A 288,358-nucleotide genomic window follows, 5' to 3' on the forward strand; every position below is an offset into this window, starting at 1 on the left:
CACCAACCTGTCAGCAGTCCTGCCAGCACAAAGGTTTAACCCATCGCACCATTGGGGGGGGGGGGGTTCCACTGACATGGTACCCTTCAGCTTCTACTGATCATACCTGGTTATAATGCACTGAAAAAATATTTTGTTGCACAGAATTGATGAAATTATTCAAAATGGAACTTCAAAATCAATATTTTGGTCATTATAATAGCAATAAAATTAATGGTTTAGAGTAATTGCCAATTTTTTTATTACAGAGTATTATTATTTTAGAGGGAACAGCCTCCGGGGTGCATGTCTTGTAATTTTAATGCATGTTTCTTTAAAATGCACAATAAATAACAATTTTGCTTTTTAGAAAGCAAATAATGTGAATGAATGATCTTAATAATTAACTCCAACTGTGATGTATTAGTTTTATTGACAAAATCATACAAGCAGAACTTATTGCAAACATTTCCAGTTAAAGCCAAAATTACCTGTTCCTTTTATTAGTTTGATAGAAAACTTTATCAATTTCTGGCCAATTTATTAGGGGGGACTTTTGACCCTTGGAGTTTCTGAGGCTATAGAACACCGTTTGCCTACTCCAACTCTAAATTAAATACTCTAAAATGTACTGCCTTTCCGGAAATGGAAAGTTATTAGACAATGCATGTAGAACATATAGAAATGGTTTTACATTTTATGGCTGTGTTTATGTCATTGGCATTTTATTCTGATTTATTGCATACCCTCCACATTTCACAGACAAAAACCAGGCGCATGTGTGACCAATAATAATAATAACAACAACACTTTATTTATATTCCGCCCTTCTCACCCCGAAGGGGACTCAGGGTGGATCGCAGTACCCATACATGGCAACCATTCAATGCTGCTTTGTATAGACAATACACAGACAGGAAGGAAGCCTGCCGAGGAAGCCTGCCATAGGAAGCCTGCCATAGATGCAGGAAGGAAGCCTGCCATAGATGCAGGCGAAACGTCAGGAGAAATGCCTCTAGAACATGGCCATATAGCCCGAAAAAACCCACAAGAACTGAATACACAGACAAACAGAACAAAAAGGAGGAATATTGTTTTGACTGAGTGTCCAGCTGTTTTTGTGCCATGGAAGGTTGGACTCGAGTCCAGTCACAGGGGGTGATGTCACTCCATCCTCTATGACAAAGAGCCATCAGGACTTCCTCCTTCCTTTTGGTCACCCAGCATTTTGTGATCTTCTTTCTTTATGGCGTCGTAAAATACCTCCCCCGCTTTTAGCAATATCTAATTTCTTTAATTACAGCTAAAGCTGTTTTTGACTGCTTAGGTAAATAGTGAGTAGGGCTGACAGTCAGCAGCTCATGCTGAACCAGGGCTTAAAACTTGCAACCTTTTGGTTGACAGATCTTATAGTTGCCGGTGTTTTACCAGCTGTGCTAAACCTCCAGCCAAATAGTGTTAGACTGTGGGTAAAATACCAGAAGCAATTACGGAGGGAAAACACACAAACTAGGAGAGCCATCAGCAGTTTCCTTTTGCCTGAGTTTACTGGGAAGGGTGGATTCTGCCCTCTCCTCTTTCTCCTGTTGGGTTAATAGATTGTTTGCATTTCATACTTAATTTGCAGTAATTGAAGTGATCTGACAAACTAGGAAAGTTGGGAAATGAGAGGAAAAACTGGGGCAGTTTAAAAACAAATGAAAGATGGGATGGCAGAATATCAATCAAGATTGTTCCCGCAAATTGAGACAATTGGAGGATATGGTAGAGCAAGGTACAGTTGGGTTGAGTTGGGTTTTTTTTTATTGTTTGCTATAACTAATAGAAATATATATTTTGAATTTCATTGCTAGGAGCTGCTTTTGTTTGATTATCCCTTTTATGTCATTTCTGTACCTTTTTCTAAGTAACTAACGTAGCTGTGTATGGTGGCAACATATCACCTGTCTTATAAAGAAGAGATTAGCTGAGGTCACATTGTTTGCAATTAAACTACAAGAGATGATTGCATGCTAAAGATAAAGCTGAACCAGATAGTAAGCAGAGGACAAATATGAATATTAAAATACACCATAGTTTCTGTGATATGTTGTCAGCAATTGCGTGCTGTTGATGGCTGGATAAACAGAAGCAGTGTCTGTGATAATGTCTATGGGAACTAGATGAGGACAGCTGGATGTTTTGACTATATGAAAAGCTGAGAAATATGAAGCTGGAGGCTATACGTTAGTTGGATAAGTTTAAAATATGTCTCACTAAATCTGTCATGGTGCTTTGAAAACCCAAGTGTTGACCTCTGAGTGAATCGGAAGGCTGTAACACAGAAATTTAGCCATACCAAACAGGATTACGGGAAGGCTAAATTAATTTATGTACTAAAATTGCTTGGAGTTCACAGAACTGGAAGGAGATTTCTTACCCACAAATATAAAACTGTGTTGAATTGGCAATGGTTTCTATACTGGAGGGGAAAATGAGGCATGGATTTTAAAAAATCTCCCTGAACAAATTTCAATGTAGTCTGAAAGGCTTGAACTCCAGTTTGGGTCAGACTGAACCCACTTTCTTTTGATTGGTTTCCAAAAGATTAGTTCCAATCATGTTTGCATGTTATGTGTATGGAATAGCAAGACCAACAACAACATAAGAGAATATGATAATAATATAAAATGCACATGGTGTATGTCAGAGTTTTAAAGCAGTTTGAGTATTGGACTAGAACTTTGGGAAAGCAGGGGTTCAATCCCTTTTTTTCCCCATGGTTACTCACTTTGTAATCTTGAGCAACTCATTCTCTTAGCTGCAGACAATGGCAAACTTACTTTGAATAAATCTTGCCAAGAAATTCCTATGATAGGATCTTAATAAATCAGAAGTGACTTGAAGGCCCTGTTCCTGTACTTTGAATCCATTGCTCTAAGATTTGTTCCCTTCTCAATACAGAATCCTTTCAAAGTTGAAGAGTTGTGGTCCAAAAAGTAATTTCTGTAATATTTACCAAAAGTGACTAGTGGTTCTGATATCAGTTTGAGCAACCAATCTGTTCTAGGTATTGTCGAAAGTTTTCATGGCCGGAATCACTAGGTTGTTGTGACTTTTCCCAGGCTGTATGACCATGTTCCAGAGGTTGTGAGGTCTGTTGGAAACTAGGAAAATGGGGTTATATATCTGTGGAATGTCCAGGATGGGAGAAAAAAACTCTTACCTGTCTAGTATTTCAATTGGCCACCTTGATTAGCATTTAATGGCCTAGCAGTTTCAAGGTGTGGCTTCTTACTGCCTGGGGGAATCCTTTGTTGGGAAGTGATTAACTGGCCCTGAGTGTTTCTTGCCTGGAATTCCCCTGCTTTCGAGTGTTGTTCTTTATTTACTGTTATGATTTTAGCAGGGCCAATTCCAGAGCTGAAGGTAAGCACTTCTGGGATAGAAATGGGCCTCTTTGGTAAGCAATCATAGTCCAAATGACATTGAAGCCATTACTATCTGGTAGATGTACAACAAAATTCATAGCAATCTGCTACCAGGGTTGGTGTGGCTCTGCCACTGGTTGCAACATTCCCATGGATTTCCCCACCTTATGGTTGGCCTCAGCACAAGTGGTGAATTCTTGAACACAACTTTTAATATCCTTCCAGATCCCAGGCCACCAAAATTGCCTGCTCACCAGTTTTAAGGTTTTTGTAAATCCAAAGTGGTTTGATATCTTGTGGTTGTGGGACTGGCCAACATCTTCCCCCTCAACAAACTGGAGACCTAGAATTTATCTCCATAAAACCAGAATCCATTTTTCTCACACTTCCCAGATCATTTACATTCCAGCATACTTGGTCTTTCATTCCCATAACAACCAGAACCCAGATGACCCTCTTTTACCATTTACAGCTCTAGTTTGTAGTATTTGTACCAGTAGCCAGATTTTGTTCATTTTCATGGTTTCTTCCTTTTTTAATACCAGTAGCCAGATTTTTAATACCAGTAGCCAGATTTTGTTCATTTTCATGGTTTCTTCCTTTCTGTTGAAATTGTCCTCTTACCTTTGGAGGAGTCTACCGTATACCATGCAGCTGAGGACATGTCTACATAGGGACCACCAAAGGCAGTGTCCAAACAGGAATCAAAGAACATGAAAGGCACTGCAGACTACTTCAACCAGAGAAATCAGCCATAGGAGAGCACCTGATGAACCAACCTGGACACAGCATATTATATGAGGGTGCCTGCCATAGATGCTGGTGAAACGATGGGAGGGAATGCTCCTTGAACATGGCCATACAGTCCAGAAAACTCACAACAATCCAATGTATTCTAGATTTTAGCTTTCGCCATGAAATAGAAATCTTAAATAGAGACATTAAGCTCTATGTGCAGAACCTTACCTAGCTATTTTTAGGTCTGGACTGGTAGATCCATCATTGCATTGATATGGGAACTGTTACTGGTTCTTACCTCAAAAACTGTCTAACATATATATGGCTTATGAGGCTCCTTCCAATCTTTTGGCTCTATGACTTTAGATGAGAAGGACCTTGGATCCAATTAATTATTCTCTCTGTATCTATTCCAATCTTCTATTACTGCTGCCAATCTTTCTGATTTAGATTTCACTTTAAAAACATTTAAAAGCCTTATTTAATTTTCTTTCATTAAGGAACTCCATGGATATCCTTTAATTAAGGCATATGCCTAGCATTAATGATTAGGAAATATTTGTATGTGAGGTCTGGCAACAAAAAAGTGCATTTCAAAATATGAGTTTAAAGAGGATAGTTTTAAAGGAAGTTTAAAGACCTTAAGATAAATATTTCAGACTCTTTCCAGATATTCAGTGGAACACTCTGATCTGTGTGATCAAAGATAAAATACCAAGCAAGCAGTCAGAACAACTGCCTCTTTGGTTTTGCTTCTTTGCCAAGGCTTTGTGCTCTGCTCTTTGTAAAGGAGCATTTACACAGTCAAAGGCCAAATTTCATGGCCCTGAACTCAGATTCCAATGATTCTGAAGACAGCAACAGTTGGCTAGGAACTACCAGATACTCTTATCTTACAGAAGTGAGAAGCCTTAAGCAGCTACTTCCAGTTAGGGATAATTTATTATTTTGCTCATTTTTAGTAAGGATTTATCACTATATCTAAACATCTTCATATTCGGAATGGAAAGACTGTGACATCAAAAAAAGTAGGAGAGACCAGATTGATTTATTCATCCAGTGAATCCAAGTGGTTAAAGTACTTAACTCTTGAAAATCTGAATTTGATCCCCTATGCAGGCATGTAGCCGGGGGGGGGGGGGGGGGGGGCTCGGGAGGCTTCAGCCCCCCCCCCCCCGAAATTCTCATGGTAGTTTGCGAAAAGGCCTTAGTGGTGCATTACTTAAACTGTTATGTTTATTCATATCATGATCTGATCACCATACTCAATATATCCCATATGCATGGGGGTATTGGATTAATGATACAAAAGGTTTGCTAGGGTAGACCCTCTTTCACTCAGACTCACCCCCCCGAAACCCCCCCTGAAAAAAATTCAGCCCCCCTCCCCCCAAAATGAAATCCTGGCTACAGACCTGCCCCTATGTATTCTAGCGAATTTGTGTGGCTAAATTAAGACTTCTGATTCTTTTTTCTTCCCTTCCCTGATGGACTCCTCATCTCTAAGAGTCATGCAATGGGCATGTCTTTGCTTTGTAGGGCTGTAATTCTGTTTGCTGAGCAAGCAGTACAATACTGACACCTGATGACAGAAAGCAATATTAACAACACAGGCAATCAAAAGGAAATGGAAGCATCTATATGTCCAGAGATGCTAAAGCTTAAAACTTAATTCAGGAAGTAAGCTAGAAAGTAAAATGATAAATGTCCATGCAAATTAACCTTGAATGGAAGGACCATTTTCAGTGAAAAAGAGAATGTTAGCAGCCTTCAGAATGAGGATTGAGATTTACTAATAGTTTTTTTAACCTCCAGCAAAGTTAACACAATACAAGTTTGGTTACCATTAGCAGGTTTTACCTCTTACACCACCTGAAATCTTTTTCCAGATGTAACAGTGCAAAGGGATCCTGAGAGTGTTATTTTTATGTGTCTTCAAGTCAACTTTAATTTATGATGACCCATGAATGGGAGACCTCCAAGTTACCCTACCATCAGCAGCTCTCCTCAGGCCTTGCAAACTCAGAGCTGTAGACAGAGCCTATCACTCTGGAATGAAGTCTTCATTTTTTTCTGATTTTTTCTACCATGCAGTTGTCTTTTTCTAATGAGTCATCTCTTCTCATTATATGGCCAAATTATGATAGACTTGATGCTTTATAGCTATAAATTGCCTTGCAATTTTATACAGGTTTCAGAAGGAGTTACTATGGGCCCATCCAGACAGCCCCTTTATTGCGGAAACTTCCACAATAAAAAGGGGCTGTTCAGATGACATTCTGGACAGTCCTGCATTAATTTGCTACAAACCAGGAAAACCCTGGCTACAAACCCTGGTTTGTAGCGAAATAATATGTTAATACATTTGGAAGGCGCAGGATAAATGCACTACTTCTGGGTCTGCACTGAAGAATACTGCAGTCCAGACACCATTCCTGTTGTGGCTCAGGAGGAGCCTCAGGAAGAGCTGGAAGAGGGTGATGGGTTTCAGATTCCCGAACATGTTGATACAGACTATGTTGATACAGACTATGTTGATGCTGATGCTGATGCTGAAGACAAGGAGTTCCAGTTTCCCATGGGAAGGGATGTTGTTTTAGAAGATGTTTCTGATCTTAGTGAAACTTCACAGGTGCAGGCAGAAGAGGTGAGTCAGCCTGGCAACTCTCTGTCTACCAATTCCACTGATTCCCAGCTCCAGGATGAGTTATTTGACCTTGAAGGCTCTCCACAGTTCGATAGGGAGAATCACTTGCAACTCAGGGTTCGCCGTAGTACAAGGCTTGCAAACAAGAGAGAGGTTAGAGGTCAGAGGAATGCTTTCATGCTGGGAAGTTATATTTAGTGAGCTGATTGAAGGCAACCCTTTGTCAGTGCAACTTCAGCAAACACCCTGATAACTTCTTGGGATTGCCTGGGTTTTTGCCTCTCCCCAAGCTCCCAGGCCCTTTAGAAAAGTTTAAAAAACTTACCAGCCTGCAACATTACCTCTGAGTAGTTCTCCTGCTGCATACAAATGACATGCCGGGGGGTGGGGGGGGGGTGAGCAATTTTCCCGGCATGTCATCTGTACGCACCAGGAGAACTATTCGGAGGTAATGTTGCAGGCTGGTAAGTTTTTAAAACTTTTCTAAAGGATCTGGGGCTTGGGGGGAGGGCCTCCACAGGTTCTCTCAGGCTGAGAGAACGTGTGGACAACACACCCCAGAAAGTGAGTGCTTTCTGAGGTGGGTATAGACAGTCCTCCGAAAACTTCAATTTTTTGATTGCAACATTCCTATGGATTTCCCTACCTTATGTTTGGCCACAACACAAGTGGTGTATTCTTGAATGCAAATCTTAATATCCTTCCGGAACCCAGGCCACCAAAATTGCCTGCTCTCCAGTTTTAAGGTTTTTGTAAATCCAAAGTGGCTCGATATCTTGTGGTTGTGGGACTGGCCAACATCTTCCCCTTCAACAAACTGGAGACCTAGAATTTATCCCCATAAAACTGGAGTCCATTTTTCTCACACTTCCCAGATCATTTACATTCCAGCATACTTATTCTTTCATTCCCATAACAACCAGAACCCAGATGACCCTCTTTTACCGTTTGGAGTATTTGTAATGATATACGCCAACTCATATTACCTTTTGTGTCACATTATTGTTCTGGATAAGTCAATGTGTCTTATGCTTTCTGTAAAGAGTCCACGACAAAAATTTCCAAGGGTCATGCTTAACATGTTCCATACAGAGAAAGGTATGTGTGCTTCAAGCTGTGAATTCTGTTTCCAGCTGTGGATTAAGCTTGAACTTTCAAGTGAAAGCCAAGCAAAGGAAATAAATAAAATGTGGGTTCCATTTTTACTGCAGCTCTGATCAGCTGATGTTTAAAAGTCCCTTCCCATCTCCTGCAGTGATCAGTATGAGGGCTATGGCTTGTTCATCCCAGTTCTAACCTCTTTAAGATCGGTGAGATGTAATACAGCTTCAACATTATTCGCACTCAGAAAAAATATAGACTCAGTTATTCTACCTATGGCTTTAAATGTATACAAAATGACACAAAAATATTTTTTTTCCTTTTCTTAAAGTCACAATTGTGGCTTTTTTCAATAATCAGTAAAGCAATATATTCTTTTAAAGACAAGGAAAGTTTCATTTTCATTTACAAAGCAAGAAAGAATGAAGAATAAATTAAATCTGAAAAACCATTTTTCCAAGCTTCGAGTTTCTGCTCTTCCTGGCAATCTGACAGCTGTGCCCTCTTCCCATATACTCCATTTCCCTCTCCATCTCGACTTCAATACTTCCCCCCCCCCCAACTCTCTGTGCATTTTCCTCATCTGTTGAGCATGCTAGGAACTAACTGGGTTAGCATTTCTTCCCTTCCTTTTATGCACAGATAGTTTTAGTTTGACCATATAAGAATCTTGACTAGAAAATATATTTGATATGAAGGTAAGACAAGGGAAAGAAACCTGGGTCAAACTGGTTCTGGCAAAGCAAATGAAGTCTTTCCCAGAGGTTGACCTGGGAGGACATGGAGTCAGATTCCAGCTCCCATTTAGCCAGGCCCCCCAAGTAGGTTTAGGGGCTAAATGGGGGGACTCAGAGGTGAGGATGGGGGTGCCTTTCCACTTCTTCAGGCTCTTAGAGCCCAAAGAATCGGGATCATTGTGGGCATTGACCACAATCAATCCCCACAGGGCCCACACCTGGAAAGATCCAGACCTTACATTAAGGTCTGGATCTTAACAAATGTTTAATGAATTTGGAGTTAACTGGGAAATTCAGTTTACTCTGGATTAATTCAGGTTTACCTGAGGCATCATTTGGATGCCTCAGGTAAACCTGAGACCGGCCATGGGATATTGGAAGGACACTAAGCCTCAGATGAAGACAAAAGCAAACCGTCCTGAACAAGACTTGCCAAGAAAAACTCATGATAATTTTATCTTAGGGAAGCCATAAATTGAAAATTGAGGGCATAACGCTAGCATTAGGGCATGCTGGCATACAGTTTCCAAAGTGATGACATAGACCACATTCACTAACTCACTCACAATCATGTAGACCTGAACACATACACACTAGGCCTGGGTAATAATGGAAAAATTTGTTTCTAAAATCGATTCGTTTTTGGGGGGTTTTTGCGTTTCGTTATTTAAAATAATTACAAAATTTTCCTTTTAAAAAGTTCGATATTTACGAAATTTCGTAAATGGTAAAAAATTAACAAATGGATTTCCGAAACAATAACGAATCGATTCGTTAATGGCGGATGCGACCGCGAAATACGCTAAAAAACCTCCAAAAACTTCTGAAGCTTCCCTCTCCCTCTGTTGTTGACTGTTGGTGTGATATTATAATTTTTTTTTCACTAATTAAACCATAAAACTGGCCCAGACATGCGGAAATAATAACGAAACGACCTCAAAACAATAACGAAACGAATATAATAACGAAATACGAAGCATTTACAAAACGTATTTAAAAATTCGTGTTTTTTAATAATTGCTCTAGAATGGTTCGTTATCGTTTTGTAATTGAAAAAATTAACGAATTATTAACGAATTACGAATTAACGAAACGAAACCGCCCAGCCCTAATACACACATATATAGACACTGCTTATACCCCATTTGAATCAGACTTTGAAAAAAACCTTCATTAGTGACAACTGGTGATTTTAGACATTCTCCTTACAGTTGGAAAGTGGTGATATGTCAAGTGGAAAATGCTTAGTGTTGAGTGTTGTCAGTCTTTCCTTCCCCCGCAGATACTCCCTCCCATAGAATAAGGAATTTTAAATGCATAAACTGTATTTTACAGTATTTTACAATTCTGTAGTGTCTAAATACTCTAAAGGTGAACAGATCCCATCTGATCTTGAAAGCTAAGCAGAGTCATCCTTGATTTGTACTTGGATGGGAGATTTTTAACAGATATCAGGTATTGTAGGTTGTATTTCAGAAGAAAGAACGGGCAAAACCTTCAAATATTCCTTACATAGAAACCTTTGAGAATTCATGGGATTGCCATACATCGACCAGCAATCTGAAGGCATATGCACACACGTTTCACAATTAATGATGAATAAATAAAGATGCTACAACCACCTCTACAGGATTCTGATTTACAGAATGATGTTTCGTTAGTCTTAGCTATCTCTGTGCCTTCAAAAGAGCACTCAGTACTTTTCAGTGTAATGTAATACAATTTACAATTAAAGCATCCCATACAGAACATTGTCTAGCCAGCAGCTGTCTAGGCAGCATTTTCCCCACAGTCTCTAGGTTGAGCCAATTACGTAGTGTGGAGGTGGGGGAGACTGCATACTCTGGTGACGTCTGATACTCCGAAAGCTGAACACTAAACATGAAGAAGTCCATGTTGTACGTAGGCCTTTGTGTGAGAAAAATGTAAAGAGAATTCATCACAGTTCCATATTTTTTAGCAAGCCCGTGTCAAAGGTTATGGCTGCTTCTTTACCAAGAGGCATATGTAGAAAAAGAAAATGAATTCTGGCCTTCAGCATATTTTATGAAACCTAGTTTTAATCAGAACATTCTGAAAATATTGTTGGCTCATCTGTTCTTCCAAGGTATTCAGGGGTGATTTGGGGGGAATCAAGAAATAGAGGGCCTTTCCACACAGCTGTATAAAATCCACATTGAACAGGATTATATGGCAGTGTGGACTATGGGCACTTCCACACAGCCAAATAACCCAGAATATCAAAGCAAATAATCTACAATATCTGTTTTGAACTGGATTATCTGGGTCCACAATGCCACATAATCCAGGCCACTGCTGTATAAAAACCACACTGAACTGGATTATATGGCAGCATAAATTCAGATAACCCAGTGGTGAAGACACTCATACTTGAACAATGGTAGGAGGGTGCTGTAGATTCCAGTTCTAGGCCCCCTTCCACACAGCTGTATAAAATAACCATATTATCTGCTTTGAACTGGCAGTATGGACTCAGATAACCCAGTTCAAAGCAGATATTGTGAATTATCTGCCTTGATATTCTGGGTTATATGGCTGTGTGGAAGGGCCCCTATAAATAGGTGGAGATGGTCATGGTGACGACTGATACTCTGCTGCTTCCTCCTCTGCTACTTCATACGTTACTCACTCTTACTCTGAAACAAACAGCAAGAAGAGCATCCTTCCCTACCTAAAAGAGCAAAGAAGAAGAGCTGCTTTTAGAAGTAAGGGTGTTTTTAAAAATAGCACTAAGAAATACAGCATCCTGAAGCCTGTCAGTATGGTCCATAGAATTCAAACGCAGAGATGTCTAAGTCTGGGATATCAGTATGCAAATAGATCTTTGTGATTTTAGAGACTAAATGAATGAAGTTGGTATTGTAAGCTTTTGTCAATGTCAGCTACTGCATATACTCATGTATAAGTCTAGGAATTTTAGTCAAAAACTCAACTTCCAAAACCTTATTCACGGGTCAGTGTGGGTACTGTACCTTAACTCTTATCAAAAAAGGACCTTTCTTAGTAGAACTGTGAAATCTGAGAACCTGGTATAGTCTGAGGGAACCTAAAAGAAGCATGCCCCCCCCCCCCCCAGAGGTATCAACTGTGGTGCTGCTTCTGGGTGTTTTGAAAGGCTGGGTAGAAAAATGATGGTACTTGCACATGTGATTTTCATATCATTCTTCCCTAGTACCTTTACCTATGTAAACTAGGAATGGCAGGAACATGATCCTCAGAGCTGCCTTACTTGCTTCATAGCATTTTCCTTCCAAACATCAGCATGTACACAGTCATGCTGGCATAAGTATCCCAACAAATTCTCTACCGTAAGATGTGTGGGAGTGCTCTGAATTGGATTTAAGCCCCAAACCAAGTAGGGAAGTCTGAGAGCCCTTCCACACAGCCATATAACCTAAATATCAAGGCAGATAGTTCACAATATCTGCTTTAACTGGGTTATCTTGTGTCCGCCCTGCCATATAATCCAGTTTAAAGCAGATAATGTGGGATTTTATACAGCTATGTGGAAGGGGCCTCAGACAAATTCCTCCAAAGTGGACTGAACAGAATCTGACTACTCCTCAAGGCAATGCTTTTAGTTCATCCATGTCAAGGTACATTCTATGTAAAGTCCAAAGCAGCCAAGATTTTTTGGCACATGAGGCAGAAGACCTCACAAACACCTCCTTCTCCACCTCGGCAGGTTTAAAAGTAACTGCAAAATCTGCAGCTTGCAGTAGTTGACTATCTCTGACTAATTGTGAGCCCTGGCAAAGAGAGGCTGAATGTGATACTTGCCAGACCTTCTTGTAATCTTTTTAGGCAAATCACTGCCCAAAATACCTTTCACTTTAGACTGAAATAGTGGAAGATAAGAAATTATGTGCATAGAAGAGAACAAACAGATGAGCAAACTGAAAGAACTGACCTCTAGCCCCTTCTACACGGCCATATAAAATCCACATCATCTACTTTGAACTGCATTATATGGCAGTGTAGATTAACAACCTTGTCACACGTTCTCCAAAATCCCCTTATGTCATTGGTGGGCATATGGAACTGGGTGCCCCACATTGCTCAGCTCCAGATATAGATGATCCCATGGGAGGAAGCATGGACCATGCAGCTTCCCCTCATTGCTTCTAATGGCAACACAGGAAGACTTGCTTGTTGCTGCCGTGGTGGTGCACGCCAGTTCTACCCTACATCATGTGTGGATCTGTGCTGGCATTGTTTGATGGGAGCCAGTGGGCTCCATAGGTGATATAGGGTGGAGCTGGCATATGCTGCTGAAATCTGCCCTTTGTGATGTGGTCATAAAATAATCCAGTTCAAAGCAGATAATGTAGATTTTCTGCTTTGATAAACTAAATTATCTGACAGTGTAGAAGGGGCCACATATATCTTTTGGCTTTGGACTCACAACAAATATGGTCAATCCAATCATTTTGCTGTTTTTGACAGGTGGGTACAATGTGTTACTCTTCATGCTGGAAAGAAATATATGTTTTGACTTTAGTCAAAGCAGATGGGTGACAATTCTGTTTGATCCTTTAAAAAAACAAAACCACAAGCTTACTATTTTTTCTATAAACAGGACAAAAAGATTTTGAGATTTTTATCTGTCGATTGTGAGGGAAAGCTCAATTGACTGATTAATCCACACCCATGGATCTCTTTCCTCAAACAAATTACTGCTGATCCGTGCTTCCCAACAGCTGTCACTTAAGATGGCCATTTCACTTTACCTAATAGTAGTGCCAGCTTTTGAGTCCAAGGACAAGATCAGATTAAAGACAGTTAGTATGTTCACCATGCAGTTGACTCTGCAAGTGTTTGCACAGAATGGAGGACAAACTGTTATCACTTATTGGGGAGGGGGAATAATAAAAGCAAAATGCCAAGCCAAATATGGAGATTTTGTCAAGAGCTTCATTCAGAGAATTGGCTTTCTTTCCAATTTTCCCTAGTGAATGTTTGATGTGTGGAGATTATTGCTATGTAGTCATGTAGTTGCAGATGGTGTCTCTTTGCTTCACTGCTTTCTCATTCCACCTTACATTCAGCAGCTCTTTGGTCCAGAATCAGGGAGGGATTAGTGGCTGTCTGCAAAATTATTTATTTATTATGTTTATTTATATCCCACTTTTTCTCTCTGTATGAAGACTCAAAGCAGCTAACAACTAAAAACATTTCAATATAACTTAACATATATAAATATACAAACAGTATTAAACAGCATTAAAACCATAAAATCACATCACAAAATCACAGCAGCCCTTGATGGTCTTAAAAAGCCTTCATAATGATGAATTTTCCATCCCATGGCCAGGGAGTTTATGGATTTGTCCAACTGAAAATTGCTTTTGTTCCTCTGATGGTCTCAGTCTTTATGTTGTCAATCCTCTCTCTCTCCCTCCGTCACCTCTATTTTGTAAGTAGAGGAACAAGTTAGACAACAAAATAAGTGACAAACAGCTGTACCAGCCAACAGGTGTTTCAAGTATACTTTGAAGGATATCAACTATCAAGTAGTGGTTCCCATGTCAACGGGTCCGCTGATGTAGGAGCCATCAATTGTCAGGGATGTGCATATGCAAATAGCACAGCTAAGGAACATTTTTTGAAACAATTCTCCTACAATCTACAAAAGTTGTGATCATCAGCACAGGGAGTAAAATAAGGATGTTGCACTCAATAAGAATTCTGTCTGCCCCTCCCTTTCAAAATGTTCCATGAATTCTCAAATTTCTAGCATTGCAGAAAGTGAGAAATTGAAAATACCTAGAACTCTCATACTTGCTGTGCTTGCATTTCCTTAGCAAATTTGCCCACCTCTTTTGGTTTGAATGCATAAACTATATTTCAAAATGCTCAATCAAAGTTTATTGTAACTGCAGTACAAAAGGATTGAGAACTGATGGCAAGTTATATTTTGAGGTGGCAGAATTCTTATTTGGGGGGCAGCACCTTCATCCCATCTCCCATCTAGAGACAAATTCCTGAATAACTCTTGCTGAAAGAAGGATTTACTAAGTTGTAGTCTAGAATGTATTAGTCAGAACTCCACTGGAAACTTACATCACTGTAAGTGGACTACATTTGTGGAAATTAAAATTACACAGGTGCCTAATGTCCATATGCAGTAGAGGGCTTCTCTTACTTACTACATAGCACAGCCAGCAAAGTACTCAATGCACAAAATTGTGCCCAATGAGCAGCAGGTACATCAGTCCTGATTTTTATTGGCATCAATGGACATTAGGGACTCTTGGTGGTGTGTCATTGTACATTATCTTTGAATTTCATAAAGGGATTTCTTAGCCTCTCTGCTACATGGTTAGCTATATGTAATGTTTCATAACTTAACAGGTCATAAAAGATTCTAGCTATCATGTCCAAGATCCAGATAGTGTTTGTGTGTGTGTGTGTGTGTGTGTGTGAGAGAGAGAGAGAGAGAGAGAGAGATGACTAGCTGACTGACTGACTACACCAGCCTGAATATTCTCTGGTGTGAATGTCTGACTGCATTTCCTGTTTTGGACAGATGGAAGAGTTTTTTAAAAAAAACAAAGATCATGAAATCCCATGGAAATGTGCATTTTCGCACAACGTCACATTGCTTTATATGTGATGTTGAAACAAAGGATATATATGTGTGTGTGTGTGTGTGTGTGTGTGTGTGTGTTTATACGACTGTATTTCAAAAGTTCCCATATACAGGATTGCTTTTTTGTATTGTCTGTACCCCCAAGATGCTAAACTGAACAAACAAATGGTATATTAATAATTTAAAATCTACTTTAAAAATTGAGATATGTGTGGTAAATATTTGAATTTTTAAGGAGAAAGGCAAAAAAAAGTGAGGCAACAACATAGAAAGGCACCTCTCAAAGAGTACATGCCACAATTCATCAAAAGATGGATGTGACATCAGAGGAAGATTTGATAGATTCAGATATAGAGATGAACAGAGGATGTGGCTCTCTGTTCTGGAGAGAGACTTGCAACAAGTGCAGATTGGAAATCATGCAGGGGTGAAAAAGAAGGAGACGCATCCTTTTAAATCTGGTATTTTAAATCTGGTGATCTAGAAGAGCTATTAAAGCTATTCCCCAGAGAGAGATAACAGTCAGACCACAGCACAATGAGAATTCAACACAACTTAGTCATGAAGTTCTACTTAAAAATGAAGAATGAATAAAACAAGGAGATGGATGGAACAGAGTATTCTGGAAGAAGAGTAACCAGCCCAACTGTTTATATGACCACCCAGCATTCCCTGAACTCAAGAAGCCTGGAGACATAAAATGGCACTTACTGTTCCATTCCTGCTTTTTGGCAGGGGGTTGGACTAGATGGACTATGAGTTCTCTTCCAACTCAAGGATTATATGATTCTATGATTCTTGTTCACATAGCAGTGATCTCCAGGTGCAAAATGGCTGGTGGCAGTTGCTCATCACTTGCAGTGATAAAGTGCCCATGCAGAACTGCCCTCTGTTTCTTGGAACTCTTTTCTCTAGGCCACTGCTAAAGTGCAAGTGATTTTTTACTACTTAACCAAGTTTGATTTTTTTTCTTTTTATTCTTGTTTTGATTACAGGAATATTCTCCCACGTCTGTTTTTTAAGGGGGGGGGGGGATTATGCAACCTATCATATACTAAGCCTTCTCATTCTGAATTTATTGAGGTACTGCAAGTTGTCCTGTTTTAAATATACATGGCTCACAGACCTGCAATTAACTACTGGTAGCAAGCTCCATCAAAATGACTTCCAGCATGTTTCAGATCATCTCTCCATAATTCAAGGGAGGGGCATTTTTGGTTCAAAGATGGGTCACACAATTAGGAGTGGTGTTAGTGCAACTTTTTTTTACTCCAACCCTTTTTTCATGGGGGAAGCTTATATTGCTGTAAATATAAACAAGTACTAGCTACAGTAGTGATATGGCCATGCTGCTACAGTTTTCACACTGTTGCCAATGCATAGTGCAAAGTCCGTGCTTCTAGATTTCACCAATGTATACCTTTCTGTAGCCCTTTACAGTCTTTTGCTGCCTTCTAGGCTACTGTTCTGTCATCATGTTGAGAAACATCCTTTCCTTAGGAAAGCCAATCTGGAATCACTTAGTAACAAACTCAGTTTGGACTAAGCTCCCCTCTTTTCATGGAGTGCTGGAGGAAATTTCTACATATATCATTATGCTTGTGCAAATTGGCCAAAAAGCATGCAGTTTTAGGGGTCCATTTTCGGCTAACCCCTCATTCTGTTTACTGGGAAGTTTCTCTAATTGGGAGGAGTGTTGCTGTTTCCATTCAGCAAAGATTCAGCCCATTGGCTATAATGGGAAACTTTAAAGGCTCAATCCTGCTTTTTATTGGCTGAGAAACAGAAAGAGAGAGAAACTTCAACTCCCATCATACTTGGAGAGGAACTCAGAGACTTTTCAATGTCTGCCCCATGCAAGTGCTGCTGGGAAAGTGAGTTCCCAGCAGAGCCTTCTCTGGAGGAGGAGCCTAAGAAACTTTTCCAAAGGAAATTGACACTTCACTACCAGGGAGGGAGAAAAGACGCTGTAGATAATCCCATCTTCTCCAGGAGCACCAAGGCAGAGCCCTGCCTCAGGTATATTGCAGACTTTGCTCCACCCTCTCCAGTAGCTGATAAATCTGGTTCTCTTGATCCATTTTGTCCAGCTTTTCGGTTCCCTCTTCCCCATTTTGTTTACATGAAACAGACCACCAAATATTACAAATCACGTTTGGTCAAACTAGTTCTGATCCAAGCCTAACTATCATAGATCTTCAAAAAAGCAATAAATAAATAAATAAATAAATGGTTGAGATAGCAAATCAAACATGAACTAGAAGCAAAGATAACTAAGCATAGGCTATCATTCTTTAAGCATATTATGAGATGATGTGACTCTCTGGAAAATCATAGTGAAGTGGAAGGCAGTAGGATTAAATCAAGGGAGCAAAGGCCTGAGTCTGCAAGCATGATCAGGGCCATTAGTAACTAGGGTTCTTGGAGGTCTCTTATTCATAAGACCACCGTACATTTGAGTCAGGTTGATGGCAATAGCCTTAGATAGGTCCTCTAAGACTTATGCTGCAACCTGGAGCAGATTCACTATTTTACTGCCTTGGAAACCAACAGCTACTACAGCCTTCTCCCACAGATTTTTTTCACCTACTTTACTCACCTCACCCATTCATATTAACTTGGCAGATGATTTAGTGAATCTTACTCCCAAGCAGTCATCATGTTATGCATATTATACACTGCACAATCATGCAACCTAAGTATAACTAATCTGTGCACTAATTATAAAGCAGTCATTATGTTATGCATATCATACACTGCACAATCACGCACCCTAAGTATAACTACTCTGTGCACTAATTATAAAGCACCATTACACCAAAATAACTGTCCGCTGGCTACAAAACAGTGGTTGCAAAAGCATATAGAAGCATGAAATCTGCTCAATTATCTTCAGTGAAACATTCAAGTTTAATTGCTGTGGCTGATTATTGTGTTTTAATATTTTCATTAGAGTTTTCTTAAAACCATTGCAATTTACTGCCTAATGAGCTTATTACACTTCTTTGAGATTATACTCCAGATAATGCAGTGCCACAAAGTTCCTTTTTCTTTTGTCTGTGTCATTCTACATCCTCCATGTCATCATGCCTTTTTGTTGCCTTTGTGATCATATGCAATTATTAAGATCTAAAAGAATAGCCCATGATAAAATGATTTATTTCATAAATTCAGCCAAGCTAAACATCTTTATAGACTCTGGACAGAATCCAATGGAAACATTGATGTGTTTGCCATTCCTTTGATGTTGTATTACCACAGTTTTGCTCCTCTGCCATTAGATCAAGGGGCTATATAGGGGGAAAGTTAGCATCAGGTTGTATGGCCAATTAGAGAACAGCTTCATGCCTGTACAGGATGAAGATGTTGCTTCATCCAATTATTCTGAGCCAGTTGATCAACATCCTGCCAACTCCTTCCAATCCAAAGATGGGACTGGCCAGTTGCCATTAACTGTGGGGTCCAATGCGACTACTACTATATGTATTTACAGTATGTTCAAAGCATAGAAATCTTGGCATTAGTTAGGTGTTCATTATACAGTTTATGATAAAGTACATCACCAATCTGTGTGAGGAGAGGTTTCAGAAGCTGTAGCCGTTATTTTAACCTCTGCAAATCACTCACTTCCCCCACCAAAAAATTTGTAGGGAGGGGCATGAGAGCATTTTATGTACATGTATTTGCCCTCCCGCAAGGCATTTTAGGCCAAAGAGAGGCTTAAAAATCACTTACATTCACTAATTTTCTAGAAAGATCTCTCCTGGCTCATAGTGACGGCTGCCCACTAAATGGATATGGGGCAGGGGATCCAAGCATTGCAGAGGATCAAACGGGATCACCCTTGTAGGTTCGTCCAGTTGAATGATTCTATGCAGTCTCAAGATCATGGATTCATGAAAAGTTACCAGGGATGTTGGATATTGCAGTTCTTAGTCTTAATAAGTGACCAGTGTTGCTTCTTCCTGGCCAAACATGGCATCCATAATAAAGTATTGATTCTGTCCAGAATGTGAGCATATGATGCAAACTCTATCCATAATAAACCATCCTACAGAGATGATGATGGAGACAAGTTTACTTGGAAAGACAAGTTTACCTGTATTCTGTCGATGGTTGAATTCACCAGAGTACATCTACTGCTGACAGACAAGATTTTTGCAAAATAAAGTTGCTTCTTCCATTTAAGGTATCTTGCATTTTGTACGTTTTTTTACAACCTTTTTTAAAAAATACTGTATGGGTCTCAAGAATGTTTGCATCTCTAAAGTAAATGGTTGTATATGTTGGAACAGTTGCAGAGAAAAGCAAAATAAAACAGTGTATCCTGACAGTTTTAAGAAAAAGGTTAGGGCGAGTGCCAAGGACTGTTCTTGTTTATAGAGCATAAAGTCTCTTTATAGATTGGACTGATTTATATGGAATACAGTCCCCTCAGTTTTGTTTTTAAAAAAACTTGCCTTAGAACCGAAATCCTTTTTTGTTATTCAGATCACCATATATGTTTCTTTACATTCAAGAAGTACAGGGATATAGTTTGTGTATTGGAGTTCCTTTTATTTATGGTATTTGTATAGTTGACAATTCACTCTTAAAAATTTATCAGCTGCGTGTGCTTTTCTTTCAAAGATCCCATCAGCTTTCGTATCTGATCCTGTCTGTACTGAGTTGTGAGCTTTTTAACTTCTGTACATGTTTGTGTAATTTATATGCATTTTCCAGATTTATTCCCATGAGATAATGCTCACATTTTAATTCATATGTATACATAGCTTATCTACATTTTTTTTCAAGTGTATCCTGAGATATATGTCCATTTTTCTTTGCTGAAATTCCAGGAAAATATGCAAAACCTTAGGTCTTGATTTCATTGCCAATCACAGGTGGTCTGAGAGGGATACTTTCATAAAGGAATGCAAATCCAACCATTTTTTCTCCATACCTACTTCTTTATCTTTCTTTTTCTGCAGCAATAATTTCTAACTAGATGAAAAAAACCAAGTCATCATCTCTCACCCATACTTCCTCTCCTTTCAAACCTCGATTAGCTATCACCTTTCATAAATGTTTCTCCCACAGGATAATGGTTTTCTGGTCTGCTCCTAATAAGGGCTCTCTTACAAGCAAATAGTGGCTTACATATACTGCTGTCACAGCAGAACTTGAGAAGAACAACAAAATCAAGGAAAGCGGTGACACAGCAAGTTATTATAAGCTATTGAAAATGTTTTGGATTGACATATGATGGCTAAGCACCAGAAGTATCTAAAAAGAGATATGAAGAACTGTGGGGATCAGATGGCAATTTCCTGCCCCAGGACCTGCTGTAGGCCACACCAACATCCTCCACAGAGAAGTCGTGAAGTGGCATCAATAGGTGCAAATCACATCAGGTGTCTATGATACCAAAAGAACTATCACACATGTTTGTGCACGGTTCCAGCAGAAATTTTTATTCAAAAAATAATTGAAGTTAGCTATAGCCATAAACACACATATGAAAGCCCAGTTTACATGTACTATACCCACAGGACTAAAACTCTAAGCTAATTTGCCTTTTGTATCTTCTAATGTGCATGTGTTCTGGTGAGAGCTGTAATTACTGTCCCAATGATGCTTCAAATCATGTGGTTTCATTTGTAAGTATGCTAATAGTTTCATTGCTGATGTTGTTTTGCTTTTTTTGAAGTCACTGATTTTATCAAATGTTCAGGCATTTTAGCTACAGTATTGTCATGAGAGGTTACTGTACTGGGTGACACCAACCCTAATTATAGTACTGAAATATCCTTCTAATTTCAAAATAAAATAGGACTTTATTAGAAGCTTGTAATATGGGGCAGATGTCTATGACCTGTGAAAACAAGATAATTATCACTTGATGTTTTAAGAAGTAGCATTCTTTCCTCCCCCACAGAAAAAAAAATATTGTGGAGGAGTTGCCCAAGGCAGTAAATCATCTTGCACAATGTTTGCTGCTTTTTTCCCACCATTGTTCCAGAACAGCGCTTGTTAAACTTTTTTCACTCACTGCACCTTTTAACTCAATAAATTTTTAGGCAGCCCCATAGCCATCGAGCAAAATCAGCATTTTCAGGGCTTGATAAACAAGGCAGGCTGATTTTCCTTTTTAAATGAAGTACAGCTGAACCATTTGCTGCATTTGGTTGCTAACAGATTCATGTACATGTCTAAAACAGCCACTAGGTGGCAATGTAAACAAAATTTCCCTAACCCCCACATTCAGTTAGGGGAACCACAAATGGAGTTGTGACTCACAGTTTAAGAAGTTTGCACTAGAAGAGCAATGGTGGAAAAAGACATTGCCATTATTTTCACCATTGCTCCAGAAGATATTGATTGGGACAACAAAATGTATTCCATAATAGGCCTGAAGGATTATTGGTTATGTATATTTTTTAAGAAACAACAACAACAACACAAGACCAGCAACCATAAGCCAGAATGACTATATTGAAAGTATGAGACACAAGGGGACAGGAGTCAAATGGGCACATGGGAACAGGAGTGGCACTGGATGTTTTTCTACAAAGCCAAGAGGAAATGAATTACATCTCAACCTAATATAACTGCTTACATTTCCACTGCATCGTCTTCTCATATTGATGTCCTTTCCCCCATATACCTTGTTCCCAGGACTCCGTTGTGATTCCTTGCTCCAGCCAGGTTGTGGAAGCTGGAAGTAGAGGACCTACCAACAGCAAAGGCATCCTTGATATACCATCCTTCCCAGTCACATAATTTTACAAAGCTGGAGGATCTTCAACACCATCTAGTTCAATCCTTTGCTAGTCTGAAAGACACACTATTAAAGCACTCATATGCAATAGTAATCAGATCTCTGTTTAGGAAGCAACAGAGAATAAGAGTTCACCACTTTCTGAGGCAGCGTATTATGTTCTCTAACAACTCTTACAGACACAAAGAACTTCTGTATGTTTTGGCTTTATGTCGTTTCCTGAAAAATCTAGCCAGCAATTCAGACCACTTACAAACTTCACTTTGGAATTGACTGTATTGCTCAGATTTCCACAATCCAAGAAAAAGTCACTAATGGTGTTCTTGCCCCTAAACCCCTACTTTTCTTACTATTATCTCTACCCCCAGCCCCAGTCCCTTATCACAATTTTCCCATGAGAAAAAGTTTGTTCATCCAGCTGCACTCAGGCTGGCCTCAAGATGTCACTGAGAAGATTTATGATGCACTTTTGAAAGAGCAGAAATCAGGTCCTGACAGTCATGTCCAGAACAATATTCCAGGCAATTTCTAGCCAAAGTATAATGAGATTGGAATTGTTACTTTTTACAGTTTTGGCATTATACTCCTGATGATACAACCTAGAATTTCATTGTGGTTTTTTCTGGATGCTACATCACACTTTTGTTCATTTTACCTTGCAGTCTGTTAAATTCCCCAGATTCTTTTCATGCGTACCACCACTATTAGTCATGTATCTTCCAATCCATATATGTGCATTTCATTCTTCCTGCCTGGATGTAGTACTTTATATTTGTCCTAGCTGAAGTTCATTTTGTTACTACTGGACAGAGGCGGCCCTAGGTAATTTTCAAGGGTAAGCAAACAGTATTTTGCCCCCCCCCCCGCCCCTCAACCAATCACTGATATATATTTTCTGTTCGTCGTGGGAGTTCTGTGTGCCATATTTGGTTCAATTCCATCATTGGTGGAGTTCAGAATGTTCTTTGATTGTAGGTGAACTATACATCCCAGTAACTACAACTCACATATGTCAAGGTCTATTTCCCCCAAAGAGCACCTTCAGAGTGCTCCTGGACAAAATCAACTATGCTGCAAATGCTTACTTTGCGTAATGGGTTGAGCCGTCCCTGGTACTGGACCACCTATCCAATTTGTTAAGGAAATTTTCTGATCCTGTCCTCTGGCATATTAGCTAACCACCTGAATTTGATTTTTAGGCATGCATTGTGTAAATCTGCACTAACATAGTGCCGCAGTACTCTTTTGATGAATTGCAAAATTGTACAACCAATTGTGTACCTGCCAAAGAGTCTGCTTATGTCTCATTGACCAGTGGCTGTTTCTGCAATTTTGGGGAATGAATAGTTACATTGAAAGTACTGAATAATAATAATAATAATAATAATAATAATAATAATAGTAATAACTTTATTTGTACCCCGCTACCATCTCCCCAAGGGAGGTCAAGCCCGCAGAACATGAGGCCAAGCCTGCAGAACATCAATAAAATGAAGGCAAGAACAAAATAATCAATACAAAACAGTAAAATACATCTCAAAACAAAAATAAACAATAAACAATAACAATAACATACAAGCATTTAAAAACGTATGGCCGGGCCAAATGTAATAATTTAAAATTTAAAAAATAATGCTGGGCATGAACAAGGTAGGGTATAACTAGGATAGGGTTTTCAAAGAAAGGTGAGGGCGCACAGGCAATCCTAAATCAATGTTAAAGTGCATTTGAGGACATATTGCTAAGAGTTATCCTTATTCTGGGAAGGCACACTGGAACAACCACATTTTCAGGCTCTTCCTAAAGACTACCAGCAGTGGGGCATGTCGAATATCCTTGGGAAGTGAGTTCCAGAGTCAGGGGGCCACCACTGAAAAGGCCCTCTCCCTCGTCCCCACCAATCGTGCCTGCAAAGGAGGTGGGAGCGCGAGCAGGGTCTCTCCAGATGATTGAAGAGATCGTGTGGGTTCGTACACAGAAATGCGGTCATGTAGGTAGGCGTCCCATTCCATCCAACAACATGCAACCGTGTGGCTAGATTTCTGTGAATTTCAAATAAATTAGGTCCATTCATCCAGCTGGTGAATGCTGAATCAACCTTCAAGAGTATTTATTTTCCCCTTCATTAGACTCTGCTTCTTAAGGGCTAGTTGGATCCCATGACCACATTCAAGCACTAAAGTTACCTTGGGGTTTTGGAAAAAAATAGAAAAGCAATATCCAAAAATTGACATAAAGAACAGGAATTTAGAGGGTGTGATTACTCTACTATCAACTGTAGTATAGTACAGTAACATGCTGTGAAGTGCAAAAAGAGTCCAATTTATGATGGGGAAAAGGCTGGAAATGTTTCTGGTGGGAAAGAATTATAAGCAATAAGTACTTTTATTTCCTCTGTCTGAGTTCTAAAGAAGGAAGTGAATAATAACACAAATCTATCAATGCAGATTTAAGATGGTTCATCTTGGAGGTTGCCAAATCGCTGGGTCTGACCCTGACTGTGGGTTGAGCTGTCTTTCCAGTCTCAGAGAAAGTCATAGGAATCTCAAGGCAGCAGCAACTGTCTTGAAAAGTGTGTGTGTTTGCGTTACTACAGTTGTGCTGAGTGTGTCATTCAAATAATTACAAAGAATTGATTCAGCATTGCCCCTGGGGCATGTCTGGGGTCCTTCCAGAGTTTGGTCAAGAGGGCAAATGTTATTACTCAGGAAATACAGATATCTAGGAGAGGTTGCAACTGTTTGTGTTTGGCTACTGCTGTTTCTCTCTCCTCTGGGATAACAGAGGGCAACAACATGAGCACTTTGAATTCAGTTTGCCACGTTTCAAGTAAAGCAAGGCTAAAGGGGGGACATGGAAGGAGGAGAGGGAAATTGGATCTTTTAAAAGCAGCTGAATAAATGGGGTGATAAAGTGAGGTGACAATGGACCTATCCAGACAGTACCTTTATCTCAGGTGCTTCCACAGCAAACAGGAGGGTGGCCAGATGCCATTCCCTGCAAACGTGGAAGCAATCTCTACAAAAGGCAAAAAAGTGAGGTTTCCAGGTGCAGGAATATCATGGTTTTGAGCTGAATACACATATTTTCGCATGTCTATATGTCCCTGCAATCAGAAATCATGGGAATTTTTTTATCTGGGCTTGATCCCAGGTTTTAGATGTTTGCTCCTGATTGGTCGATTCCTAAAAAGAAGGTGATACTTGAGTAGAAGGCAAAAAAAAAAATGTGTTCCAGAAACTTCATGAAACGTGTAGAGAGTGCATTTTCTTTGGCCAAGACAAAGTTGTGGCCCTTTGGTCAATGTTGTACATCTTTCCACAGTAGGAGCAATCAGGAACAGACATGTATAACCTGGGAACAGCACCCTGTTATTTGATGCTACAAGTACATAACCAAATTGTTTTGGACAGATGGCCAGGCGGATAGGCTTTAGAAAGTGTCAAAAATGACAAAGTTCTTTTCTTAGCTTGAAAGTGTGTGTTTCTGTTTGGTTGTGCAATGCTGACTTGGGCAGAAGCGGTCCTATCCCCTAAACTTTACTTGTGTGGCAGATACTTCATGAAACATCTGGAGAGCACAGTTTCTCTAGCCAGGACAAAGATCAGAACTTTTGTAGTGAGTTGCTCTAATGATTCTCCTCATATCCACATCTTGAGGGTTTTTGAAAAATGCCGAAGTTTCCAATGGAAGTCCCATGGTGGTCATCTTGGGAGCCTCTAAATCCCACAATGAAGCATCAAGTCTGGAAAACTGAGGCAGAAATCCCAGGACCAACAGATTTGTATGTGGACCTCTTCTGAAGTCCTGGGATTTTTTTGCCCCTGTTTAAAACCCTTGATTTAGTGCTGTCTGGAAGAGCCCTAAATCTGAAAATTTGGGAGAATTGGTGGGTATACTCTGAGCCTGTGAGCCATTGACAGTTGCCCATCCATGCCAATGCTCATCTTGCTTATCTGTTGTCCTTAAACTCACTTCCTATATTTGTGCCTTATTAAATCTGAATGGAACTGACCAGTATGGTGGTTTAGTGACCAGAAAAAATGTCCTGGCTCCTGTTTTTTTAAAAATGTTTCAAAGAGCAGTTCAGTGTAAAGAGCTCAGCAGGTGAAGCTTTTCACAGCAAGAGGATAAGTATTCTCACTCACTAATGGTTGAGCATTGAGTTGCTCTTAACAGCACACCTGGGGTGGCCTGGAAAAAGTTGGCAACCAAAGTCAATTTGTGTGCATTTCAAACCAGTTGTTGAATCTGCTTGGGAAGATGCCCAATTGTGTGCACAACCCTATCTACCTTGTTAGCCTTTCTTGCATGAATTGGACCCAGGTGAGCTGATCTCTCTCAGCCATTCTGGGCATGACATTTCTTTTGAGATCACCTTTGAACAGCAACCTGCTTCATGATGCAAGCTGTCAAAAAATCAGATACCATCAACGTTTGCACTAATAAAAAAGTCTTTGTCTCAGAACACACAATCCATGAAGAATTCATGTTGGCTGGTTTGAAAAGCCTAATTCATCAATGACTTATTTACAAGAGGGACTTCACATTTTGAAGTACAAACAGAGTCATCCCTCTGTCTAAAACCTTTTAATGTTGTAAGTACATAGTGTGCAAGTCTGCTTTGAATGCAGACAAACAAGTCACAAAAGCTGTTATCTTTTACAGTGCCACAAGGCATATTTATTATTTATGGTGCTTTTGTACACCGCTTTATTTTTCAAGTTGGATTAAGGATATAGTCAGTTGTAGTGATGCCGAATATCTTGATATTCCTTGATTCATTGCACTATATGCTTTCACTTTCATATAGGAAGTAGAGGAAAATTATCAATAATCTCCCATGTTATTGGATTTGTCTTTAAAAAAAGAGGTTATGAGAATAATTTTTACATATGAACCCCTTTGCAATTTCTGAGCATCTTTGCAAATGGGAACAGGAATAAAATTAGTCGAATAGGAGTGACCCTCTAATACAGGGGTCCTCCAACTAAGGCCCAGGGGCCAAATGCGGCCCTCCAAGGTCATTTACCTGGCCCTCGCTCAGAGTCAACCTAAGTCTTTAATGACTCAAAAGCACACAACAACAACAACAACAATCCTATCTCATCAGCAAATAGCAACCCCACACTTCCCATTGAAATACTAATAACTTTATATTTGTTAAAATTGTTCTTCATTTTAATTATTGTATTGTTTTAAAGTTGGTTTTTTTGCACTACACATAAGATATGTGCAATGTGCATAGGAATTCATTCATGTTTTTTTTTCAAATTATAATCTGGCCCTCCAATAGTTTGAGGGACTGTGACCTGGCCCTCTGTTTAAAAAGTTTGAGGACCCCTGCTCTAATATGTTCTGGCCTTAAATGTTACTGTAATACACAATTTTGTAATTTGATAACCATCTCTTTTGTTCCTTTTATATATATATATAAAAACTTCTCTCTTTTTTGCACAACTGGGAAATACTAAAGTTTTGTTCAGTGAAGTGATTCATGGGACTAGTTACAATTGTAATTTTGTAGGAAAGTCAGCAATAGGTATTACTGGGGCAAAGGAAATATACCAAAGGGAATATTTATGAACCTTGGATCATGAAATTGCAGAAGAGAAGGCAGTGCAGGTCAAAATAAGGTAGAGATAATTTGTAGCTGGCTCATTCTCCTTTTCCCAGGCACGTCTTCTTTTTCAGAGCTTAAATTTAAATCCAGGCAGATTTATAAAATGTCTGGGGTTATTTTCTCAAGGTACAGATTGAGGGAAGCAAGCAATCAGATAGCAGAGCTCTGAAGAAAAGAAAGAGAGACAAGTCAGGCTAAAGAAAGGCGAGGGAAGCTCCCAAAGCAGCAAGTCTCAAAACCATGGTTTACTGCCCAATTTACTTGCCTCCAGATGAGGCAACCTCTGGAAGGGGTGAGGAAGAGTAAAGGAAAGGCTCCATGAGGAACTTTTCATAGAATCATAGAATCTAAGAGTTGGAAGAGACCTCATGGGCCATCCAGTCCAACCCCATTCTGCCAAGAAGCAGGAACATCGCATTCAAATAACCCCTGACAGATGGCCATCCAGCCTCTGTTTAAAAGCTTCCAAAGAAGGAGCCTCCACCACACTCTGGGGCAGAGAGTTCCACTGCTGAACGGCTCTCACAGTCAGGAAGTTCTTCCTCATGTTCAGATGGAATCTCCTCTCTTGTAGTTTGAAGCCATTGCTCCATTGCGTCCTCGTCTCCAGGGAAGCAGAAAACAAGCTTGCTCCCTCCTCCCTGTGGCTTCCTCTCACATATTTATACATGGCTATCATATCCCCTCTCAGCCTTCTCTTCTTCAGGCTAAACATGCCCAGCTCCTTAAGCCGTTCCTCATAGGGCTTGTTCTCCAGACCTTTTATCATTTTAGTTGCTCTCCTCTGGACACATTCCAGCTTGTCAATATCTCTCTTCAATTGTGGGGCCCAGAATTGGACACAATATTCCAGGTGTGGTCTAACCAAAGCGGAATAGAGGGGTAGCATTACTTCCTTAGATCTAGACACTATGCTCCTATTGATGCAGGCCAAAATCCCATTGGCTTTTTTTGCTGCCACATCACATTGTTGGCTCACGTTTAACTTGTTGTCCACAAGGACTCCAAGATCTTTTTCACACGTACTGCTCTCGAGCCAGGCATTGTCCCCCATTCTGTATCTTTGCATTTCGTTTTTCCTGCCAAAGTGGAGTATCTTGCATTTGTCACTGTTGAACTTCATTTTGTTAGTGTTGGCCCATCTCTATAATCAAGGGGCCTTGAACAAGGTTAGAGGTTTTACTTCCTAATTCTTCCCCACCCCCTATATTTGCCTGTTCTCATGTCTCAGGAGATAAAACAGTGGACCTGAAAGATGTGCTGTGTTTCCCCTTGCTTAGGATCCAAGACTGCTCAAAAAAGAATAGGGGTGTGCACAATTCTTTTTAGCAATTAGCGAATCAGGGAAATTTGGTGGGCAAAGAAAAAACAATCCAAATAAGAACAAGTAATAATATAATAATAATAAACCTTTATTTGTAGCCTGCTACCATCTCCCGAAGGACTCGGTGCGGCTTACAAGAGGCCAAGCCCAAATACAACAGTAAAAACAACAACAATACAGCAAAATAACAAAAAAAAAACAAGGCAATAAATTTAACAACACACAATGACACAATTAAAATCTGTGGCAGGGCCAAATGTAATAATTAAAATTAAAAAGTGCTGGGCATGACCAGGTGAGGTGTTTGGAGGGGGATGGGTATGCAGATATCCTGGATCTCTGATAAAGTGCCTTGGGGACATAATGCTTGGAGTTTCCTTATTCTGGGAAGGCACATTGGAACAACCATGGTAGGGTTGTTGTGAGTTTTCCGGGCTGCATGGTCATGTTCCAGGAGCATTCTCTCCTGACATTACACTTACATCTGAAGCGGTCATCCTCAGAGGTTGTGAAGTCTGTTGAAAACTAGGAAGATGGGGTTTATATATCTGTGGAATGCCAAGGGTGCGAGAAAGAACTCTTGTCTGTTCAAGGTAGGTGTAAATGTTTCAGTTGGCCACCTTGATTAGCATTTAATGGCCCAGCAGTTTTAAGGTCTGGCTTCTTACTGCCAGAACGAGTAGTTTGTTTGCAAGTGGATGGGAGGTTGTAGGCATACTGAGATTGAGATAATTGTAAACTAAAGATTATGCATCTTTGTAAACCAAAGATTCTGTATCACTGCCTAATGTATAGGAAATGAAGGGGAGACTGATGAGACTCATTTTCAAAAAAAAGAAAAAAAAACCTCACTGTGTCAATGGGGGATTTTGTTTGCTGAAAGTTGTATGATGAGTTCCAGAAATCATCTACTTTTCCTTTAAAATATATTGTGTCCCCATTTGTGGCCTTTCCAGCAACTTGTTAACTTTGAAATAATTGAGCTTCTCTGAGATTGGCCGGGGATCAGTGATTTCTAAAAGAAGAAAGAAAATTCAGGGGGAGAGCAAGAGCAAAGACTACATCCTCAGGCTGTATTGCTCTGAGAGACATTACCATTTTATTCAATGTATTGCTTTATTAATAGAGTGTTCTTAACAAAGGTGTCAGCAAGATACTGATTTCAAAACAGGTTGCTGTGGAAACCAATGGTTAATTACCTGTCCCTATTCCCATTACCTTTTCCCCCACCCTTTAAAAAAATAGGTTGAAGTGTGGTTGTCAACATAGATATGGGCTGAGTGTTATCTTTAGTCAATTGTTCATGGTATTCTAGATCATGCTGGAATTAGGGTGTTATGCTTTTTTAAAATAAAATGAATGGTGAATGGGCAACTTGCTAGAAGTTTTGTCTTTTTCCTCTATCCACTTGTAAGAAGAAAAGGCAATGACAAAATGAGGTTTGTCAAGACAATGTACTTATGCTTTGTTTGCTAGTACTGGGCCCAAGTATTTGACCTCTCCAAATACCTGTGGGGGGGGGGGAGGGCAGGGAGGGAGGATTGTGTTCAACTTTGGAGAAGGTAAATTTGAAAGATTCTCCAGGATATGGTCTGACTATTAGAGATAAAGCAGCTGTAATAGTATAAAGCAGTGGTTCTCAACCTGGGGTCCCCAGATGTTTTTAGCCTTCAACTCCCAGAAATCCTAACAGCTGGTAAACTGGCTGGGATTTCTGGGAAATGTAGGCTAAAAACATCTGGGGACCCCAGGTTGAGAACCACTGGCATAAAGCATCACTTGGACTCTATGATATTCCTCCTTTACAATAACTGAAAGCTACATGAGTCTAACCATAAATGTAATCAAATAAAGTTACATACATTGAAAAATTTAACTGCACTTCTTTTTCATGGATATAAGAATTCATGTACTTACAAATAACTCGTTATTTATAATTAGTTATTTTTACCAACAATGAAGGCATAAGCACAATACACTGAATTCTCATATCCATGAAGGAGACAGTGTGTGATGTAATTGACAATGGCAGATGTATGTGGTTTTTTCCTCGTCATCCAATCAGAAGAAGAGCCAAGAAGAAATCTAATCACAAGACTTTCTGCAAAGCTGGTGGTCTCCTATGTGTTTCAAATTCTTTGTGGAGTAGGAAGATGTATGCTACTTGTTCTGTGTGTTTGGTAAAACTGAAAGATAGCTTTTTGATAATTTGATTAGTTTCTGTTATTTCTTCTTAAGTTTATAACTTTCCTCTGTTGAAATTATATCCAGCCCTAAACTGCAGCCCTATTCTTCTGGCATGATCAGAATTCTTGGAAATGCAGTTTGGGAAGGCGAGAACCTCTGTAGCAGAGTATTATAAAAGTCCCAGAATTCTGCTCATGCCAGAAGAATGGTGCTGCTCACGTTAAAGCCCCAGTGTGATAATGAGGTTAGGTTAATCACGTGTTTAAATTGGATAGACTGATTGTTTCAAAACTTGGCAGACTTGCTGCCTTGCCCATGTTGTCTCACTGTGCCACAATTTAAGGGGATACCGCTTGTAGTTTTAAAAAATATTTTTAATTGAAAAAACCTTTTAAATCTGAAAAATCAGTACAATATTTCTGAAACTTTGCAGGATTGAAACCTTGCTTATGTTGCCTCATTGTGCAGAAATTCAAGGGGATGCCTCTTGTAGTTTATTTTAAAAAATATTTGTAAAAACTTTTAAAATTTCCTAAAAATTAGTGGATGACTGAAATGTTCTGAAACTTAGTAGACTTAAAATTGTAAATGTTGCCTACACATGTGCCAAGTTTCATCCCAATAGCCATAAAAACAAGCCTCTAAATTTTCCCCATTGCCACTAATGGAACAAACCTTAATGAAACAATTACAAAGCTTTAGAGATTCAGATTACTAATTGGAATGGGACCCCTCCAAATCTTTACAAATTAAAGCAGGGGCAATCTGAACCTCAAAACAAATTACTAATTGCATCCCAGTCTCTTTGCACACCTCCAATTTTCAGTAAAACCACCTTTTCTTGAGGTAGGACATCTTGCATACATCCCAGCCCAATGGATCCCTCTTCAGCAGCCTTCAAAAGAGGCCAAGGAATCTCTCAAAGCAGTTTACACCCTCCAGTAATGTCCCTAAAGATTTGACTCCTAAAATAAACCAAATAATGGATTCAAAGACCAATTTCTCTAGCATTACAGCGAGCTGTTGAAATACATGTCATTAAAGCAGTTCATGCCAGCTGTCAGGAGGACATGTTCCTCTGCTTCTATACCCTTCTGGGCTGTTTGGGAGCATTAGCAGCTTGTACATGAAGATGGTCTTGGTTTTTATAGCACATAAGAGAGTCTGAGTGAGATTAGGCTGGGAATATTTCATGAATTATATAGCCATAAGCTATAATAAAAAATAATAATGATCCACATTTGCACAATGTGTTTCATCCTTGGATTTCTTGTCAAGGCACAGTGCAAACATTAATTAAGTCCCTGTCATTGCTGCAAACAAGACAAGCATGTTTGTATCCAGGCTTTAAGGAGAACAAAGAAGTTAAGTGACTCCTGCAAAGTCACAAGCTGAGTAAGTGTTAGGGTGACATGATGGCAGAGAAATCAATGAGCTATATCCAACTAAAGTAGACCAATGAAAAATAAGTGAATTACCTCTGAGGTTTTTGTCTAAATTCTGAAGGATTCTAAGATACTGAACACTTTGAAAGAGCTATCCAAGATACTGAACACTTTGCTACTGCATCAATAGAAGTCTGTTAAATCAACACTTAAGTAAGTTTCTCTGATACAATGGGTCTATTTTAGTTGGAATGATTGACTGATTGATTGGTTGATTGGTTTCAAGACCTGAAAGCAAAATTAAAATGCATCTACCATGCTCTTTATAACAGTATCTCAGGATGCCATTAAACATTTTAAGATTAAAATCATAAGTAATTTGAGTAATATAAAAACATATTAAATGCAACAACAATTTAAACCGCTTTAAAAGCAACAGTTAAAACCACATTTAAAACTATGTACATGCATGTTGAAATATATAAGTTTCTAAAAGAATGAAGGAAAAAGACAGGTCTTAGCTTGGTACCAAAAATAAATGAATTTTGATACAAGTTGAACTTCCAAGGTTCAATCATTCCACAGCTGAAGTGCCACAACCAGTAATTCCTTATCTCATGTCCTCCTATTTCATACTGCTCTTACTCATGGGACATGGAGGAAGAACCATCCTGCAGACCTCAATTCTCAGGCAAGTACATATAGAGAGAGGTCCTTTATCAAGGTCTCAAATGATTATGTTAAGACCTTAAAGTATATTTTGAAAGTATTAATCTCTGTCAGCTTGCAAGAAGGACACTGAGAGCAAACAAACTAATTAAAAATTTGGCATGCAAAAGCAGCAACAAAAGACAGGAAGCTTGGGTGATCTATTTAATTGATGTATCAGTCATGCAACTACCTCTAGGAAAATTTATTAGCTGCAGGAAGCTGGGCAGCTGAAGCACAGCCAATTTGGGTTTCATATAGTTCACAACTAGCCCTTCAGTGAGTAAACTTTCTCCAATGAGTAGAGTGTTCCTATTATATTTAATGGTACTTTAGTCTTGGCAGAGGTTCTCCTTGGTTTCAAGACCTGAAAGCAAAATTAAGGCCAGTTCCTTCTGTAAACATATTTTGATCTAAGCAAAGCACCTGAACATGCTGAGCAATCATTTGAAAGGCCATTTGAGGCTGAAGATATTGGATGTGAAAAGCAACTATTGTGTGTGTGCACGGGGGGAGATTTTCCTGCAAATTTAACACCACTATCTTCTTTATGGCAGGAACATGACATAAAAACCATTTTAAAAACTCCCCTGTCTTCTCCATGGTGTATCATTGGAACTTCCAGCTGAGCAGGTATAATCTGTTTCCTAACATTTAAGTCTTTATTCTGGGACTGTTCCTCGCTTGATTTTTTCTTTTGATTTCCTGGAAATGCAATATGTTTCTGAAGCAGTGAGCCTGATGTTCTCTTGAGGTTTGACTTTGAAATGGGCATGCAGCCAACAAATAATAGCAAGGGATTCAAAAGGCAATCGCTGGCAACACAGCGTCAGTCACAATACCAGCTGTAAACAGGAGACATGCTCTGATCTCCGGCTTTTTTCTTTTTAGTGCCATACAAATTCTGTCCTGGTGAGCAAGAGCATTCAGTCATTTTGCATGTTATATTGTTTATTTTCTACAGCACTGCCACTTTTTCAGCATGCAGAGATACAGACCATAACCTGGATTGGTGACTTTTTCCTTGCTCTTCATAAGACCAAAAATTAATGGGAGTTTATAAAGAAATCAAACAAAACGTTGTCTCCTATCTTAAGAGTTGAATGTAATGTAAACTAGCATAAGACCTGACCTTAGAGAAACTACATTTTCGCTTTTAGGTGGGGACTATGACTTCAAGAACCTCCTAGCTAGTATGGGCAGTAGCTAACAATGAACATTATCATGTTCATTGGTTATATTTTCTCAAAGAGCCTGACCATCTCCATGGAAATTTTGTTTTGGGACAACAAATGTATGTGGTGTTTTGGAACCCATTTTCTCTAATATTCAGGTTATAAAAATAGCTGAATGTGAAGGAACATACTTTGGTAAATTCTGAAATGAACTGAAATAGAAGTGTCCTTTATTACTCCAAATGTAATGGGTACAATTATCCCCTGCATGAATGGAACCATGTTCAACTTACCATACAGATGTTAAAGATGAAGAACCTGTCAGAATGGAAGTAGTAGTAATTGATAAGTTAGCTATGTTACTGAGGGACAACAATTAAGGATTTCATACAAGTCTGGAAACACTTCGTTAAATTTCCAGATTATAATGGAAATTAGTTAGAAGGTTAATAAATTATCAGATAACAATGTGAGTTCATGTGAAGGTTAGATTAAAAATGTGAATTTTATGTTATAAAATACTTCCAGAAAATAATTGGGACATCATCTTTTAGCTATTTTTTTTTCTTTTTAATAATTTGTTATTCTATCTTATTCAATTTGTCATCAATCCACTCCTTCGGGCTTCATGCAAATCTACCACTTGTCAATATATATAATCCTGTGCTTTTATTTTCCATTTCTGGCAAAATAGCTTAACCATTGGTTTGTCCCATTAAGCATGTGGTCTACCCAAGGGCTGCTTGTGGTCTCTTGGTATTTAATTCATTAGTCGATAGGTCCATTGGTTGTCTTTTGTTTGTGCTATATGTCCTGCCCATCTTTTTGCCTCATAGATTTCATTGACCATTTCATGTACCCCGGTTCTTTGACGCAGCTCTTTATTGCTGATTTTACCTCTTATTGTCATGTCACACATCCTTCTTTCCATTGCTCTCTGAGTCACCGTCAGTTTTTCCTCTTCTAACTTTGCTGTTGCTTATGTTTCAAATGCACATAAATTTGGTGGTAAAACTGTAGTGTTGAAGATATCTCTTCTGACCTTCATTGGCAGCTTATAATCTGTTAGCACTGTCCGCTTTATCTCTTCTTGGCCATTTGTCATTTACCAAATTATTCAACTGTACTTATTGTCCAAGATATACATATTCAGTCAGTTCCTCAATTTGATCTCCATTTATAAAGATGCGACCCTGGACACACTGTTCATTTTTCATCCATTTTGTTTTCTTCCAGTTCATTTCCAGTCCTACGGATTTTGAGAGTTGAGCTAGTTGTTGGAGATCATGTAAATCCTTTGGCGAAAAGGACGCAATTGTCTGCGAAGAGATGAGAAAGTTGTTCACGGTCAATTGAAATCCTTCCTTTAAATTAAATTTTTCAGAAAAGGCTTATCAAAGCCATCACAAATGGTTTCGGCGATATACACTGTTGTTTATTCTGATATGACACACTTCTGACACCAGTTTTATATACAGTGTTCATGCTTGGTGTAAATATGCTGGATTGGTGCAGAGCATTAAGGATAGCATTTATCTCAACTGAGTCGAAGGCCTTTTGGTAATCAACTAAAGCAAGACAAACTAGACCTCGATATTCTCTGTTTTTCTTCTGTAGCTGTTTGACTGTGTAGATATGATCCAAGGTGGAGTAGCTGTATCTGAAGTCCGCTTGTTCTTTGTTAATTTGTTAATTCAATGTGATACCTATTCTGTTAGTTAAATGTATATATAGATACATTTAACTAACAGAATAGTTAGTTAATATAGAGATAGTTAAATGTATATATAGATACATTCATTTGTCCTTGTAAGTCGTATTAAATTTGTTAAATTCATACTTATGAGGCAATATCCAATAAGTGGGTGTGACCCGTGCCAAAAATATAAGAATCAAAACTTACCCCATACTTTTTTGTTTTAGTTTTGTAAATCTTGAAAGGCTCCCAAAGTCAGTATCATATTGAGTGCAAGGAAGCGAAGCTGCAAGCAAAGCCAAAAAGGCTGCCTTCGTGTCTTGTCTTTCTGCTGTAAATGAACGGCCTCTCACCATTAAAAGAGGCTAGAAAAGGAGGGAGAAAGCAGAGTTTTCTGGGAAAAGCACTGAACTCTGGAAAATGTAGGTTGGGAAGGTGAGGAGCCCTATGCCAGAGAATTCAAAAGGCCCTGCCCTCAACTGCATTTCCCAGAATACAGTGCCCAGCATCAGAGAGATTTGCCCCTCCCCTCCATAGCCAGCCAGAGTTTCAATAAATTCAATATTCTACACTATGATTTTTGTTCTTAAGTTATAAATGTCATTCCCTTATTGGTTCTATCATAAAAGCATGGCAAAAGTTTATAAACAGCAAAAACAGCACTGCACTTTCATCCATGCCCTTGTTCCTTAGTTACAATTTGCACTATCCCATTCCCTTGTCTTGTTTACAGTTTGGCCATGTCTTATGGCAGTTGTCACCATAGCTTATTGGACATTGTTCTAAATTTTAAATAGTTGTTTTCATATGCTATTTGTTTTACTTTTTGTTTTGTACTGTTTCTTTTATGTCTTGCTTTTAAGCACTTTGTGTCATATGTAAGCTGTCCTGAATCCCTTCAAGGAGATGAAGGCAGGATATAAAAATAAAGTTGTTGTTGTTGTTGTTGTTGTTGTTTGCATGAGGGGCATCATGTTATAGTACATGTTGCTGTAGTATCCAGTCCACCAATTTAACCTCATCCCTACCCATTTAACAAAGTTTTTGGTGCAAAACAAAGTTCGTGGGGTAGACCTACTACTTTCAAAGTAATGACTACACAATTAAACAGGAAATAACACTTTCAAGATAGGAACAAATTTCCTTTATTATTTCCCAAATATCTGTGGATAAGTGAAACATTCTGAAATTTGGTGGGCTAAAAGTGGTAAATGTGTTCTACCATTCTAGTGAGTTTCACCCAATAGCTGTAAAAATGAGGGAGAATGGAGCCCCTGAGATTTCCCCAATTATAGTAATGATGTGCAATTACTATAATGAAATGGTAACAAATTTTATTACTCTCATTATAGTTATGCATTTTTCACTAACTATACTTTAGAAATACTTTAGAAATGAAAGGCCAATGCCCCCCCCCCCAGTTTTGTAATGACTTTTGAACAATTTTTTAATGGATCGCACAATAATAAAGTTTTTATTTAGAACCAGACATAATGGTGGCATATAGGAACTGAGCCAACTTAGGGGAAATAATTTTGTCGTATGAAATGTATGGTGAAGTCTCAGTAGTGTTCTGCATGCAATGGATCAGTGACAGATGCTAGCACCCCTTGATGCTTCCATCATAAAGTTACAATGCTGTATTTGCCATCTATCATCAGCAAATAAATGCATTTGGAATAAACATACTCTGAAGTTGAAATGGAATCCTACCATTCCAACCTCATACTAATCTTTGAGGCACATCTTTATTTCTGTGTTTAGAAAGCAGTTAGAACTCATCAAGGTTTAATCTTGATATTGGCAAAATGGTGGTAGACATTTCATGAAGCAAGAAAGATTAAATATTTTGGTTAAATATAGAGTGCCTTCCGATGTCTGAATTAATTAGGCACTGGAAGGTTTTTGTGAGCCATTTGATGCTGCAAGAAGAGAAGTGAGACAGCGTGTCTAAATGAAATGAAAACTCTCATGGGTTTTCAAATGTTTTGATCATACATATGGTATCTTGGCAGACAGTGACATTCACTGACTAGCATATATTTATATGCACGAGTAAGCAATTTTAAGAGGAAACTTTAGGACAGGTACACTTATGCATGCCTCTTGCATTACTTTGATTCTGAAATTCTGAGTGCACTGAATATAAGTGGTAATAGGTTTCCTTTTTATAATGGATCTATCAGTTTCTGTACATAAGTGAAGACTTGCATCTTTAGTGACAATAATGCATTTTATTAGCTGTATTGTATCCGGAACTGTAGAAATCTTAGAATTAATAATATAGGCCTTTCCTGTTTTCCTGCTCTTTTACCTGCCTTTGAACTTAACAGCAATTGCTTAAAGTCATAAGAGTCTTCATCTGTTTCATAGCATTTTCAAGCATTATTTCCTGATTAGTTATGGTGTACTGAATTCATCTGTTTTGCCTCCAGAAACCATCTATTCCAACTTATTTGTAAAGTCAACTTTTTGACTTAAAACTGGCCACTGCAAAATGGATGTCAATCAAATTTTTAAAATATGATGTTCTGATTATTTGTTTCTAGCTCCCTTTTCCCCTTATGGGAAACTCTTAGCGTTGGAATTTCAACTTGAGGATGATTCATAATCATAAACACTGTGTCAAATTTTGAAGCAGTCTCAGACCGCTGCTGCTGCTCCTGCCACAGGGGTCCTGAATCCTTCCATCCAGCTTGGCTGCCCTGGGCTACTTGTGAGTAGGAGAAGCCCCAGGCCCTTTCCAACTGGGTGCGACTCAGCAATCCTCCAAGGAGGGAGTGACTATAAAGCTGTGTTGCACCTGCCTTGGCCTAGTCTCAGACTGCTGCTGCTGCTCCTGTCACAGGGGTCCTGAATCCTTCCATCCAGCTTGGCTGCCCTGGGCTACTTGTGAGTAGGAGAAGCCCCAGGCCCTTTCCAACTGGGTGCGACTCAGCAATTCTCCAAGGAGGGAGTGACTATAAAGCTGTGTTGCACCTGCCTTGGCCTAGTCTCAGACTACTGCTGCTGCTCCTGCCACAGGGGTCCTGAATCCTTCCATCCAGCTTGGCTGCCCTGGGCTACTTGTGAGTAGGAGAAGCCCCAGGCCCTTTCCAACTGGGTGCGACTCAGCAATCCTCCAAGGGGGGAGTGACTATAAAGCTGCTCCTAAAGCAGTGGTTAACCGCCGCCATTCCATGAGTTTTCCATCATCTCATCTGCTATCCATCAAATCCGGAAATTGTGTTGACCATCTCTTCGGCCCGATTAGTGTGGCATCTCGTTGTCTTCCAATTTTGGATAGAATTTTAGATAGATTGTGCTGACCATCATTTAATTCGTCTATGCTGACTTCCTTGATTGTGTGGACCATCTTTTTGATTGTGTTAACCATCCTTGTCTGTGCTGACCTCTTTTGATTCTGTTAACTATCGCTGATTGTGCTGACCATTTTTAGCGTGTCTGGTGCGGAGCACTAATTATTGTTCTGTTAATAAGTGATGTGTATAATTATCCGGGGTGTTTTAGCACTTTACCCGACCAGCACTTTAAATCTACTACCTTTGTGACAACTGGATCATTAATTCATTGAGCCTCAGCACTTTAATTGTTTCAACCAACCATCTTGCATTGAGTTCTAAGTCCTCCATGACGCACTTTACTTTAGCACTTTAGAGCTGATTGATAAAGCCATTGTACTTTAAAGCCGATTTAACAGCTACCACCCATGTCGTTACCCATTCCCTGGCATTTGTTATTCTTGCTGCTAATTGTTTATGATAGAGAGAAAGAGTGGAGTAGTTCTGAAAGACCTGTTTATAACACATTAGGATTGGGAAATAAACTATGGGTTAATGTTATGGCCACCGTACGCGTCATGGAGGAGGGAGAGGGTTCCGTTAACCGAGGAGCCCCCATAGAAGTCGTGGTGGGGAGGGGGAGATACGGGAAAGGGAGACCTTTAATTCGGCCTAGGGAATGTGGAACAACATTAGTAATCCCAAATCGGTCTCCTGATATGATAAGTCGGTGTAACCAGGCTGGCGGTCCCTCCGAATTGAAAGTTGTGCTGTTGAACGCCAGATCTGTCAATGGTAAAACAACTTTCATCCAGGATTTAATCCTGGATGAACAGGCAGATCTGGCGTGCATCACAGAGACCTGGTTGGACGAAGCGGGAGGCGTGAATTTGACCCAGCTTTGCCCGCCAGGTTTCTCTGTGCAGCACCAACCGAGATCCGGAGGGCGGGGAGGCGGAGTTGCAGTGGTCTATAGAGATTCCATTCTTCTGACCAGGGCCCCCATCCCGCAGTCTACAAATTTTGAATGCGTCCACCTGAGGGTGGGTGACCGGGACAGATTAGGGATTCTGTTAGTGTACCGTCCACCTCGCTGCACTACAGTCTCCCTACCTGAGCTTGCGGGGTTGGTCTCGGACCTGGCATTGGAGTCCCAACGGCTGCTTGTGCTGGGGGACCTCAATGTCCATGCCGAGGCTGCCTTATCGGGAGCGGCTCAGGACTTCATGTCTACCATGGCAACCATGGGGCTGTCCCAACAGGTATCTGGCCCCACCCACAGTGCTGGACATACATTGGACTTGGTTTTCTGCCAGGGATGGGAGGAAGGTGGCGGTGTTGAGGAGTTATCCATCTCTCCGTTGCCATGGACCGACCACCACCTGGTCAGCTTTAGACTCACTGCACCCCCCAACCTCCGCAGAGGTGGAGGACCCATTAAACTGGTCCGCCCCAGGAGGCTTATGGATCCAGATGGATTCCTGATGGCTCTTGGAGAATTTCCCGCCACCTCGGTTGGTGATCCTGTTGATGCCCTGGTCGCTCTCTGGAATGGGGAGATGACTAGGGCAATAGACACGATCGCTCCAGAACGTCCCCTCTCAAGTAGCCGAGCTAAACCAGCCCCTTGGTTCACCGAGGAGCTGGCAGCGTTGAAGCGAAAGAAGAGGGAACTAGAGAGCGTGTGGCGTTCGGATCCGAGCGAGCCAAATCGAACACGGTTTGTGTCCTTTTTAAGGGCATATGCCGCGGCAATAAGAGCCGCAAAGAAGACCTTCTTCGCGGCCACTATTGCGTCTGCAAAGAACCGTCCGGCTGAACTGTTCCGAGTTGTCAGAGGCCTATTAAAACCCACCACCCAGGATGGGTGCCCTGATGACTCGGCAGCTCGCTGTGAAGCTTTTGCTCAGTTCTTCGCAGACAAAGTCGCTTTGATCCGCTCTGGACTGGATACCATATTAACGGCAGTATCTGAGGATGTAACACGAGCATCTGCTTGTCCGATTTTGATGGATTCATTTCAATTGGTTCAATCCGAGGATGTGGACAAGGTGCTTGGATGAATGAGAGCTACCACATGCATCCTAGACCCCTGCCCATCCTGGCTTCTGAAGGAGGCCAGAGGGGGATTGGCCGAGTGGGTGAAGGTGGTGGTTAATGCCTCCCTCCGGGAGGGCAAAATTCCAGCCAGCTTAAAACAAGCTGTGATAAAACCGCTGTTGAAGAAACCATCACTGGATCCCACTCAATTCGTCAACTATCGGCCTGTTTCCAATCTCCCCTTTTTGGGCAAAGTCATGGAACGTGTGGTGGCCTCACAACTCCAGGCATTCTTGGTAGACACGGATTTTCTGGATCCGGCACAGTCTGGCTTCAGGCCGGGGCATGGTACCGAGACAGCCTTGGTCGCCTTAGTGGATGATCTGCGTCGGGAGCTCGACAGGGGGAGTGTGTCCCTGTTGGTGCTGCTCGACCTCTCAGCGGCCTTCGATACCGTCGACCATGGTATCCTTCTGGGACGCCTCACGGGGATGGGTCTTGGAGGCACTGTCCTGCAGTGGCTCCAGTCATTCCTCGAGGGTCGGTCTCAGATGGTGTTACTGGGAGACTCCTGCTCAACTCCACAACCTTTGTCTTGTGGGGTTCCTCAGGGTTCAATACTATCTCCCATGCTGTTTAACATCTACATGAAGCCGCTGGGTGAGATCATCCGGAGTTTCGGAGTGCGATGCCATCTGTACGCAGATGATGTCCAACTCTGTCACTCCTTTCCACCTGCTACTAAGGAGGCTGTCGAGGTCCTGAACCGGTGCTTGGCCGCTGTGACGATCTGGATGGGGGCGAACAAATTGAAATTGAATCCAGACAAGACAGAGGTACTCCTGGTTAGTCGTAAGGCCGAACAGGGTATAGGGTTACAACCTGTGTTGGACGGGGTCGCACTCCCCCTGAAGACGCAGGTTCGCAGTTTGGGTGTGATCCTGGACTCATCGCTGAGCCTGGAACCCCAGGTTTCGGCGGTGACCAGGGGAGCATTCGCACAGTTAAAACTTGTGCGCCAACTGCGACCGTACCTTGGGAAGTCTGACTTAGCCACGGTAGTCCACGCTCTGGTTACATCCCGCCTTGATTACTGCAACGCTCTCTACGTGGGGTTGCCTTTGAAGATGGTCCGGAAGCTCCAATTAGTCCAACGGGCGGCAGCCATGATACTAACAGGAGCGGGGCACAGGGAGCACACAACTCCTCTGCTGTACCAGCTCCACTGGCTGCCGATCTGCTACCGGGCTCAATTCAAAGTGCTGGCGTTGGCCTTTAAAGCCCTAAACGGTTCTGGCCCAACTTATCTATCCGAACGTATCTCAGCCTATCAGCCTGCCAGGACCCTAAGATCTTCTGGGGAGGCCCTGCTCTCTATCCCGCCGGCTTCACAGGTGCGGCTGGCGGGAACGAGAGACAGAGCCTTTTCTGTGGTGGCCCCTCGGCTTTGGAACACCCTCCCTATAGAGATAAGGTCAGCCCCCTCGCTGATGGCGTTTCGGAAAAAACTAAAGACATGGATGTTTGAACAAGCATTCGGATAATCCGACGAAACGAATTTGACGATTAAGGATTGGTAATTACAGACGACGAATTTGGATTGTGATTCCAGTTACGAGATGCATTTGGATTGTTATTGGTGGCCCAATAATTCTGTATTTTATATGTGTTTTTATGTTTTTAAATTGAATGTTGTTGTTTTAGATGTTGTAAACCGCAATGAGTCGCCGACTTAGGCTGAGATATTAGTGGTATACAAGTGTAATAATAAATAAATAAATAAATAAGCATCTCCTGGGCTTTCCCCAAGTTTCAATGCCTTCTTTCAAATGAAAGAATCATACCACATCATCAAATTGTGAGGGGAAAGGGTTAGGGTTAGGGTTGCCATCCCTTCAAGGACATCGTCACACTGCCAGCGGTGGCACTCCTCTTCAGGGCAAGCCAGCAGGGCATTCACATGGAGGGAAACGAGGAGTGCGTGTAGTGTGCATGGCTTCCTCCCATGGAGCTGGCATGGAGCTGGCAACAATTGAAACCTCTCATGTTGCCAGCTCCATGGGGGGAAGCTGCACACATTATGCACGCTCCTCGCTTCCCTCCATGTGATTGCCCGGCCAGCTGACAAGACAAGGTGAGAGCCCCATGCTTCGCCCTGAAAAGGAGTATTGCCACCAGCTGGTGGTGACTATGTGATGGGGTCCTAAGAGTAGAGAACTGCCCCTCTTATATCATCAGCAGTCCCATTTTACATCATGAAACACATAGGTGGAAACCTAAGAGCTGGGAATACATTAATCTTACATTCATCACACAGTCAGTATTACTTTTTTGTTTTTAATCAGGAGAAACAGCAATATCCAAACACCAAGAGATCCCTTGTCCCAAGGTCCATACATTAAAGGAGACTGACATCAGTTTAAAATCACTTCTTTCCATGGGATCCTATTGTTCTACCCCAGACCTCAAATGATACAAGAGACAGTGCTCCAGGTTAAAATCATTGCTTTCCATGGGATCCTATGGTTCTGCATCGAAGTGCATAAGATACAAGATACAGTGCTCCAAGTTAAAATAATTTCTTTCAATAGGATCCTGTGACTCTGAATCAAACCCCATAAGATACAACAAACAGCAGTGGTTGGTTTGGCAATGAAACATGACAGAAAACTTTTGATGGTTCCCATCACACCTTTTTTTCAGTTGTAACCATCATCGGAGTAACATGCTCAAAGCCAACCTTAAAAACTCTGGCATAGACACTGAGAACTGGGAAGCCCTGGCCCTTCACCGCTCCAGCTGGAGGTCAGCTGTGACCAGCAGTGCTGCAGAATTTGAGGAGGCATGAATGGAGGGCGAAAGGGAGAAGTGTGCCAAGAGGAAGGCGCATCAAGCCAACCCCGACCGAGACCGCCTTCCACCTGGAAACCAATGCCCTCACTGCGGAAGAAGATACAGAGCAAGAATAGGGCTCCACAGCCACATATGGACCCACAAGAATATTGGAAGACAATCATCCTCGGAAAGCGAGGGATCGCCTAAGAAGAAGAAGTAAGAACATGCAATAAGAGATAGGAGCTCTGAACATGACTGCTGGCCTATGTTCAGAGTTCCCTCCTTTCAGGACATTTTTGCCTCTTTTCATCCCTGGAACATGTGATGAACTCCATGTCTCTCCATGCTTGAAAAGAGGCTGAAGTGTCCTACGAGGAGGAAATTTCTCAATGTGATAAGTGTTGAAAGGGGTCTCATGGGCCATCAAGTCTAATCCACTGCTCAAAAACAAAGTTCAGAAGATTCATAAAGTAAAAAGCTGCTTCCTTTTTACATTTTGGGAATATCCTACCTCACTCTTTGAAATCATTTCTTTTACTTGAAACTTTGCACTGGAATTTGGCTAAAAAAACCAAACACTATCAGTTTTTAAAGTGTCCTCCAGTTTTCATTCTCCTTTCTTGTTTCTAGGAAGCCCCATCCCCACTGGAATTTCATCTTAAACTGTGTCCTGCAATTTTGACAACAACAAACACAGACAGGTTTTGAAATCTCTAGCATGATGGAAGATCTATAGGTCTTTTATATTATCATTATAGGTTTGTGGCATAAGGTGGTGATGTCTCCAAAGTTCTGTTCAGTAATATATGTAGCTGTCAATATTTATCCACATTCAGACTTCCTTAAATCTTACATTCCTTTCATTAAATTTAGGAAGAAAGCCATACTTTTTATTCATTCTAATTGAAAAGGCACTGAGCAACCATCTGCATTGGCCCCATTCAATATATATAATGATTCACAGAATGGAGAGGATCATGTATCTGTGTGCATATAGATTATACAATGAAGGAGACTCAAGATGGGGAAATGTGGCATCCCTAAGTCAGCCTCTTAAAAGCATGGTTGAAACACAGTGATCCAAAGTGATGCTTTTAAGAGCCATATACAGTTGGCATTCTTTGGTAGGGAAGGTTAAAGATCTTGTTAAACTACAAGTTTTAGCATTGAGCCATGGCAGTTAAATTGGTGTTAACCTGCATTCATTTTGTAATGTAAATTCACTCTTAGTAAGTTTAAAGACATATTTTAGTTACTTTCCAAATGGGGAAATAGTAGTTCTTAAACATTATAGGAAGACATCACCATGGAGCAATGGAGTGATGCGGAGTGTTGGCAGGTCTCTTACACTTTACACAACTAAGCCCCCCCCCCCCCCCAAGGGCGTGCCACATCGTCTTCTGCCATGGAGTCCAAGACACACAGTTTTGGGCCAGCTGGTACGGGGTTCAAGTAACCAACTCCAGTAACTCAATTGGCCCCAAAGTGGCCAGGTGAGGTTCTACTGCAATGCAAATATTTGTGATTTCTTATATGGGTATCTATAATGGTAGCTAGCTACCCATTTTGCTAAGCTGTGGAGTAAATAATTAAAAAAAACATATCATTGCAAGTTCTAGAAAAAGTAGGATATAGGATTAATTAAATATAGAATGGGGATATCCACAAACGGTTATGGGAAAAATCAAAGAAATTGGGTGAGTGGAAAATTAAAAGGGACAATAATCAAGTAATTAGATTGGCATGTTGTTAAAAGAGCCCATTTTTTTAAAAAATGATTGATGAATGTCATGAATTTTATGCATGGTTCAGCCTCTGATCAGACAATAACTCATTTGAAATATTCTGTAGCCTTCCTGAAAAAAATATTTTTGATTGCCAATAGGGTTCATTTATGCAGAAGCCTGTTTCGTTTCTGTCATCAAGCCTCCGCATCTTATGACATTTGTGGATGTCTTGTAGAAGTCCTTCTCTGCTGGCAGAATGTTATCTTAAATGGTTTATTAGATTACAGTATTATTTTTCATCTAGCTCAAATCTCTCAGATGGAGAGATGCTATCTTTAGGCTGTTTAAATAGTTGAAGAAATGCACTACTGCACTGTGGAAAAGATACATGTTGATTTTCTCATCCAACTACAGCCTCAAAAGACTTGCAAACTTCCAAATAAGCTGTGAGAACTCAATTGTGGTTTAAAGTATTAGGGGAGGATGAGATTAAAGGGTAATTATCATTCAGATAGATTGGTGGTATAATATTCCTTTTGGTATTCTGATTGTTGCCTGAAGGCAAACTAAAGCATAAATATGTGGATCTCTTTAGAAGAAGCCTAGATTCTATGCCTTTTCCAGCCATTTTGTAATACCACAACACTGCATAAACTGGAAGAGCCTGATCATACGCCATGGTAGTTGGTGCTGATGGAAACTGAAGGTCAATACTATTTAGAGAACAAACATTTCCCTATTATTGAAACAAATAAAATTAAAAAAACCTTGGCTTCTTCAGAAGACTATAACCTGGCTATCACTAGCTTCCTTAGCACTTTGTGTTATCAGCTATTGTTTGGTGCTCTTTCAACCACTCTGGCTGAAATGTGGCTTGCAATAAACATGCTAAAAATTAAATAGAACCTGGAGAATAAAGAATATTGGAAGAACACCAAAGCTCGCTCACAGCAATTGTTCCTAGAAATATACACATACATGCAGAGAGACAGAAAGACTAAGAGAGAGCTATTATGAAAACTGTTGGAAAGCTAAGAAAAAAATAGGGGACGGTGGCAGGTAACCTCATTATCTTCAATTAGTAAGTTGTTGTTAGACTTCAGTTTTGAAAAACCCTTGCCATAGGCATAGATTTTGGGAAGATTTTTGGTGACCATTAACTGATGACCATTAGAAAATTGAGAGCTAACTATAGTTTATAAATATACAACTTCTACAGTAACTGAGGTTGCTCATGTTGTTGTTGTTGATGATGATGATGTTGTATTGTCAAAGGCTTTCATTGCTGCAATCACTGGGAATCTGTGAAATGTCACAGATGCAATGAAAATGTCAGGAGAAAATGCTGCTAGAACATGGCCATACGGCCCAGAAACCACACAACACCCTATTATTAGTAGTATTAGTATTAGTATTAGTATTACTCTTACTATTATTAGTATTACAAAGGCTGAATGGCCATCTGTTGGGGTTGTTTTGATTATGCTTTTACTGCATGGTAGAAGGGGGTTGGACTGGATGGCCCCTGGGGTGGCTTCATTTATTATTATTATCATTACAAAGGTTGGGTGGTCATCTGTTGGGGGTGCTTTGATTGTGCTTTTAGTGCATGACAGAAGGTGGTGGGACTGGATGGTCACTAGGATCTTCCACTTAAATACTGTTACATTTATATTGGTTAAAATGGTTCTTCATTTTAAATATTGTATTGCTCTTTCTTTCCTTCTGCGCAGTGTGCATAGGAATTTGTTCATTTTTTCAATTAATTCACACAAACACTCTCTATTTATCTGTCACTGGCCCAGACCCTCTGTCAAATTTTTAAAATGGAATGTGGCCCCTGTGTTCAAAACTTTGCCCATGACTTATATATATGCATTATATATAATATAATATAATATAATATAATATAATATAATATAATATACGGTAATATATAAACATTTCTTGGGCTCCATGATAAACCTTTGCTTCTAAAAGGGCTCTGTGGCTGAAAAAGTTTGATAACCCCTGTTTTAGAGGATCCTCTCTATAATATTTTCTAAAGATCAGTTTTAGTATGAATTGTCCATCAGTGTTTCATATATGATTTGCATGAGTGAAATTTTCAGTCTCTAGTGCCTCCATATAGGATAGGCCCTCTGTGAAATGCTGGGAAACTGCTGCCTCTCAGACTATAAGAAGGTACACAATGGCCCCATTGACACTGCCACATTTGAAACTACATTATATGATCAATGTAGAGTCATATAATGCAGTTTAACTGCAGAGTATAAGTCTACTGTAATGAATCCCTTACCTTAGCTAGCTGGCAAAAGCCTAAGGAAGTAGGTCTGGCTAAGCCACGGTATCCATTTTAGGAAAGTGAGAAAGGGAGAAACCATCTTAGGTTAGGTTTGCCTTAAGGGATGTGTTCAAGTCTAGGAGGGGAAATCAGAAGGCTAGGATTGGTTAGAAAGATGGGGGTGGAGCCTAAGTGATCTAAAGGAAAATAGTGGCTTTTAAACTGAGGTTTGAAGTCCCAGTTTGCGAGTTGGTTTTTGGAACGGATTGAGAGAAGAAGTGTGGGTGTTAGTGAGAGCAGTTTGGGTTTTGAAGAAGAAGTTTGGGTCAGTCTTTTGTGTAGTATTCAGAATAGCTATTGAGAATATAGCTAGAATACTGAGTGGAACAGCACCCCGTTAGTGGTCTGTTCATTTCCTAATGAAGTCTAGTTCAGGTTTTTTGGCTAGATTCCTAAGGGGCATTTTTGGGAGTTACTTTCAGAGATTCATTTCCTGAAGTAATTTTCTGTGTTGGAACTTTTAAGACTCGTAACCCAGAAGTTTTTAAGATCTTTACTCAAACGCAACCACAAGCTTTTTATGCCAGTATTTTACTGAAACCATTAGGCATTTGTGCCTGAATATTTCAAGCCTGTTCAATAAACATTCTTGTTATTTTTGTCAACTAATACCAGCCTCAGTGTGAATACCTTTGTGGTCAAAGTATTATTCAAGTCAGCTTTAACAACCTTTTAAGAAACTATAGTGGCACAGTGTGGGTCACAATACCATCTCTCAACATTAACTCAGCCCGATTGTTGTTTATTATTAATATGGTGGCAGTGGAAATCTTTCGAAGAGTCATTTTACGTCTCTCAGTGCCAGTGGTTCACAGTTCCTAATTTTTAAAAATACAGTTGTTACAGCAACCATACTCCTTCTACCTCTAGTGAGCTTCATAATTTTGGGAGATATGTGTTTGGGAATTATTTTATATATATTTCCCCATCTCCTCATACATTAATTTAAAATCTTCTCTTCTCTTCTACACCCTCGCTGCGGTTATTGTTGTTATATATTTTGGTGAGTTAGTGTGTGGTGGTGTTATCGTTATAATTTGGCTGAGCAGCGTTGGGATTATTTGTCTATATTTCCTCATCTGATAAATCAATTTAAAATCTTACTACTACTCATTATATCTACATTGACCATAGAAAGAAGTTTCAACCTATATTATATGGCAGTGTAGATGGGGGGAATATGCCGATAGATGGAACAATAGTCTGACTTAGTATAAGCAAGCTCTCTTATGTTTCATAACACCAGGGAAATAAACCTGTTCAGAATTGGGCTTTGTGGCTCAATTTTACTGTATATTTAGTAATAACGTCTTGCAATAGGTTCACCAGAGTAAGATATGAAAATATTGACAGCATTTCCTGTTCTTGGTGAGACAGGACGTCTCTACACATTCTGACACTGCGTCACTAAATCAATGACTACCATGAAATTTCTTGCCCTCCTGCACATGAGTGAAGCAATGAGCTCCTTTGTGATGTTATGCCAAATGTCTCTGCTTAAAACTAGTTCCATTGTGAAGCCAAATACACACAGAGAATCTTAGAATCATGGAGTTGAAAAGCATCTCAAAGGCCATCTTGTCCAGTTTCTGTGATATACAAGGACCAACAACAGTGATGAGTACCCATTTTACTGCAAGCACTATACATAGGCATATCTTGTTGTGCCCCTCTCCAGTTTCAGAGATCTTTACACTCTTTGACACTTATGTGAGTTGTTCATCATTTACTGTGCTATTGTATAGAATCAGTTTTAAGTGTCTATGGATTTTAGTATCTTTGGGGGGGGGGGGTTGTCCTTGAACAAAATCCTGGGGCATACTGAGAGCTCACTGTACATAACAATACTGTATGACAAATACAGCTATTCTGCTTTAACAGGCAGCAGCTAAAATGGAAGAAGTAGTTGTGTTCAGCTGCCAATCAGGATACAAGTAAGTTGATGTTTCTGGTCCCCTCCAACCAAGAAATGAAGCTACGACAATCAGAAGCAAAACCCCATAAAGATTCCTTTCCATATCCTCACTGTGGGAGAGGAGTGGAAATGTTAAGAAGAACCACTCCATTTGACATAAATGTATTATCTAGAGTTAACTTAATTTTATAATATGTCATATTTGCATCTTGATTATTCTACTGAATGAGAATCACCATCACAATCATATGAAGTCACATAAGCATAGAGAAGATCAGTAGCTCAAGATGGTAAACTGAATGTAACATGTGACAATTCCAGCCTAGATCTCTTTGTACTATGTCTGACACTATTATAAGTATGTTCTCACACAGAGATTCTGTAGAAAGCTGATAGAATATAAAGTTCCATCAAGGTGTTTGCTGACTGATCATGAAATAACAAGACCAGGACAACTTTATTTAATATATAAACTATGTTGAACTAGTAATGTGCAATCTAATGCGAGGATCAGCTGAGGCCAGACACTATTCCATGACTTTGTCCTCAGCTTTCCCCTGGATGAAGCAGATGAGCCCTGTTTGGTCATCTACTGGAAGGCAGACCCAAGGAATCCACTCCCAAGTTGCAGAACATGTGAGGATAAATACCTCAAGCCAATCCCAAATGTAGTTTCTCCCAGGTCACAGAAACCTAAGAGGGCCATTCCAGGGGCCTCTTCACTAGACAGATCCTGTGGTACTATTCACTGTAACTCTTATATGCTCCTTTCACTACCTGCCAATGTTACACAAAATGAACCTGCTAATAAAACCCCCAGCAGTGTTCTATTTATGCTAATATAAAGCCTCAACAGTGTTCCTGCCTTTGTTTTTAATTACTAAATCCCTGTCAGTCACGAACTCCTGAAATGAGAGAAGATAGTATAAACTCAAATAAGGGGATTATATTGCTCTATGCCATAGAGACATTATAATGAAAAGTACATTAACAAAATTATAAAGCCTTGTAAAGCAACTTCTACAGTTGTCCAACCAAAAGAGATGAAAGGCTTTAAAATGCTTTGATAACCATCTGGGATTGGAGACAGACATCCAGCCTGACATCAAATCCATTTTGCAGCTGTGCTATAGAGCTGGATGGAGATTCGGTTGGTTTGTATTTTAATGCAAACTTATTTAGTTTTGTACTTTCAAAGTAATGCACAAACTGAAACTCAGTTATCCCGAGTTCAGAAAATGCTCATCTTTTAGAAACCTTTATTATTGATTTCCAATTTAAAAAACATACAAAAATACTTATATTTTTGCCAAGGATACTCAAAAATGCATTTCAGTCGGTCCTCTATATTTTCAAGAGGCTAGATGGCCATCTGTCAGGGGTACTTTGAATGCAATATTCCTTCTTCTTAGGTCACAAAATTCAACAAGACAGTTTACAAGGGAGTTTTCTATTTTTTTTTGTTTCAAAAACAAGCGGATACATACAAACAATATTCAAAAGTTCATTCTATTATAAATATTACTTCAAAATGTGTAAATGGGGCACATATAAGACACATGTATTGTGAAGTTATGCACAGAATATTGTATGGATTTTCAAGAGAACATTAAGACAAATGGATTGCAGGCTGAAACCAATTTAAAACTGAAAAGGTGAGAAAGAGAGCAAAACAAAAGTTGATAGGTTTGTCAATCCCTAACCACAGATTCAATTCAATAGTCTATCCTGGCCAGATAATCAATTTGCTATGGCCAAAATAATGCACCCTTTTCTATCATGTGTCTCTTTCATGTCCCTGCATAGAGTCAATGGTATTCCAGGGTCAGTGAAGGTTTTTGACATTTTAATGTTTATTTCAAAAAGACCGATTTTAAAAAAGCACTTTATTTTGTTTGAATTTATTGGTATAGGCATGTGGGGCCAAGGAAAAGGGAGAGGTTTAGGGGTTCAACCAGCTGCAAGAACATGCTGTGAGAAAAAACAAACATCATTTCACTCTTGTAAGAAACCGAAAAAATATAAGATGGAGTATCATCTTAAATAGTTTAGGGCACATTAGAGATGCAGAAAGTTTAAGGGGCTTTTCTTTTCTTTTATGTGGTTTAGTTTAGTAATACCTCCTATAAAGCCTTCCTTTTGATGGTAGGATTAGTTGTCACTTCCCTCTAAGCCAATGGTTCCTGTGCTCTGCAGAGCCCAAAGGGCTCCGTGTGCACTTTCCAGGGGCTCCATGCAGGGCTGTAGCCAGAAAAGTTTTTTGGGGAGGGTTGAAAATTTGGGGTGGGGGTGTTGAAAATTTCAGTGGGGGGGGGGGGGGGTTGAAACCTGCCTCCTAGCTCACACTGAAGCAAAGAGCACAGCAGGGGTCAGAGCAGTTTTCAATAGCCTGCAGCTCCGCCCCCATCAACCACCTCCACCAAGCCTGGCCTCCTTAATGAGAGCATTCAACACTCCCCTCCTCCCAAACTTGGTTGCTTTGCTACATTGGCTATTGCTCCAAGTAATGACAATGTGAATAAATTGTCAATATTTGCTTGAGATAGTGCTTGCAGTTCTTGAGGGACTCTTAATTTTTTGTGTGTCATAGACTTAGCATGGGGATTTGGTTAACCAGTTAAAATTCATGAGCAAACCAGTTTTTTTTAACCTGAAAAAATTCGGGGGGGGGGGGGGGGTTGAACCCCTAACCCCCCACCCCTCACCCTGGCTGCAGGCCTGGCTCTGTGGCCACTCCAAAAAAAATGAATAAAAGTATTCATTAAAAATAAATGAATAAAAGTATTCATTAGAAAAATGAATGAAATTAATCTCTCACTGCTGGGCAAGACTGTCACAGTTTTTGATGCAAATGCCAAAGTGTCTTCTTTTAACAGGAAATATACATATTAGTTGGAGTGTGTGAAAAGGGAAGATATCGATTGCTTTCCTCTTACAAAAAGCTTTTTGAATGAAAATAACATCAAGATTAAAAAATATATAGAAAAATATTTTGACACATCTTGTAGTTTTGAAAAGTCATTGAACATTGCTTGAACATTGTTTTCTGATATCTCAAGAGAAGGTGTTTGATGACTTTAAAATAATGGATACTAAATGTATTCAGTGTTTAAAAAAGATCATCCAGTTTAAACTCAGCTGAACCTGAGATATTCATAGATTTGACATCACACAGTGAACTAAAAATCACATTTTAAAACCAAAATCTACTGGAGTTTTAGTTGCATTTACAGGATGAATTCAAAACCTTGTCTGGAACAGCAAAATTATTATTTCTGCCTTTCTTGAGTACATATCTCTGGGAAGCAGATACAAGTACCAAAACAAAATGCAGAAGCTGCTTAAATGCAGAACCAGACATTCGCATGTAATTATCATCAATTGAACCTAAAATAAGAAAATTGCAAAAAAAAATGCAACCACATGTGTCTCATTAAACATTTATAGGTTATTTTATGATTTGTCTTAATTTAGGTTTACATTTGCACTACAGTGCATTCTAATTCTGTTGTAACACAAATGGTTGATTTATTTCATTTTGGAAGAATTGTTATGTATGTCCAGGTTTTGACCACATCATGTGTATTTGTGGTAATTGAGAATAAATTGAGATATTATGGTAAATTTCAAAGTTTTAAAACTACAATTTCCGTGCATGGACATTGTGCATTGCTTAGATATCACTTTACTTTACATTCCCTTACTATCTATCCCTTCTTGCTCCCCCGATTACACCACTACTAAATACCACCTAATTTGTAAGACATAGGGTATGCCTAAGGGGTTCCATCATAAAAATTGATTATAAAAAGGTCTCCATGAGTCAAAAAGGTCGGGAACTACTGATCTAGGTTATTCATATTACCCGAATTAATTTTCATAATGATAAACAACCCTATTCAAGTACTATATTTATTTATCATGTCAGAAGTGAGATAAAGTGCATTTAAAAACACAAACAAGGTTTTAAAAAGAACTTGGAATTATGCTAAAAGTTCTTTGACCAGAAACTAGCCACTTGCAGCCTGCAACCAAGCATCTATAGAGAACATGAGAGTGGCATAGTCCCACTCCTATCTATCTGGAGAATGAGGGGAGAAGTCAATGTTAGTCAAGGAGACACCACTCTGGCACTAGCAGCAAACACTGGGTGCAGCATGTCTCCGTGCCTGACTGCAGTGTAGACTTTCTGGGTAGATTGCCCAGAGGCTATGAGGGTAAGAATAGGGATTGGGGAGGACTGAAAGAAAGAGGACAGGATAGTGAGGTGCACATAGACAAAATGGAAGTGGTCAAGTTGGTGTGAGAAAATGTGGTGCATCATCCAGGCACAAATATAGATAGGCAAGGGTATGGTGGTCATACATCAGGGCAGAGGTAGTCCCAAAAATGAGCACAATAAGACTGACTGTAGGTTCATCAAAAATAAGTCACCACCTCTCAGCCTCGAAATGCCAGCCAATATTTACATGGCTGAATAGGAATTTGACCCAGAGTCAGTGCAATATGCAAACTTCTCTATCTATCACCTGTCTGTCTGTTCTATCTATCTTCTTTCTACTATCTTAGCATTTTCCTTTTACAAGCTCCAAAACAGCTTACAAGCAATTAAAACTTGTGGAATATCCTGAAGGCACCAAATCCTATCTGATCTCTAAAGCTAGACAGGGTCAGTCCTGGTTATTACTTGAATGAGAAAGTGCCAACAAATGGCAGGTGCTATGAGCTACATTTCAGAGGAAAGACATAGAAAAAAATGCCTTTGAGTATTCCTTGCTTAAGAAAACCATATAAAATTCATGGCTTTACTATAAATCAACAGGCAACTTGAAGGCACAGAGCTGTTCTCTCTCCTTCCCCATGTTACGTCATGCTAAACCTCTGAAGTCGAGAGCGAAGAGCACCAAGGTTAAGATACACATCTTCTGGGCAGACTTCAGAATTGACATGACTATTTTTTTAAAGTCCTAAGCACTGTGCAAAAAAATAAACCCCAACACCTTTTTGATCAAAATGAATGAAAGAAGTGGTATGCCAAGAGATTATTACTTCTTGAAAGTTACAAACATTTCCAAAATGAGGGTTCATAATGAAAGTGCACTGTCTCTTCATCCATAACTGGAGCACTGAGACAGCAATACAGTACCAGTGGGAAATAAACACACATCAGTAAATCTTATTATTTCTATAACCATGTTCCAGCATGAGCAATTTTAATGAGAATAACAACAAGGTCTAGCCTGATATTTTATGTTCCAGGCATATTCTCTGGTGTAGTTTAGCAGGGCAGAGGAGGAGATTCTAATGTTTTGCTAACTCCATGGCTGGGATGGAGAACATGCCTTAAAAATACTGACCTTGCCACTTCTTTGTGATTTAGAAACTTGGCATCTCCTCCTTTATATAAAAGACACCATAATAACTGCATAAAAGTTTAGAATATTCTTATGCACATCTACTGAAACATTTGTAGGACTAGATCTTTAACTGATGTGATTTGGGCATAATTGGATTAACAGTGATGCAACCCTGGTATTTATCAACTGGGCATGAATTCTGGAAAGTGTATAAATGGCTATTCACTTCAACATAGTCTAGACGATGGAGTCCTGAATGTACTATGATTTGATCTCTATGACTACATTTCCAGGACGACAGTGATTCCAGTAACATCATTTAGCTTTAATATTTGGATGATGCGGCAAGTGGTGACTTTATAAATCTTGACTATGAGTGCAGCTATATTGTAGGATTAATTCAATTTGACATTGCTTTAATTGTCTTGGGTCAATGATATGGAGCCATAGGAGCTGTAGTTTCATAAGGTCTTTAGCCTTCCCTGCAAAAGAGTGCTGATGCCTCACCACACTACAAATATAGGATTGCACAGCCTTGAGCCACGGCAAGTAAAGTAGTGTCAAATACCATTAATTGACAATTGTGCATTGCAGATGACCCCATGTCAATAAGATCAAACACATATGGTATTAATATAAGGCAAATATACTTTCAGAGCCCCATGTTACACAGGAGCAAGAATACATTGTTACTGTTGGTCTTTGGAAGATTTAGGGACCTCTTCATATGGGGCTAAATAGCCCTGTTTTGTCGCTTTTGCCTGGGGCTTGCCGAGCACCATCACAAGACACTCATCAAACCCCACCAAAATTCCTCCCAAAGTGGAGGGGAAGTATCAGAAGGCACTTCCTCCTCCACCATGGGGAGGAAAGCATTTTTCCGGTAGCTCAGATGGAGCTACCTTCACTTTCCTTCTCTTTTCGTCATATGATGGGGAAAAGGGCAGTGGGGCAGTGCACATTGCTGCACATTGCCGCCCATTCTCCCATCTAATGGGGAGAGGGACAGGGCGGCAGTATGCCCTGTCCCATCCTGACCATGTGTTGGGGAAGGAGGGAGGGTGCACAGGGTGCATGCCTTCCCTTTCACCTGCAACTGCTGACAAAATGACACGGCCTCCAGGTGCTATGTGGAAAGGTCTTAAGAGTAGAGATAAAGTGCATAAGCTTCTCTTTTTCATGTTTTTAAAATCCAAACATTATTCAGTCTAGAATGATTAAAAACTGCATTTTGATAAAACTTTCAAAGACAATTGAAATAAAAGTATCTCCCATTAAGAATGAAATTCAATAGATACAACTGTTCCCAGCTTATTGAATTTGCCCATCATATATGAGCCATTCATGCATTAAGATCTGCAGAGAAGGACTTTTCTCAGCCCCATCACTTACACAGACATATTTCATGAGAATTTGGGAGAGAGCAGCTCTCCCAAGCTGTACACTATGTGCCATGGCTCAATACTATGGAATCCTGGGATTTGTGGGCTGGGAAGAATCATAGAATCATAGAATCATAGAATCAAAGAGTTGGAAGAGACCTCATGGGCCATCCAGTCCAACCCCCTGCCAAGAAGCAGGAATATTGCATTCAAATCACCCCTGACAAATGGCCATCCAGCCTCTGCTTAAAAGCTTCCAAAGAAGGAGCCTCCACCACACTCCGGGGCAGAGAGTTCCACTGCTGAACGGCTCTCACAGTCAGGAAGTTCTTCCTAATGTTCAGATGGAATCTCCTCTCTTGTAGTTTGAAGCCATTGTTCCGCGTCCTAGTCTCCAAGGAAGCAGAAAACAAGCTTGCTCCCTCCTCCCTGTGGCTTCCTCTCACATATTTATACATGGCTATCATATCTCCTCTCAGCCTTCTCTTCTTCAGGCTAAACATGCCCAGTTCCCTAAGCCGCTCCTCATAGGGCTTGTTCTCCAGACCCTTGATCATTTTAGTCGCCCTCCTCTGGACACATTCCAGCTTGTCAATATCTCTCTTGAATTGTGGTGCCCAGAATTGGACACAATATTCCAGATGTGGTCTAACCAAAGCAGAATAGAGGGGTAGCATTACTTCCTTAGATCTAGACACTATGCTCCTATTGATGCAGGCCAAAATCCCATTGGCTTTTTTTGCCGCCACATCACATTGTTGGCTCATGTTTAACTTGTTGTCCACGAGGACTCCAAGATCTTTTTCACACGTACTGCTCTCGAGCCAGGCGTCCCCCATTCTGTATCTTTGCATTTCATTTTTTCTGCCAAAGTGGAGTATCTTGCATTTGTCCCTGCTGAACTTCATTTTGTTAGTTTTGGCCCATCTCTCTAATCTGTCAAGATCGTTTTGAATTCTGCTCCTGTCCTCTGGACTATTGGCTATCCCTCCCAATTTGGTGTCGTCTGCAAACTTGATGATCATGCCTTCTAGCCCTTCATCTAAGTCATTAATAAAGATGTTGAACAGGACCGGGCCCAGGACGGAACCCTGCGGCACTCCGCTCGTCACTTCTTTCCAAGATGAAGAGGAAGCGTTAGTGAGCACTCTCTGTGTTCGTCCACTTAACCAATTACAGATCCACCTCACCGTAGTTTTGCCTAGCCCACATTGGACTAGTTTCCTTGCCAGAAGGTCATGGGGGACCTTGTCGAAGGCCTTACTGAAATCCAGGTACGCTACATCCACGGCATTCCCCGCATCTACCCAGCTTGTAGCTCTATCGAAGAAAGAGATCAGATTAGTCTGGCATGACTTGTTTTTGATAAATCCATGTTGACTATTAGCGATGACTGCATTTGTTTCTAAGTGTTTGCACACCGCTTCCTTAACAATCTTTTCCAGAATCTTGCCCGGTATCGACGTGAGGCTGACCGGACGGTAGTTGTTTGGGTCGTCCTTTTTTCCCTTCTTGAAGATTGGGACCACATTGGCCCTCCTCCAATCTGCTGGAACTTCTCCCGTTCTCCAAGAACTCTCAAAGATGGTTGCCAATGGTTCCGAAATGACTTCTGCTAGTTCCTTCAATACTCTTGGGTGTAGTTGATCTGGCCCTGGGGACTTGAACTCATTAAGAGCGGCCAGGTATTCCTGGACGACTTCTTTCCCAATTTGGGGTTGGATGTCCTCCAATCCCTCATCCACTCCATCTTGCTGAGGTTGAAGACTCTCTTTTTGTGAGAAGACCGAGGCAAAGAAGGCATTAAGTAGTTCTGCCTTTTCCCTATCCCCTGTCAGCATTGCCCCATCTTCTCCTCGAAGAGGTCCTATCGCCTCCTTGTTTTTCCTTTTTCTACTGACATAAGAATAGAAGCCCTTTTTATTGTTTTTAATGTCCCTGGCAAGTCTGAGCTCGTTTTTTGCTTTAGCTTTGCGGACCTTTTCCCTACAGGTGTTGGCTATTTGTTTGAATTCTTCTTTGGTGATTTCTCCCTTTTTCCACTTCTTGTGCATGTCTCTTTTGTGTCTTAGCACAGTTAGAAGTTCTTTGGACATCCATTCTGGCTTCTTTGCACTTGTCCTATTTTTTCTCTTTGTTGGCACGGTTTGCAATTGCGCCTTGAGTATTTCACTCTTGAGAAATTCCCATCCATCCGTAACTCCCTTGTCTTTTAGTATCTGTGTCCACGGAATGCTGCTCAGCGTTTCCTTCATTTTTTGGAAATCAGCTCTCCTAAAGTCCAAAATGCGGGTTTGACTTGTCTTAGTTTTGGCCTTCCTTTGTACCTCAAATTGCAGGAGCACATGGTCACTTGCCCCTAAGGATCCTACCACTTCGACCGCATCGATCAGGTCCTCCGCATTTGTTAGGATGAGATCAAGAGTAGCCAATCCCCTTGTTGCCTCTTCTACCTTCTGGACCATGAAATTGTCTGCAAGGCAAGCGAGGAATTTGTTGGACCTTGTACTCTTGGCCGAGTTTGTTTTCCAGCAAATATCGGGATAGTTGAAATCGCCCATGACTACTACATCTCTTTTCTGTGCCTGTTTGGTCAACTGTTGGCAGAAGACTTCATCAAGATCTTTCTCCTGGCTTGGGGGTCTGTAGTAGACGCCTACAACGACATCTTTTTGAGTCCCAGTTCCCTTGATTCTTATCCAGATGATTTCAAGCTGGTTTCCCAGATTGCTGTCTTGAATTTCTTCTGCAGCATAAGAGTTTTTGACATATAAGGCTACTCCGCCTCCTCTCCCCTTTGTTCGGTTTCTGTGAAAGAGGTTATACCCCTCGATATCTACATTCCAGCGATAGGAGTCATCCCACCAGGTTTCAGTGATGCGTATGATATCATATTTGTGGTGTTGTGCTAGAAGTTGGAGTTCGTCTTGTTTATTTCCCATGCTCTGTGCATTAGTGTAAAGACATGTGAGCCCCTGGGATCTTCCCTTGAGCTGTTTAATTGGGATTATTGTGCTTTTGGTACTTGGTCCTTGTTGTGTTTGTGCAGCCCTCCGTTTAGCCTTCTGGCGATTCCCAGACATTATGGGTAAAGTAGTGTTCGCAAGGCTGTTGTCCCCCTCCCCCGGTGGACCTAGTTTAAAGTGCGTCTAATGAGGTTTGCGAGTCTGTGAGCAAAAAGGTGTTTTCCTACTTGTGTGAGATGCACCCCATCCCTTGCCAGTAGGCCATCCTCCTGGAAAAGCAGGCCATGGTCGAGGAAGCCAAAGTGTTCCTCCTGACACCATTTTCTAAGCCAGTCATTGACCTGTACTATTTTTCTGGCTCTTGTGGGTCCGTGTCTTACAACAGGGAGGAGGGATGAAAAGACCACCTGTACATTATATTCTTTTAGCATTGCTCCTAGAGCTCGAAAATCATTTGTGATCTTTTGAAACGTATGCCTTGCAGTATCATTGGTTCCTACATGAATCAACATGAGAGAACGCCAAAGGCCTTGTAAAACGCCAACCCATATGATTCCATTGTATTGAGCCTGGGCAGTTCAAGTATGGCGTCAAACTTTATCAATTTTGCAGCATAGATGCACCATTTCTTCAAACAGCCACATATCTTTTTATTTATGTAGACTTTTGGTTTTTATTTTGTTGTAGCAGATGGAACTTTAAATGGGAGGTATTGTGTTTTTATTGTACTATGCTTTAAATTTGTTTTTTCAAACTGTTTTAACTTGTCCATTTAACTTATGTGCTATAAACAGAACTATTGATTTAATTCTCTTTAAATTTCTGCATTAATAGAGTCTTTTTTCATTGTACTTTGTTTTAAATAGTTGTGGGCTGCCATGAATGCTGTGCTGGAAGAAGGATGGCACTTAAGTTTTTTAAAAAACAAAAATATTACAGATAATGGGCCTCTCAATCAAAAAAAAAAAAAAAAAAAAAGGAAAAGGCAACCCCCATTCAGTATTAAGATATTCAAAATCTGAGGATTATCCCAGAGATCCCAGTGACTATGGTTAGTGGGAAAGGTTTCTAGGAGCTGAAGTTAATAATGAATGAAGAATCAAAGATTGAGAAACACTGGTCTCAATCAGGAATGGCAAATTGTTGGAGGCCATATTGCACCCCTACTAATCTTGGAGGATTGCTTCTCCATTGTGCCTACCACAGAAATGACTCCAAATGCTCCTAACAGATAATTTGGTCCTCTTTTAGACCCAGAAGATGACTTCTTTTCAACAAGAGGTGGCCCAGAATTCCACTAAAATGTTTCACAGGCCAGAAACTTGACCCTGTAATTGCAATCTACAAAGATGGCCTTCAAGGTTGATGGAAACCAAGTTGGCTACTTACTGTCCATTGCATCAATTATATGGAACTCAGCAAGAAGATAGGGTGGAAGCATCAGGTGGAGCTGTCAAATGCTGTCTGCAAAAAAGTAGAATGCAGACGAGGAGATGAAACGAAGAGAGAATAATGGCTGGAGTAAGAGAAGAGACACTAGAAACATAGTTAACAAAGAGAAGGGAGTGCTTCTTCGCAGTAGAATTAATGCAGTTCGACACTATGCTAACTGCCATGGCTTAATGCTATGGAATCACAGGAGTTACAGTTTTACAAGGTCTCTTAAAAAGAGTGCTGGTGTCTCATTGAACTACAAATCCCAGGATTCCATAGCATTGAGCCATGGCAGCCAAACTGGTTTCAAACTGCATTAATTCTACAATGTAGATGCCCCTGGAGAGAATCTGAAACCCAGCTGTAACTGATTACTGGGGTAAGTATCTTTCCACAAGTATTCAGAGGCAGCTGCTTGGTCCCATGTCAGTGAAGGATCTGTCCAATGTGATGAACTTATTTGGGGATAGAATATGGCTCAGCACTTTGGATAACTTGTCTAAAGTCTCATCAAAACCTGGAGTGGATATATTCCCCTGCTACAAGGTAGACAGTACACTACACTGGCTGCATATTAAGAAGAATGGGGGCAAGATTGCATAATGATACTCACAGTTGTAAACATCCTGTGTTGCTAATGTGCAACACAGATAATTGTGCAAACCTAGGAGAATTGCCCCGTAGTTGGGCTCACTAGTGTGCCATGAAAGGGAGCACAGCTAGTCTGCCTGTTGCTTGCAGAATGGCACATTCCAACATAGGAGCATAGCACTGCTTGCATAATTTGAGGTGATTCAACTGGTGAATGCAAACTCAGAGAGAGAGAAGTTTCAATGCCTGAAAAAGAGGTGAACAGATGGCAACAGAGAAAGAGAACATCAACAGATCAAAGATGAATCAAATTAACACAGAGCTGTGGTTGTAGTTTGTTCTCCCCAATATGCCTGCACCTAATAATACCAATGCTGGAAGTATTACAGAAAAAATATTTTCTCTCTGATAGCTACTAGAGTATACACTGGTGGGAAACAACAATAGAGAGAAAGAGCTAGCAGCACATCACTGTTTTTTGTTCTTAACTTTGAAGAAAGCCCACCGCCTGGTCAAAACAAATATGTTTCTTGTTGGGTGTGGGCCAGAACACCCATGAGAAAGATCAGTTAAGCCCCCAGGAAGTCTAGCTTATATCCAGCAAAACCAACAGATCTTGCAGTTATTCTAACTGCCAGAAAGACTTCGAAAAAGAAAGTTAAAAATGATGGAGGGAAGATCATTTGCCAACTTTGTAAGTAACCTGAGCCAAACACTCTTTCCCCCAAATTTATACACACAGACACCACTTCTTCAATTGCTTTGTCTTTTCACACTTCCAACTCTCTTCTATCTGTGGAAGTGGCTGAAAAAGCTTAGGTCATCACTAGTGCAACTGAATCTAATGAATCTTCTCCAAAAGACCTCAAGGGCATCTTCCAGACTGGCCAATTAGTGGAGCAAGAGAGCATTTCAGAATATGTTCTAACTGGCTAGTCCAAGAAAAAAAATCCTAAGAATTTCTATCTGTTTCCTGCCAGAATTAGCACCCCAATATTACCTTAAATCAGGTGAAGTGCCCCAGAGGCAATTTTTCAATCATGAGATCCACTGCAAGCCAGTTCTGCTTTCAGTTCCAACCCTTATTTGTATGGTTTTCTTCCTTAAAGATGTGATTCTTGGAAGAACAATATTTCACCTTAGTTGATGGCAAAGGAGGAGGAAATGGTAATGATTTAGCATCCGGGGGCATAAGAAGAGTGGAATGGTGGCTCTCACAGTAATGTGGGCCAACACCATGTGGACCCTAAGAGAGCAGAAAAAGATTATTGCTTACAGTTTTGGACATCCATTTCATCTGAATCTGTCAGTTTGTGAAAAGCTGTCCTAAAGCATGAAGTCTCATCCTTTGACTTGTTTCTCACTGATCAGGTCCTCTTTCTGTCCCTATCAGGATATACACTCCTCACTCACAAATGAGCATACTAGAAATAGATGGAGCAATTCCACACACACCGATACCTGAACATATGTCTCTCTGGATTCTGAGGAGCTCATGTCTAAATAGACACTAGGGAAAGTTGAGGTTTTTTAAAAACTTTGATTCTAGACAAATAGCTCCAATCTTACTAAAAATCCCAAAGAGTGTGACCTACTGAAATATAGGATAGGTAGAAAGAAAAATGAGAAGGAAGTGAAAAAGAAACGGAGAAGAAGAGAGGATACTAGATGGGAGAGGCCAGGACCGTAGCCAGAAAATTTTTTTGGAGAGGGTTGAAAATTTCGGGGGGGGGGGGGAGTTTTGAAAATTTCGGGGGGGGGGGTTGAAAATTTTGGGGGGGGGGAGTTGAAACCTGCCTCTTACCTCACACTGAAGCAAAGAGCACAACAGGGGGCAGAACAGCCTTCAATAGCCCGAAGCTCTGCCCCTATCAACCACCTCCACCAAGTCTGGCCTCCTTAATGAGAGCATTCAACACTCCTCCCCCCCCCAAGTTGGTTGCTTCACTACATCGGCTATTGCTGCAAGTAATGACAGTGTGAATAAATTGTCAATATTTGCTTGAGATAGTGCTTGCAGTTCTGGAGGGACTCTTAATTTTTTGCATCTCATAGGCTTAGCATGGGGGTTTGGTTAACCAGTTAAAATTCATGAGTAAACCAGGTTTATTTTTTTTAACCTGAAATATTTGGGGGGAGGGGGAGTTTGAACCCCTAACCCCCCCCCCCCCCTCGCTACAGGCCTGGGAGAGAGCTTTTTTAAAAAATAAAAAAACTTTAATCATAATGTGGCCATCACTATGTAAATAAAAAATGAAATAGTTTTATTGTAGATCTTCCCAAATATTAAACAAAACCAGCAATAAAATCAAGACAAATTAGAGAATGGCATTTTCTATCTAGAAATGCCACCACAAAATTTATACAATATGTGGTCACTATATGAAGAAGAAAAATACCAGTCCTCAGTCCTAAAAGGCCTGGCATTTTGAAAGAACTTTGCTTGCTTTGAAGACCCTTGGTACGCAAACAAATCACTTCTCCAACCCAAACACACATATTCCACTCCTCCATTCCAGGAAAGTCAGGGTACTATGATTTTCCTGATTGTAGCCACAGGTGGATTAGATCAATAAACCAGCCTTTAATTTCCTGCAATCCTAACCATTCTTCTCCTGCAGCCCTCCTGTTTTCAGTAGTTTGACAGAGAGGGAACTAATTCAACTTGTAGTTCATTCATATGATCTACAAGTAATGAATTTGTGAGCTTGTAGACAACACTCCAGCATTAATCTGTAAACATAAATTTGGGCACATTGAGGTGGGATGTGCAAACAGAGTTAGTAAATAATTTGATAAATCAGTAAATGAGTTCTTGGCAGGATCTAAAGAAAATCAAAACCATGAATAAATTGATATTAGAAATATATCAATGAATGTATATCCTAAATGGATGGATACATAAATAAATGCAGAAAAAATGGAAAACTAAATTGTATGTGATCCTTACCAACAACTTGAAGTAATGTAGTCTAGAAAGGCAAAAAGAAAATAAGAAAGAAAACTGCTTTTCCTTACACAAGGTTGCCCTTGATAGAGTGGTAAGTAGTAACTACCTTGGAGAGCAAACTTAAAGAAAAATCAATGTCACTTCAATTTAAGTGCAGTGCTGAAAGAACATTTCTCCCTAATTTCTTTGGAGAGGAATAATCCATCCTTCCTTCAGCCACAGGGTTGTTGATGATAAGGAAAAACTGCCTGCAATAGAATACAAAGATATATCCATTAGTAGGTTTTCAGTACTGTAAAAAAAAAATAGTGATGGGGAGTCGTTTGGTAAATTTACCCATCACATCTGCAATGCAAAGTCAAGAGCTTAGCTGAATACCATTTTGACTATATTAACTGGATAAAAGCTGTGGGGTGGGAATCTTGGCCATATATTGAATAGATAAGTGAAATACTGAACATTGATGTAAAACCTTTTTATTGCCAATGTAATTGTTAGTAATAATTATTCCACAATTAATATAGCCTAGAATTCTGTATCACAGTTATAAATAAAGGACTTAGGACTTTTACATTTCATGGTCCTTATGGGCTCTTGTGTATTCATGGTTCCTACAAAGGGGCTATATAGGATTCATGAAATCCTCCAAATTTCTATTTTCCAGGCAGCAGCCACTGTGATTGACAGAGGTCTATTCCCCTGTCACTCAAAAATAGTTTGCTGCTGTTAACACCCACCTTCTCATGTGATTGATCTCTGGCATGAGGTACAGGAATTCTGTTTCTGCCTGTTGCAATGAAGATCATTCATAGGAAGGGTGGAAACAGTAACCAGTTGCTTCCCAAGTGACAGGGGAGCAGACCTTTGTCAATCACAGTGGCTGCTGCCTGGAAAGCAGAAATCGGGGCTTGCACAAGGATTCACCACATACATCACTACCTCTACAATGTTTACATATATGTAATTACCATAAAGATTCTGGCCCTGATTTCTCTGATGCTCAGTTTATACCTACACACAAATATGCAGTTACAGATTAGTAGAAACTGAATCACCTCATCTGTAGTTAAATGAAAACTCAAGTAACACAGATGCCTTTTGGAAACCTGCTTTCTTTTCAGAATATGTTTCCAGACTTGGATAAAATTGGTCATAAAAGCCTTATTCTAGCATTTGGTTGAATGTTAAGGGCTCATGTGTAGAGGCTGTTGCTGCCACACACACAATACACATGCACCCCAGCAGTTTTCTTGTGTTCATTTTCATGACAGCAGAACAGCTCCTCGAGCTTTACTATGCAATGAATCACGGGATGAGTTGTATCATCACCCTACACATTTTGATCCTACAGAGCCTAAATACATCAGATCCCATCTGATCTTGGAAGATAGTACTGGTTAGTACTCGGATGGGAGACTGGCAATGAATCCCTGGTGTTATAGGTTATAATTCAGAGGTAAGAACTGGCAGGGCAACCTCTAAACATTCCTTGCCTAAGAAAACCCAATGAAATTCATGGGGTAACAGAAGCTTACAGGTGACTTGAAGGTATATGCATGCAAATACACCTATGGTTTATATTCTGTGGGGAGAGAAACTCACCAGTTTCTGCAGTAGGTTGAGGTGCACCTGTCTCCACCCAGAACACAGGACTCCAATGGACAAATGCCTCAACTGAGCTACAGAAAATAATGGAAGACATGGCCAGGACATGCCATCACAGTAACAGAAAAGCTCTTTTTAATTAGTGTTGGTGACCTAGCCTGATATGATCTTGCCCTCCTAAATCTATTTCTGTTACCTGCCCTTGAGGCAAACAGGATAGGAGATTCTCCTCTTTGCAAATTTCCAGTTCAAACAGAATTCCAGATCAAAAAACCCCAACTATCAAATTCTTGGTAGTAGTGACTTTAAAAAGTTCACAGCCACTGCCTAAAACTTGCTGGGCCTTTACTTGTTTCTACCTCAATCTATGAAGAACCTTTTGATGCATCTTTCATCTTGTAATACTAGAAATTGGGTACTGCTTTTGGTTATATTTGCACAGACCATTGAAGCTCAATATATGAAAGTCACTAATGGGAAGTAATTCTTTGTGGTGAAATGTTGTTGAAAATGGTTGTAAGATATTTCTAATATATTTGTGTCATTTTTTTTTAAAAAAGAAAAACTAGATAAAGTGTTTATCAAGTGTCAAAAGCTCAAAGCAATTAATGGTGAAAAGGTAAATTTTGGTAAATATTATTAGAGGCCTTAGACCTGAAATATGTGGAGATTAAATACAATGGGAAATGTATTGCTACTACATTTAACCAGAAATATAAATCTTTGCTTATTTTGTTCAATTGAAAAATGAATAATTCTATATATATTTTCCAATATATAAGCTTTCTAGAAGTTTTAAAAATGTTTTTGATTTTTTTTTTGGCACTTTGAGTGTTTCTTGTGACAGGTTTGTGATTTTCTTTTTCACAAAAAAGCATTTGCTGAGAAGACAATATCTCAGGTGCAACACTGTCTGTATTGTCTGTGAAAAAATTACATGTTTGGTGTAAACCCAATTTTATCCATTTTTTCAAATATTCAAAGAAATTTCTGGATATGATGGCACACCCTTATTGAGGATAAAAACCCTGCAAAATTGAAAATCCCCCTTATATATATGGAGGTATTGGGACAGAGATCTTTCCTATGACTAGAGATAAATAGCAGGAAGGTGGTGGAGGGTGTGGGAGAAATGAATCTGCTGTATCTTGATCCAAAGAAGAACTGACAACTGTCCACACAGCAACTACTGCCCACTAAGTCAGATGATCCTAGTTACAGTGCAGCCAGACTGATTTGTTTGTTGTTCTTTCGTTCAGTCCTTTCCGACTCTTCGTGACTTCATGGACCAGTCCACGCCCGAGCTCCCTGTCAGCCGTCACCACCCCCAGCTCCTTCAAGGTCAATCCAGTCACTTCAAGGACCATCCATCCATCTTGCCCTTGGTCGGCCCCTCTTCCTTTTTCCTTCCATTTCCCCAGCATAGTTGTCTTCTCCAAGCTTTCCTTTCTTCTCATGATGTGGCCAAAGTACTTCATTTTGGCCTCTACTATTCTTCCCTCCAATGAGCAGTCAGGCTTTATTTCTTGAAGTATGGACAGGTTGGATCTTTTTGCTGTCCAAGGCACTCTCAGAACTTTCCTCCAGCACCACAGTTCAAAAGCATCTATCTTCCTTCGCTCAGCCTTCCCTATGGTCCAGCTCTCACATCCGTAGGTGACTACAAACTGATTTAAACAACCAGAAAAGCCCATATTTTGTTCCTGTTCTTTCCAATTTCATTTTGGAGATCCCTGCCTGTGTGCTTTGGTGCTTTCCACATTGTTGCATTCTTCATGTGGAGAGTGATAATCTGAAGATAATCCCATCTTCTATACATATAAGCCTTTAGATTTCATTGGAAACTCTGATTTTTCAGGGTTCTGGATACTGATTGCCATTTTCTTTTCTTTTGAACCTCCCCCACCCCAATCATCTGGAGACTATCCTTATGTAGCTCACCCATTCAGACTTTTTGTTCTCCATTTGAGGACAGCAATAGAATCAGAGATAGAGAGGCATGGGACTCATATATTCCTCTCTGAGCTTGGAGAACAGCTAGAAATTATGTCATCCAGTCACATCTGATTGTCTTACGTGAATGGCCTACTGCACATTTAATGCCAGAAGGGAACTGTTCATATCACTGCAAGCATAATGCTTTTTGATGGTGTCAGCTCAAATATTCCGCTGTCAGACATCACTTGATTCCTATATACTTGTGCACTTCATGACTGAATATGATAGCCGAATGCATGAATTGGCTCTCCTGAAACTCAGTAGGTTTGAGAAGATATGGCAATGAAGATGGTTTAGCAAGGACTTCTAAATGACTGAAGGCAAACTGAAGCTTAGGCAGGAGAAGGAGACAAGGAGAAAAAAGAAGAGGTGAAAGAAGAGAGTGGGAGGAAGAATTCTACACAACCATGAACATTGGGAGAACACGCAAGGAGATCTAGTGTTGCAGTGCTCAAGGAGTGGATCTTGTTTCACCATTATATAAAAGGGCTGGAAGTTAGAAAGACCTTTCTATGTAGTTTCTAGGTTACACCACTCTTTATTTATACTCATGCCTATTAGATCTACACTTTGGGGGATCTCGGAGGTAGAACTGCTGCAAAACATAGAACTGCTAATATACTGGTTAATGGCTTCAAAATGCACATAATCAATTAACCCTTTCACATTTTTCATATTCTATTTGCTTCTACTAGTATGGAAATGGTAGGTATATAAACAATTGACTATGTAATAGTCCTTCCCTGGATGGCCTAGTAATAATATGATACATATGATGCCTTAGAAGACTGTTCAGAACCTTCATCTAATCCAATGGGCAGCAGCCAGGCTACTAACTGGAGCGACATACAGGGAGCACACCACCCCCTGTTGTGCCAGCTAAACTGGCTGCCAGTACACTTCTGAACACAATTCAAAGTGCTGGTCTCTGCCTATAAAGCCCTATATGGTTCTGGCCCAACTTATCTGTCCAAACGTATCTCCCTCTACATCCTGCCTTGTAGCTTAAGGTCGCCTGGGGAGGCCCTGCTCTCAGACCCGCCAGCCTCACAAATGCACTTGGCGGGGATGAGGGATAGGGCCATCTTGGTGGTGGCCCCACACCTGTGGACCTCGCTCCCCAGTGAGATCAGGTCGGCTTCTTTCCTCCTTTCTTTTAGGAAGAAGCTTAAATCATGGCTCTGGGACCAGGCCTTTGGACAGCAAGCATGACAGCACCTTGAATGTTGAACCGGACTGAAATTGGCTATATGGTTGATGACAATGTTTTTAATGTATTTTTAACTTAATGTTTTATTTACAGTTTTAAACTGTTGCTATTTGTGTTTATATTTGTATTATATTGAGGCTTCAAATTGTGGCCGGTCTGTAAGCCGCCCTCAGGGATTGAGAAGAGCGGGATAGAAATATTGGAAATAAATAAATACATACATATGGAGCTAACTGTTAAATATTGTATCAGCTTATGTTTCATGGTATATTGAAATCCACAACATTGAAATTTGATTAGCGGCACTGAAAAGCAAAATTAACTTCAAGCTTCTATTCCAGAGTAAGCAGTTTGAAGAATGCCGCTTGCCCTTCCTTTTGGCTGCCATGCTAAACTGTGCACGCTGTTGACATTTAACAGAAATAACAACAAAGAAGGCTAAGAAAGAATAAAATGGAGAAGAATGAGTGGGAAAGAACACAGCTTGATTTGATGATCCCAGGGTGAATATCTGATGCTGAAACAGAGGAGGGAAAAATATCTGTAATCTTTTGCTCTCTTGTAAAGGCATTTGTTCTGACAGTCATAGAGAGACAATAAACATGATGCCCTGTGAAGCCAGATTCAATTTTCGGGGAAGGGCTACCCTTTCAGCCAATTAAATTAAGACAGAAAAAGTGATATACATATCAAAAGAAAATGGCAAACTTGAAATTACTCCTTCCCCTCTCTTTCTCTCTGGGGAACCTTTGCAGCTCTGTTGAAATAAGGATCCTGGATTTTCTGTAAGTGAATTTCCCCCCATCTCCATTAATTATATATAATAATAACTTGGTTGAACTCCAAGGACCCTAAAGAGGAGTGCGGCAGTTTCCATTGAGAATATTCATCTCACTCTTGCAGACCTATCAACAGCTGCCGGAATATCATCAGCAGCTCAGAGATCAAGCTGACTATCTTTTGTAGGACTTATTTTTATCACTTATGTGTGTAGTAACACTGAAGCTTTATTCTTATTAACATATTAGCATATTATGGTGATTAATGCCACTTGATGCTTCATCTTGAGTATCCTGCTTTAAGATGCTGATCCTGGAGCTTCCATACTAAGAACTTCTTCAGATCCATTGCTATTCAAAGCAGGACTGCAACATTTGTGCTTTTTACACCCCAAGACAAAAAGAAGCTTTATTCTGATCCACCAGCACGTATTGAAGTAGTGATCCTGAGAATGTCAAATGGAGATTCAGGGCCCGTCCAGACAGCCCCTTTAACACAGGAGTTCCTGCAATTAAAAGGGGGCTGTCCAGATTATATCAATGAGAAAAAAATGAATTAATTTGACACAAACCAGGAAAACCCTGGTTTGTGGTGAATTAATTTATTAGTGGGTTTATTCTATGCCTTCTTGGAAGGTGCAGATAAACCCATTACTTCTGCTATCTGGACTTTTGAGGAGGCAGTCCAGACAGTAGTCCCATGGTTTTCTGGGCTAAATTAACACCAACCCCCCTCCTCAAAAGCCCTTTAAAAAACAAAAGAACTTACCTAGCGCCTCCATTAGAGTGGTTCCGGAGCTCTCCTGGTACATAGAAATGACACGCCAGGAGAAAGCAGGGAAGAGGAGGAAAATCACTCCTACCCCTCTCTTTCTTCTGGCATGGCATTTCTACATGCCAGGAAAGCTCTGACAGGGAGCTCTGGTGTGGGCTGGTCCATGAGGTCACAAAGAGTCGGAAATGACTGAACGAATGAACAACAAACAGTTACCTATAGTCTGTGTTTTTCCTCTCCTCCATTCCTTCTTATACCCTTACCAGACCGACTTGGTTCAATTGCTTTGTTGGATGTTCAGTTGCTTCATCAGGTCTTGAAATTAATTTGTAATCCTCTGAGTTGTGCATTGTTCTTGCATACAGCATTCCTTCTGTTATGTTGGATGTAAACTTCAAACTCACCATTTTCAGTCACCATTAAGGAAGAATGCTGTCTTTTGCAGCATTCATTCATTGTGAACTCTGAGCACCTGAGGAGAGAGTGTTCACTGCCTCCATCTCACAAATTTCTAATGTCTTCTTCTCATTGAGTGACTTTGAGAAGAAGGAAGCAGTGAGAAGACAGTAATCTCAAATAACCAGCTAGGGGAAATGTCCCATGGGCTTAGATGTGTCTACACAATTGCACAAAGCATTGAAAATAAACAAGATGAACCAGGACTCTTAGCACAACAAAACTATTATGATGTAATAGGCATTACTGTAACCTGATAGGATGAGTCCTATAATTAGAATATAGAAACAGAGGGGTATAACTTATTTCAGAAAAATAGAATGGAGAGGGAGTGGAAGTAGCTTTATATGTTAAGGAGGTTTACTCCTGTGAAGAAATGCAGGACTTAAGTCCTGACAACCAGGTTGAGAGTATCTGGATAAAAATTAAGGTAGTGAGAACTGAAAAAGATGTAGTTGTGGGGGTCTACTACAGACCTCCAAACCAGACTGAAGAACTGGATGAAGCCTTCCTTGAACAGATAAGCAAACATGCAGAAAGAAGAGATATAGTTTGAATGAAATATTTTTATTATAAAGTTTTTATTATTATCATTTCAGCTATTCTGATATTTATTGGAAAACAAATTCTGCCAAGAGTACACTCCACCTATACATGCTATTGATGCCAGAAATAGACGATGATTCTGTTTAACTACGGACATCATTAAAAGCTGTTGCCAGATATCATTTGGGATCATTGCGTCAAGCTTACTGGACTTCTGTAAATTTTGTCTTTGTTCCATTTTGTAAGTGAATCTAGCCGAATTTTGTTGTACGTGCTTTCAAGTCATTTCCAAATTCTATTGACCCTAAAGTCAGCCTCTCATGGGGTTTTCTTGGTCAGATTTGTTCAGGATGGAGTTGTCTTTGCTTCTACTAAGACTGAAAGAGCATCACTTACTGAAGGTCACCCAGTGGGTTTTTATGGCTGCATGGGTCTCAGATAAATGCATTGTTCCTTCTTCTTCTTGTATTTCAGAAAATATTCAGACAAGCACTTTTTGAAAATACAATATAGCTAATGGCAAGAATGTCATTCAAAGGAATACCTGTAGAAATGTTTACAGCTTGTGTAACTACAAATACTTTTGTGACAGCTGCTGTGCTTCCAGGCAGAAATATCCATTATTTTAGAATGTATCTAGCCACAGAGTAAGAAAAATATGTTTGCATTGTTGTGGCCTTGATTACCCCCTCGATGGACTGTCACCTTGTCGTGGTGAGGGGGCTTGCGTGTTCCGATGAACCTGTGGGCACAACTGGAGTCCTGCACTCCCAGGAGTGGCCGCGGGGGAGGTCCCAGACCAAGCACAGTCCGAAGACCCAAAGACCTCAACGGCGGAGCAGGCGGAGGATAACATGGCACATGTTACAACGGCTGCGAAGGCGGAAGAAGGCTGCAACAGACTGAGAAGCCATGGTCATTGTGTTAAACTACATCACCAGTGGAACCTCACTCTGTGAAGACTGTGTGTTGTTCAGTTGTGCACTGACCTCCACACATTAAAAAATCCCACGCACAGGCGTCTTCCAAAGAAAATAAAAACAAACCAACCAAAGTCCCATGGCGATCAGCGAGTGGCGACGGGGGCAGGACTGTGAAATCTGGAAGCCCCTAGTCACAGACTGGCACATGGGCGGTGGGTACGGACTCAGTCGTTCTACCTCAAGGTCCGAGGCAGTTGAGTAGTTCGGCAGCTGTATCCACGACTGAGCAGCCCTATTGAGGACCCACTCTGCTCACCCCACACGGGGAGGGGGCTAGAAAAGGTGCCCTAAACATAGTCTGCCTCTCTCATCCCTGACTGGACTGCCGCGTCCAGTGGGGTCACCACCCTGCGGCCAAAATAGAAAAATGAACTTCAGTACGTGGAACGTACGGACACTGATGGACAACAGTGACAGTGAACGCCCCGAACGCAGAACTGCCATCATCGCAAGGGAGCTGGGACGCTTTAACATCGACATAGCAGCCCTTCAGGAGACCCAGAGAGCAGGAGAGGGACAGCTGAAGGAAGAAAAAGGAGGCTACACCTTCTTCTGGAAGGGACTGCCCGAAGAAGACCAAAGAATGCACGGAGTTGGCTTCGCTGTAAGAAATGATCTGATGAAACATCTGCCCGAAGCACCCACTGGCATCAACGAACGACTCTCAACCCTCCGAATCGATCTTGCCAAAAACCAACGGGCAACCATCATAAGTGCCTATGCACCAACACTAGATGCTGACGAAGACATCAAGGAGAAATTCTACTGTCAGCTGGACACCGTCCTATCAGGGATACCTAAGGAGGACAAAATCATTCTCCTGGTGGACTTCAATGCAAGAGTTGGGCGAGACTCCGACCTGTGGCCAGGCACCATAGGAAAAGATGGGGTTGGAAACAGCAACTCAAACGGCATCCTGCTTCTCACCAAATGTGCGGAGCACAACCTTGTCATCACCAACACGCTCTTCCACCAGAAAAACAAGTTCAAGACATCATGGAAGCACCCCCGGTCAAAGCATTGGCACCTCTTAGACTATGTAATCACACGTGCCAGAGACCGCCGTGAGGTGCTCCTCACAAGAGCCATGACAGGTGCTGATGACTGCTGGACCGACCACAGGCTAATCCGATCCACGATGGCTATCAAGATCGCCCCCAAGCACAGACTCCAAGGAAGAAAGACAAGGCGCAAAATGAACACCCAAGCCCTTCAGGAGCCCTCCAGGCGAGCCCATCTCCAAACAGCACTCAAGGACCATCTACCCACAGTACACCCCGAAAATGTTGAGGAACATTGGAACAAACTGAAGATCTCCATCATCCTAGCCTGCGAAGAAACTATTGGATACCAAGCCAAGAAACATCAAGACTGGTTTGACGAAAATGACATCGAGATCCAACAGCTAATCGAAAAGAAAAGGAAAGCCTTCCAAGCCATGGCAGAGAGACATCAACTGTGCTGCTAAGAAAAAGATCTATGCCAGTGCAAAAGCTGAGGTCCAAAGAAGGACAAGAGAACTCAAGAACATCTGGTGGACAAAGAAGGCTGAAGAAATCCAACACCTGGCAAATACCCATAATGCTCAAGGATTTTTCAAAGCCACAAAGGTCATCTATGGGCCAAGAAACCATGGGATACAGCCTCTACGCTCATCAGACGGAACCAAACTCCTGAAGGACCAAAAGTCAATTGCACTACGTTGGAAAGAACACTACCAAAGCCTCCTAAACCGCAGCTCTAGTGTGGCCGAAGAGGTCCTCTCACAAATCCCGCAACAACAAACCAGGGATGAGCTTGCAGCACTGCCTAGTTTGGAAGAAGTCAGCAATGCCATCAGCCAACAAAAGAACAACAAAGCCAGCGGACCGGATGGGATCCCTGCTGAAATCTTTAAAGAGGGAGGACCTGAGCTGACACACCAACTCCACCAGCTCATAGAAAAAGTGTGGGTGACCGAGAAAATCCCAGCAGACTTCAAGGATGCCTCTTCAAAAAAGGGAAAAGAACAGACTGCGGAAACTATCGAGGTATCTCCCTTCTAACCTCTGCTGGAAAAATCCTCGCAAGAATCCTAGAAAAGGTGCCCTAAACCAACCAAAGTCCCATGGCGATCAGCGAGTGGCGACGGGGGCAGGACTGTGAAAACTTTTAGTTTTCAGGCAAAAATCTTTTAGTGATATTTGCCTTCCTCTGAGGCTGTGTCTTCCCCAAGGTCACACAGTGGGTTTTCAGACCCTGGTACCAGAATTGTAGCCAACATTCACCTCTACACCAGGGATTCTCAAACTTTTTCAGCCACAAAGCCCATTTTGAAGCAAAGGTTTCATGTGCAACCCCCAAAAATGTTTATATATTATATATTTTATATAATGTATATATATCAGGCATGGGAAAACTTTTTGAAGCATTGACAGATGGGCCAGACCAGTGGCAGATGGATGCAGAGTGTTTATGTGAACTAATTGAAAAAGACATGAACAAATTTTGCTACATAGGAAAAGCACAATCAAAGTACCCCCAACGGATGGCCATCCAGTCTTTGTAATAGTAGTAGTAGTAGTAGTAGTAGTAGTAAGAGTAACCTCAGGGGCCATCCAGTCCAACCCCCTCCTGCCATGCTGGAAAAGTACAATTAAAGCACCCCCTGAGTGGTGGGAGGGAAATAGGGTTTTGTCAGCAAGGAAGGCAAGGGGGAAAGGATCAGGGCGGCAAGAGAAGTGAAGGAAAATGATTTTGGGCAACAAAGGAGGTGGGGAAAGGCTTTTGGAGTGAGGGGGCTAAGGGAAAAAAACATTTGGAGGTGGGGGAGGTGGGGAAAAAAAGGCTTTTAATGGCAAGAGAGGGGGAGGACAAAGAAAGAGGAGGGGAAGGTTGGAGGGGGAGTAGTTAACCATGGAGCCCCTCAGGGCTCTGTGAAGCACACTTTGAGAACTACTGCTGGCTCTTCATATGGTAGTAGTAAATACAGCTATTGCTTCTGATGTCACCCAGATAATCCCATGGCTTTAGATATTTTCTTTGAAAGAAGACAAATGCTTTTCTACCCTTGCTTTGGCAACCCAAAAGAGTATAAAAACTACATATTATTGCCAACAAACTATTTCCAGTAGAACTTCACCATGTATTCTTTTGAACTCAGTATTCCATCTACAGTTCTACCATGATGCATCCCAGTTTGGACCAAAACTGGCAGCTAAAATGCAGTCTTTCTTTGTAGCTTATGCTTCCTCCTTCATTAGCAAGTTATTTGTGGGAGATAAAAACTTGTTTCCTCCCTCTTACTTCCTAAAAGAATCAGTACACTAAGGGTGATAATGGTATGTTATGATGTCACCTGCTGGACTATGACAATATCAATGGATTTCTCAAGAGATGTGCTGATTAAAAAAGGGAACATGAGCTATTTATATACAAGCAGCATCATTGCCTTAATAGTAATACAAGATGTGAATTCAAGTTAGTTTGATATGTTGTTGGGTAGTTTAAATATGTATTGTTGAAGGCTTTCATGGCCGGAATCACTCAGTTCTTGTGGGTTTTTTCGGGCTATATGGCCATGTTCTAGAGGCATTTCTCCTGACGTTTCGCCTGCATCTATGGCAAGCATCCTCAGAGGTGAGGTCTGCTGGAGCTGGGAAAAAGGGGTTTATATATCTGTGGAATGACCAGGGTGAGACAAAGGGTTTTTGTAAGTTGGGTTAGGTGTGAATCTTTCCACTGACCACCTTGATTAGCATACAATGGGCTGACTGTGCCTGGAGCAAACTCTTCTTGAAGGGTGATTAGATGTCCCTGCCTGTTTTTCTCTCTGCTGTTTTTGCTGTTGCAATTTTAGAATTTTTTAATACTGGTAGCCAGATTTTGTTCATTTTCATGGTTTCTTCCTTTCTGTTGAAATTGTCCACATGTTTGTGGATTTCAATGGCTTCTCTGTGTAGCCTGACATGGTGGTTGTGAGAGTAGTCCAGCATTTTTGTGTTCTCAAATAAAATGCTGTGTCCAGGTTGGTTCATCAGGTGCTCTGCTATGGCTGACTTCTCTGGTTGGAGTAGTCTGCAGTGCCTTTCATGTTCCTGGATTCTTGTTTGGGCGCTGCGTTTGGTGGTCCCTATGTAGACTTGTCCACAGCTGCATGGTATACGGTAGACTCCTGCAGAGGTGAGAGGATCCCTCTTGTCCTTTGCTGAACATAGCATTTGCTGGATTTTCTTGGTGGGTTTGTAGATTGTTTGTATGTTGTGTTTCCTCATCAGCTTCCCTATGCGGTCAGTGGTTCCCTTGATGTATGGCAGGAACACTTTTCCTCTGGGTGGATCTTCATCTTTTTCTGTTCCTGCCATACATCAAGGGAACCACTGACCGCATAGGGAAGCTGATGAGGAAACACAACATACAAACAATCTACTTCTACATTGTGCATTTCCACATCTTAGGAAAAAAGAGGTGGAAAAGGGAAAGGGAAAGTACAAAAGCAAACAAAGTAGATTTCACATGTTTAATATCAGCTCAGTCATGCACAGTGTATTTCCCATAGTGAATTCTCACGCCTTCCCCTCCTGTCCCAAATTCAGGCCACCAATATTTTTCAGTTTAGGAAGAGGTATACCGCAGGGCATAAGCCCTCTACATTCATCAGATGGAACAAAACTTTTAAAGGACAAAAATCCATAACCTCTTCCAATTTGTCTGAAGAGGTTTTCTTGCAAACAATAAACCAGAGATGAGCTTGCGGCACTGCCTAATTTGGAGGAAGTCAGCAAAGCCATCAACCAATTAAAAAAACAACAAAGCCGGCAGACTTGCGGGATTCCCTATTGAAATCTTTAAAGAAGGTGGACAAAAGCTGGCACAAGAACTCCACAGGCTTACTGAAAAAGTGTGGGTGACCAAGAAGATCCTAGTGGACTTCAAGGATGCCATTATCACCATCCTTTTCAAAAAAAACAAAGAGAGAGAGAGAGAGAGAACAGACTGTAGAAACTATCAAGGTATCTTCCTTTTAACCTTAGCTGGAAAAATTCTTGCAGGAATCCTAACAAGCCACCTTCTATCTATTTCAGAAGACATACTCCCTGAATCCCAGAATACCTTCCACCCTTCTAGAGAAACAGTGGATATGACTTTCACTCCATGACAGCTCCAAGAACAATGGAGGGAACAAAATCAATCCCTGTATAGGCAATTCACTGGCCTTGCAAATCCCTTTGGCACTGTGAATCATAATGTTCTCTGGACCATCCTCTTAAAAATCAGATGCCCTGATGAATTTGTCAACATCCTGCAGCTCCTCCAGCAATGGCTCCTGAAGTGACCCATTTAAAGTGAGACCAGATGTCAAACAGGGATGCATTATTGTCCCAACCTTATTTTCCAGCTTCATATCTATGATTCTACACCTTGTTGACAGGATTTCCATGGGTGTGAAAATCACCTGTTGGGCAGATGGCAAGTTCTTTAACCTCAGCAGGCTGGAAGCCTTAAGTAAGATGACAACAACTTCTGTTATAGAACTCCAATATACTGATGATAACATGTGCTTGTTCAGAGAAAGACCTACAAGTCACTTTAAGCACCTTCGCAGAAGCATATGAAGAATTTGGCCTCTCACTAAACATCAAGAAAGCCAAAGAAATAAAGCCTAATGGTTATCAAAGGACATTTAATCAACTACCAAGCTTGCAAATTTTGTGCTTTGTCTGTCTGTTTGTTTGTTTTGTTCTGTTAGAAATGTAATACAATTGTCTGGTTGCCTGACACGATAAATAAATAAATTAATTGAAGTTATGACCAAATCTTCCTAATTCTCCTCTATGAATAGCATAAACTTTGTGTTTATTATGGAAATATTTTGATGAGCCCAGTTATTGTAGCATAGATACCCATGTTGCTTTGAATGTAGCCAATGCATGGCCCACTCTTGTGCATGCCTGGGGGAAAAGCACTAAAGAAAGAGATTCCCATCCCATGCTTAATAGCTGATCGAGAATAGGGATTAAACTAATATCATTGTACAATTAAATCAAGATCAAATACATCTGATTTGAAAAGAGCAAAACATCTTTTCTCTATATTTTTTAAAAACCCTACATATATGGATAGAGTTGGCAGATAAAACAGTGTTTTTGACTCTGCACTCCATTATTTATTGGAGATTTTTTTCTTCCTGTTTTGAGTAATTTGGTTGATGATGCTCTTAAAACTGTAAAAAGAATCATGGCAAAGGGTTTAACAGGAGCTTATTTTAAAGACTTGTAAGGCTAGAATTGCTATAAACTGATTCAGAAGTAAACACAGTAGGAAACAGCCTACAGGGATAAAAAGAGTATTTGAACAATGTAATTAGAATTACTGTACTCATTTTCTAACCATGGAACTAAAAATATAATGCTAATACTTAAAAGTACTGCCCCTCTGTACAGTGTTGCCAATTTACTTAAGAACCTGTTAGCATTTGTATCAGAATCCCAAAATAAAGAAATGCGACTGAGCTGAACTGGTTGAATAAAAGTCACGCAATATTTTAATTTATAACAAGATTTGTATACAAAGCAGATCATTCCAGGAGTCATGATCCATTCCTTACTTTCAGGTAGTGTATTGAGACAAATGATGAACAATGTGTCTCCCTACCACTCTGAGAGCCCCATACAAGGACATTGAATCATTTTTAGTCACTTCTAGGGGATATTCTATTTTCCCTCTACTGTTTTGGGGTCCCATCAAAATATGATTTAAACTGTTTTTGACAGGATACTTCAGTCAAAAATCACATGGGGCATTTGAGTGAAATAACGTAGTGTCATGTATCATGTCCCACAGTTGATAGTGGTTGGTGGTGGTAGACCTAGCGGTTGGTGATGGAAGGGTTAATGTTAGTCTTAATTCTAAAGTAATTTAGAATTAGGGTGGAGGCATGCAAGGGATAGGTTGCAACTGTGTGTTACTGGATTTAAGGAGCTAACCTTGGGGTTGATCTTTGGGAGAAAAGTATTTGTTTTATCTTAGTGGTAGATGCTGCTGGTTTTCCCCCAGGTTTCTGGATTTTTGGTGTCCTGACCTGTTTCCTGAACTCTTGGAACCCTGGAACCTTGAAACTTTTGACTATGGTATAGACTCTTGATTCCTGGACTTTGCTCACTGAACTCTCAGCATTTTATCACTGGACTTGACCCTTTGACTATGGTGTAATGTTTGCTATCAGTTTCTGGGCAAAAGTATGATAGCTGGGACCCTACATTGGTTGAGCACCATGGGTCACAATTCATGAAGGGAACACATGTGTGAGTGCAGCAAGTGAGATACAGCTGCAAGGGAGGGAGGGGGAGGAGGGAATCACATGTCCTGCCCTCCCGGAGCCCCGGCTCCTCTATTGTCAGAAAGTGGGTGGGGAAAAGCACAAGAAGAGGGGGGGGGGAATCTGGTTCCTGCCATTATGTTCGCACTAGGGCCTTGTAAAAACCTTCCCTGGCTGCCAGCACACTTTCTGCACTTTGAAGAAAGCAGCCCCAGCAGCTGGGAACAGTCAAAGTGGACTTCCCTTCATTAATTGATGCATGTTGTGCAACCAGCGTACAGGTTTCAGCTATGCGTAGGGTCCCAGCTATCATACTTTTACCAGTTTTTGTTTTATGTTCTGTGGCTGAGTTCCATCTTTATGTTTTATATTTTGGGCTATTAAAACAGCTAGAAAGTAAGTGCTGCTTTAATTAAAGTGTTTGATACAAACAGGGTGTTTGTTTGATTCACCTCTGCTTGAATACCAGCAGAGCCCTGGTATGGTGATATGTAGATTGGATGGTTGGTGGAGGTCAAATACCCCATGAGATCCCCCCAAAAACTGTCTGGTTGTTATAGTCTGCACAATATCTAGTCCTTTTCCGAATGAAAACAAAACTATGTAATATTATCAATAAATATAAATTATAATCTAAATTATTATACATATACCTGTAGAGGGAAACAGATAGCAACGTCATCTTTGTCTCTGTTTAGTCAGCATGTCTCTGTGTATTTACAGGGCTTGCCTAAGATGCATTCCTTCTTGATGCTTTGTGGAGCTAAAGGGCTTTTTTTCATATCAGGAGCAACTTGAGAAACTGCAAGTTAATTCTGGTGTGAGAGAACTGGCTGACTGTAAGGATGTTGCCCAGGGCACACCTGGATATTTTGATGTTTTACCATCCTTGTGGGAGGCTTCTCTCATGTCCCTGCATGGGGATCGAAAGCTGACAGAGGGAGCTCTTCTGTGCTCTCCCTGGATTTGAACATGCAACCTATTGGTCTTCAGTCCTTCTGGCACAAGAGTTTAACCCATTGCATCATCAGGGGCTCCTTAGCTGAAGGGCTGTCATATGGAAAGTAGAGCACACTTGTTCTCTATGGCTCCATAGAGGACGGCTTGAAGCAACAGATTCAAATTACACACTAATCATTAAGGCACCCCTTAATGATGAGGTTTCTTTCCTTGGGGATTCTAGAACACAAGTTGGGTGACTACTTTTCAAGCATGCCTCATCGTGCTTGTGGTCCCTTCCAGTCCAATAATTGTATCATTCTGTGGTCTGGTAACAAAGAGAAGATGTTCCCTCATTCCATTTGCAGAAACCAACCAGATTGACCTTTTAATCCTACATCAAGGCTGGTTGCTTTTCAGGGTGACAGGTTAACTGAGGAGTGAAATTGGAAGAAAAGAATTTGAAGACATTCTTAGAGTAGAATTCAGTACAGAATAAACAGAGGAACCCAATGGAAGAGATGAAACCTATGCGTATTCCATCACCATCCTCTCTTACCAATCCAGTGGATCTATTACAGCTAATGATTCCGGCTAATCAAAAACATTTTCAGAGTCTTATGACCTTGTCACATGGTTGTCGGAGTATCTCAGCTTCATCGGGGGGGGGGGGGAACCTGGTGCTCCACGCTATGCATGCCCTGCTCCAGCTGAGGGCAATCCCATGGGGAGAAGTGTGAAGGGCACATGGGAAGCTTCCCGTGTTGCCATAGCAGTAGCATGCACTGTCTACACCCTATTTTACCCATGGGGTGCCACTAGCATTTTTGACAGGAGCTTGCAGGCTCTGTGCGCGACCTGGGCTAAACTGGAACATGCTGCTGATTTTAGCCTTTGTAATGAGGTGGTTTGTCTATCCAGTCATGCTTGAGGATGTTGTTCAACTGGCCAAAGACATATTGCAAATTTCAACAAAAGGTGAATCCACTTTAAAGTCTCATTGAAATAATAAGTCTACCTATCTCATTCCTCTCATTTTGCTTGCAACCAGAAACATTTTTCATTAATAAAAGTATATTCTTGCTGATAGTTTACTGTTGTATGTTATGGTTTTATGAAGAAGTTTGCAGTTTGAGATTATACTTTGTCTTCGGAACGGATTAATTATTGTTTATTGGGTTGTTGTAGGTTTTTTTGGGCTATATGGCCATGTTCTAGAGGCATTCTCTCCTGATGTTTCGCCTGCATCTATGGCAAGCACCCTCAGAGGTAGTGAGGCCTGTTGGAACTAGGAAAAAGGGTTTATATATCTGTGGAATGACCAGGGTGGGACAAAGGACTCTTGTCTGCTGAAGCTAGGTGTGAATGTTTCAACTGACCACATTGATTAGCATTTGATGGCCTGGCAGTGCCTGGGGCAATATTTTTTTGAGAGGTGATTAGATGTCCCAGATTGTTTCCTCTCTGTTGTTTTGCTGTTGTAATTTTAGAATTTTTTTAATACTGGTAGCCAGATTTTTTTTTCTTTTTCATGGTTTCCTCCTTTCTGTTGAAATTGTCCACATGCATGTGGATTTCAATGGCTTCTCTGTGTAGTCTGACATGGTGGTTGTTGGAGTGGTCCAGCATTTCTGTGTTCTCAAATAATATGCTGTGTCCAGGTTGGTTCATCAGGTGTTCTGCTATGGCTGACTTCTCTGGTTGAAGTGGTCTGCAGTGCCTTTCATATTCATAGAATCATAGAATCATAGAGTTGGAAGAGACCTCATGGGCCATCCAGTCCAACCCCCTGCCAAAAAGCAGGAATATTGCATTCAAATCACCCCTGACAGATGGCCATCCAGCCTCTGTTTGAAAGCTTCCAAAGAAGGAGCCTCCACCACACTCCAGGACAGAGAGTTCCACTGCTGAACGGCTCTCACAGTCAGGAAGTTCTTCCTCATGTTCAGATGGAATCTCCTCTCTTGTAGTTTGAAGCCATTGTTCCACGTCCTAGTCTCCAGGGAGGCAGAAAACAAGCTTGCTCCCTCCTCCCTGTGGCTTCCTCTCACATATTTATACATGGCTATCATATCCCCTCTCAGCCTTCTCTTCTTCAGGCTAAACATGCCCAGCTCCTTAAGCTGCTCCTCATAGGGCTTGTTCTCCAGACCCTTGATCATTTTAGTCACTCTCCTCTGGACACATTCCAGCTTGTCAATATCTCTCTTGAATTGTGGTGCCCAGAATTGGATACAATATTCCAGGTGTGGTCTAACCAAAGCAGAATAGAGGGGTAGCATTACTTCCCTGGACCTAGACACTATGCTCCTATTGATGCAGGCCAAAATCCCATTGGCTTTTTTTGTCGCCACATCACATTGTTGGCTCATGTTTAACTTGTTGTCCACGAGGACTCCAAGATCTTTTTCACATGTACTGCTCTCAAGCCAGGCATCCCCCATTCTGTATCTTTGCAGAATATTCCTTGATTCGTGTTTGGGCAATACTGCGTTTCGTAGTCCCTATGTAGACTTGTCCACAGCTGCATCGTATATGGTAGACTCCTGCAGAATAATATTGTTTATTATTTTTAAATTTATAAGTCTCCCACTCCTAATAATTGTATGTCAGTGAGGCTTAACTAGAGAACTCCTTCGATTTGCTTATAAAAATAAATGAACAGAACAAACAACTCCATACAACCAATTCTGCCAATGAAAGTCATCCTTTAATTCCGAGCTGCATATTGGTTGTTTCTGTTAATTCTGCAGCTTTGTTTACAGCCTGAGATCCATGTATGGATCTTCTGTTTGGGAAGAAGCGTTTATTAGACCAAACGCTTCCAACTCCCTGGTTGTAAGAAGTCATCCCGCTTTGTATCTAATTAAGAGATCAGTGTTCTATAAAATACATGGACTACCCTGTTGTTGTGCCCATGGGTGGCTGACGGAATGCAGATTATCTATGACTAAATTCTCCGAGCCCCTAATTAAGAATTGGGAGGGGGGAGTCTTTGCCAGGATGTCTTTAAGGCTGTCATGCAATGTGCAGAGCATGAATTATGGAGCGGTGGCCACTTCTGATGGATTCAAGAAATAATTACCAGTGCTGCAAAGCTGCGCTTCATAAATATGAGCAAGTGCAGCAAAAGCAAGTGTTGCACAAGGACAGCGCCATCTAGTGGACAATTCATGCATCACTAAGAGAGGGCTGAGCTGAAGCATTCATTCCCAAGTGATCTTTTAGCATCGATTAAGGGTTTGTTAGAACCCAGTATGCCCAAATATATACCCCTAGAAATGGCCCGACAATGAATCAGAGAGCAGTCTCAATGCATTTCTATTTGGTTTTAAGGTGAACTTACCAAAATTTTGGCTGAAGAAAAAATTGAGCAAAAAAATCATGTGAGATAACTCAGCACTGACAAATTTTAGCCCTGAGATTTGAATGCTTACCATGAACGCCAAAAGCCTGAGTTTGGAGCCTTGTATTTTCAAACATGCTGTTCATGAAATAGGGTTGCCACTTCTTTTCTTCTGAAAATGTCAGCTTGCAGGATGGGAGATACAACATTGGACAGTCTAGGCTGGGAATTCTGTCTACTCCATTAGAGGTTTACAGATAGAGGAGAATTTCATTTCCATTTTGTTTTGAAGACTTTACTAGTATACACAGACTTACTCATACATTTATTTTATATGTTTATTTATTAGAATATTATTTATTTATTTAAAACATTTATATCACGTCCTTCTCAACGGCTTTCAATTGGCAATCATTTATGCAGAGAACAATTACATAAAAAATAATGACCCCTAAAATATTAACAAGCCTGAGTCTGCAAATCCAAATCTTAATCCAGAGTTCCAATCCAAGGTCTCTTCATTGACAATTCTCACAAGTCATTACAGTTGTTGCTCAACCAGTTGCCTGAATGCTATTATTATAATTATTATTATTACTATGCATTTTTATCATGAGATCTTGGGGCAGCAAAGAGATGAAACCTCATAAGCAATGTGCCGCCGGTGGCACAGCAGGTTAAACCACTGAGTTGCTGAACTTGCTGACCGAAAGGTCACTGATTCAAATCTGGGGAGTGGAGTGAGCTCCCGCTGTTAGCCCCAGCTTCTGCCAACCTAGCAGTTTGAAAACACACACATGTGACTAAATCAATAGGTACTGCTTCAGTGAGAAGGTAACGGCACTCCAGCCACATGACCTTGGAGGCATCTATGGACAACACTGGCTCTTTGGCTTATAAATGGAGATGCGCACCACCCCCAGTGTCAGACATTACTGGACTTAATGTCAAGGGGAAACATTTACCTTTACCTAAGCAATGTGTATAATTTTAAAATAAATTCAATAACTACTTTTGTTAAAATAAAAATAATTTAACTAGGGTAGTTACTTTTTAAAAAAAAAGTCTAAGGGCATATCTACATTGATCATTTAACATAGTTTCAAAATGTTTTTTGCTGTGCAAATGATTACATAAGAAATCCTGAAATCAGTATGAAGCCAGGATGGTATTGACACAAAGCACAAAGCACTGATGCACAATTGTTGTTTTGTTGTTTATTTATACCCCAATTCTTCTCTCTACAAGGAAACTCCAAGTAGCTTACATTAAAAGCATTTCAATACAGTTTAAAATCAACAAATATCCAAACATTAAAACAGAATTAAGGGCTTTCTTGTCTGGCCACTGCAATTTGAAGCTAGCTTCAAAATGCCTTAAATGGTCAGTGTAGATTGGGCTTTAGAAAGTTAAAATTATGTCCAAAATTTAAAAAATAAATTAGCCTCAATGTTCTATAGATGCCATAGATAGCTAAAAGGAGAAATAAATGGGTATTAGAGCAAAACTATTCTGAAATTTCCCTAGAAGCCACGATGGCTAAACTGAGGCCCCTTTCACATAGCTGAGTAAAATCCCACATTTTCTCCTTTGAACTAGGATTTATGGCAATGTGGACTCAGATGACCCAGTTCAAAGCAGATATTGTGGGATTTTCTACCTTGATATTCTGGGTTATATGACTTTTTGGAAGGGCCATGAAGGAAAGACTCTCGAAAAAACAATAATCCTTAGTACAGTGGTTCTCAACCTGTGGGTCCCCAGATGTTTTGGCCTTCAATTCTCAGAAATCCTAACAGCTGGTAAACTGGCTGGGATTTCTGGGAGTTGTAGGCTTTAGCAAGACAGAAAACAGTAGGAAAAGAAGACCATATTCTATATGGAGCCAACGTTCCAAGTTCTCAAGAACTGAACAGGGTTATTTATGACAGAATGACTTGGAAGTCATTCTGTTAACATCAGTTGAGGTCAATGTAATGGTAGTTTACAACAACTAAAGTGGTCCCTAAAGCTTTAAAAAAAAACTACGTTGAGAAAAGAAGCCAACACTAGTACCAGCTGGGTCTCTAAGAGAAAGGAATTCCACAAATGGGTGCCATAGGTGAAAAAGCCCTTTCCCATATCCTTCCCCATCATATTGTCCCATCTGGTGGGATACAAAGTATTCCTTATCAATTAAGATGGAAAGAACTTGAGGTTATTATTTTGTAAAATGAAACATAGGAGAAGGAATGTTCATAGGTTTCTCCTCAAACCTAAATCCTACAAAACTGACTGCAGCAATCGATTGTAACACTCACGTAAATTTCATTTCAGTCTGGCTTCAGTAAGAATGTGGATGTTGATAGGCCAGGAACTGTTGTATAATGTGTGCACAAGGCATGCCATAAACCATCTGCTGCTGTAACAGGATTCTGTGATTCTAAGTTGCTTTCAGAAGGCAGAGCTGGAAAAAAAAAGCTTTGCCTTTATAATATATTTAATGAATAAAAATTTCACACTCAACCGATCATAAATGGTTTATTGTCCTTTATTCCACCTGCAAGAATATGTTAATTTATGACCCTTCAAGCCATACCTTGATTTATTTAGATAATGATTTATAAAAGGATATTTGCCCACATATTCTAAAAGAGAGAAAGTACCCCAAATCACCATTGGTCAATATGGTTCAGATTCTTGTTTCCCTCTTGCATTAGGTCTGAAATTGCAACAGACAAAATTAATGGCCTCACTGCATTCGTTTAATGATTTTTAGGTCCACAGTGGGATTTCTTTATAATGTGCAAGAAAGAACTGCCATTGAAAGAGGGATAGTTCAAAGGCCAGGCATGTTGGAGAGAAAGAAATGAAAAAGGAGCAAAGTTTATTTCCAAGTTGAGAATGTGTTGCTCATCTGCAATTCATTGTATTGCAAGGTGTTGTCACAATATTACACCCGCTTTATCATTGCATAGTGATTAAGATGTTTCCTGCAATTAGAAGATCCAGGCAGAGCCAGAAAGCCAGGTAAAATACATAGCAATTAGGACTTCAGCAAAGAGGGGGCTTTCATTACCTTCTTTTTATGAAAGAGGGAATATCTCATGCTGTTCTTTTTCATTATCTGGTAGCGTTGAGAGTAACACCATTCACTTGAGTGTTGAGTTCTGAACTGATTGGCTATTGAAAAAGGTACCAATTTGTTGCAGAATCACAGCCTTGTGAGTTATGGACGTAATTCTTTCATACTTTATTTCAAAAGGAAAGCATAAGTATTTTAACAATTGTCCAAATTGGCAATTTGGAAAGTATGTTGGCAAGTCTTTGAAAACCATGCAGTTTTCAAAACCTATTCACAATTTGGTGATTTTTCCATGCAATAATGCTTTAAATGTTTTTAAACAGAGAATAGAATTTTCGATATTGCAAAGGCATTCGACACAGTGAATCGCTGTGCTCTCTGGACCATCCTCCAAAATATCAGATTCTATCCACATCACTATGATACTACACCTTGTTGATGGGAGGCTACCCACCAGCATGGAAATCATCTATTGGACAGATGGCAAGCAATTTAATCTGAGCAGACTGAAAGCCAAAACCAAAGTCACAACAACATCTATTACAGAACTCTGATATGCTGATGATAATGTAGTCTGTGCTTATTCAGAAGAAGACCTACAAGCCACCCCTAAACACTTTTGCAGAAGCATATGAAATCTTGGCCTCTCACTGAACATTGAGAAAACCAAAGTGCTCTTTCAACAGGCACCAGCCGATACCTCTGCAATTCCAGAAAAACAGTTTAATGTTGTAATGTTAGAAAATACTGACCATTTCTGCTATCTTGGCAGCCACCTCTCCACAAAAGCCAACATTTATTCTAAAATACAACACCATCTGAGCTCTGCAAGTGTAGTATTTTCTTGAATGAAACAGACAGTGTTTGAGGATCTGAAGATTCATAGGTATACCAAGATCATTGTTTATAAAGCTATTGTCCTCCCAACCATGTTATACTCCTGCAAAATGTGGATCATCTACAGATGTCACATTCAACTTCTAAAACAATTCCATCAGCATTGCCTCTGAAAAATCCTGCAAACCTCTTGAGAAGACAGCAAACAAATATCAGTGTGCTGGAAGAAGCAAAGACCACCAGCACTGAAGTGATAATCCTTCACCATCAACTCCGCTGGACTCACCACATTACCTGAATGCCCAATCACCATTTCCCAAAAGCAGTTACTGTACTCCCAACTAAAGAATGGAAAACTGAATGTTGGTGGGCAGGAAAAGAGTTTTAAAAATGGGCTTAAAGTCAACCTTAAAAACTGTGGCATAGACACCGAGAATCGGAAGCCCTGGCCCTTGAGCATTATAACTGGAGATCAGCAGTTACCAACAGTGTTGTGGAATTTGAAGCGGCACAAATTGAGGGCGAAAAGGAGAAATATCTCAAGAGGAAGGCACATCAAGCCAACCCTGACCGGGACTACCTTCCATCTGGAAATTGATGGCCTCACTATGAAAGAACATGTAGGTCAGGAATAGGCTTCTGCAGTCACCTATGGACCCACTGTCAAGACCCTATACTTGAAAGGCAATCATACTCGAACATAAGTGGTTGCCAATTATGATCATTTTCAGTACTGAAAAACATATACCTGGATAGAGATATAGTCAACCTACCATTATAATAGGTTCTGCCTCCACAGATTTAACTAAACCTGTCTTAAAATATTTGGGAGGAAATCCAAAAAAAGCAAATCTTGATTTTGTCATTTGCTGTGGACTACATTCATGTGTAGGCATATCCTGCTGTATCCTCCCACCATTTCACAGATCCTTAGGCTCTCTTTAGTACTTCCTTGAATTGTTAGCTATTTTATAAAAAGGAAATCATTTAACTACGTCATTGCCCATGGATTTTGGAATTCACAGAGAGTTCTGGATTCAAACTCCAGTGATACCCACTGTATTATGTATTTTACCTGCAGAACATGCTAGTAATTTCTGTGTAAATAGATGCTGTACTTTATGAAAATCACCCATTTGCAAATTTTGCATAAGTTAATTTCCCCAATTACAACATTTTCTGTGTAGGAAAAATATATATTGCATAAATTATTTTTCAGCATAGAAATGCAATTTTCTACATAGAAAGTGCTTTTTCTTGCAAAGAAAATGTTATTTTCTACACAATTGTAGGAAATGTGTACAGAATAATTCCTAAACTGAGAAGATTCTTTTACACCCAGAATTCTGCTCGTTAGCATTTTTTCAACATGCAGAAAATTCAATTTTTTTAGCATAATCTGCCCCTGCTCTGGGGACATCCACACTACCCGCCTCTGACACACTGCGATGGTGGGATGGAGTCCAGATTTTTCAGTGGTGCTGAACTCAGGTTAGCCCAACCAAAGGGCACCCATACCTGTGTCATATTGTTGTCATTGCAGCCAAGGCAATGGAGCTCTAAACTATAAATCCCAGTACTACCTTATGATGGGACCAAGTTGAGGAAAGTGCAATGAAAATAATAAAACCATCTAGTGCAAATGCTGATATTGTCTCATACAGGCACTCCTTGAGTTAAAAACATCCAACTTAAAAACCATCCATAGTTAAGAATGGGGGTGAGACAGAGGAAGTCTGAGAAATCTACCCCTCAGAAGGAAAATTCACTCCTGAAAGAGTTATCATAGGGAAAATGTACCTCCACTAAAGCTTTATCACCAATTCTTGTTTCCACAAGCCATTTTTTTTTCAAAATCCAAGTACCCCAGGGACAAAATGGGAGGTGAAATCTTCTTAACAGGGGCACAAACAGCAAAACCACAAGAGTGTTAACTTTGTCATATGCTAGCCAAAGCTATAATATATATATTTTTGGCTGGAGCCACACTTAAAAAATGTGCCTGTTCTGACTTATATATAAATTCAACTTAAGAACAAACTTACAGAACCTATCTTGTTTGTAACTTGGGGACTACCTGTACAAACAATGGATAATGGAAACAACAAAAACAGGTTCAATATATGACAATGAACATTTTTGCAGACAGAACATTTTTGTTCCTTAAAATGATGAGTTGATTGAGGACTAGGTGCCCCTTCAAATGTTTTTATAATTGTATTGTCATGTGAATATATATATATATATATATATATATATATATATATGAATAATTCTGAGGAGAATTGCTCCCACATCCTATTGTTAGGGCATCTGTATATGGAAGATGTGGCAGCATTTGAAAAGAATATTTATAGACATTATGATCAACCTGATGACATCTTCCTCAAGCATCAACTTGCAATGCATTTCAGATTCTTTCTTTCTAGTTTGGGATTATGATTGACAGACCCTGATTCACACTTTTAGAAAAACTTGCAAGAATCAAGCAGAATCTTCATGATAAAATATACCATAGATGGTGTCTAACAATGGTTGCTAGTTATGATGACTGAATATAAACTCTAAATACCATGCCAGATTCTATTCTAATAGCGTGAAACATAAAGGGAAAGAAGAATAGTCTTCATACTCTACTTGTAGGCTTACTAGATGTAGCTGCTTGGAGGAGACCAGGAATTGAACAGTTCTAGTTGCTCCCATATTGAAATATATGAAACCTCGCATTTTTCCCCCTTGGAATATGAATAAATGTGACAATTGGGGTAAATTGTCAAATATTGCTAATGACAAATTAAGGGACAGTATTCCCTTGAAGAATGGAGAATAGATTAGGGAGGGGGGTAGCAAAATAAGGAGTGAGAACAGATTTTTAAAGCATGAAGAAATAAACTGGCATGCTTTGATGGGTTGTGGAGTGTGTGGTTTATCTCCCAATGAAATGTCCAGTCCATTGCTAAGCCTGTCACATAAACCATCCTTTCAGAGAGTGAATTATAAAAGATTTCTTTATCTTCTTCAGGGAAACCATTTTTGATTAATTTTCTTTCATGAAGAAAAGAATAAGTAATTTTCTTCTCACAGTGAAAAGGCTGTGCAGTTTTTAAAAACGATTCTTCATTCATTACTGTGGCCAAGAAAGCACTATTTGGCACTGTATTTTCCCCCTGTCCACTTTGATTTGCAATTACCCTATTAAGACCACACACATCACACACATTGTGCTGATACCACCATAACTTGTGTCACACATTTTCTCTTCCAAATTCATCTCGATATTAGGGTGCAGTACGTATTTCCTATCCTTTGCATTTCCATTATACATATCATGAAAATATTTTCTGTTGTCCTGATATACAGATATGGAAGTAGCCACACAAATGAAAAATATATTAAAAATAAATTTTAAAAACACTTCCTGTTGGGAATGATCACCTCCTACAAATCAGATCTACCAAGCACTAACTTCTCTCTCCAACTACATGACAAAGTAGTGCTACCTGGAGAGCCAGTCACATGCTGAAAAATTCAGATTCTATGCAAAACTGTGGGGGGGGGGGGGGGGGAGAGAGAAATGTATTTGGAAACAGACTGAAGCCCACAGAAATACAATAAATGCGAATCATCATGGATGTCATATGTGAGGATCAGAGCACCATCAAAATCATACTCTCTTAGAGCCCTTCCAGACAGCCTCTTAATCTGGAGTAAGGAAGTGGGATAAAAAAAATCCCAGTACTTTAAGGAGAGTCCTCACATGGAGCCATTAGTGGTCTTGCAGCATCCAGAGAACATTGGTTAATGTGGATTGAAGGGAACCAGAAAAGATATGGGACATCTGCTGGAAGTTTTCTTTTATTTTTTCTCTTAATGTTACTCCAAGACTTTACCAATGCATTGTTTATGAGTGCGCTGATGTGGATATAAAAAAAGTGCACACAAACAGATTTCCTGTCATCGTTTCTCCTCACCCTAATAGGTTTTCCCTCTTGAACTCTTTGAGGTCACTTGCCTGCCACACTGTTGCCCACTGTGTAAATTCAAGTTATGTTTCCTTTCAGAAATATGAGAACAAAGGAATAGTTTATTTTATTTTATTTTAGTTATTTGTATGCCGCTCTTCTCAACCTCGAAGGGGACTTAGGGTGGTTCACAGTAATGTTAATAATTCAATATCATTAATTCTTTAAAAACCAGCATAAAAGCAGTATAAAACATCAAAATTCATTGGAGAGAGTTCTCGTGGGAATTGCTTTCCTCTCGTGCTTCCATTTAGCCACCTGCATGTCTGTTGCTCTATCTGTTTACATTCTTCATCATCTGGTTTGGGATTTTAAAATGAAGATGAGTGCTACAGCAGCATATCTCATTGAAGTCACAGGTTTTTTTGGAGCACTGGGCTATACAGTGCTCCATAGCATCACATTTTTTGCTTGTTATCAGATTTTATGAGAACCTTTTTATCAGTTGTTTTTTATGCCATCCCACAATTCAGCATGCATTTTCATTGTGTCTCATTTAGTTCCCCCATTTTCTTTTATTCCACATTCTTCTGGAATTTAAGGCCTGTGTAGATGGGGCCTTAGTCTCAGAAGAAGGGAATAACAAGTCTATTTTGAAGAAGTAAGTAAGTAATTTTTTATTGATTAGCCCTTAGGCCATATCACAATAAGAAACAGAACAACAAGGACTGTCAAGACCTTATCATACTCCACTTAGTAAGTTAAAATACAACACTTATAACAATACAGTAAATAAATATGATAAAACGTGATAAAACTGATAAAACTTATCAAGCTGAGAATATACACCATATTTCACCCCTACAATTTACCCCAATCTGCCCTACATATGTGGTTCTCAGACGTATTGTTTTGCTGTTTTATATGTTATTTTTGGGTCTTGGCCACAAATAAAATATGTTGTTCTGATGTGAGATTCCCAATACATTGTCCGTTTGATATATTTTTAAGAGATTTTGCCAAACCCCTGTGATAGACTTGCCTTAAGTTGGAAATGACTCAAAGGTGCAGTGTAACAATGGGTGTGTGCTTCTATAGGTTTACTTTTAACATATGTCCTTGAATGCTACATCTCTACCAAATTTTACTATTTTTCTGGTTATCAATGAAGGGGAAAATCCCTTGTCTTGTAACCACTTGCCTCTCTTTGCATACCAGATGGCTAAAAGATTTTTAAACATTCTAAAAAGTGAAACACTCATTATCAACATCCACATCAACCCTTCATTGAGGAGTGCAATTTGTTGTTCAAAGAATGAGTTGCAAATTGCAGTGATCAGAACATGGGGCTTTGAAAGGAATACAAATGTGCGCATGCACAGTATTTCACAATATCATTCCCATTCTGCATTCATTCTGCAGTATTTGAAATGGCAGAGCTTTCCTGCACGTGTATGAATGCCATACAAAACAATGCCTTTCTGTAAAAGAGACAGGTACTTTCTGAAATACAACACCACAGGCAGTTGCAAAGGTAGAAATAACAGGACAAGTTTTGCAACTGTCAATATAACAAAAAGAAAACCTGCCAACACACAGGAACAGTGAATCTTCAAGTAAGGGAAGGGATACTTTTTTGTGTGAGGAGGGAGCAATATGACATATATCAACAGGATGAAGGAAGAAGAATATTTCATACCTATCCATATAGGCTTTTTTCCCTCCTGTAACTTTCATCAACTGGATGGGCTGGAACCATACAAATCAGAGGTGGAGAACTGTATTCTAGAATCAAAGCTAATTTTTCACCCGAGTCCTCTGGCAGGCTGCTCCGGGACAATAAGTGCAGGGCCAAGGGTGTCAGATTGAAAACTGGAGAAGGCTTGTATCAAAAAAGGTGGTATCAAAAAAGGAATTACAGCAGGAGTTGTATGTCACACAATCGGGTAACAAGTAACGCTTGCTAAGATTCAAACCAATCATTCAAAGAACAAGAGCACATTCCGGTTTTTCCTCTGGCTGCAGGCAGCGATGGCATGTCACTTATGTTTTCATAGCATTCCCCTTTTTCTGATAAGAGCGTTGAGGAAGAATGAAGGAAAATTGGCCCATAACAAAATACTTTGGTAGCAGTTTAGGTAATTTTCAGGAACTTTGGAACACATGGGTCCAAAAAAAGGGGGTTGGAAACTTTTTTGTATCTCATTTCGTCCGTGGGAAACACTTTCCCAAACCCTTGGTACCAATGCAAGTGTGTGTCTGCACGTGCCTTCAAGTTGCCTAACAAATGATGGCAACCACATACACTTTTCTTAGACAAAGAATACTAATAGATGATTTCACCAGTCCTGTTGCCTGAAACAATTATTATTATTATTATTATTATTATTATTATTATTATTATTTAAACCCTGCTTTTTCTCTCCACAAGGAGACTCAAAGCGGCCTATAGCACCTTGTATTCTTGGGAAATCTCCCATACAAATACTAACCAGGGCTGATCCTACTTAATTTCCAAGATCAGACATCTGGTGCCTTCAGGGTATTTAGGCTTCTGATAATAATGCATGTCTGTTATAAAATAATAAAGAAAAGAGAAAAGTCCATAGAGATAAAATGTTGCAAATATGTCTGATTCCACTTCTTGTTCATTTTTCTGAGTTGAAAGAGTTGATATGAAGAATCACGGAATTAAAAGAGATCAGGAGGACCATTCAATAAAATTTCCTACCATGTAGGAATGCAACATCAAAACACTCCTGATAAATAGTTATCCATCCTCTGTTTGAAAACCTCCAAAGAAGGAGACTCTTCCACACTCCAAGGCAACATATTTCTTTGTTGAACATTTCATATGGTCAAGTGGAATTTCTTTTACTGCAGTTTGAATTCATTTCTTCATGCTCTTCAGCAGAATACAACACTGCTCAATCTTCAATATGACACCCTTTTAATAATTTAAACAGATCTTTAATGTCTTCTCTTAGTCTTCTATTCTCCAAGCTAAACATACTCAGCTTCCTAAGCAATTCATGGGGCTTAAATTCCAGACCTTTGGCAATTTTGATCACTTTCCAGTGGATATGTTCCAACTTGTCAATACTTTTCCTGTAGTTGTCAGAATGTGCCACAATATTCAAGTCTGACCAAAGCAGAAGTCTGACCAAAGCAGAACAGAGTGGCACTATTTAGGAAGGTAGACACTATGCTCCTATTGATGCAACCTAGAAAGTGGAATCAGATCTTCTCAGCTCTCTATGTATACAAAACCCTTGGATAGATGAGCCACTGGCAGTGGAGCTCAGGCCACATATATGTGATGTGCCTCTTGGTGGTCAAGCACAGAGTTGACCAAGGCAGTATAAAAGGGGTTGGAAGTTCTCCAGAAGAACCAACAGAGAAATAGCCAGGTGTTTTCACGGGAGGATCCACAGGAGTCAGGAGTGAACTTGCTGCCCCAGGAAGGAAAATGCAATCTAGAAAAAACTGAGACTTCTAAGACACCCCTGGTGGGGAAAATAAGGGATAAGATAATGCAGAAGGGCTCCCCCCCCCCTCCTTCTGCCCTTAGTAACCTGAAAACTTGGTGGAAGAAATTCAACCTGGAACAGAGAATTCTTTTCATTTCCTCATAAGCACTGGCTCCGAACAATGCATTATAAAATAATATTACATAATGAATTACAACCATATGAAAGCTCACTGTGTGCTTCAGCCAAGATCTTTTTAATATATCATTGATGTAAATCTAACATTTTGTGTGAAAATGGGGATATATAAATGTATAGCTATCATCTATGTGACAACTCACTATCACAGGTTCCTCTTTCCCCCATGTTTCTCTACTTTGTGCTGTTAGGAGTCAGTTAACACCCAACTCCAAAGGCACTCTGGCCTCCTATTCTCTACATTACCAAAACGAAGCCCCACAGAGTCCCACTGGAAGTTGCCCTGCATCATGTGGTTAATTCTACGAGACTCTGTTTCAGCAGCATAGAAAAATGGGGAGAAGACACAGAGAAGACTATGCCTGATGAGGTCGTAGAAAAATTGTGTGGTCACCAATCACTAGCACTAAAGATCATTGTTAGAAACCATTACTTTTCTCAATTATCACTAGATCATCTCTAGAGATTCCTACTGACCTCAACATTTGTTTCTGACAATATGTCAATGCCTTGGAGAGATAGTTATATCTGCTCACAAAGTTTAAGATCCAGTCAGATTTAACTCAGAGCATAAACTCAAATCAAGTTCAGAAATCTGATCTGGATCCCTGCCCCTCTTCAGACTATTGTTATTCATAAAAGATTGGTACATAATATTAAGATAAGCAAATATTTTCAGATAAATTGGATGACATTTATAAACATAAAATGAGGGAGATCTCATCACTTATGGCAGTGGTTCTTAACCTGTGAGTCCCCAGATGTTTTGGCCTTCAACTCCCATAAATCCTTACAGCTGGTAAACTGGCTGGGATTTCTGGGAGTTGTAGACAAAAACACCTGGGGACCCACAGGTTGGGAACCACTGACTTATGGAGAAACTTAGTGAAATAAGCCATTGCCCCGAGCCTGCAAGATGTGAACATGTTTGTTGATGATCAAGGAGGGCTATTGACTCATTCATAGTGTCACCATAACTGGAAGTTAACATGACATCAGTGAACAACAGCAAGCTTTTGTTGGCCTATCTATCAGTTCCTGCTGTGATTGTGTCCCTGTACTTGAAGAGTTGTAGGTATTACAGAATTTGTTTTCCCTCCCTTCCATCATTTTCTTTTGTGACTCTTCTGCCCACAGGAAGTAGGCAGCAGAATATTTCTCTGGGGAGTTTAACCTTTAGGTACATTTCTGAGATCAGCTGACACAAGAGGGTTCTGCTGTAGACTGAGGTTTCCATAGCCACAAATTTGTGACTAAATCTGATTCCTTAGAGTCCCTGAGTCAGTTATTATGTCTTTGAGTTAGGAATGGTCTTTATATTTTTATTCTTCTCTGACAAACTCAAAACAAAATAATTAGGAACTCAATAGGTACATGATCTGAGGATTGCTGGCATGGGTATTGTTTTTGCCCTCCAAACATCCCGTGGAACTCCTATGGAAGTTTGGAGTTAAATCTTGAGTGAAAGATTCCTATATGGAAGTTTGTAGGGATGAAACAGTAGCAGCCTGAGTGCAGTGACACATTAGATCTTTGGATCAGGACCACTGCCTTTGTATTGAGTTCTTGTACATTTCATTATATTGCTGGCCAAAAATATTATATCTATTTCTTGGTTGGTAGAATTCGTCTGCCTTTTAATTTCATGATACACCCACAGCTTACCCATGAAGCTTCAGTATAAATAGGCACCTTTCCCTGGGAGATTGCTTATGTAAAGCAGCTCTGACGGTGAAGTTGGGGGGAAAGCTATTTCTTCCAGTGCCTAATCAGGAAACGGCTTTAATAAATGCATTGTTCACTTTTGAGTATTTCCATTGAAATGCATTCTTTTTCTAGCCTCAGAAACTTTGTCGTTCATCATGCAAATTAAATGGGGCTTCCCTTTGCTTCTGCCAATTACGGGATATCAGAGCCTGTCAAATGCTGAAACAAATTACCTTGTCTTTCCTGGTATCTTATTTCCTAGTGCTTTTCTCTTGAAGTTAACCATAAAACTCATAGCCCTTTTCTGTAAAGATTCTTAACCTATGAGAGAGAGTCTCCCATCTTTTAGGGAGTTGTCTGGGTGAGTCTTCTTGCCTTGATAGCCTACACATTTAAAGAATAAAAAACATTCAGTTTTAAATATCTCTAGAGTTTTGAAGAATAATTCTCAACCTTTAGTTCTCCACTAGTATTGAAAAAGAAATCCAATTATGTTGGATCTGATCAAAGGACCATCAATTTCATCATTTTGTTTGCACAGTGACCAAATGGTTATCTACAGGAGACACATCAGACATATGTGCAATAGGCCTGGGTAACAACGGAAAAATTTGTTTCTAAAATCGATTTGTATTTGGGGTTTTTTTTTGTTTTGATATTTAAAATAATTACAAAATTTTCCTTTTAAAAAGTTCGATATTTACGAAATTTCGTAAATGGTAAAAATTTAACAAATCGATTTCCGAAACAATAACGAATCGATTCGTTAATGGCGGACGCGACCGCGAAATACGCTAAAAAACCTCCAAAACCTTCTGAAGCTTCCCTCTCCCTCTGTTGTTGACTGTTGGTGTGATGTTATAATTTTTTTTCACTAATTAAACCATAAAACTGGCCCAGACATGTGGAAATAATAACGAAACGACCTCAAAACAATAATGAAACGAATACAATATCGAAATACAAAGCATTTACAAAACGTTTTTGAAAATTCGTTTTTTTAAATAATTGCTCCAGAATGGTTCGTTATCGTTTTGTAATTAAAAAAATTAACGAATTATTAACGAATTATGAATTAACAAAACGAAACCGCCCAGCCCTAATGTGCAACTGTGCTCCCAACCAACTGCTCTACAGAGGCACGCTGTCTCGGATTTATCCAGTAAACATTATTGACCTTGATTTCCATGAGGTTATGGCCAGTGACAATAGATATTAAAAAGTCTGTGCAATGCTTAGTTGGACTACAACTCCAAAACTCAAGGTCAATGCCCACCAAACCCTTCCAGTATTTTCTGTTGGTCATGGGAGTTCTCTGTGTTAAGTTTCATTTGATTCCGTCATTGGTGGAGTTCAGAATGCTCTTTGATTGTAGGTGAAACTATAAATCCCAGCAACTACAACTCCCAAATGTCAAGGTCTCTTTTCCCCAAACTCCATCAGTGTTCAGATTGGGCATATTGAGTATTTGTGCCAAGTTTGGTCCAGATCATTCATTATTTGAGCCCAAAGTGATCTTAATGCAGCTGACACTCAGCCACCTGCGCCACAGTCCTGCCACAGTCAAAATGAAATAAGCACAGACTTGGAATTGTGCTTCTATTTAGGCTTGCAGATGTATTTCCTTCCTACCAACATGGGAACAAAAGAAGATGTCTTAAGCCTTGGGGATACAGTGGCAGAGAAGATGCTGCAACTTCTTATTGCAGGTTTCACTCGTAGTTATTGATTGCAAGAGACAAACACCAGGCTAGAAATGACTAGCTACCTCTTCTCAAACAAAGTAAACTCTCTTCCACCCACTGGTCAACATCTCTGAGTTTTTACCTTCCAAAGAGAAAGCACTGGAGGTAACCTTGTCACTTGAGCTGACATAACCACCAGTTTATTTTTCTGAGGTTAGTCATGCCTGGGAAGGTACTTCTAAATCTAAGAAAGCCCTATAGTTATAGGGTGGTCCTTGGGATACAACTGAACCAAAGGCTTTAGATGTGCAGGGACTCTCTCTGCCAGGCAGCAATGAAGCTGAAGACAGACAGAAACCAAGCCATGGTCTTTATCCAGTGAGTGCTAAGTGAGATAAGGGTAGCTCAGATGAGTCAAAGCTTTCAGGAAAGGCCAGACTCAAAGTAGCTGGAGATAAGCCCTGGCACAGGTAATAACCTGGCATGAATTTCAACGGACACTGGGAATTCAACATGCCAGTGTCCCAGTTGTTTTCTTTCAATGAATGTGGGAAAGAACCCAACTGGCTAAACAATGGCTTTGCATTTGCATGGTGATAATCTTCTCAGACATTCATTGAATGTTCAATGGAGAAAATCTGACACAGGTTTTCCTGGGCGTCCTTTTAGGCAACTAGTACAAGAAGGATTCAGAACAAACTGTGCCAGCAATGATGTTCATCAATATGTTTCACTGTTTTCAGAAATCAAGGTTTTCCCTCTAAAACCTGCTCTGGTTGAACCATGCTTGGCTTTGGATTTCAAATCTCTCTCTGGATAGAAAGGTGAAAACAATAAAAAAAAGAGAGAGAACAATAACATGTTTCAGAGCCCACTTCTCAAAGGAAATTCAAATTCCTGTTCTTCCCTTTGTGTTATTCTAGACCAGGGGTCCCCAAAGTAAGGCCCAGAGGCCGAATACGGCCCTCCAAGGTCATTTACCCAGCCCTCGCTCAGGGTCAACCTAAGTCTGAAAGCACACAACAACAACAACAACAACAATCCTATCTCATCAGCCAAAAGCAGGCCCACACTTCCCACTGAAATACTAATAAGTTTATATTTTGTAGAAGGCTTTCATGGCTGGAATCACTAAGTTCTTGTGGGTTTTTTGGGCTATATGGCCATGTTCTAGAGGCATTTCTCCTGACGTTTCACCTGCATCTATGGCAAGCATCCTCAGAGGTGACCTCACCTCTAAGGATGCTTGCCATAGATGCAGGCGAAACGTCAGGAGAAATGCCTCTAGAACATGGCCATATAGCCCGAAAAAACCCACAAGAACTAAGTTTATATTTGTTAAAATTGTTCTTCATTTTAATTATTGTATTGTTTTAAAGTGTTTTTTGCACTACACATAAGATATGTGCAATGTGTATAGGAATTCATTCATGTTTTTTTTCCTTCAAATTATAATCCAGCCCTCCAACAGTTTGAGGGACTGTGACCTGGCCCTCTGTTTAAAAAGTTTGAAGACCCCTGTTCTAGACTTTAGAAGTAACTAGATAGAAGTAGCTAATCATTTATCACCAAATCCTTTTTCAAATATCAAATATATTCCAGGATATTATGTTTGTAAGTGAGAATGCATATAAACTGTAGAATTAATGCATTCTGACTTTGCTTTAAATGTCATGGCTCAATGTTATCGAATCATGGGAATTGTAGTTTTACAATGTCTTTAGTCTTCTGTGCCAAAGAGGGGTGCCTCGCCAAACTCTAAACCCAAGGTTTCCATTGGATTGTGCCACAGCAGTTAAAGTGGCATCAAAGTTCACTAATTCTACAGCATAGATGCACCCTGAGTGAGGGATAACATCATTTTTTGCACTGAAATGATAACTTTTAATTACATTGAGAGTTATGGGAGGTATGGACCCATTAAGTAGAAAAAATATCATGGTTCTTGTCTGAGCTTATGCCCAGGTGGACAACTTGGGTAGGTCTCGGTCCTTGGGACTTCCCTGGCTGCCAAAAATGAAAAATAACATCAACAGCAACATCCAAAAACAACAAACAACAAGTGAGGTTGCTTAAATTACATATTTGGCTTTGAAGTTATTTAAGAGTGTTCAATAGTACATTTTTTTGGAAGTTAAGCTGTGGAGAAGGCTCCGCAAATTGAAAAGGTGAATTGTCACACCTGAAAATTTTCAAAAATAGAAGTCCATTACCGCCTCTTTTTGCAAGAAAAAGAACTGTCCCCAAAGTCTGGAAAACTTCAGGGCTACCCAAACAGCTGGGGATCAGTCCCTCTGGATCCAAGGTCTCTCTTATCTATTTCTTCTCCTGCTGAGTCTTTGCATAGTCCCACAGTCAAAAAAGTAACAAAGCAGTTACAGTACTGCAAAAAAAAAGTGCCGTTAGCAATCACTTGCTGGTATCCAGGAAGGAATATACAAGCATAAATCACATAATACAAGCAAAAACCCGTTCCAACTTGGATGCTGTTATTAATACAGTTCCAATGGATGTAATTTTGGCTCCTGCTTGTCCAGTGTTGATGGATACCTTTCAATTTGTGTCATTGACCTGTGGGGTTTCCCAGGGTTCCATTTTGTCCCCCCTGCTGTTTAATATATACATGAATCCGCCGAGAGAGTTCATCCAGAGTTTTGGAGTATAGTTGCCACCTGTATGCAGATGACACCCAGCTCTACTACTCCTTTCCACCTAATGCCAAGGTTCACAGTTTGGGGGGTCCTCCTGGACTCAGCATTGAACCTGGAGGCCCAGGTATCAGTGATGACCAGGAGTGCCTTTGCACAATTAAAACTTGTGCACCAACTGAGCCCATACCTTGAGAAGTTAGATTTGGCCACGCTGGTCCATACCTTGCTTACATCCCACCTGGATTATTGTAACACACTTTACATGGGGCTGCATCTGAAGAGTGCTTGGAAACTTCCGCTAGTCCAAAAAGCAACAGCCAGATTACTCACTGGGGCTGGCTACAGGGAGCAGATAACCCCACTGTTGAAGTAGCTCCATTGGCTGCTAGTCACAATTCAAAGTGCTGATTATTACCTTTAAAGGCTCCCCAGGTATTTTGGCCTACAACTCCCAGAAATCCCAGCCAGTTTGCCAGCTGTTATGATTTGTGGGAGTTGAAGGCCAAAACATCTAGGGGCCCACAGATTGAGAACCACTGCTCTAGATGGTTCGGTCACATCCCCTTGCACAAACTTTCCCAAGCCCCGAGTTCTTCAGGAGATGCCCTTTGCTCAGTCCCACCTCCATCTCAAGCTGAATTGTTGGGAAAGAGAGGGAGGGCCTTCTTCTTGGCTGCCCCCTTGACTCTGGAACTTGCTACCCAGGGAAGCCAGAATGCCCCCTTCCCTGCTGTCCTTCAGATGGCAGTTTAAAATATATTTTTATTCAGGCAGGCTTTTAAAGAAGAAGGTTTTTAAAATCATCAGGAGTGCTGTCATTTTTTATATGCTTTTAAGTATGATGTGTCTAGACTGAGAGAAGTCATAGTGCCTTTGTATTCTGCTTTGGTTAGACCTCACCTGTAATACTATGTCCAATTCTGGGCACCACAGTTCAAAAGAGATACTGACAAGCTGAAAGGTGTCCTGAGGTGGGCGACTAAAATGATCAAGGGTCTGGAGAACAAGCCTATGGGGAGCGGCTTAAAGAGCTGGGCATGTTTAGCCTGCAGACGAGAAGGCTCAGAGGAGACATGATAGCCATGCATAAATATGTGAGGGGAAGTTATAGGGAGGAGGCAGCAAGCTTGTTTTCTGCTACCCTGCAGACTACGATGTGGAACAATGGCTTCAAACTACAGGAAAGGAGATTCCACCTGAACATAAGGAAAAACTTCCTAGCTGTAAGGAGAGCTGTTCAGCAGTGGAACTCTCTGACCTGGAGTGTGGTGGAGGCTCCTTCTTTGTAGGCTTTTAAACAGAGACTGGGTAGCAATCTGCCCGGGGGAGGGGGGGGGCTTTGAATGTGATTTTCCTGCTTCTTCGCAGGGGGTTGGATTGGATGGCCCACAAGGTCTCTTCCAACTCTATGATTCTAATACTATTTTAATATTTGTATATTGTATATTGTATATTATGTTTTTCGTTGTGAACCACTTTGAGTGGAGAGTAAATTAGAATATAAATAAACATAATAAACATAATAATAATAATAATAATAATAATAATAATAATAATAATAATAATGCAGGGCCAAAAAAGGCCAAAATTGCAAGTCAGACCTTTTCTAACAATAACAGCAGAAGCAGCATCATACAAGCAACATGTTCCTCTCTGCCTTGTCTTTGCACATTGTGGTGTGCTTTCTGTAAGGAACATTGCAGTTGTGCACCATATATTAAGAACAGAGGTTGTGTATCCTATATATTGTGTGTATTGTGCATTACACATTTTGCAATGCCATTTTGTCATTCATGTGTTCTGCAGTATGAGTGCTCTGTAGTGCTAACATAACATAATTCTATGTACTGATATTTATCCTATGCAAGGAGATGTTTATCCTATGCACAGAGGCATCACTAGGGGAGAGCAGAGAGTGTGGGCAACCTCATCCAAGGGAGTGACACCAACTATGGGGGCTGGGCAAGATGGAAAGGAAAGTTGCCAAGCAATGCTGTACAACTGTATTTGCTCCTTTGGCTCATTGAAGGAGAGCTGTTTCCTTCCCCTCTTAGCTGGTTTTCTTTACAGCAATTCAATTTGCTCTCACTTCCCTCCTTGCATGTATTCAAATGGGCTGCCTTCCAGTTCCCACGTTTTTCTCAAACATTTACATAAACTGGTCAACGCTTTTGACATCCTTGAAATAGTTTTTTTAAGCCTCAGTTTCCTTTTCTAACCCATCTTCCTCTCTTTTTTCTCTAGTGTGATGAGGCCCCTTGTCATACATCAGGCTGTTCTCCCAAAACTGTTCCCCCAAAATGATTTTTGATTCTAGCAACAACCACTTGTGCTTCCCTCACTGTATAGTAAAAAGTATGCTTTTGTGTGGCACAGTTTAATTTGCAATTCTGATTACCGAGGTCCATATTTCCTGCTACTGAATGAGCTAACCATACACTGTGAATTTCTGGATCTTTCCCTGCTCTCTTGTTAGCCAGCCATGCTCCATTGCTGCTATGCCTGTTGTAGTCCCCGGGAAGCAGATATTTTCCTTTGTTTTTAAAATAATTGTTATTGGGGTTTTTTTTAAAAAAAACTTTTGCATTAAAAGCATTTTAACAATGGCTTATTTTTATTTGTTGCTTGCCACCTTGGCTCTTATGTTGAGAGATAGTCAGGATACAAAAGACGCTCATTACAAGTACCTATGTTTTTGTAGTTAGTCACTTCAAAGCTGAAGAAGGACTTGTTGCAGTTAGAGTCAAACTTATAGTGACGAACTCAAATTACTGCTGTGCCACTAAGGTGTTGTGACAATGGTTTGCACTGCATTTGTAACATTCCTTAATGGTGCTGCATGTTATTTGATGTTTTAAACAATTTAGACCACTTTATACTAATGAATAAAAGCTGCCCTGAGGCCCAATGAAATAAGAAGAGGTTTTGGTGGAAGAGACATTTTAAAAGTCTAGAAGGAGTTCTTTGTGAAGGATGCTAATTGAGGGTCAGTCTTATGTGGCAAGTCAAAGAGAAGCCTGAAGCAATTGCTGAAGAAAGTTGAGTACGCATGGCATAAAGCAGGGAGAACATAGAACAAGATTGGCATACTTTAGCAGGCATGGTGTGCTTCCATGAATTTCTAGGGACTCTCCATATTTTTGTTCATTCTGTGCATAATACAGAAAGTGTTGATTATCAACATAGCTTGTTTATCTGTCTGAGGGAAGGAAATTGGGTATATGTGGACAAACTGTAGTCTGTGATGCCAACCAAGTTAATATTTGTGAAAAATGAACCTTGATAGACAGTAAGGAGCAGGAATGTTTTGTTCCCCTTGCCTCCCCCTCCCAAGTCATACACAACATCCCTCAAGAACTAATAAGGGTAAATTGTTTTTGTAGAAATATAACACATACTTCTTGTTATTTTCCTTCTCATTCTCACTTGTGAATGGAATGTACAAGGAAAAATAATATTGTCTAATATTTTCCAGTCCTGAATTCCATCACTAAAACAAAACAATATAGCCAAGGAGTAATTAACTTGGTTGCGATAGGACTCTTAAGACCATATTTATCTGAATAGCTGGACACTTTTTTGTTTGCAGTTAAAGGTGAAAAAGTTAAAGCAGTTGCAGTGTAGTTAGCCAGGTAGGAGGGAATGTAATTGAGAAAGGAGATGGCAGAGGTTTATGAAATCATATAAGATACAGAAATAGAGCTTTTCTTTCCTCCCTCTCTCTGGAACAAAGATGTACCTCTTCCTCCCTCTCATAATAACTAGACCTTAGGGTCATCTAATAAAACTGATAAGTACTAGATTCTGTCAAGGACAATTCCCCTATTAGGCAGAATGAGTTGCTAGTTTTGAACAGAAGAATATGATGGGACAGAATCCATGTTCTCTCCTGGATGACCTCCATTGCCACTTTTGAAGGCCTCAGCGGTCACTCTCCACCTTGGATAGTGGAGGGCTTAGGACCCAAATGGCTTCTTGCATATGACAGTAAACACATTGACCTAAATCCAACATTCACTTGACATAGCATAAATATCCACATACAGACCTGTACTGTCATATAGTGTTTCACTGACTTAATGCAAAGTGCTGCATTCACCCTATATGCTTATTCTGTGCTTGGCAACTAAGAAGATTCTGGTTATGTCCTCATAGCCAGGTGCAAAAGTAATTATAGCAGCACTGATACTCTTGGAGGAACCCAGAGCCCATCCAGACAGGGCCCATATCCCAAGCCCTGTCACACTTTTACTGAAGGCATCCAAATGACACCTCCAGTAAAGGAGGATTAATTTGAAACAAAGCAGGAAAACCCTACTTTATCCTGAATTAATTTAAAGCTCATTAAACCCACACCTTTGTGAAAGGCATGGATCTCATGGGCTATGGGTCCTGTGGGGACAGACTGCTGGATAGTCCAGAGGGCCTATCTGCACACCTATCTCACACCTTTTGGCTCCTGGAGCCCAAAGAAACAAGATGGCACCCACCCTCTTCCCAAAATCCTCCACAAAACCCTTAAAAAGAAAAACTTATTGTGCACCATTAGGCCTTTCTTCAGGTCTGTTGGAACATACTAATGATGCACAAGGAGGCGGGGGGGTGTAGGGGTTGTAAATTGCTCCTGGCTCCCCTGTCTCCTCGTGCATCATTAGTATGTCCCATCAGACTTGAAGAGAGGCCTAATGATGCACAATAAGTTTTATTTTTATTTTAAGGGTTTTTTTTGGGGGGGGGGGGGTTGGATGGCCAGATGCCATCCTGAAAAATTTCGGGATGGCATGTGGACAGCCAACGCACAGAGCCCCCCTTTTCCCCTGGCTGTGCAGACTTAAACCCACTATGAAGTGAGTTTAATGTATGTCTGGAACACACACACACCCAGTGGATCCTGGTGCCAATGTCATCATTTGTGTCTGGCTATGAGGATGGGGCAAGATGCTTCTCCAATCTTGCTTGCTCACCAAAAGGTATGGAATGGCCATGTAGGATAGCATTTTAGTACATATTTCTCAAGTTTCATACCATTCTTTAATACGTTTTCTCTCTCTTAAAGGAATAGAAATGAATGGAAAAGCAATGGGTAATAGTAGCAGATGATAGCTCAGAGCAGTAATAAATCTGATCCATTCTTTAGTCTGAACTTTAAAAGGTGTGCAAGAATCTATATTTCTTTTAAAGATAGGCCTCAATACTATAATGAGAATACTATACTATACTGACAATACTGTATCAGACATTTACTGGTAATCAATCAGCATTTGTGAGGCTTGCTAAACAGGCTGATTTTCCTTTTTATGAGGTACAGTTGAAGCATCTTCTTGAGAGTCCACTGTAAATACTGCATAACATATTTGTATAAATATTTAAAACAGCCACTAGGTGATGTTCAGAAAAGTTTTACTGTTGTCAAATTTTTGAGATGCAACATTAAAGCTAAAGTGACCCTATTTAGAGTCAGGACCCACAATTAAGGAAGTAGTATCTTAGATGAAGTTTGCATTTGTGACCATTTGTTTTTATTTGGGGTGGTGGTACGGGAGGTATAGTCTATCCAGGTATCCTCAGGGACATTTCATCTTCCTACTCTCCCATAGTTGTCCATCCCTAGGTTATACAGTAAGAAGAACAGATTACTTTGGGGGGGGGGGTGGAGTTTCCAAGCTCTGTTTTAGAACCAGGGATCTCAGCCATGCCAAACAAAGCGTTTAGCTACCTGCTCATTTACTCTGCCTTCCTGTAAGAAAATCTCCCTAGTTCTGGTGTCCTTGGTCTTATTTATTACATGACCTACATTTGCAATCTGCTTTATTCACATTGTGTGAGTCTTTTGCTGTACAGGGAACCATTATTTTCTTCTGTGAGCAGAGGGGATTTTGTTGTTGCTGTTTTGCTTTTTAAAAATACATATTATAAAGTAGCCAAATGTAGAAGGGCTGATCACTTTTGACACTCTCTTCCTTGCTGGGCAAAACATTTTGATGACCCGACTAGCTTTTGTTAATAAGCCCTGACAGAGTATTAAAAGTGGGGTCCTTTGACAACTACATAAACTGCACCGTAAGGTCATAGCCATCTTCTCACATGAGTCAATTTCATTGTTAGTTCTACCTATACCCACAGTGTCTTTCTGAATTATTTTGTTTCATTTTGTTTTTCTTTCCCTTGACAGATCTTCCTTTAGGATATGTAACACATTAGGGCTGTATCATTTCCACACAGTCTTCAGGCATGATATGATTGGCCAACAATGAAGCATCTTGCACACAAGTGTCATTTCAGGATTATGTGGGTCATATAGAAATATGATTCCCATTTATTCTGGTGTGCCTTTCCTCCCTGCTTTGTGTCTTTCAGAACAAAAGTGAACGAAGATATCTCAAAGACAAACGGAGGAGGAAGAAGTATGGGCAAAGAATTTAAACCAATTCAATCTGGATTTAGAGCCAATTTGAGAAGGACACAGAGCATTGGTTTTTATGATCTAAGGCACATCCTCCTAGCTTGCTTCTTGCTTTTAAAAAAGCCTCTCATAGTTCTAAAAATAGTCCAGAGATGACAAAAATGTTGGCTGAGGTTCTGCATCACAGAGGTAGCAATGGGGATGTGCACCACAGGGCAGGCATTAACAGTGGTAGCAATGGTGCCATGATCATAAATGTGAAAAGGGAGCAGTTACAAAATCCAAAGTCGAATGTATGCCATCACCTCTGATGCACAGGACACCAGACAGGATGAATTTGCTTCCCAAAGCCTTAGATGTTGTGGTGCACATTACAGATTAAAACATTATATGTATTATATAAATAGTTGACTGTACCCCTTTAAAGGAAATATATTATCTGAGAAATGATTATGGAACACTAATAGATGGAAATTATTGCACTTTATGCAACAAACACTTGCAAATCTATGTCTATTTGAATAAATAAATAAACAATTTAAAGAAATGATAGTAGGGGCAGGCATTTAGACCCAGTAGAGAACTTTGGACCTTGGGCAGTTCCCTTCCATGATCCACAGAAAGTATTTTTTACGTAATATAGAATATTGGTGAGCCAGTTAGATTTTTCCTAAAGAAGGCAGAAACTGATTTCAGGTTACAGAAATTGTAACCCAATGAAAAGCTAAAACAAGACCTTTATAGGATTACCCTTGAAAGAGGTTCAGAAATATTCAAAATTTTGTGCCAGAGGTCCAACTGGTAATGAGAGGACAAAAAACATGCCTCTGCTATTGTAGTACATTGTAGTAGTTTAACTTCATGCTTCTTATATTTAAAACCATACATAGGTTGGGACATGATAACAGAATCATAGAGTAGGAAGAGACCAGAGGGACCATCAAATTCAGCCCCCTGCCACATGAGAATACAAAGTAAAAGAATTCCTGATAGATGGCCACCCAACCACTGTTTGAAAGACTCAAGAGAAGAAAACTCTACTACACTCAAGGGCACAGTATTCCACTGTCAAATAACTTACCATTGGGGATTATTCCATATTTCTAGTGGAATCTCATTCCCTGTGCTTTGAATTTCTTGTTCCATGTCCACATCTCTGGAGCAACAGAAAACAAGCTGACTCCATCTTTCATATGGCATTATTTCACATATTTAACGAGGGCTATCATGTCACTGCTAAACATCCCCAACACCGGCAGCCAGTCATCATAAGACATGTTTTCCTGACCATATTGAAATATTTTTAAATTTTTTTTATTTTAAAATATTTTAATTCTTATCTACATTTATTTTGAGTGTGAGGTTTATTGCTAAAGAAACAATCATAGACATTTTTAAAATTGTTTAAGACTATTGAAAGAAAATTAACAATCAAAATAAGAACCATGACCCAATAGTTTTCATCCCAGGTTTCCTCTAGTGCTGTGGTCAACCTCAGCACCACATTCCATTCCTCCACATATATTTGCTAAAATATTGCAAATGTCCATATAAGTCAAGACATCATCCTTGTGGACTGTGTTATTCACAGTGAGTCACCTGAAATCAGCACAGTGAGTGTGCCATCATGTGGTAAAGATATGGCTCTTTGGATAAGTGACTGTTAATTAACTTCTAAAAATAACCTTGTTTTTTGCTGATATGGCATTTTTCTGACTGCTGCAGCTGTGCTACCATGTTCTATGTTATTTTAGTTGTACTGATATTTTGAATGAAATTTGTAATTAGTGTTGTCAGCCAACTTGAGTTTCCTCGTAAAAGCAAAAGGGATGCACATGATTTCAGACAAATATAGAACTCTCTTTCAGAAAATACAAGAGGAGACTCCATTTCTGAATACTATACTATACTATTACAGCCATATTATGAGAGCCAGTGTGATGTAGTGGTTTGAATATTCGACTATGAGTCTAGAAACCAGTACCATGACAACCCACTAAGTGATCTTGGCTGAGTCACACACTTTCAGCTCCAGAAAAGTCCATGATAGGTTGGGTTTCAGGTTGTCATAAGTCAAGAACTACCTGAAAACACACAACAATAAACTATGATATAATCATGGAAAAAGTCCAAGGGGCAGTCTACTATTGTTATTTTTGTTTGAAAGGATCTCAGACTGTACAGAGGAGTATATTTGATATCTTAAAGAAGTGATCAGAGTGAACCATATAAGAATCTATGATTTGATTTCAGGTTTGTTCAATTCTTGCAGAATTATGGATCTTAGAGGACTGAAGCAACACTTTTTTAAAACCAGCATCACATGTTTCAGTACTGCTCTTCAATAGTATTTGCTCAAGCTATACATTTATTAGGAAATGGGGAAATTTGCATATCTACACACCCTAGATTACAGTTCTGCTTTTCCTTTTAAGGTCCTCTAAAGATTGCCCTATATCAAATGGCAACATTTCATCACTTCTCCTCTGCTGTTTATTTGCCTTTGAACTACAAATTCAGTTTTTCAATGTATGTGTTTGGCTGAGAAGCTAATGAGGCAAAAGCATGATGTTCTTTATTTACTGAATATATTGATATCCCACGGCACTGAGAAACAAGACATAAATGAACATGTGTGCAAAGGAAGGGACAAAGGATGGCAGTATAATTTAGTGTTCTGCAAAGCCAAGGATTCAAATTTGATGATAGCCTATCTAGGGAGTATTATTTTTCAATGGAAATTTTGGGAGCTGAAAGTCCCTTCATTGCCATTAAGTTCAGCTCTGTGGCCTGAAGATTTCTGAAGCCTCTCAAGCAGATGTTGTTATGTTGTCTGTCAATTGCAATTCCCATGGAAAAGAGTTTCAAGCATCTGCTCTGTATTAATGTGATTAGTAAGGGGGAGGGGGCACATGAAGAGAAATGGAAATTAGGGGAATATGGAGTAGAACAGGCTATAGATTTAAATAAGAAGAGAAAAGGAGGAAAAAGTTATCCTTCCTTGCTTTCCAATGATGCTGCAGCTGTCTACAAAGCTATTTATGATTTTGTCCTCTTTCTCCAATATGTTCAAAATGTCTCTCTCCGACCCAATATTCCTATCACAACCTGAGGAGGAAGAGTGTCTAGCCCAAAGGCAACACTTAGAAAATGAAGACCTTGCGTGTTGTTCATTACTTGCTGAGGGGCAGATTGATTATGCATTTCTAACATGCTCCTTTTAAGATTTTTTTATCATTGATTAAAACATTGGAAATGTTTTGGAAATGTTTAAACATTGGAAATGTTTAAACTAGCTGAAGGTGGCTCCACACATCCACAATTTTAAGAAGTAATAAGGAAATGCCATTCATTTCACATAAAGAACCAGCATTTTGCAGTGGATTGAGTGCCATGCTATGACTTTCAAAGACCGGGTTTTGAATCCCTGCTCAGCCATGAAAACCCACTGGATGACTTTGGACAAACCATGCTTTCTCATCTCCAAAGGAAGGCAATGGTAAAACTCCACTAAATAAATATTGACAAGAAAACCCAGTGTCAGTTTCACCATAAATCCTAATCTTTTCGAAAGCAGGATACTGTTCCATGATCCAGGTGGAGACAAAGGGGGGAGCTAGACAGAAAAGGATAGTCCATTTTATTTGGGGGGGGGGGATTGAAGGAGTAAAACAATTTCCCCCTATTTTTCTGTTATTTCCCCACCCATGTCACTCTTGTGGAAACAACACTCCTTTATGAAATGGGAAGTGAGGAGGGGGAATAACCAAAGAAAATGGTGGAAATGGTTTTTCTCCTTCAATTCCCCCCATAAAATGGACTATCCTTCTCTAGGTTCTTGTAGGTTTTTTCGGGCTATAGGGCCATGTTCTAGATGCCTCTAGAACATGGCCCTATAGCCCAAAAAAACCTACAAGAACCTAGTGATTCCAGCCATGAAAGCCTTCGACAATATATCCTTCTCTGTCTGGTGTCTCCTTTTGGCCTCCACCCAGATAATAGAACAGTACCGAAAACAGATATAATACTAGCACAATGCATTATAAGCATCAAAGAAAAATAAACATAATTGGCTCTTATGGTAATTCACATAAAAATTCATTATGCACTTGTATGTACAAAAATAATGTGTTGCAGGGAATGTTGCTACTTATTATAATATCAGTAGAGAGCTGGAAGAGATGTAAGAATCATAGTCCAAACCACAGTAAATCACAGCTAAAATATCCATAATATAATTGCTATGTATCTTTTTTAATTATTATTTATTTTAAAAATTTTAAGGCACCCACAATATACAATGTACACATACATTGACAACCAGCCACACACAGTACAGTTACCCCTCAACCCACCTCCATTGCTATCGTCAAGTCATTTTTAACTTATAGTGACCATAACGTTATCATGGGGTTTCCTTGGTCAGATTTATTCAGAGATGATTTGCCATTGCCTTCCTCAAAGACTGAGGGAATGTGTCCCACCCAGGGTCACAGAATGGGTCTCTATGACCAAATTGAAAACTGGTTTCCTAGAGTGATAGTACAACAGATAAACTGCTAAACCAAGCTGCTCCTTAACTAGAACAGTAAGAAATGCTTTGGGTTGCCAATGCCAAATTTGCCAATGCTAGGAATTACAGCCCCAAAGATAACTTTTCCAAGCATCTGTTTCTCACTGCAAGTTTTAGAGAGATCAGCATTTGAGAAAGAGAGTTGAGATGTTCAACAGCAACTTGTTTTCTGTTATTTGAAGTTTTACTAATTTCTTGTTTTCTGTTATTTGAAGTTTTACTAACAGAAGAAATGTCAGGCTCCACTAGCTCATCTGAAAAGTATTCTGGGCTTCTTGAATCCTGTTGTTGGGATGCAATTCTAGTCTTAGATTCTACACTAGTTCAAAAGAAAATGTGGAAAAAATCTCTGCAAAATATCTAAACAGAGCTCTAGCAAAAGGACAGCTTGCCAAGTGATGTTCATTGAAAATACACATTAGATTTTAATAGCAGGCAATGTCACAAACATTTACACTCTCCATTTGCTATGGTATGTATAATAGGATTAAGAGGCTGTTGTGATATGAAATCAAGTATCTTATGTGATCGCTCGTTCCAGTATAAAGACCAACTTTCATTATGGGTTTCATGTTAATGTAATACAATAACATGCTCAGTGGTTAATGTACTTTTGCAAAATAACCACTTTTTCAAAAATGAGAGAGGAAGATAGTATACATTTCAAAGTGTCAGGAGAAAGAATTCATTAAAGCTTTTCATTGCCCCCCTTCTTTTTTAAAAAAAAATTAATGTATTCTCCAGCAACTCATTTCAGCACATAGTCTATGCAAAAACGTATTACTGTCTCTCTTAAGATATCCTGTTCAAATCTAATGAATATAGCTGCTGATTTCAACTTTCATTGTTCATGTAGCAAAATATATTTGCTGGATAATGAAAATGGCTATCTCTTTGTGTAACTTTGTGGGCAAACACTTAACCCTTTTTCAAAGGAGCAACACTCTTTCAAGTGGCGGAAGATTTCTGGTTGTTATTGCATTTGATTTTCCTCATCTCTATTTTTTGCATGGAATATGCTTTGGAATTAATCATTGGGCACCATGTCTCTATTGGTTCTGCGGGACCTACCAGCCATGTTTGATACCATTGACCATTGTTGTATTTACACTGTAGAATTAATGCAGAACAAAGCTGGAAAATGTTGCCCATGATTTGAGACTCCTACCTCCCAACTACTTTGCCCATATCTTGAGTGTAGCAGAGAAGGAAACATGAACAAAAATGCTTGAACCCAAATACTCATCACCTGAGCAATATTACTATTATTATATGTATTATATCCTGCTTTTATTTTTTTTGATTGAGACTTACTTACTTTACTTACTTAGGCGATCCCTCGTAGTCCGAGGATGATGGTCCTCCAAGAGTGGTAACCTGGGGGTGAATCCGTAGGTGGCTGTGGAGCCCTATTCTTGATCTGCATCTTCTGGCTTGACATGCCTTCCTTTTGGCACGTTTATCTCTTTCGCCCTCCATTCGTGCCTCTTCAAATTCTGCAGCACTTCTGGTCACAGCTGACCTCCAGCTGGAGTGCTCAAGGGCCAGGGCTTCCCAGTTCTCAGTGTCTATGCCAGAGTTTTTAAGGTTGGCTTTGAACCCATTTTTAAATCTCTTTTCCTGACCTCCAACATTCTGTTTTCCGTTCTTGAGTTCGGAGTAGTGGCTGATTGAGACACAAAAGCAAGGGTGTTTTCCTTTTCTCCCTCCAAGACAATTTCATCTTCTTCTCTACCCTTGCACTTTCTTTAGTTTGCTGATTCCTATGTTGATCCAGTTGAAATCTTGGGTCTAGGAGCTTCGAAACTGAGTTTCACTGGAAGGAAGTGGGGGCCCAGTGTGCTGTCTGCTATTGACTACAAGAGAATAATATGGATGCAAGCTATCATTCCAATATTCCATTGCTATATGCTGGTTTTAAACCCTTTAACCTTGGAATTAACTGAACTTTCACATGACCTGAAATTAGTAGTTCAAGATTTTGCGACCTAAATATCATAATCTCCCTGACCCCAAGCAACTAACACAAAAAGTAAGAAGTAGTTCTGCAAAAATCCAAGAGATCCCATTATTGCCTCTGCAGTTGACTATTTCTCATTTAATTATTTATAACTTTGTTAATAATATAATTCAGTATTTAAGTTAATGGTAAAATTATAAGTTAAGACCATCAATTTAGCAAATGTATATGTGTGTATATATACAAATATACACACAACCACACACTTCAGTTACCTTTTTATCATAGAAAATCCCTAACTGATTTAGCAACATAATTGATTCTTACAAAGTAATTGCTGTTGCTGACCCATGCAATCTACAAGCCACTTAATCATGTCAATCAGCAGCCTGTGCCAATCAAACTATTTTAATAGTTTAAAATTGTGAAAAAACTGTACAAGAACACTGTGTGTGCAGCAGGGGAGGAGTTTTATAAATACATTTGTTATTTTTAGTGAGATTTTAGTTTCTATGGAGCTGTTCCTTGTTGCAAATATATTTTAAGAAATGGGAATGTTCACAGTGCAGCTTCATTATCCACACCTGTGCCCATGTTCTATCACCGATGAACACTATAGTCTGTTTATACACAGGTGCCATGTGCTTCACATTTCACATAAATATCAACGCACTGAAAATCAATTGTTCTTTGAAAACATTCAGAAAGAGAAAATGATTAGATTCAAAAGATAGGGTATTTATTTATTGTATCAGAAGCTAATTGAGGATACAGTTATAATGTATAAAAATAGAATAGAATCTCACTGTTGATATCCTGACTGAATACTTGCTGGTAAGTATAAACAAAGGGAAGGATATTTGGCTGGCCACTTAGCCTGGGAAATAAAAAAAATGGCTCATTAGATTTTGGGGAAGAAAGTCAACCTTAGCACAACAAAACTACTTGTCAAGGATAGCCTAGTCCCAAGAAGTCAGCATGGGATTAAGGTGAATTGCATGAATTATGAATGAGAGGAAATGCCCAATAAAGGTGGGAGTGCAAGCTGCAATTATTTGAAATTCTCATTATTATTATTACAAACACAACAAGATGAGTCCACAGCAGACACTCTGCTGGCTGTTGTAGTGGATCACACGTTGGACACTTCCCAAGTGTCTAGGACCGTGTGATGTATTGGCAAATAATGCGTACAGATCCCAGTAGGTGGCCTTCTGCAGCTGGCAGATAGTAATTTTGTCAGCACCGATTGTGTTTAAGTGCAGGCCAAGGTCTTTAGGCACTTCACGCAGTGTGCTGAACACCACTGGGACCACCTTGACTGTCTTATGCCAGAGTCTTTGCAGTTTGATTTTTAAATCCTTGTATCATGTCAGCTTTTCCAGTTGTTTCTCTTCAATCCTGCTGTCACCTGAGATTGCAACATCGACAGTCCATACTTTGTTTTTTAACACAACTGTGTGCTCCAAAGCTCTGTCTGTCTGAATTCAGAAGTCCCAGAGTAACTTGACGTGTTCATTCTCTGTAACTTTTTCCAGCTTGTGATCCTACCAGTTCTTTGTTGCAGGCAGATGGTATTTGCGGCACAGGTTCCAATGAATCATCTGAGCAATGGTGTCGGTGTTATTCCTCCGCTTGTAGTCTGTCTGCACAATCTTCTTGCAGCAGCTGAGGATGTGATCTATTGTTACATCTGCTTCCTTGCAGAGTCTACTTTTGGGATCTGTTGCCAACTTTTCAATTCCGGCTTTGATGGCATTGGGTTCTTCTTCTTCTTCTTCTTCTTCTTCTTCTTCTTCTTCTTCTCATTATTTATTTATTTATTTATATCCTACTTTATCTTCCCAAAGGGGAGTCAAAGCAGCTCATTGCTGTCTGACCATTGGTCCACCAGGCTACACAGTCTCGCAATGGCACTGCAGATTTTCTTTCTAAGCTCTGCTTAAAAATATGTGGATGTACCTGGAATTTTCTGTGAACTTCAGCACCAGCCAACTTTAGTTTTTGGACACTTGGACACCATCTACACTACCACATAATGCAGTTTCAGAATGCAGTTTAACTGCATTGAATTGGATGACATGAGTCTACACTGCCATATAAGGCAGTTCAATGCAGTTTTTTTTAATGAAACTGCATTATATGGCAGTGTAGATGGGGCCTTTGTTTCTCATCTGTTTCAGGAGGAGAGTGGGGTGTAGCTTTCCCTACTAGGCTTTCAGAACAAAGGTTAAAATATTATACTCAATTATCTGAGTGCAGAACTAATGATTGCCACCTTTTTAAAACTATAATTCCTAGAATTTCTGGGTCACCTTTTCAATTTGTTTTTGTTTTCTTTGTTAAAATATGGTCAGTCGGCTGGTCTTTCTAAAATACAATCAAAGAAAAGCTAAACAAGGCTATTAATAAAAGTATGAAAATACATATATTCTCAAATATTAGAATATAAGATGTAGAGACACCAAAGAAATAAAAATAAACTTTCTGCATATACCTCATGAAGCTCCTGCTCAAAAAACTAATACGGACTAACAGATCAACAGCCAGAACAGTGGGAAAGAAAGAGCCTGAGGTAGAAAGTGCTAAAGGAGAAGGACCTCCACCTGAGAATAAAGTAGGAAAGGCAGGCAAAGCCTTGGGGTTACAGAGATAAGCTTCTAAAGTCGGCAGAAGTGGTGATCCAGCAAACCACATACATCCCAGCAGGGGCCTGATTTATTTATTTATTTTGAAAAAAATGCATTTGTGTTTTTGTAGGGACTACAAAACTTGGAAGTATTTTGAAGTAGCTGGGAACAGTGGCTTCTTGGAGCTAAAGTTCAGCAGTCAGAGTGGAAAGATTTTTTGGAAGAAAATAAACCCTTATTGGTATGTAAACAACAAAGAATAAATAAGAGAGCAAAAACCCCATCTAAAACACAAAGACACTAATTATACACTACCATAGAAAATCACTAAATAATACTAAAAATACCATAAAAAGGCACAAAAAACTTGACTTCCCACACTCTTGAACAAAGACAAAGATATAACAAATATATTAAACTTTTCTATAATACTGAATTAAATTGGTATCTTCTGGCTTAACGTCTAAAGAAAATCCAGTCTTCAAATCCTATAAGCATATTCATCCCCTCTTTCTTCTTCATAAAAGACAAAACAATCCCAATCATTTAAAAAATAGTTCAATGACATTTCACCAATCAAAGTAGAATTAAGTTTTTCCTGCTGTTTTATAAACATTCTTCCTTTCTTGGTAACCAAGTATTTTGCCACTTCTTGGCATACAGCAGCCATGCTGCCAGTATCATATGCTGTATTACCCAAAACATATCGACATACTTGAATTGCTCATTTGGCAACTTCAGTAAAAATAACTATGTTCTTAACTCTGCATTTATATTTAAAATAACTTGAAACCACATCTGTCAACTTCCCATATTGCTCAACTTTATCACATGCTCATCACATTGATTTATTTATTTACTATATTTATATCCCACCCTTCTCAACCCTGAAGGGGACTAAGAGCGGCCTTACAATTGGCAACAATTTGATGCCATATCAACAGATAAATAATAAAATAAACTTATACATTAAAACAAAAATAAAAAAGCAATATAAACATTGAAACACATTATTGAAATCACGCAATCCAAAGACCTAGTCAAAAGCTGTTCCAGGCATTATTGCACATAATTCCACTTCACTTATTGCACTGCACTATTGGTGAAAGACTTGGTCTCTGAGTCATGTTTTTACTTGCTTTCAGAAGATCAGGAGGGAGGGGGTGACCTGATTTCCCAGGGGACAAAGTTCCATAGCTGAGGGGCCACCACTGAGAAGGCCCTGTCTCTCGTTCTCACCAACCACACCTGTGAAGGAGGTGGGACCGAGAACATTTCCTTTCCAGCTCTGCAGTCCTATGTTTAGGTATAAATTTAGCAATGTCCTTCTCATTGAAAGTAAATATTTGAAAGCTGCAGTTTTTAAAGCTTAGTTTACACTGCAGAAAATGTGAATTTTTTTCACAAATAAACAGAATTTTCCGCACAGAAAATCAAGAATTTGTCCAGTAAATGCTGTAGATTCAAGTGTATCTTACACCAAACTCACACATTTTTGTAAATGTGCAGAGAACAACACTTTGTTCACAGAATACATTTCTGGTCAGAAATTTATGTTTCTACAAAGAAAATGCTTGTTCCTACATTGACAATATGTGGAGGGGAATGCATAAAAATGTCCATATTTAGTGTTGAATTTGCTCTGGGCTGTGGAGATTCACCTAATCAAGGTTTCTCATCATTCCAGAAATTTATCTTTCAGCCACTTTCTAATATTTTGAAATATACTTTCCATCTCTATAGTGCATTCTAAAGTCCATTGAAGAGTTAACAATATTTTGTCTAAGGCACAGCGTTGCTGTTTGATCCAAGGAACAAATATACATTGTGTGGAAAACAAGCAGTTGTTAATTTAGAGGTATTGGTATTTGCTTTCTAAAGAGTGCCTGTGGATATCCACCATGCATGACCAACCCACGTCTTCACTGCCCTTTGACTGGCTTCTGTTTTGGTTTCTAATGAAGGCAGCTTTGCCACTTCCATCATTTTAGAGTTGCAAAGAATGGGAATTCAGTGTTGACTTGTGATGGATTGGAAAGAATATTGTAAATGGGAGACAGAGTGAGTCTTTGAGAGGGAACTTCTAACAGAATATGTTAGAATTCACAGTCTTGTGAAGATGACAGTTTTGTTGTTTAATCCTGATCTTCACCCTCTCCCCCCTAAAAAAGTCATTGTATCTCTCAGTAATCAAAGAACGGGTGCTAGACATGCATTTTAAAAGGAAATGGGCTTGTTTGCATGTTAATGTTTGCATCTGGAGGAACGCTTATCTCAGTGACTGTCTCCCACTGTCATTCTTCTTCTTGCCTTTGATAGGCATACATTATAATTTTTTTGAGCACAGCAATGGAGAAAGGTGGAAATAAAAAATCGCAATCTTATATACAACAAGTAATACACAAAGTTTGCAGCTAGAGAAATTCCAGGATGAAAACCAAACACATCTTGGGAGGCAATGGGTAGAGACTGAACAATGACACGAATTCAAAAGGTCTCCATCACTACAGTAACAGATTACTTAGGATAACATATCTTCTTACTGTCCCAGTTTAGGAAAGTCTGTCATAATTGATCCACTGTCATCCCTCTTTTTTAGCTGCTCTTAAAATGCCCTATTTTGAATCTGCTCATTTCAGTCCCATCTTCATTTTATTCCAATTGCTGTAAAGTGCAGCAGGGCAGAAAAGAGAAGCAGGGCAGAATCTTACCCTTCCCAGTAGGCTTGGGCAAAAGTAAACTATTTCATCTTATCCTAACTTGTGCATTCTTCATTGATAATTTCACCCGTTTTGACTGCATTCTGGTGTTGTATGGCCACAAATGTCCCAATTTTCATCTTTAAAATGTTGGAGGGTCTGAAAGAATGAAGACCTGGAATGGGAAGGCTTAAGAGCAAATATAAACATTGCCAAACTTTCTTTTAATAAACATGATTGCTCAAACTCAAACTAAGTAGACTTTATATATGTTAATGGCTGCTCTCTGTAATGAATCATTGAACTACACATAACTACATCTGCCAAGGCATTTTTTGTGTATGCAAACCATGGAGTAACCATGGAGTAACCCAACCAACCCAGGTTAGCCACTTGATTCTACAGATACAAATGCCTAAAAAAAGGTTTCCTGTTAGAATCCAATTTTATGAAGCAAGAAAGTTTAGTCATGACTTTAGTTTAGTCATTACTTCAAGCTTACTTCTCAATCCAGTCTCATGATTAATATTTCTGTTTTCAACTAGACATTGATAAAATCCCACCCTGGTCATTCCACAGATATATAAACCCTTTTTCCTAGTTCCAACAGACCTCACTACCTCGTAGGATGCTTGCCATAGATGCAGGTGAAACATCAGAAGAAAATGCCTCTAGAACATGGTCATATAGCCTGAAAAAAACCTACAACAACCCATTGATAAAATCATTTGGGGGTTAAAATTCCAAAAATTCCACAGCAGATCTGATAGTATTCATAAACGCATTAAGGATAGGACCATGTTGTATCTGCCTGCCAGGCAGGAGTTAAAGTTCAGAAGCTTACCAGGAAAAGAAGAGTTGGCAACCCTAATTCAGTACTACAATGTGGTTTTACAAGGTTTTTAACCTTCACTGCCAAATAATGCTTCATCAAACTATAACTCCCATGATTCCACAGCATTGAGGTATAATGTCAAACTGTATTAATTCTACAGTGTAGATGCACCCTGAAATTAAATCTACCTGTTATTATTTATAACCACCCAGGACAGTAGCTTAACTATGCTATATAAATGATAATCATAGCACCAAAGGAAATGCACTATAAACCAATTGCATCTACTTTTAGTCAAGCTGGAACATTGGACCCAGACGAGAAAAGGAAATAGTCCCAAAGCATCCTGCTGTTTTATTTCAGCCTCGCAGCAAACGGGAAGATTAGCTGCTTCCCCACTGCTGTTCAGCTAATATCTGTGGTCTCCATGTGTACCATGACATTATTTTTTACCATCCCATCTCTTCTTCCAGGAATTTAAACTCATCAGTTACTGAAGACACAATTCCACTTTTTGCAATAATTACCTCATCTGGCATTTCCCCCTGAGCAGGACTATTCAGCTTAACTAATTCTTTTACCCATAAAACTGAATTTTAAAGTCAGTAGAGGAACCCTGCATTGCTACAAAATTGCATCCTCAAACTAATAACCAGCTGCATAGAAAAGAATTAGAAAACAGAAGCATAGCAGAAGACACCCTGAATGGTCTAGGTTGATTTTGCATTACTTAATTAAAATGTTGATACATATAAGAGGTGGGAGTCAAGGATGGTTTCCTATTCTTTCTGCCCAATGTCAATAGAAAGCATTTGTGTGTCTGTGTGTTTGTTATAAAATGATTTTTTTCCTTCCTTACTATGTGTTACAAATACCAAAGACTGTTAGTGAAACACTGTCTGTCGTTCAGAAATATTAATATATGCTTAATTCTTTTCATATGTGTTTTAATGACAAGCTGGAGAATACTTGTGCCTTCTTCTTGTATGGGAGTCTCCTAGGGAGTTCCAGGCATCTCCAGGAAAAAAACAAATTAAGCTCAATCCTGCCTAGGTTGCTCCTGTTAGTTAGAGTTGACCATAATGGGCTAAATAGACAAATGGTCTCGTTCAGTGTGACACAGCTTCCTCTCTTTCTAATTGATTGGGGTTCAGTTGAATGATTTATCAGTCACTTTAAATTCACTGATCAAGTCATAACCCATTACTCAGACTAACTTGACTTAGGAGATCCCTCATTGTCTGAGTAGGATAGTCTTCCAAGATCAGTGTACTGGTGGGTCCATAGGTGACTCAGACTATTTATTTATTTATTTATTTAAAACATTTATACTCTGCCCTTTTCACCCCACAGGGGACTCAGGGCGGAGCACAACATATACACACCAAACATTCAATGCTGGGACATAAAACCATAAATATATACAAACATTAAAATCACTTATATTCAGATTAAAACCATCTCAGGACACCATTTTGTCTCACTGTACTGCCCCAAAGGCTTGGTCCCACAGCCAGGTCTTCACCATCCTTCTGAAGGAAAGGAGGGAGGGGGCTGATTTAATATTGTCAGGAAGAGAGTTTCATAACTGGGGGCAATCACTGAGAATCACTATACACTCTAAAGGTACCAGATCTCATCTGATCTTAGAAATTAAGGAGGGTCAGCCATGATTAGTACTTGAATGTGAGATCACCAATGAATACCAGGTGTTATAGACTATATTTCAGAAGAAAGAACTGGCAAAACTATCTATGGTATCTGCCAGTCTGTCCATGCCCCTTCTCTGCTCCTCTGGTTGAAGAAAAAAAGTTGAAGAAATCCAACATTTTGCATATATACATGATGCCCAGGGATTTTTACAGTCACAAAGGTCATCTACAGACCAAGAAATCATGGCATACACTCTCTCCGCTTATCAGATGGAACAAAACTTCTGAAAGACGAAAAAATCAATTGCACTACATTGGAAAGAGCAATACAACAATCTCCTCAATTGCAACTCCAACATGGTGAAAGAGGTTCTCTCGCAAATGCTGCAACAAGAAACCAGGGATGAGCTTGCAGCACTGTCTAGTTTGAAGTCAGCAACACCATCGGTCAACAAAAAACAACAAAGCCAGTGGACCTGATGGGATCCCTGCTGAAATCTTTAAAGAGGGTGGACCTGAGTTGACACAACACCACCAGGTCATTGAAAAAGTGAGGCAACTAAGAAAATCCCAGCAGATTTCAAGTATGCTACCATCATCAATTTTTTCAAAAAAAAAAAAAAAGGGGGGGGGGGGGGAGAGAACAGACTGCAGAAACTATTGAGGTATCTCCCTTCTAACCTCCGCTGGGAAAATCCTTGCAAGAATCCTTGCAAACTGCCTTCTACCTGTTTCGGAAGACACCCTCCCAGAATCCCAGAATGGCTTTCCCCCCGCCAGAAGAACAGTGGACATGATCTTCACTGCATGACATCCCTAAGAAAAATGCAGGGAACAAAATGAACCCCTGTACATGGCATTCATTGACCTTGCAAAGCCATTTGGCACAGTGTATCACAGTGCTCTCTGGACCATCCTCCAAAAAATTGGATGCCCTGACAAATTTGTCAACATCCAGTGGCTCCTCCATGATGACATGATGGCAACAGTCTTGGACAGCAGTGGCTCCCAAAGTGACCTCAGCAGACTGAAAGCCAAAACCAAGGTCACAACAGCATCTGTTATAGAACTCCAATATGCTGATGATAATGTACTCCGTCTGCATTCAGACCTACAAGCCACTCTAAACACCTTTACAGAATCATACGAGAACTTTGGCCTCTCATTGAACATTGAGAAAACCAAAGTGCTTTTCCAGCAGTCACCAGCCAATCCCTCTGCAATGCCAGAAATACAGCTTAATGGTATAACATTAGAAAATTTTGATCATTTCCACTACCTTGGCAGCCACCTCTCCACAAAAGTCAACTTTGACACTGAAATACAACATCGTCTGAGCTCTGCAAGTGCAGCATTTTTCTGAATGAAGCAGAGAGTGTCTGTAGGAATACCATTGTGCTTGTCTTCCCAACCCTGTTATATGCCTGCAAAACATCAACTGCCTACAGATGTTACACTCAACTCCTGGAATGATTCCATCAGTGTTGCCTCTGAAAAATCCTGCAATAGTGCTGTGAAATTTGAAGAGGCATGAATGGAGGGCAAAAGGGAGAAATGTGCCAAGAGGAAGGTGCATCAAGCCACTTCTGACTGGGACCGCCTTCCACCTGGAAACCGATGCCCTTATTGAAGGAGAACATGCGGGTCAAGAATAGGGCTCCACAGTCACCTACATACCCACCGCAAGACACTACACTTGGAAGGTCATCTTATTTGGACAGCAAGGGATCGCCTAAATCAGTCAGCCATTCGGCTCCTCTAATTGCCTCTCCAAACATCAAAACCGATCTCAAGAAGGTAAAGGCTGTGCTCATTTCTTTGGATTTGGGGAACAAGGAGATGAGGTTAGACCTCTCTAGGATCATGTTCTTGCCTTTAATCTTAGAACTGAGAAGAAACATCATCTCTCTTGTGGCTTGTGAGACACTGTGCCTGTAACCATCAGACTTTTCTTCCTAATTCTGTATCAAAAATACTGTTTGACATCCCTTCAAATGGAATGTAAATAGGGAAAGGAACTGTCCTTTAGAAAACCAACTCTATCACTCACCTATTGTTTTTCAGTTTTGCTTTTGATGATGACTTGTGTATATTTCACTGACTTCTTTTATGCTGCATGTTGGCAACTTCATGCTGACATTTGCTCAAACAGGTTCTGTCTATTGAAATAGTACAAAAATGCTTTGAACAAGATGCTCCAACCTGTATACACAATGTGAGACAGTGACAAAGTCTTCTAGAATATCACAGATGTCTTTGGATTTTTGACTAGTAACTCATAGCTTCTGCTATCTCTGTCTATCTCTCTCACACACCCATTTGAAAATTAATTACAATGCAGGTGCAAGGAGGTAAATACGTTTAACTTGCCAGTGACAGTTTGATCATTGGGTAGATTAATGTGTATACATGTTTATGGTAAAAGGATAGCTGAGCTGGAAGAGAAAAGAATGAGGAAAATGGAGCTTGGCTATAAAATCAACAGCAGTAAGAGTGCAGCATCCTCTGAAGATGCCAGCCATAGATGCAGGCAAAACATCAGGATAAAATGCTGCTAGAGCATGACCATACATCCTGGAAACCACACAACACTGCAATTTTGTTTTTGTTTGTTTTGTCCTACTCTATATAAGAAGATCTGAATAGTACTGGTAAAATCAATGCTAAGAGGTTCAAGCATTACATAAATTCAAACACACTTAAAAGATTAAAACACTTTAAAACTTTAAAACCATATTTAGCTTTCCCCTCCTGGCATGCTGGAGTGGGGGGGGGGGGGCAAGGCGATTTGCTAGCACCCAGTGAGCAGAAACCAATTGTGAAATAGTCCCAACCAAGACTACTTTTGTGAGTGGAGCTGGCTTTTAAACTTGCAGCCCTGACTCTAAGTTTCAGTTCTGGGCAAGCACTGACCCACCCTCTCACCCTGAGAATGGCGGGGTGGGAGTGGGGGCAGCGTTGCCTATCCTAGACTGTTTCTTAAGAGGATAATTGGTGTTGGTCAGTCTTAAATAGGTGATCATGTGGGAAACTGGAATGGATTTTACTAGGGCTGGGAAACCACGGAAAAATTTGTTTCTAAACTCGATTCGTTTTTAGGGGGTTTTTGCATTTCAATTTTTAAAAGAATTCCGAATTTTTTTGGAAATTACGAAACAATTACGAAACAATTACGAATCGATTCATTAATGGCGGATGCAACCGCGCAATACGCTAAAAAAACCTCCAAATGGGACAGGGGGAACTTCTGAAGCTTCCCTCTCCCTCTGTTGTTGACTGTTGGTGTGATAATTATATTTTTTTTTTCACTGATAAAACAAACAACTATAAAACTTGCACCAGACCTGCAGAAATAATAACGAAACAATTTCAAAACGATTTCGAAACAATTTTGAAACAATTACGAAACAATTACAAAACGAATTGAAAAATTCGTTTCGATTTTTAGTTGCTCCTGAATGGTTCAATATTGCTTCATTATAAAAAAATAACGAATTAATAACAAATTACGATATTAACGAATGAAACCGCCCAGCCCTAGGTTTTACATCTTGGTGTGTTCCTAAGGCACCCATATTAGTAAGGGCTAGAAACAGGAACTCTCACTTGTGGGTTCAGATAACCAAGGTAGGGGCAATTGGAAATGACCTTGAAGCAGCAGGAATTCAAGCCTTGCAACTTGGGGTTCAAATTCTCTGTGCAGCTCCCCTAAGAGGTTGCCCTTAGGTGGGGTTGCCAGCTCAGGTGGAGTTGCGCTCAGGGGATCCAGGTGTCTCACCCAAGTTAGGTGAGAAATATGTCTTGGATAACCACTCCTTCAGCTTATTCCACACCAAGGTCACACTCTTTAAGAATTGGTTTGTAGGTCACAAAGAAAGTTAAATAAGTAACATTAATAAAGTTGCCCATGGTCTCATACCGCCTTCTGCCCCTCTCAGAAGACACCCTCCCAGAATCCCAGAATGGCTTCCGCCCCTCCAGAGGAACCGTGGACATGATCTTCACTGCACGACAGCTCCAAGAAAAATGCAGGGAACAAAACCAACCTCTGTACATGGCATTCATCGACCTTGCAAAGGCATTCGACACAGTGAATCGCAGTGCTCTCTGAACCATCCTCCACAAAATCGGGTGCCCAAACAAATTTGTGAACATCCTGCAGCTCCTCCATGATGACATGATGGCAACAGTCTTGGACAGCAATGGCTCCCAAAGTGACCCATTTAAGGTGGAATCAGGTGTCAAACAGGGATGTGTTATTTCCCCAACTTTATTTTCCATCTTCATTGCTATGATACTTCACCTTGTTGATGGGAAGCTTCCCACTGGAGTGGAAATCATCTATCGGACAGATGGCAAGCTATTCAACCTCAGCAGACTGAAAGCCAAAACCAAGGTCACAACAATCTCTGTTATAGAACTCCAGTATGCTGATGTCAACGTCGTCTGTGCGCATTCAGAAGAAGATCTACAAGCCACTCTAAACACCTTTGCAGAAGCATACGAGAAGCTCGGCTTGTCATTGAACATTGAAAAAACCAAGGTGCTTTTCCAGCAGACACCAGCCAACCCCTCTCCAATGCCAGTGATACAGCTTAATGGTGTAACATTAGAAAATGTTGATCATTTCCGCTACCTTGGCAGCCACCTCTCCACCAAAGTCAACATCGATGCTGAAATACAACACCGCCTGAGCTCTCCAAGTGCAGCATTTTTCCGAATGAAGCAGAGAGTGTTTGAGGACCGGGACATCCGTAGGGATACCAAGGTGCTTGTTTATAAAGCTATTGTCCTCCCAACCCTGCTCTATGCCTGTGAGACGTGGACTGTCTACAGACGTCACATGCAACTCCTGGAACGATTCCATCAGCGCTGCCTCCAGAAAATCCTGCAAATCTCTTGGGAAGACAAGCGGAAGCGATGGTCCTCCGCCACCAACTCCGCTGGACCGGCCATGTTGTCCGGATGCCCGACCACCGTCTCCCAAAGCAGCTGCTCTACTCCGAACTCAAGAATGGAAAATGGAATGTTGGAGGACAGGAAAAGAGATTTAAAGATGGGCTCAAAGCCAACCTTAAAAACTCTGGCATAGACTGTGAGAACTGGGAAGCCCTGGCCCTTGACCGCTCCAGCTGGAGGTCAGCTGTGACCAGCAGTGCTGCAGAATTTGAGGAGGCACGAGTGGAGGGTGAAAAAGAGAAACGTGCCAAGAGGAAGGCGCGTCAAGCCAACCCCAACCGGGACCGCCTTCCACCTGGAAACCAATGCCCTCACTGCGGAAGAAGATGCAGAGCAAGAATAGGGCTCCACAGCCACATACGGACCCACAAGAATATTGGAAGACAATCATCCTCGGAAAGCGAGGGATCGCCTAAGGTGGACTGGTGAGGGAGCAAGTATAGGAGGTGAAAGTCCAAATGGAGGTTCAAATGATTTAAGAAAGAGCCATGTTTTTGCTTGGCACCAAAATAAAACCAGCATTGGCACCAATCAGATATCCAGGAGGAAGGCATTTCACAACTGAGAAGGTCTTAGTAGGTCTTAGTAGGTCTTGACACATATCCTCTAACACAGTGGTTCTCAACCTGGAGTCCTCAGGTGTTTTTGGCCTTCAACTCCCAGAAATCCTAACAGCTGGTAAACTGGCTGGGATTTCTGGGAGTTATAGGCCAAAAACATCTGCTAAGAGGTTGAGAACCAGGTTGAGAACCACTGCAACAACTGCAGCAGCAGCAACCTTTTTTATACCCCACCACCATCTCCCCAAAAGGTCTCAGGGGAGCTTACATGCGGGATCAAGATCAGAGACAACAACAAAGTTTACAAACCAAAACATAATTAAAAACATAATAATATATCAAAATCCAATTAAAAACAACAGGATATAAAATAGTATATTGACCTCACTTATGGGACACAGAAGAGTCCCACAAGCACACTGACCTCAACCCTCAAGTTGGCACATAGGGGGAGAGGTGCTAACTGAAGTATTTAGGTTTCCATTTATTTGGGGCTTTAAATGACATAATAAGTAATGTAGATTCATTGTTGCACCAGCTCTATAATTGTACTAGCTCTATGAAAGAATCTTCTCCCCCAGAAAAGTTTTAAAACCTAAGTTTCTTTTGGACAATAGGGAAACCCCCCCCCCCTCTCTCTCTGTGTACTTCTGCATGTCTGTAAGGTTTTTTGGTGGCAGTTAAACCTGTGCTGTTCTGTCCCAAGATAGGACTTTATTTCTCAGAATAAAGTAATCCTTTATTGGCAGTGCCTCAGAACAAGTGACAGAGACAAAACAGTAAGTTGATGCAGATTCTTCCAGCATTTACTAGCTTCTACCAACTTTCCCTTCTTTCCCATTATGCTGCAGGTCACATATCAGGGATTATAGAGAAGCTGGAAGAAATGGGGGAGGTATATAAAGTCAGAGGAGAATTTGTCATGACTGAGCCTTAGAGACCAAACTTCCTAGCAAACGTCCCCCTTAATCTGATTAAGGGCCTCTGCTATGCTGTCTCCCCAAGGTAGAAGGATAAGAGCCATTCAGCACTGGACTTCCTCCCTTTAGAATGTAGCAAGATGGAAAATCGCTGAAGAAGCAACACGGAAGAGTCGCCTGCCCTTTGATCATCCCCAAAGAGCTTGATAAGGTAACCTTGGCCTTCAGTGCTTTTCAAAAAGCTGCTGAGTACCAAAGCAGGGCTGCTGCTTTGATTCCAACTTAAAATGGAACAAGATGACTCTCTGTTGATCTGCTCAAAGAAAGAGGGGGGAGCAGCTAATCTTTCAAGTGAGCAATGGCACCATTTAAAAGGGAATGCATCAGAATATGCAGAATAAGGACAAGGGACCACCCCACAAAAGAGGTTTTATCTTATCTCTGAAGAAAAGTTTGGAGAAGTTACTTCTGGTGGCAACAGCTCCCTGAAACCCTGTGTCAATTGCTATTGTTACTGTTATATTTCAATCCCAATGCACCTGGAAGGCTACTGGGACAAAGAGAAGGGTCTGGTTGTATGAACCACTGAAAGTAGCAGCACTAGACAGTAGGCATGGTTAGGTAATTCGGAATCCTCGGAATTCGGATTAAATTCGGATAAAATTCCTTTTTGAAGTGATTTCGAAGCGATTTGGGAACCCAGAAGTATCCTTGCCCTTTTGAAGCCACTGTCGCCATATTTGTTCCGAGTCAGGAAGTGAATTGGAAATGAGTCAGAGTTTGGAAGCAAGCACGCAGCAAAGCAAGCAGCAGTTTGCATGTTGGAATGCTTGCCTCCAGCCAATGAAGGGAAACCATGTGGGGAGGGGTGGGGTTACGGCACAGCAGCCATTGCCCTTTAAAAAGGGCCATGTGTGCCTCGTGGGCTCATTGCGAGCAAGGGACACAAATGGGTCAGGTCAGGAAGGCAGCTTGGTGGGAAAGGTGTGATCGAGCAACAGGGTTATGGATAGAGAAGGAAGGGAACAACAAATTGGGGAGAAGAGAATGGCTGGTAGCAGGCCTGTTGCCTACAAGGCTTGCTTGGGGAGGGAAGAAAGGCAGGGCAGGGCAGCACAAAATGGCAACTGGGAGAATTGTTCTTCTCTTGCCTGCCACTGTCTGCAAATTGAATTAAACTTTCTAGAGACCATGGATTTTGGGATCCCATAAAGTCCCATTGGACTTTCGGAATCCCTTATCTGCTAACAATTTCAAATAATTTGTAATAATAATTTCTAATAATCATATCTCTGCTTGGGGTGTACACTACTTTTTTGTACTTTTTGTACCTGTTTACTTGAGGGAGATAGAAATCTGCTTTTATCTGTTCAAAAATACCTTTTTGAACAGATAAAAGTAGTGAACCACCCAACACTACTTGCCTTGAGGTGTCCCTGCTTTGGGAGACACACAGTGCTTGTGGGAACTACAAATCTGCTTGTATCTGTTCAAAATTTCCTTGGGGAAACACCCAACACTACTTCCCTTGAGGCGTTCCTGCTTTGGGAGACACATTGTGCTTGTGAGAACTACAAATCTGCTTTTATCTGCTCAAAATTGCCTTGGGGAAGCAATTTTCGTGTATAGCACAATCGCGCCTGCCATTAACGAAGCAATTCGGAAATTTCTGACTTTTTTTCTGGGAAATTTCGGAAATCATTTCCAAACCGAATCGCCAGCGCCCCCTACACCTGAAATCATTTTTGAACCATTTTTTCCCGTGATCAAACAAGCCTACTAAGACAGTATGTTGTGTGCACTCCAGGATTTGATGGTGATAACAACAAATGAGGTTGCTCTTATTTTGTGGGCCAAAATCTATTCTCAGGGTTTAAGCCTAGAGACATCTCTAAGAGCAAGTTGTTTAAGAAGAAGTGGGAGAGAATCCATAATGCACTCAGCTCAGGGTAAGCAGTCTGCTTGGTTTTCATGAATGCCGTAGAAGGCATTAATTCTCCAGTAGGAGTAAGACAACCTTAGGGAAAATCCAGTCTGTTTATACCACAAAACTATTTCTACTGAGTTACTGAGGAACATATACAAATATGATTGTGTAACTAAGTCTCAATGTGGTTTTGATGGTATTAGAGATGCTTTTCAGTTCTGCTGTTTTGGAATACTGTGCAAGGATTCTGGACTAAAACCAGGCTCAATGCATTTACTCTGTGATTATTTGAAATGTTGCATTAGATGGGGAGGTTTGCCCTGCAGCAGTGTCATCTGTCAACCATCTCCTATTTTGAAATTTCAGTAAACATTTGAATTAACTCTTTAAGGAAACCTTGGTAAAGCTGCAAAAAGAAGCACAGCCCTATGCTAGTGATGTTAATGGGATTTTTCAGTATATGCTTTATTAAGTTATTTCAGTCAACATTCTTCTGACATTCAGCTGTAAGCAAAAGGTGGGTGTTTATATGGTTAAGAGAATTGGCACAATTCTTTGGACTCATCAGTTCAGACATCTGATATCAGGAGGACATTTTAACAATAGAAAAGTTATCTACATGTTTAAATCCTCCTCCAGTATAAGTATAGGGATGCTTGATGATTTTGTTCATTTCATATTTCAAAGCAAATAACATTATTCACACCTCATAGATTGATGTGTGAATCAGAATGTCATCATTCACATTTTCAACAACTTTCAATTTTATGCTGCACAGCTCAGTTCAAAAGAGCCATGGCAACTGAGATTCTGAGAGCAGTAAACCAGAGAAGGAACTTTTCTAACTTCTTGGAGGTTTCTTTCTTTAGACTGATCAAATCATATATCAGCTAAGGAGTGTGGGAGTCTGTGGCCTTTTCTATTATGGTCAGGTCTTGTCAGAAAGATCTAATGGTCCAAATACTGTTCCTGTAAAGTTTTATACTACAAGCCAGGGAATGAAAATCTGGAAGACAAGTTGAAGAACAGAGCCAAGCTCAAAAGAAAGAAAGTCCAAACCAAGTCCAGATGTCTGAAGCCATGTGAAAAACAGTCACAACAGGAGTTGGAGTAGGCAAAGAAGGACTGACAAATCAGAACTACAGACATTGGTCCTAACATGACTGCACCAGGACTGAGGTTGTTATGACTGAAGTTTTAGAGTTCCATCCAGAGCTCAGTTGCCAACACTTTCTATTATTCCTACTCCTTTAGAGAGGACCCTGCATTTGAGAAGACCTCTTACTGAAACAGACTCAGACCATTGACAACTATAGATAAATGGAAATATTTCAATGAGATTTTGAGTTGCCATTTGCCATATTGCCATCTGCCTGCTCCATCATTGAGGTCTTCAGATTGCTCTTGGTCTGGATTCTCCCCTGCGGCCCCTCCTGGGAGTACATGACTCGGATGGTTATACCCACAGGCTCTTTGGAACACACAAGCATCCTCACCATAACAAGGTAACAATCCATTGAGGGGGTAGGTGTTGCATTCTAGGCCAGGAACACCTTTTCACCCAGCATCACACAGAGTCCAGGAGTAGCTAACTACAGCAGTTTATTTACAAAAAGCTTATAGAAAAGGGGAAATGGACATTTCCCAAAAGCAGTAGAAAAGGTACTATGTAATAGAAATAGTCCAAATATACAGAGATCAATAGTCCAAGATAGCAAGGTACATGAAATCCATGAAGTCAAGAGCATAAGAATAAATGCATAGATATGAACACAGGAATTATCCCAAGACAGGAACAAAGGTAAACTTGAGAGCTGAACATGAACTTGATTTTAAGGTGACATTTTCTGCTCTAAAGATCCCAAGAAAACATCACTTAATTTAAGCACAAACCTGACCAAACGGTCATGAGATCATCCCTACGGCACCTGGATTTCAAGGACTTCTTCTCACAGAGTCTTTCTGATCTTCTAATTAACCTTTCCTTTGCTCTCTCCAAGCAGAGACCTAATCTCATATCACAGGGCAACTCTCCATCTTCTGAAGGCTGAGAAGGACAAGAAGGCCGATTCTCAAGTTAAACAGAATCCCAAACATCCTCTATCTTTTCTGCAGCTGTTGGCCCATCTCGCTGATCTACAGCCTGCATTTCTGTCTGTGTTTTGGCCTGATCAGACACAGACTCAGTGAAAAATCCATCATTCCCCTCATCCTCTGAGGCTGAAACCTCAGCATCCCCAGCATCTTGCTGCTGAGCTCCAACAATAGGCAAAATACATACAATATTAATGCAAAGGCTAATTTCAGTTTGATAAAAACTTAGTTTGATTTCACCTCACATTCCTCTCCCCAGTTCCCAACAATATATTGTTCAGATCATTATGAACCTCTGGGGCACACTTTTCTCTCTTCCTCCACTACATTGAAATGCGTATTTCTCTCTTTGTGTTCAGGAGTTTATCCAGCTGCTCCAATTGAACTCTGTGTTGTGCAAACTTAAATGCTGTCTGAGAAGCTAAAAAGGATCAGTGTGATCCTCCCTATTGATTCCCTCAGTTTTGCAGTGAGTAACTAAATTGCTTCTGAAAGCACAAAGCCCCCCTGGAATTAGTGATAATGGCCACCTCCAATTTCTCCAGAACAGTACCTTGTAAAAGAGGTTTCCACAAAGACTCCCCCTACCCCACAGATATCATTTGAAACTTTTCCCTTATCTCTGTTTAATACTCCACTTCTTGGAGTTGTGAGAGGAACATGCAGCACTTGCTTTGGGGGTTCTTTAATTTACTAAGGAGATAAACATCAGGCCATTATCTGGGAATTAATTGCCAACTCTTGTCCTTGGCATTTAAGGGATTCTCTATAAACTTCAGGGACTCATGTCAGCAGATATCTCACAGCTAAACCACCTGGGGAGAATGTTTATTTCATTTGTCAGATCAAGATGATTTTTCTGAATTTTAATTACATCTGCACTGTAGCTGCCTGCATGTGCACCTATCTACAAAAATTAATTATAACAGGGAAATAATATTAAGCTGAGTACATCTAACTTTGTGGTGCATATATTTTTAGATCTGTATGGCTTGGACATCAATAACCATTAAAAAGCTTCATGGCTTATAGTGGAAGAGATAATCTAGGAGAGTTTATTTGACCACATCACAGTTGCATAAGCTAAGAAATGAATGATCCTTTCGCTAGCATATGCTTGAGTCCTTGGATACTTTCATTTCTCCCTTTATGCCAGCTTTGAATAAATCTGGAAGACTTTGCTGAAGTATAGTTTTCTCCTTCATCTGAAATTAGAAGCTATAGATACCAGAACAGCACAAGCCAGGAAATAGAGCAACCTCAAGTTTCAGTTTAAGATCATGGTTTGTTCCAAAGGTGTCTAATATAGTTCTTCAGTTTGGATGAAACCAGAAACTATGCTTAACTAAGGATGCCCTGTCTTTTTTCCTAAGTAGTGCCCTCAGTGGTTTGTCCCTTGGACTTATAAAGTAGAAGTGTCACTGAAATAATTTAAGGAAATATATAGAATTTTAAGTGAGAGCTAGAGTAGTGTAGTAGTTAGAAGCATTGCAGTGCTGGATTTAGGACAAATGAGGCCCTGTGCTAGTTAAGTTATAAGGTCCTTACTTGGGCCCTGAAGGAGGTAGATTAACACTGCTTGCTTTGTGGCACATGCTGATAAACTATCAGCTCTATCATTATGTCTGGAATCACTCTGAAACAGAATGCCTTCAAATTTAGAATTGCACCACATAAACAAAATTGTGTGTGTGTAAGGCAGGAAAATGCCCCCACTCCTTGGCCAATGGGTCTCGGTGCTTAAGCACACCTAAGCACAATGGTAAAGGTTAGAAGGTTGACAAACGCTGGATCTACACTAACCCACTATCCCAGGGTTGGTCTGGCATGATGTTTGCTGTATCAGCCCTGGTATCTTGGGAAATGCTGCTTAGCTGCCACCCTTGCCTTCCTCTCCATTCTCCCTGTCTTTGGGCACATGGCTATGGCAGTTGTCAACATGAGTGACTTCACGCCAGGATGTCTCTCTGCACTACTACTCAAATAGGTTTCTGAATATCCCTTTCAAGAAGTTTTGGATTTCAACTGATATAATGTGCATTTTTTTTCCTATTGGGACATTTAAAAAAACAACACAACACTTAGCCAGCCATCTGCAGTATAATGGGCTGATTGAACTAGTTGGCAATGAAATGCTAAAATGGAGCAAATGGTAATGCTTTATGAAGAATAAAAACCCTGGATCGCTTTTCTCTGAGTTAAAAGAGGAATGAATTTCCTCTACCCACTGGCCAGATGAAATACGTTTTCCTGCCCATGGGGGTATTACCACCCAATTTTGCTAGAGCAGTTATTTGCATGCATGGACTCTCCTGGCTACCTCTAATAGGATCCTAAATGACATATTTGTCCTTGAGTCTTCTTTAACCTCCAGTGCTACTCACCAGCTAAAGATTCCTTTCAGCGAGGGTTGCAGATGTCATTTTATTCATCTGTTCACTAGTGTGGTAATGGTTGGCATACTCTTAGGCCATTGCCAATTGCTTCAGTTGGCTGAGATTCATTTTAATCTTTGATTGAAAACCTTGAAACTCAAACCTAGGAACCTATTTTCCCTCTGCACTTGTACAATTGCTTCCATTTTTTTCACATCATTTCCTCTTTTCTTTCACAGTTGCCTAATTCACACAAAACAGTCATCTTTCTGCCCTGCATTTATTGTCTACTCCAGAAGTATGTAGAATATAAAGTCATTTAATTGAACCAGCCCTGGAAGTAAGCATCATATCTTTTTTCTGACTTCTCAATTCAATATTCCGTTCACAGTCACACAAAGGCAAGGGTAGAGGATACAAAATTGCATTTTTGGTTCAAGGTCTGTCAGATTTGTCAGAAATACAATTACTGTATACAACATATGAGCCAAAAACAAACTTTTAAATTATTGCACCTATACTTACCATGCTTAAGTAACATATGGGCCAGTAATGTTGAATTTAGTTTTAACACAGTAGTAAATTATCTAAAAAGTGGAGTGAGAGTGCACACAGACATAGCTGTCTTAGTCTGGAATATCAGTATGCAAAGGGATTTTGTAGAACTTTAGAAACTAACAGAGAAAGAAGTTGGTAGACTACTTTCTCAGAGACATGGAGTGAAACACCTGAGATCAGCGCTTTGGAGACATCTTGTATATGTGACTACCAATAGAAATGCAGTGTTTGTAGGTATGGTGATGGAGTAGCAAGGGAGTGATTGGAGGAATTAAGACAGGAGAGAAGCAGTTGCCTAATGCTAGCATGAGTAAATAATAGTGTGCATGTATGACAGTGAGAAGCACGATTCCCACTGCAATTTCTCTTTACAGTTCCTCTACTCCATGCTTCAGCCAAGTTTTAAAGGAATTATCCAAGGTGCCAAACCTGTTTTGTAAAAAGAGTTCTAAATTTTGGGTGGCTCCTTAAAAGTTTAAAATAAAACAAGGAATGCATTCATTGCCTCAATGATCCAGAAGTTGGTGGTGACTGGCTTTATAGCACTCTGATATAGATTCTTTGACTTGGAACCAAAAATAACTACTCCCATGAAGAAATTACCCAGAACTGGAAGTCTCCCCTCAAAGTGATTGTATATCCCTCTGCAAATAACTCAAAAACTAATTATTGCTAAATGAATTACTAGGTTAAAATATTTTGTTATCCTTAACCAATTATTTGTTTACTGTAAAATGGGGGCACTACTGGCATTATGTGCAATTTTTCACATTCACAAAGTGTTAAGAACTGTTTCCCCCTTTCTCTCCCCCATTGAAAAGCTGTTATTATTTACTTCATTGCTGATCCAGAAGTACAATGATACCTGGTGAAATCACCTCACCTTCACGAATCCTATGCTATAAATAATGGACGTTGAATAGTGAATTGCCGACATGCATGCTGTTTGGAAGGAAGGGCTCCGCAGGCTGAAATTTGTTTGCATAAACTATAAGTCAAACAATTACCCAGTGACAAATGCATTCATAAAAACCCAAATAGGTGCGTTGTTCATTCATGGCAAATGCTAAACTTCTCATGTAAATTATTCACAGAGAACAATTCAGCCATGAAATTCACTGTTGACAAATTCAAGGTATTTCTTATGAGGAACCTGGGGAAGAATAATTTGAACTACTCATACACGTTGTTGGCTTCTAAATTAAGTATAACCACAATGTGAGGGGGAGAGACTTTATTGGCAATTTTCCCCCAAGTGACTGAAAGCTCTTGTTCACTGCAGAGCAATACAGCAAATATTTAGCATACAAAATGTACTAAATGCATGCATAAGAAAGAGAGTAACACAGTAGTTGGTGGGAGAGTTCACTCAAATATTGGGAGGGAAGTTTTCAAAATATTGAAAGAATTGGTGAAAATACTGAGTGGAAGGCATATTGTAGCTTCTTCCATCAATTGGAAGACATTGAGCTTCAATCTTTTGTAGTTTAATCCATCAGCTAAAAAACTGAACCCTTTATCAGAATAACATTGTGATAATGAGGAAACAAACATCCATAGGACAGAAAACGAGCAGTTGCAGAGAGTCTGTTTTCCAAGAGCCATCAGAAACACTTGACTCATTAGTCTGTTGTTTTTTTAACTGGGCAATTGAAGGAAGGCACATATCTCTATTTTCAAGAGATCTAACACCATGTAAAATCTGCATCCACTGCTATCCCATAGGCTACTTGATTCTCCACAGCCAGCAGAAATACTTCAGTATGCTTCAACATTAATATCTGGAACAAATCATTATCTATACTTTTCTAACAGTCAAGAGGCGTAATGCTGTCGAGATACCACAATCACTGCTTCCCAGAAGAAATTTTGGACAATGTGAAGACAAAGTTGGGTTTTATCCATGGGGTGAAGAAGAAGTGGCTGAAATGACTTTTAGTTTATTTCTCCCTGCAGGGAAGAACATTTTACTACATTTGCCAATAGTCCTTGGACTGCAAAACTGAATGGAAACATGCCCTGTCCTAAAACATCAGCTACAGAACTGTGTGCATGCCTATTGCACTTTAATAGCACTTTATCATCTGTGAGGTTGATACAACTACCTGCTGCACTTTAAGAACTTTGGTAGCTCTATTGACAGTGTTTAACATCTACCATCCATGCTGCTTCCGATTCCCTGGTATTTGCTAACCCTTCTGCTAATTGACTGTGGTAGAGATAAGGAGTGGAGTGAACTGGAGACTTCTGGAAACAGCAGAGTTAGGGTAAGAAATGAACGGAAGGGAAAACTAGGGTGAATTGAACCGGCAACAAATCAGATAACCAGCAGTGAAGCATGGGGTGAAACTATGGATGTGGATTGCGTCATGGAGGAGGGAGGGTGTTCCGTTGGTCGGGGAGCCCCCATAGAAGTCGTGGTGGGGATGGGGAGATACGGGAAAAGGAGACCTCGAATTCGGCCTAGGGATCGTGCAACAACATTAGTAATTCCAAATCGGTCTCCTGATACGGTAAATTGGTGTAACCAGGATGGCAGTCCCCTCGGATTGAAGGTGGTGCTGTTGAATGCCAGATCTGTCAATGGCAAAACAGCTTTCATCCAGGATTTAATCCTGGATGAACGGGCAGATCTGGCGTGCATCACGGAGACCTGGCTGGACGAAGCTGGAGGTGTGAATTTGATCCAGCTTTGCCCGCCAGGTTTCTCTGTGCAGCACCAGCCAAGATCCGGAGGGCGGGGAGGCGGGGTTGCAGTGGTCTATAGAGATTCCATTCTTCTGACCAGGGGCCCCATCCCGCAGTCAACAAATTTTGAATGCGTCCACCTGAGGGTGGGTGACCGGGACAGATTAGGGATTCTGTTAGTGTACCGTCCACCTCACTGCACTACAGTCTCCCTGCCTGAGCTAGCGGGGGTGGTCTCGGACTTGGCATTGGAGTCCCAACGGCTGCTTGTGCTGGGGGACTTCAATGTCCACACCGAGGCCGCCTTATCGGGAGCGGCTCAGGACTGCCATGGCAACCATGGGGCTGTCCCAACAGGTATCTGGCCCCACCCACAGTGCTGGACACACATTGGACTTGGTTTTCTGTCAGGGATGGGAGGAAGGTGGTGGTGTTGAGGAGTTGTCCATCTCTCCATTGCCATGGACCAACCACCACCTGGTCAGCTTTAGACTAACTGCACCCCCTAACCTCTGCAGAGGTGGAGGACCCATTAAGTTGGTCCGCCCCAGGAGGCTTATGGATCCGGATGGATTCCTGACGGCTCTTGGGGAATTTCCGGCCGCCTCGGTTGGTGATCCTGTTGATGCCCTGGTCGCTCTCTGGAATGGGGAGATGGCTAGGGCAATAGACACGATCGCTCCAGAACGTCCCCTCTCAAGTAGCCGAGCTAAACCAGCTCCTTGGTTCACTGAGGAGCTGGCAGCGTTGAAGCGAAAGAAGAGGGAACTAGAGAGCGTGTGGCGTTCGAATCCAAGCGAGCCAAATCGAACACGGTTTGTGTCCTTTTTAAGGGCATATGCCGCGGCAATAAAAGCCGCAAAGAAGACTTTCTTTGCGGCCACTATTGCATCTGCAAAGAACCGTCCGGCTGAACTGTTCCGAGTTGTTAAAACCCACCATGCAGGATGGGGGCCCTGATGACTCGGCAGCTCACTGTGAAGCCTTTGCTCAGTTCTTTGCAGACAAAGTCGCTTTGCAGACAAAGTCGCTTGATCCGCTCTGGTCTGGATACCATATTAACGGCAGTCTCTGAGGATGTAACACGAGCATCTGCTTGTCCGGTTTTGATGGATTCATTTCAATTGGTGAAACCCGAGGATGTGGACAAGGTGCTTGGAGGAATGAGAGCTACCACATGCATCCTGGACCCCTGCCCATCCTGGCTTCTGAAGGAGGCTAGAGGGGGATTGGCCGAGTGGGTGAAGGTGGTGGTTAATGCCTCCCTTCGGGAAGGCAAAATTCCAGCCAGCTTAAAGCAAGCTGTAATAAAACCACTGTTGAAAAAACCATCACTGGACCCCACTCAATTCGTCAACTATCGGCCTGTTTCCAATCTCCCCTTTTTGGGCAAAGTCCTGGAACGTGTGGTGGCCTCACAACTCCAGGCATTCTTGGTAGACACGGATTATCTGGATCCGGCACAGTCTGGCTTTAGGCCAGGGCATGGTACCGACAGCCTTTGTCGCCTTAGTGGATGATCTGCGCCGGGAGCTCGACAGGGGGAGTGTGTCCCTGTTGGTGCTGCTGGACCTCTCAGCGGCCTTCGATACCGTCGACCACGGTATCCTTCTGGGACGCCTGGCGGGAATGGGTCTTGGAGGGACTGTTTTACAGTGGCTCCGCTCATTCCTTGAGGGTCGGTCTCAGAAGGTGTTACTGGGAGACTCTTGTTCAACCCCACAACCTTTGTCTTGTGGGGTTCCTCAGAGTTCAATATTGTCTCCCATGTTGTTTAACATCTACATGAAGCCGCTGGGTGAGATCATCCGGAGTTTCGGAGTGCGATGTCATCTGTATGCGGATGATGTCCAACTCTGTCACTCCTTTCCACCTGCTACTAAGGAGGCTGTCGAGGTTCTGAACCGGTGCTTGGCCACTCTGACGGTCTGGATGAGGGCGAACAAATTGAAACTGAATCCAGACAAGACAGAGGTACTCCTGGTCAGTCGTAAGGTTGAACAGGGTATAGGGTTACAGCCTGTGTTGGATGGGGTCGCACTCCCCCTGAAGACGCAGGTTCGCAGTTTGGGTGTGATCCTGGACTCATCGCTGAGCCTGGAACCCCAGGTTTCGGCGGTGACCAGGGGAGCATTCGCACAGTTAAAACTCATGCGCCAACTGCGCCCGTACCTTGGGAAGTCTGACTTGGCCACAGTAGTCCACGCTCTGGTTACATCCCGTTTAGACTACTGCAATGCTCTCTACGTGGGGTTGCCTTTGAAGACGGCCCGGAAGCTCCAATTAGTCCAACGTTCGGCAGCCATGATACTAACAGGAGCGGAGCGCAGGGAGCATACAACTCCTCTGCTGCACCAGCTCCACTGGCTGCCGATCTGCTACCGGGCTCAATTCAAAGTGCTGGTGTTGGCCTTTAAAGCCCTAAAAGGTTCTGGCCCAACCTACCTATCCGAACGTATCTCGGCCTATCAGCCCACCAGGACCCTAAGATCTTCTGGGGAGGCCCTGCTCTCTATCCCGCCTGCTTCACAGGTGCGGCTGGCGGGGACGAGAGACAGGGCCTTTTCTGTGGTGGCCCCTCGGCTATGGAACGCCCTTCCCATGGAGGTAAGATCAGCCCCCTCGCTGATGGTGTTCCGAAGAAGATTGAAAACCTGGATGTTCAAACAGGCATTTGGTTAACTCAGTGCAATGAATGTAATGATTAAAGGATTGGCAATATGGACGACGAAACTGGATCACGATTTTAGTCAGGAGATGCATTGGATTGTTATTGATATGCGAATTGTGTATTATGCTTTTATGGTTTTAAATTGTATACTGTTGATTGTTATATTTTGTTGTAAACCACGTTGAGTCGCCGGCTAGGCTGAGAAATAGCGGTATACAAGTATAGCAAATAAATAAATAAATAAATAAATAAATAAATATGTGTGTGACAGAAAGAAAATAGTTGTGCAAGAGCCTCTAGTGCAGTGGTTCTCAACTTGTGAGTTCCTACGTGTTTTGGCCTACAACTCCTAGAAATCCCAGCCAGTTTACCATCTGTGAGGATTTCTGGAAGTTAAAGGCCAAAACATCTGGGGCCCCACAGATTGAGAACCACTGGTCTAGTACAATTAACCATCTCCCAGACAAGTATATACATATGTCACTTTCACACATTTGTCTAATTGGATGGGGAACTAATTCACCATTTTGCAATGAGCAAAGGAAAACTTTGTTATCCATTCCATGGCTAACGAACCCAGTATTACTCCACTGATGTACAGTGTGTGGGATCTTGATCATAATATCCACAAATACAAATAAATAAATATTGGTGTGTTATTTCTTGAATTCACAATATGGACTCAGGACTGACCCTAACAAGTTAAGGATGTCAAGAAATGCACTCTAGTAGCATTAAATTGCAAGAGAGGTGAAATGATTTTAAAAATACAAATTCAGTACTGAATGTATTATACATAGACCACTCCCTTATGCAGTTTCCAAGTTGTTAAGCAGGATAGAAACCCAGGATACATCAAGCTCAAACAGAGGAGAAGTTGACGCTCTGTCTCTAGCCTCTGATTAACTGAGTGTAGAGTTCCTATAGAGCAGGGGTCCTCAAACTAAGGCCCGGGGGCCAGATGCGGCCCTCCAAGGTCATTTACCCAGCCCTCGCTCAGTGTCAACCAAAGTCTGAAACTACTTGAAAGCACACAACAACAACAACCCTATCTCATCAGCCAAAAGTAGGCCCACGCTTTCCATTGAAATACTAATAAGTTTATATTTTTAAAATTGTTCTTCATTTTAATTATTACATTGTTTTATGTGTCTTTTCCACTACAAATAAGATATGTGCAGTGTGCATAGGAATTCATTCATTTTTTTTCAAATTATAATCCGGCCCTCCAACAGTTTGAGGGACTGTGACCTGGCCCTCTGTTTAAAAGGTTTGAGGACCCCTGCTATAGAGAATATAACCTGAATGGGAGGTTAGAGCAATAAACTTAATTATGAGATTCTGCCCTGTTGAATGTAGTATGAAAGTTGGCAAATACAACCCTGTACCTCTCTCCTGCCCTCAGCAACTCTCAAGCCCTAGGGAGCACTGCTACTGCTGTCACATGGCCAAGTCCCTGTCATTTCCCCAGGGGAGCTCAAGGGAGCGAAGGAAAAGTGATCCATGTGACTAAAAGGTTTTTTGAGTGCCCAAAATTATATCTACTCTCCCAGAAAACAACTTATTTTATATCATGCACTCAAGAGGCAAAGGTGCAGTAGACTTTGGTAAAAAAAATGTATTTGCTTGACTCACAACTTCATGTGTTCAGCGTACACAGGTACATAGCTTATGAGTCCTGTTACAAATATGTTTGAGATAGTTTCTGTGTGCAAATGGCACATAGCATCTCTCTTACAATCAACATATACACACATAAACACATAAAGTTATATATGCTATGTCACCAACAGGATTCCAGCCATAGATGGCATAATTCATACTGGATGGATAAGACAAAGATGACTAGAAATAAAGTACTGAACAGGAAGGATACCAGCACATTACACATTGGGACAGCTCATTGAAAGATGCTGTGTTCCTCCCATTTGAAATAAGTAATGCTACTGTTGTTGCATGGCCTGCAATTCAGTTTGAGACTACAAACTTTAATTTCTTGCAACACCCCCCCCCCCCCAATGGAGCACTGCTCTGTGAGTGCAAGAGAATAAAATGGCAGCAGTCAGCTACATGGCACTGTCCAGAGTGCTGATGATAGCATGGATAAAAACATGCTACCTAGTGCATATTTGGTTGTTCTGAACCAATGGAGCACATGAAACAATGGAGAAGAACTCAGCAAAGGTGCACAAAGTAAGATCAGAAATACTGTTGTAAAGGCATAAGGTAAGGCAAGGGTCTAGAAATGAGGGAAGAAAGGGTGAAATTTCCAATGGGAGGGCACAAGTACAAGAGAAAGAACTGCTAGAAAAGTTGATGTGGTTTTTTATGCTTGCTCTTTGTTTCCTCCATGAATAAAATGGTAGTCACTCTCAAGAGATACTCAGGTACATTTTTGGATCTGGATCTTTTCTATCAATAGTATGATAGTACACAAAGATTTGTTGAGAAGTAGCGAGGACCTAATATCTCATGGTAAATTCCATGACTAAGCTGAGATTTGAACTTGGCTCTGTGTGTACCAGCACTTTAAATATTGCTTTATGCTAGTTCTTGAAGAAGAGCAGTTGCTATTTAAAAGGTATTAAAGCTGCACCATAAGGGCAAAAAAATGTTTTGTTTTGGGGGTTTTTTTGCAAATAAATTGCTTGGATCCACTATGATTTGGATCATGTAGCTGATATAGGCCCAGAGTAATCTTGACTCTTGCTTGTACCAGGTTAATTAATATGTTTCAAATTGTGCAGCCAAAGGAGGTGAATAGGATCCTTGGAGAGCCACCACATGTGCACTGAACCCTTGCCTTCCTTGGCTTATAGGTAGAAGTTAGCTTACTATTACTCTAACTAAACTCATGATCCACCTTTCAGAAATTAGGTAAATAACCCATGTGTCCTCTGGTAGAAGTTGTTGGTGCTAATCTTTAAAGTCATAGATGGCTTGCACATCTTTAATCTGAAGTAACTTCTTCTCCTGGATATTCTTCTTATTACCTTGATATCATCAAGCAGCCTCACAATAATAAAGAATAATAATGATATTTGACAATAACATAATGATGAGGATAAGGCTGCTACTTCCATCACTTTTACATATTCTTCTTTCTCCTCCTCTTCTTTCCCCATTCATCCCAACCCTTTGCTCATATGTAAAATTATTTCCAGGTTGTTGTTCTACAAATGTGTGTCATCCTTCATGTAACTGAGTTATTCTTTCATTTTTTCACATGTTGACACTCTTTAACTATTGTGTCTCAATACTATGGAAGCCTGGAATTTGCAGTTAGGTGAGGCACCAGCACATTTGGGCAGAGAAGGCTAAAGACATTATAAAATTACAAATTCCATTATACCCATGGGAGTTAGCTTTATCTAACTGCATAAATACTACAGTGTAGATGCATCTTTAGTAATGCTGGACTATCTCCTGTTTACATGTGTTGGTTGGGCATAATTCAGCCAGTGGCACTGGGGGAGCTTATGAGAGCAATTCATGGAACATCATGATATTTGATCAAACAATCATATCCATGGTATAAAAATCTTCTACTTGAGGTTCAACAACTGTATTTAAAGTGGAAACTTCTTGTAGCATTTTTGGGGAAATTTGGAGCCCAATGTTTGTACAATTTTGTACAAACCATGTATATGGTCCAATCTAGTATTAAACAAGATTTATTTCCTTCTTTTTTCAATGGATATACATCAGTCCTCCAAATTTGTAGGATTTACATTTGAGGATTTAATTAACTGTTTTGATTAAAATGTTCTCTCTATGAATCTCTTGGTCCTTCAGTGTAATATAATGGCAATCTCTTGACAGAGGTTGATCACAGAGTGATGTTTGAGAGCCTAGAGATTTCTATAGAGGTGTTTTCTGAAGCGAAAAAATGCATTTTTTAATTTGTGGTTTTCCACTTTTATGAACCTGGTTTCCCGTAAGGTCCTCTTCAACTCTATTGTTCTTTGATTCTTATTAGTTTAAGTTTTTCCTCAGTTTCAAGATGAATTTCTCTGCTCTGAATTGAAATTCATTCTGCTATCTTAAACATGCCTTTTGCCTGAGCTGGGCTTTCCAAATGCACCTCAAACCTAGCTTCAGGGAATATTCAGTTGGCAACTTTAATGTCAATATGTTTAAACTATATTTATAGTCTTCACGGCACCTGGGTTCCAAGATGTTTTTATCCATGCTATGAAGTACTTATCAGTCTATTTCTCAAGAAGAAACATGACTTGGGTATACGATTCTTCTTTATTTCTGTTCCCAAGGTTTCCACATATGTTTGGGAAATATGTTGCTCCCTTGAAACATAACCAAGACCTGTTTTTCAAAAGTTTATTCAAATCAGACTGGCTCAAGGAGTTTGGGATTTTTAGCAGATAATATATCACAAATGGGCTGTGGGTGAAAAAACCCTTTTCAGTGGACCAAATACAGCCATACGGCATTTATTTATTGTCCCACACAATTATTTCATTTGTTTTCAGACATACCAACCAGATTTATAAATTTTTCATCCATTAAGGGCAGTGGTTCTCAACTTGTGGATCCCAAGATATTTTGGCCTTCAATTTCCAGAAATCCTAACAGCTGGCTGGGATTTTTGGAAGTTGTAGACCAAAACACCTGGGGACCCACAGGTTGAGGACCACTGATCTAGCAAACCCCAAGGCTGGGAAATTATGCTGATGTTAGGGGGCATTTTTACATCCATGATCTAGCCCGTGGTTTGTGCTCCTCAACACTACTTTTGGTTAGCTTTCTAGGTAGAGTTTGTCCCAAAATAGTGATGGATAGATTCCTTTAAAAATGGTCATTATTTTATTTGTTTGTTTATTATTTATTTATTTACAGTATTTATATTCTGCCTTTCTCACCCTGCAGGGGACACTACAGATTACAATGCACATATACATGGCAAACATTCAATGCCATTAAGACATAAAACATATATAGACAGACATAGAGGCAATTTAACATTTCAGCATTTCTGGCTCCATGAGGGTATGCATGGTTCTGGCCACAGGGGAAGCTGCCACTTCACCGTCCACTTGTGACACTGGGTCCTTTGATGGAGTACTTCCTCATTCTTCTGCATGCTACTGGAAGGTTTTATGGCATTATAAATTAGCCTCCCTGCATAAAGCAGAACCTAAATTTCCTACTTGACAGATGCAACTGTTTTTCGGGCTGCATAGGTCGACAGCAAACAAGACTATTAATGGTCGGGAGCTCACTTCGACCCAGGCTGGCTTTGAACTCATGCCCTCTCAGTCAGTAGTGATGTAATGCAGCTGGCTACTAACTAGCTGCACCACAGCCCGATCCGGTCTTCCTATTTTGAAAAGATTCCAACAAGAATAGAACAAGAAGAATAGACTAGAACAATCTGAAGATGCTGGGCAGTTATGGAGGTTTTATGGAGGTATGCATGTGCTTTCTGGGGTGTATGTGGACAGGGCCCCAAGAACATTCACATTTTTTTAAAACATGAATGCTCCTGGGATAAAGCCCTGTCTGGAAAGGCCCTGAGATACATCATCATATTTTACATAACAAAATACTGCGAAATCTGTAAGAAAAGACTCCAGGAGACCAAAGCCAACCTAGAATGGAAAGTGCCTAAGAGACAGTGAATTCCCCCAGGTGTTTTAAAGCTAGTTCCAACAACACTCCTTGTACAGTTCTCAGATGGCCTATAATAAGGAGAGTAGCCTATTTTGGTTTGTAGAGGATCTGCTAGGATAAAGTAGCTAAGTGTACCAGCAAATAGTCTGCAGTGGCCTGTTACCTCCCAGTAAAGACATTCCTCATTCGAAAGGATTGTTCATATTCACAATACCCATCATATGAGATAAATCAAGAATTACCATCTTTACCTGATAGAAAGGAATGCCTACTTCTAGCAGCTGTTGATTGAAGAGTTTGGTGTGGGCAATCACTCTACATCTTGGATTATGTTGTTGAATAGCAATGTCCATTAATCCTAAACAACATAGCCAATGGTGAAGAATGGTGGGCACTGCAGTCCAGCAACACACAAAGGATTACAGATTGTAGTATCTGTTTCACTTGTCATTTCAGAACAAAGGCTGTTATTAACAAATGACTACCTGTGGCTCCTCTTCCCCATTCTTGCTCTCTCTCTTTCTCCCTCCCTCTCTTGTTTCTTTCTGTATATTTATCTATACATTGGTATTTTGTGCAGAAATTGAGATTTCCACTTCATGCTAAAATTGAGGACTTATTCTGTACAAACTTCACAAGTGGATGATTTGAATAGAAACCAGCATGCAAACTTTGTATAGATTAATGTCCCAAATTATTTTGTTTGTTTGTTTCGGACATTTATATCCCGTCCTATCTCGGTGTCCGCAGAGGGTCTCAGGGTGGCTAACAATGGACACACCATGATGCTCACAACAAAAAGCATAAATATACAATTTAAATAAAAACAATATTAAAAAGTATAAAAACATTCAATTAATGGCCAATTTAAGTAATTGTCCTAAAAGCCGTCCATCAAGTCCATTAAACCGTCTCTTTGCCAGCAAGTCAACTTAGTCTGCAAAAGCCTGATCCCATAGCCAGGATTTCACCTGTTTCGGAAAGGTCAGGAGAGATGGAGTAGATCTAATTTTGCTTGAGAGAGTGTTCCACAGCCGAGGGGCCACCACAGAAAAAGCCCTGTCTCTTGTCTCCACCAAATGTGATTGCGATGTTGGGGGGGGGGGATGAACAGGGCCTCCCCCGATGATCTTAGGGTCCTATGTGGATTGTAGCAAGAGATACGTTCAGACAAGTAAACTGGGCCAGAACCATTCAGAGCTTTATAGGCCAAAGCCAGCACTTTGAATTTTGCTTGGAAGCTAATAGGCAACCAGTGGAGCTGGTGTAGCAAGGGCGTTGTGCACTTTCGATATCCCGTTCTTGTGAGCAACCTGGCTGCTGAACGTTGGACTAATTGAAGCTTCCGAACAGTATTCAGGGGCAGCCCTATGTAGAGTGTGTTGCAGTAATCTATTTGGGATGTAAACAGAGCATGGACTACCACAGCCAAGTCCAACCTCCCAAGATACAGGCGCAGTTGGCGCACAAGTTTTAATTGTGCGAAAGTTTCCCTGGCCAATGCTGAGACCTGGGGTTCCAGCCTTAGCGATGACTTCAGTATCATTCCCAAATTACAAATACGCTTTGAACGCTATGTAGTTTGCAAAGACTTTATGACAGCAATTCTGGAAACTATTTGTTTCTTTCTTCAAGAAGAAACATAGCAAAGAATTATATACCTACTGCCTGCACTTTTGGACTTTCCCGGGTAATGGCAATTGGATAGAGGGAGGACCTTTCATCTCTTTCTTAACTTCCGCATGATGGAGCTGTGTCTGCCTCTTCTTCATTCTCTAAAGCCAGAGCATTGGCAATTGGGATGAAGGACCTTTCAGCTGCTTCTAAGCATGGTAGAGCTGTGTTTGCCTCTTCTTTGTTCCCTCTGAGGCCAAGGCAACAGCACTGGGATGGAGAAATGAAAAAGAGTTGGCTCATCACCAAAAGAGATGGATATAATTAGGAAGTGTGGCAGGCCAAGTACCTGAATTAGCCAAGATGTATTGAGACTGTCAATTTTCCTTAGCCCCGTGTTTGTTAAACTTTTCAGTGTTTATGTCAATTTGGGTTATTGTTAGGACAAAATTGCTAAATTGCCACAGTACTGTACACTTGGAGTTATTTAGTCTGAAACCAACCGACTCAAAGCTCAGTCTAATGAAACACATATAATATAGAGAACATCAACTTAAATGTGCTCTGTTTCCTTGCAAATCTTTCACACTTTTCCTTACAGGAGTAAAGGAAGAGGGAGTTCTCTTGAAAATGCTGTTTAAAGTCAGATCCCAGCTGCTCACAAGATCTCAGTAAGCTCTAATGATCTTCAATTATCAAGTGGAGCAGTTGTTTACAGACATTGACCTTTTCTGGAACTGAAATGTGAGTAAATAGCAGTGTTCCTGGGACAGAAAATATTGATGGCAATGAACTGAGATTGGAAGAGAGAGAACAGATGAATTATTCATTTACTGTATTAAAAGGGATACCCATATCCCACTTCTCACTTATGGAACCACATGAGACCATGTTTTCTGCAGCATCATTCCAATACCTGTATTAACTTCCAAAAGAATTAAACAAATTATGCTGCCTGAGACAGTTGACTAATGTTTAGTATAAGGCACAGATAGTTAATCTGTTTTAGCATAAGGCCTTATTTCAATTTTAGGAGAAATTGCAAGGTCCATATTCAAATAGCATGTAACACCAAAATGGTAGGGGGCCAAAATACCAAGCAGATTCTGGAGCAGCATTATTATTGTTGCGGTGTACCTTCAAATCATTTCTGACCTATGGTGAACCTAAAGCTATTATGGGTTTTTTAGAACTGAGTGTGCATCTACACTGTCAATTTAATGCAATTTGACATCACTTTAATTGTCATGGCTCGGTGCAATGAAGTCATGGGAACTGAAGTTTTTATAAGGTCTTTATTCTCTGCCAAAGAGTCTTACTGTTTCACCATAACTCCCATGATGTCAATTATTCATCTCACTAGAGGCTACAGCCTCTATTAAGACAAATTACTGGGATATCTCATAAAGATGGTGCCATGTGGGAGAGGACATGATCATAAGGGAAAACCCAGGGCCTGATATACCCATTGTAAGAAATATGCTCCAACTGTTCTGTTTTGACGGGGATGGTTCCAATTAATCTCCTTCATTTTACTTGTTTGGTGCTTTTAAAATACCCCTTTTCTCTCTTCTGCTCCCACCTTCTCCATTGTTGTTGTTCATTCATTCAGTCGCTTCCGACTCTTCGTGACCTCATGGACCACCCGACATCAAAGCTCCCTGTCGGCCTTCAAGGTCAAGCCAGTCCTTCAAGGTCAAGCCAGTCACTTCAAGGATGCCATCCATCCATCTTGCCCTTGGTTGGCCCCTCTTCCCTTTTCCTTCCATTTTCCCCCTGCATTTTCCCCTTCTCCCTTAGATCCCAGCTTACTTCAATTGTTGCAAATGATGTTTCATGTGAAACAAAATCATTTTCACTCATTTAATTTGGTGAGGAAGGAGGAAAGTAGGGAGTGAAATGTTTATTTATTATTTATTTCATACGCTTCTATCCTGTCCTTGTCCTCCACAAGGGGGACTCAGGGCGGCCTTTTCTGCAAACTCAGGCAAAAACAAACTGCTGCAGCATCTCCTACCTTGTATGTTTTTCTTCACTGATAGCATTTGTCACCTTTGCCATACTCAGGGTGCATCTACACTGTAGAATTAATGTAGTTTAACATCACTTTGACTACGATGGCTCAATGATATGGAATCAAGTTTCTCCTACTTCAGCATATACGTATCAAAGTGGAGTGACCATTGGTCTTAAGATATCTGTATCCAAATGATGACCAGAAGATCTGAAAATATTGCTTTGTGTAAGAGTATTCAAGAATGAATTTAGATAAACATTTTGACTCAAAACAAGAAGAACAGGCTATCATTTAGCAAGCGTGGTAGAATATAAGAGATAGTTGTAAACCCTACATAGGTAAACTATTACAATTTGAAATGTTTCATGAATACACAAAAACATGGTGGGGATGGGATAGGGCACATTGACACCCTGTCCTCATCAGATGGGAGAAAGAGTTTCATTGCCCAGGACATCTTAAACTAATTGCACATTTAATTTGTATTCAAGCCACCACCACTATGTAATTCCCAAGTGTGTGAAAGAAAACCAGGATTTTCTTTGCACATTTAGGATCTCTTCATGCAGGGCAAAATAGCCTCGTTTTGCCGCTTTTAGTTGGGGCTTGGATGGGGCCTGCTGAGCGCGATTAGATGATGCACAGTAGGCCTTGCACACATTCTTCCCAAAGTGGTGGGGAAGCATCAAAATTTACCCATATGATGGTGGAAAGGGTGGCGGGGCAATACATATTGCCACCCTTTCTCTGATCTGATGGAGACAGGGTGTCAATGTGCCCTGTTCCATCCCCACCATGTGATGTGGGAAGAGGGGAGGGTATGTAGGGTGCCTTGAGGTACCCTGCATGCCTTTTCCCTGGCAAATGCAGATGCAATGGAATCTTGACATTATTTTGAAATGGTTACAATGGGTTTGTGTGTCACATTAACTCCAAATCTATCAGTGACCATGATAAAACTTTACAAATATGGGTGGACTATAACTCCCATTATCCCCTCTTAATCCTCTCAAACCCCACCAGTATTTTAAGTTGGACCACAAAGGGTACAAGTGCCAAGTTTGGTCCAGATCCATTAAGCCACGTAGGAGTCTTTGTGGTTCAAACATATAAATGTACAAACATATATACCAGTATTGTGGCTTTTTTGTATAGAGAAATATAATAGGAAATATAATATGATTTTGTTATTTTTTTCCTATGTATAGAGATCTTTGGGACACTCTGTAGAAGATAGAATGAAGGATTAAATAAGAATAAGAATGGTAGGTCAGGGAGTAAACTGCTAGCCTCTAGAACAGATTCCTAAGCTCCTCATTGCACTACACATGAAGATCAAGGCAGGGTGCTGTGAAGTGTTTTATGTATTTTAATCAGTTTTTAATGGTTTAAATTGTTTTAAATATTTTAATAGTTCCTATTTTAATCCTATTTTAGTGTTGATATGTTTTAGGTTTTAGGTTGTATATTGTATTGTTTTTAGTATGGTTCACTGTTATGAGTGAAGAGGAAAAAAGTGGGATGTAAATGAATAAATATCATCATCATCATCATCATCATCATCATCATCATCCCAGGATTTTGTAGGCTGGAGCCATGACAGTCAAGATGATTTCATACAGGGAAGTTTTAGAAATTCTATTTTCTAAATCTTTTGTTGCAAGGGAAACCTTAAAGAATGTTAATAGGCCTTCCCTCTCATCAGTTTCTGTGTTTTCAGCCCTTTTCTTGCAAAGATACATTTCAAAAACTCAAAGACCAGGACATAATGTTGGGGAAGAGAGCTCCCATACTGAGCCAAGTATTATAAACTTGCAAAAAATTATAAATCTGATGAGACGTCTTTGGAGGAATAATGACTTAACGAAATAGTCAGGCTGGAGCAATAACTAGCACTATATTTTTAAAAGGATTTTTTTATCCTCACCAAATTATAATCCCTAGGATTTTTCCAATGAATAATGAGAGTTAAATTGGCATAAAACATATGTACCTTTTCAGTCTAAGCAGAAGCTGATGCTTCCTAACAACTTTAACATTCTGATTATTTTGGAACCTCTCAGCAAGACTGAAATCTCAAATCCTCCTGGTTTGATTCTTCCTTTTGTATGTCTTGAGTGTACTTTGGAAATGGAGGGACCATTTACTTCAGTGGCTTTTAGATGCACAATAGTTTGCTAAGTAATTTCTTTATGCCACATGGTATCCTGTTGTATAGATGACTAGACTTGTCAGTTAAGAAATATCTGTGATCTTTTACCAGTCTGAATCTCGAATGTACAACATCAACTTAAAAAAATATTGAAAGTACACCAAAATATATAGCACTAAATCCTACGCAATGTTATGATAAGACTTTCACATGATAACTGGGGAGGCTTGAATATATTATTCGATAGTGTTGATGAGATATTCTTTCCCTTTCATCAGTTTCATTTTCATGTTATTATAAACTACAGGGTAGGTAGCTTCAAAGGGTATGAAGGTTGGTTTTCTGCCCTGAGATGTTCCAAAAGCCACATGGACCCCCTAAATGGCAAAATATAAAACCAAATAGCCGGGAAGGGTGATGGAAGGTTTTGAAAAAAATATATATTTTTATTGTTTACTAATGCAAAAACTTCTGTAACTTGTTTAAAAGCTTAATTCCAACTCTTGGAGATTTCCAAGGATTCTTTCATACTGAAATTTTTTTAGCACTATGCTTTTTATTGTAGCTATCATGGTTTCAAAACTGAGGAGTTTATGACTTAGTGAAATTTCTGACTGAGACTACTAGATATCCATCCTTAAATTGCAAATCCTGAGATTCCATAAGATGAAACCTAGGGACATGTTATGCTGCTCATTTGTAGTACTATATTTCCCAATTTAACTGCCACTATTCTACCCTAAGAAATTCTGAGTTTTGGTAGTTTAGTCAAGAAACACTTAACATTCTCAACCAGAGGTCTCCTAGTGCCTCACTACACATCCAGGATTCCCTCGGAGGTTGCCATGGGAGCTGAAATGGAATCATAGAGCTATAACTGTATAATGTGAAATAGCCTATGGGGAAGAAAATCATCTTTGGTTCTTTCTGTTCAGATTGTTTTAGTGAATCCTGGAAATCAGGATGCAGAACAATGGCTTCAAACTACAGGAAAGGAGATTCCACTTGAACATTACAAAGAACTTCCTAACTATGAGAGCTGTTCAGCAGTGGAACTCTCTGCCCTGGAGTGTGGTGGAGGCTCCTTCTTTGGAGGCATTTAAACAGAGGCTGGATGTCCATATGTCAGGGGTGCTTTGAATGGAATTTTCCTGCTTTTTGGCAAGGGGTTGGACTGGATGGCCCACGATATCTGTTCCAACTCTATGATTCTATGAAACTGAGGTGTGACTAGGGACATTTTTATCATTGGGGTAGTAAATCTACTCCAGGGTTTTTGCTTAAACTTTTAAGGAGCTATCCTGTTCCAGGGATAGACTTGGTACTTTGGTTAACTCAGTTGGAATAAGGTTGCAACCTGGAGCATATTCACAAGTGAATGGACAACAGAGCACCTAGCTTCCATTACTGTTGTTTTGTATTGGCAATCTAAAGCCATTTTGAGCTTCTGCTCTATGAGACTTGGAGTCTCAGAGGCAAACTACCAACTGCATTAAATATAAGTATAGTTTCAAAAAGCAGTAGCATTATAGTGCCTGGGGGAATCCACTTTTTCATTCTCTCTCTCCTACAGCTGCAATGTGCCTCACCAGAGAAAACCTCAATGCTGAGGATTTTCATAATGTCTCTGAACCAAGTCACCATCCTCACTCTAGTTGTTTAAAAGTACATGCAAATTCTTGAACCTTCTGAGCTCAGAAGGAGCCTGATATGAACATAATTCTAGAACATCAACCTTTGCAAAAGTGAAATCACATTAATATTTGGAGGGAGGGAGGGGAAACAATCCTGTCTCCAAATGGAGACAAATGCAAGTCATGAAAGAAGAAGCAGTGGAAATTGCTCTTCTCCTGAGTAAGGGCAGGGGGGAGGGCAGATAATACATTTCATCCTTTGGTAAAAATGCGTACTGTAGAATTGGCTTTTTCTTCCATTTTCGACACACTCAAGTGAAAAGTTCTTTTGTGGTGTTCAGTTTGTACCTATTAATCAAACCTATTCTTTGGAAGGAGGGGACGAGAAAGGGAAGCCAAAGAATTACTCAAGCAAATGAGAAGTGCTTGCATAAAGCACAAGGTGACAGTACCTCATCTGGCAACCTATTTCAGGAACATGAAGCAAATAGTTCCATGGGCTGCAGCATTTGCTTCAGAACTTGCAGGTATATATGGCAAGGTGGGGAAATTGCTGAGCCTTTTAACCACCTAATCTGTGCTGCATTGTTCTATGTTTGGAATGACAATGCAATGCCAGCCTTCATGAAATGCAAAAAGAAAGAAAAAATCAAAAAAGAAAGAAAAGAAAAGAAAAAGAAAAGAAAGAAAGAGAAAACAGATTGCAATGAACAACATAAGAATATCTCCACGGCACTATAAAAAAAAAAAAACAACTTGACAAGGAATATTAATTGCCTGGGTGTACTCACATTTGTTATGCAACTAATAATGCACATATTCGCATACCCTATGCATACACATAAAAATGACAGCCCCAAGGTAATTACAAAGAAATTGACAACCTATTCACTGGTGAATTGGGTTACGTGGCGGGGCTGGCATGCCATGAATCACAATGTGTCACCTTTAGGTGTACGCAAAAGCTACATCATTTATTTCTCCAATTGATTGTTAAAAATGAGAGCTGAAGAAAACAAGCCTTCTAACATAACAATTCGGAAGCAGCACTACAACGAAACTGTAGAACAGCTATTTGTTAATTGAACAAAGGGTATATTTTAATTTATCATTGCTTATTGTTTTTAAAGGTTAATTTCATGCCACGTTTGACAGCAATGAGCTAAGAAACAGGGCAGGGCCTTGCATTAGGCAGAGTGAAGAAGTTGCCTCAGGATGCTTATTACAGGTGTTGTGAAAGGGCAGCATTTGATGATTGTTTAGTTTATTAAATTAAATTGGGTTATTTGGTGTCAGAGAGAATATCATATTATTGCAGGTGTTTAGGGAAAGGAAAATTGTCTACATATGGTGTTGATATACTACAGTTCATTTGGGGATTGTGCATCTTAAAAGGATTGCTGTCATCTTATTAACTGAAATATGGTATATCTCATTGCCATGTGCCCTCAAGTAATTTCTGGCTTTTGGTGGCCCAACGTCAAACTTATTACAAAGTTTTATTGGCAGAATTTGTTCAGCAGTGGGTTTATTCTGTTGTGCTCTGAGACTGAGAGAGTATGAATTACCCAGTGTCTCCCAGTTGATTTCCATCACCGAGCAGGAATTTAAACCTGGGCTTCCCAGTTGTCCTATATAGTCCAATGCTCAAACAACGACACCATGCACATGTTCATACAAATAAAAATATGGTGCATCTCATATGATATAACTAGAGAGAGCATGAACATATGGCCCATGTGCCTGTTCACTCTGCTAGTAACAGGAAATTTCAAAGCTTCTTTCTTGTGTATTTTACTCTTTCAACTGAACTTGGATGGGTAAGCATTGCAAGACAGGATGCTCTCAAATAAGGAGAACTCTACGACGTTGGGCTCATGGCAACCTTTGCTGTGCAGAGCAAAGAGGGAAATAGGCTATGCTGAACTAATCCCATGATGGGTATGTAGGCATATTGTGCTCTGTGTTAATAAATACTTGGATAGGGCTGTGGATCAATGAAAAGTGTGGGCCATCTACATTTGCAGGCTTAACTTTTGCATATCAATCTCTATGTCCTCAAACACAACTCTATGTTCATCACCTGGAAGCCTTTTATTTATGGTTTCCCACTTTTGAGGGGAGTTATTTCACCCCCAGCACCAGAGAAATGTGGAATATGTATTACATTCTGTTTTAAAATCCTGTTCAGGGTACCATTAAAGCTCAGAAAAGAGCTTGGAAATTGTTTCATTACTCCCTCATCCACTGACACTGGGTACATCTATGCTTTTCAAGTATTAGATAGTTGAATTTTGATTCAGTCTCTCCGTTGGCATTACTATGCTCTCAATGTGTAGAATTGCACTGAAGAAAATCACACATGCAATAGAATATTGTAAAATACGTTAAATAACATTCCTGCAACAGCAATCATGAGAAGAGGACACAGTCAGCTCCAAACAAGCTCTTTTATGAATGTGTATTTTGGGACCAAAGCACATTAGAAAAGGTGACTTTGGCAATTGTCCATGTCTGGAATTGGTGATTTTCCAAGCCATCTTTTCCATAATAACTTACCTTTCAGTACCCTCTTCACCAAACGAGGCATTTGTGAAATAGATAGCACTGAACCATCCAAGTCCTCCTCCCATCACCTTTCTCTTTGCCTTTCCATGACCACCATCTTCTAGTTCTTGTTTCTGTCACAACGGCTTTCACTGCCACCATTTCCATCATAACTATACTGCTGGAGAAAGAAGGTACAGAAAGGTCAAAGACAGGTGGCATGAGAACTTCCTGCTGGAAATCCACCTTATATTCCGAAGCTATAGGGTATGGTCATTCCATTAGTGCAACTCTTTCCTTTGCTTAATTTGTTCTTTCTAGAGAAACCTGACATCTGGTTCCCCAGCAACCAACTAGGGAATGAACAATGAAGAAACAGAAGCTCAGGCATTGTTTTGAAATGGAATGTTTGCTTAAAATTGTTTTTTCCCCCTAAGGCTGTTGAGCAACTCCAAACATTTTGCTCTTCCTAATTCTCCCTGTGCAGAGGAGTGGCACACAATGCTCACCTGTAAATCAAAACACAAAACGGGATGGGAATGAAATTAAATGCATTTTGCGTGCCTGACGCATGCCAATTTGCAAGCTGCAGGAGAGAATTCAAAGTACCTTTAAAGAGTTTTTTTTTAAGGAAAACCTTTCTCAAATGCTTCTTTCTCTAGTATTATGTTATTAAAGGTTATTCTGTTACCTGAGGAGACACTTTCATGTGCAAACTATAAATAAAAGCATGACAGTTTGCTTTAAGAAAGAGAACATCTCAAGTAAACAGACTACCCAAGATGCTGCCAATATTTGTTTCTGCTCAAGTGTAAAGATAATTCTTGGGGAAGGGAGTAGATTTAGGAATAGATATGCCACCAGATCTTATCATGGGAATAATTCATTCACTGTTTAGCACTTTCAGCTGCAATCTTATACATATTTACTTTAAGGAACTTATTCAGGATCAGTGACCAACTCCTCCTCTCCCAACGGTCTTGTACCCAGTACCAGTACCGCTACATTCCTCCACAAATGATTTCACTTCCCTTTTCTGTATTCAGAGCACTGCAGCTGAAAATGGAAATATTTGCTGAGATAATACTGATTCTGGCATGGGTGACAGTGAGGTAGTTCCATGTGTTTCTATGTATTTGAGAGGTCTTGTTCATGGCTTGTTGGCAAAAATGACTGAAAATCACACTGATCATTACAAAAATAAAGGCGTTAGTGGCAAATTAGAGCCTCCAGAATCCACAAAAATGGAAGCCAGGGACTGCATGTGGGTCAGTGTCACACTATGTCCACCTTTGCTTCAGAGCAAGCACCACTGAACTCAATAGCTCTTGCTTCTTCAATTAAGCATCAATTTGTATATATATATATATATATATATATATATATATATATATATATCCTCTAAACCTGATGGGCTAAAGAGCTTTCCAGTCCCCATAAAACCATTCCACCTAGAGCAGGGATTCTTAATATTTTTGTTCCACGCTTCACTTTACCGTTCAGGTGAAAATCATAGGCAGACTCCTTCACAGAATATATAGGCAGATAGTTTTTGATACAACATAGGCATTAAATAAATATTAGGATTATTTCAAAATTACATTGCACAACATTTCCACAATTTCAGTGCCTGATAATGTAACACAGTACAGCAACTGTTCAAACAATCATTTTTTGGCAAACATTTAAAAATCAAGTTTTCCCAGATCCATGGATTTGTGGATCCCTGATTAAAATCCTGATCTAGAGTTTAAAATTACCTAGCTGCATAGAAAGGATAATAACAGAACCAATGTGACAGAGATTCAGGTTCGAGCTCTCAATAACCTCATCACATGGGAGCAAAATCAGTGGCATGTGCCAGTTCACCTTCTTTTTTAAGACAGAGTCCACTGGCTCCCATTATACGACACACTGCAGCTTCCAGCAGGGCTCCATCTTATAGGAGAAGGCAAACCAGTGCATGCCACTGTGGGGAAAACATAGATTTCCCGTGTTGCCTTGGATCAATGGGGGGAAGCTGGAAGGCAGATCTTCCCCCTCTGGGATAGGTACATTTGTATATAAGTCAGAAGAGGTACATTTTTAAAAGTGTAACTCCAGACATACTGTATTTGGCTGGAGTTACACTTTAAAAATGTACCTGTTCTGCCTTACATACAAATTCAACTTAAGAACAAACCCCCTATCTTGTTTGTAACTTAGGGACTGCCTGTATGGTATTGTGCTTTAGCAACAAAATCTACTGACATATTTTAGTCTCTGGAATTTGCTTCCCCCAAGAACATGTAAAATATTAAATAAAGAAGTTATTATTAATAAATAATAGTTAATTACTGTAGTTAATTCAATTTGTTCAAAGCATAATGTAACTATTTGTTACTGTTCATTCATTCAGTTGCGTCCAACTCTTTGTGACCTCATGGACCAGCCCACACGAGAGCTCCCCGTTGGCCATTGCCATCCCCAGCTCCTTCAATGTAACTGTTTACTTTAATGAATTCTTCAGAATTATTTTGAATGTTGGCTTATATCATTGCCTCAAACTTTGTTGTGGCTCCTGTGGGGTGGAAGGTCTGAGAGGAAAAAGGTCTGTTTCATACCACTAAGTAATGGTTTGTAGCTTTCATTTTAAAAAAGAAATTCATACTTATCAGAGTAATTATTTCTGTAGAATTGGACAAGTTAAAAATGTTTTTCCTCATTGCCAAGCCATCTTAAAGGTACCTCTGGTAAGGCCAGGGCTAACGTGAGCTGGCAAGGTGGTGGCTGCCAAGAAGACGAAAAAGTCCCCAGAGTCTATAAATTCTAGACTTCAGTTGGTCATGAACAGTGGTAAATATGTACTTGGATACAAGCAGACTCTGAAAATGATCCGGCAGGGAAAGCCAAGCTTATCATCTTGGACAACAATTGTCCTGCTTTGAGGAAATCGGAAATTGAGTACTCTGCAATGTTGGCCAAAACTGGTGTACACCACTACAGTGGCAACAATATCGAATTGGGTACAGATTGTGGAATGTACTACAGAGTATGTATATTGGCCATCATTGATCTAGGTGATTTTGCCATCATTAGAAGCATGCCAGAGCAATCTACAGAAAAGTAAACATAGCAGAAGCTTAAAGTTTATGTAATGAAATTGGTTATAACTTTTTAAATTAAAAAAGCACTTTTTGGCATTTGTAGTTTTGATGGTAAATTACTTTTGATGGGCTTGGAGCTACAAGTGTAACTACAGTCCTTTTACAAAAGTAACATTTCAAGCACTGATCAAGATTATCATTAAACATGCAAAGAGTGCCTTTGTCTTATTACATGTGTAAAATGTGTCTTTTCCCCAACATGTCAGAATTTGTGGCTTCTGAAGCAAAGAAAAAGGCATGACTTCTCATTTGGCACAGCTCATTTTAGAAATCAAGCAGGAGCTGTGTGAATCTTTTCTCCCACTAATATGCAAGCAATACTCAAAGGATTTGATTGAAGAGGAACTGGATTCTGATGCAAGGCAAGAGAAAATACTCAAAATTATATGAATATGTAGAGCTGAAATTAGTGAAGCTCCCACTTCTTTGCAATCAATCTGTAAAAATAACAAGATTGAATTCAGTAGAATTAACTGAAGAAAGCATATGTTCAAGCAGGAATCTATGCAATTTTAATCTCAAGATGAAGTTGGCTTCCTCTCAAACCCACGCCTCCATGGTCATGAATTTACTTTCCAAGATGCACTTCTCCGGGGGTAAAACTATCTGGTACACTTGGCATGTATTTATAAAAGATGCTCTGTCAAATTGTGAAATATGTCTGTCAGTCCTAGCATCTGATTGCCCTCACCTATATTTAAAGTGCTTTGTTTATGACTATTCGTTAGGAGGTAAACATAAATTTAATTTTCAAGTCTGATTGCAGAGGCACATATCTTCCATTACTTGAGAGACAACCCATTAATCAAAGGGAATACACATTTCCCCTAATCTCTATCTTGATCCTAGTTCCCACTTTGTGTCCACCTAATCAGGTCAACTTAAAGAAGCAACACTGAAAGACTGATGAATTAAACATTGGCTTTGTACTAGTACGTTTTGAAACTTAACAACTGAAGGCGGGGTGTCCTGGTATCATAGCTGCAAGCAACCAGTACTCTGCACCACCATCTCAGGACATTAGCAGAAAGAAATTCTCCTAAAATTGGCCAAGAATTTTAGCCTGATTAAAGTATAAGCCGGCATGGTATATGATAGTGTGAGCACTGGACTCTTACTCTGGAAATCAGGGTTCAAATCCCCACTAAAACATGAAAGCACAGTGGGTGAGCTTGGACGCGCCACAGAATCATAGAGTTAAAAGAGACCACATGGGCCATCTAGTCCAACTCCCTCACAATGCTACACAATCAAAGCATTACCAACAGATGGCCATCTAGTCTTTGTTTACCACATTCCCAGGCCCCTTCTACACAGCTGAATAAAATCCCACATTATCTGCTTTAAACTGAGATATATGGCAGTGTGGACTCAGATATTCCAGTTCAAATCAGATATTGTGGATTATTCTTCCTTGATATTCTGGGTTATATAGCTGTGTGGAAGAACCCCCAGACAACATATCCTCTTTCAAACAGCTCTGACCATCAAGAAGTTTTTTTTTCTTAATGTTTAGATGCCACTTCTTTTTCTGTAGTTTAAATCTACTGCTCTATTCTTAGGCCACATCTACATTGTATAATTAATGCAGTTTGACACTGCTTCAACTGCCTTGGCTCAATGCTATGGAATCATGGGAGTTGCAGTTTGGTGAGGCACTCTTTGTCAGAGAAGGTTAAAACATGTAAAACTACAACTCCCATCATTCCCTACAGTTGCCTTAGGGTTGATGTAAATCAGAACAACTTGAAGGCACACACAATCAACAAAAATAGGTAGAAAGTTGCTGGCCTGCTCCTTGCATTGAAGTTTCAATTAGCTCCCTTAATGCATTAGAGTGCCAAAGTACACTCCAGCAACATAGAGTCCCATCAATCTCTAGAAGGTCAAAAGCATAAACATTGATGTTGGTGGTAGGGCTGCAGCATGGGAATGTGCAATGCCCAAAGGGCACTAATATGGGTGTATGTGAAAGCCACCCTGGACTGACTTATGGGTAAATATGAGTTGGACTGGGATGTAACTCTTGCTTAGTTCACCTCGGTTTATACTCATTGCCTCCCTAGAATGATTGTGGGGAAGTGGTAGATATTGAAAAATGCTTAATACCCTGCAAGCATGGGTTGATGATAAGTGGTTGGAAAGTACTGAAATTGGCGGAAGTCAGGAAGGCACTGTCTGCTTCATGGGTTTGATGTGAATTATTATTTCTTACAGCGCTTTCAGTCAGTAACAGAATACAAATGAAAGCCTGTAGGTAATGCCAAAAGTGCTCTGAGGACAGCACTGAGACTTGAGTATCAGTCAAGGTGAGCAAATCCGCCTTCAGAAATGAAAGGTTTTTATCATCTTCTTCTGCAGGCAACATAAAACTGTGGGCTTCCCAGAGATGATGAAGAATCTTGGATTTGAGGATGTATGACACCAGGTCAAAGCCGGAACAGAAGACTGACCCCATCAGTCATAACTGTCTTAACGACTGGCAATGATATATCTTTGTCACAGTCATAGCAAAGAAAGACTCAAATAGCTTTTCTGGGGCTGTCTGTTAGCAGTCCTCAAATGACTTAATTTTTGTTTTGTATCCTATTCTTTCTCCAGAATAGTATATCTGGGTAGTATTTCTGTGATGGGTCTGTGTTGGGTAGTATTTCTGTTTCATCTTCCTAAACAATCTAATTTAGAGATGAAATAAAGGACAGGTCTCCTAGAATAGCTGCATAACAAACATCTGGTGAAATTTCCTCTTTTACCTAACTATTAAAGGAAGAGGGCTTTTATTTTTTGTTTCACCTGCCAACCTAAATTAGAATTGTTAGGAAGATGAAATAGAGCCATCCATAGAAATATTGTCCAAACACATACCTTGGCAACTCTAATTCTCCTTTCTTTTGTTGAGGGTTGTTTCTGTGGGTGCTTGCCTGAGAAAGAGATAAGGAGAGAGGATAGGTAGGTAGGTACAAATAAACTGTAGTGAAATCCAGTACGTTAGAGCCTTAACATGTCCAGTGTCCATTCAGTTATTTATTCATAAACTCAACAGTGCAATGCTGTGTATGTCCAGTGGAACATATTTTCAAGTAAGAGCTGAAAGCAAACAGAAAGATAACAAAGGATTTTACTGCACACTTGCTGCTATTATGTGCCATTCCTGAAACACCGGATAATGCCAATTTACTGTCATGGTGGTGGGTGATGTCGCACAGCCACTGATAGATGTCATGCAGTTGTGATGCCTTGGCTTTGTGAAGTTGCACTTGTGGGTGGGTGGTGTAACTTTGCCTTCCAATTATTGTACTTTCCCTGGCACTCCTTAGGATTCATTGCACTTGGTAATTATGAACCGAACCCAACACTTTATTTGCTCAGCCATGATATTGCTTTTAATTGTTTTTTATAATGTTGCCTGTTTTTATGTTTATTGATGTTTGATATTGTTTGTTTTTCGATGCTTATTTAACTTGTTTTGTTGGGCATGTCCCTCTGTGCTTTGTGAAGATTTGTTCCATTAGCGGCAATGGGGAAAATTTAGAGGATTGTTTCTCTGTTGTTTTTATGGCTATCAGGATGAAACTTGGCACACTTGTAGGCAACATTTATGACTTTAAGTCTGTCAGGTGATTTTGGCAATCAGCTGATTTTTAGGAAATGTTTAAAGTTTCTACAAAAAAAATTACACGAGGCATTCCTCCAATTGTGGCACAGTGAGCAGGACAGCAAGTCTGCCAAGATTCAAAACAATCAGTCTATCCACTGATTATTAAGAATTTTTCTAATTTAAGAACATGTGACTAAAATCACTGGGGCTTTAAGGTGGATGGCCCCTTTCTTCTGGTATGAGCAGAATTCTGGGAAATGTAGTTTAGGGCAGGGCCTTTTGAATACTCTGCTACAGAAGGCCTTGCCTTCCCAAACTACATTTCCCATAATTTCTGCTCATGCCAGAAGAATAGGACTGTAGTTTGGCCGAGGGGAGTATATAACACCAGTTTTGCAGAAAGCTGCATGATTTGACTTTCTTCTTCTGATTGGCTGACAAGGGAAAAAAGGTATCCAGCTGCCCATTACCTCTCACCCCAGTCCCTGCCCCCTCCCACCCTAGAAAATTACAACAATGAAGTATTACATGGGGGGGGGGGGTGTCTCCAGAACAACAAATCTTTACAAATCTCTCCAAATATTTTAGGAGCTTATGTTTCAATTCGTAAATGCTTCATAGGGGTACTTTTCAATTAATAATTTGAAGATTCATATTTACAAATCATCCAAATCTCTGAATCACAAAATGGAGCTCTGAAGCTTTGTGCACCCCTATTTGCTACTACCATGCAATAAAGTCCAGAGTCACATTTTATTTTGTATTGTTCAACATAATCTGTTTTACAACAATCAATGTTGGAATAACCTGCTCATGTCTTGACAAAAAAAATCAAGTGAACCCCCTTTAAAACTAGTATGGTTAAATATAATTGGACTCTGACAAATACTCAATTGGAACACCCCATGCTAATGAGGCATTTCACCAGCCAACTAATTATATTGAGATGATTGGTGCATCTCTGCAGTGCTCACATGGACATATCTGTAACTGAAAAAACAACACAACACCAAAACCCCACCGAGTTTCTGAAAACCTCAGAAGCTCTCCTTGTGGACTTTGCCAATTAACTTAGCATCACAATTCATTTCTGTGTCTTAGCAAAAGGATTTGCTCAGCTTACGTTAATTGCTGATAAGGCTATTTGTCACCACTCCTTTAACTCAGTGTATGCTACTTCTAAAAGGGCTTTGGGGAAGAAGAAAAAAGAGACAACATCATTTTGAAAAACAGTTGCTTTTCCTCCTTTAACCCCAGAGAAAAGAATGGATCTTATTGTCAGACCTCCCAGGAAGTGGGGATAATGAAGTCTCTTTAATCTCAATATTCCCTTGTTTTGTTTCCAGATTACTTTGTTTACATTGGCATTAGTATTCACTGTACTACTTTTTAATTTTTATTTAGAGATTTATTAGTCAAAATGTATAAGTTTGAAACCTTTTCTTTCTATGGGATAAATTTGCCCTGCCCAAAGTCCCTTATGATAAAGGAGACTCATGGAGTGGGCAATGAAACAAGACAGGAAACATTGACAGTTCTCATCCCACCTGCTTTTCAACTGGAACCACAGGAGCAAAGTGTGGTAGGAAGTAGGAGCTCTGAACATGATTGCTGGCCTGTGTTCAGAGTTCCCTCCCTTCAGGACGTTTCTGCCTCTTTTCAACCATGGACAGCCAGAAGTAGTTTAATGCCATGTGATAAGCCCGTGCCTCTCCATGCTTGAAAAGAGGCTGAAGTGTCCTATGACATGGAAATTTCTTAATGTGATGAGGTCCCTAGTCTCGAGCTGCTCTAAACAGGCGTTTGAATAGGCAGTGCAATGAATTTCAGGAAATGGAACTACGACTGATGAATTTGGATCATGATTCTAGTTATGAGACACCACTTGAATGTTTATTACTGTTAAATTGTTTAATTTGTTTCTATGTTAACTGTTTTTAAGTACCTTGTTGATGCCACATTGAATTTTTGCCTTGATTGTTTGCCTTGTTTTTGCTTGATTGTTGTAAACCGCTATGAGTCACCTTAGGGCTGAGAATGGTGGTATACAAATGAAGTAAATAAATAAATAAATAAATATAGTCTCATCTGGATGTACTGAGGCATCAAAGTAAACTTTTGCATATTTTGTTCTTGCATGCAACAAAGAAATATTTCAAATATTTTTCCATGATGGTTGCCACTGGAGAGTTTCTGCGCAAATATTTCCATGGTTGTTTGTTTGTGTAGTTGTCTGTATTTTAGAACCTATCTGTGAAAATTTAATTTCCCAAAAAAACAATGTATTGTATGGGAACAAATGTATTTTGTTTTATTGCTCACTATAGCTGACAAGAAGAGGAAGATGGTCAAACTTGTCTGCCCCTACAATGAACTGACCAGATTATTTCACCTCAAAATGTTATTCACAAAAGCCTCCTCAGGATAGCATTGCATTCGTTTGAACTTGGGAAGACTCGGGTGCATCTACACTGTAGAATTAATGCAGTTTAACTGCCATGGCTCAATGCTATGAAATCATGGGAGTTGTAGTTTGATGAGGCATCAGCATTCTTTGGCAGAGAAGGTTAAGTAAATATCAGTCTGACTAAAGCCTGTGATCTGAACCAAACATACAAGTTAGATTGAGGTTTGTATGTGTTCACACTCTCCAACTGTCCTGATTTGTCAAAGACAGATCCAATGAGGCATTGCATTTTGCCATTGATAATGTTGTGAACCATTTTCCCTCTTTGTTATTAGTTTGCTTCAGTGGTTACAAACTGGGTCCAAAGCAGAAAAAGTAATTTGTACTCCATTAATTCAGAAAGGGATAGTGGAAAGGAAGGGGGGGGGGACACTTGCTATTCCCAGTAGACTCAGACAAAACCAAACTGCTACAGGTATCGTCTTCTTGATTTATAACCTTAGGCATTTTGACCACACTCTGATACTGTTTGGCCACAAGCATCCCAGGTTTCATTTGGGATAAGTTGGAAGGTATGTGTGATTGTTTTCAAAAAGCAAAGCGCAGCCAGCAAGTTCTGCAATGGTGATGCAACATGAGAAAGAAAATTGGTGTATACTTCAGTATATTTCTTTAGAAAGTTTGCGATGATGTTAATTCTTTCCACAGACTTGGACAAATCAATACTCCACTCAAACCAAGTCAATTTTCTTTGATGGGAGCCAAAAGATTAAAATCCGCTGCTCTCTTACGTCTCACTCTGTTTTCCGCTTACTTTGTTCTTCTCTCATTGTGACAAGTCCTAATTACATGCAGAGCCAATGTCTTAACAAAATCCCAGCTGGCATAATCTTAAACGAGCATTCATGGGAAAATCAGATTGATACATTCAGGACAAGCAATGCTGTTACTTTTTTGACCTGCACCAGGAAGGATTCTGACAAAATCCATTTGAGCTGTTCCAGAGTCTGAAAAACTTTCTGTGTAGACACAGACCTTATTGCTTTGAAGATGGCAATTTGACATCGGATTTAGAGATTGTTTGACACATAGACAACTGAATGTGGGGGAAGGTTTTATGTTTTATGTTGTGTCTGTAGTTGTTTTTATAGTTTTAATGGTTTTAATCTATTGTCATGCATTGTTGATTTGATATGTGCTATTTTTATACATGTGAGGCATTGCATTTTGCCATTGATAATGTTGTGAACCACTTTGATTCCCCCAGGGGTGAGAGACGTGGTATATAAATGCAATAAATAAATAAATAAATAAGATAAAACTGAAAGATTTGTCCATTCAAACTAAGGATCCCTGTTGTAGTAGAGTCTGTTGGCAATGCTGCAACTGGTAGTAGGAGTGGTAGAGGAGGGAATCGAGACGCCCAGGTGTTAGATGAGGAGCAGCAAAGAAAGAGAATCCGGGAGATACTTATGTCACCCACTGATGAAGAATCCTTTGAAGATTTCTCTGGGAGTGAAATGAGTGAGGAGGAGATTCAGATGGGAATAGAGGTATTAAGAGGATTACTCAAGAGCAGGAGTCAGACGAGGAGCGTCAGAGAAAGAAGATCCGGGACATACTCACTGCTCCCACAGAGGAAGAGGATTTCATGGGCTTTTCTGGGAATGATAGGTCTGGGAGTAGTGGGGATGAAGAGGAACCACTGGATTGGACCAGTGTGATTTTGGTGTGTTTTGGAAGAACTCTTATTTAATCCGGATTTTTTGCCAGTTTAATCCGGTTTATTTTCCAAGTTTGTTTTTTAAGCTGCAAATTGCTGCAAACTTTGAGTTTTGACCGGAGGCACTGAAGCAAGTGTCTCCAAATCCTGTTAACTTTGCTTTAATAAACTATTGTTTTGGATATACTCCTGTGTCTGGCTCTTTAAGGCATCTGGGTTCCGACAATCCCTGCGTACATAGCTGTGTTGGCACTGAATTTGGATTACTGAAAGGGTCCTCCACTTTAAGATCCACAGCCCATTTACACTAATTATTCCACTGTGACTTCACTTTAACTGCAGTGGCAGCATACTATGGGATCCTAGGGTCTGTAGTGTGTCAAGGCACTAGAGCTTTCTTATTGAGAATACTAACTAACTAGTTCTCCTCAAATGATAAATCTCCAGATTTGATAGGATGTTGTCATGGCAGTAGTAGTGGGATTGTAGTGTGAAAGACCCTTTATACAACAATATGGTACAGCAAAATCCATAGGAACAATTGTATCTAGTAGAGATGTGTGTGGAATTCGTTCCTACAGTTTCTACTGTTTCTTTCATGTCTTCCATTTCTTTCCACAAGAAAATCTGCTCGATATGAAAGCCTGCTTTCATGTGCATCCAAACTTGCCTTCTTACCTTAGAAAGAGAGGGCGTGTGTGGTGAGGCGTGTAGACAGGCAGGTCCAAAGCTTGGCTGCAGGTGCACTCCAGGCCTGCCTGCATGCCCCATCACACATGCATTCTTGGAGAGGGTGGTGGAGTGTTGTGGCAGGACATGTGTTATGGGGCCTGCAGGTAGGCACAGAACACGCCTGCAGCTGACCGCCCATTATTCTTCCAAGGAGAGTGTGTGTGTGGCCTGCAGCCAAGCATCTCTTACTCTAGAGTAGAAACAGCAGGTGCCAGGTTAAAAAAAAAACACATGCCAGGAAAGGGGGGCAGTGGGTGGGAAGCTCTTCTCTCTCTCTCCCCCCCCCCCATAATGGTCCGATTTTCAGGGCCCCAAACCGAAAGAACCGGGAAAAAAAACTTACCAATTTTGGGAGACTCAAAAATGGATCAGGGGCCCCAAAGAAAGCTAGAACATGAAAGGGGCAAGGTTTACTTGAATGCACAAGTATCTACTAATGTTGATGCAAGCAGAGGAGTGGTGACAGATTTAGTTTCATTTGGGATGGTTTACCAAAAATTTGTGAAATTCTTCATATTTTGGGAAGAAAAGACTTTGAGATTTAAATATCTGAATGCATGCAAAAATGAAACTGACAGATTTATCTATCCTGAGTACTAATTTGGCTAATGCATCCACAGTGGCTGTCATCTGAACTTTTATTTTCTGGGTCTTGTTATTATCCTATCCTGTCTCGCCCCATGATTATTTCACAAGACTTCTCTTTGTCATCTCTTTAGATGTTTTGTTCCTTATACACACATGGAAAACAAAAAAGAAAGCCCAAATAACCCTCTAATGTGCAGAAAAATCAACCATTTAAATCAGTTTTAATGTTAACGAGATCATCCGTTTCATCCCCAATGGAAGCTAATGACTCATTCTCAAGTTATTGTGGTGGAAAAGACTGGCTGCTGGCAATTAAACTGATGAGGAATGTTATGCTCACAAGTGGATTCTTCAAAGTAATTATTTACCATTTTGTTTTGTGGGGTGTTTCTCTCATCGAACATATCCAAGCATAACTAAGCTTTGATTACCTGTCATCTAAAGACGCATAGTCTTGCAAGGATATTTAATGAAGATGTTTTCAATGGAATTGCTGTGCAAAACAATTTAAGCATCTTCCTTACAAAGGATATTACACTGGTTTACATCCATGGCTATTTTAAGATTGTTATTTTGGGTGGGCAGCAGATTCCACCCGATGTTGGAAGCTAAGCATGGTCAGATGTGCTGAAGACTTAAAAGGAAGACTGCTAGATGCAGTAGGTTATATTTCAGAGGAAGGAACCGGCCAAACCACCTTTGAGCATTCCTTGCCTAAGAAAACCCCATATTGTTGTTATTGTTTATTTTTATAGGGTCAATTCAAAGATGAAAGCCCACGCATTTTTGTTGAGTATGCATTTTTAAAAACCAAATGGAGTCCTTACCCATCCCTGAAAAGCAGAATGTGATGGACAGCAGTGAAGCCAAAGCAAAAAATAAATCTGTCCTAAATTTGCCAACTCCTGAGTTGTAGATCTTTCACGATACTTTCAACCATACAGTTGAGGGAAGGGTTTAGAAGCCTTAATCAAAAAACCCTGATATGTTATTACATTTGGTTAGTAAATTAGTTGCTAATTTGCTTGGTCAGTCTGCTTTACATCCAGTTTCCCTTCTACACACTTATTACATATAAAATATGGTTATCCTCTATGATAACTCAATGGAAAAGGATATATGAGTGAGAATTGTGTACAATTTTCCCTTGGTATTCAGTGTCCCAAATTGAAAAATTACATTATAACAAAAAAAATGGGAGGAGGAAATCTGTTCCTGGTTTGAAATTATTATTCATGTTTAATTGTACAGTATTTACTTTGAAGGTAGTTGTTGTACTCCAGAAACTTTCTTTCTGTAGCTGCCACATACTATGTAGAATTGGTTGAGACACAATGATATATTCATTAAAAACTGCAGCAAAAACAAAGTTTTTGCAGTTTAATAAATGGTTTCCATGGGTTTTTTTATGACAGAATCAATTAGGAAATTACATCTACAACCTAGAAACAAAAATTGTGTTTCATCATATTATTCAGAAGAAGAGATGGGCATGTGTGTGGAAAAAATATCCATTTTCTATGCTGAAAATGAAGTTCCTTTGCAGAAGTTTCCATCATAAGGGGAACCACAAATTTCTGCATAGCTTCCAGAAGATTCTGGGCATTGCAATTTAAGGGAGATGCTGACAGAGGAAGGTGACTAAAATGATCAAGGGTCTGAACAACAAGTCCTATGAGGAATGGCTTAAAGAGATGTGCATGTTTAGCCTGAAGAAGAGAAGGCTGAGAGGAGACGTGATGGCCATGTATAAGGGAGGAGGGAGTAAGCTTGTTTTCTGCTGTCCTGGAGACTAGGACGCGGAACAATGGCTTCAAACTATGGGAAAGGGAATTCCACCTGAACATTAGGAAGAACTTCCTGACTGAGAACTGTTCAGCAGTTCCAGAGTGTGGTGGAGGCTTCTTCTTTGGAGACTTTTAAACAGAGGCTGGATGGCCATCTGTCAGGGGTGCTTTGAATGCGATTTTCCTACTTCTTGGCAGGGCGTTGGACTAGATGGTCCACAAGGTCTCTTCCAACTCTATGATTGTATGAAATTACAGATTAACCCCAGAGTTTTGAACAGCATCAGCAAGGATGCTGCTTCCAGGGAGCTGCTTTTAGTTAATTAAACAATGACAGTGGGCCCAATGTGCTGTTAGTGTAGGGTTTGGGACCCCAAAAGGGCTTTGAGGTGTCCCCATATTATGTCTAAGGCAACTCCAGAATACTTCGGTATATTACAGCTGGTGTAACTGCACCTTTCGAAACAAAGATTCACCCAAGTTCACCCAGTATTTTTTCTAAGTCCCAGTCAAAGCTCTAACCAGTACACCACACTGGCTCTCATTGTCTTATTTTCTTTGAAAATCAAGGTAGTGTACAAAAATACAAAACTTTATTCTCTGAGAACATTACCTAAAAAGGAAATATTGCTTTAGTACAGCATTTAGTAATATGAGCAATGAGCATCATTAGCAGCCTGGAAATTAATTCCACAGCGTGTAACTTGATTTCCTAGAAAACCTAAGTGGCTGGCATCCTACTGTGCACAAAAATGGAATATATCTTGATTTGAAATCTGACTGGACTTGTGAAAGAGCTTGATTGTTCTTCATAGCAACGATCTTGTCTGCATTCATGTGTGCACACACACATGAACATAACTTTGAAGTCTAAATTAAACTAAGGGTCATTTTATGAAAGAAGCATTTACAGCACTTCCTAACAAATAATCATCTCTGCATGCATACTAATATATTTTCACATTTATCATATTAAAGCTATTTTAGTGGCATCTGTTTCCAAACTGTGGAGACTCTTTCACATAATTCTTTACCTCTTAGACCAAAGATTTGAGTGATTGGAAGAAGCATGCCCCTTTGCAACCAAAGTGAAATAGAGTTGATGTATGAAACTAAAAGCATCTTTATTTACCTACCAGCTTAGCTTAGTCCCATTGTTTGGGAGAATCATTGGCAAGTGCTAATGGTGTTTCAGATACATCTGTTCTGGGGTTGAGAGCTGATCGGTTTGAATGGTCAAACATTCCTTGGATTACTTATTCATTGGTTTCCATTACCGCTGACTTTCCTAAGTCCCAGTTAAAGCTTTAACCAGTATACTACACTGGTACTCATTGTCCTCCATGATGAACCCCGTGTATGTTTTGTGGCAAAATACATTCAGAGTGGGCATGTCTTTGCATTCCTTTGAGGCAGAAAGAGTAACTTGCCCAAGTTTAGGAGACCAGGAATTTGAGAGTCCTCTGCCCAAAACTGTATCACACTGATACCTTCACACACACACACACACACACACGACACACAAGCTAGCACTCGAAAACATGGGATAATTCTACCCCACTGTTTTATATGGACCTATATCCACATAACAAATAGTAATTTATAAACTGCAGTTAGCATAATAGTAGTTTAATGTAGTATTTTTGTCATTCAAAAAAGGTGTTAACAAGTAACTTGTTATTTAAACTAGTAACTAGAAATACACATTTACTCCCAATCACTGATTTTCCTTATCCTGCAATATCAAGCTTTTAATCCTTTCTTCTTCTCAAAAATTGGAATATTTAGCAAAGAAAGTGGGTCTTCTAGCATGCTGTCTAAGAAGAAAAATATTCTTCCCATCTCCAGCTGCAGAAATGTTCAGCCCTCAGCAAAATGCTACCCTAAATAGTTGCCCAACTGTGAGAAGTGATATGTCCATGGACTCTGCTTTTCCCTGGTTTATTGGGCAGTTTTCCCAAGCAAGATTAGGCATTCTGTTGGTACGAATGTGAGCTTAATGCCATCTGTCAACAAAAATGGAAAGGTTTTGGGATTATACTGCACTACATTAATTTGTAAGGCACACAAGCATGGCAAAAACATTACCTTTTGCTCAGAGGACTCTCATATAATCAGTATTTGTGACATGTCCACAGCAAAGGAAATAATAAAAGCATTGGCAGTACTTCTGCTATGGATCACTGGATGACCTTTGAGAAGTACAACATTCCTATTAGTTTGTGCTTAAGTTCTAATAGTGTTGAGAGCAGAGCTCCATGAAATTGTACTCGTTAGGATAATGTTTTATTATAGTTAGATACAGGAATAACTCTGTGAGACAGCGAATTAGTGATTATGTGGTTTATGGGTGGTGTTCTGTCTGTCACTTGTTTCATCCAGTGGTATAGTGGAGACATGGTTTGTAACGTGGAAAAGCATAGTATTTCTCATTAGCTGCTTCAATGGCACAATCTGCCAAACACAATCTCAAGCTTCCCTGTCCTGAAAAACCACACAGTAGCTATGAGAAGAACTGAATTTTTACAGTTAGGCTGTTTTATATTGTTTTATGTATCTCATTTTGAAATTTGTTGGTATGTTTCTTTGTTGACATTGAAAGTTTTCCATGTGTTGGAAACCACCCTGAATCCCCTTGAGGAGATAGAGCAGTTAATAAATAAAGTTTTATATTATTATTATATTATTGAAAATCAATATATTTCTGCTATGCATTCATGTTGTGATACAAAGTATTTGAGACATTTTGGTCTGGAATGAGCAGTTAAGCTTCATTAGCTATATCTGTTTCTTTTGAAGATGAACACTGCTAGATTGGTGTATTGACACCCTTGAACCTTCCTCAAGGGCATAACTATGGGGTTATGTGGATTCCTTCAGTTCAAAATTCAGCACTGATTTTGTTGTTTATTTTCAATATGACATTCAAATTTATAGAACACAATCCATTATGATTTCAAAGCCAGTAAATAAATTTGAAATAAGCTGGCTGTGAAACATTCACAGTTTCTCTTCCACAGCCCTGCACATTTCAACCTTGAATACTCCCCAAGTATTCTTTGCTTGTTTACTGAATATTCTCCGGGTATTGAATAGCACTGTTTGACAATCAATTATATTTGAATGCAATATTTAATAAATGTTATGGGTTAGCTGACACTCGGCGGTACTTAGCGGTTGATTACAATTATGGCTGATGTGCTACATCAGTGAATTTCAAACTGGCTACCTCTAGGGAACCATTCCAATATCAGCTTACCTGCCAAAAACTATTAAGTGCATGGTGCAAAAATCCCTGCACATCGATTATTTTATTCAACTCCTCATTGGAATCTTTCGCATCACCCTAGAATGAACATCATTCCTGGAAACATTCTCAGTTCCACTTACACGTTGCTTACTTTGTTTTTTTGAAAGGTGGGAAAAATCACAATACTTCATCAAAAGGTCACCTCCCAAACATTCATAGTAATATGATAGCAGAGCTGGAAAGGACTGCAAGAACATTATAATCCATGCAGTGGGCATGAAATGACACCCCTCCACCACCACCACCACCACAAAAGAACGCAATTTGATAGCAACATAGCTTCCCCACCCCTCATCCCCATCATCCAGCTATTTGCAAGGATGACATTTGCACAGAGGTTGCAAGGGGCCATTAACGTCTCTGGGAATTTTGATACAGAGAGGTAGAAACTTAAGGTGATAATGCCAGTAAGTAGCCACTATCCAAGGTTGCAGGAATGCTACAGGATAGCAGATTTATGCAATAATGCCCCAAGTTTCCAGCTACAGTAAATAACATGTATCTCCACTTATCCCTCTTATTCTCTAACAACAGAAATAGACATACTGGGGAGAGCTGCTTACTAATTAAGTTGGGAGGCAACCTTTTTTTAGCCCCTACCAATCAGGAGATGTAAGTAACTTTGAGTACACAGCTAGCTAGCTAGCTAGCTAGCTAGATAGATAGATAGATAGTCAACCCACCAGATTTGTGGGTTTGACTTTTGCAGATTATACACAGATTTGATTTAACATGTTCTCTTTAGGAATCTCTTGGTCCTCCAGTGAGACACTATGATCAACCTCTACCAGACATTCACACTAGAGTTATGCTGCCAAACTATACCAAACTACAAATCCCAAGATTCCATCACATTCAGCCATGGCAGTTAACATGGTGCCAGACTGCACTAATTCTACAGTATAGGTGCACCATAAGAGGAAAAGGATCGACTGCTTAATAGCTGCTAGGCCTGTGTCTAGAGCAGAGGTGGAATCATGCAGCCTTCCAGAAGTTGTTGGACTGCAGTTCCCAGCAACCTTAGCCAGCTTAGCCTATAATAAGAGAGTAAGTGAAGAGCTGCATGATTCCCACCTAATGTCTCCAGAGAAAGGCTATTCATTCTTCATCCCTGGAGGTGATAAATGGAACTAAGGTGATGAATGGAGGTCGAGGTGATGAATGGAACTAATAAAGATATTAACACAAGACTTTAAGTTGCCTCTTCAATCCTGCTTTCTCTGTTTGGGGATTTCAGGAGCTGCAGTTCCCACAGCTATAAAACCAAGCCAGGATGATGATTTAACTTCTTTGCTTCCAACTCTTCCTTACTGCAAGTTTTGTAATGCCCAGATGAAGATTTCAAAAGAATGTGGAAACATACTTTTTAAATGATGGGTGGCCCAATAACGTTATTAACAGCCTCAGCTTTTCTATTTAATTCCAATGGAAACAGGTAACTGACCTCTTATGGTGTTTTGAAATATTGAAATAATTTTAAATGTAAAGGTTGAACATGGGTTGAGTGTAGGTGGATGAAGTGTTTAATACTCCAATGGGTAAGAACTGCACTGAAAAGGTTTTTATACTTCTTGAAGAAACAGGATGGGAGCTCAACAGAATCAGCACTGACATTATACAGAATGAACAGCTACCTCAGGTGGAAGATGTGTGTGTGATATAAAGGATGGAGAGCAATAATAAGATGCTGGAGATCAGGTTTTCTACATGTACCAAGTCTGTGAACTCTCAGTAAGTTATCTTCAGGTGTACTAGAAAATGGTGGCATGTTATTAGTAATGAAATAACATAAAACTGTCTATTTGGTCAGCTTCTGTATGTGGACTGGATGTGAGAACCCCATTTTGTCCTTTGTCTTTGGTACTACAATGTCTCCAGTAGATAGAGAATAATCAAAAGTGCCATCTTGGGCAGCAAAACGCCAATCAAGCTTAGTTTTATGGCCATTGACCCCTTCAGACTTCTCTTATACTACCCATAAAAGGAAATGAATGGCCTTAACTGCAGCACACTTGGACATTACCAAGCATTAGAAAATCACAACAGAGATGTCTTTTTATTCTTGGATCTATCACTTCTGTGGGGAAACTAACCTATCACATAAGAGCATCAAAGGGATAGGTAGATGGAGGCAAAGGTTTTTCAACAAATAAAGAGGATCCAATTTGAAACTGCTCTGCAACCACAAAACTCCCATGAAGAATACCCTTATCATTTAAAAGGGTGAAGCATAGAGCTTCAAATGATTACCACTAATGCCTCTCTCAGTGCACAAACAGCCCCTGGCCTCAGTCATTCACAAGATAGAGACACCACAACATAACACCTAATGAAATATTCTCCATTTACAAACCCATTTTTTAGATTTGTTTCTGGCTCAAAATGTTTATTAAAGAAGCCCCCGGTTGCACAGTGGGTTAAATCACTGGGCTGCTGAAGTTGCTGACTGAAAGGTTGGCAGTTCGAAACCAGGGAACAAGGTGAGCTCCCGCTGTTAGCCCCAGCTTTTGCCAACTTAGCAGTTCGAAAACATGCAAATATGAGTAGATCAATAGTTACTGCTTTGGCTGGAAGGTAACAGCACTCCATGCAGTCATGCTGGCCACATGACCTTGGAGGTGTCTACAGACAACGCGGCTCTTCGGCTTAGAAATGGAGATGAACACCACCCCCCAGAGTTGGGCTCAACTAGACTTAATGTTAAGGGGAAACCTTTACCTTTACTTATGGTTATTAAAACTTGAGAGCTTGATAGCTCATTAAACCATTTTTAACGTGTTGCTATTGTGAAATATACTACTTTGAAACTGGGTCTATCATTTTGAAACACCTGTATATTTTTATGATAATTTATTTTTAAAATATGTTAATATATTTTAGGTTAATTTATTTTGGGTTTTGTTTCTATGTTTTTTCCTCCTCCTCCCCTCCCCCCCCCCCCCCCCCACCACCACTCAATACCTGTTTTCAATCTGTTCATTCCTAAAAGCTGAAATAAAGTCTTTCAAAGCCTAAAGTAGACTGTCACTGCTTTGAGTTTGGGTTTGTGTGCTAGAACTGATGAGCAATCTTTGGTGTTCCCAGAAAAGAGTGTACCCTTGACCCACTATAGTTTCCCACTTCTGCTTTAAAAGAAGGGAAGATGTTCCTGGCAGGCTTCCTGCCCCCTTTCTCATTGTGAGAGAGCCCTAAAAATGAAATAGAGTGCATTCTGCCACTTGGAGGAGAGCTACTTGTTGTTCTCCTAAGCTGTTTGCTCTTTGTAGAACCTGTTGCAGTACCTCTTCATTCTAAAAGTGGGATTAGAATAACTAACTAGCCCTTCCTTTGTACCATTTCAGGGGAGAAAATCCCTCCCATTTCACAGCCTGATGCAGAACTGCTTCTGGTTTTACCCTCTCTGCAGGCTAATGCCTAAGACAACTTTGGCTATCAGAGATTAGAACTGTGTACACACCGCTAGCTAAAAATCATATTTAATTGTAATCCTCAAATATATTTAGAAGCACCCTTCTATGCCTATGTACAAGAGTGATTAGTTTGCTGCCAAATAATAGGGATTTTTTTCTGTTTTCATTTAAAGGATTGAAGACTTATCCCTTCGCTTTTGAAAATTGTTTTTCTTTTTTAAGAGACGGATTCAGTGCTGCTATACACTTTGATCATTTTAAATACATATCACGCCACTGTGTTTAATCAGAAGTTTTGCTGGAATGTTAGCCTATTTCTAAGGATTAGTCCAAAACATCAAGTGGAGGTTTGGGTTTTTTAAAAAAACGCAACCCTTCGCCATCGCCACATTTGATAAGATGAATAGTGAAATCTCTCTCAAGGATATGAAATTTGTTTGAAATTGGAGCAACTTTTTCATCTGTAAGCATGATCTCCATGTTTTCCAAATGTTTTCAAAGTGAATAATGAGTTTGCAGAACCATCAAGTCCGTTGTTTTGTTTCACCCAGAAATTTGAATAATATAACATAGCTGAAACTTGACTGCCACTTTTTATTAATATTTTCAGTTGCCATCAATATGTGGTTTGGCAGCTTTGAAGTGAATGTGAAGGAGAATGAAAACATCTCAACTGAAAGGGCAAAGAGAGATTCTTTGCAGTCTTGCTAGACCACCTCACTCTTACGAAAAAGTATTATTCTGATAGATGGAGCTAATCTAATGTGATTTGTTACAAACATATTGATGGCAAACAAACCTGTTTCAGAGTGTTGTCAAAGGCTTTCACTTTTCTAATGACTGGGGTGTTGTGTGGTTTCCCGGCTGTGGCTATGTTCTAGCAGCATTTTCACCTGCATCTATGGCTGGCATCTTCAGAGGATCTGATGGTAATAAAGCAAGTGGAGCATATATACTTGTGGAATGTCCAGGGTGAGATCAACCCATTAGCATGTGAGCATCTTCATGCTTACTCACATGCTAATGAGTAGATCCCTCTCAACACACAGAAATCTAGCTTGCTAATTGCACCCTTTACACTTGTTCAACAGGCAAGTGTGCTTTCTCCCACCTTGGACATTTCACAGGTATATATACACTCCACTTGCCTCACTGCCAACAAAACCTCTGAAGGTTAAAGGGCATTTTAAAGTTGGACATCATATCCACAAGCCTTGTATCTAAACTGATACTACAGTATCCTGATTAGACAAAACAAAACCTAGCCTTCCAGATGTTACTGTAGCATAATGTCTAATGATGAGGAAGACAGAAGGTATAGTCCAGTATCTGAAGGGCCACATAAAATGACATGGCAGGCTGGATTCGGCCCCGAACCTTGAGTTTGATACATGTGCTCTAACAAGACTTCAAAAGGTTCTACAATTCAGTGACAGTGGTTGAGGAGAATATCTATCATCAAAACAAAACTATAGAAATTAGAAGCGCATACAAGAAGTTTCTACCACATGTGGTGGACCTGCAAAGAGGCCACCAGATACTGGAGATCAATACAGAATGAATCCCAAAAGATTTTAAAGAAAAAGATCTTGTTGAAACCGGAATACTTCCTATTAGGCTTAACAGGCAAGGATCTAAAGCTGGACAGAAATGAGGATATTATTTTCACATATATCACTACAGCAGCCCACATAACCCATGCAAAACATTGGAAATCAGAACAGATTCCACAATCAGAACAATGGATAGATAACCTGATTGAGATAAAAGATATGGATAAACTAACATACTTTCGGAGAAAGAACACAGGAAGACCAATGAAACAAACAAACTGGGAAATGTTTGAAAAGTATATGGAAAATAAGTAACATTTAAAGGGAATATATAATTCAAGATAAGAAGTCATAGAGACAATAATGCTCGGAAGAAGGGGGGGGGGGGTCAAAGCCTTTTAAGAAAAACCCTCTCCAGAAGAAGAATAGAAGTCAACTGTGTGTTAGTTTGTTGTTATGTGTTTCTTTTCCCTTTTTTCTTATTTCTTTCCCCTTTTTAGTGTTAGTTGTTGGAGATCTTTCCTCTCCCTCTCATCCCTACCTACCCATACAAACCCCCCACCCTTCACTTCCCAATTGTCTTTTCCCCAAACACTGTATTTGGAAAACCTTAATAAAATTATTTTAAAAATAGAAACTAAAAGTACAGTTTTGTTGAACTATAACTCTTAGAATTTCTCAGCTACTATGACCAAACTAGGCATTTCTAAGCTTTGTAAAACAAATTGTAAGAAGCATTTTCCAAATAAAGAGGTGGGAGACACATTTGACTTCTACTTCAAAAGAAAGCCACAATCACAGAATGTCCTTGTACCTCATCTGCATATTTCTTATTTTGTCCCATTGGTTGTGATTCTCCCATGGCTCAGGTTTCAGCCATCTACCCATTTTTTGCCAAAGATGCCAGGAATTTAACCAGGGACATTGTACATGAAAAGTATGTTCTCTACTATTGGGCTGCAGTCCAACCCACACCTTCTCAAAAGGATGGCAGAGAATCAAGTCTATGATTTAATAAGTGCAGCTACCAGAAAATAATAACTGTCTCTAATAAGCAACGAACAAGTAAAATATATTTTCACTTTCTACTCCCATTATTTTAAATAATCCTTTTTGCAAAATCTAAATCTAAGAATATAGAAATTCAGCTCAGTTTTGGTCTGGGGGAAAAAAGGATTGCCAAGCAATTGGAACTGTTTTCAAGGAGACACTGCTGTTGCGCCCCATATTAAGAACATCAATGAAAACTCATTACCTCGTGTATTGAAGACAGCTTGCAGAAACCGCTGTGGGAAAGAGTGTACCAGACCCAGAGGCAGCCACGCTTTTTGAATGAGAAAATTCCTAAGAGCCTATTCTTTCCTCGTTCTGAATTATTCAGGCTTAATTGGCAACTCTGATGCTTTTTAGAGGTCTTTAGGTTTTGTGTTTGTTGTTTTTGTCACTGTCTAAACCTGCGCTTGAGCTTTTAGATTTAAGTGTCAAAGAGAAGAGGAAATATTATAAGGTTACATTTTCCCACTATTAATTTGGATGATGCTTTTACATATTGAATACAGTCAAACCCCAATTACCTGGCCCCCTGCAATGAGAGCCTCCCTTTCTAATGAACGGCCACCAAAGCTATTCCTTCTATTGATTCTCAATTCTCTAGATTCCCAATTATGCAAACATAAGTGATAGAACACAGAGAGGATAATAATCAGATTCTGTGTGCTGTATTAATGTTTTTTCTCTTCTGCTTCTTCTAAGTATGGAACCTAATATCCACTGGCCACCCCACAAATAAATTCCCATCCTCATTTGTTTCTCTCTGATGACCCAAGCACATTAGCCTCCTGCCCTGAAAAACAAACACCACAAAAAAAGGGTTTTTCAAAAGCTGTCACTTCTTTTCCTTTACCAGAATAGGATGTTTTCTGGAAGGTTCTACAGTTCCATGACTTGTAAGTTAGTTCTTGACCTGAAATTTAGTGTCCATTCTCACTGGGAAGATTATAGGCGTGTAGTCCAAAAATATAAGCATTCCACCATGTGTTAAGTAATCTGTTGTCTGATAGCCACCACTATTGGCAATATATTTAGTGTTAAATGTGGAAAACTGAAAACCTCAGCAGTTGCTGACATTTTTTGGTCTGGAATGCTTGATATGAGCCATATTGAATCAGAATGTCAACAGTTTGTTCTTTCCGTGGAAATAATGGGGTCCAAATTCTGCTTTAACAAAGTCTAGGTGTCCAGGGTCCATAAACTGTGGTCAGATGAAAACCAAGTTCCAGTAGTGAAAAGATTCAATGTCAGTAGCAGGTCCACTGAATGCAATCTTATGGAACCAGGGGTTCAGAGCTTATCCATAGTCAAGTTTCAGTAAGGAAATCATATCTAGAGCTGAGAACTAAGAATTGAATTCTTTTCAAAAACCATTCATTCATAGGCAGAGATGCCATGATGGGAGGGGCGTGCCTTCAACATCATCCTCATCCCTTTCCTCCTCCTCTGATTCTGATCCTGAACTCATAGAAGGAGGACCTGGATAATCCCACTGGTAATCCCGATTCTTCTTCTTGTTCAGAAGAGCTCTTAGGCTGGTGGAGGGAAATGACAGCCTCCCATTTCCAAATATCCCCAAGAATCAGAAAACTGTGCCATCCCAACTATTCTAGTGTGGTGCAGTGTAGAGTTGGGTTTGATGAGGAAGAATAACCAAGACTAATCAGATTTCCAGGCTAAATAATAATAAAAATATTAAAACTTTATTTATAGACCACCCCCTCTCCCCGAGGGGACTCAGAGCAGTTTACACACAAAAAAGGCAAACATTCAATGTACAAACAAGTACAAATACATTAAAGTAAAACAACATAATACAAAATAATAACAGTGAGCTTATTGCATAAAGGAATTAACATCAAAATGAAAACCTGTATGCAAATAATCTCCTAAAACAATCATCAAAAATATAGGGCCATGAAGTAACCATTCTTACCTCAACTGCCATCATAGAGTAGCAGCCTAATAGCTGAAATGTTGAATTGATCTACTTCAGGTTTTGCCATGTCCCCACTCATACTGTCTGGATATCGGGGAAACAGCACATACTTCAGTGGCAAACACCGTGGAACTTTTGCAAATTGTCCATCTAGCAGTGTAGAATGCCACAAGAGGGAGCCTTGAACATAATATGTACCTGTTGCTGATGAGCCAGAACCAAGAAAGAGGATAGGAAGATGGCAGCTTTATCAAAGGTCTTGGTACAGTAGTTTCATTATACAAAACTGTATAATAGTCATGTAAATAATACCTGCACATTTTTTTCATTTTAACCAAGAAAATGCACTTAAGATATCTAACAAGTATCACTCGTATATTGGAATAATATATCTAAAATATTCCAAGATCCAAAACTGTCTACATGAGTGACTTAGATAATGACATCTATATTTTCCAAAAATTCAATGTAAACAAACTTCATTTTATGCAAAACAATTATTTAAAATATTGCATGAAACAATACAAGCAATGTTTCTAAAGTATATATGAAACATAAATTAATTTCCTGTTTAGACTTAGTTTCTATCTCCAAGATATCTTATTATGTACACACATGCACAGGTATTCCAAAATCTGACATTCAAATTCAAATCTGGTCCCAAGCATTTTGGAAAAGGGATATTATTATTATTATTATTACTACTACTACTACTACTACTACTACTCCTATTTTCTCTCCACAAAGGATATTCAACCTGTACTGCAAAGTGGATATATGGCTTAGTAACAGAGGACAAACTTTGCAAAAAAGAAGATTCCAAAATCAGGCACTTGAATGTCCAAGCTCTGAAACCATAGGTGATGTACAAGATTTCCAGTTACCCTGCAGGCTGCCTTTGTGTAGTGTTCCCTGAAGTTGATCTTCTCTGATCAAGTTTCCAATTTGTGGACAACAGTCTTATCCAGATAAGTAAGCTCGTGATAATACTCTTTTTTAAACTCTTAGGCACTGAAATACAGAAAACTTAAGATAGCAAAACAAGCAATCAATTTTGTACTATTTGTACTCTGTTATTTAAGGCAATGAAAATGTATTACACAGAGATACATTTCTCTTTTGGGGGGAATCATAACATAATATGGCCATTTCATTGTCTGGGCACGTTCTTATTTCTAGATAATTTAATCTCTAGACTAAGAGCATTCACGGTAATTTTATCAGACAGAGGGAACATAATACTTAGAAATACATGAACAGAGGTACGGAATATCTCCTTATATATGATTCAGATTCACACATGAACATAATAGCTTTCACTTAACTTTGAAGGGCTTTGTGGTGCCCAGCACTATATGTTTATTACTTCTCAAAGATGAAACACATTTTTATAGCATTAGGTGATCCCTCATTGTCCAAGTAGGATTGTCTTCCAAGTGCTGGCGGTGGGTACATAGGTGACTGTGGAGCCCAATTCTTGACCTGCATGTTCTCCCGCAGTGAAGGCATTGGTTTCCAAGTGGAAGGCAGTTCCAATCGGGGTTGTCTTGATGCGCCTTCTTCTTGGCACATTTCTCTCTTTTGCCCTCCATTTGTGCCTCTTCAAAATCTACATCACTGCTGGTCATAGCTGACCTCCAGCTGGAGCACTCAAGAGCCAGGGCTTTGCAGTTCTCGGTGTCTATGCCACAGTTTTTAAAGTTGGCTTTGAGACCATCTTTAAATCTCTTTTCCTGTCCTCCAACATTCCGTTTTCCCTTCTTGAGTTCGGAGTAGAGCAACTGCTTTGGGATATGGTGGTCAGGCATTCGGACAACATGGCCGGTTCAGCAGAGTTGATGGCGGAGGATCGTTGCTTCAATACTGGTGGTCTTTGCTTCTTCCAGCATGCTGACATTTGTCCGCCTGTCTTCCCAAGAGATTTGCAGGATTTTTCGGAGGCAGCACTGGTGGAATTGTTCCAGGAGTTGCATGTGACATTTTTACATAACCTAAACTGAACCTACACTGTAGGATTAATGTAATTTGATACCACTAACTGCCATGGGTGAATGCTGTGGAATCATGGGAGTGGTACTTTTACCAGGCCTTCTGCCTTCTGTGCCAAAGAGTGTGGGTGCCCCCCAAATGACAAATCCCAGGAATTCGTAGTGTGGACCCATGGTTGTAAATGTGGTGCCAAACTGCATTAATTCTACAGTATAGATGCACCCCTATGTGGAAAGGAGTAGTTCTAAATACTACACCATATGATTTCATTTCAAACCAGCCATCTATTGGAAATAGCTGTGAAGCTATTGTTAATAGTTGAACTTTATCAGTCTGGAGGTAGCTTTTATATTTTATGTGGCCCTTTCTGTATGTTCTCTTCGGCCTGAAATTGCATCTGGCTATCTTCAAAGATATATGGTGAACTTACATCTCCACCAACCTGATATATATTTTATTGGGTTCTGTAAACCTGGACAAACTCCCATCAAACATGACTCTAGAAATTGTAAAGCTCAATTATGCCTGGCCAACTATCTGAGTGTGTGTGTGTGTGTGTGTGTGTCTATACACACACACACACACACACACATATGCACATACATACATACATACATACAGTAGAGCCTTGTTAAAGTTTTATTATTATTATTATTATTATGCAACATAAATGGACTGGCAGAACATTGGATAAGTGAAAATGTTGGATAATAAGGAGGGATTTAAGAAAAACCTATTAAACATCACATTACATTGTGATTTTACAAATTAAGCCTCAAAACATCATGTTTTACTACAAACTGGCAGAAAAAGCATGTTCAATGCACGGTAAAGTTATGTAGTAATTACTGTATTTACGAATTTAGCACCAAAACATTGCAGTGTGTTGAAGCACCTATGGATCTGGGAGGAGGCAGACTGTGTTGGATAATAGAGAAGGTTGGTTGAGCAAAGGTTGGATAAGAGAGACTCAACTGTACACACACACACACACACAAGGAGGAAGAACTTGATGAAGTCTTCTGCCAACAGTTGACCAAACGGGCACAGAAAAGAGATGTAGTAGTCATGGGCGATTTCAACTATCCCGATATTTGCTGGAAAACAAACTCGGCCAAGAGTACAAGGTCCAACAAATTCCTCGCTTGCCTTGCAGACAATTTCATGGTCCAGAAGGTAGAAGAGACAACAAGGGGATTGGCTACTCTTGATCTCATCCTAACAAATGCGGAGGACCTGATCGATGCGGTCGAAGTGGTAGGATCCTTAGGGGCAAGTGACCATGTGCTCCTGCAATTTGAGGTACAAAGGAAGGCCGAAACTAAGACAAGTCAAACCCGCATCTTGGACTTTAGGAGAGCTGATTTCCAAAAAATGAAGGAAACGCTGAGCAGCATTCCGTGGACACAGATACTAAAAGACAAGGGAGTTACGGATGGATGGGAATTTCTCAAGAGTGAAATACTCAAGGCGCAATTGCAAACCGTGCCAACAAAGAGAAAAAAATAGGACAAGTGCAAAGAAGCCAGAATGGATGTCCAAAGAACTTCTAACTGTGCTAAGACACAAAAGAGACATGCACAAGAAGTGGAAAAGGGGAGAAATCACCAAAGAAGAATTCAAACAAATAGCCAACACCTGTAGGAAAAAGGTCCGCAAGGCTAAAGCAAAAAATGAGCTCAGACTTGCCAGGGACATTAAAAACAATAAAAAGGGCTTCTATTCTTATGTCAGTAGAAAAAGGAAAAACAAGGAGGCGATAGGACCTCTTCGAGGAGAAGATGGGGCAATGCTGACAGGGGATAGGGAAAAGGCAGAACTACTTAATGCCTTCTTTGCCTCGGTCTTCTCACAAAAAGAGAGTCTTCAACCTCAGCAAGATGGAGTGGATGAGGGATTGGAGGACATCCAACTCCAAATTGGGAAAGAAGTCGTCCAGGAATACCTGGCCGCTCTTAATGAGTTCAAGTCCCCAGGGCCAGATCAACTACACCCCAGAGTATTGAAGGAACTAGTGGAAGTCATTTCGGAACCATTGGCAACCATCTTTGAGAGTTCTTGGAGAACGGGAGAAGTTCCAGCAGATTGGAGGAGGGCCAATGTGGTCCCAATCTTCAAGAAGGGAAAAAAGGATGACCGAAACAACTACCGTCTGGTCAGCCTCATGTCGATACCGGGCAAGATTCTGGAAAAGATTGTTAAGGAAGCGGTCTGCAAACACTTAGAAACAAATGCAGTCATCGCTAATAGTCAACATGGATTTATCAAAAACAAGTCATGCCAGACTAATCTGATCTCTTTCTTCGATAGAGCTACAAGCTGGGTAGATGCGGGGAATGCCGTGGATGTAGCGTACCTGGATTTCAGTAGGGCCTTCGACAAGGTCCCCCATGACCTTCTGGCAAGGAAACTAGTCCAATGTGGGCTAGGCAAAACTACGGTGAGGTGGATCTGTAATTGGTTAAGTGGACGAACACAGAGAGTGCTCACTAATGCTTCCTCTTCATCTTGGAAAGAAGTGACGAGCGGAGTGCCGCAGGGTTCCGTCCTGGGCCTGGTCCTGTTCAACATCTTTATTAACGACTTAGATGAAGGGCTAGAAGGCATGATCATCAAGTTTGCAGACGACACCAAATTGGGAGGGATAGCCAATAGTCCAGAGGACAGGAGCAGAATTCAAAACGATCTTGACAGATTAGAGAGATGGGCCAAAACTAACAAAATGAAGTTCAACAGTGACAAATGCAAGATACTCCACTTTGGCAGAAAAAATGAAATGCAAAGATACAGAATGGGGGACGCCTGGCTCGAGAGCAGTACGTGTGAAAAAGACCTTGGAGTCCTCGTGGACAACAAGTTAAACATGATCCAACAATGTGATGTGGCGGCAAAAAAAGCCAATGGGATTTTGGCCTGCATCAATATGAGCATAGTGTCTAGATCTAAGGAAGTAATGCTACCCCTCTATTCTGCTTTGGTTAGACCACATCTGGAATATTGTGTCCAATTCTGGGCACCACAATTCAAGAGAGATATTGACAAGCTGGAATGTGTCCAGAGGAGGGCGACTAAAATGATCAAGGGTCTGGAGAACAAGCCCTATGAGGAGCGGCTTAGGGAACTGGGCATGTTTAGCCTGAAGAAGAGAAGGCTGAGAGGAGATATGATAGCTATGTATAAATATGTGAGAGGAAGCCACAGGGAGGAGGGAGCAAGCTTGTTTTCTGCTTCCTTGGAGACTAGGACGTGGAACAATGGCTTCAAACTATAAGAGAGGAGATTCCATCTGAACATTAGGAAGAACTTCCTGACTGTGAGAGCCGTTCAGCAGTAGAACTCTCTGCCCCGGAGTTTGGTAGAAGCTCCTTCTTTGGAAGCTTTTAAGCAGAGGCTGGATGGCCATTTGTCAGGGGTGATTTGAATGCAATATTCCTGCTTCTTGACAGGGGGTTGGACTGGATGGCCCATGAGGTCTCTTCCAACTCTTTGATTCTATGATTCTATGATTCTATGATACTGGATCCTAACCTGACTAAGCACACAAAGAGAACTGTCACACCATGTTCCTTCCAAAAACCACCTTACTCCTATAAGTGACTTATTTCTTAACCTGTATATCATTCTCACTTCACATTGACACTTTCTATTAACCCACTTCAGGACCTGAATTTGAAAAAACATACAATGAAAATAGCATCTACCCAATAGCGCTTGGAGTATTTCTAAGTACTTTGCCTGTCAGGGTAGACACAGTACTGGCCTAGATGAGGAAACAATCTGACTTGGTGTAAGGCAGATTTCCCTTATTCTTGTCGTTTTTTTAGGGCTTCTATTGAAGTTTGCCTAAAGAAAGAAAAATTCAAGTGACCTTGTAGACTCTTGATTGGTCATAGCATTTGACATATTTCTAGGAAAAATGAATTTTAATATGACCAATAAAAATTTTCAGGAGCTCTTCTGCATCTCTATAAATAGATGAATGTTTTTTAATGAACATATCTTCCTACAGGTAAAAATATATATCTACTTGGGATGCAAATCGCTGAAGGAAACCAGAATAAGTAGTTCCTGCTATATTCACCAGATGCGGTTTGTTACAGGAAGTCTTCCCCAGAAGCATTTTGCACATGATTTTTTACAAAAAGAAAAAGATCTTCCTGAACAAATATACATAAAATGAGCAGAAAATGTGTTTTCAGCATACACAAAAATGTGTTTTCTGTACAGAAAAACTACATGCATTTTTCTGCAAATGGAGATTGTGAGGCACTACGTAAAGTATGAAGAACTTTACAGCTGCTGTTATTCTAACAAGGTTTCTCGAGCATTAAAAAAAACTTCTCAGTAGGTACACCAGTAAAAATTGGATATTATTTCCATTCATTTTACTCAGTGATTGACATGCTCCCTCATAATGTTTTTGCAGCCAAGCTGGTGAAATGTGGGGTAGGCAAAACTACTGTTGTGGGTTTCTTGCTGGCTTATGTGCAAAACCCTGGAGAAGCAGGACAAGATGTTTATTTAAGCTGTACAAAAGTTGTGGCTAATATAACAAAGGACATGCTCCTCACATTTGCAGATGGCACCAAACTAAATGAGACAGTTTCTATCTTAGCAGACAGAATTAATTAATTAATTTCAACTCTAAAGTCACAAGAGGAACTCCAAACATACGACACCTCGATCTCTTGGTATCAATATTACCAAATAAAAGAGAGTTACGAGAAAGACAAAAAAATAGGCTTTGAAGATGGAAAATCTCTCTGGACCCAACTGATCAACTCTGAGGGGAAATGTATAAGAAAAATCTACCAACAACTCCTTCAGTGGGAGACAGAGAAAGAACAAGTGAAAGAAAATATGATAAAATGGGCCAGGGACATCGGCCGCCCGATTACCCTAAAGGAATGGGAAGAAATCTGGTGCAAAAAACTTAAATTCATATATTCCACAGAATATAAAGAGAATTGGTACAAGGTCTTTTTTAGATGGTACCTCACGCCAAACCAGCTAGCGAAATTCAACAAAAATTCACCAGACGGGAGGTGTTGGAAGTGCAGGAAAGCAATTGGAGACTACAAACATATGTGGTGGGGGTTTAAAAAGACAAAGCGTACTGGTTACGGATACATAAAGAAACGGGAAAAATCCTATGTAAATCATTTCCCCTAAGAATAGAATACTACTTATTAGGATTAATAGACTTTGATCTAGACGCAAATGAGAGTAAGCTCTTCTTCTATTTCTCCACAGCTGCCAGGATTAAATGGGCCCAATATTGGAAATCCAGAGAAGTTCCAACTATAGATCAGTGGATCCTAAAAACATATGACATCATGAATATGGATCTTCTGACACAAAGAATATCTGAAAACAACATCAAGCCAACAGATTGGAGTAGTTTCCTAAAATACCTGGAAAGTAGAAAAAAGGAATAAATGACAGTGATAGGGAAAATAAGTCTCCTTTCGATGCTGGAATAAGAACCCTATATCCACTCCAAATAGAAGACCAGAAAGTCTACTTAACAACAAATACAAAAGAGCAAGGACTTATGTAAGACAACATGGAACGATGAACAGAAGACCGACTTGTCAGCACAGGCGCACCGGGAAGCACTTTTCTAACACTCTTCCCTCACTCCACCCCCCCTCCACTCCCTCCCCCCCTCCTAATCCCCCGTGAATGAAACAGATATTGAAGTATGATGGGTATGCTTGTCCAGAATGAGTGGTCCCCTACCCCCCCTCCCCATCCCCCCATCCCCCCCCCACCCCCCTCTTCTTACTCTCGTCTTTTTAGAGAGTTTCGATTTTCTATTTCCCCACTCTTTGATTTTAATGTATATGGAAAAATTAATAAACATATATTTTAAAAAAAGAATTAATTAATTAATTGAAATGAAATAGTGCTTTCTGATATCACAAGATCTCTATGAAAATAAAATCAATGATACAGTTTTAAACACTAAAACAATTAAAATTTAAAACACTAAAACAATTTAAAATAACTAAAGGCATTGAGATTCAATTAATAGTTTGGAGATTTCATAAAATCATAGAGTTGGAAGATACAAGGGTCATCCAGTCCAACCCACTGGCATGTGGGAATATACAATCAAAGCACTCCTGAGAGATGACTAGCCCAGGCATGGGCAAACTTTGGCCCTCCAGGTGTTTTGGACTTCAATTCCCAAAATTCCTAACAGCCTACACCTGGAGGGCTGAAGTCTGCTCATGCCTGATCTCACCTCTGTTTGAAAACCTCCAGAGAAAGAGACTCCACCACATTCCAAGGCAGCACATTTCACTGTCAAGCAGCAATTGTCATCAGGATGTTTTTTTCCCCTTAATGTTTAGGTGAAATCTCTTTTCCTGTAGTATGAATCCATTGCTTTGAGTCAACAGTGAATGCAACAGTAAAAAGAATCCAAAGAAATTCTGGGTTGCATTGTCAAGAGGATAAAGTCCAGATTAAGGGAGGCCATGATTCCACTCTATTCCGCTTTGGTCAGACCTCATTTGACATAGTGTGTCCAGATATTGGTGCTAGAGGTCAAGAAAGATGTCAAGAAGGAGACTCCACCATACTTCAAGGCAATTTCAATAAAGATACATGCAAAGTTTTATTTTCAGATGTGATAAAATCTCAGGTACGAATATAAGATGAGTTAGATCTTTTTTGACAGCTGTACATAAGAAAAGTATCTTAGCATCTTAAGAAGAACTCAGTATCTGTCTGACACTGACTGGAAGGCCATCTGCCAGGGGTGCTTTTATTGTGCTGTCTCTGCATGGCAGGGGTTTGGACTAGATGGCCCATATGGTCTCTTTCAACTCGATGATTCTTTGTTTCTATGATTGGAGCAAACCTGTCAAAAACTGGCAGGTTCTCTTTTGTGGGAGGATTTTAAACAGAGGTCAGATTTCACCTCTTGATGGATAACAAGGGATTGCTAACCTGGTAGGGGTTGGAGTAAATGATCCTAAGATCTTTTCCAACTCTGCAATTCTACAAAACCACTAAGGAGGAATACATAAATCCTGCACTCATTTTCTGTAATAAATGTCAGATTTTTATTGTTATTCCTAAACATATAGTTTTAGAAATTTCTTTTATTTCAGCATAGTGCATTCAATATATTGGCAACAAACTGAAGACATATAAAGAACACTAAAATGTTAATCTAAGTCATTTTATTAGGTGCTTCATCAGTACATATTCCAGTTTCCATAAATGTACATAAAATACAGATTAATCCTTTGGCACCTCCCCTCCCCCAACCCCGAAATAAATGCATTACAAAAAATCCTACTCCACACAGAAATACATATAACCATAATTAGTTTAGAAGACACAGCTTCTAGGTAGACATTTGCTTTGCTTTGCCCCATCTTTTCACCTATCTTGCACTCCCATGGTGTCCGAGATGTGTCAGCTAGGTTCATGAGGGTGGAAAGCAAAGATGCCACAGACCTGAAGGAAAAAGTCCAAGGGAATTCACTTCAACAGCAAGCTCTCCCTCCAGTTAATAAAATTCATCCCCTGCCTATTGAAATCTCACAGCAAGAATATGAATTTAGGGGACACTGAAAGCTTTCTGCAACTCACAGCATTTGGGAATTTATGCACCATTGCACAGCACATGACACAAGCTAATATGCCTGAAGTTAACAGTCTTGTAAACATCCTCTCAGATTATGCAAAACAGCTCTTCCTTTCAGTCTTGGTATATAGCCTGGTTTCTGATGGACTATCAAGTTGGTATTTTTAAAAAGGCAAGTTGGAAAGTCACATACTTACCTTGGTATGTTGTGTATTTAAGACTTAGGATCAAGATCACAGCTTTGTTTGGCCTCTACATTAGCAGTTATGCTTTTTGCAGGGGTAAGAGCATTAGCAAGGGAAAGCAGACCCTCACTGGAATCCTATTGATGTGATTTGTGTGGCTTCATGGAAGGATGTAATTTAATGACTTTGCACAATGCCTCCTATTGGCATAACTCTGTTGTGTGTAATGTTTTTCTCAAGTAGATGTTGCAAAGATGAGGATGCACAGAACAGATTATTTCAGTTCACTTCATTCACGAGTCCACTCAGTGCTCTTTTCCCTTTCAGATTAGATGAAAGCGAATAGATGACTATTATGATGGCACACCCAAACCTTTGGGAAAACGATAGTGTCTGAACTTTACTCAGAGGTTATCTGTATACCTTCTGTTAAGATTGAGACCCTTCACACACAGAGGCACTTTAGGCAAGGTGAAAAGATAACCAAAATGAGTTTACTGAAAACAAGATGAATAAAGGGTTAACTCCACCCGGGACTATTATAAGGTAACTTAAAACAATACATTACAAAAGGAGCTTTTGCTGGCTGCAGTCATCTTTCTAGACTCTTCTGCCTCTGGTGTAAAGTGATGGTTTACAAGTTGTTGCCTATAAACTGTCTCAGTCTTCTTTCTTGCAAAGCTTAAGCTGGTCATAAGCTTGTATTGTCCTTTGGACTAGTCTGGTGGTATAAGAATACTGCTGAATGCAGGAGATAAGTATGCCTGTTTTTGGACTGCTTGGGCCTAGGATACCAGACAATGCCTGAAGCCACTAGTGACGGGAGAAAAAGGAGGAGTTCAGCAAGAGAACTCTATACACGGAAATGGAATAGACCAACTAAGGCTGGCCTCTGGGGGTGTTATGCTCCACCCAAAAACTAATGCAAATGAAGATATGTACACTATTGGGAAAATCTATGAACGGGGAACTGAAGCAGAGAGGGAAAGGCAGAGCCGAGACTTCACAACAATCAAAATCAGGAGGCCTTTAGGAAGGCAAATTACGTAATATGACACAACTCATCTCACTGTCCTGGTAAATTACAGAGAGTGAACCTACACAGCAATAATTCACCCTGAGTTGACTCCTGGCTGCCTTCACAACATTCCTGTACTTTTGGTGAGTATCATGTAGTATCCTGTGTAAACCTGACTTTTTCCTACTTCAGGCAAAGTTGGAAAATGGTCAGAAATTTACTTGAAACTCTGAAGTTTTCCACAATTATTGGACAGTGTTGACAGCTAGATCGGATCCAATTTGGACTAGCCCACGGTCAGTATGGGACACCACCACATCATCTTTTGAGTGCAGGGAAAAAAGGGATGGATTGCATCATTGTCCCTCCTTTCAGCTGGTCACAGAGCTCCATATGAACAGGAAGGAGGGGTGATGAGTTCCATCCTTCTTTCTGGCCATGCAGGTGTTAGAATGGGTGTATGCAATGACCAAGAGCTTGAATGGACTCTGTGGCTGGCTGGGAGCAGCTAGGTGAAGTGACGTTCCAGTGCGGCCAATATTGTCTCAGATTGGACCGTGAAGAGGACAAACCATCACCACAAAGAGTTCAGCATGGTGCATGTGGCTGTTCCAGGAAAAAAAGAATGGATTTTTTGGTTAGTATAGACTCACTCAAGGAGAAAATTTAGAACCTAGATTGTGTTAGTACACAGAGAGTCACAAGAATGTCAGAGTTTGAAAGAGTAGGCAGAGAAGTAGTCCAAAGTCAAAAACACAGGGATTATTTCATAAAATCAAGGTATGCTACATCCAGAGGATTTCCTTTATCTACTAAGCATGTGACTCCATGAAAAAGAGATAATGTTTGTCTGGCATGGCATGTTCAGACACTTTCACAATTAGCAGCCTTTGATGCTTATGCATTTAAAAAAAGAAATGGAGAATGAATAGGGAAACCTAGAAGACAATAAAGCCATTCTGTACATTTTTTAATCATTAGACTTCTATAGAGGACCAGGGAAGGGAAGATGGTGCATCTTGAGAATCTGATTGAAGGGTAGGGTAGAAATGCTCATAGTAATGGAATAAATTCAATTTTCAGAAGCCGGGGCCATGACTATACATTTCTATTTGTTCCATTCTGAGGCAAGGTTGACATAAAGGTATTTAAGAAAGAGCCCAGCTAAGGAAGAACGCCTAGCTTTTGAGAAAACTGATTTTGAGTTACAAAGAATTCACCTTTTCAGAATGAAGTCACTAGGAGTCAGGAAGATCTGTGTAATTCAGATCTCTAAGTCAGTCTGACCAGTTGTTTTAGCACTTACTTTTGGAACTTCTCCAATAGCCCCTCTGAGATTTGCTGGCAAAATGAACCTCTCAAAATTATTCACAGAAGTTATATGATGAATAAATTAAAGTAAGTGTGTGGAGAGAGGCAAATGAGATGGACAATGTAGAAGCAAGAATGGGGGAAATATCAAGACAGGAATTATTTGCTATAAATTATTCATCCCTCTGCTTCTGAGTTTAGGAGCCAATGGAAAATTCTATCAGCAATTCACCCTGCCTTCAGCATATGTGCGGGGGTGGAAGGGAGTATCCTTTGGTGAGTTCTTCTAATCTAATGAGAAATGAACATTTGAAAACCAATTTTTGCTGCGGGAAGTCTGCTTCTGTTTCCTCCGGTGTATTCAGGATACTGAGATTCAGTAATAACCAGGGAATATCAATTTTTCTTTCACTATATAATTTATATAGGTGATCAGAGTTTTAATACCACGAAAGACCTTCTTCTGCTTGATTGCATCTTCCTGGAAATTGATAATTAAGATAAAGACAAACATGAAGCTGGCTCATGTTACTAATATAGAAGGCTCTCGTTGGTCCTCAGCTTTAGTCTGTACTTTCTTAAGCTAGTGAATAATAAGACAGACTAATGATATATTTTGGTGGCTAGAAACACAGCTAGCTAGTGAGGAAAGGATGGCACTCCTTAGAGAAAACTGAATTTGGTTGTGATTGGTTTTGAATGGAATGTAGCAAAATTCACAAGTTTTTACACACACACATATATTTTAAAAAGACATGAGAGGAATAAAAGCTAACATGTTCATCTATAAAGGACTAAAGTTCTAAGTACTTAACTCTTAAAAGTTTGGAATTCTTCTTATCATAGTTTCTCAACACTTGAAAAACAATTTAAAAATATTTTAAATGTTCTTCCTAGTTATAGAAGAAACCTAATGAAGGATTACAGATACCATTGTAAAGGACCTCAATTCTCTGCAAGAATCCATTGCTCTTTCTGAGGAATGGGAATCAAACTTCTTTTTATAGCAGCCATGCATGCTGTAAAACCCATGCAAAACTATAAATATAGCAATCTTCACATACTACATCACACTAGAGAATGAATCCACTTTAAATACGGTTGCTGCCTCCTGCAGAATTCTGGGGTTTGTAGTTTAGGGAGGAGTCTTTAACATTTCACTAAACTACAAACCCCAGAATTCTGCAGGAGCAAGAAACTGGATTTAAAGTGGATTCATTCTCTAGTGTGGTGAAGTCTCTAGAATTCAAAGATTAGGTCCGATAGTTTGCTGAATATTTTTGAGCTAGGTTTTCACTAAGTCTACCTCACAGGGTGTTGATAAAAAGCACACAATGCTATGTGAGATCCTTTGTGAAAGGGCTGAATATGAATATCAAAATAACAACAAAATGTCCATCTTATGTCTCATATGGAGTTTGACTGTGATTGTAAGAACTATTTTGTTGACTATTTTGTGCCCCTATTTTGTGCCCCTGAGATTCCTACAAGTTAAAAAAATTATTGGAACAATGCTCTAATGGGCATCATAAATATGTGAATCTTATATACTCATGTTCCTTTACTAAAATAAGTATAAAGAAAGAGCAGCGGAAAGAAAGTATTTTACTTTCATGAGAAAATTAGTGTTGATTCTATCCTAGCATTATAGGTTTTGAATCCATCATCAGAATACAGAGAGTGGGTGATGATTATGATGATAGGCAGTGATGCTCCATAGATGTCTATGTGATAGCATCAAGAGCTGTTAAAACACATGCACCAAAAATATGTCAGATATTTCATATCTCTATGAGCTCCAATTCAATCCCCAGTGCTGTCAAATACAGAGAAGATGCGGGAAAGTGGTATTTATTTTCCTCTATACACAGATGCAGCCAGAAACTGATCTGTAGGAGGTAAAAAAGATTCATGTCCCTTATGGTTTTGCACAGTCCCAGATCTTTGATCAGTGTTTGTGGCATGTGTCAAGAAGACATCTAAATATTTTGAGGTCAGATGGTTATAAATACTGTTATCTAAGTTTCTTTTTTCAGATCATGAAGGCACTATCTGGAATCCAGCAATATTTCATTCACTTGCCATGAGAAGCTATAGTGTGTTTTGTTGAAATCTGGCTAGTTGTAATCTTCATACATAAATTGGTGTCTATTAATTAATTACAACCCACAATCTGAATCCATGTTTTGTCCATCCATGTTTGAGTTGTTTAAATCATGGCTTATGGTGACATCCAAATCTAAAACTCTAGTTTGATCCTGATGTATTTTCTCCAGCTCCAAATTTTAAATGGGTTTTTATTTGGCTTGAGGTCTCATATGATACAATGGTTTCACTTTAAATGCCCTTCAACTGTCTTACTTTTCATTTCTTTTTTTTAAAAAAAAAGCTCTTTTATTCATAGACATTGATGTAATTGAACAACTACTCCTTGTGACCCCAGTAGCTCCCAGATGGTTTTGGTCCCATGAAAATGCTTCCCCTCTTTTTCTCTTTCTCCTTCTGTCCAACATGATGCTGAGGCACAGTTCCATGGAGCATGTCTGTCTGAAACTTGTTCTTCATTAGACTTCACAGATAAATCCATGTTAGCTTGAACGTCTATGCAAAGAGTTCTTGTAGCACCTTTGAGACTGCAATATTCCTGCTTCTTGGCAGAGGGTTGGACTGGATGGTCCACGAGGTCTCTTACAACTCTATGATTCTATGATTCTATTATTCTACTCAGAAAAAGAAGCTGGAAGCAAAAGCTTTCTAGACTTAAGTCTACTTCATCAGTGCTTAGGAACAGACCTTTATGTTCAGGTTTTATGAGTGAATAACCTTATGAATGGTGAAGAGAGTTATTGGAATATATTGAGATGCTAGCTGGGAACCATAAAAGAAATGTGCTGAACTGGCCAAGAGAGCCCTCATGAGGCTGGGATATTAACAAGTTTTATAATATGTGTAGTGTGCCAGGAAACCTGTCCTATGCTCCAGTCAGCAAATGTTTGGGAATTAGTTGATTTAGAACACAACAGCTGTTGAATAGTTAATTCAGTCCAGATTGCTCACAAATATCCAGCATCATGAAGGGTGAAACAAGAGATTGGTCACTAGCCAGTCCACATACAAGAAGCCAGCAAGTAGTAAATGAGTTCTTAAATCATAGCCAGTCCAAGGTCAAGAAAAGATAAATTCTGAAGAGTACTGTTAGGCAGATAAGACGGTTGTGAGTTACAAAACACTGAGGAGCTTCTGGGGCAGGCATGTAGCCGGGGGGGGGGGGGGGGGGGGGGGCTCGGGAGGCTTCAGCCCCCCCCCCCCAAAATTCTCATGGTGGTTCGCAAAAAGGCCTTACTGGTGCATTATTTAAACTGTTATTTTTATTCATATCATGATCTGATCACCATACTCAATATATCCCATATGCATGGGGGTATTGGGGTAATGATACAAAAGGTTTGCTAAGGTTGACCCTCTTTCACTCAGACTCAGCCCTCCCCGAAACTCAGACCCCCCGAAACCCCCCTGAAAAAAATTCAGCCCCCCCCCCTCCCGAAACGAAATCCTGGCTACGGGCCTGTTCTGGGGGATTTATAACCAGCTAACCCCAAAACACCAGGTGCCTAATGAATCAGCATCTCTTATTTAACTGCCTCTGGGATCAATGCAATCATTCTCAATCTCTTAATTGTTCAGAAAAGGATGTGGCTTCTCTTCATTATCCTTAGTGCCTGCCCCTCCTGCTAGAGAACAAAGTGCCTCTTTGCCTCAGCCTTTAGCTACCTAGATACAGAAATACCATTATCATGAGAAAATGCACATCTCCGAGCATTGAGCTCCTCTGTCTTTGAATCATCTGAGTTATGATAGAAACATTGTATCTGTTCAACTCACTCTCCATGGACTGGAGTTTGTGGATACATTCCAGTTCTGCTATTTCTCTTTCCAATATCTTCCTCCACCATTCATATGTTATCTACCTACCTTGACTATAGACAGTATCTTTCTTTCTGCCTTTGTCCTCCAATGACGAATGTTGAAACTGAACTTATCACCTCATCAACATACTCACAAGTTCAGCATTTCTATTGTTATTCAGACAAACAGCCTGCTCATAAAGTCTGTTCCTAGGCACTTCAATTTCTCTAAGTCTCAAAGGTGTTACAAGATCCCTTTGCATATTGTTCCTTGCTTGTTAGGAGTTAGGCAACCTTACCATCCTCTGCTGAATGTATATTTAAAAGTACCAAGTAAACACTTCAAGTGTATAACCTTAATGATGCTTGCTTGCTTTTGTTTTCTGAAAAGTTAATCTCGGAGGAATATGCTAGAGATTCGATGCATTTCCCTGAATAACCTCTGTTGATGGGGCCTGCATCTTAACAGATCTGGTTTCAATTCTTTCCACAAAGGGGCTAACATAGTAGGAAATTCTAACCACTCAAAAAATAACTAGAACGGGTAGATTCCAATTTGTTAACTGGTAAAGGAAAAGATAAATGGCTTAGGTTTTAGTCACATAAATTTTTGAAGTGTGTGTGCTCATTGCAACAGTGAAAGAAGAATAAAAAATCAAAGGCAAGTGTGTTCAGTCACATCAAAAATTTAATTCAAGCAGTTCTCATCTCTACCAAGACCAGGACTTCTTTATACCTAATGGGTCTTACTCCTGTAAAATGGTCTCCAGTATGTTTAAACGAATCCAAAGAAGAGCTCACACACTTCAATGCAGTCTATTCTATTGCTGATTCGTTCATTGTCACTGATTTGGAGAAAGATTAAAATATTTCCCACTGAATTCATTTGTTTATGTTCTAGTCTTTGGAGCAACGATTAACAAATGTGTCCCATCTTCTAAATCACATCCCTCTAGATATTTTTAATGGATATCATGTCACCTTTTAATCTTCCATTCTTTAAGCTAAACCATCAGAATTCCTCAAGCCATTACTCACAGGATTTGATTTATTTATTTATGACATTTATATGCCGGCCTTCTCACCTACCTACCCCCCTCTCAGTTCCATACTGGGGATCATTTTGACAATCCTCTGGACACATTCCAGCTTGTAAATATTTTTCTAGAACTGTGGTGCCCAGAAATTGACACAATACTTTAAGTGAGGTGTGATAAAAGCAGAATAGAATGATACTATTGCCCTCGATATAGATACAATACTCTTTTTGATGCAGCCTAGAAATGCATTGGGGCTTTTTTTTGGGGGGGGGGGGAATCAAGTTTAGTTTATAGCCTGCTAATTCCCCTAATTCCTTTTCATATGTACTATTAAATGTAGTACCTTAAATTTATCCTCTTGACTTTCATTTTGTTAGTTTGAATCCAGCTCTCTCATTTGTCAATGTCATTTTGAATTCCGATTTTGTTCTTTGGAGTATACGTATTTTTCCTAATTTGATTTATTTCATCTGAAAATGTGTTAAGCATGTCTCTTATTCCATCCTCCAAATCTAGTCTAGGATAGAACCCTAAGGCATCCCACATAATGATCAATCACTACTGAGCACTCTTTGGTTTTGATTTGTCAACCAACCACAGATCTATCTTAGCCCGTCGTTCTCCAGCTTTTCTACAAGGATATAAAAGAGGACCAAGGCCAAAGGCTTATTGTAATCAAGATACACTACATTCAATAGTACTTCCTTCATCTACCAAATTTGGGGAGCACCTAAAACTGCCCTTGGAGCAGCTCTAGATTGGGCATTTATGTGACAAATTTTCTCCAGGTGGCCTAGGTCTGCATCCGCCCCACTGCGCTGTCACCTCTTTCATGTCACCACAGCTGTTCCTCCTAGCCAGAACTCCATCCATGCTACTATGATCTTTTAATGTCAAATGGTGCACCCATGTAATTAGCAAAAATGAGGGGGCATCAGCAGAGGCACTGGGAATGGCAGAAGCTCTATAACTGGCTAGGAGTGATGGCAGTTGCAACATGGGTATAATTGATTCCCCTTTCGTGCACTGATTAGATAAACTCTAACACATATGGATGGCAGAAGTGTCTAGACAGTGGATATAGGGCCAAATCAGAACCAATCCAACTGTCCAGACTGCTCTATAGTACCAGGTTAATTTGAAGTTTCCAGAAAACTCCAGAGTATCCCCCAACTTTACTTAAAGTAGGCTAAAGTCAGAGTATAGCCAAAAAAATCTGGGACATTCATCAGAAGCAGCAGTCCATTTGTGGAATGTCCACTGCAACAGGCACCACACACACAAGACAGAGGACAAAGGAAAAACGACAAGGCTTGGCCCAAGGTGGGGCTGTGAGGGGACCTGAGCACACACACCCTCACACACAAGCCCAAACAGTGGGAAACTACCACTGTATTTTTTATTTTGCCTTTGCTGCCACCAAATATTTATTTAGGTTTTGTTTGCTGCCACCAATTTATTATTTTCATAGGCCACCTCTTTCACTGGAATGTTTTAAAAGCCACATGAAAACTTCAGTTAAAAAGAAACCGGAATACTGTATTTTGTTTATTTTGAACAGTCAATATGTGTAATGGTTTCAAATAACTTGTTAGGCTTTACTTCTTACAGAAGATGGTAGTTTGATCTTGACTTTTTAAAAACAAAGTTCCACACACAGAAATCCAAATAGGATCCATTAAACCTTTTGATTCTCCCTTCCTCCTACAGCACTCTAAATACTATAGAGGCCTATTAACTATTATCCTCAAAGAGGTATCTATCAAATAACAAACAGTTCCCAAATTTCTTCCTTCCTTCCTTCCCCCTTAGAAAACTCCTAACTCTTCTTCCCAAAGCAAACTCCTAACTGAACAAAAATGGCTGCCTCAGCTCTTTCCCTTTGTCTCTGACTCCACCCATCTCCAATTTCTAAGTGTTTCCCTCCAATTCCATCAGCCAATCAGACTGCACTTCTGGCACCTCCCCTTTAGCAAGCCAGACCTGGTTTCTGTCTTTTACACCAACCCTTTAAAGAAGGCCAATCTGTTACATACTGGTTTTTGGTCTAGTGTAGACAATATCTAAGTGTGCAATACAAGAAAATATATGTTTGGCCTGACTTATTTTTGAGAATTCCACACTGGCTTTTTGAAATAACTTTCTAAAAGTGATCAGCCTGACTATTTAATTATCAAGTTCATAAACCTTCCTGTTATTGGCATCAACTCAACTAGTCAGTTGCTGCCCTTTTGGAAAATGGGTACAACAATTGTTGTATTCTATTCTACTGGATTCTCTCTTGTTCTCTGAGAATTACATCTTCATGGGGTTTTTTAGTACTCTTGGATGTTCATGTGGACATAGAGACTTGATCTCATTCAGAGCAGCTATACATCCCTTTAATACCTTCTTACCTATTCTGTGATGAAGTCCCCTTATAGTACCCCCCCCCCTTTATTAGAGGGAAAATCAAAAACAATCCTAGCACTATGACCCTATAAACCTTGGCTTCATTTTGTCACTATGTTTCAGACCCATGTACATGAGCCAGTAATGTTTAAACATCTTTTCCCCCCTTGTCTTTATCCACTGCAGCCCATCTGTGGAAGGTACAGAGGCCAGTTTCCTGTGAATTTCCATTCTAAATATATCAAAAGATCCCCCCCCCCTTTTTTTTTGGTAAAGTCCATTTTTGCACGCTCTTTTCACAATTTAGTGCTTATCTGAAGACTACAGGTTTTTCTCTGGGACAATGACATTTGAAAGAACTAGACCATGACTTCCAATAATTTCTGAGGCATTATGAAAAACCCCTTCAGTAGCCACCTAATGCAGGGGACCGGAATTGGCTTGTATTTGTCTACTTTATGTCCCTTTTAGTGCTCTGACTTTGTGTAAATAGGGCTATTTACATGAAAATGGTGGTGCTTATTAAGTCAACATAAGAGATAGGCACTAGCAGAAATGTCGCAATTCAACACAGAAAGGATTGGTGCAGAATGTTTCCCCACCCAAAAATAGTGCCAATGCGGCTGTACAGTTCTGGCAACTTTATAATATCATTTCCTGACATGTGCTGAGTATTTTCATTCTAACTAGATGGAGTTCCAAAAAGACTGCTTCTCACATTGCATCCCTCTTTTGACAACTTCAACATCGAGGAATACAAGTAAAAATAATAATAAAAATACCAAAATAGCTCAGCAGTTGCTTGTGGAAATTGCTCATCATTATAGCCTTCAGCAAGTTGTTTCACAGTGTGCTTGCCATTTGCAGGAGTCTTTGGGACAAAATCATAACATTCAGGATGTTGTCCTGAGATGCACTGGAAAGGGCCAACACAAGCCTTACTAGACCTAATTTTCCCCTCCAAATTGGGTAAATGTATCAGAAAGTGGTCATATTCAGTTTGTTCTTGTAGTTCTGTGGGTGGGAGTTTAAAATATTCAAATGAACATTTTTGTTGTCCCATGATTTTTTCTTGATCATCTGCAAAATTGTATCCCCACATAAGATAAGGTTTCTTTTTAATTCTGAAATGTATCAGAACAAAAAAAAAACCCCATCTTATATTCTTCTTTCGCTCTTACTTTTTCCTTAACTTACAGCACATCAGTGAAATGGCGTACCATAAGGAAGGCTGAGTGAAGGAAGATAGACACATTTGAACTATGGTATTAGAGGAAAATTCTGACCGCAAGAAGATCAAACCAGTCCATACTTCAGGAAATAAAGCCCAACTGCTCACTGGATGGAAGGATATTAGAGAGAAAAATGAAGTACTTTGGCCACATAATGGAAAGACAGGAAAGCTTGGAGAAGACAATGCTCCTGGGGAAAATGAAAGGAAAAAGGGTTGACCAAGGGCAAGATGGATAGTATCCTTGAAGTATCTGGCTTGACTTTGAAGGAGTTGGGGTTGACCACAGCTGACAGGGAGCTCTGGCATGGGCTGGTCCATGAGGACACAAAGAGTCGGAAGTGACTGAACAAATAAACAACAACAAAGTGAAATGGCATTTTTGGCATTTCACTCTAAGAATGTTCACTCTTTTTGATGGACCATCCCACTTAGCGTTTTCTTCTTTTGTTTAAAATACACTAATTGCTTTCCAAGGTGACATTCTAGGTGTTTATTAATGAAAAATGTAAGGCAATGATATAAATCCAGTCCAGTCCAGTGATATAAATATGGTGCATGCTGCTAACACCTTACATTTTCAATAGCCCTAGCATATACCCCACATTTTCCATGTTCTAGATGATAGTCCAAGGGATTTTTAATTGAAACACAATTGTGTTCAGCTGCACTCATTTAACGTGCAGCAGAAGCAGGATTGCATTTGGTAACTCCCTGCAGATCTCTGCAGAAAAGTAAAATACTTCTCCCTAGTGCGTCTTGAAAATCCTTTAGCAAAGCCTTTCATGTAAATAATACAACAATTAATGTTCATTGGCACACTGTGGCTGAATAAAAGGCAGAGGAAAATGTGCTGCGAATACAAATAGTTCATTTGGAACAACAGGTAAAAATACAATGAGCATCCAATTGGTTGTAAAGCACATATTGAATTACACCTACAATATGTACTTTTGTGGCATTGTGGAAAGAGATATTCACCACCGTCTCCATACAGTGATCTCGCACACAGAGACCCAGGAACATTCAGTTCTGTCCCCTCAGTTGTGACATCCTTCAGGTCTCCAGAGCACTCTTAGATGCACTGCACTACAAATCTCACCATCACCAATCATTTGGAGTCCAATACATTTGGAGAGTGCTAATTTAAGGGAGTAACATTCAAATGACAAAAAAGAGAGTACTTTTGTAGGAGCCAGGGACAACATGCGAGTAGGGGTCACTAGTGACACAAAAAGGAAAGTTGCTCCAGACAGGCATTCTATGCAATTGGAGAAGGGCTTTACACATTTTTCTCCATATAAAAAGATTTAAACGAAGCTACACAAGCTGCTGAACCTGTCTTGGGTATGATGTTCAGCATCTTGTTTGGATCCTTTAAAGTTCATACTAGAGTGAAAAACATTGGATTTAGTCTCATCATTGTTTATTTTATATTACATAAATTCCAGTTAACGAAATTGAATGGTTAACACATGGTTCTTTGCAATTATCAAATGTTTCAGGCTGCTACCAAAAGCATTATATTTAAATCAATTCCTTCACTTTTACAAAGCTCTAGAGTAAAAGTGGGGGCAAAATTTTAGGCCTGTTTTCAGCTTAGTGAAGCTTCAGAGAAGGAACCAACAGCTTGATGTCTTTGAGTGAACTAAGACGCCACGTAGATCAAAGGTAACACACAAGCTTTTGATCCATTGTAAGTCCTGTTTCTGAGACTTCTCGAGTGACACTCGGAGACTGATTGAAGCTTCCCAGGCCTCAAACAACATGTTGGACTTTGATTAGAGAGGACAAAAAAAGAGCCAAATGTCATTTTATATTAGGAAGAGAAGAAAGCAGGTTTGGTTGGAGAATTAGATATATTCCAGATGTTCTTGGTTTAAGCAAACAGTAGTGGCTAGGGATGCATCTACACTGTAGAATGAATACACGGTGATACCACTTTGACTACCATGGCTCAATGCTAGGGAATTGTGGGAATTGTAATTTGGTGAGACAGGAGCATTCTTTCACAGAGAAGTCTATACCTTGTAACACTATAACTCCCCTGATTCTATAGCATTTGAGCCATGGAAGTCAAAGTGGTCTCAAACTGTATTTATTCTACAATGTAAATATCCTCTCAATTAGCCTCCTTTTTTACCTTCTAATTATTGTGGCACCTGGGACCTCATCACATGAACCTTGAGAAGCATTCGGGACCATCTGTCTATCAAAGGGAATTGCACAGTTAGATCCCCAATCATCCCATTTCAAGTTTTATCTTCCCATTACACATGTTTCTATCTTCAGGTTTTCACTCATTGTTGCCTGCATTCAGAGCCATCACATGGGGAATTCTTTTCTTCACCCTCTCTGTATTTTTTAAAAAATCAGGGAAAACCTGAATATCTAAAAGGCAAGATCATGATGGGCCTTATCCCATTTGGGGGAAAAGTGGGGAAATTTTAAAGATCTTTGCCACAGTAAGTCTTTTCCATGCCTTCCTTCCACCGATTATACCAGTGTAATTATAAACTCCTTTGACACGATCTCCTCTTGCAAGGCATTGCTTCCCTTCATTATACCACTGTAATTTTAACCCGCTTTGCCATGGCCCCCTCTTGCAACGCATAGCTTCCCTTGATTACACCAGTAATTTTCAGTAATTTTAAACCCTTTGTTTTTCAGCCAAGGGTTCAGAAAACAATTTCTTAGCCATGTTCTGAGCTACCTCCCTGTCCATTTCAAGAACAAAAGGCAATGGATGATAGCTGGAAGTAGGCAAACATCTAATGGGTTCTGTGTTACTTCATCCTTGAAATGGATCTAAAGTGCCCTACAATGGGGAAAACACTACCCATGATGAGATCCCAGGTCTCACCCTTTGTTCTGCTCTGCATCCACCTTCTGGCTCGAAGCAAGTGGGTCACATTATGGTTCATTTTCCTTAAGAATGGGGAGAAGGAATGATCCTCTCTTATCTACCAAAAGGAAAATGTTTTCATTGTTTTTGTTCTGTCTGTGTGTATGTGTATTCAAATATTCACAGAGAGAACTAAATGAGCATACATAAGACTCAAAAGCAAAAGATGAGGCAGAGTTCGAAATGCTGATAGATGGTCTTTTGTTTATTTCTTCTTCATTTTTAAAAGACCAATGAGTTTTAGCCACTAGCAAAGTTAGCCTTCTTCAAGAGATACCAAAATATAAATATAATTCCATAAAACGTATTAGAAAGGACAACACAAAATTGATTATATTCTTTAAGCACATATACATTACATAGTTATACATGTCCAAGGGCAACAACATTCCTGAAGTTGTATTAGACTGTCTCCATAGAATTGGACCATTAATCAAAAAGAATTAGAGGCTAACATTGTTCATTATTTGGATATAATCCTAGCTAGTCAGGAGAAAAAGAATCAATGATTTCCACTGGAACTGGTCACAAGGATATCTGATGCAATTACCTTGAGCATTTCATCAGATTGCTTTTCATGTGCATCTCATTTTCACCTCAAGAGCTGTTAATTCAAATCTTCATCTAAACCTGCTGGCACTAGTGATTTCAGTGTTTGAATCCATTCTATCTTTTTTTCTTAAGAATATGTTCATCATTATTATTAATTTTCTCCATAACCCCAAACCACACATCTGATATGAAATGTTGTAGTTTCAAAAAATGGCTAACAAAGTCACTCTTATTTTTCAGACTGGAGAGGTGGCCACATAGAACCATAGAGTTGGAAGAAACCTCATTGGCCAACCCCTTGCCAAAAAGCAGGAAAATCACATTCAAAACACCCCCCACAGAGAGTCATCCAGCTTCTGCTTGACCTATGAATACAAATGGTTCATTCAGAACAACAGGAAAAAATACTATAGGCATCCAATTGGTTACAAATAACATATTGAATTACACCTTCAATATGTACTTTTGTTGCATTGTGGAAAGAGGTATTCACCACCTTCTTTATTTTACAAGCTTAGACAGTTTCTTTACGTATATGGGTTTTTTTAACTTACGCACTGAACAGCATAAATCACATAGTACTATTATTATTATTATTTTGTATTATTTCGTATACTTCTACCCCGCCCTTCTCAACCCCCAAGGGGGAACTCAGGACGGCTTACAAAAAGGCACATCTTGGTGCCTACACAAATACAATAACATATAAAACCAGCAATTAAATGGTCAACAATTAAAACAATTAAAACAACAATATATATATCTCTCTAAGTACTAAAATAGTTTAATTTGTACTGATTCTGGTCTGTATCATTTGTAAATGCAGTTGTTTTAGTTGCATATGTAGAGTGCAAACAATGTCCACAGAAATGGTATCCAACTGGTATTTTCATACCCATTATGGTATTTATTTATTTATTTATTTACTATATTTGTATACTGCTCTTCTCAGCCCTCAGGCAACTCAGAGCGGTTAACAATAGGTTAAAATTCAGTGCTCACAAAAATCATAAACAGTTTAAAAAGTAGCATAATAAACAGTCAATATAAATCCATAAAACATCTCATTAGCGTCTCATGGTTAAAATCAAGATCCTGTCTCATCATACAATTGTTCCATATTCCTATGTTCGTTACACTGCCTATTCAAATGCCTGCTCGAACAACCAGGTCTTCACTTTCCTCCGAAATGTCAACAGGGAGGGGACCGATCTAATATCAGTAGGAAAGGTGTTCCACAGCCAAGGGGCCACCACTGAGAAGTCCCTGTCTCTCGTTCCCACCAAACGTACTTCTGACGCAGGTGGGACCGAGAGCAGGGCCTCCCCAGATGATCTTAACACCCTAGCTGGTTCATAGGAGGAGATTCATTCGGACAGGTAAACTGGGCCAGAACCGTTTAGGGCTTTATAGGCTAAAGCCAGCACTTTGAATTGTGTCCAGTAGCAAACTGGCAGCCACTGGAGCTGGCGCAACAGCGCCGCTCCCATTAGTAACCTGGCTGCCGACTGTTGAACCATTTGAAGCTTCCGGACAGTCTTCAAAGGCAACCCCACGTAGAGAGCGTATTATTATATGTTTGTTTTGAAGCATTTAACTCAGTGTGCATAACTATATTCTTGATCTTATTCATTCTATGATATGATATAAATGTTTTCTCCCTACATCCTGGGATATTTTCAACTAGAAACCAAAGACTTTTTATACATTTCAGGAGGTTCAGTCCCTTGCCTTAGACTACAAACATTTAACCAAGGGTGCAGATTTTAAAAAAGAAGGAAAATAAACCAAATCTAAAAGCACAAACAGCATCAATAAGTGGCAAAATAGGGGACAATAGCAAAAAAAAAGAAAAAAGAATGTATTTAAAACACATATGGTAGACTTTTGTAGGGGTTAGGGACACAGAACCCTTGTGGAAATTTTAGAAAACATGAATAAAATGCTTTTTTATTTGAGAGAACATTTTTTTAGGAATCTCTGTGTCCTGCAGCACAGCTCTATGATCAACTTCCAGTTTGAGTGACTCCACGGTGGGAATAGTAACGCAAAGCCTTCATTGGAGAGATTCCCATCTGCCAAAGCTGATAATAAGTGCCCTTTCGTTGCTAATCCAGAGATATGAACAACTCCCGTGCTCCCTATTTTTAACTTGCAAGCAATTCTAGTGGCACATCAAGTGTGAATATAATTATAGTCTACGAATATTACTACTTCCATTGTGTTCTTCACTCTTTCTCCTGATAAGATGGAACTATTCAACATGAATACATCCTGAATTAATATTGCCAGCTGATAATGAAAGGGGCTGATTGGAAAATCCTTATCAAGTTAAGAAGTGATTGAGAACAAAAGGGAGTGTGTGCTTTGGAAAACAGAATTGAGATTTAGCAACTCTTATGAGGCAAAAGATGGCTCCATAAAATGCTGAAACAGAAGAAAGGAAGGAAAGAGCATTGTAAATCCTCATCACCGCCATCAGCATCATTACCTCACCTGTTCCTAAATAATGAGATCCTAGACAGTTAACACCATATTTAAAACAGTTTAAAATTAAACTAAACTAAACCTTCAATAAAAGTATACATGTAAATGTTACTTTAAAAACAATGTCAAAATGAATAGTTAAAAAGATTTCTCAAGTTGCAACTGACACAACAAAATCCCGAAAAGACTATATTAAAACTTTAAAACAGCGCCATATTAAAAATCCACTTCTGTCAATTTCTAAAAGTCTGATGTCATAAAATGTTTTGACTTGCTGATACCTGCTGATATCCATGCTCAAGTGTGATGAGGTCTCTGGAAACATGTCAATATAGGCCATGTTGGCCATTCATCAAAATACCAGAAAATCTCATATTCACAAAATAGTGATACCTTTACTGACCAACCGAAGAACTCAAAATAACTTGTGCAAAATGCATCATGCCGGATGGATGTGAGATTCATCAAGCAACCAGGAACAATCTAGGTCTCAAGAGAAATTATTTTTCTGTAACTTTCTTGGTCCTCACAAGGCCTGCCTCTACACTGAGATTCTCTAAGATGATTGTATTACAACAGAAACACCATCTGAACAAAACACAAGGTCAAGAATGTGTCCAGCATGATGTGTGGGACCATACACCTGTTGGGACAGACCCATGGTTGCCATGATGGCTATGAAATTCTGAGCCACTCCAGTTAAGGTCCCCTGGAGTGAATGTTGAAGTCTTCCAATATGATGGCCCGAGGAGACTCCATCACCAGGTCTCAGACCACCCTGGTCAGTTTAGAAAGGGAGACTGTTGGGCAGCGAGGTGGCCAATACAGCAACAGAATCCCTTTTGTGTCCTGGTCTCCCACTTCCAAGTAGAGACACTCAAAACCTTCAGAGTTGGGAATTTGTGTCCTGCTCAGGGGGAGATCATCCCAATAAATCATTGCAACCCCACCTCCTCAGCCCCCGGGCCTTACATGCTGCTACATGATGAAACCTAGTGGACATAACTGGGTAAGATTACCCCCCCCCCCCCCCCACACACACACACACACACCTTTCTCATCCAGCCAGGTCTCCGTAATACAAGCCAAGTTGGCCTGTTCATCCAGGATCAAGTCCTGGATTATAGCTGTCTTATTCTTGAATAACCTGACATTGAGTAGCAGCACTCTCAGCTCAGAGGTACATCTTATACACATAAGCCTGGTAATTTTATGCAGTATTTTTTCAGAATTTTGTGCATGAACCAAAGGTTGTGCCTACTGAACCAGCAAAGAGCAATGAACCAGCAAAGAGCAATGATTAGCAACCCATGTGGACAATTTCAGATTTTGAAGTATATCAGAAGTAGGAATTCTGTATAAGGAATGCTTAACCTGTTCTAACAGTACAATGGCCAAACTTTTCTTCAAACCATGTTTTCTCTGATGTAGCCCACACCCTCGATGGACTGTCACCTTGTCGTGGTGAGGGGGCTTGCGTGTTCCGATGAACCTGTGGGCACAACAACTGGAGTCGTGCACTCCCAGGAGTGGCCGCGGGGGAGGTCCCAGACCAAGCACAGTCCGAAGACCCAAAGACCTCAACGGCGGAGCAGGCGGAGGATAACATGGCACATGTTACAACGGCTGCGAAGGCGGAAGAAGGCTGCAACAGACTGAGAAGCCATGGTCATTGTGTTAAACTACATCACCAGTGGAACCTCATCTGTGAAGACTGTGTGTTGTTCAGTTGTGCACTGACCTCCACACATTAAAAAAACCCACGCACAGGCGTCTTCCAAAGAAAACAGAAAACAAAAACCAAGCAACCAAAGTCCCATGGCGATCAGCGAGTGGCGACGGGGGCAGGACTGTGAAATCTGGAAGCCCCTAGTCACAGACTGGCACATGGGCGGTGGGTACGGACTCAGTCGTTCTACCTCAAGGTCCGAGGCAGTTGAGTAGTTCGGCAGCTGTATCCGCGACTGAGCAGCCCTATTGAGGACCCACTCTGCTCACCCCACACGGGGAGGGGGCTAGAAAAGGTGCCCTAAACATAGTCTGCCTCACTTATCCCTGACTGGACTGCCGCGTCCAGTGGGGTCACCACCCTGCGGCCAAAAAAGAAAAATGAACTTCGGTACGTGGAACGTACGGACTCTGATGGACAACAGTGGCAGTGAACGCCCCGAACGCAGAACTGCCATCATTGCAAGGGAGCTGGGACGCTTCAACATCGACATAGCAGCCCTTCAGGAGACCCGGAGAGCAGGAGAGGGACAGCTGAAGGAAGAAAAAGGGGGCTACACCTTCTTCTGGAAGGGACTGCCCGAAGAAGACCAAAGAATGCACGGAGTTGGCTTCGCTATAAGAAATGACCTGATGAAACATCTGTCCGAAGCACCCACTGGCATCAACGAACGACTCTCCACCCTCCGAATTGATCTTGCCAAAAACCAACGGGCAACCATCATAAGTGCCTATGCACCAACACTAGATGCTGATGAAGACATCAAGGAGAAATTCTACTGTCAGCTGGACACCGTCCTATCGGGGATACCTAAGGAGGACAAAATCATTCTCCTGGGGGACTTCAATGCAAGAGTCGGGCGAGACTTCGACCTGTGGCCAGGCACCATAGGAAAAGACGGGGTTGGAAACAGCAACTCGAATGGCATCCTGCTTCTCACCAAATGTGCGGAGCACAACCTTGTCATCACCAACACGCTCTTCCGCCAGAAAAACAAGTTCAAGACATCATGGAAGCACCCCCGGTCAAAGCATTGGCACCTCTTAGACTATGTAATCACACGTGCCAGAGACCGCCGTGACGTACTCCTCACAAGAGCCATGACAGGTGCTGACGACTGCTGGACCGACCACAGGCTAATCCGATCCACGATGGCTATCAAGATCGCCCCCAAGCGCAGACTCCAAGGAAGAAAGACAAGGCGCAAAATGAACACCCAAGCCCTTCAGGAGCCCTCCAGGCGAGCCCATCTCCAAACAGCACTCAAGGACCATCTACCCACAGTACACCCCGAAAATGTTGAGGAACATTGGAACAAACTGAAGACCTCCATCATCCAAGCCTGCGAAGAAACTATTGGATACCAAGCCAAGAAACATCAAGACTGGTTTGACGAAAATGACACCGAGATCCAACAGCTAATCGACAAGAAAAGGAAAGCCTTCCAAACATGGCAGAGAGACATCAACTGTGCTGCTAAGAAAAAGATCTACGCCAGTGCAAAAGCTGAGGTCCAAAGAAGGACAAGAGAACTCAAGAACATCTGGTGGACAAAGAAGGCTGAAGAAATCCAACACCTGGCAGATACCCATAATGCTCAAGGATTTTTCAAAGCCACAAAGGTCATCTATGGGCCAAGAAACCATGGCATACAGCCTCTACGCTCATCAGATGGAACCAAACTCCTGAAAGACCAAAAGTCAATTGCACTACGTTGGAAAGAACACTACCAAAGCCTCCTGAACCGCAGCTCCAGTGTGGCCGAAGAGGTTCTCTCACAAATCCCGCAACAACAAACCAGGGATGAGCTTGCAGCACTGCCTAGTTTGGAAGAAGTCAGCAATGCCATCAGCCAACAAAAGAACAACAAAGCCAGCGGACCGGATGGGATCCCTGCTGAAATCTTTAAAGAGGGAGGACCTGCGCTGACACACCAACTCCACCAGCTCATAGAAAAAGTGTGGGTGACCGAGAAAATCCCAGCAGACTTCAAGGATGCCACCATCATCACCCTCTTCAAAAAAGGGGAAAGAACAGACTGCGGAAACTATCGAGGTATCTCCCTTCTAACCTCTGCTGGAAAAATCCTCGCAAGAATCCTTGCAAACCGCCTTCTGCCCCTCTCAGAAGACACCCTCCCAGAATCCCAGAACGGCTTCCGCCCCTCCAGAGGAACTGTGGACATGATCTTCACTGCACGACAGCTCCAAGAAAAATGCAGGGAACAAAACCAACCTCTGTACATGGCATTCATCGACCTTGCAAAGGCATTCGACACAGTGAATCGCAGCGCTCTCTGGACCATCCTCCAAAAAATCGGGTGCCCAAGCAAATTTGTGAACATCCTGCGGCTCCTCCACGATGACATGATGGCAACAGTCTTGGACAGCAATGGCTCCCAAAGTGACCCATTTAAGGTGGAATCGGGTGTCAAACAGGGATGTGTTATTGCCCCAACTTTATTCTCCATCTTCATCGCCATGATACTTCACCTTGTTGATGGGAAGCTTCCCACCGGAGTGGAAATCATCTATCGGACAGACGGCAAGCTATTTAACCTCAGCAGACTGAAAGCCAAAACCAAGGTCACAACAACATCTGTTATAGAACTCCAGTATGCTGATGACAATGTCGTCTGTGCGCATACAGAAGAAGATCTACAAGCCACTCTCAACACCTTTGCAGAAGCATACACAAAGCTTGGCCTGTCACTGAACATCGAGAAAACCAAAGTGCTGTTCCAGCAGTCACCAGCCGTCCCCTCTCCAATGCCAGAGATACAGCTTAATGGTGTAACATTAGAAAATGTCGACCATTTCCGCTACCTTGGCAGCCACCTCTCCACCAAAGTCAACATCGACGCCGAAATACAACACCGCCTGAGCTCTGCAAGTGCAGCATTTTCCCGAATGAAGCAGAGAGTGTTTGAGGACAGGGACATCCGTAGGGATACTAAGGTGCTTGTCTATAAAGCTATTGTCCTCCCAACCCTGCTCTATGCCTGTGAGACATGGACTGTCTACAGACATCACATGCAGCTCCTGGAACGATTCCATCAGCGCTGCCTCCGGAAAATCCTGCAAATCTCCTGGGAAGACAAGCGGACAAACGTCAGCGTGCTGGAGGAAGCAAAGACCACCAGCATTGAAGCGATGGTCCTCCAACATCAACTCCGCTGGACAGGCCATGTTGTCCGGATGCCCGACCACCGTCTCCCAAAGCAGTTGCTCTACTCCGAACTCAAGAACGGAAAACGGAATGTTGGTGGACAGGAAAAGAGATTTAAAGATGGGCTCAAAGCCAACCTTAAAAACTGTGGCATAGACACTGAGAACTGGGAGGCCCTGGCCCTTGAGCGCTCCAGCTGGAGGTCAGCTGTGACCAGCAGTGCTGCAGAATTTGAGGAGGCACGAGTGGAGGGTGAAAGAGAGAAACGTGCCAGGAGGAAGGCGCGTCAAGCCAACCCCGACCGGGACCGCCTTCCACCTGGAAACCGATGCCCTCACTGCGGAAGAAGATGCAGAGCAAGAATAGGGCTCCACAGCCACATGCGGACCCACAAGGAAACACATGATGGAAGACCATCTTACTCGTCCAACGAGGGATCGCCTAAGTAAGTAGCCCACACCCACTCAAATATGATCATTTTCTGGTGGCTGAAGAATTGAATGAGTGGTAGAGAAGCATCCAGATATTTTCATATAGTCAAATACACACCAATTACACTATCCGCCAGATGGTCAAGGAGGACGCCTGTTGCTGTGCATCCAATTACAGGGAAATAGCTGGATGCTTCTCTGTTACTTTGCCATCACTCAAAAACTTCTCTCATACTTTGCTATCAGCCCAGAAATTGCCATGCTGGGAGGAAAAATGGAAGTTGGTGGAGGAGAGAGATGTAACATAGATTTTCATCATTTGACTTGTATTTTAATTTTTTATCTCTTAAGTTTTCATTGTGTCTCTTCTATCTGCTTCAAATGCCCTTCAACTTGATCCTGACTTTCATTTTGCAGGCATAACAAAGTATTTTAACTTGTTTCAGTGACCTACCAAGTACATTAGTGAAGAAATTTCATTTTTAAAAAGAGACAGACTTATCTCTTCTTCCCCCCAAACAGACATAATTAAACTTTAACACATAAACATCTTTTCAACATCAGCCCTGTTTCTGATGTGCAGGTTGAGAATCCATTCCTTTTATAGGCATCCATAAAATGAGCATTTCAGATGAACAGTGGAATCCCAAGGTTTGCAGAATCTTTTGTGCTGATGCAACAAAGGAAGGAATGAAAGGGAAATGTTTATCATTTCTGCTGACCAAAACTACAGATGTTTCACCCTGTGAGCTCTGGTTCCATAACAAAACCTCCTGGCTTCTTGTTTTCCTTTATTTACCATCCTCTACCATAATGGGATGCCAAAGTGTGCAAGGGGAGTTGTGCCACTATAAAATTTAAAAGGGGGTAGTTTGTGATGTATACATAATGATCAGAAAGTGAGACAACACCTCCAGGCAGTCTTTGCAGGTAATTTCACAGGTGAAAACAAATACAAAGGCATTTTGGTGGCTGTACAAAGCCATGGAACTCTCTCCCATAGGAAGCTGTAGTGCCCCTTTTCCTGTCCTATTCCTTCTGGCAGGCATAGAAACACATCAGTTGAAGGATGCAAGATTCCACTTGAACATTAGGAAGAACTTCCTGAGTGTAAGAGCTATTTAGCAGTGGAACTCTCTGCCTCGGAGTTTAGTGAAGGCTCCTTTGGAGACTTTCAAACACAGGCTGGATAGCCATCTTTCAGGGGTACCTTGTACTTTTCCTGCATGGCAGGATGTTGGACTAGATGGCCCCAGAAGTCTCTTCCAACTCTATGATTCTATAATTCTAACCTTTCACTGATCTTTCTGAGGCTGAGAGTATGTGGCTCACCAAAGATCACCCTGTGGGTTTCCATGGCTGAGCAAGAAATCAAATCCTGGTCTCCAGAGCTATAGTCCAATGCTCAAACCACTGCATCTTATCCTCTTTATTATGATTTGAATGCTTTCAAATTGTTTTAAATTAGGACCATTTTAATAGGAAGATTTATTGAATTGCTCTGAATCATTTTCTACAATTTATGATTGGATTGGGGCTTTGTGTTGTTTTAATCTTTCTTGTGAGGCATCTCAGATCCCTTACTGAGAGAAAGGGAGAATAATTATACTAATTAATTAATTATTCAATGAGCTCCCAATGGCATGCTCCCAATATTCCATCTTTCTTTGTTTTTGTTTTTCAATAGATTATGTGTGTTCAGAGAAGGATGAAGTGGAAAAACATAGAAGGAATATAAAGAGGAAAGAACAATATCCAGATCCTCCATAAAATTTAGCAACAAGGCAGTGCAAGTGAATTATTTTTAAAAGTCTTCCTTGAATTGAGAAAGGAATAAAGAAAGAGATAAAAGAGAAGGCTCTGGCCTGCTTATCCCTGATGATGCCCCAAATTTTTGGTCACATGTGGCCTCCAAATATTGTCTTCAAGAGCATCTGTCCATCAATGCTTAGATTACGTGTTCAATAGTGGCCCCAGTTTCACTATACAGTATATTAGTTTCTAAAGATCATTTGTTGTGTTTAGGGATATAAGATTCCTTCTTTAGAAGTGGAACTTTAAAAGCTTACCTTCTCATTTATTGGAAGAACCAGACAAATTGTTGGATGGCTCTCATCCATTCCAAGCTGATGAACTGTAGGATACAGAGATGAAATTTCTTAATGGTTAATTCCTTCCTGCAATCTTAGGTTCATCATCTAGGAAGGATGGCAGGCTCCTCAAAACAAATGTACTCTAAGAGTACTGAAGCAGGAGAAATCTTCACATTCATAGTTTTCATTTCAGGACACCCCTCCCCCCCGCCGCCCTGGCTGCAATTATTATTGCTGTATTCAGTTCCTGGAGCTATGAAATTTATCTGAGAAAATGTATCTCATGCTGGAGCTAGAATGAATGTCCCAAGGGCAATCAAGTTGCAGAAGACTAACAGACTTAAGGTGCTCTGGGTCTTTCAACATATGAATATCTGCATTTTTGCCTGAGAAATATAAAGTTATGCCAACCGTTAAGGTGAATCTATCAGAAGGAGGAACTGGTAAAACATCTCTGATTGTTCTTTACCTAAGAAAACCCTGTGGAATTCATTAGGTTGCCATAAACTGATTGGTGACTTGAAGGCACACACGTGCAACATTAAAACTATGCCTTCTCAAGCAGTAAAATTATAAGACGTAGAGTAGCAAAGGAGCCATCCAATGGAATCTGACATCAGCATGCCCACACTGGCTATTATTTCAATGCTGTTTTATGAGTAAATCTCTGAGAAATCTCACACTACCACAGAGGCACTGTATGACCATCTCAGGCATGCTGTTTGAGGCTCTAGGACTGGATCGATGGGGAAGGGAAGACAGAATGTCTCCTAAAACTCTTTGAGTGGTGTAGCTTTCCGGATGATGATCTTGAGGAAGGAATATCTTTTCTTATAACCTTAGACTGATGGATCCACTGAAGCTAGGAGAACTTTAACTAGACAAAGCTAAAATATTGAGTAAAATGTTGAGATATAATGTACTTTCACACTGAACCATACTCAGCATCAGAGCCTGCATAATCTAGTTTTAAGTTTGCAGCTCCCATCCAACATGATGGACACAGAATCATAGAATCCTAGAGCTGTAAGAGACCACAAGGATAATCTTCCAACTTTAGTCTGTCATGCAGGTATACAATACCCAAGCATTCCTCACAGATGGTCATCCAGCCTCTGTTTAACAGCTTCCAAAGTACAAAGCAAACCTTTACCACTCTTTGAGGCAGTGCATTTAACTTTCAAGCAGCTCTTATAATCGAGAAGTTCTTCTTAATGTTTAGATAGAATCTATTTTCTTGTGTTGTTGTTGTTGTTGTTGTTGTTGTTGTTGTTGTTGTGTGCCTTCAAGTAATTACCAACTAATGTAGTTTCTGAGGCCGAGATGGGGGGGGGGGAGGAAGAGAGACTCACCCAAGGTCATCCAGTGGGTTTCCATGGTCAAGCAGCAATCAAATCCCAGTCTCAGAACCATAGCCCAATGCTCAAACCATTATACCAACCTTAGAAGCTAATTGATTGTGTAGAAAAAGCTGCCTTGTTTGCTCACCACTACAGACCTTTTCTCTCCTGGGGAAGGTACTTGGATTAAACAGGATGTTCAAGCACAGATTTAATGTGGCTTCACAAAACAAATGGTTCCTTCTCTAAAAGCAACATCCAGGGCCAAGCCTGCATCTGAATGCCAGAGGATCCAATTTTAAAATATGTTATTTTTCTAAGAAAGAAGACCACAGACCCCACCAAAGCCTCCCCTGAATGTTCATTTTGTGTCACTGTAGCTGTTTCTATTTTTAGGGATTTGCGTTAAATCCTCTTTCCATTTCCATGGGATTTTCTACAATACACCTCCGAAATCAAAGATACACAGGCATGTTTTCAAACCATGTAGAATGGAAAAGCACGAATGAGCAGGGGATGCAAAATGAAAAATAAATTGTCGCCTGACAATCTTTATCAAATCACTCTGCTGGCAATGTGGGATTTAGCCTGGCTCACCTCTCCTTCCTGCCATGCTAAGGATATGCATGTCTTGGCCATAATATTTCACAGGGGGCTTCAGTGGTACAAAAGAACACAGGCCACACAGACTAGATAAAGAAAGGGAGGCAGAATGGAATGGTAGTGGCACCAAAAATCAAAATGTTACATTTTAAAGTAAATCTGGTATATTGAAATAAATACACATGAGAATGCAAGAAGGGAAAACACATTTACTGTGCATTGAAATAAAAAGAAAGAATACGAGAATAATGATTTCTATTGCTCTAAATCAGTGGTTCTCAACCTGTGCATCTTCAGGTGTGTTGACCTACAACTCCCAGAAATCCCAGCCAGTTTACCAGCTATTAGGATTTCTGGGAGTTGAAGGCCAAAACATCTGGAGACCCACAGGTTGAGAACCACTGCTCTAAATTATTTTTGAATTTTCAAAATACCTTTGTGAAAACCAGTCAATGTCCCTTTTTCAAAATATGATATTTTGAGTTGAACAGAACTCTACAGCAGTTTGAAAAAAAAACCCAGAAAGGAGAGGACATAACTGGTTTATCAGGGAATAAAAATGAATTAGAATCCAAAGCATACATTCTAAAACACAAGATATCCTGAGTTCAGTGAAATTTGCTTGTTAATACACTTGAAATCACATTATAAACCTCAGAAGTGGGAGTTGAATCTGGTACTCCTGAGTTGTCTGGGGGGGGGGGGGGAACCCCTCAAAAATCGTCAGATTACGTGAGAAATTCTGAAATCTGTAGCTCCTCCCTTAAAACATCTCCCTCCACCCCATGCCCAAGCCATTCTCTAGGGCCAATGAAGCTATGTGGCAATTGGAAGGGACCTCAAGTTCATCTAGTCCATCCGCTTGTCATCGCAGGGATGTAAAACAAAAGCAATATCAAAAGGTGGACACCCAACCTCTGCTTAAAGATCTCCAAAGAAGGACACTCTACCACCCTTGAAGACAGGGGTTGCCAAACTAAGATCTGTAGGCTGGATGCAGTCCCCCAAGCTTATTTACCCAGCCCCCACCCTAAACTTTAGACTTAGGGTCACCTCCTGAAAAAGCAGGAGGACATGACAAATCAGGACTGCCTCAGCCAAATTGGAACAGTTGAAGGTGTGGGGTTTGCCTTATATGTTAAACACTTCTAGGACTATGTATTGTCGAAGGCTTTCATGGCCGGAATCACTCAGTTCTTGTGGGTTTTTTCGGGCTATATGGCCATGTTCTAGAGGCATTTCTCCTGACGTTTCGCCTGCATCTATGGCAGGCATCCTCAGAGGGTGAGGTCTGGAGCTGGGAAAAAAGGGGGTTTATATATCTGTGGAAAGACCAGGGTGAGACAAAAGGCTACTGTAAGATGGGCTAGGTGTGAATCTTTTCAATTGACCACCTTGATTAGCATACAATGGGCTGACTGTGCCTGGAGCAAACTCTTAATGAAAGGTGATTAGATGTCCCTGCCTGTTTTTCTCTCTGTTGTTTTAATTTTAGAATTTTTTAAAACTGGTAGCCAAATTTTGTTCATTTTCATGGTTTCTTCCTTTCTGTTGAAATTGTCTGCATGTTTGTGGATTTCAATGGCTTCTCTGTGTAGCCTGACATGGTGGTTGTGAGAGTGGTCCAGCATTTTTGTATTCTCAAATAGAATGCTGGACCACTCTCACAACCACCATGTCAGGCTACACAGAGAAGCCATTGAAATCCACAAACATGCGGACAATTTCAACAGAAAGGAAGAAAACATGAAAATGAACAAAATTTGGCTACCAGTTTTAAAAAATTCTAAAATTAAAACAACAGAGAGAAAAACAGGCAGGGACATCTAATCACCTTTCATTAAGAGTTTGCTCCAGGCACAGTCAGCCCATTGTATGCTAATCAAGGTGGTCAATTGAAAAGATTCACACCTAGCCCATCTTACAGTAGCCTTTTGTCTCATCCTGGTCTTTCCACAGATATATAAACCCCCTTTTTTCCCAGCTCCAGACCTCACCCTCTGAGGATGCCTGCCATAGATGCAGGCGAAACGTCAGGAGAAATGCCTCTAGAACATGGCCATATAGCCCGAAAAAACCCACAAGAACTGACTTCTAGGACTGCACTTTGCAAAGCACTAATAGGATTAAACTGCATATTTCCAATGTGTATGTCACACAAAAGGGAATACATCTGGGCCAAAAAAGTTTGGCGTAAACAAGAAAAAGTCCTTTTGTAATGGGTCTCATTATTTCAGGCCAAAATAAAAATTGCTGTTAAATGGAACACTAGCTTTTATTTGCCAAGTGCAGGATGGATTCTTGGATACAGAAGGAAAATTATGCTTTTATTGGGCTGCAGTGACAGTCCAGCAATTTTCTGCAGCTACTTATTCCTAGTCTATTTTTAAAACATCTCTTCAGAAAAGCATAACATAGGGTTTCCCTCTAATATATAAACAAAAGCTCTGAATGGATCATTGACTGACACATTTAATTTCCTTTATTCCATAGATCTGCAGGCCAAGGTGTTGGGGATTCTAATAACAAGGTGAGTACAGGGTGGGAAGGTGGATCCCATACATTAGACCATGTCTATAAGAGATTATCTGAAAAGTTAGATAGCATCTTGCTCTTAATTCTCAAGAGGTCTATATTCTAGTGTACAGTATCCTGTCCTTATCTGACCCCATGAATATCACACTCATCTATTTTAATCTGATTTCAAATTATTCTTGAAAGCCACCCAGTGTCACCACAGCCTGAAGTCATATCAGTACAAAAGGGTATTTCTATGATTTACCTATTTTAGGTCACACAACCACAGCAGCTATAGAGTTTTTTCTATTCTGAGCATACATGCAGATATGCATATACCCACATATAAACCAGTAACCTTTCTTACCACTTACCTACACTCTCATTGACTGTCTTGTGTAGAGCTCGCTCCCCCCTTTCCTTATCTTTTCCCTCTGAAACCCCATGGCCTCATCTATCAAGAGAATTAAATGCCTCCTCATTCAGTTTAGGACACGACATTTATAGCTTCCTACATGATCATCAATCAAGATCAAGAGGATTAAAAAAAACAAACTTATAGTATAAAATAGCTAGTTTGCAAACCTATCGACCTCAATCCTGCCAAAATGTCACCCAAATCCTCCCACGTTTCTTTGAATCTATTTCCTGCTGGTGGCAAAGGAATTTGTTTGCCAATATCCCATGACCTCTTATCTAATTAGGAGTATATCCTACTGAAGTCAACTTGTGTCATGGTCTGTGTATTAATGACAAGTTTTTAGTTTATTGAACAGTAGGGCAGAAACTCTGGCCATTAATGTTTTCCATCTAGTCCTTAGCTGAACATAAGTGCCTGTGACCAATAATTTCCCTTTCCTCCAAATCAGTGGGCTTAAAGGTATGACCTGATCCAAGATGCCTTTGCAAGAAACCAGGATTAAATTCCCATTGAGTTTAATAAAATGCAACACCATGCAGCGAGCAGAGACTCTCAGACCTTTGAGTATTCAAATATGCGGACAGCAGCATACATACATTGATAAAAGGCATCTTTACGAGAACTCATGATTAATTTCCCATTGAGTTTAATAAAATATAATCCCCTGCCCCCAGGGAGCAGAGGATTCTGGATATTCACATAAATACACTGAATGTTTTAAAAATAGAGTTAATACCATATTTTCAAGACAGAGATACCTAAGTAACCATCCACCAGCTTGCCCTGCCCTCCAACTCCCCCAAATATTGCTTCCACCCCAATCCCAATTCAGACCGCAGGACATATATGTTTCAAAAAAAAATATCCCTAGAAACTAAAGAGTAAAATGTGTTCTTTCAAACTATATTAAAGCTTTCAACCATCTAAAAGAACTGTGTTCCCCTCAAAAATGGAGAAATGCCATGTGTTCAGCCAGGACCAGGATGGAGGTAAGGACCAATTGTTTAGCAGGTGTGGCTTCAGCCTTGATCAGGTTGCAATTTAGTGCCATTCTCTTTGTAGCTCAATAGAAGACAATGGGTGAGTTCATACAAATTACCATGGCCTAGCAATCCAAAGGCAGGGCTGAGGACTTTACAGAGTTACATATCTTTTTGGTCTTTAGGGAATAAATTCCATAAATATTTTTGATCCAGTTAATACAGCAAGAACAGAAATCAGACACACTAACAGACTGAACCAAAACACTTGGTTAATCTCAAGTTACATACAAAGATTGTGGGATTTAACTTCACATCCTCCAACAATTCCAGTTTGTCAAGGACAGTCCTGATTAGTCCTCTTTCACCTGATCTGAAATTGTCCCAGTTTCTCCCTCCTCCCACTTACTCCTATTGCCTCCAGCTTACTTCAATTGCTGCAAATTGAATTCCATAGACAGTAACATATTTTGCCAGCCTAAGAGATCTTCCCCTAGAAAATGAATACTCTCCATTAACTCAGATGGGGCGAGAAGAGGCTAGAGCATTGCCCTTCCAAATAGGTTCAGGTAAAAGCAAACCTGTTCCAACTTCTCCAGTTTTGTGTCTTTATTAATAACTGCCATTATCTTGACCACACTCTAAGGAAATCTGAACATTTTAGGTGGATCACAAGACTGAGCTGAACATCTCCTGGGGCATGTTTTTACAAATATGAACCACAATACTAAAGATAGCTATGCCTGGAGTCCAGGATGAGTCTAATTTGAAGAAGGAAACTAAACAGCCATGGTTGCTTTTTTTGCTCCTGTTTAACTTCTAAAATGGCATTGACAGGAGAAAGGAATGATAGAAAAAGTCTGTCAAATCTTTCCTTCCTGCCTTTTGCCCACTAAAATTGCCCTCTGGTCATTTTCATGGCCAGTAGTAGCATAAAGGCAGGATTAGGCAACAGTGCCAAAAGTAGCTGGGTATTATCTTTGAAAGGAAGTGCAGTAATACACTTCCTAACAGCCTAAGAGATCTCCCCTTGGAAAATTAAGCTGAAAATTACTGAACTGCATCACTGAACATGTCCATGAGTTAAGAAACATAGACAGTGAAATTAGTCCTGGGCACTTGTTACCAAAATGTTTAAAGTTTAATCTGAAATCACATCCTGTTCCAGCTAAATTCAGCATTGAGGTTTGCATTGATTATTTGGGGCAGAGTTGTTGACTTTGCCATTAATTCATTTCTAAATACAATTGGCTTAATGGACACTCAGTCATGACTTCTCTGGTGTTCGAGATAATTCCCAAACTTATTTTCCTGGCCACAAACAATCCCAGAAAGAGAATTGGGCTGAAATGCAGCTAGGACTCTCAGTTCCCCAAAGAAAATTTATGATGCCACAAAAGAAGCAAGGATGAACAGCCAGTTCATGTATTTGAGTTCTATAACTTGCCATTGGGACTTTGGTGGGATTAGTCTGCATGGACTCTCACAGCTTTTGTGAATTAGCCAGGAGCACGGAGGATCTGGGGGTGGCAAATGGATAAGTGTCAGAGGCACAATAGTAAATTGTTTTCTGAACTATGGATCAGATCATTCCTCTCACTCTTATGAACAGAAAAGACTAAAATGGAAAGAACAACTTGAGGCTATGATTTCATCTCTATGTGTGTTTTCTTATTTCAGGATGCTGAAATAAGGAAACACACATATCCTCCATATGTCCCAATTTGACAGGGACAGTCCCAATTAACCCCCTGTTGTCCACTTTTAAAATGCCTTTAAAATAGGTGCCATCTACACTGCCAAATAATGCAGTTTCAAACTCACTGAGCCAACACTGTTTCAAACTGCATTATTTGGCAGTGTAGATGGGGCAATACTCTAGCTTCTTTTCCCCAGTTTTCCTCTTTTTCTCAGCTTAACTCATTTGCTGCAAACTGTGTTCAAAGTTCAAAAGTAGTTTGCACTCCATTAACTCAGCAAGGAGGTGTGGTATCATGTCCTTCCCAATATATTCAAACAAAAGCAAACTGCGAAAATCTCTCCTAAATCCAATCTACACTGCCATATAATGCAGTGTTGGCTCATATAATGTAGTTCCATGCAGTTAAATTGAGAGACGTGTGATAATGATGCTGTTCATGCTATCAGTGATCACACAGCTGCTGCGGTATAGTGGCCTTATGCTACAAAATCCTAAAACAGTATCATAAAGCGAGATTAAAATATTTCAGTTAGAATCTATGCAACTTCTTACATTATGTACTGCTACATGTACTTATACAATTTTAACTTGTGAATTTTAACCTGCTATTTATCTGTAAAATTTAAGGTGCATTTTATCTATGTGGACTTGTTATATGTATTTTAATAGTACTTTGTTTTATTTTGGTATTTTAACTATCCATTTCATCACAATAGAGAGAAAAATCCGCATAAAATCTGGTTTCTGCCTCCTGCAGAATTCTGGAGTTTGTAGTTTAAGGAGGAGCCTTTAACAGCCTCAGTTGTACCATACCTTAAGCGGCAAGGAGAGACGGGTAATAAATCATTATATTACTAACTTGCAACGATAAATAATGAGACAACAGCAAAGTGCCCAGTATGGGGCGATTCCCAATGACCATCAAGACTGAAGTGATGGGCATTAGGGTTGATGCAATATGCATTGGTCCCGTTGTGTTTCAGCACCATTTTGTATCAGGCACCAGTGCACCTTGCACACTTTGCTGGGTTGCCTATGTAGTAACAGCAGTGCACTACTGGCTATGGGTGTGAAATTCTAATTCTGGCATTACAAAGCTGTAAGTCCCTAACAGGAATCTGAACATCAAAGATTATTATGGAAATACAATAACAATTAAACTGTACAATTACAGCTGAAATCCTTTGAAACAAATCTCTTGAAAGGCAAAAGATAAAAATCAGTAAATAACAACAACAGCAGCAGCAACAACAACAACTTTATTTTTATACCCCGCCTCCATCTCCTTGAAGGGACTCGGAGAAGCTTACACATGGGACAAAATGTCCACAGAACATCAAAACAAAACAATCAATTAAAACAAAAAACACAAAATAAAACATAATAAAGCATAACAATAAAATAAAACACAATTAAATAAAATGTAAAGGTATCAAACTGCAACATCAAAAGCCACCCAAACAATACACAACAAAAACCAATAACCAAAATACTAAGATGGGCATGATTAAGGTATAAAGAGGACCGGACCAGGTATAGTACTGTACAAAACAGCATTGTATAGGGTCAGGGGATTGGAAGAAGTGCAGAGAACAGAGTACTATCTGGCGAACTAGGGACTGGGCATTTATAAGTAGGGACTAGTCATTCTCAAATGCTTGGAACATCCAGGTTTTCAGATTCCTAGTGAAGGTGCTAGCTTAATCTCCCTGGGGAGTGTGTTCCAATACATCACCAATAAAAGCTCTTGCAATCAATTAACAGCCTCATGGAACTAAAATAATGTTCCTTGTTGACTAAATGGTAACAGAGAAGAAACTTGCTCTGATGTCATACTTCTAGAAGCAAATTTTTATGTTTCAGATTGTAACTTCCAGCCTAAGTTTTCTAGCCCCTTCTCAAATGCTTGCTTTCCTTCTTGTTTTGCTTTCCAAGTAATATTTTCAAAGGAAAAGTTCTCATGGATGACGTGACACATTAGCATCTGGGTTGCATTTTTTCTTTCAGAAAGAGAATTCCTCCCACTCACAGTGCTGCTATGCTCTGTCATCAATCATGTCATTTTAATAGCTCAGTTTCGACAAGGTTTTCAAGGCAAGGGGGTTTACCTTATTAAAATAGCATCCTTCAGGCATTTGCAAACATCTGACTTAGGAATAACTCAGCTGGGGGTGGAGTGGGGGAGGTCAAAACATTCAGTGTCTCTAAATATGAAAATCACAGTGTAAATACATGCTTTGGACCTTGAAGGTCTTCAGCCTTTTCTGCCAAAATGCTGGTGCCACACGAAAGTGGAACTCTCATGATTCTATAGCATTGAGCCATGGCAATTAGGTATCAAACTGCATTAATTGTACAATATAGATGCACCCTAGGTCAAGAAACCAAGAAAACAGCCTCAAGGGTGACCATATGCTGTCCCAAGGCTACAACCCACCCATATGCTAAATTGAAGAATGGTGGCTATGCTGAGGTTATTATCTCCTAGCTACCCTTAGAGAAAAGTCTAAGACAATCCAAGAAGAAGGACCTCCTGTGAACAGAAAATCTGTCATGGCATAATACAAGACATTTTCACAAGTTTCTTACAGCCAGTGACTTCCACATGCAGGCAGGAGCGAAATGCTGTTGCACAAGAAGGGACTAACAAGTAAGCAAATTTGACAAGCCGATTGCCTGATCTCCAGCTTGTCTCTTGCAGCACCTGAGATCCGAAGATTCATTCAGACAGCTTGGTCGGTAGCTTATGTAGTGCCTGACAGCTTTCCCAAGCTTTGTAACATCTCTAGACAAAATAAAAAATAATAAATTTACACAGATGTTACTTCTCTTCAAGGGAAAAATGAGAGGGAGGCTGCTCTACACTAAATCCCCAAGTTCTTGGGTAATCTGAAATTGCAGGCAACCATTAAAACTGTACATTTGTGAAAACATGGGTTTAAAGAGTATCTACACTCTAAAAGCAGAAGAGACTTGTTTCCTGCACTGTGTGGGACAGCTTTCCTGACCTGATTGGACTATGAAAAAAGTAAAGGGGGGGGGGATCCAACTGCTTCCCATGATCTCCTAAGAGATCATGGGATGTATTGTTTCTTAATCATACAAAGAAGTCAAAGGAAGAAGAGAAGTGACCATAAATTGAATGAAACCAGCAGTTCATCCAGCTCAGTGTTGTCTATATTAGAGGAGGACGAGTCTCTCTCAACATTGGATCCTACTTCCAATTTTATGATGGTTGTGGGATTCCTAAAAAAGGTAACTCTTCCAAATGCTGATAAATAGGATTGTGTGCAGAATTCGTTTCTCCTGTTTCTTCTGCCTCATGTACCTGATACTGAAAAAATAACCATAATTCACTTACTAGCCTAGTAGCTAGGAACCACTATGAGGCATGGGAAGCCACAATCACAACACAGCTTGCTTGTGAGGAAAACAGAGATAATAGGTTTGGAATCCTTAGGTGGACTGAAGCATGTGGTTTCAACATCTAGTGCCCGAAAATCATCCCTTGTCACTGATTGGCTGCATCTTCTCAACAACATAAATTTGTAGAGGAGTATTGGAAAAGAAAGCTGGACCAGTAAGGAACAGAAAATGGTTGCCCATGTTGGGGTCAGCAGACACTAATTTGGATAGAGCTTTCACTCCTCCAAAGCCACTTTAAAACTTTGAGAAATTAAATTTTGGTCTCTAGAATTTTTTAAGCTTTTCTAGTCATTTTTTGTGGATTTGGCCCTAGCCCATTTGAAGCCTTCACCCCTTCTTTCGAAGATATGACAATTGCTGTAATGACTTCCTCTGGAAACCTATCTAGGTGGATTTCTTGTGGGACAGGGAGCCATGTTGCTATCTAATCCTCACATGCTGCTTCCAAATGAGCTTTCACAAAAATATGCACATTATCAAACTGTATAACATCTCTGCTGTGACAAGTAACACATCTTACTCCCAGTCCCCACCCTCCCCAGTACTCTTTTAAAATATATGCTAACCAGAGGCTGCTCCACTATTGTGCTATATATTTTCCAAAGCCCAACCAAACCCAGTGACGTAATACAAGCAAAATCGAATCATGCATTAAGATTCAACACAAGCAGCTTAAAACGGGCTTATCAGCCAAATCCAGTTTAGTCTGTTTTAGCCGATGTGCATTAAAAGTAGCCAGAAAAGAGGGAAGGGAAAGGAATTGGACAGCACATCTAAATAGCAAGGAAGGGATCCAAGCAAACCATTTCCAGCAAAGCTTAACAGACAACACACACGCTGTACTCAGTGGATTATCACCTCTGAGTCTGTCAGTCAACACAAAGGAGTCACAGCCCGTTTCAAGACCAAAAACCATCACTGTTAAATAAGTATGTCACAATGCTGCTTCTGTTTTTCATTCAATGTACCATTTTTTTCTGTACACACATACAAGACCTTCAACAATATCTACATTTGGAACATGGCATACACACATCACACATACATCTGAGCCACCTAAACAACAGACAACAGACAATATGAAACCTATTCAACTAAGTTTCTCTTGTTAAAAAAGCAAAGGAAAAATTGTTTGAGGATGCAGACAATGCAGTCACTTTTGCCCGTTTTTGGTCAAAAGATATTTAGCCACTTGTGTTCCTTCTATTTTTATCAGTTTTATCCTAATTTATGCAGTGCTTTTGATATGAAATAAAAATAAAAAGTTTATCTTCTTACTATGTATACTGTCTGCAATTCATTTCCTGCCTCTTTCAATTGGGAAGATGTTGTGCAGCAGTGAAGAACATAACATTATTACTTTTTGGAACATAGTTCCAAGAATCCCCCAGGCAGCATGACCATGGTTATGATGGGAGACAGGAGATGTTAATGATGACTGGGTGGTTCTTAGAGATATTATCCAAAATAATAACTTTGTCCAAGCTCAGGCAGAAAATATAATCATAATACAGAAGGCCTCTTTTCTCTTTCTCTCTGATTCGATAAGAGTTACAATCTTGGTAGATGAAGGGAATGCTGTGGACGTAGCATATCTTGATTTCACTAAGGCCTAGACAGAATGGAGTGCCATAGAATTCACTCCTGGTCTTAGTGTTATTCCATATCTTTATCAATAACTGGGATGATGGAATAGAGGATGTGCTCATCAAATATTCAGGTAACACCCAATTAAGAAGAGTGGTTAATACTACAGGCTGATGTTTCTCAAACTCTGTTCCTCCAGAAGTTTTGGATTTTCAGCTCCCACAATTCCTAACAGGTAGTAAACTGACAGGGATTCTAGGAGCTGAAGTCCAAAACAACTGGAGGAGCAGAGTTTGAGAAACACTGCTGCAGAGGACAGAATCAGAATTCAAAGTGACCTTAGCACATTAGAAAGTTGGTTCAAATCTAACAATTAATTTCAACAGAGAGAAATTTAGGATACTGCACTCCCACAATAAAAAATGCACAGATATAGGATGTGTGATACATGGCTTCACAACAGTATGTGTGAAAGGGATCTAGGGGTCTTAGTAGACCACATGCTGAACATGAGTCCATACTGTGATACAGCAGCTAGAAAAGCCAATGTGATTCTAGGCTGCATGAACAGGAGTGTAGTGTTTAGAGATCAAAGGAGGCAATAGTCCAACTCTTTTCTGCTTTGGTCAAACCTCATGTGGAATATTGTGTCCACTTCTGGGCACCCCAATTCAAGAAGCATATTGACAAATTAGAACATGTTCAGAGGAGGGTGACTGACGACCTTGACACAAGGCCATGTGTCATGGTGACCCTCGCCTGGAGTGGGGAACCTGCCATCTCCATCCGATACCCTGCATTGCTTGGCTACTGGTTGAGCTTATCCTATGGGGGGAAGCATCAATCATGTGGCTTCCCTCCATTGCCTCCCATGTTGCTGTGGTGAAGGCATGTATCGGCTCCACCATAGATCACCCACAGAGCCTTGCTGATGTCATTTGATGGGAATTGGCAGGCTCCATGGATGACCTAGAGCTTAACTGGCATATGCTGCTGGAATTAGCCCTGCATTATAAGGTGGTGAAATGGTTAAAGGCTGGGCTTCTGGGGAGGAAAGAAAGAGCAATGGGGTAAATCTGTCACCCTGCATGGAGCTCCCTCTCTGTGACAATTTCCCCGTCACATGAGGAATGCATCATCATTGTGAGGAGGCCTCATGCTGACTCCATTGGAGCTAGTACAACATGGGGAAAGTGTCTGGTGATGCTTTCAACCCGGTTGGGGCAGGGCTTCCACCAGAAGCTTCCTTGCATTATTGATGGGTAGAGAACCCATTAGTCTTCTAGATGGGGTGGAAGCATCCTCGGATGCTAAAATCACCCCATGTAATGATGTGGATTTGACACTATTGCTAGGATCTCCCAAATGTGCATTACCAAGCAGTTGATTTATGAGGAAATGGAGATTCATGTTGATGGCATTTGTAGCACGGATTCATTAATATTATATTTCAATCAGATTTGGGATAGACTTTGATAAGTAGCTGATACAGGATTCTGTCCATAGTTTTTAAATGTATCATTGATCATTTTCACGCTTCACAATGATGAAGTGATGTTCTGTTTTAATTCATTACTTCCAAGCTCTGAAGATAACTGGACTCTTGTCTGCAAGGCTCTGCCTGAAGCCAAAAATGTCTGTACCTTGCTCTCATTTACCTTCTTTGTGCTTGTAGTACCAAATGCTTCAAAATTAGGCTAACTTCATTGGTTGCCAAAGAGTGTGATTACATCTTGTTTATTTTGTTGAATGCATGCAAATGCCAACATGGTGCATCTTTTCAGGCTGGACTAGGACTTCTGGAACCCAGGGTTTGAAAGCCTACTCAACCATGGAAAGACCTTAAGTGACCTTGGCAAGCCGCACTCTCTATCTCAGAGGAAGACAATGGACTGTGCCAAGAACCCCCTATGATAGAGCTGCTATAAGTCAGATTCAATCTGAAGGCATATAACAAGAACAAATCAAAATGTCAATAGCTGTCCCAGAGCCACTTTTCTGGGTCAATAAGACAATAGCTTGCCAAGTCATAATTTAGCAAGCTGCACTATTCGTAAGTCAATAGTCAATAACATTCTGCAGATATATGGTGAAACATGTGGCAAAACTATTTCTTCATTCATCATATTTAATTTGTCAGCCTACGATGATCCAGATAAACTGTCCTGGCTCACCACCAGAGCTTCAAGTCTTCTTGATACACACAGAACCTCTCTCACACACAAAATAAAAAGCAAACTAAATGTCTTTGGGTTCATCATTCCCAGTTAAAATAGCATTTTGGCCCCATTCTTATGTGATAAAAATGAACCTTGCCCAATGATTTTCATGCCTATGAGGCCTGCAGAAAAATTCTGAGAAAGAAATGCATGTTTTAAAAAACTCAAATGGCATAGTTAAAAATCCACATTAAAAATCCACATAAACATGCTGTAGTAAATAAAAGAAAATTGGTAAGTTACATACCTTTAACAAGAAATGTACTAATTGATTGATTACATCCCACTTAGACCCCTGTAACATGCTCTATGTTGGCCTGCCCTGGAAACTTCAACTAGTCCAAAGATCTGCAGCCAGATTGCTTACAGGTGCTGGACACAGGGAGCGTACCACCCCCCTGTTACAGCACCTCCACTGCCTGCCAGTTTGTTCTTGAGCCCGATTCAAGGTGCTGGTATAACCTTTAAAGCCCTAAATGGTTCAGGTCCAACTTATCTACCTGATTGCATCTTTTCATATCAACCTGCCCGTATCTTAAGGTCATCTCACTTCTACCACGATCCTAAATATGGTTGACGGCGGAAAGGGAAAGGGCCTTCTCAGTGGCTACGGCAAGGCTTTGAACACCCCCTAAAAGAGATCAGAATGGCACCCTCCCTTTTTGTTGTTTATTCATTCAGTCATTTCTGACTCTTTGTGACCTCATGGCCCAGCCCATGCCAGAGCTCCCTGTCGGCCATCACCACCCCCAGCTCCTTCAAGGCACCTTCGCTAACATAATTCAAATGGCAGCTGAATACCTTCTTATTCAAGCAAGCATTCAGTGAATAAATTTATGCTGATGAGAAGGTCAATCCTTAGTGGGCAATGTGACGCGCAAGAAGCAAAAAGTGCAATAAGTTCTGACAAGACACCACAATAATGTTTACTGGTTATACAATGTTTATTAATGTTTGTTTTATTGATTGCTTATTATGTTTTTATTTTTATTTCGATTACTTCTGATTTTATATTGTATATCATTGTATTTTATATGTTGGAAGCAGCTTTGGGCCATTTTATAAGGGAGAAAGGTGGGATATAATTAAAGATGATGATGATGATGATGATGATGATGATGATTATGTTACTGACACAAAAACACAGTATGACACAGTAAACGAAATATATATGCCGGATTTTGTATCACAAAATCACAAGTTGAACACTTCCCAAGCGTTGTTTATCATCATCATCATCATCATCATCATCATCATCATCATCATCATCAATACATTTGCACAACCTTTGGCACAGGAAGCCAAAGTCTCCAAATCTTATATAAAACTAGCCGTTCCCTGCCACGCGTTGCTGTGGCCCACTCTGGAGGTCATGGGGGTTCTGTGTGGGAGGTTTTGCCCAATTCCATCATTGGCGGGGTTCAGAATGCTCTGTGATTGTAGGGGAACTACAAATCCCAGCAACTACAACTCCCATATGTCAAGATTCTATTTTCCCCAAACTCCACCAGTGTTCACATTTGTGCATATTGAGTATTTGTGTAGAACTTGGTCCAGATCCATCCTTGTTTGAGTCCACAGTGTTCTCTGGATGTAGGTGAACTACAACTCCCAAACTCAAGGTCAATGCCCACCAAACCCTTCCAGTATTTTCTGTTGGTCATAGGAGTTCTGTATGCCAAGTTTGGTTCAATTCCATCGTTGATGGAGTTCAGAATGCTCTTTGATTGTAGGTGAACTATAAATCCCAGCAACTACAACTCCCAAATGACAAAATCATAATTTTTTGAGTGATGGTCACTCCTTGTGTTGTGAGACATTTTGTTGCCAAATTTGGTGTGATTTTGTTCATTGGTTCTTTTGTTTTTAAGGAACTCATTATGCACAGAGCATTTTATATATATAGAAGATAAGATATGTAAACATGATGCAGGGGAGTCTAGAAGACATTGAGAGATGTTCAGATCCCTATTGCAAAGAAAGTTGACAAATCTGGGCTCAGATTGCATTTCATGCTGAAAAAAGAATGTTGGCAGAGATCCTTAAAGAGGACAGGGAAAGGACAAGGAAAAGTTTGTGGGTTTTTTTTTTTTTTTGTATTTTTGGGAGAGCAGCTTGCATCAGCTGATTGTCATTACCACCTCAGTTATTTTGAAGATTAGCAGGGAAACGATAAGGGCAAAATAGCGAGAAGAGAATGTGCTCAGGGTTCTGCCAAGAGGCTGGGATGGTTAACCTTCCACATGGTGCAGTTTAGATGTTGTCTCAATAATTCTTTCAATCCAAAAGACAAAACAAAACTCATATCAGCCACTGCTGGGACAAAAAAGCAAAGTGCAAACAGATGTCAACCATTTAAAGCCAGTCCTACTACCATTAGGCAGGGTAAAGTATTATCCTCAGGCGGGCCAGTGTTAGATGTCATGAAAGAATGTTATTGCTTTTTATTTACTGCTGTAGAGTGGGAGTTGCTACTCTAGAAATTCTGTCATAGTTGCCCCCCCCCCCCAAAAAAAACCCAACAACAACAACAAGTGTATTAATTTTTCCAGTCCTTTGCTCTCATTTATGCTGGAAATTGAAGTCTAAAATATCTGGAGAGCAAATTCCCCATCGGGTTGCTGTGAGTTTTCTGGGCTGTATGGTCATGCCCCAGAAGTATTCTCTACTGATGTTTCACTTACATCTATGGCAGGCATCATCAAAGGTTGTGAGGTCTGTTGGAAATTAGGCAAGGGAGGTTTATATATCTGTGGAATGTCCAGGGTGGGAGAAAGAACTCATGCCTGCTTGAGCCAAGTGTAAATGTTGCAATTGGACATCTTGATTAGCATTGAATGGCCTTGCAGCTTCAAAGCCTGGCTACTTCCTGCCTGGGGGAATCCTTTGTTTGGAGGTGTTATCTGGTCCTGATTGTTACATGTCTGGAATGTTTCTTTTTTTTAGTGTTGTCCTTTATTTACTGTGCACAGTGCCCAAACATGAATCAAGGAACATGAAAGGCACTGCAGACTAATTCAACCAGAGATGTCAACCATAGCAGAAAAGTTGATAAACCAACCTGGACACAGCATATTGTTTGAGAAGATAGAAATGCTGAACCACTCTAACAGCCATCATGTCAGACTACACAGAGAAGCCACTGAAATCCACAAGCATGTGAACAATTTCAACAGAAAGGAGGGAACCATAAAAATGTACAAACTCTGGCTACCAGTATTTAAAAAGCTGTAAAATCAGAATGATGCCTGATGTGGGTGAAATGTTGGGAGATAATCCTTCTGGAACATGGCCATACAGCTTGGAAAACTCACAGCAACCCAGTGATTCCGGCCATGAAAACCTTCAACAAATTCCCCATGCTTGGTACTGATCATGAATGTGTGTGTGTGCAAAAAAAAAAAATTAAAAAAAAAATCTCAGGAATTGGTCATCATACAAAATTATGATTAAAATACCTCTCATTTATAATGCAGCTACTCTTTTCTAGGCACTGAACCTTACATTTTTGATGAATACAAATATATGCTCAAAGGCTATAGCAATGCAGTAGCTGCAGTACTCACAGTCTGGGAAGCTTCATGGGGGAACAAAAACCAATGAGTTCCAAATTATGTCAATGAAAAATGGATGGATGGACGACATTCACAGACCAGGTTTAATTTTGGCAAAACTTTCATTCACAAAATGCACTAATTGGTATACTACATCAGGATTATAAAGCAAATTAGGACAACCAGACGAAAGTGAAATGGGGACAGCTGCCTTTAACCACAGCAAAGTCAGACCATTTTCAGGATAAAGTCAATTTATGGCTAAAATTATTAGAGTTTACAGCAGGGGAGAATCTTCTGTTGCTTTAAACCTTTTATTATGTATCAAAGATCTCTTCTTGTCAGATAGGTGTCAGTATTAAATTTCTCGACAAGGAAGAGAAGATAAAACCTAATATATAAAATTAATGTGCTAGTCTATATTTCACATTGACAGGAACAGCTTTAGTTCTAGAAAGACAGCGGTATAGCTTTACCCTTTCATGCCCTGTTTCTTTTTTCTCTAGATAAGCGATCTAATAGAAAACTGTCACCTCCTAGTTTCCTTGTAACATATGGGAATTTCTTAAAGGATGGCTTAAAACAGTGGTTCTCAACCTTCCTAATGCCACACCCAGTTCCACAAGTTGTGGTGCCCCCACCCATAACATTATTTTCGTTGCTACTTCTTAACTGTAATTTTGCTACTGTTATGAATAGTAATGTATATATCTGATATGCAGGATGTAGTTTCATTCACTGGATCAAATTTGGCACAAATACCCAATACACCCAAAATCAAATACTGGTGGGGTTGGGGGATTGATTTTGTCACTTGGGAGTTATAGTTGTTGAGATTTATAGTTCACCTACAATCAAAGAGCATTACAAACTCCACCAACAATGGAATTGAACCAAACTTGGCACACAGAACTCCCATGCCCAACAGAAAATACTGGAAGGGTTTGACGAGTATTGACCTTGAGTTTTGGAGTTCACCTATATCCAGAGAACACTGTGGACTCAAACAATGATAGATCTGGAGCAAACTTAGCACAAATACTCAATATGCCCAAATGTGAACACTGGTGGAGTTTGGGGAAAATAGACCTTGAACTTTGGGAATTGTAGTTGCTGGAATTTATCGTTCACCTACAATCAAAGAACCTCTAGAACCCCACCAACAATAGATTTGGGCCAAACTTCCCACACAGAACCGCCATGACCAACAGAAAATACTGTTTTCTGATGATCCTTGGCAACCCCTCTGATACCCCCCTCATGACCCCCCCAGGGGTCCCTGCCCCCAGGTTGAGAAATACTGGCTTAAAAGAATAATAGCCAGAGTCCTATATAACCTGTTACATTAGGTACACTTGACTACATAGCAGAGGTACAAAGGAACCTCTTTACTGAATTTTGAATATATATAATGAGAAACTGGCAATACACATTAGGACTAATGCACATTGGTGTGCAAAATGGATAAGGGTGCAATGCACATTACTGCACAGTGCATATGTATTGTGCTCACTGATGTGCATTATGTATTGTTTAAAATTTAATACATAATGGAGTCAATGAAAACCAAATAATTTTATGAATTAAATGTAAATTGAAGCCACACAGCCTTATTACCTGTAAGCAAGAATTTGACATTCCTTCTGCTCCAGGAACTATGATCCCCAAGTAACACCCAGTAAATTTGTATTGTGCACTGGTTGAGCACCCGTGATGGAGACCTGGAGTCATTTACGAAACTTACATAACTCATTTGAAAGTCATAGGTCAGTTGTTTTGAATCTTAACTTTTTTTTTTTGGTGTGGCCATCTTTTGTGTTTCTTAATATTTGTTTATAATTATATACAAAACTTACAATTTACATACAATTTTTAAAACAAAGACTTGCACACCCCTAAAAGTTATTTAAAGCTCTTACAAGCCTATTGAGTGTCTGTTTTTTATTTGGTTTGGATATATCTGGGATGGAGGGGGGGGGGGGGCAAAATGAAGGCACTAACACCCCAATAATATTACTGCCCCAATGAATTTTCACTTCGTGCCCAAATTTCCAGAATTCCAGAGACCGAGTCAGTGAAAACTTTCACACTTGGAACACTTATATTTACTAGGGCTGGGCAATTCGTTTCGTTAATTCGTAATTCGTTAAAAAATTCGTTAATTTTTGAATTACGAAACGATTACAAAACTTTTTTTTAACCTGGAAGTGTTTTTAAATATCGAAACGGCAGGCGCCAAAAAATTTTGTATTTCCGTCCATTTCGGAAATACGTAAGATGGCCGCCTGCCGATGCTTGCTGGGAGCTCTCCTCTCTTGGCGCTGGCTGAGCAAGCGAGCGAGAGGGCGAGCGAGAGGGGCGAGCGAGCGGCGAGCGAGAGGGGCGAGCGAGAGATGACTACCTGTCATCTCTCTCACACACACCTCTCACTTTCTCTGCCATCTCTCTCTCACTCTGTCTACCTACCTATTGTCTCTCACTTTCTCTCTCTATCATCTCTCTCAGGATCTAAACTATAACACAGCTAACCCAGGCATGGGCAAACTTCCTTCAGCCCTCCGAGTGTTTTGGACTTCAACTCCCACAATTAAGCAGCTGAGGGGGAACAGGAAGGGGTCTGAGGTTGTTAGGAATTGTGGGAGTTGAAGTCCAAAACACCTGGAGGGCCCAAGTTTGCCCATGCCTGAGCTAACTGGAGTCATAGCATTGAGCTATGTTGTTTGGGGAGGCACCCACTCTCTTTGGAAGAGAAGGCGAAAGTCCTTGTCAAACTACAACTCCCAGGAGTCTGTAGCATTGAGTCATGTAGAACTCCTTTCGTTCTTCAGTGGAGATGCATGAAAGCGGCGATGGCAGCTCTTCTGAGAGGGGCGGGCGAGTGAGTGGCGAGCGAGAGGGCCCGCCAGAGTGAGTGCCTGCCTTCCCTCCTTAATAATAATTTTAATTTCTCCTCCCTATTCTACTAAATTAATAATTAAATTTAAAAAATATGTTTTAAAAAAGGGCGCCATCTTTACAAAATGTTTTGTAAATATTTACGAAATTTCGTAAATACCGAACTTTTTTTTTGGAAAATTTTGTAATTATTTTAAATATCGAAACAAAAAAAAACCCCAATTACAAATCGATTTTAGAAACAAATTTTTGCGTTGTTACCCAGGCCTAATATTTACAGTGTCCACATTCCCTTGGTAACTTTGCGTCTTGTCTTTGAATGCCAAAATTGTATTTCTAAATGCTCAGTTGAAGTTCTAAGTCTCTACAATGCTATAAATTTGGCGAATAACGGCGGAAATTAATTTGAAATTCAGAGGATAATGTCCTCCTCCCCATCACCAATAACTACATCTCTATAAGAAGTTAGGCCCCATCTACATGGCCATCTGTTAAACTGCATTATATGCGTCTACGCTGACCATATAAACTAGTTTGCTTAGAGTTCCATGTACCCTTATGCTAGCCAAAACTGCTGTTGCAATTCACCGACATCTATAAAATCTACACTTTTTGATCACCTGCCTTAGAGGATTCAATTTTTGTTCAAATGGCTGTGAAACCCAGAGCCGTGTTTTCCTTAACAAGTTTGCTGGGACATTATTAGTTATAGTCACTTGCTAAAAATGAAATATAGATAGAATAGCTTTAAGTAAAATTCTGTTTTCCTACCCACACAATCCATATGCTTGTCTATTATAAATAACTGAGCACAGCTGTAATGATGCAAAATAGGACTGGGTGCATCATAGAGATTACAGTAAGAAAGCAGATTGCATGGGTAACATTCAATTTGGACTAAACATTCTGCAGGTAATTGCATTTGCTGTAAGTTTGCCAGCATTGACTCATTCCACCGTCAGTATAAAGCAAGTTCTCAGAATAGGCTTCCCCGTGTTTTTATGTTTCAGCTAAGCTAATTGCTAATTAAAAAATTCTGGTCCTACATAAGGATCAGAATCCACAGACTGAGCATAAGTGAGAATGTTTTAAGATAGGAAAGAAGTACCTTAATTCTAGATAGGACCTTCACAAACAGGGCTGCATATCTTCCCTAGAGACCCCAATATACCTGATACTAGAAGTTGGAAGGTTACTCAATGACAGCTTTCAAGTAATGTACTAGTTAGACCAGAACTAAGTTTACTTGAAACTTTTTTAAAACCATTATGTGTTTGTGCCTTCAAGTTGCCAGTTAACTTAATGGCAATGCCATGAGTTTCATAGGATTTTCTTAAGCAAGGAGAACGCAGAGAGATTTTTTGTCAATTTCTTCTTCTGAAATATAGTCTACAGCACAGTATTAAACTAGCATTCATTGGTGGTCTTCCATCAGAGTGCTAATTAGTGCTAATCCCACTGAGCATCCAAGATCAGACAGGATCTAGTGCTTTTAGAGCAGGTATGGGCAAACTCAGACCCGGGGGGCAGATGTGGCCCCTTGGGTTTTTTACTCAGGCCCTCCTTTCTCTCACCATTCCATAAGCATGAGGATGTGATGGCCTACTACATCCTCATACCAAGAGAAGGACCGGGGCAGTCACATGCTGCCTCAACACTAGCCCTGAGCAGAGCATCTTCCTGGCCTTCCTAACCTGTGTCTTGGCCTCCTCCACTGCCATTGCACTCAACTGGTCCTTACCAGCATGCTCCCCTTCTTTCAGGCCTCCAACCCTGGAAAGAAGAGCAGGAAGGAAGCAAAGCCCTGACCAGCCATGAGTGCCTGCATGGCGTGTCAAATCCTCCTCTTGACAGGTGGATGCCTAGGGTTCTCCTTCCTTTCTCTCCTACTCCTGTCTTCTTCCTTCCTCAAGGGGGAACTTGCCCCAGACAACTACATGAAACCGCTGGGAGAGGTCATCCGGAGTTTTGGAGCTAGGCGCCACCTCTATGCAGATGACACACAGCTCTACTACTCCTTTCCACCTAATTCCAAGGAGGCCTCTCGGGTGCTGGACGAGTGCCTGGCCGCTGTGTCTATCTGTATGAGGACGAACAAGCTGAAGATCAATCCCGACAAGACAGGTCCTCCTGGTCGATCGTAAGCCAGATCGGGGTATAGGGTGGCAACCTGTGCTGGACGGGGTTACACTCCCCCTGAAGTCACAGGTCCGCAGTTTGGGAGTCCTCTTGGATTCAACGCTTACACTTGAGGCTCAGGCGTCGGTGGTGTCTGGGAGGGCTTTCGCACAACTGAGACTCGTGCGCCAACTGCGACCGTACCTCGCGAAGGCGGATCTGGCCGGAGTGGTCCATGCCTTGGTCACCTCCAGATTGGATTACTGCAATGCGCTCTACGTGGGGCTGCCCTTGAAGACGGCTCGGAAGCTCCAACTGGTCCAACGATCAGCAGCCAGGATGCTAACTGGGGCCCCTTACAGAGAGAGGTCAACCCTCCTGTTTAAGGAGCTCCACTGGCTGCCATTTATTTTCCGAGCCCAATTCAAGGTGCAGGTGCTTACCTACAAAGCCCTGAACGGTTTGGGACCAGCCTACCTGCATGACCGCATCTCCATCTACGAACCCACACGTTCTCTTCGGTCATCTGGAGAGGCCCCGCTCGTGATCCCACCGGCGTTGCAAGCGCGCTTGGTGGGGACACGGGACAGGGCCTTTTCCGTGGTGCCCCCCGACTCTGAAACACCCTCCCCAAAGACCTTAGACAGGCCCCTACATTGGCTGCCTTCAGAAAGAACTTGAAGACCTGGCTTTTCCGATGCGCCTTCCCAGATTAGGAAATCTCCACCACTAAGTCCCATAAGCACTTTATCAGAACCAATGATTGCTGCACATCGCACATGCCATGGAAGCCCTATATACACCTCCTGTCACATCAGCACTTTTAATCTTGTACCCATTGCTCTGGCCCGGCCCAGTTTTATTGTGTTTACTGTATTGTGCCTGTTGTTTATTTTGCTTTCTTCTGTTTTTAATTGTTTGATTTGCTTAGATTGTATTGTTGTGTTGTGTGTTGAGGCCTCGGCCTGTGTAAGCCGCATCGAATCCTTCGGGAGATGCTAGCAGGGTACAAATAAAGTTTAATTAATAATAATAATAATAATAATAATAATAAGGCACCAGATTTCATCTGATCCTGGATATTGAGCAGGATCAGCCTTGGTTGGTACTTTGATGGGAGACAGTCAGTGAATTTCAGAGTAACACCTACTAATGAATTAGTGAAGCTTCATAATAAAATTTTGTGCTAATTACTTTCTGAAAGCAATTTAGCCTATTTCAGAGGAAGTAAATGCTGAGGCCATGCAGTTCAGGCACAGCTCTAGCATGGATGTAGCCTTGGACCGGACAAGCAACCACCTGTGAAACCCCCCTCCTGCACCACCCCAACCCCCTCCCCGGCTTCTTTACCTCACTCCAACTGCCCTCAGCCTCCCCCATGCCCTCCCTCTCCAGGCACGGAGAGCTCCATTAAAGTATAGACTCAAAACTCAACCAATTTACTACCCCACTGACCTGAAGCCCACTAGGGAATATAGGGGAATGTACATCATATTTGGGGACGCTTTGAACTTACTGTCCATTTCTTGTTTTAAAAGAATTCACTTAGAATTATATTGGCTCCCGCACCAGAAAATGTGGTGCAAATGCTACACACACTCTTTCATTTTCGTGTGTGTGTGTGTGTTATATGGAAGGGACCACGGTGACTCAAAATGTGATGAAAATACCCTTAGTAGAATCATAGAATCAAAGAGTTGGAAGAGACCTCATGGGCCATCCAGTCCAACCTGCTACCAAGAAGCAGGAATATTGCATTCAAATCACCCCTGACAGATGGCCATCCAGCCTCTGTTTAAAAGCTTCCAAAGAAGAGTCCACCACACTCCGGGGCAGAGAGTTACACTGCTGAACGGTTCTCACAGTCAGGAAGTTCTTCCTCATGTTCAGATGGAATCTCCTCTCTTGTAGTTTGAAGCCATTGTTCCGTGTCCTAGTCTCCAGGGAAGCAGAAAACAAGCTTGCTCCCTCCTCCCTGTGGCTTCCTCTCACATATTTATACATGGCTATCATATCCCCTCTCAGCCTTCTCTTCTTCAGGCTAAACATGCCCAGCTCCTAAAGCCGCTCCTCATAGGGCTTGTTCTCCAGACCCTTTATCATTTTAGTCGCTCTCCTCTGGACACATTCCAGCTTGTGGACACATTCCAGCTTGTGGACACATTCCAGCTTGTACCCCCTTGTAGATAATTCGGGACACTTTGAGAGGCTACAAAACAATCCTAAGGGCCGCATGTCCCTCCAGGTTGCGGTTTACTGAATTCTTACCTAAAATGTTGAAAGAAAAACACGTTTTTTCCTTGCTGGACTGATCATTGGTTTTCTACCATTGCTAGTTGCTCTTTGGAAAGATAAAAGCCTTTTGATTGAAAGAAAAATCGCATTTTGTCAAAAATTAACTTTTGGGTAAAGTCGAAATACAGCTAGCCACTAAAGGAATGATGTACATCTGTCACCAGGAGTGCCGTGCTACCTTGTAAGCCAGATGAGGAAATGCAGACCAGTTTTGAAAGCAACAAACAGAAGTGAAAGGACTTCCGATACTGAGTCTCTGCTCAAAACTAATCAGACATTGCAGTGCAGTGCAGGACAATTCACCCCCTTTGACAGCTATTCAAAAGACCCACTCCCAACCCTGATTAGCTCAGAAATGGTCAAGTTAGGATCTTAGTTTTCACTGGCTGGGCACTCCCACTAACACTCCCACTAAGAATAGAGAGATGTCATTTGTCCATTTGAAGTTGGAGTTGTTTAAAGTAATGAACCCTTTCGAAATATTTTTGCAACTGTGAAATATTTTATACATATATATATTAGGCCTGGGTAACAACGGAAAAATTTGTTTCTAAAATCGATTCGTTTTTTGGGTTTTTTTGTGTTTCGATATTTAAAAGAATTCTGAAATTTTCCTTTAAAAAAGTTCGATATTTACGAAATTTCGTAAATGGTAAAAAAATTACAAAACAATAACGAAACAATAACGAATCGATTCGTTAATGACGGCCGCGATCGCGCAATACGCTAAAAAAACTTCTGAAGCTTCCCTCTCCCTCTGTTGTTGACTGTTGGTGTGATATTATAATTTTTTTTCACTAATTAAACAAAAAACAACTATAAAACTTGCCCCAGACATGCGGAAATAATAACAAAACGACCTCAAACCAATAACGAAACGAATACATAACGAAATACGAAGCATTTACGAAACGAATTGAAAAATTCGTCTCGTTTTTAAGTTGCTCCAGAATGGTTCGTTATCGCTTCGTTAACAAAAAATAACGAATTTTTAACGAATTACAAATTAACGAAATGAAACCGCCCAGCCCTAATATATATATATATATATATATATATATATATATATATATATGAAATTATACCTTTAATCCTTTCTTTTTGGGAGGGGGTCAATTTTTTGATAACATGGAGAAAAGAAAATATAAGAAAATGGTTGTTATTGTTGGGTCTTTATAAACACAATTTGAATATTCTGCTTTAGAATGTTTTGAAAATTCCTCAAAGATCCTTTAGAGAAAGCATTTCTCAGACCCTCACTAGGCTATTCCCACTCTTCCCATTGCTTTTGAAATGTAATGTAGTTAAGATCTCAATAGCAAGTCAAGGTAACTCTTCAAATAACCATGTTCCTTAGAATTCATTACTTCCAAGCTCTAAAAATGTATGGAGATACATTTCTCCTTGGGGTCTCCAAATAATTAGCAATTAGGTTTATCAGGTTCTGAAAAAAAATCCATTTTCACTTATTTGTGTCTTATTAATATAGCCTACACCATACAGGTATACACATGCAAATAAAACCAAAAATTGTCTAGAGACAAGATACACATCCTGTTTATGTTTGCAAATCAGTGTTTCAAAAAATCTTTCAGAGACTATAGTTTTCAATATTCACAAATGAGTTTAAAAAATGAGAACTGGAAGAAAGAGATAGAGAATGAAGAAAACTATGCATCTCACTAAAGAAACAAAAAACAAAGAGATGTCACAATATAATAAGTAAAACCTGCTTCCTCTCCTTCAGGTGGCAAATAAAATAAGATCGGACAGATAATAATGTTAAGATAATGTTGCTTAGGCTGATGAATGAAAGGGGCTGGCAGTTTTGCAGAAGCAATAGTCTGTGAGGGCAAACCATTGGGAACTGTGTCAAACAAAATTAATCTAACTGGTCTTGTTTTGCTTGAAGACTGCCATATTGAAAACAATATCATCTATCATAACTTTTTAATGACACTTCTGTCATTTTTGAATGCAAGCAAGACATTCCCTAGAAACCTGTGTGTGTGTGCAAAGGCACAGCTTCCCAAAATGCTTGTGCGGCATTATGGAAAGGGTAAAAACTATAGCAGCCTAAGTAAATATGCTAAAGTTACCAAATCCCAGAACCTGTCTGATCTTGGAAGCTAAGCATGGTCAGGATTAGCCATGAAAGATAGCTAATGAAATCTCTGTACTGAAGGTTATATTTCAAAGGAAAGAACTGCCAAACCACTTCAAAATATTCCTTGCCTAAGAAACCCCTATGAAATTAATGAGGTTAATATTAGTCCACAGGTGACTTGAAGGCACACACACATACACAAAACCTACAAAACCTATATGGTGAAGACTTAGTCTATATGTGTGGTGCTTTATAAAGCAGATATTGCAATTTCAGCACTCAAAACAGATAATGAGTCAGAGGCATAAAGCAGAAACCAGCACTTGAACCATGTTATAGTTCTCCCCCTATACTTTGGATAACTGAACCCCATATCTATACTGGTAAATAAGAATCCCCGTCTCTACACTGCAAATGGAATGAAGCTACTAATTTTTTGTCACAATTATAAAGTTATAACTTACATGTTGCATGAAGAAATTAATCACACATAACTAATTATTTGGAATTGGTTACTTTCCAGGTAAGTTATGCTGGTCAGCTTCTGGCAATTACTTGTTGCAAAATGTTGTGATACTCCAAACATCTTGGGAATACATTTCTCTCTCTGCATGTCTAGAATACAAACATGATTTTTTTCCCACATTAGCATTTTTTAATCTATTACAACTTTAGGGGTTTCTCTTTGTGAGCAAGAAAAGCAGTAGTTTTGTAAGCACAGCTGTGGGTCGACAAACACAAAAAGACGTGTGCTTTGTTCTTTCAAGGCAGCCTTGTTGTTCCATCCACTGTAACGACACTGTCCACATTGCTGGAACTCATCGACTCTATGGCTATGTGAAGGAGGCCATCTAATGTTGTGTACCCACAACATTGTTTGGCTGCCTTTTGGGTCTTGGTTGGCAGCAGTGTCCACAGTTCATTCCAGGATGACATGATTTGTGTCTCTCTGTTATATAAACATCACCCAGGGAGAAACGGAGCCCATAATGCCACATCTAAAAATGGCCCAAATTGGACAAACTCTTCTCCTTCTTGTAAAAGCGGTATCTCAGAATCTCTTTTTGTTGTTTTCTTTACAAAAACAAGGACTTGAAAGCTTGGAGATTTTACTTCCTTTGCTTTTCTTTTTGCCCATTGGGCGAAGAGTGAATGGAGGCAAGAAAGAAAGGACAAAGAGAGGAGAAAGAGATAGGAACAGAGAAAGAGATCAAGCATATCATACTCACCAACTGTCTCAATTTAGCAGAGACAGTCTTGCCTAATCCTCTGCCATTCAGCTTTTCAACTGCTTTTAAAATGTAACATTTTTTCAACCCTCTCCCTAACTTTCAACCTTCATCCTGACTTACTTCAATTGCAAACTTTAGTTCATAGTGCAAAAATAGTTTGTTTCAACTCGGGAAAGGAATTCATGGATTTTCACACTTCTCTGCTGATCCAGAATAGGTCTCTACAGTCATTTGAGAACCCACCACCAAGACTCTACATACTTGGATGACAATCATACTAGGCCATACGTGGTAGCCTATGATACACTGCCATACAATCCGGTGTCAGAATGTAGATTTACTGCATTGAACTGGATTATATGAAAGTGTAGACTCATGTAATCCAGTTCAATGAACCACAGAGGGGAAAATGTAACAGTGTTGTCTCTCAACACTAATCAAACCCTACCTACTTTTTGTAAGAAACTCAAAACCAATTCTTTCAGTTCTGGAAATCTGTATGTGTACAGTTTGAACCACAAATTCCAGGCTTTAAGTCTTGTCTGTCATGCCTACCTTTATCTCCCCCTTCTTGTCCACCACAATCCTCCAATACCTGTTGTTTTGCATGAAATCTGATTTCTGAAAGAGTTTTGGGAGACCTCAAAAGCTTGCTCAGTACTTTGTGACATTTATGTTGATCCCAATAAAGGCATTACCCAGCTGTGACTTAAAAGATGGAACTCTTTAACCACCAGATCAATCTTATTGACCACAGTGCTGGTGATAACAGACATGAGAAAACATAGTTAATAAGACAGCCTAGTTTGAGTGACCACCTCCTTTATCAGTGGAACCAGAAAGAGCAGTCTTATAAAGTGATAAGCAAACACAATTTATTATTGTCAGAACTGAACGGCCTCATCTGGAGCCCATTACAATGCACGAAAATAATCTCACTGGCTTTCCTTTCTGTTGGGTTTGTCTTGATACAAATTAGCTTGTTCCCTCTCCATCTGAAGGGCAAGGTCTCAGTGATACAAATTAGTGTGTTCTCTCACCACTTGAATATTCTGATATGCCATTCATATAGGTCAGGGCTTCTTAAACATTTTCACTCACAACTCCTTTTGGCCAAAATTTATATAACCCTAGGTATATGAATTAAGTATAAAAATCAAACATGTATTGATAATAGATTTGCAAGCATTTGCAAGGCTTGTTAAATAGCCTGATTTTCCTTTTTATGAAGTACAGTTGAAGCATTTTCAGCAGAGTCTGCTGGACTCCACTGTAAATGCTATACAACAAATTCATGTAAATGTCTGAAACAGTCACTTAGGTGAAATTCAGAAAACTTTTTCTGTTGCCAATCTTTTGGGACCCCAAAATTAAGCTAAGAGGACCCCAATTGGGGTAACAATCAACAGTTTAAGAAGCAGTGATCTAGGTCAAAGGGATCTCACAAAAGCAGCAATGGTGCCAATTTTTTTAAAATGCAGTATTACAATTTATTGGCCAACTGAAAAACTTTATCCTAGCTTTCCTTTTTTCAAGTTAAAGTCAAATTGCCTTTAAGATTAGTAACAGATTATTTTGTGCATTGTTAAATTGTTTTCAGCATCAGGGCAAGTAACTGTGAATTTTCCCCACATATATTTTAATGACTTTATTATTTATGGCCTAAATCCTCTTTTTCATTCAAACTACAATAGACCCATTTTGTGTGCCTTCAAGTCATTTCTGACCTATGGTAAACCTATTGCAAGGTTTCTTGGTAAGATTGGTGAAGAAGAGGTTCCGCCCCCTTGTTTTCCTGTGAAACTAAGAGTATAAACTGACCAAGGCCACCCTGTGAGTTTCATGACTGAGCAAGGATTTGAACCCTTTGGGGGAGATGAAGTGGGGCATAAATAAATATAACAACAACAACAACCCTGGCCTCCAGAGACATCGTTCAAGGTACAAACCAACTGACTCAATATTCTTCCCTTATATAGGGAAGATAAGCCTAAGAGCTCCCTATAACATGAGCTCATACTCGATTGATGTTCATTTCTGTCCTTTGACAGCTCACATTGTTTCAACCTTCCCACCCTCAGCTATCTCTTTTCCTTTCTTGCTGTGAGAATGGCATTAGTTTTCTATGGCAGCCATGTTTCAAGTGCAAGAAATGCTGGAAAGTTTTAGAAAGTTTTAGAAACGGCTGAAAAAATGAGAGGGAAGAGAATTACTTGGGATGGTCCTTGTCAAATCATGACATTTGGGGTATACATATGCATCAAGCAGCATGGAAAACCTCGGGTTCGGGAGTTGAATTCAGCTTCTCTGGAGTGACAGTCCATCTTTCTGCATCTCCTAGATGACTATGTATTTCTTCCTCATGATATCATCATTCGTTGTTTTCTCAGATGGGTGGGAGGTTAGTTTTCTGCAGAAAATGATTGAAATACATCTCTAAAGGCTTAGATACAGTCAATATAAGAGTTAAAATCTACTTGTGTTTTGGACCCATACTTTTACCTCATTTAATGGAATGCTAGCCTTCAGACTGGATTTGGATCTCTATTCCTGTTATATGGTAAATTACAGTCAGATTTTAAAAGTTTAATTTTACAATAAAATGGGGTACAAATCGACGTGAGACTATAGACATGAGCCTTGATGAAGGAGGAGAATAATTCCAAAACAGTTTGGAAAGCTCTATTCCTCCAAATAGAGCTAGGAGGTAAGGCATCCTTTCTTGAAAGCTGAAAAACAAACTGTGTAGAACCCCATTCATCTATTTCAAATGAGGGAAAGGTTGGCTTAGTATATAAACCTGATGCGACCCATAATGTAGAGTTCTGACCACAGGAAATTTCAAATATCATCTTTAAATCACTCAGAGTAGTTACACTTCAGTGTGCTATGCTCTAATATGAATAAATGCATGCTTTTTGTCCTCAGCAGGGTATAGTCTCATCATCATGAAGCTAAACTTTCATTCCCTATATGGCAAAATACATTCCCCTATCCAAAGTAGAGTGCACTGAAAATCATTTTATGGAAACTGTTGTAAGGTACATTAAAATACAGTTGCTTAAGGTGCACTGTAGTGCATAATCCATTAATCCAATATTTTCACAGTGCATTTGAAATGCAGTTGTTTATTATCAGAGGTTCTGCACCAAGGACTCAATGTAATTTGTGAGGAATTAATGCAGCTCAAGGTACCATGTTTGCCAAGTTTCGCTTGGGACTCTTGTGGAAGCGTCTGTTTACAAAGAAACAGCACAAGGTGGGGTGTGTGTGTGTGTGTGTGTGTGTGTGCCTGCTTCAAATTTTCAATAACGGAGGAAGGGACAAAGTTTATGCACCAAAGATATTTTCTCAGGGATACCCCAAAAATGCCCAGTTCAGGATAATCCCAAGTAAAAATGAATGAGAATTTATCTTAGGTTTTTGATAAGAACTAATCAGTGTTTGTAAAATTCATGCATTTGGGTCCATTTGGATGATATTATTATTATTATTATTATTATTATTATTATTATTATTATCTTCTTTTTTGTCGTGTCAGGAGCAAGTCGCTTCTGGTGTGAGAGAATTGGCCGCCTGCAAGGACGTTGCCCAGGGGACGCCTGGATGATTTAATGTGGGAGGCTTCTCTCATGTCCCCGCATGAAGAGCTGGAGCTGATAGAGGGAGCTCATCCACCTCTCCCCAGATTCGAACCTGCGACCTGTCGTTCTTCAGTCCTGCCGGCACAGGGGTTTAACCCACTGCGCCACTGGGGGCTCCTTTCTTCTTATATCCCACCACCATCTCCCCGAGGGGACTTAGGCAGCTTACAGATGGCACAAAGTGCATAAAAACAAACATAAAAATGAAGCACGATACAAAATACAATAAAATAAAACATTTACACATATAAAAACATCAGCTCAGACTCAATGAAATAGGAAATTCAAATGAGATGGAACTGAATCTAAATTCACAAACTAATAAGTATGCGAGGAACTTGGATTCTTTTTATTAATTAAACATGGAGAAAACCAAAATGGACAGATTCATATTCTCAATCATTGGGTGTGTACATCTTAAAGCATCTGGGTTTAAACCCTTACATGTTCAGTCATACTGGACTTGAACTTGATCTACCACATTTTTATTCTCTCTAAGAAGCTTTTCATGTTTGACATCTATGTGATAGGCAATACACGTTCCTCTACATCTTGAGCATTCTTCTGTATCATTTTCTTTCAAGTTTGTTTTTGAAGAATTTTACCAACATTTACCCATTTCTTCCCATCTGGAAAGGAAAAAAATAACTTTAAAACTATTCCTGCTTTATTGAAATTTCTTTTGGCTCTCCTGCTCCCAACACACGCTATACTCCTCAGAAGTCTCAACAGAAAAAGAGCGAAATACTCCCAAGTTGCAACTTAGAAAGCAAAATTCAATGGCTGTATAGGAAGGAAAATACTCTGAGCAACCTTGCTAACCACATAAAAATTCCTTCATTTTATTTATTTTCCTTAGGGGAATGGGTTTTCTCCATTCATTTCTATAGCCACAGTTTTGCTTGCCTGTATTACTTTTCCTGAATTTTAGATTAGCAAGGAGAATCACCATAGAAACTCAGAAACTCCAAGAGTTCATTTGCTGCTAATGAGATTTATGCCTGTATTTGGAAAGAAAGTTTAAAAATATTTTTTTCCATTACATACATTGTTGTTGTTGTGTGCCTTCAAGCTGTTTCCAAGCTATGATGATCCTAAGGCAAGGTTTACTTGGCAATATTTGTTCTGAAGAGGGTTGTCATTGCTTTCCTCTGAGGCTGAGTTAGTATGACTTGCCCAAAGTTATTCCATGGGTTTCACAGCCAAATGAAGATTCAAACCACTACACCATGGTGTTTCACTGGGGTATTTTAAAAGTGAACAGTTCCTGTTACTCGTGAGAAACAAACATGGTAATTTATTACCTAATAATTACAACTAAAATAAGAAACATTTCAAGGATGCTATTAAAATCTTGTTATTTGGAAACATTCTAAACTTGGAAGCCTGTGAGAATAAAAGGTGCCTCTGGGTGTTAATAGAGGCACAGCAAACAAGAGGCCATTCTAGCCTCCTGAGGAATGGAGTTTCAGTGCCTTAGAGCAGTCACTAAAAATGTACAGTCTTGAACCCCTCTGCATCCCCTTACCCAGTGTGTGAACATCCCATAATCACTTGCTACCCCATAAATAGCCTCAGAAAGGCAGCTCCCAACTGGAGGTTAGTGTTCACCCAAGTGAATTACTGCAGCCTTGGACAGCCCTCCACTTTTATGGGCTTCAGTTTCACAAATCAGACCATACTCAAGTTATATAGAGACCTGCTGCTGCCCTATGCCTTTTTTTAAAAAGTGCAAGTATTGGAGATGGAAGCAAACCTGCATGATGAGACTTGTCAATCCCTATGAAAAATGGCATAAGGCAGCAGCAGAGGCTTCAGGTGGGGCAGAGAAAGGCACAGAGGAATCAGGCACTTGAGCAACAAGAAAGACATCAAGCAGATGTAAAAAGGAAGGTAGGAACTGGGTACTTCTTTCGTTCTCCACCTTCTTGATTGTTCACTGCCTTTTTGTGTTCGGAGAAAGGAAGGCAGTGAGCAGTTCAGCAGGTGAAGTTCCGCCCTTCCTTTGGCCAAACAAAACAGACATACGCAGCATGCAGGTAGAGTGATTCAAGGTAGCATATAATGTACCCAACTTTAGGAAATGGACTTCAAATCTAAACTGAAATCCTAACATCAAATTGTTGAGAATCCCATCAATACATATTTACTTAGTTCTGCATCTGAATTTCTGGAAGGTGCCCTTTGCTGGACGCTTATTATATGCTGTATCAGCCTCGAACTTCAGTATGAGTTCTGTTCTGTTAAGGATTGCTGGCACAGCTCAAATACTTTATTTCCTGGCTAATCTGCTCGTGCATAAAATGAATGAATGCCTGACTTTTCCATACCAGATCAGAATTGTCCTTCACTGTAACCATTTTTAAAGGAACATATTTCATTCCTGATAGGGTATTTGTTGTGACCATTTATTATATATTTGAGGTCATCATATTGTGTGTGGAAACAAAAAAGGTTTTTTGCTGCAGACCTTGGTGTGAAACACTGCAGATGAAGACTGCATAACAAAGCATGATTTTATCCATATTTATATTTCTGTTTATGCAATAGAAAATGCATGAATTCTATTTGTGCCATAGCAGCTGTACAAGCAATGTCTATGTACAATCTTAGTAAGATTTGGTTCCAGTTTCCAGTGCCACTATTTCTGGTAGTTTGGGGCTAATAATAGAATGTTGAGGCCTCTTTGTCAACCCAACAATGAACAAGGGGCTTGGTTATATAATGCCGCAATTCATCCTTGACCTTTGCGTTATAATGATGAAACAAAATCTGCAAATCAAACTATATCACTTTATTTATTTTCAGTTCAGACGTTATTTGCTGTTCAACCCATTTATTTGTCCATTTGGAAGTCCACAGCATCTATGAAACTTTAGTTCATCATCACATTTCAGATGATTTTCAGATGATTTCCTTGTCTGCTTTCTTCAGTATCTAGTTTTAACAGCCATACATAGAAATTGAAAATATGATGGCATGAACAATCCCAAGTCTGTATTCAATTATACATCTTTATATACTAAGGGTATAATTTTGTTTCATCATACCTATTCTTCCAAGTCCTAGTCTTCTGATTTATTGATTGCAGTTTTGCATTATAATCCATCCAAGATATCTGTTTATGCTCACACCATCCAAGATATCGAAAAACATGTATCTATTTGATGTCTTCATGAAATTAACATCCCCCATTTCTCTAAAGCTGGGACTTAAGACTTAAGTTGATAAGAAATCTAAGAAAAAGGCATGTGAAGTTAAATAGTATTAAAAATATTAAAGTGGTTGTTCTTAATTATTCATAACATATACATACAAATTGTTCATAAGATATACAGTAGGGTGTTGTATGCCTTCAAGTCATTTCTAACTTATCATGAACTTCTCACAGGTTTTTCTTGGCAGAATTCTTTCTCCGCCATTCTCTGAAATTGAGATGTCACTTGCCCAAAGTCACCCAGTGGCTTTCCATGACCGAGCTGCGATTCAAACTTTGGTCTCCTAGTTACACTTTTGATCCCATCACTAGGCAAAACAAGAAAGCTGTCAACTGATGGCTTGTGGTTGAATGTCAGTTGGGTTGTGAATCTGCCCTGGACTTCAGGCTGAACTTCAAAGGAACTATCTATTGTTATTGCTATACCCAAGGTACTAAATACATCTGCAAAATCTTAGGTAATTTCTTTAACATTCAGACTAAAACTCACCCCCACACTCCTACATGCTGACATACATACCCATACTGACATGGAAAGCATCAGCCACCAAGAATTGCTCATGGGTGGCTGATGTAAGGAGGCAGAAGAATGGAGAGTGCTTTGTGTCATGTGGCCTGCCCTACATTTTGGATCCTCAGTGGTTGCCCCATCTTCACCATGGAAGAGATGCTGAGTCAATCTATGGGTTTTGTGTATGGAGCAGGGAAATGTTTTGAGCTGGACACAATCAATAGAGAAGGGGTCTCATAATGAACTCACTTTCAGAATAGCCGGACACAGTAGTTCAATTCAATTGTTCACTAAACATCCTGGCTCAACGTTGTAAATAAAGGAGCATGCCATCTCTGCTTTATTTGTCTCCACATGAAGACCAGTGAGTCTGTTTTCAACTCACATAGAAGCACTCAAGATAATCATTACTCCTTCCCACCATTCTCCAGCATCCATTTGTAATGGAAGATCTTTGGTCTCCGATTACACATGCTTTGAATGTGATTTTCCTGCTTCTTGGCAGGGGGTTGGATTAGATGGACCACAAGGTCTCTTTCAATTATGATTCTATGGTCCAAAATTGTCTCTAATCGTCTGAGGAGTATTCTCCCTCCTTAGATGTCAAATTATCATGCTTTGCAAATAAATGAAAAAAGGCTAATAAATATGTCAATCGCCCAGTGGACTGATATTTTCATAGGCTAATATTTTGATTAGCAAACTGATTAGATACAGAATAGATGAGAGCACTGTCAGATGAATCCATAATTGGTTGGGAAACAATGTTTAGAGACCAGTCATCACTGTCTGTGCTTTGAGCTGGAAGAAGGTCTCAAGTGACAATGCTTCAGGGTTCTGTTCTAAGGGCATTACTCTTCAAACTGTTTTTATTAATGAATGAAATGATGAGATGGAGGGAACCTTATCAAGTTTGCAGATGATTCAAAATTAGGAGGGATGGGTAACACAATTGAAGGTAGAAATAGAATTTAAAGGACCTAGATAAACTAGAAAATTGGGTAGAAATTAATAAAATGAAATTCACTAGACACAAATGCAAAATTCTACATGGGAAATTCATGGTTTAGAAGGACTACATGTAAAAGAAAATCCTGTCGGGGTTATTGTTGCTCATAAATGGAACATGATACTGCAATGTAATTTGCAGCAAAGAAGACAAATGCTTCTTTGCATTAATAGAAGTGTAGTTTCCAAGTCAATACAAGTATTATTTTGAGTTGGTCTACAATCACATCTGAATATTTCCTTTTAAAATAGACAAGTTGAGTCAGATTCAAAGAAGAGAAACAAGGAAGAGAAAAGATATAGGCAACAAAACTTATGAAGAAAAGATTGAGTAGCTGGATATTTAGCCTGATGATGAAAAGACTGTGAGGTGACATGATTGCATTCTTTAATAACCCCAGGAACAGTCACAGAGAGGAAGGGGCATGCCTGTTCCCTGCTGTCCCAGAGGGTAGGACCAGATCCAATGGTATGAAGCTAAAGAAGAAATATTTCAATGGAAACATAGAAGGAACTTCTTGACAGTAAGAGAAGTTCAGCAATAAAACCAATTGCTTACAGCAGGGGTTCTTGAAGTATGCTCTGCAGAGCCCTTGTGGCTTCATGAAACATACTGAGGGACTCTGTTCTTTCCTCCTCCCCTCCCCCTTCCTCTCCAAGTTATTCCCTCCTCTATCCTGCTCCCCCCAACTCCCTTGTCCCCAAAAGCCTTTATTCCTCGCCTCCCTCATCCCCAAAAGTATTTTTCCTCGTCTCCCTTGGCCCAAAAAGCCTTTTTCCTCACCTCCCTTGCCCCAAAAGCATTTTTTCCTCACCTCCCCTACCCCCCAAAGTCTTTTTGCCTCACCTTCCCCGCTGTCCAGATCCTTTCCCCCTCACCTTGCTTGCTTCCAAAACCCTATTCCCCTCCCACTACACAGGCAGTGTTTTGATTCTGCTTTTCCTGCATGGCAGAAGGGGGTTGGATTGGATGGCCCCTTGGGTTGCTCCTATTACTATTATTATTATTACAAAGGCTGAATGGTCATCTGTTGGGGCGCTTTGATTGCTTTTCCTGCATGGCAGAGGGGGTTGGACTGGATGGCCCTGGGGACTTCCACTGAAATACTTTTAAGTTTATGTTGGTCAAAAACTTTGCCCATGTCTGATACATATGCATTATATATAACATAAGCATTTAATGGGGCTTTACTGCTGTGGTTTGTAAAAAATCTGCTTCAGAGGATGAGGAAAGGGATTGTGTGGGATTTCAGAAGGAGGTTTTGGGGGATGGAAGTGATATAAAGAGATATATCAGTAAATCTCCTGGTAATTCCCAGGATGTCAATCCCAAGCCCCCACCCTAGCTGGTTTTAAGAAAGATCTAAAAACCTGGCTCTTCCATTATGCTTTTGGAGAATGACCATTCAACCCATCTGGTTGTCTTAGTCTACAGCTGCCCTCAGAATAAAGCATCTTCCCCCACCCCCTAAAATGGCTAAATCCCATGGTTCTTCTCTGTTGGGCTCCTTTCCTACAAATGCACTTTTATCCCTATCTCACACAGGGTTTTAACTTTTTTAACAGTTTACCTCACACATTTGGCCCGCCCTCCATGTCTGGTTTTAATATGCTGTTTTATATTGTTGATTTTGTTATTCTATATTTTGTTACGATGTATTTTGTTACTGTGTGTTTATTATGTTGTATTATTTTGGGCTTGACCTCATATTAGCTGCACCAAGTCCCCTTTGGGGAAATGGTAGCGGGTTATAAATAAAGTGTATTATTATTATTATTATTATTATTATTATTATTATTATTATGTCAAGGAAAGTGAAATCTGATCCCATGGAAATCTGGGGGAGTGTGAGTTTTTCCCTAGGTCAGAGTGGCTGCAGCTACATTGTAATTCCTGCTCATGTATTCATGGTTTTCTGTCTGGTTTATACTTTGTTTATGCTTTGTTTTATGCTGGGGAAAATGGAAGGAAAAAGGAAGAGGGGCTGACCTAGGGCAAGATGGAGGGATGGCATCCTTGAAGTGACTGGATTGAAGACACACTGAAGACACCAGATCCACTAGACCTTGGAAGCTATGTAAGATTTACCCTGATACTACTTGGAGAGAAGGCCATAAATGATTACCAGATTCAATAGGCTATATTTCAGAGGAAGGAATTGAAAAAATAATTTCTGAGTGTTCATTGCCCAAGAAAACTCTATGAAATTAATGGGATCACCATAAGTCATAAGAAAACATGAAGGCACATACACACACATTATATGATAGGAGTTCAGAATGATTTTAACCTACACTTCCATCCACTCATCCACCCTCACAACCAACACTGACAGAATAATTATTTACTGTTACATCAATTTTTCTGAAGATTTGCTCAAGCAATTAACCCCTTAATCTGCATGTGCCCCTTCTCTTCCATGTGACATTTACTGATATTTTCACATTTCTAATAGCTGTGGCTTGGCATTAAATCTTCTAATGAAGCCCCTTGTTGTGCCTCCACTATAATACTCGTCTCTAATTTCAGGACCTAAAAGCAGATATTAAGAGAAGTATGAAACAATCTTGGAAAAACTCATTAACTCAACGCTGCAAAAGATTAGGAGTCATGAGGAGAAATGAGCAACTGCAACTTAAAAATGGTAAGGATGTGAAAATTAATGTTTAGTAGTATTAATATTGGTATTATTACATGCTGGGCTTTTGGCTTAATGTCTCATTGATAAAATAAATGTAATTAACATACATGGAGAGCCAGTATGGTATAATGCTTTGACTACTGGACTAGGACTCCTCACTCAACCATGGAAACTGCATTTTATGATAGTGTAGGTGGGACTCGCTGTGTGAGCTTGGGCAGGTCACACCCTCTCAAAGAAAGGCAATGACCACCTCTGAACAAATCTTGCCCAGAAAAACCTGTGATAGGTTCACCTTGGGATTTCCATAAGTTACAAATAACTTGAAGACACACAACAAAAACAATAAACAATATTTTACATCTGGTTGCATTCTGTTCATTTGCAATACCTGTATAAACTTTTCTTTGTGGCTACTAAGAAGTAAATCCAATTAAATGGGAATTGTTGGGATTCTGTTCCAATAATAATAATAAACTTTATTTATATCCTGCCACCTTCTCCCTGAAGAGACTCAGGGCAGCTTTCAAGGCACTCCAAGGTGTACATATAACACACAACAGGTAAAAATGGTACAAAAGTATAAAAACAAGTCACATAAAATTATAACAACCCCCGTCAACACATGTAGCATAAAATAAAATAAAATACAATTTTAAAAACAACAGTAGATAAAACTAACTGCTGTCAATTCTCAAGGTGCCAAGTATCAGCTTCATATGGGCCCATTCAGCCTAAAGGTCAAAGGCCTGTCTAACATCCATGTTTTCTGGTTGGAATTGAAGAATTGAAGGGTGAGGGCTAATCTAATCTCTTGTGGGAGAGTATTCCAGAGCCGGGGGGCCACCACAGAGAAGGCTCTCTCTCTCTCGTCCCCACCAACCTTGCTTGAGACAGTGGTGGGACCAAGAGAAGAGTCCCCACCAGTTTATAGAAAGAGATGAAGACTCAAAGATAGGTTGTACCTAAACAGTTGAATTGACATTGTCGTCTACACCTGATTCACACATTTCTCCAATACAGACATTGATCATGGTGCATGCCGTTGTGCAGGCAATCGCCGGCCAAAGGGAAGGCACACGGGTTGGCTCATTGCACCCCACATGTCTTCCTCCCCTCATCACATGGAGGGGATGGGAGAGAGTGTTTTGGCACCCTTTCCCTCCCCTCATCAGATGGCAGAAAGGGCGGCAACGTGCGCTGCCCCACCACCATTTCTGCCATCACGTGGCAAAAAGGAAAGAAAAGGGTGGGTTCCTCCTTTTGGTGCTTCTCCTCCACTTTGGAAAGATGTGGGCAGGGCCTGCCATGCACTGTGTGATGCCGCATGGCAGGCCCTGTCCTTGCCATGATTAAAAGCAGCAAAACAGGACAAAAATGCCCCATGTGAAGAGGTCCCTAGTCCAATCTTCATAAAAATAAGCAAGACTGAGAAATGTGCAATACCAGTGGAAGGATAATGAAGCTTCCACCAAATATTGACCATAGAGTCATGCTGTAAGACCTAGAAATACTAGAGAGGTGTTCTCTTGATGCATTTTCTAGGTCCTCCATAGTGCAATTCTACTATATTATTCTACAAGAAGTAGTTAATTTCAAAAAGGTTTGTTATTATCTGTAACTTTTCCACAGTAAATTCGTGGATATAGCAATGATCACCCCGCTGCCACCACACACACACACACACACACACACACACACAATTGCAGTGGATTTCACTGTTCTTGTGCCCATTGTCATTTTTTTTTCTGGAGCCTCTTGGCAATAGCTGATGGCTCACAGATTAATTCACTTTAAAAATCACTACCCAGAGCAAGATTGGAGCTTGAAAGAAAAATTCAGACAGCAACTCCCAGAATCCTCCAATCATTTATTTTCATTTATTTAAGTATGATTTCTTTACTAGGCCATTTTGGGGAAGAGCAAGGAATCATCTAGCAAAGCTGCCCTATCATCTGAGAAATCAATAAATAAAACATTGGAGATGACGCTTTGAGATAGTGAAGGTGTCCCCTAATTCAGGCTTTGTGGTTATAGTTCATCTTCATTACCACTGCACTATCCTTTTCCCGCACAAATCTTCTTGCTGAGTTCTTGCCCACATAAAACTTTGGGATATTCTCCTTGGCCCATGCTATGAACACTTGTTCTGCCAAGTTCTGCTGCAATTTATTTTACGTTCACTTTAAGTTTCAAGAGCTCTGTTTTTCAAACTGAGATATGGAAAAGAAGATCACTAGAGAAAATAAGACCATTTTCTTTCCTCCACCTCCCCATACAGATTCCACTCCAGTTTCTCCCTGCAGCTGCCTAGTAAAGCCATTAAGATGGAGCGTCTGCATTTACCAAATGGGAAGAGACAGTTTCTTTCAGAGATGGACTTCATTTGCATTCAGTTTGCTCCGCTGTATTCCAAGGGAACATTTAACTTTTTTGTTACTTTTTCTCTAGAACAGTCAATTCTACTTTTGCTGACAGATGGAGAAAATAACTCTTTCTAGGGGAATAAAATGTTTATTTTTTTACAGTGTCTGCTATACATTTTTACATGCCCACCTGCCATTTTGTGGGCAGTGGTTCAAAAAAAATCATTTGTGGTAGTGCATTGCTTAGTTCTAAATCAGTGGTTCTCAACCTGTGGGTCCCCAGATGTTTTGGCCTCCAACTCCCAGAAATCCTAATAGCTGGTAAATTGGCTGGGAGTTCTGGGAGTTGTAGGCCAAAACATCTGAGGACCCACAGGTTGAAAACCAATGTTCTAAATCAAGTCTAGTTCTTCACCTCTACTAAAATCACTCTATATCGGTTTTGGCTGCACGCCATTCTGCAGTAGTCAATCTGATGAGAAGACTTTTCTAATCACTAAACCAGGGTGTGACACTCTGTCTCTCCTCTGCTTTGTTTTGTAGCTTATCTACACTGGCCAGTTAATCTGTGGTCAGTCTGGAGGAGATATGCTCCAGACTGGTACTGGAGATGACCACATTCTCCATTCCAAGTCTGCCATGGTCTCAGCTGAACCAAAATTGCATGGCCTCACAGGATTGTCACCTTACTGTCCATGTTACTGTCACTGATCCCAGGTGACTGCAGAGTGCTGCCGGAGCTACTGGCAGTCATAGGCACCCTGTACTGACCTCAGTGGGGGTGCCCACGTGTGCATAAAGAAGGATGGGGCCGATCCTTCTTTCTTCCTGGGCACATGGGTACTAGAACCCATGGGACCCAAATTTTATTTGGGACAGATCTCCATGTGCATCTACAATTCAATCTCTGTGGTAAACTTGGGTGTTTAAAATGCCTCAATGGGACTATTATCTGCTTCCAAACTTGATGAGAAAACAACTGACTCTCCTGCAGTCTTTATGTAACTGAAAGTTTTCTGTTGCCCTGACATCCAAAGGAGGCCTACAGAGATCTGCAGAGGACAACTCCACTAAGGTTGTTTTGACATTAGCATTCTTAGAGAGATGTGAAAGAACTAATTGGAGTATTATCAGTAAACATCTCAGACTAGTATGCTTTGGATATAAATCAACCCATCACTGGCTCTTCGTTGTGCTACAAACAACAAAGCATGGCTATTTTCAGAGTTGCTGTTCTTATCAGTTGGATTACAGCTCTCAGGATCACACTTGACCTGCTCCAGCAGAACCCATTGTTTTTTTTTTTATCTCTGTTACAATTGCTTCTTAAACCAAGAATGGAAAATGGCAGCCCATGGGTGAAAGGAGCTGACCTTCAAGGGTTTTATTTTTGGATTTCCATACCCTTACCAGATGCTGTGATCTTTACACCAAATAATAATAACAAGTCAATTTCCACCTTTCAAAATTTCCACAAGCATTTATTTTCCATAAAAAACAAACACTTTAATTTCCACACTTTAATTCCCTAAGCAACTTCCCCTCCCCAAAGTTTTTAATTAAAATAGCCATAGACTTGCAGCCAATTTCAGTTCTCTTTAAAAAAAAATACTTCATCTTCAGCACATGAAGTACAATACAGAAAAAGTAGAGTAGCTTTGCTGTTGTTATTTGCGTTTTGGATTCAATTGATGACAAACCTATATGTGAGTTATGTGGTTCTCAGGCTGGTGATGGGCTGTGACTCCTGGAACTTTTAACTCCATGGTATCTGAAGTCTTGTCCTCTAGCATCACATTTAAAGTAAGAGAGAAATAAAATGAAGCCAAGAGCCAATATTAACACCTGCTTTCATATACGGAAAGATTATCTGGCTATAATATAATTAGCCATTTATAATGATGTGACAGTCATGCTTCTTAACACAGGCATCAGTGATATCATCCCCCATCCTTCCCAGCTGATGGTTTTCAGTTTTCCTAATCACTTATTAATTATGGGCCCTGAAACTGAGCAAGTAGTTCAATAATTTATACAACCTAGAGTCTCATTAAAGAATAATTAACCATGCACTAATTATTCATGGCATTTTTATTACTCCTGGTTTTCCTAGATACAGTAAACAAAACTGAGGAGAGGGAGGAAAACTTTGGCCCCTTCCACACAACTGAATAAAATCTCAGATTATCTGCTTTGAACTGAAGCAGATATTGTGGGATTTTCTGCCTTGATATTCTGGGTTATATGGCTGTGTGGAAGGGCTCCAAGGCATCAGTTTCACTGGAAAGCACCTGATAAATATAAATATAAATAATAAATCTGCTGGTATGGCCTCAGTCATTCAAGTGTCTGAACGTGAATATAGAAATGAAGTTCCAAGTGTAACACATGAAACTGGAAATGTGGGCCATGTCTACATCAGGCAGGCTACTCCATTGTATATGTGCTCAGAAGCCATCCTGAACCCAGCACATATTGAATTCTGGGCCAGTTTCCAAATAGTATAGATAGTTTCAGAATGCATTGGCCCTGCTGGGAGCTTCCATCGCTCTCAGTGTTGCCACCACCACTCCTTGCTGGCCATGGAGATCCATGAGTGCCACACCTGCTGGTATCAGATCAAGGTGATGAACAATAAGCAAGAAGTGGGGGGGAGCAATCAATCCCCTACTTCTTGATGAGCATGTGGGCACCCCCTTATAATCTCAGCAAATGTGATGGCCAGTGTGTTCAGTGGCTAGCCACTGTGAGATGAGGATGAACAACTCCATTCCCCTGCATTAATCAATACAGGCAAGGCCCCAAAGTGTGTTTGAAGATGGGGATCAAGCAGAAATAGGTGTGATCCTGCAACATCCCAGATGCTTCCCTGACTGTCAGCACACTTTTCATCTTTTTGGTGAAGTGTTCAAGTAGGAAGAGAAAACGCCTACCCCACTGCCCCCATTAGTCTTTTTCATCCTGTCTGTATTGGATATAGGTGGTCAATGGGTTCACTCAGTGCTTGACTTTACATTTCTAGAGTGCCTGCCCTGCCATGTGTATCGTCATTTGCCAAGGAAGCAACTGAGAGCCCTTCTATACAGGCTCTAAAATGTGGAAATGAGTTAAAAAGGGGTGGCTAAATGACACTGGCAGTAAATCTATACTGCTTCTCAGCAATGGAAGAAAAATATGTTTAAAAGGTCTGCTTATATCCCCATTCCAACTAAAAAACGCACATATCTGCATCACTGTATAACCCAGGACTCCGAAAAGCATGTATTTTCCTTCCCTCACCCCTGTGTAGATGCTCCAGTGGATGTGCACTTTTTAAAAGTCAGAAACAGCTGATCAGCTGACTGGGATCTCAAATGGACAGACAGGTGGCTCAAGGGAAGCACAAATGGAAAGCAATTAGAACTCTCTGAAACTCTTTATTTTAAACTTTTAATATTAAACTGAGCGTGAATTAACAATTGGCAAAAGAAAAAATCTGGAAGAAGTTTTTTTGAAAAATTAACTCCATTATGTGCTGAACTTCATATGTGCACATGCAAATCTGCTTATATTTATATTAAGATATTTGCATGTGTGCATATACAGTCCAGTACATAGTGGAGCAATTTTAAAAAGCCAGTCAGATACCTCCCGTGCACCCTCAATCTTGTTCTGATACAGAAGAAGCCTGTGAGGTCTGGGGAGGGGGGGGGGACCCAATTCTGGGACTAACAGGTCTGCGTGGGAACCTGCATTCAGGTCCCAGGATTTTTTACCCCCTATTTAAAACGTGGATTTTGGTGCTGTTTGGAAGCACCTTGAGACATCCACCTGTGTAGGCGGAAATACAGGACCTGATGTTCTCCTGTCTTCCTTCTACCTACCTGCCACCAAATTTTTCACAATATTTGAGTTTGGCTTCACCAAGGAAAAATCAAGCAGGTGACAGATATTGGTAGCCCTCCCCCAAAGCACTAAAAAAGTTCCTTGTTTTGGAGTATTTCAGATTTCCAATAAAGGAGACTCAAACTATATTGTACTATTATAGCACTACAGAGCTCTAGTGCTTCACCAAACTATATAAGCTCCAAGATTTCTAGAATGTCGCCATGACAGTTCAAGTGGAATCATAGGGATATAACTGCGTAGCATGAAAGCACCTCGAGAAAAACAGCAGGAGTCTAGGAATTCCTGTAAAGCTCAGGTTTTAAGCATAGCTATAGAAAAGTTTCAGGGCTCACACAGCTTGCCTCTCCTTTGGAGGTAATCTTTACAGCCTCCATTATTTTCCTTCCAGGCTGTGTTTGGACAAAAACATTCACCCAATCTCTTGTAATTCCTGCTGCTGTGTAATGATTGCACATCCTGAACACCTAGCTCAAAGCCACAGGACTCCACAATCACCTGTCCTCAGGATTCGTGCAAACTTCTAGGATTTTGAAGCAGCTTAAGAGAACTTTCGTAAGAATAATTTATCTCTCCTCCTAAGATAACTGGCTTTTTCAAAGATGCATTTGACACTAAGAACATAAAGCTTCTTTCATGATAATCAGCATGCAAAATTCAGCTAGAATCCTTGGGAGTTTTTTTAAAGTAGTAATAATAATAAATGAGGAATCACTATCATTAGTCCACTGAGCCAAACTGCCTCAAATATGTTACAATCCATCCGTTATCAGATTTCCCCATGGCCCTTCAAGTTCTTAGGGAAACAATACATGGGTTGTGCTTCATCTTGAGAGAATGCAAGCATCTCTGAAGAAGGTTTGTCTTACGCTGTTCTCTCCTTGCCTTGTCTCCTTGCTCAGAGGTAAAGAAAGCTTCTGATTTATTTGCGGTGGGATTATTTCCACTCCTGACTGCTCAGCTGCTAATTCCACACTGCAGGATCCCAAGTCAAACACGGAGCAACCAGGTGGAAAAGGCTTAGGATTTTGGCAATTACTCTTGTGGGCTAGAACTCCCTGGTTACTGAGGGAATCTGGGAGTTGTAGTCAATGAAAGTAACTTTTATGAGCTCTGGGAATAATTTTATTTAAAAAAAACAGTAGAGAAGCTATAAGAACTTTTTAAAAAAAATGCTTTGATCATAACAAACAATTGTTTTAGGACCTGTAACTTTAAATAGCAATGAACTATGCCATTGACACTCGACAATTAAGTAGCCATTGATACTAAGCAATGAAATAACCTAGTATCAATGGCACTAAAACTCTTTAAGCGTGCTTTGTCCAATCTTAGACTAGGAATTGAATTTTTCACTACTTTTCTTCTCAAAGGAAGCAATTTATAATTTCATTTATTTTTCTCCTTGTTGAAAGAAGTAATTAAAAGGATACAGTTTTAACAACATATTTGCAATTCAGGAGTTACTCTGTTCAGAAATCACACATGGTATTTTGTACAGAAAACAATATTTCCTGTGCAAAAGCTAGTGTTTTTATGCAGAAATATTATAGTCCAAAAAAGAAAATGTCCCTAAAACTAAGTAATGGTGAGATACTTGCAAAGATAATGGTCTCTATTTGCAAATCTGGAAAGAATGTAAGTAAAGCTACATAAGGAGGTAACAAGGGGAAAGGTTTTGTTCTATCTCTTGCCTCTACTGGACCTTGAATTTATTTTAGCAGCCATTATGCTATGGGAATTTTCATGTCCACAGATGTTCAGGAACATGGTTTTCTTGTCATCTCACAAAGACAGCATCAATACCACTGTGTGACTCCGAACTACCTATAAAAGAAGACACTGACACAGCTTCCTCTGAGGCTTTTCATCAATAAGTCTCCACCTGCCCAGAGGTGTTTAGAAGATGATGGTATGTTGAGACCACTAAATAACATGGGGCATCTTGCTTTCACTGCTCAGGAGGCACTACAGCAAGTGAATATGATTTTCAAATTATAAACCTCCGGTATAGACATGTTTCATGTACCCGGTATGTTTGGGTATCTGTTATTTTTTTTTAAGGATTGGGTGATGCTCTGAACAGTATATTACAGCATTTACAGAAAGCTATCTTCTGATAGCGAAATTATTTTAATTGGTTTTTGCTATTATTGTTAGTTTGAACGGTGCCCTGTTTTACTCTATTTTATAAACCATGTTGGGCCATGCACTGAAAGAAAGGCAAGATATTAACTATATAATAATTAATGATTTCTTCTTCTTTCTCTTCTAAAAATAGTCTCTTAGCCTCCTCAGGAAATCTATCCAAGAATAGAAAAGGAGATAACTAAAAATAATAATCTATGCTTGGTTACAAGTCTTTTATAATCATCACCATTTCATTCATTTGTATCTGTTTTTCTTCCAGTAATGGGATTCAATGTGGCTAATAATGGGTTAAACCAGTGGTTCCCAACCTGTGGTCCATGCACCACAAGTGGTCCCCAAGAACTAAAATATCTAGTTTCTTCTAGAATAAGTAACTTCATGCCCTCCTGAGGTTTTTACTCCAATTCCCATAATGTCTGATCCCAAGTCATAGAGGGTGAAGCTGATGGAAAATATATTCCAATTGTCTGAAAGGCACTAGATTGTCTGTCCCTAGTTTTCATATTTCAATTGTGTGTGTGAGTGTGAGTGTGTGTGTGTGTGTGAATGTGTGTGTGTGTGTGTGTGTGTATCCCATTTGTTCCCCCTTAATTTGATGGATAAAAAATGAGTAATATAAACTTGCACAATTGTTCCTTCATTCCTAAACTGGAGTCAATTACTGACATTACTGACATTCATTTGTTTCATTATATAATCTAGTGTGTCCGATATAATGTGATATTATGTTTGTTGTTTATTCATTCAGTCACTTCTGACTCTTCATGACCTCGTGGACCAGCCCACACCAGAGCTCCCTGTTGGCCGTCGCCACCCCCAGCTCCTTCAAGGTCAAGTCACTTCAAGGATGCCATTCATGGATCTTGCCCTTGGTCGGCCCCTCTTCCCTTTTCCTCCCATTTTCCCCAGCATAATTGTCTTCTCTAAGCTTTCCTGTCTTCTCATGATGTGGCCAAAGCACTTCATCTTTGCGTGTATACACACACACACACACACACACATTGTATATATATGCACAAAAAGAATGAGTAAAGCCTTGTCCTGTGAAAAAGTCACACCCATAAGTCAGAAAAGCAGCTTCATAAGCATTAAGAGGGGACTTGTCTCTGTTGATGTTCATGGGATCAAAGCCATGATCCAACTACTAATTTCAGATTGCTAATTTCTGATCCAGCTGCCAATTTTTATTATTACATAAATAATATCAGTACTTAGAGAGGTATCGTTGGGGCACTGCCACTGAAATTTTCATGTTCCCCAATCCAATCCTTAGGCAACATCAGAGTATGGAGATATTTCATTTTTTTTCAACTGTTACTGGGAGTTGTTCAGAAAACATCTCCTATAAGCCAACATCAGTCAGTATCAGAACAATATTGCTGTTCCCAGGATTCTCCAGTCATTGACAGTTCTGAAAGATGTTCAAAAAAGTAACTTCCCAACTTCTGGACCACATGCCCTACTGATGAACCTCAGGAGTTCAGACTCCTCAATAGCTGCCTTAAATTATCCATGTTAAATTGCCTTTCAGCGATTTAAATGATACACACCTCTCTGGAACAAATGCTGGATTCACACAATGTATGCTTTTCATTTGGGAGCTTAAACTGCAGTGTGATAATCTTTTTATTTGAAACATCCATTGTATCAGGAATTATCCTGCTTAGACTTGCATTGTTGCATGCAAGGCATGGCTGTCAATGAGAAGGGATTTCCACGCTTCTGCTGGCAGGCTTTCTCAACAGTGCGAAACTCACAGAGGGGATGATGGAAAGCAAATACATAAAAGTTATTGTGTTTGAAAAGGTGAGAACACTGAACCAAGCAAGAAATACAGTGGTGTACCAATGGAATTCTCCACTTAGCTAAAGAAATTGGAGAAGGGTTCATTTCACCAAATTTTTCCAGGGCTAAGAGAATTTTTAGTTTTTTATGAGTGAGGCTGAAAGTTTGAAAATGTGCTTTTATGACATCTGAAATTTAAATTAAACCCTTTGCAATCTTTGTTTGATGCTTATCATAGCAGTGGTAGTATTTTGCACCACAGTGCTCACTGTCTTGTGATAATAAAGTGGTTGTAAGACCAATTAAATCCAAGCCAGTTACAATCTCGAATTGTGGAGAAACTGAAGAAATGGGGGTGAATACTTCTGTAAGGTATCAGGAATCCCTATCAGAAATATATTGTGGGTGGGAGAGGGACAGTATTGTAAGTGACATACATATCTATGGAGGGCAGGTTCTGTCTTGTATTTTAGAATTTGGAACAAAAGAATGAGAGGGCTAGTTTGTTAGTGGTTGTACTCTTCTCCACTCACATCTATGCTGAAGAAATACCTGTGAAAGGAAGATGGTGCAGAGTTATAAAAGATAGTCAGGAGAAAGGTCAGCAAGAAAATCAAAGGTGACAGAGGAAGGTGACAAAAGGAAAGAGAAAGGGTGTTATATCTTGCCTTCTTAATGACAAGATCGCCCTCCCACCACCAAACACACACTTTTCCATTTCATCAAATTCCCAATGTGTTTTGGGAATTTCACAGATGACCAGACTGTAACCATGTATCAAGAAGACACGGACTCACCGACCTCATATATTTCAGATATGTTGGACCAAAACTACCAAATGTTCAGTGGATGCTGAACTAATCCTCTGACCCCCCCCCCCCCCCCCGCCGCCTTCCCTGATGTACATTGTATACGGAAATACAAGTAATCCAAAATTTTCAAAAATCCAAAATCTGGAGGGGAAAAGGTCTGGTCCCAAGCATTTTAGATAAAAAAAAAGACTCAACCTGTATTTTCCAGATAGCTTACAGCATTTTCACTCTCCTTTTATCAGTCATTTCCCATGGTGCATATTGTTTCCTTTTAAAATAGATAGTTTTAATTCCTGGATAAGAAGCATGTTATGACAAATACGAATTAAGGAAAAGCATCATGTTCCTTCTATATGACACATTGGAGAGTAGAAAGCACTTGTAAACTCTTGGGTTATATATTTTCTAATCTCAATTTAAATGCAGATTTTCTAAGTCCCCAGTTAAGCATTCAGACAAGAGCTCTCTTACTTGATTAAAATACCAAAAGCAAACCATTTTAGACTTACTTTTCTCTTCTACAGACTGAATTTAGGTAATACAAGTCCCAGAGAAGGCAAAGTTCAATGGATAGCTTTATTTTTCTCTTCCTCCTGGATTATTTGAGGTAATGAAATAAGGTTCACATATCAGATTTCAATAAAAACATTTTTATTCTTACTAATAAATTTCCATCAAAGTAAGAATAGATTTTTTCCTGTTCTGCTAAATTAATATTGGCCAATGGAGATGATAATATGATACATTAATACCTAACTACAAAAAGAATGCTGTGTAGTATTCTTCATTCAACCACAGCTCCTTAAAAGTAAAAAAGTAACATTTTGTCTGTGTAGGGGTGCTTCCACACAACCCATTATCCCAGGAGCATTCGCATTAAAAAAAATGCAAACGTTCCTGGGCCCATATCCACACACACCCCAGAAACCACATGCTTTCTGGGGTGGGTGTCCAGATGTTCTCCCAGAGAATACCAACCACCTCCCCAAAAGACCTCCAAACCAGTGTAAAAAACCAAATGAACTAACCTGGCCTCCATTAGAGGGCTGCCGGAGCTCTCCTGGCATGTCATTTGTATGGGCCAGGAGAGCTCCAGCAGCCCTCTAATGGAGGCCAGGTAAGTTCTTTTGTTTTGTTTTTTTTACACTGGTTTGGGGGTCTTTTGGGAAGGTGGTTGGTATTCTCACAGTTTTCTGCCCTAATTCAGCTTGGAAAACTGTGGGAATACTGTCTGGGCTGCAGTCCAGACACTGAAAGTAGTGGGTTTATCCTGCGTCTTCCAAGAAGGTGTGGAATAAACCCACTAACAAATTAATTCACCATAAACCAGAGTTTTCCTGGTTTGTGACTAATTAATTCAATTTTGTCCAGGATGTAATCTGGACAGCCCCCTTTTTATTGCGGTAACTCCTGCATTAAAGGTGCTGTCTAGATGCACCCTAGGCCAGAGTTGTGTCTGGCTGAAGTTTTGAAAATGTAAGCCACCAAAGTGTGCAGTTAAAGGTCTTATATGCATGTGACTTGGCCATTTTTGGTTCATGCATGCTTATATGTCACATAAACTCTTATCACTTATTTCATCTGAATCACTGCTGTGGAATGTGTGACCCTTCAGATGCTCCATTGCATACCTAGAAGTTCATGAAGCCCTTATTTTGGTCCTAACATAAATGGATGGCCTCTATGATGGCTGGGAATAATGATGATTATAATTCGACACATCTCGTAGACACAAGCTTGTTGAGCTTACATGGGAAGGTTGGACTATGTTGGACTAGAATGCTAATTTTCCCTTGAAAGCTTGGAGTTGCTTTCGATCTAATTGTCAAAGAGCTACAAATGTAGCTTTATGTGTAAGTAGCAGACTAGTGCTGAATGGTAGTGCAGGCAGAAATCTTAAAAGTCTATCCCTGACATCTCCCCTCACTTTTCCAAGTTGTTGTTATTGTTGTTGTTGTGAACCTATCACAGGGTTTCTTTGTCAAAAATTGTTCAGACAGAATTTGCCTATGCCTTTCTCTAAACGGAGAGAATGTGACTTGCCCAAAGTCACCTAATGAGTTGCCACGGCTAAGAATTTGTTTGAATCCCTGTCTCCAGTTTGGTAGTCCAATGTTCAAACCATTACATCACATTGGGCTTCCTACTCTTCTCAGACACCTTCCTTGTTTTCCACCTTGCATTTAAATGATAATTTGCAGCAAGATGTCAGGCCTCTGTTTGTGCCCCAGCCATTGCAACATTGCAGAGCAATTACCCACTCCAATAAACACACTGAAGTGTGTTCTTAGATACTGCATTGAGTACAGGCTGTTTTGAGAGGCACATCTGTGTCTGCTTTACCCATCATCTTCTTCCCACTGAGATGGTGTCCCATGTAACACAAAGGGCATCTAACCAATTGGAAAGTCACTTGCTGTGCAACAAATCAGTTCAATCTACATCACAAATCAACGGCTCCCGTACAAGCTAGAATGCTGTTCAGCCAGCCGGTTTCCTGTTTCTATTTTTCTCAAACCTTACTTTTTTATTCTGCACACTCTATCATTGCAAAATATAGCACGTTTTTGCTTTTATATCTTTTCAATAGCTTCTTTACTTTGCATACAATTGCCAATTTTAGTTTTATGACTAGGTTACTACACTACTGTGGCTATTAAGAATGTTTTTATTAGAGTTGCCCCTCCCTCTTCTTTTCCCACATTTAACAAAGCTTGAATAGGATTAAACACAACAATGGAAAATCAGCCATTAAGATTTCACTGCCGTATGAGAAACTCTGACATTTTCCAAGAATGCAGAAGACTCAGTCTTGTCATACTTACCTGGAAATGGGCTCCTTTGAGGATGCATCTACACTGTAGAATTAATGCAGTTCGACACTACTTTAACTGCCAAGTCTCAATGCTATGGAATCATGGGAGATGTAGTTTTACAGGTATAGCCTTTTCTGCCAAAGAGGGCTACATGGCCCATCCCTATTATAACTCATTTGATTGGAGAAAAGCTTGGCTCTCTTCTCTGTTTCAGGTGTCACTATTCTTCAGCAGCCATACACACAGATACTGTCTGTTTCCACAGGTTTCCCCTCCCTCTTTTTTCCATTTTTCTGTCTGTTCTCTGAAGCAAAGTAATGATATTTAAATTGAACTTACCAGCCAGGATGGATCTGGTTGATTAGAAATGGTGTCTTTATGACACAGCACCTTAATTGCCTTTGAAAATAAAATCTGTGCCTCAATAACCCAGAAAACACAAACAAAACACAAATACGCTGAATCTTCCACCAAATACTTAATACGGGGCTTTTTAAAGCACATTCTTTGGAATTATTTTAAACAACAGCACATAGTACTTAAACAAACAGGAGCAAACATACCATTTAAATAAACTACACACCAGATCTCCTTTACTTGTTTCACCTAGAGGTATATCAATTGTATTATATAGCTGACTTTATTGTAGGTGTTCTGAAGCAATACACAAAGGGCTTAGAATCTTATATTTTTGCTCATTTAAATAAAAAGGGACAGAAATCTTGAAATTACTGTTGGCACTAAAGAATTCAAATTAAGCATAGTACTCTGTATGTATTCCAGTCAGACGCCACTGTTTAGAAATTTGGGCTGGATCAGAGAACAGCTCTTCCCAATCTGTACCAAAGACAAAAAGGAAAGATGATAGAAAGTTCATGCTGCAACTACTGTTTGAATTATGCCCTCAAGTATTTATTTATTTACCATATTTATATACCACCTTTCTCAGCCTGGAGGCGACTCAAGGCGGTTTACAATCGGCATGATTCAATGCCCCCAAGTAGTCTGTTAATTTACAGTAGCTATATAAATTTCATACGTATTTTATATTCCTTAGGTAAGAAATATTCAGAGCTGGGTTTGCCACTGTCATCCACTGAAATATAGCCAAGTAGAAAGTGGACAAGTTTCCCCTACATGTTAATCACTTCAATTGTGTGCATGTACCTTCAAGTCTCCTATTTATCTATGTTGGTCCCATTAATTGCATATGCTTTTTCATTGGGTTTGGAAACAAACCTTGGCAGGGAGTGAACCTGATTAGTCCTTATAGTCTCTTCCAAACCCGCATTCACTGGGGTTAGGGGCACAAGAGCACCATAAAAGAAAGTCTTGTGCATCTAAGTCAGTGGTTCTTAACCTGTGGACCGCAGACCACCAGTGAGGCACAAGGATGAAAATCTGGTTTGCAGGCCTCCTTCCCCTTTATTTTATATTATTTTATTTCCACTCCTTTTGCACCACTTGCCATGCCTTCCATGTCACTGACCAGCCCCTCCCCCTTGGATAGACCTCATCAGCTACAGAATATTCAATATGGTTTTCTGTGGGCGAGCAGATAGCAACTACTGGATTGCATATGTTCTATATCAGAAACTAGAGCTGATGTGGTCTACCCAATGCAATTTTCTGAATCAGCACCCCAAATCACCAAACCTATTGGGAATCAGGAACTGTTAGGCTCAAAATAACCCTCTCTGGGGGTGGTTCCACCAAAAATATAGCAGAGTGCTAGATGCACAGTTCATAAGCAGCAGAAACTTACATGTAGTGAGCAAGGATTGGTTTCCATTCAACAGGATGGAACAGGATTGCAAATCCACAACTTCATAGGATCAAAAATAATATGTTTATTAAAGACAAAGGAAATCCATTCTAGATAGGAAATGTTCTTGGAGCTAACTAGCTTCACTGAGCTATCTTCTAAGGAAAAGAAAAAGGAAATATAATAAAAGTAACTATATCTACTGTGTCTTGCCTGGACAATGGCAAGATGCCTCCTCACTCTAGAGAAGACAAAAGAAGAAGAGAGCCAAAATAGTGAACACTGACCACATGGCTTCGCCAGGGCAATAAAAATACCTTTAAAGAGGAAGTTACGTTTTCTATGAAGAGATCATATTGCTAAGTATTCATAGGGGGAGGAGATAGTGGCATGCAAAGATGAGTAAGACAACCCCCTTCTAAGCCCCTTCTTAAGATAAGCTTGCGAGAAGAAACTGGGGAAGGAATCCCTCATTCTAATCTATTTAGACTAACTACTCATTGAGAGCTGGAGACTTGTGCAGTCAGGGATGAAACCCAACAAAACCAAAAATAAAGCTGACCAAAAACTGATTCGTAAACCTTTTGGTAGTAATGCTGGAGAGTGGTCCCTGGTCAAAGTGATCCCTAGTAAAAAGAAAAGGTTGGGAACCACTGCTCTAAGTTCTCTAGCATGACTCCATGGCTCACCTCTGCAAGAAGTTGACCAAAGAATCACACTGATGGAAGCCGGCTGTAGAGTTGCACTGGATGATAGATATATTTCCAGTGATAACATTTTCATCAAATGCCAGTAAGAAAATCCACAAAAGTCACAAATGTGTTGGACCATCTATAATTTTACTGTCTGATATTTCTAGATATAGAGCCAGGAGTCAATGCTTAAATAAAGTTTATAAACAGACTGCTACTTTACTTGTGATTCTTAACTTTACTGCATGTGTATGTCTATAATCTCCTTTAAACACATGAGAGAAAGGAAAATTTCTTGGCAGATGGGTCACGCTTGGATTCATTAGTGCGAGATGTGTAAACAGTCAGCTTCTGATCCAGAGACTCTTTTTTTCTTTTTAAGGATCTTAAGAAAACAGCTGATGCCAAGCAGAGCTAAAACAATAGTGAAAAATAAAGGTCAGCTTTCATTAAGAAAGCTTCTTGCCATCAAGATGTGTGACATTTCAAGCTTGCAAGACTTCTTAATGTAGAAGTAAAGAAGAAAGTACCTAGAGGATCAAATGGTGTGTCTTAGTCCACTAGAAACTAGACTGGAGAACTGTGTTCTCGGCAACATTTTGTTCCTATTAACTTGCCCTTCTAATTAATTTGCTTTCACTCTATAGTTAATTCAATTTTCCAATAATGACCAGACAGAGCCTCAAACTATAGCAGTCATTAAACAAAATACATGCAGGGTTCTTGTGCCTTTAATGCAAGATTGAGTAGCAGTGGCTGGAGGGGGCAAGGAGCCCAAAACTCAACCATATGACTGGAAATTTACTCTTGGTATTCACTTCCTGGACTTTGAGCTGATTTGGAATCTGTTTGTGAGGCTTGTGGGAGGGGGATGGGATTTAAGGGCCAAACTGCCCCTACAAGAGTAGCAATTAAACATTTTGGATCATTTTTGCCCCCATTATTTGTTAAATTGTGATACTAGGAGCTTTGGGAGTGTAAAGAGTTTTTGAGGATTGCAAACAAAAAGGGGACTTTTGGGGAATCCGTGTGGTGCATGGACTGCATTTTTCAGTTCATCAGGTATCATTTGTCATTAAATACACATTTGTTGAAATTCTCCTTTTATACACAATTATGCAGACTGTCTGTCTCTTGTTACAACCAGGCACCCTTTCCCAGACTTACTTTCAAGTTTTTCAAACCATGTCGCTACCAGAAGAATACCTTTCATGGAGGTCTTTGATTCATAACTGAGAAGTACACACTGTCCAACTGTCCCATTTTGGCAGGGAGTCATGTTATGTGATTTCAGCTTTGCCAAACCGCAGGTTTGAGTTTCTGGAGTGCCCAAGCTCCAATCCAAAATAATGATGTCATCAAAAGACTCATGGATTTGCATGGGCTCCTGGCAGGGTGCGTGGTGAAGCCACCACTCCATGTCCCACATCACCCATCTCACCTACTCCCTCATCCCATGGGGGGAAGCATCACCACCCAGCATTCCCCATTACAGAGGAGGCAACATGGAAAGACTCCTGTGTTGCTGCAGCGGCGGTGTATGCCGCTTTCTCTCCCTTTTTGTAACAGAGTCCAACCAGAAGTGCCTGTGAGTCATGTGAAAGGCTCCTTGCCGAAAATGGAGGGGAAGCAATGTACGACGAGCAAATCAGCCCATCTGATGAGTCAATAAGACATGGCATGGTGAAGTCAAGAATGGAAGGCTTTATTTGGTAGATGTCAGGATAGTCTGCACTCCCAAATTAGATGTAAAGGCAGTGGATTCAATCATATAGGTTTGACCAGCTATCCAAACAGTGGACTTTTGCCACCCTGACCACTGATAGGTACAAGTTGGTACAGGCTATGTTCCACACACTGATTGGATGAAGCAGGCCATGTGTTGCTACAGTGAATTGGTTTCTTGGTCTGGCAGGACATTTAGTAAACTATTATTGCTCTGTTTGAAGCTTGTGGCTCTTTCTTGAGTCTGCCTTCTTTCGATGTTGAGAGGAAAGAATGTGGGTAGGGTTTGGGGTTGCTTGGTGCTAATGGTTATAATTCTTCCAACCTGGGTGAGTCAATGGGTCTGGACTGGTAAAACAATGAATGATGGCATACCTGGATTGTCAGGAAAGACAAAGGCAAGGAAATGTATAATTTCATAACTTTTTTTACTGGCCCAAGAAAAGTCCATTGCTAAGTGTAAGGATTCATTGTGGCAAGGAAAGGGATGGTCATGGGTCATTGTGTCTTCTGCCTCTAGGAAAGATGAGTTTAGCGCTATGTGTGTGTCCTCCCTCTCCCGATGTGTGTGCCACTGGAAACTAGAACAAAGGTCACCTCTGAGTATTAACCAGATTGTGCTTCTGGGGGAAAGGTCATCTTTAGATTTGGCCAGCAAGACCCTTCCTGGCAGCTTCCTTTGCCATGGATTTGGGGGTCTTTTGGGGTCTTGACAATGGTTGGAATGAATCTTCAGTCATCCCACTTTTCTAGTTGTTCTAATAATTTTTCAGCTTCTCCCTCCTCTTCTCAGCGTGTCTCATCTTTGACTTAAATCTTCCTCAGTTGCTACAAACTGAGTTCAAAGTACAAAAGTAAATAGCACTACATTTCTTCCCTTTCCTAGTATGCTCAGAAAAAAAAGCAAAATGCAGCAGCCTATAATGGCTTGTTCATTCTTCCTCATTATTAACTGCTCCCCATCTTGACCACACTCTGATGGTCCTTAGCCGCATGTGTCCCCATTTCTGTCTGTGAATTGTTGGAAAGAATGAAAGCATGCAGCCTTGCAGATACAATGTGGCTGTCGCATTGTCTTTTCTAACCCCATTTGCAGCATCCAGTGACAGAACGTGAACCTTTTACATTCAGAACATATGTTCTTTCATTGAGCTACAGCTCATTTTGAATAGTGTTACAGTTGATGAAAGTATTCCCTTTCTTAGATAGCTTCATTGCTGTTTAATAGTCCTTAATGGTTTGTTCGTATCTCTTTCTAGGGAGTAATTATTATGAGGTGGTTTAAAGACACAGTCATCTCTCTCAGTTATTTCAGTAGAAAAGCTGGCAGAAAGTATGGAAGGCAGGTGTATATTTGTAATAAAACAGCTGGTTTACAGGTTGGAAGAGAGTGGGCCAGAAAGACGAGGGAATTGGATTGTATGATCTAGCAGATTTGCTGCTTTTGGAGAACTACAGAGCTTACATGAAAAAAAAATCGTGACGTACTACTACTCCCAGTAACAGTTGCACAAGTGGCACTTGATGAAACCCCATATTCTATACAAAGATATTTGTAGGGACCCCAAAAATGGGCTACATGTATTCTCATCCCTTTTTGTGTCCGAGTACTTCTCAGACTAATGACACCCCTCCAAAACATCTTGGAATGTATGCATCTTTCTGAGGATATAGCTTTTGGAAGTGGGGAGCAAAATGTGTCTCCCTAAAAAGAATTCTGTCACCGCCAATGAATTTTCTACATCCCTAGAATTCTTTTATTTGCCACATTCCGATCACCTTGATAATACCAGATTAGTATTCTTTCCCTACCCATGCCTGGCTGCTTTCTTTAGATGCTTAAACTGTATTTCTAAATGTCAACTGAAGTGTTAAGTCGGGGTGATGCAAGAAGATTGTGAGCTGAAGGAAAGCGAAAGGACACCAATCCTATTTGTGGCAGGGAGTTGTTCACATGTGGTCCCCCCTCATAACTATACCTTTGCTGCTTGCATCATCTTATACTCTGTTTCAGAAGTGGGAAATGTGTGGTTCTTGGGCCAAAAAAGGCCAAAGGTGTCCCATTTTGCACCCCCAAAGTCCACAATCCCTTCTACAACCATACATAGCCAGGACAATTGGAGGGTATGCACTAATTTGAATTGTCTTCTAAATATTTTAATATTTAATATGTTAATTTAAAAATCATTTTCTGCATAGCTTTAATCAGAAATTCCATTCAGAGCAAAAACTAGGATTCTTGTATTAAAAATGCAGTAATTGTCCCTTCCTGCTGGAATTAACTAAACCCAGCTTTTTCATTCAAAGCAGATTGGGACTGACAACCATTCATGTTAATGCACAGCAATCACATGCTGTACCCCTCCAGAAATAGTGTTGCCTTTGAGCAAAACACAGAGCAATGATAATCACAACCAGTCACTTATTCATGAAAGCCTCTGGGTACAAACAACAACCTGCAGGCTGTTTAGTAGTTGATGGCAGCAGGTCCTAGATCAACATAAAAATACAAAAAGTCAACCACCTCAGACTGAAAATTATTGTGGTGAGCCGGACTCCTGCATTCCCTCTGCAGTAGAGGTATTCAAGCACAACATGAGCATTGATTGAGATGAGAACACTTGGGATTTCTTCATCAAACAATAGGATGGAATAGAAGGTATACAGTTATCAAAATAGGTGTATTCCTGGACATTACATCTTTAGCAGAATAGGTCCCTACATCACAAAAAGGAAGAACTGTTCAACATATTGACCCAATTTTTGTTCAAAACCAATTGTACATGTGAAATGAAAGAAACCAGGCCAACTAAGCCTTGAACAAGTCAATTTAAACAATGAACCTAGTTTCACCATCCCCTACTTTTCTAATGAATTTATTTTGGCAGCCGAATATATGTCTTTGGTGGCCAAATATATGTAGGCATATGTCCTCTCCCCTTTTCTTCTTGTTTTGCTGTTCACACATGTTCAGAAGGAGATTTTGGAGGTAGCTGCAGTACACTTTGTCTACTGTAAGCAGTCACACTCATATAGTTAACCTGACTACATCTGGAATATTGTGTCCAATTCTGGGCACCACAATTCAAGAGAGATATTGACAAGCTGGAATGTGTCCAGAGGAGGGTGACTAAAATGATCAAGGGTCTGGAGAACAAGCCCTATGAGGAGCGGCTTGGGGAGCTGGGCATGTTTAGCCTGAAGAAGAGAAGGCTGAGAGGAGATATGATAGCCATGTATAAATATGTGAGAGGAAGCCACAGAGGGGAGGGAGCAAGCTTGTTTTCTGCTTCCTTGGAGACTAGGACGCAGAACAATGGCTTCAAACTACAAGAGAGGAGATTCCATCTGAACATTAGGAAGAACTTCCTGACTGTGAGAGCCGTTCAGCAGTGGAACTCTCTGCCCCGGAGTGTGGTGGAGGCTCCTTCTTTGGAAGCTTTTAAGCAGAGGCTGGATGGCCATTTGTCAGGGGTGATTTGAATGCAATATTCCTGCTTCTTGGCAGGGGGTTGGACTGGATGGCCCATGAGGTCTCTTCCAACTCTTTCTATGATTCTATGATTCTGTGACTAGAGTGGACTCTTCCCTCACAGCTCAAGCATTCTTGCATTGTGCTCTACTGCAGGCCAACACCAAATCTGTGTTTTTCTAGCCTTCCATTATTCTTCCCTTACTGATGCTGCTAAAATAAGCTTCAAGCTGGACAGCGAAAGAGGAAGAAAAACTGAACAAGCATTAAACCTTTATAAAAATTAGTTGCTTTTTCAGATACATTTTAATAAGCTGTGTAAGGTTTCTCCTGGCCCATTGTTTCCACAGCCTTCTAAGAGCCCTTCCACGCAGCCCTATATCCCAGAATATCAAAGTAGAAGATCCCACAATATCTGCTTTAATCTAGGTTATCTGAGTCCACATCACCATATATTTCAATTCAAAGCAGAAAATGTGGGATTTTATTCAGCTGTGTTGAAGGGGCATAAGAACAAAGCTATTGGTCTTGGCCAAGCGGCCAAAACTGTGCACCCCTTTCTCTCAAATGAATACTTTGTGTTGTTTTGATATTGTTGTTGTTGTTGTGATTTTTTGGCTAAATAGTAGAATGGACATAGCCTTTTCACCATCTAGGGCACATTATTTTTCTCTTACAAGGCATTCACTTTTACATCATCATTAGTTTTTTTTTATGTTCATCTGAGCCACTTTTTCCAAGAGACATTATACATTAGTCACATCTAATATATTTGAGTCTTTACATTTCCAGCTTTCTTCTTAGCAGGGATCTCTCTACTTAGCACACAGAAAAACTTAACATCTGTGGATAAGAACAGACGCATCTGTGGGCATTGTCATACACAGCAGTATCTGATAAATATGTATTTCAGGCATTTAGGTATCAATATATATAATTATTTGAGAGCAATTTGGCTCTCCTTCTCTTTCTTAGAAGCAATGGTTGGGTACTTAGTAGTCAGGAACAGCAGCATTACCATCAAAGCGATTGAAGACAGCAAGGTCAGAACCAGCTATTTCCATGCTCCAGGCTGTGTAACAGCTTGATTTTCATCTCTCAAGAGCTGGCTTTGATAGTATCTTTAGCCTCTATCTGCCCAAACAGAGCTAGATCTTTATTTATCTTTGGTAACATAAACAATTATCTTGCTTTCCAATCAGAGTTGGGTCCTACTGGTTGTTTACCAGTGACCAATCACTTACAACTTTCATGTTTTTCTGGGTCAGCCATTTTTGCAGGTGATTACATCAATCATTACATATAAGTAAACACTGCATACTTAGGACCTCATCACATGAAGTCGCCTAACATGGGAAACAGCTGTGGGATTTGTCAGGCAGCGTGGCAAATCCAGCAGGCAGTGGGGGAATCTATCGCTTCATGCCCTGTATCACTCGCAGCAATGCCTTCTCCATCACAAAGAGGAAAGCATCACTGCCTGGCTTTCCCCCATGCTTGGCCCATTGCTGGAAATGAAAACACAGGAAGCCACCCATGTTCTCCTTGCTTCTTCTTAGAATGCATTTAACACAGTTCAAGGACGGAGCTCTGCCAGAAGTGGCTATCATTTGATGGGATCCAGAGGGCAAATTCTGCTGGATGCATCCTAGGACAGGTAAAAATCTCAATGTGATGAGGTCTTAATGCTGTGCACTTTGGGTCTGTTATACTTCAGCCACATCCTTACTTTCTTTGTCCAGATATTTTCCTTTATCCCTTTGTATTCAGCTAGATTGGCTTCATCTCCCTACCTGTTTAGTTATAACCAGCAGCCATTTCCTTTAACTTAGATGGGGAGACACTGTGACTTGCCCAAGATCAACTTGTGGGTTTTGATGGCAGAGCCAATATTTGAACCATGTTTTCCCCAAGTCCTAGTCAGACATTCAAACCATCATATCACAATGACTCCCAACCAGAAGAAGCATGGTTTCAAATCTGACATGAAGAACTTTGGCTAGCCACTTCTATTTCTCATTCTTAGTCTAAATTAACTCACAAAAGGGCAAAATAAATAACCCATGTTAGTGGAAAGCAAGCTATAAATCAAAGTAATACTAAGTTTAAAAAGCAGAAGCTAAGGTCCCTTGTGGGCCTTTCTTTGGCCAAACTGCAAACTTGACAACACTGAACAATCCTCAAACTATGAACTTATAAAAGTGGGATCTCCTGAAACTGGAGTTGTGGTGGAGAAAAACAAAGCACCAGGCCTTGGGGCACAGGGATCTAGAAGACTCTAGCTGACGGATAGATATCCAGCTGAATGTGTTAATAGGATAGATAAAAATGACAGTCTATATAATAAGCTACAATTCAGTACTTTACTTTCAAAATAATCTTCCTGTTTTCTTTTCTCCCCTTTTGCCCTTTTCTTGTTTCCACCTCTAATTGGAGATGTCTCCCTTCAGTACAGAAGCTTCATCATTCTATCTCCAAGGATTAGCTGACAGGGGGAAAAATATAATAGGAACTTGCTAGCGCTGCCCTGAAATAACATTTTATACACAGCTTCAGATAAGCCAGCGTATTCCTGTCCTCCCTATTTAACAGCTCCCTGTTCCCCTTCCTTTCCCAGTGCTGCTGGAGTTTGAAACTTGTCCAGCTAATAAAAAAGAAAGAAAGTTGGAAGTCTATGCGAAAAGTCAATTTGTGCACACTAGTATCTACTTGCTATTTGTACTGCGTTGACACAATTTACATGCTACATGGCTTCATTGTGCGCCACATCTGAGTGCGGGTTTGGGGGGGGGGTATCCTTAGGGCAATTTCTTAGCTTAGTTGCCAAAAGAGACTTGATTCAATTATACAAAAGGCTGTTCTTCTATAACTGTAAACATTCAAACTTTAGAGTTACTTTTTTACAGTTGGAATGGAGGCATTCCAGTTCTTATTGGGAAACTGGAGGTTCAACCCTACTTCCCCAACCATGAGTGCATCAATAAGTAATCCCTCCAGCATAATTATGGGGCACAGAAGGAGAAAGAATAAGATATAATAGGGATTAATTGCAGAAGTTTAACAATAAATAATAATAATGATAAAACTTTATTTATATTCCGCTCTATCTCCCCAAAGTGACATACAAGGCAAACATTCAATGCCCAAATACAACAATAATACATCCATACTAACAAAATTTAAACAACCCAACATATAAACACAAATTATAACTTAACAACTAAAATTAAATAAAAAAAACACAGCTTGTTATAACAGACATAGGACAAAACACCAAACATCAAATGGAAACAATAATTTCCCATTTCCTTGGGGCAAATCAAAATATGAATAGGCAAATTGGAAAATAGGGATTCAGTCTATGCTGGATGTGGTTCCAATATTCTGGAAATCTCAGGTTCACAGCTTAGGTATATTCCTGTGCTCCAGACTGAGGTTTCTGCTTTGTTGAGGAGTGGATTTGCACAATTAAAATTAGTGTGCCAGCTATGCCCTACACCAAGCATGCAAAACTTAGAAAAAGTAAGGGGCCATTATTAAGATACGATAAACTTTGGTGGGTCACTCCTTCTCCCCTTCCCTGTGTATTCAATCCTGATTGGCTGCAAGTCCACACATGACCACCATTTCGCCCTGTCTTCTGTAGCTTCCCCCTCTCACTCTTCATAGAATAAGTAGGTGCATTTTGTATTGCCTATTCCAAAGTACCCCTATTTTAAATACAAGATTCAAAATCTACTGAACACTGATATGTTATTGGACCAAGAGTATTTCATCTCAACTTTTTTTCCTCCTGGAGTGGGTCTTTTATCATTCAGATTTCTGCTGCTGGTGGACACGTACCCCATCCCTCCTGCCCATACCTTTACCTTCATGCTCCAGTTTAATCGGGGGGGGGGGGAGGCTGCCAGTTGGGTTGCTTCCAGACTTCGTCACCTGTGAGTGCACCTTCTCTGACTAGAGTAGTGAAAGGTGAAAGCTTAGTCAGTCTTAGGGGGTCTTAAAAATGCACTGCCCCCTTTACCCTTTTCACCACCATCATGCTGCTTCTGGCCTTTTTGAATGCTTGGACCGGAAAATTGTAGCAGTAGTGACAGATCTTTTGCACTTTTTCTCAAAGGAACTCTAAGACAGAGTTGGTGCATCTTTTAGCTTCTCCAGGATGGACTAAGCTCTTGTGTTTCACCATTCTATTTAGAGAGCAGCAAAGTTCTGTTTTTTGATAATAGTTAAGGTACAACACTTGCATTGACTCAGTGATCCAGTTTTTGGTTATAATTTTTTATTATAATTTTAGAATTATAAGTAAAGGTAAAGGTTTCCCCTGACATTAAATCAAGTCATGTCTGACTCTGCGGGTGGTGCTCATCTCCATTTCTAAGCCAAAGAGCAGACATCTCCTAGATCATGTGGCCAGTATGATTGCATGGAGTGCCATTACCTTCCCGCAGAAGTGGTACCTATTGATCTACTCATGTTTGCATGTTTTTGGACTGCTAGGTTGGCAGAAGCTGGACTAACAGCGGGAGCTCACTCTGCTCCCCAGATTCAAACTGCCAACCTTTCAGTCAGCAAGTTCAGCAGCTCAGTGGTTTAACCCACTGCACCACTGGGAGCATGAATATATACGGTATATTCCTCCATTTTTCCAAAAATGTAACTCAAGGTATGATAGTACTTTTTGTCCTTATTTACACTTTGCATTTGCAGTACCACTGCAATAGCAGTGTTGCATAATTAGATACAAAATAATGTGAATTCATGTTAACTGTTTATTCCCTTGTGCTAACTCATTGAGCGGACAATTCCTGATACAAAAGCAAAGCTTCTGTGCAGCCCTAGTTTCTGGATTAGAATCCGTGTTCCCTTGCAAGTCTTCACTAAACAAGGGCAAAGGGTGGGGATGAATGAGGAATGATTCAGAGATCATTTTCCCCATGCTACAAAATGTCCAGTTCTCACCCACCCACCTTTTCACTGCCACCCCAAAGGCATAGCTCAAAGGAGCTCCAAAATAATACTGCAGCAGAAATATATATGCCAAAGTGACACATCAGAGAGAAACCAGATAACCTTTCCAACCCACTTCTCAAAGCATTTTTCATATCAAGACAAGTGACAAGATAATAAATATTGATCAAAGGAAGTTAGTCTGTATCTGTAATATTGGATTGCATCTGGAAAAGTAAGTCACAAAAATTGCATCATATTTTTATTTAAAAACTGACAGAAATGGTTGTCATCATCGGTGTTGTTAAGCTAAGGTTTCTTCATAAATTGCTAGCCTTAACAGAGATTGGTTGCGCAGTGGATATCAGGTATAAACTCATTTACAATCCATTCCAGTGTATGTTTATTCAAACGTAAACCCAATGGAATTGTTAAACATTAATGACAAGAACAACACTGTGTGCGTAGCATGTAAAAAAGTACTAGGGCTTTTTACAGAGATTTAAGACAAGCAATGCCACAGGCTTGCAATCAAGTTACAATGTTTGTGGATTTGGTTTTTTCTTCTTCTTAATTTCAACAGAACACTGATTTTAGAATTGGCTCATGATGCAGCTACTTCACTGTCTGTTTACTGGGCATGGACCTATCACTACAGTTTTGCCTTAAAGCAATGCCTGATTATAGCCTGGGACTTGACAAAGGAATCTTAATGTCTCTTGATGGCTATAGATGCTTTCCTGAATAAGTAGTTTTCCTTTAGGGCAGGTATGGAAATTAGTTCTCAGCAGATTGTGTAGGAGAAACAGTAGCTCATAATTGTGCTTCCACTCTAGAATACATTTTTCACATTATCGTGGCTTTGGTTTTTTAAGATTTACCATGGAAAAGCTGGAACTGGAGTTAAACCAGAAATACCTTCATCCATGGCTAAGATTATTATCATAATTGTTGCTGTCAGGTACGTTCAAATCATCTCTGATTTATGGTAAACTTATGCTAGGTATTTTTTTGGCACAATTTGGTCTCAGGAAGCTTGTTACTACCTTCCTCTTAGGCTGAGAGAATGAGACTTGCCCAAGATAAATTGTATCTCTGTAAATATAATTTGATTTGAAAACCAAGGTCATATTCCCTTTATTTTGAATCGGGGATTGGGAACAGGGTCCCTAAACACCTTTGTGACCCCCAAAGACCCTTGAGTGGTTTTGGACACAAATTTTAAATAATTTGTGCTCCCAAAGCTTGTCCAAATGTCCTAAATCCCATGAAAATATGATTTCCCCAACCCATCCCACCTCAAATTCCCAAACACACCTCCAAAACCCTCACCTTTCTTATGGCATCAGAAAGTGCAGGTGCAATCCATGGAGCTGAAAATTGGTACCCATCCATCATGTAGTTGGTCACCTCTCCTTTAAAGTGAAAGCATGCAGGGTTTTTTTTTATTCCCTGCAATTCAGTTGTATTACAGTAAATAAGATTGTAACACCGTTTCTCTACCACTAGAAATCATCCCCTCTTGGTCTACATCAGTGGTGTCAAACTTGTGGTCCTCCAGGTGTTTTGGACTTCAGCTCCCAGAATGCATGGGAGGGGGTTGGACTAGATGGCCCATGTGGTTGTTATCAAACAGTACTAACCCACCCACACCCCCAATAAAAGAGAATTTATAGATAGGGACCTATAGTTTGGCAAGGATATCAGGCTGAAATGGTATAAATGGGGTTAAGTCTTGGCAACCTTACAAGAGGACTAACAGCAGCAAGGATCACCTTCCCATGTTAGATCTCTGTACATTTTTATCAAGGTTTTATATATGTTTATAGCAGAAATGGATATGTAGCAAATAGGCTGGAACCTTGGTTACAAAGAGCATTGATCTCTGCTTGACCTGGGCTAACAAGTAAACTGCCCAGTTATCATGCCATAATGAGAATGAGTCTCAGTCAGTGACTCAAGATGCCAACACCTTTGTTCAGTTAGCCTGGAAAGTCATCATATCATCATCTCCAGGCAGCCAGGGACAAACCAAGAAAACAACTGCTATATTTTATTTCTGCATACACACACACACACACACATATATATAGGTGTAGGTATAGGTTTTCCCTTGACATTAAGTCCGATTGTGTCTGATTCTGGGGTGTGGTGCTCCATTTCTAAGCTGGAGAGGCAGCGTTGTCCATAGACACCTCCAAGGTCATGTGGCCGGCATTCCTACATGGAGCGCCGTTACCTTCCTGTTGAAGCGGGACCTGTTGATCTACTCACATTTATATGTTTTCGAACTGCTAGATTGACAGAAGCTGGAGCTGACAGCAGCAGCTCACACCTCTCCCCGGATTTGAACCTGTGACCTTTCGGTCAACAAGCTCAGCAACTCAGCGGTTTAACCCACTGTGCCACCAGGGGCTCCTTACACCCACACACACATTATCTGAGTGTGGACTCAGATAACCCAGTTCAAAGCAGATATTGTGGGATTTTCTGCCTTGATATTCTGGGACACAGGGCTGTGTGGAAGGGCCTTCAGTTTTAGTGAGGCCAGAAGGCATGTCTGAATGTGGAGTGAAATAGTCATGCAAGCATCAACCTGACTTGGAAAATCCAATTTTCAGTTAGTTACACCTTCAACATTTATTGCTGACTGTTTCCTTTGTTATCAGTTTTTCCCAGTTTCTAGGATTCAAAATGATTTTTTTCTATGATTTTCTTTTATATTTACACACATAGGGCAATGCAGAATGTTAACGTTATTTACCAACTTGTTTCTGAGACTTGTTTTCGTTCACCTTCTTTCCTCATTTCAGTTTAAACTTGTTCCTAGACAAATCCATATAAAGTAAATAACAATGGGCAAATCCAAGGTAATAAACTTTGTCATGTATTTCTGTTATAGACAAGGGAACAAAAAACAGGCAAATTCATTTTTATGTATTTCCCAATATAGATCTTCCAGTTGTTACAGCTGAAACAACCAAGTCACTATAGTGAAATGCTGTTCCTTTAAAATCCAATTTCCAATCTACTTTAGTTAGCATCCATTCTGCATTGTGTCATTGAATCTCATAATCTTGTAATATATTGAAGCAAGAGATGTCTCTGCCAGCACAGAAAACATCTTTACAATATGAAATCCCTTGGCTAATTGATTGTTTAAACTCATCTCTCTTTCCAATATTGTGTGTTTGCATGGATTTGACAGATCCCCAAATCCCTTGTTCTCTCATCATGCCTCAGGATCACATTGCATAATGAGTCCAAAATTTAAGTATATGACAACGTCCCTTGTTTCCTCATATAGTGATACAAGAGCAATGATTTGAGTTGGAATATAGTGCAAGGTTTTTTTATTTTAGAATATTGTGACATGTTTTAGTGCAATATTTGGTCACTGAATAATTAATTTGAAATGTGATACCAATTAAGAAAAAAAGGTATTTGGGAAACTGAAGCCCACATTTTCAAAAGATTTCAATAATTTTGAACCAATGCTCAATTTTGTATTTTCCAATAGGAAACTCAACAAAGCAATATGCTATTGTGGGTAGTAGCATCTTAATTCCAACATAAACAATGCATGAAGCCATTTCCAACGTAAACAATGCACGAAGCAAATGAAGATAGATTACACATATAAATCATATAGTTTTTAAATAACCTTTAAGCAAGATAGAGCTATTTTAAAAAATTAAATATCTGGATTTTCTCATAGCAGCATCTTTGCCAGCAAGCCCAAGTGATGTGTTCCTTGCAGCAAATGGAGGACAAACTTTGGATCAGACAGATGCAAAGCCTCCTAAGTACTGCATCTTAAACCCTTGTAATTATCTCAATGAATGAGTTTCTATACTACCTTTCTTTATTGCCTTTAACATTTTCCTGGTAAATTCTACTCATTGAGTCTACAGAGAAATAGACAAATCTACACAGCTCCTGGAACAATTCCATCAGTGCTGACTCCAAAAAATCCTGCAAAGCTCTTGGAAAGACAGGAAGACAAATGTCAGTATGCTGGAAGAAGCAAAGACCATGAGCATTGAAGTGATGGTCCTCTGCCATAAACTCCTCTGGACTGGCCACATTGTCCGAATGCCCGATCACCATCTCCAAAAGTAGTACTGTACTCCGAACTCAAGAACGGAAAACAGAATGTTGGTGGACAGGAAAAGAGATTTAAAGATGGGCTTAAAGCTAACCTTAAAAACTGTGGCATAGACACCGAGAACTGGGGAGCCCTGGCCCTTGGGTGCTCTAACTGGAGGTCAGCTGTGACCAGCAGTGCTGTGGAATTTAAAGAGGCATGAACAGAGGGCAAAAGAGAGAAACATGCCAAGAGGAAGGTGTGTCAAGCCAACACTTCCACCTGGAAACCAATGTCCTCACAGTGGGAGAACACGCGGGTAAACAATAGGGCTTCACAGCCACCTATGGACCCACTGCCAAGACACCACATCTGGAAGACAAACATCCTCGAGCTACAAGGGATTGCCCAAGTAAGACAAATCTACAAATATATGGTGATGATCAGACTTTCCATAGCAGAGGGAACAGTTAACACCCTGTGGTGTTTTCTTTGCTGTCTGTGCCTCTGTTCAGGAGATTTCATTTCACTTTCTGTCCCTGTGATCATTGGATTTTGAAAAAATGGCTTGCTGTGGAAACAAGGATTTGTGATAAATCTTTAGTAGAGACACCTTTTCCCTTGTGATGATAACTGCTTCAGGGGTGAATTTCCCATCCAAGGAGTAGATTTCTTTCACTTACTGTTGTATTACCCCTGTTCATTAGGGCTGGGCAATTCGTTTCGTTAATTCGTAATTCGTTAAAAAATTCGTTATTTTTTGAATTACAAAACGATAACGAATCAGTCTGGAGCAATCTGGAGCAATTTTTTTAAAAAACGAATTTTTAAAGGTGTTTTGTAATTGTTTTGTAATTGTTTCGTTATTATTTCAGCTCCCAAAGCTCTGCGTATTGGTACTCCTTCTTGCCTCTAAGCCCAGCTGGCTGCATTTTTCTCGCTGGTTATAGAATGACATTCTGCTTAATATACTCAGAAATGATTTGGCATTTAAGGCTGCTTCACTTTTTTCTGCTCCTGCAAGAATAAATGCCCCTT

General features: G+C 40.1%; 1 long non-coding RNA gene and 1 pseudogene across 1 annotated transcript; one reads left to right on the forward strand and one right to left on the reverse strand.

The window, feature by feature from the left end:
• The first annotated feature begins 6,510 nt into the window (after nucleotides 1-6,510).
• On the forward strand, nucleotides 6,511-160,621 carry LOC132775691 (large ribosomal subunit protein eL30 pseudogene; annotated as a pseudogene).
• A 105,757-nt stretch (nucleotides 160,622-266,378) lies between these two features.
• On the reverse strand, nucleotides 266,379-268,407 carry LOC137097101 (uncharacterized). Its single transcript, XR_010909979.1, has 2 exons — nucleotides 268,323-268,407; nucleotides 266,379-267,553 (listed from the first exon to the last, which is right to left on the reverse strand). It is a non-coding gene; the product is annotated as an uncharacterized lncRNA (long non-coding RNA).
• Between the last annotated feature and the right edge of the window lie 19,951 nt (nucleotides 268,408-288,358).

This window comes from Anolis sagrei, chromosome 5 (assembly GCF_037176765.1).
Source record: "Anolis sagrei isolate rAnoSag1 chromosome 5, rAnoSag1.mat, whole genome shotgun sequence".
In the NCBI taxonomy this organism is placed as follows: Eukaryota; Metazoa; Chordata; class Lepidosauria; order Squamata; family Dactyloidae; genus Anolis; species Anolis sagrei.